Source organism: Grampus griseus (genome assembly GCF_964374135.1).
Source record: "Grampus griseus genome assembly, chromosome: 13".
NCBI classification, from domain to species: Eukaryota; Metazoa; Chordata; class Mammalia; order Artiodactyla; family Delphinidae; genus Grampus; species Grampus griseus.
The window spans coordinates 45,938,517-46,190,070 of record NC_139007.1 but is presented as its reverse complement, the minus strand read 5'-3'; the positions used below and the strand labels follow the sequence as shown (position 1 = coordinate 46,190,070).

The following is a 251,554-nucleotide window of genomic DNA, read 5'->3' as shown; positions in this document are numbered from 1 at the left end:
AGAGGAAAGAACTTGAGCTTTAGAAATGAGGCTGATCCAACTCTGAATCTAGGATCAACCACTGACTGGGACTGATTCTCCCTGGGACTCTCTTCGTTGGGGAGTATAATACCTAACTTTCCTGGCTGTCACAGAGACAAAATAAAATATGTATAAGAAGTTATAGCATGTAAGAGGTAATCAATAAATAACAGGTTTAGCATATTTGTATTGAAAGCAAAGGTCACACCCATGAAAATATTAAATATTCTGACACAAAACATAAAAAGATACTTTGACACATTGAATCATTTCCTAACTCCAGCTTGCCCTATTTCTTCTTTTCATTCTTTCTAAGAAGGTGAGTATTGGCCGCTGCTGGCCTCTAACAGGTGTGGCTCTGTGAGCAATGAATGAAGAAAGACAATGGGAGCATTGTTCACGGTGAGGAATTCATAGGGTGGGGCAGGTGAGCTCCCAGGGGGGACCTTTTCCATCTCAGGTAGTACCTTGATGGGAATCCAGTAGTTTATTCTACACCAGAATCCTGAGCCAGATCAGGAGAGAGATTTAGGATCTGGTGACAATGGGAAAACCAAAAGGCCAGGTGGATCCTAGTGCTTCACATGCCATTCCTTCCTTGCAAAATAAAAGAAAATCTCTAGTCAAGAAAAGCATAGTGAAAGAAAAATGTGAAAATACAACAGATTATCAATTATACTTTTGTATATAATACAATAAATAAGCCTCATTGAATTGATATACTTCAACCACACAGACTTTTGTGTTAGGCATGTGTACCTGTTTTATTCTTGAGTTGATACCATTTTGATCTTTTTTTAAAATAATGCATTGTGGAATCTCAGAAGTTAATGTAAAGTTCCAAGGGAATCTCAGAAGTTAATGTAAAGTTCCAAGATTCCATTAAAAATTATAATTGTTAGAATCCATCTGCAACATCTCACAAACTAAGATTTAAAAACTGCTTATCATATGAAACATCTCTCGGAAGGGGCTCTCACAAGGCTATCTAACCCCAACCCCTACTTACCATTTAGTCTTTCTGTATTTTGCATATCTAACTACAATTTATGCTTACATCTGTAGCCGTTCTGTAAAAATAGAGAACAGCTGGTCAGGGCTGCCTTGTTTTATATATAAAATATGTATTCTGTATTGCTTAGGCAAGACAGAATTTAAACAGAACTGCAAGCCTAGTATTATGCTAAAGTAGTTACAAAGATTCAGATTGTAGTTCAATTTGACAACCTAATCAATTTTGTCCTTAACATTTAGTTACCCCGATAGTGACTCTATGAAGTAGACCCAATGAGAAACCCTTACAGGCTTCTGCTTCCTCAACACTCTCCCTTTTCTGGTTCAACTCAATAAACATATTTTAAACATTTTCTATATGTGAGACAATGTGATGGAGATACAATGAAAACAAATACAGGTACCTCTCTCCCTCATTCATGATCTAATGATAGGAATTTAAGAAAAGTAATGATATAGGTTGACAAGTACAATAAATGCAAGAGGCTCAGGGTGTGATAGAATCACAGAGGAGAGGGACATAAATGGATTTCAAAAGCCTGGGAGGGCGTGGGAGGGGTGAGGATGGGAAATAGAAGAAAAATGTTTGTCAGATGAGAAGAACTTGTGAGAAAGCAGAGTAGAGATGACAGTTGCTTATAGGAATCGAGCCTAATTCATCGGGGCTGGAACAGTGGGCTTGAGACAGGAGGGAGAGCCTGAAGGTGGGGTAGGAGGCAGTATCTGAGGGCTCTAAGGGCAACGGGAAGCAGGACAACTGGCAGAACTTGTTCAGATTTGCATTTTTGAAAGACCATACTAGCTGCAGGGTGGGGAATGGATTGGAAAGGGAGGCAGGGAGACCAATTAGGAGTTTGTGGCAATACTCCAGACTAGAGATGACGACACCTCACCTCCTGTGCTCAAAGGGGGTGTCCCCCAGACCACCAGCACCTGCAACACTTGGGAGCTTTCTAGAAAGGCAGACTCCTGTCCCCACTCCCACCAGGAACTCTGAACCAGAATCTGCATTTTAATAATATCCCCAGGTCAGGACAAAGCCATGGGCAAATCTGAGCAATTAAGGATGAAAACACAAGACACATATTGAGTCTTAGAATGTAAACAGTGAGAAAGAAGAAAGATTAAATTTTGAATGCAGTGGCCAAAATAATTTGTATCACCCACATTTTTTCCTCATCTGTAACTCCCTATTGATTTTTTATTGTTTAATTTATTTATTTTATTTATTTATTTTGGCTGCATTAGGTCTTCGTTGCTGTGCACAGGCTTTCTCTAGTTGTGGTGAGCGGAGGCTACTCTTCGTTGCGGTGCGCAGGCTTCTCATTGCAGTGGCTTCTCTTGTTGCGGAGCACGGGCTCTAGGTGCGTGGACTTCAGTAGCTGTGGCACGCGGGCTTGGTATTTGTGGCTCGTGGGCTCTAGAGCACAGGCTCAGTAGTTGTGGCTCACGGGCTTAGTTGCTCCGCGGCATGTGGGATCTTCCCAGACCAGGGCTCGAACCCGTGTTCCCTGCATTAGCAGGTGGATTCTTAACCACTGTGCCACGAGGGAAGTCCCTCCCTATTGATTTTCAAAAACTTTTGTTGCCGACGTTCACTAGGTAGCTGTGTCATCTAAGATCCAGCAAGAATTCTTAAATGCTGTAGCTCATGGTGGCCAAGTCTCACCTTCTGGTCCTCTCTTTTGTGGGCCCAGAAACTTGATTTCTGTCAGTGTGCTTGACCTTGGGGATACTGCTCCATGATTAACTTAGTCACTGAAGTATACAAACCAGCATCAGTGCCAATTTATTAATTAACAGTGAGAACTATAAAATGGTGAGGGACATTCTCTTCAGCCTGAAAACAACTTTGGAAGCTAGACTCCATCAGAGGTTGTTAGGTGAACATAAAAGAAAAGCAAGGCTGATTATTTGAGGGTTGTTCTAAGGTTTGAAGGCAACACCACAAGAATACTTATCCTTCGCACCTCTCACCTCTATTAAAGTAAAAACTTATTCTGACACTTATTAAAACTGTAAGGAATACTTTGTTCAGGGCTACCCCAGTAGGGGTTAAGACTATGCCAATAAAGGGAGAGATCAGGTTTACCTCTGAATATGGCAAAGACAGCTGGGGATTTCCAGCCAGGGAGCAGAGTGACAGGGGAGTGGATGGGACACGAGTAAGAGGAGACATGAAGGGTAGGAGGATTCTTGTTAAACCCACTTAACCCACTTCAGCAGGATCCCTGCTGAAGGCAGGTCAAGGATTTATATATCAACAGTGGGGAATGAGGAACTCGATCAGCTATCAATGGTAATCAGATATCAAGGGTGGGAGAGTCTCTCTAAACTGACTTAATAGGAATCTTACTAAAACCTAACTATGCAGGCCAGAGAGGGCCCAGAGATGAGGCCTAATCACAAAGGGGGCTCGGAGGAGCTTGACTTTATTTTGGTCAAGCAGAGTCTTCGTTACACATGTGTGTGGATTTCTGCCACCGGCACTAAACAGCTAGAATAAGCAGGTCAAACCCTCTCCCACTGCAGAGCTTAACAGAGAACTGACCTTTCTCTAATTTCCATTTCTTCTTTAGATATTAATGTGAGTCAGGCTTTCTCCTGCCTAGACTTTCTCCCATGTTCCCTCATTCCGTTTCCAGTGCACTATCTATTGATTTATGGTGTTCACTTTCAAGGAATAACCCTGTTTTCAAGTTCTAGTTGCCTGCAATACATTTGTGTAATTTTATTTATTTATTATTTATTTTTAATTTGGTTTTCCAGTTTTATTGAGAAATAATTGTCTACATCATTGTATAAGTTTGAGGCATACAGCATGATGATTTGACTTACATATACTAATGTAGAATGATTATCACAATAGGTCCAGCTAACAACCATCATTTCATACAGATACAATATAAAGAAAAGAAAGGAAAAAAAAACTAAAGAATTTTTCTCCTTGTGATGAGAACCCTTAAGATTTACCCTCTTAACAACTTTTCTATATATTACACAGCAGTGTTAACTACAGTCATCATGTTGTACATTACATCCCTAGTACTTATTTACATTTGTGTGATTTTAAAATATAGTTTTTGAAGAACATTCACATACTTGCTCTGAACGGGTTCTTAGCTCTGGGGCGGCTGTTATCTAATTGCAGGATGCTCCCAGAGCCCACTGAGGCTGGAAAAGCTGTGAAGCCAAGAAACTTATTTATTGAAACTATTGTTTCCCAAATGGATCTGAAATTGCGTTTTTGTTTTCTGTGGTGTGTTGGGTGGGATTTAGGGTAACTGCACAGTTTCTATTTTGCTTTGTCTTTTTCCAAACACATTCACAAGAGGCACAGTGGGGCAGCTTCATCCCCCAGGCTTAAAAGAGCCCATCACTAACCAGTGGCTCATTCCCACTCTCTCATGGGAGATTGATATGGAGGGGACAGACCAGTGTGGATTGCTGGAGGAGAGTTCTAGGCTCTGCTGTCTTCACAGGTGCCACCTTCAGTCCAGAGACCTGGGCCGTTTGCCTGGGTGATGAGAGGAGGGAGGAGGAACTTTGAGGCTCTGCAAGCAGGCTGAGCCAGGGTCCTCGTACTCCTCCTGGAATTACACATGTCTTTAACAGCTGTCATTCAGGACCCCCAAGGTAAAGGAGAGCCCTCCACTTCACTCATAACAGCCACAAACTGTTGATACGAGTGTTGGGATTGGGCCTGGGAGCTGAGTGTCCGGCTCAGCTAACAGGCGCCAGTGCTTCCCCTTTCTCCTCTGGCCCCTCCATCTGAGCCTAGAACCAAGGGAGGAATAACTGGAGAGGAAGGTTGGGGAGCAAGGGCTTAACAGGGAGAGGACAGCAGGAAGCAGAGGCTACCAAATTGGGGAGCCCTGGGTGTGGGACTCTAGGGTACCCGAAGTCTGAAGCTGAAACTGACTTTTAGACCTTTAGACTGTGACCTCTGAGATTAAATCCAACGTGCTCAAAGCTGGGGGAGTAAGAGGAAGGGCTAGGGAGACTGAGCAACCCCTAGCACAGCCCCACCCCTGCCCGCTGCTCTTATGCTCTTGTGATACAGGGGGCAGGGGAAAGGCTCTAGACAAGGAGTCAGGGAGAACTGGGTCTAGTCCTGGCTCCACTAACTCTGTGACCTGTGCAAGTCTCTCCCCCTCTTGGGGCCTCATGTCTACAGGGAGAAGGCTGGACTGACTGGAGAATCTGTGATACTTCCTGCTTGGACATCTGGGATGCTGTCCTGACGCTAATGTGAGCCACTGGGGAAGTGAAGGTGATCCTTTGTGATCTCTGGAAGGCATAGTTGGAAGCTTAAAACATTGAACAAGCAAATGAAAACTTTCAAGGAGAGGTGGTTCCCATCCTCTGGCCTCCCCCCTGTGACTCTCAGATATTCAGACCTGAAGACTGAGGGTTTCAAAGAACAGGTATCTGGTGTGGAGGGGGTGAGAGCAGAACATCTATGAAAACATGCCTGACCACCTCGCAGTGCCTACAGCGAGAGAAATCATGAAGCTGGGGACAAATGAGGGCTCTCCGTTCAAAAGCCTGGGCCATTTCTGTCAACTTCTGCTAAGAGATTGGGTTCTGATTTCTTTTTTTCCTTCTCCCTACATTCCAACACGTGATTTGACTTTATAGTTTGAAGAAACAAAGACCATTAGTAGCCACCAGTCCATTTAAACAGGAGATGAATTTCTCTCTCTTTTTTTTTTTTTTTTTGCGGTACGCGGGCCTCTCACTGTTGTGGCCTCTCCCGTTGCGGAGCACAGGCTCCGGATGCGCAGGCTCAGCGGCCATGGCTCACGGGCCCAGCCGCTCCGCTGCATGTGGGATCTTCCTGGACCGGGGCACGAACCCGTGTCCCCTGAATCGGCAGGCGGACTCTCAACCACTGCGCCACCAGGGAAGCCCGGAGATGCATTTCTTTTAAGCACAAGGATGAACGTTCCAGCAGGAAGACCTCAGCAGCGGTGTCTGGTCTTTCTGAAGATCCCTTCTGCCCTGTCCCCACACAGCAGTTTGTAATTTCCATGCAAATTACCAATTCTTATCCTGATAAACGTCTTGAATGCAGAAACTCAATGAGGTTTAAAATAAAATGTCCTAGTGATAAGTAAGAAATTGGACTATTCCTATTAAAAACTATTGTCCACCTTTTTTTTCTAAAGCCTATATCTCCTACCTTCACATGCTTTATCTCAAGAAAGATCCTCATTTAGTAAATATGTGAAGGATTGAATTTCAGCTTGTTTGTCAAACAGCTTTGCCTTTTCAAAGAGGATGTTTTCCATTTTCTCTAAAAATCTTAATGTTTGTGCTATATGAATTTAAAAAAGTCGTGTCTCCATACCACATGGAGATGATCATAGGTCAGAAAACAGAGAGATAAAAATCTTAAAATCAAGAAGTTTGAGTAATTAGCGTAGAGGTTCCTAAATAAACAGAGAGCACTTTATGGGTTTGATTCTGAAATCTTCATTTAGACAACAATTCTCTCGGTTAATGGAATTTTTGTTTGAATAGAAACACAGAATTAGGAGATTGAGAGGCAGGTTATAAGGACTTCAGAAGGCTTGATAGTCTGTGAACAGAGCCACTATGGGAAGCCAGGCAGTCTGACACCAGTCTCTCCTCGCCCCCTCCCAGCACTTGGCTACTCTGTGCCAGCTTCTTAAACTCACCAAATGAGATCTTTAAGGATACAGGTTTGGCAGTCCATGGTTAACATATGAGCTAAGATTGGGATTGACATATATACACTGATATGTATAAAATAGATAAGAACCTGCTGTATAAAAAATAAATAAGTAAAATAAAATTCAAATCAGAAAAAAAAAAAAGAAAATGTTCTAAAAAATTGACTGGTGATGGTTGGACCTATCTGGTTGTGACTATACTAAAGAACCATTGAATTGTACAATTTAAATTAGTGAATTGTATAGTATGTTAATTGTATCTCAATAAAGCTGTTTAAAAAATAAAAAAAAATGAGCTAAACAGTTTCTCTTTCACTCCTTCTATCCTTTCCCTCTTTGCAGCTTTCAAGGGTCTTCCATATTTCTATGAATCATTTTTACAAAACTTTACTCTCTTCCTGTAGCCCAGAGGTGTCTTTGGGGATGTTAACTGATCACGTTTTAACAGAGTTACAGATGGTCCCCAACTTATGATGGTTCTACTTATGATCTTTTGACTTTATGATCAGAAAGCGATACACATTCTGTAGGAACCGTACTTCAAATTTTGAATTTTGTTCTTTTCCCGGGCTAGCTATATGCAGTACCATGCTCTCTTGTGTTGCTGGGAAGTGGCAGCTAGTCAGAGCTTCCCGTCAACCACACGATCAGGAGGGTAAACAACTGATATACTTAGAACCATTCTGTACCCATAGGACCATTCTCTTTTTCACTTTCAGTACAGTATTCAATAAATAACATGAGGTATTCAACACTTTATTATAATATAGGCTTTGTGTTAGATGATTTTGCCCAACTGTAGGCTAATGTAAGTGTCCTGAGCACGTTTAAGGTAGGCTAGGCTGAGCTATGATGTTCAGTTAGATGTAGTAAATACATTTCAAGGTATGATATTTTCAACTTATGATGGGTTTATCGGGACATAACCCCATCATAAGTTAAGGAAGATCTGTATTTTTTAAGAGGATAGCTTAAACAGCTCGGGCTGCTGTAGCAGGTACCCTAGACTGGGTGGTTTAAACAATAGAAATTTATTTCTCTTAGTTCTACAGGCTATGAACTTCAAGATCAAGGTGCTGACAGATTCGGTTCCTGGTGAGAACCCTATTCCTGGTTTGTAGATGGATGGCTTCTTGCTATATCCTCACATGGTGGAGAGAGAGAGAAAGAGATTATCTCTCTCATGTCTCTTCTTATAAAGATACTAATCTCATTCATTAAGCCTCCACCCTCATGACCTAATTACCTCCTAAAGGTCCCACCTCCTAATACCATCACATTGGTGATTGGGGTTTCAACAAATGAATTTGGCGGGGGGGGGGGGGGGGGGGGGGCGGGACACAAACATTCAGTCCGTAGCAGAGGAGCTACTGAAAAACAACAATATCAAATTCAGCTTCCTGGGCCAATGTTTTCTGTCCCTACTTGAAGGTGAACCCAGTTGGCTTTATCCCTAAGGCATCTCTTGAGGACTGAAACACACTCAAAAATGGAGCTTGACATTATGTACCATTTATCAAATTTGGGGGCTGGTGACTAATCACATCTTTACACCCACATTCTTAAGTTTTCTCTTCTGTTGAATGTAACTGGGATTCAAAGCACCAGCCTGGAGTCATCAAACTTTCCCTGGGAAGCCAAGTTGGTCCTACTTTTCATTGGAAGGAGGCAAATATACCTGATTTCCTGCTAGAGACATGACAAGGTACTATCAAAGACAGAAAGAGAACAATGTTGGGATCACTGAGACCAAGCAAAACAAAAGGTCAAGACTACAAGTCAGAAGTACTGTCAGGATGAGGGTCTCAGAGCCAAGCCAACAAAACAGCCTGGTTTGAGGACAAGGTCTACTTATGAGGCATGGCAAGGTTCCCATCATGCTCCTCATGCCTGTCTGATTGAGGCGTGAAAAACAGCTTCAATGCCCAAAGAATAAAAGTACAAAGTGGATATGACAGGCTGAGGAACTGAAGGTTTTGTTGGGGTCTCAGCCGTGTACTCTGCACAGTATTTTAGGTCAGTGGCTCACTTCAGTTAGTGTACACCATTGACCGGATTATTACCCTGAAGAAAACTGTCTCCTTTCCATCTGTTTGGCTTTTATGACAGTAAGGTTTATTTATCCCTTGTTCTTCTGCATGTTCAAATATCATGGAAATTCCATAAGCCTCTTAATTCACTCTGCAGAAAATCTGCTCTAGAATGTACTATGTGCTGTGTTATCAAAAAGTGTTATTTAAAAAGAAGCAATTGGATACTTCCCTGGTGGTCCAGTGGCTAAGACTCCATGTTCCAAATGCAGGGGGCCCAGTTCGATCCCTGGTCAGGGAACTAAATCCCATATGCATGCTGCAACTAGAGATCCCACATGCCGCAACTAAAAAAAAAAAAAAAAGAAAAGAAAGATCCTGCATGCTGCATCTAAGACGTAGCATAGCTAAATAAATAAATAAATACTTTAAAAAAATAAAAAGAAGCAATTGGACTTCTGCTTCTGGGAAGAAGGATTGGACATACTTTTTCTTATTCTTCTTGCTAAGTACAGCTAAAAACCTGGAAATTGCATATAATACAAATATAAGAAGACTATGGAGTAAAGAGATGCCTAGAAACATTGGGACCCAAGGAACAACATGGTGGTGAGTTTCTTTTTGTGTTACCCATCACAGACTTGGAACTTCAGAAGGCTGCAACCAGGAAACACCAATGGGTACAGACCAAAGAACACACACACACACACACACACAAAACAACCAAAGCCTGTTCTCTCTAGCCAGAGGACCTGAGAAGGGGCAGCATAGGAAGACAGAAAACTTCTAGACAATCACTTCTCTACTCTAGCCAAACATCACAGATAAAACTATAGCCTCATCCACACCCACACCAGCAAAGGTGGAGGGGGGAGCCTAGACTTCTGTCCTCATGAAACTGTAATGATGGCTGCCAACACCCACTCTGGGGTGGTGTTAGAAGACCAAGTAGGGATCTGGGACTTTCCTCCCCATTGGTCACGAAGGAGGTCCACCTGCTGCACCTATAATGTCAGTGGAGACCACATGGCGAGTCAAAATTCCCATCCCCACCCAGGAGTAACGAGAACTCCCCCCCACCCCGCCGCACACACACACACCTTGGGTGTCACTGGAGGCCAAGTGGGGAACCTGGATTTCTCCCTCCATTGGGAAGTGATCAGACAGCACACCACTCTTCCCCTGCTGGAGGTGTGTCAAAGAAACCCAGCTAAAACAGGTTTAAAGGAGATCCAGAGTCTCATAATGTGAAAACATTCAACTTTCAATCAAAACTCACTCACCATATCAAGAACCAAGAGGATCTCAAACTGAAAAAACAAAGTAAATGCCAATGCCGAGGTGACAGGGGTTTTTTAGAATTACCAGACAAATATTTTAATGCAGTCATAATAAAGTTGCTTCAAGGAGCAATTGTGAATATGCTTCAAACAACCACCACAAAATAGAAAGCCTCAGCAATAAAAGACATAAGGCAGAATCAAATAGAAATTTTGGAACTGAAAATACAATAACAGAAATTAAAAACTCAGGATGGGCTGAACAGAATAGAGGAGGGAAAAGAGGAAAGAATCAGGAACTGGAAGACAGAACAATAGAAACTACCTTATCTGAACAATAGAGAGAAAATAGACAGAAAACCAGGAATAGAGCCTCAGGGACCTTTGAGGAAATAGCAAAAGATCGAATAATATTGTCATTGGAATCCCAGGAGGAGAAGAGAGAGAGGCCAGCACTGAAAAAGTACCTGAAGAAATAATAACTAAAAACTTCCAAATTTGGCAAGAGACATAAGCCGTAAGATTCAAGAAGGTGAATGAATCTCGAAGAGTATAAACCCAAAGAAATCCACGGAAAGGCACATCATAATTAAACTTCTAAAAACTAAATACAAAGAAAAAAATCTTGAGAAAAAGCCAGAGAAAATAACAACTTACTACGGTGGGGGGAAGAAACAGAATGATGGGAGATATCTCATAAGAAATCGTGGAGACCAGAAGGAAGTTGCACAATATTTTCAAGTACTGAAAGAAGTCAACCAGAATCCTACACCCAGAGAAAATGTCTTTTAAGGATGAAAAGGAAGTCAACACGTTCTCAGAAGAAGGAAAAATGAGAGCTTATCACCAGCAGATGCACCTGAAGGATGGCTAAAGAAGTTCTTTAAACAAAAAGGAAACATTAAAGGAAGAAATCTTGGAACATCAGGAGGGAAGAAAGAAAACAGTAACCAAAAATATGGGTAAATACAACAGACTTTCCTTTTCATCTTGAGTGTTCTAAATTATGTTTGTTGGCTGAGGCAAAATTTTTAACACGGTCTGATGTGGTTAAAAAAGCGACTTGAGAGCTAAGTAGACAGAGACAGAGACAGAGACAGAGACAGAGAGGAGCATTCTATAATGATAAAAAGGTCAATCCATCAAGATGACACACAATTCTAATTGTGCAAAAACCAACCACATATGTAAAATGTTTTAAGCAAAAACTAATAGAAGTGAAAGAAGAAATAGACAAATTCATAACTATAATTAGAGACTTCAACACCCCTTTTTCAACAGTTGATAGAACAACTATACAGAAAATCAGCAATTACATAGAAGTCAACCCCACCATCACTCAACAGGATCTATGTGACATTTAAATAATACTCCACCCAACAACAGCAGAACACACATTCTTTTCAAGTGCCCACAGAACTATGCTAAGTTAGACCATATCCTTGGCTATAAAACTAGTCATACAAATTTAAAATAATTGAAATAATACACAATGTGTTCTTTGACCACAGTTGAATCAAACTAGAAATAAATAATGGAAATACCTCAAGGACTTAGAAAAATAAATACAAACTAAACCCACAGCAAGAAGAAAGAAAGAAAGAATAAAGATGAGAACAGAAATCAATGAAATTAAAAATCAAAAAACAATAGAGAAAATCAATAAAATAGAGAGTCGGATTTTTGAAAAAACTAACAAAATTTGACATATCTCTAGCAAAACTGATAAGACAGAGAGAAGATACAAACTACCAATATTAGGAATGAAAATAGAGATAACACCACAGGCTCTGCAGACATGAAAAGGATCACAAGGGAACATTTATACTACAAACAACTCTACACACATACATTTGACAACTTAGATGAAATAGACCACTTTTTTTGAAAGACATGAAATACCACAATTTACCCAATATGAAATAAGTAATTTGAAGAGCCCTGTAACTATTAAGGAAATTGATTTCATAAGTAAAAATCCTCCAAAAAGAAATCTGTAGGCCCAGATGCTTTCACTGGAGAAATCTACCAAACATTTGAAAAATTAATATCAATTATATACAAACTTTCCAGAAAATAGAAAAGGAGGGAACACTTTCTAATTCATTTTACAAAGTTAATTTTACCCTGACACCAAAACAGACAGCAAACAAATAAAAAACACCTCAGAAACATACAGACCAATATTCCTCAACACTACATATTCTAAAATCCCTAACAATATAAAATTAGCAATATATAAAAAGAACTATATTCCATAACCAAGTGGGGCTTATGCCAGATTTGCAAGGCTGGTTCAATATTTGAAAATAACTGTAATCCAACATATTAGGAGGCTAAACAAGAAAATTTACATGCTCATATCAATTGATGCAGGGAAAATATTTGATAAAATTCAGCATTTACTCACACACACAAAAAAATATATAGAAAAAAAATCCCTTAACTTCATAAAGAACATCTACCAAAAACCCTCCAGCTAACATCATATTTAATGTGAAAGCCTGATGCTTTCCCACTAAGATTGGGAACAGGTAAGAATGTCTGTCCTCACCACTCTTATTCAGCGTAGAGCTAGAAACTCTAGTCAGTTCAATAAGACCAAAAAAAAAAAAAGAAAGAGAAAAGGAAATAAAGGACATACAGACCAGAACAAAAGAAAAAAAAAAAATAAAACTACCTTTAGGGGCTTCCCTGGTGGCGCAGTGGTTGAGAGTCTGCCTGCCGATGCAGGGGACACGGGTTCGAGCCCTGGTCTGGGAAGATCCCACATGTTGCAGAGCAACTAGGCCTGTGAGCCACAACTACTGAGCCTGCGCGTCTGGAGCCTGTGCTTCGCAACAACAGAGGCCATGATAGTGAGAGGCCCACGCACCGCGATGAAGAGTGGCCCCCGCTTGCCGCAACTGGAGAAAGCCCTCGCACAGAAACGAAGACCCAACACAGCCAAAAATAAATAAATAAATAAATAAAAATAAATATCTGCTTATAAAAAAAAATTGTTAAAAAAAAACAAAACAACTACCTTTGTTTGCTGAAGACATGATTGTCCATGTAGAAAACCCCAAGGAATCTACCAAGACTTTCCTAGAACACATAGGTGAGTTTAGCAAGGAGTGGCTTGATTTGTGAGTTTCTGGGCAGGTCCAGACAGCCTGCTTTCTCTCTTCCCATTTATTAATCTACTGCCCAGAGTAATTTGGTTTGTATTCACTGTAGGATTTGGGAGTTATTTTCATTCAACTCATATTCTGTAGTTAACAAGTCTGTCTGCCCAGACTAAAACAAAACAACTTTTCTATTGAAAGCAAAAAGCTACTATTTTTATGTAGCTAAAATAAGTTGTATGAATCTTTTCACCTTGATTGTGTGGGGAACAACACATGTGAGTAGCTTAGCCTAAACTGTCATAAGAAGAAATATGGGCTTATTTAGGTTTCAGAAAGAACAAAAGTACAACCATAAAGCAAAAATAATTTAGGAGTTTGAAAAAAAATAAGGATTTCTATTTCACAAAGGACATACTGAACAAAATTTATAGGTAGATGAAAGACTGGGGAAAGATATTTGCGACTCCTAAACAGACATGGAGCCAACATTTGGAATACATTCATATGTTTAAATCATCCAGAAAAATCCAGGCCATGTTTCAGAAAATAGGCAAAGTATATGACATACCATTTACAGAAACCTAAATGCCTAACACATGTATAGACAGCTGTCCAAACTCACTAGTGAATTTCATTATTTTATTATTAGTTTTTAAACATCTTTATTGGAGTATAATTGCTTTACAATGTTGTGTTAGTTGCTGCTGTATAACAAAGTGAATCTGCTATACATATACATATTTCCCCATATTTCCTACCTCTTGCATCTCCCTCCCACCCTCCCTATCCCACCCCTCTAGGTGGTCACAAAGCACTGAGCTGATCTCCCTGTACTATGCGGCTGCTTCCCAGTAGCTATTTTACATTTGGTAGTGTATATATAAGTCCATGCCGCTCTCTCACTTTGACAAAGCTTACCCTTCCCCCTCCCTGTGTCCTCAAGTCCATTCTCTACATCTGCGTCTTTATTCCTGTCCTGCCCCTAGGTTCTTCAGAACGACTGTGTTTTTCTTTTTTTTTTGGATTCCATATATATGTGTTAGCATACGGTATTTGTTTTTCTCTTTCTGACTTACTTCACTCTGTACGACAGACTCTAGGTCCATCCACCTCACTACAAATAACTCAATTTCATTTCTTTTCATGGCTAATATTCCACTGTATATATGTGCCACGTCTTCTTTATCCATTCATCTGTCAATGGACCCTTAGGTTGCTTCCATGTCTGGGCTATTGTAAATAGAGCTGCAGTGAACATTGTGGCACATGACTCTTTTTGAATTATGGTTGTCTCAGGGTATATGCCCAGTAGTGGGATTGCTGGGTCCTATGGTAGTTCTATTTTTAGTTTTTTAAGGAAAATCCACACTGTCCTCCATAGTGGCTGTATCAATTTATATTCCCACCAACAGTGCAAGAGGGTTCCCTTTTCTCCACACCCTCTCCAGCATTTATTGTTTGTAGATTTTTTGATGATGGCCATAACTTACTAGTGAATTTTAAATGCAATGAAATGTCAGTTTACACTCTGTGAGAATGGCAAAAATAGAAAGTTAGATAATATAAAATTTGGTGGGGATGTTGGATAATAGGGACCCTCCTGCACTGCTGGAGGGAATGTAGACAGGTGGCACCATTCTGGACAGTGATTTGGCAGTGCTCAATCAAATTAGGTACCCACAGCTCTATGATCCAGCCAGGACCATAATGGGACATGTATGAGGATGTAGAGGAGTCAGGATGTCCATCACTTGGGGGAATAAGCAAGTGAAATGTGGTGTTTGCACACCTTGGAGCACCATGCAACATTTAGAAGAAATGAACTTGATGTGCATATAACAGTATAGATAGATGTTAAAAACATGGTATGGAGTCAGAAAGACTCAGATGGGACCTTGTGTGTGCAAATTTATATAAAGGTTTAAAACACACAAGCAACAATGTTTTTTACAAAGTTTCATCTTAACTCAAGACAACACATAAACTACATTACTTTTGTTGCCTGTAGTGGGGAAGAAAACAAGTGTAGTGTATATATAACTAAGCAAAAGGGGCTTTGTATGGACTCGTGACATTGATGATGCTGTGACTTGGAATGAGTATCATTAGCTAAATTCTCTGAAGCTGAGGTAATTAAGGAAGAAAAGATGAAGGAGTAGTGGAAGACTGGTTGTATAGGAAACTGAAAGCTGAGATGATTTCACGTCACATCAGCTAAGTGGAGTTGATCAATTGGGAAAGACACATTAGGCATGCACAGCTCAGTTCTTTCCTTTTTTCTTGGGAGGTGGCCTCCATTGCATAGGCCTGCTTAGGTCCACGGCTATCTAGGACTGGGTGGGCAAGTTTTCCTAATTTTGTAGTTTAGTCAGTAGGCCTAGTTGGGTCTCACACTTTCAACCAAGGACCATTGGTAATGGCTTCCATTTTTACTTTATTACTTAAATTGTTTATACTGGGATGGGGGAGAGGGGTACTAATTATTGGGAGCTCACCAGAGACTGCAGCTGTCACAGGCACTTGAATAACGTGGGTTGTGTTGCTTTTATTATTTGGCAACTCATTTTTCTACCATCTTACCCACCCATATCAACATACAGCATGGACTTGGCAAAAAGCATCTTACTGAGTTAAGTAGTAAAGGTCATGGTCTCACCACTCACTGGAGAAGAGTGAAGCCATTAACAGAGCTTGACATTGATTCCGGCAGTGAAAAGCTGGAAGAAGGACCTTAGTTCTTGTCTTCTTTGAAGAAAGAATTCAGCAGAGAGACCAAGATGGTGAAAAAGATAAAATCATTTACTAGAAGAAAAGTACCGTGTGGAAGGGCACACAGGTGAGCTCAGAGTGAATTGCCTGCAATAGGGGCAGTTTTTTGGGTTGTCTCTGGCCAATCATCTCCATATTTGGCCCTGGTGTGGGCACATATTTCTCAGCCAAGATTGATTCCAGCTGGTATCTTCTTCCTCCTTTTGTCCTTCCCCTAGACTGAGGGTCTTTTCTGTGCATGTGTTTGGTCAGGAAATCCACAAGAATGCACCCAATCAGGGGCCAAGGCTGGTATCCCATCTGGAAGCATCAGCAGGAGACCAGCTGCAGCTGATCAGACTAGGGCCTATATATCTCCTACCTCAAGATCAGAGCTTGTTGACTCACGTATGCCTGTAAATTTAACCAAGCTTGCTTATCAGGCTTTTGCTGGCTACTTTCAATTATAACTGTGCCCCTAGGGTGTGGTGTACTAGAAGGAAAAATGAAAAGGGGGCTGTGGCATGCTGGGAACAACAGGCAGCAAAGGAGGTAGCAAGGGAGCCAAGCAGCATATAAAAACCTTAGTCATCATGGAGTGCCTTTTGCAGCACAATCCCTGATGTCCCTGAACCTTAGGACAAAGGTGATGTTTTCCTCAATATATTGTGTTCAATTACACAAGAAAATATCTGCTACAACTTTAATAGATTGCTGTTAAAAATAAAAAGACATTTAAAATGGTTAACTTCAGCTTTCTTAAAAATTGCTCATGTACCACACCTAATTCTCCAATCTTGTTTGATAAATGAATTATGACTTGATATTACTATTTTAAAATAATTGTTATATGTACTGAGTCTACTTTTGGTACTTTTCTAAAAAGGTATATCTTATCCTCTCTGCACTTATCTAAGTAATAAACCCAAGTTCACTATTAGGAGTTCCAAGTCCTTTCCTTTTATTTTTGTGATGTTTATTTACTTTTTTTTAAACATCTTTATTGGAGTATAATTGCTTTACAATGGTGTGTTAGTTTCTGCTTTTTAACAAAGTGAATCAGCTATACATATACATATACCCCCATATCTCCTCCCTCTTGCATCTCCCTCTCACCCTCCCTATCGCACCCCTCTGGTGGTCACAAAGCACTGAGCTGATCTCCCTGTGCTATGTGGCCGCTTCCCACTAGCTGTCTATTTTACATTTGGTAGTATATATATATATATGTCAGTGCCACTCTCTCACTTCATCCCAGCTTACCTTTCCACCTCCCAGAGTCCTCAAGTCCATTCTCTACATCTGCACCTTTATTCCTGGCCTGCCCCTAGGTTCTTCATAACCACTTTTTTTTTTAAGATTCCATATATATGTGTTAGCATATGGTATTTGTTTTTCTCTTTCTGACTTACTTCACTCTGTATGACAGACTCTAGGTCCAACCACCTCACTACAAATAACTCAATTTCATTTCTTTTTATGGCTGAGTAATATTCCATTGTATATATGTGCCACATCTTTATCCATTCATCTGTCAATGGACACTTAGGTTGCTTCCATGTCCTGGCTATTGTAAATAGAGCTGCAATGAACATTCTGGTGCATGACTCTTTGAATTACGGTTTTCTCAGGGTATATGACTGGTACTGGGATTGCTGGGTCGTATGGTGGTTCTATTTTTAGTTTTTTAAGGAACCTCCATACTGTTCTCTATAGTGGTTGTATTAATTTACATTCCCACCAATAGTGCAAGAGGGTTCCCTTTTCTCCACACCCTCTTCAGCATTTATTGTTTCTAAATTTTTTGATGATGGCCATTCTGACTGGTGTAAGGTGATACTTCATTGTAGTTTTGATTTGCATTTCTCTAATGATTAGTGATGTTGAGCATCCTTTCATGTGTTTGTTGGCAATCTGTATCTTCTCTGGAGAAATGTCTATTTAGTCATTCTGCTCATTTTTGGATTGGGTTGTTTGTTTTTCTGATATTGAGCTTCATGAGCTGCTGGTAAATTTTGGAGGTTAATCCTCTGTCAGTTGCTTCATTTGCAAATATTTTCTCCCATTCTGAAGGTTGTCTTTTCGTCTTCTTCATGGTTTCCTTTGCTGTGCAAAAGCTTTTAAGTTTCATTAGGTCTCATGTGTTTAATTTTGTTTTTATTTCCATTTCTCTAGGAAGAGGGTCAAAAAGGATCTTGCTGTGATTTATGTCATAGAGTGTTCTGCCTGTGTTTTCCTCTAAGAGTTTTATAGTGTCTGGTCCTACATTTAGGTCTTTAATCCATTTTGAGTTTATTTTTGTGTATGGTGTTAGGGAGTGTTCTAATTTCATTCTTTTACATGTCGCTGTCCAGTTTTCCCAGCACCACTTATTGAAGGGGCTGTCTTTTCTCCACTGTATATTCTTGCCTCCTTTATCAAGAATAAGGTGATCATATGTGCATGGGTTTATCTCTGGGCTTTCTCTCCTGTGCCATTGATCTATATTTCTGTTTTTGTGCCAGTACCATACTGTCTTGATTACTGTAGCTTTGTAGTATAGTCTGAAGTCCGGGAGCCTGATTCCTCCAGCTCCATTTTTCATTCTCAAGATTGCTTTGGCTATTCGGGGTCTTTTATGTTTCCATACAAATTGTGAAATATTTTGTTCTAGTTCTGTGAAAAATGCAAGTGGTAGTTTGATAGGGATTGCGTTGAATGTGTAGATTGCTTTGGGTAGTATAGTCATTTTCACAATGTTGATTCTTCCAATCCAAGAACATGGTATATCTCTCCATATGTTTGTATCATCTTTCATTTCTTTCATCAGTGTCTTATAGTTTTCTGCATACAGGTTTTAGGTAGGTTTATACCTAGGTATTTTATTCTTCTTGTTGCAATGATAAATGGGAGTGTTTCCTTAATTTCTCTTTCAGATTTTTCATCATTAGTGTATAGGAATGCAAGAGATTTCTGTGCATTAATTTTGCATCCTGCTACTTTATCAAATTCATTGATTAGCTCTAGTATTTTTCTGGTAGAGTCTTTAGGATACTCTATGTTTAGTATCATGTCATCTGCAAACAGTGACAGATTTACTTCTTCTTTTCTGATTTGAATTCCTTTTATTTATTTTTCTTCTCTGATTGCTACGGCTAAACCTTCCAAAATTATGTTGAATAATAGTGGTCAGAGTGGGCAACCTTGTCTTGTTCCTGATCTTAGTGGAAATGCTTTCAGTTTTTCACCATTGAGAATGATGCTGGCTGTTGGTTTGTCATATATGGCCTTTATTATGTTGAGGTAAGTTCCCTCTATGCCTACTTTCTGCACGGTTTTTATCATAAATGGGTGTTGAATTTTGTCAAAAGCTTTTTCTGCATCTATTGAGATAAATATATGGTTTTTCTCCTTCAATTTGTTAATATGGTGTATCACATTGATTGATTTGCATATAGTGAAGAATCCTTGCATTCCTGGGATAAACCCCACTTGATCATGGTGTATGATCCTTTTAATGTGCTGCTGGATTCTGTTTCCTAGTATTTTGTTGAGGATTTTTGCATCTATGTTCATCAGTGATATTGGCCTGTAGTTTTCTTTCTTTGTGACAAGTTTGTCTAGTTTTTGTATCAGGGTGATGGTGGCCTCATAGAATGGGTATGGGAGTGTTCCTCCCTCTGCTACATTTTGGAAGAGTTTGAGAAGGATAGGTGTTAGCTGTTCTCTAAATGTTTCATAGAATTCGCCTGTGAAGCCATCTGGTCCTGGGCTTTTGTTTGTTGGAAGATTTTTAATCACAGTCTCAATTTCAGTGCTTGTGATTGGTCTGTTTATATTTTCTGTTTCTTCCTGGATCAGTCTCAGAAGGTTGTGCTTTTCTAAGAATTTGTCTGTTTCTTCCAGGTTGTCCATTTTATTGGCATATAGTTTCTTGTAGTAATCTCTCATGATCCTTTGTATTTCTACAGTGTCAGTTATTACTACTCCTTTTACATTTATAATTCTATTGATTTGAGTCTTCTCCCTTTTTTTCTTGATGAGTCTGGCTAATGGTTGATCAATTTTGTTTATCTTTTCAAAGAACCAGCTTTTAGTTTTATTGATCTTTGCTATTGTTTCCTTCATTTCTTTTTCACTTATTTCTGATCTGTTCTTTATGATATCTTTCGTTCTGCTAACGTTGGGGTTTTTTTTGTTCTTTCTCTAATTGCTTTAGGTGTAAGGTTAGGTTGTTTATTTGAGATGTTCCTTGTTTCTTGAGGTAGGATTGTATTGCTATAAACTTCCCTCTTAGAACTGCTTTTGCTGCATCCCATGGGTTTGGGCCGTCATGTTTTCATTGTTATTTGTTTCTAGGTATTTTTTGATTTCCTCTCTGATTTCTTCAGTGATCTCTTGGTTATTTAGTAGTGTACTGTTTAACCTCCATGTATTTGTATTTTTTACAGTTTTTTTCCTGTAATTGATATCTAGTCTCATAGCATTGTTGTTGGAAAAGGTACTTGATATGATTTCAATTTTCTTAAATTTACCAAGGCTTGATTTGTGACCCAAGATATGATCTATCCTGGAGAATATTCCATGAACACCTGAGAAGAAACTGTATTCTATTGTTTTTGGATGGAATGTCCTATAAATATCAATTAAGTCCATCTTGTTTAATGTATCATTTAAAGCTTGTCTTTCCTTATTAATTTTCATTTTGGATTATATGTCCATTGGTGAAAGTGGGGTTTTAAAGTCCCCTACTATGATTGTGCTCCTGTCAGTTTCCCCTTTTATGGCTGTTAGCATTTGCCTTATGTATTGAGGTGCTCCTATGTTGGGTGCATAAATTTTTACAATTGTTATATCTTCTTCTTGGATTGATCCCTTGATCATTATGTAGTGTCCTTTTTTGTCTCTTGTAATAATCTTAATTTTAAAGTCTATTTTGTCTGATATGAGAATTGTTACTCCAGCTTTCTTTTGATTTCCATTTGCATGGAATATCTTTTTCCATCCCATCACTTTCAGTTTGTATGTGTCCCTAGGTCTGAAGTGGGTCTCTTGTAGACAGCATATATATGGGTCTTGTTTTTTTATCCATTCAGCCAGTCTATTTCTTTTGGTTGGAGCATTTAATCCATTTCCATTTAAGGTAGTCATCGATATTTATGTTCCTATTATGATTTTAATTGTTTTGGGTTTTTTATTGTAGGTCTTTTCCTTCTCTTGTGTTTCCTGTCTAGAGAAGTTCCTTTAGCATTTGTTGTGAGCTGGTTTGGTGGTGCTGAATTATCTTAGCTTTTGCTTGTCTGTAAAGGTTTTAATTTCCCTGTTGAATCTGAATGAGATCCTTGCTGGTAGAGTAATCTTGGTTGTAGGTTTTTCCCTTTCATCACTTTAATTATGTCCTGCCACTCCCTTCTGGCTTGCAGAGTTTCTGCTGAAAGATCAGCTGTTAACCTTATGGGGATTCCCTTGTACGTTATTTGTTGTTTTTCCCTTGCTGCTTTTGATATTTTTTCTTTGTATTTAATTTTTGCTAGTTTGATTAATATATGTCTTGGCGTGTTTCTCTTTGGATTTTTCCTGTATGGGACTCTGTGCTTCCTGGACTTGATTATTTCCTTTCCCATATTAGGGAAGTTTCAACTATAAGCTCTTCAAATATTTTCTCAGTCCCTTTTTTTTCTTTTCTTCTTATGGAACCCCTATATTTCGAATATTGGTTCGTTTAATGTTGTCCCAGATGTCTCTGAGACTGTCCTCAATTCCTTTCATTCTTTTTTCTTTATTCTGCTCTGCAGTAGTTATTTCCATTATTTTATCTTCCAGGTCACTTATACGTTCTTCTGCCTCAGTTATTCTGCTATTGATTCCTTCTAGAGAATTTTTAATTTAATTTATTGTGTTGTTCATCACTGATTGTTTGCTCTTTAGTTCTTCTAGGTCCTTGTTATATGGTTCTTGTATTTTCTCCATTCTATTTCCAAGATTTTGGATCATCTTTACTATCATTACTCTGAATTCTTTTTCAGGTAGACTGCCTATTTCCTCTTCATTTGTTAGGTCTAGTGGGTCTTTACCTTGCTCTTTCATCTGCTGTGTATTTCTTTGTCTTCTCATTTTGCTTATCTTACTGTGTTTGGAGTCTCCTTTTCATAGGCTGCAGGTTCGCAGTTCCCGTTATTTTTGGTGTCTGCCCCCAGTGGCTAAGGTTGGTTCAGTGGGTTGTGTAGGCCTCCTGATGAAGGGGACTGGTGCCTGTGTTCTGGTGGATGAGGCTGTATTTCGTCTTTCTGGTGGGCAGGACCGTGTCCGGTGGTGTGTTTTGGGGTGTCTGTGACCTTATTATGATTTTAGGCAGTCTCTCTGCTAATGGGTGGTGTTGTGTTCCTGTCTTGCTAGTTGTTGGGCATAGGGTGTCCAGCACTGTAGCTTGCTGGTTGTTGCGTGGAGCTGCATCTTGGCATTGAGATGGAGATCTCTGGGAGAGCTTTTGCCATTTGATATTATGTGGAGCTGGGAGGTCTCTTGTGGACCAATGTCCTGAACTCGGTTCTCCCACCTCAGCGGCACAGGCCTGACACCTGGCCAGAGCACCAAGACCCTGTCAGCCACACAGCTCAGAGGAAAAGGGAGAAAAAAGAAAGAAAGAAAGAAAAGAAAAGAAATAAAATAAAAAAGTTATTAAAATAAAAAAGAATTATTAAAAATAAAAAATTAAAAGGTAATAAAAAAGGAAAAAAAAAAAAAGAAGAGAGCAACCAAACCAAAATACAAATTGACCAATGATAATAAGCGCTAAAAACTATACAAAAAAAGAAACAAACAACAACAACAAAAACGGACAGACAGAACTCTAGGACAAATGGTGAAACAAAGCTATACAGAGAAAATCACACACAGAAGCATACACATACACACTCACAAAAAGAGAAAAAGGAAAAATACATATATATTGCTGCTCCCAAAGTCCACCTCCTCAATTTGGGATGATTCGTTGTCTATTCATGTATTCCACAGATGCAGGGTACATCAAGTTGATTGTGGAGATTTAATCTGCTGCTCCTGAGGCTGCTGGGAGAGATTTCCCTTTCTCTTCTTTGTTCGCACAGCTCCTGGGGTTCAGCTTTGGATTTGGCCCCGCCTCTGCGTGTAGGTCGCCTGAGGGCGTCTGTTCTTCGCTTAGACAGGACGGGGTTAAAGGAGCCGCTGATGCGGGGGCTCTGGCTCACTCAGGCTGGGGGGAGGGAGGGGTACGGAAGCAGGGCGAGCCTGCGGCGGCAGAGGGCGGCATGACATTGCACCAGCCTGAGGCACGCCGTGCGTTCTCCCGGGGGAGCTGTCCCTGGATCCCGGGACCCTGGCAGTGGCGGGCTGCACAGGCTCCCAGGAGGGGGGTGTGGATAGTGACCTGTGCTTGCACACAGGCTTCTTGGTGGCTGCAGCAGCAGCATTAGCGTCTCATGCCCGTCTCTGGGGTCCACGCTGATAGTCGCGGCTCGCGCCCGTCTCTGGAGCTCGTTTAGGTGGTGCTCTGAATCCCCTTTCCTCACGCACCCCGAAACAATGGTCTCTTGACTCTTCGGCAGCTCCAGACTTTTTCCTGCACTTGCTCCCAGCTAGCAGTGGCGCACTAGCCCCCTTCAGGCTGTGTTCACGCAGCCAACCACAGTCCTCTCCCTGCGATCCGACCAAAGCCCGAGCCTCAGCTCCCAGCCCCGCCCGCCCTGGCGGGTGAGCAGACAAGCCTCTCGGGCTGGTGAGTGCTGGTCGGCACCGATCCTCTGTGCGGGAATCTCTCCGCTTTTCCCTCCGCACCCCTGTGGCTGCGCTCTCCTCTGTGGCACCGAAGCTCCCCCCTCCGCCACCCACAGTCTCCGCCCGTGAAGGGGCTTCCTAGTGTGTGGAAACCTTTCCTCCTTCACAGCTCCCTCCCAGAGGTGCAGGCCCGGTCCCTATTCTTTTGTCTCTGTTGTTTCCTTTTTCTTTTGCCCTACCCAGGTACATGGGGAGTTTCTTGCCCTTTGGGAGGTCTGAGGTCTTCTGTCAGCGTTCAGTAGGTGTTCTGTAGGAGTTGTTCCAGATGTAGATGTATTTCTGATGTATTTGTGGGGAGGGAGGTGATCTCCATGTCTTACTCTTCCGCCATCTTGAAGGTCTCCCCCCCAAGTCCTTTTCTAAAGCCAATGAAACATGTAAGAATTTTAAACAAAAGAATTATCTGTAATTTAAACCATTATTTTGAGTGCTCTATTGCTTTACAGAATGTTGTGAATTTGCAAGTGTATATTTTGTGTTATGTAATAGTAGACTTTGATCAGAAACACACAGTTAGAGACTTCCCTGGCAGTCCAGTGGTTAAGACTTCGCCTTCTAGTGCAGGGTGTGCAGGTTCGATCCCTGGTCGGGGAGCTAAGATCCCACATGCCTCATGGCCAAAAAACCAAAACATAAAACAGAAGCAATATTGTAACAAATTCAATAAAGACTTTAAAAATCGTCCACAAAAAATAAAAAAACAAACCCGCACAGTTAAATAGTAACCTGTAATAAATTTATATTACATATGTAGCTGGGTTTGCAGATTCTCTGTCCAACTTAGAATGCTAATAATGACTCTTAATTTCTTCAGTTCCGTTTTGAGGAAACTGTGACTATGTTTGACAACTTGGGCTGGCAATAACGTTTCCAACAAGGACAGAAACACACATTTTCCAGTGTCTGTACTCTGATCTCTGATGTCTGTCCTCATATTCACTCAGATGCTTAAATCTTCATGTGCACTGAATTAGAAGGAATCAATATGAATATGAGAAGACATCTTTATAATGCAGAGTAGAAATTTGCTGGGAATTATTTATCTATCACATAAACTCCAGAAGCTAAACATAAAATTTTAAATTATTTTTTCTGCTTAAAATACAGTATGTGATTATTGTAAAAATGTAAAACATTCCAGAAGTAAAGGACAGAATTAAGGTTTTTTGTCTTCCTAATTCCTTTTCCTCACCCACACCAGAAAACTACTGTTATGTTTTTGTGTGAGTTCCTCAAGAATTTCCAAAATTGAGCTTTGATTTTGCCACAAGAACATCACTGTTTAAGGACAATTATTATTTTGTGACTATATTGACATCACATGAATAAAATTTTTTAATGCAGATAAAATTTGGTTTACTATATGTAAACTTATGATAGGAACTTTGAGGAATCACTTCACAGTGTTAGGTGTGATTCATTTTAGATTCCATTCTTTAGAACAGGAAGAGCTGGTTAGGCCTGTTCCTCTTGGCTCCCACAATCTTTTCCTGGCCCAATCCAACTTTATCTCAAATTGTTATATACCCAGTAAAAACTTGCTTTCACACTATTAGTATATTTTACTTTTAAAAGTTCTTGGATAAATTACTTTTTTGCTTATTTTCTTTGTAGGATAAAAGTCAGCTGGTATAGGCACTAGTAGCTTAAACTCTGCCGAAAGCAATAGCTGCCTCTGTCAAAGCAAGAAAAGCTTTTGGGACAGTTAATACCAAGTTCTTTGCATCCTGGATAGATATAAAAGCTTAACAGTCTGTAATGTTACACTGTACAGTACATTAAAGAGGTAGATAATTGATCTCTGTTGATTTGCAACCAAAATTCTTGGCATATCAAATGTGTGAATATAAGTAGGAGAGTAATTCTCAATTTTATGTTTCCAATTATTAATGCTTAATGAAAGAGACAAAATACTTATTAAATAAATGGATAAATTGCTTTTAAATTAATGGATAAATACTTGGCTTTAACAAAGATGTGGTAATATTTTCTCAGAATTGTATAGCCAAATGGTTCTAAGTCCATTCATTAATTTATTCACTCATTTGTTGTTTGGTTAGTATATCCAGCCATCTATGCATCTATCTATCCATCTAGAGAGGTTAAGTGACTCGGTCAAAGTCACACAGCTAGTTAGTGGCAGGGACACGTGATAATTTGACATGAGCTGATTTGATATGGGGTCATTTTAGAATTCTAAAACATAAATTATTGAACTTCTATTTGTTCTTATTTGATTTATTTTTATTTACTTTAAATTAATGAATATATTTATCTGCTTAACAAAGGAAACTAATTTTCACTTGACATTCTAGTGCATGGCTTAGTTGACTATAGGTTTTCTAACAATGCTAACCTTACTTGAGTGGGTATAGAGAAGACAGGTGATGATGGGAGGGATATTTGGACCATAGTGTGATACCCTAGTCTCCATTCCACACTGTCCAGAAAAATCCACAATTCAATTTTTATCATTTCTTTCAGTACTCAGTAACACATATGTTATACTCAAAGCTATCAAATGCCTCTATAATGTTGGTTTTGGCCAAACTTTTTGCAGAGAACAGATTTTTAAAAAATGTATCTTCACTGCCTTAATGATTATAAAAATAATAGATGTATAAAAAATCCAGACAAATAGAAATAAAGCAGAAAGAGCCTTGAAATGGGGCATGGTTAGGGAAGGTTAAGAGTCAGGGATATCTGTAATAAAAAATAATGTGGCCACTATAAAAAAAAAAACAACAGAAAATAAGTTTTGGTAAGGATGTGGAGAAATTGGAACTCTTTTGCACTGTTATTAAGAATGCAAAATGGTGCAGCTGCTATGAAAAGAAGTATGGAGTTTCTTAAAAAACAAAACAAAAACAAAACTAGAATTACCATATGTTCCAGCAATCCCACTTCCGGGTATGTATCCAAAAGAATTGAAAATAGGATCTTGAAGAATATTTGCACATCCATGTTCATTACAGCATTATTCACAATAGCCAAGAGATGGAAGCAACAGAAGTGTCCATCTACAGGTAAGTAAATAAAACGTGACATGATACAGGTGGTAATGCTACAGTGGAAATCATATTGCAAGATATAAATGTATCAATCAAATCAACACATTGTATACCGTAAACTCACCACAATGTTATATGTCAATTATATCTCCATTAAAAAAGGGAAGGGCTTCCCTGGTGGTGCAGTGGTTGAGAGTCCGCCTGCCGATGCAGGGGACACGGGTTCGTGACCCAGTCCGGGAAGATCCCACATGCCGCGGAGTGGCTGGGCCCGTGAGCCATGGCCGCTGAGCCTGAGCGTCCGGAGCCTGTGCTCCGCAACGGGAGAGGCCACAACAGTGAGAGGCTCGTGTACTGCAAAAAAAAAAAAAAAAAAAAAAGGGAAAACGTGGTATATATTGTACATATAATGAAATAATGTTTAGTTCTTAAAAAGAAGGAAATTCTGTCATATACCACAGAATGTATTAAACTTGAGGACATTATGCTTAGTGAAGTAAGACAGTCACAAAAGGACAAATACTGCATGATTTCACTTAAATGAGGTACCTAAAGTAGTCAAACTCTGAGAAGCAGAGAGTAGAATGCTTGTTGCCAGGGGTTAGTGGGGAAGGGGAAAAGGAGAGTCGTTGTTTTATGGAGTTCGAGTTTTGCAAGACGAAAATTTTCTACAGATCTGTTGCACAACAATGTGCACATAGTTAGCACATAGAAACGGTTAAGATGGTAAATTTTATGTTACGTGCTTTTTTTTTTTTTTTTACCACAATAAAAAAATAGAACCCAGATGTCTTAAAACAAACAAACCCCAGTGATTATATTTTGATCGAGGGCAAGTGTTCTGTCTTAGTAGCTCTGGGGCTGGGACTAGAGTTCTCCAGCTTTCTAACATGTGAGATCAGATCTGTGTCACTCTGCCACGTTTTCTCTTGGGCTAGGGATACAGATGTTTCCCAGAGAAGCCCCGTCATCCCTGTGAGGAGCCCCAGGACAGCAGAGTGCTGCAGGGGAATCAGCCCCGGGTTCAGACTACTCTCTGCACTGGGTAGGTCACTGAATCTCCCAGCCTCGATTTCCTTGTCTACACCTGTGCATAAATATCTATTTTACTCTGTAGTGAGGATTAACCGTTGAGCCTTGTTAGCAAAGCATTGTAGCTATTTTTTTTTTAACATCTTTATTGGGGTATAATTGCTTTACAATGGTGTGTTAGTTTCTGCTTTATAACAAAGTGAATCAGTTATATACATATGTTCCCATATCTCTTCCCTCTTGCGTCTCCCTCCCTCCCACCCTCCCTAATCCAACCCTCCAGGCGGTCACAAAGCACTGAGGCGATATCCCTGTGCCATGCAGCTGCTTCCCACTAGCTATCTACCTTACGTTTGGTAGTGTATATATGTCCATGCCTCTCTCGCGCCCTGTCACAGCTCACCCTTCCCCCTCCCCATATCCTCAAGTCCGTTCTCCAGTAGGTCTGTGTCTTTATTCCTGTCTTACCCCTAGGTTCTTCATGACATTTTTTTTTCTTAAATTCCATATATATGTGTTAGCATACGGTATTTGTCTTTCTCTTTCTGACTTACTTCACTCTGTATGACAGACTCTAGGTCTATCCACCTCATTACAAATAGCTCAATTTCGTTTCTTTTTGACTGCCACCTTCAGGCCTTTCTAGTTTGATTTTCAGGGCCTCTGTGTCAGCAACCCAGATTCTCAGTACTCCGAACCGGCAATGCCGGGGCAAGCTCCTGGGTACAAACCTTAATGAGCTCAGAAGGGTGGCATTGTGTTCCAGAGCAATGTAATTCTGGAATGCAATGCCACAGCAACCAACAACAGGAAAGTTATCTGAATGGACCTTTGAAATCTGTTATAATAAAGGTAAGCAACCATCCCTAAAAGAAATGTCACAGACACAGCTTTCAAGATCATCATTCATATCAGAAGAGTGCTTGTACTGCCTAGTCTATCAAACAGGAAGTTATTATGTAAACTTCAGGATCTATTGAGAAACTGTAAGTGGGACGTGCCTGGCCTTCTGTGGAAGACAGTAAATGGCATTAACTAATTAGTGACCGATCTCCCCCACGTATTAGGCAATATGATTTAGAGAATGTATTATTTAACCCAGACAATATATCCAGTTTTTAAGGAAAGCAGCTTTCATAGCCCTAGATATATATTTTACGCCTCAAGGATCCTCTGCCACAAGTGGATTGCAGTCCTGGAGGGCTCTCATTAATATTACTATTTTTTCTTCTTTTTTTTATTGGAGTAAAATTGCTTTACAGTGTTGTGTTAGTTTCTGCTGTACAGTGAAGTGAGTCAGCTATATGTATACATATATCCCCTCCCTCTTGGACCTCCCTCCCCCCCACCCCACATCCCACCCACCTAGGTCATCACAGAGCACTGAACTGAGCTCCCTGTGCTATACAGCAGGTTCCCACTAGCTATCTGTTTTACACATGGTAGTGTATTTATGTCAAACCTAATCTCCCAATTCGTCCCACCCTTCCTTGCCCCCCACTGTGTCCACATGTCCGTTCTCTATGTCTACGTTAATATTAATTCTCTATGTCTGTTGTTAATATTAAAAACAACATTAAAAACAAAAATGACTCTGTTTAATCAATCTAATTATAGTTATTCAGTGGTCGTTTTTTTACAAGAGTTGTAGAAGTGGGCATTTAGAATCTCAAAACAGAAGTTCACAGACAGAGCAGGATAAGAATTGAAACATATGATACCTTCTCTCTTAGAGAATTAGATAGAATTAGAGAGAACTAGATAGTCACTGTTTACCTATTCAAATTTCAGCAATGCCATGATAAATATCTGAGTCAACATGGGCAAACAAAAGACAAACAAGGAAGATTAGGACCGAAGACTCCTAGAAGAAAACAAAGTCCAGCATGAATAGCCCTTGGAGATCAGATTGCTTTTTATTCCATGGACATTGTGACCTGACATTAAAAAAAAGAGAGAGAGAGAGAGAATATATGTCACTAGATTCATATTTAGTCTGTTTTTTTCCCCTCCTTTGCTAATTATTTTTACTCAGCTGTTGAGTCTATAGCGCTGCTTTATTAACAGGAGGTGAACATTGGCGTGGTGCATCACTTAGAAACTATAACAGGGAATTGCTCAGTAATTTCTCAGTAATTTCAGTGTTGTCTTTTTGTCATGCAAAAGAAAGTAGCCCATACTTCCCTTTACCCCACTTTAATAATGTGAACAAACAGTTTCCAAATTCCAAGTCTGTTGCTGTTTGTAGTAAAAAGTACACATTTTCTTCTAGATTTCTTCTTTAATGAAAATAAGGAAATATAAATAATTTGTAAATATCATGTCTGCAACATTGGATTTATGCTAATGGAGCCAAAGCAAATTGAAGGTCATTGTTTTGGTGCCCATTTCCCAGATAGATAATTGTTAAGAATGTTCAGGAAGGGGGTTCGGCATTCAGTGAAAGGTCAGACTAGAATTACGTTTTCTCATTTTAAGAATTTTAACACATCATGTGTTAAAATTTTAACAAATCATGTGTCCAGATTTGGTGTTAAGCATGTAAAAGTAATTTATTTCTAAGACTCAAGTATTGAAGCTAGTGAATGATTAACTTAAAAAATAGAGAAGATTCAAGATTATTCTTATAATATCCCTGTCACTCACCTGAATTTCAAAATTCTTTCTTAAGTTGAGGAAAAGGAGTGAAGTTACAATCCATGAAATGTCATGGGCATTTATAGTGTCTAAAAGTGTTTTGTGTTTTTTGGTGGAAAACATTGAATTTTGTCGTTTCTAAGTCCCCTAATATTCTACAATTTTGCAAAAAGCAAAAAAAAAAAAAAAAAAAAAAAAAAAGCCTTGAAAAAGGCATGCATTGATAGCCTTTGAACTGTTTGATTAAATTTGTATTTCTTCACAAAAGACCCCGAATAGCCAAAGCAATCTTGAGAATGAAAAACGGAGCTGAAGGAATCAGGCTCCCTGACTTCAGACTATATTACAAAGCTACAGTAATCAAGACAGTATGGTACTGGTACAAAAACAGAAATAAAGATCAATGGAACAGGATAGAAAGTCCAGAGATAAACCCACACACATATGGTCACTTTATCTTCGATAAAGGAGGCAGGAATGTACAGTGGAGAAAGGACAGCCTCTTCAATAAGTGGTGCTGGGAAAACTGGACAGGTACATGTAAAAGTATGAGATTAGATCACTCCCTAACACCATACACAAAAATAAGCTCAAAATGCATTAAAAACCTAAATGTAAGGCCAGAAACTATCAAACTCTTAGAGGAAAACATAGGCAGAACACTCTATGACATAAATCACAGCAAGATTCTTTTTGACCCACCTCCTGGAGAAATGGAAATAAAAACAAAAATAAACAAATGGGACCTAATGAAACTTCAAAGCTTTTGCACAGCAAAGGAAACCATAAACAAGACGAAAAGACAACCCTCAGAATGGGAGAAAATATTTGCAAATGAAGCAACTGACAAAGGATTAATCTCCAAAATTTATAAGCAGCTCATGAAGCTCAATAACAAAAAAACAAACAACCCAATCCAAAAATGGGCAGAAGACCTAAATAGACATTTCTCCAAAGAAGATATACAGACTGCCAACAAACACATGAAAGAATGCTCAACATCATTAATCATTAGAGAAATGCAAATCAAAACTACAATGAGATATCATCTCCCACCGGTCAGAATGGCCATCATCAAAAAATCTAGAAACAATAAATGCTGGAGAGGGTGTGGAGAAAAGGGAACACTCTTGCACTGCTGGTGGGAATGTAAATTGGTACAGCCACTATGGAGAACAGTATGGAGGTTCCTTAAAAAACTACAAATAGAACTACCATATGACCCAGAAATCCCACTACTGGGCATATACTTTGAGAAAACCAGAATTCAAAAAGAGTCATGTACCAAAATGTTCATTGCAGCTCTATTTACAATAGCCAGGAGATGGAAACAGCCTAAGTGCCCATCATCGGATGAATGGATAAAGAAGATGTGGCACATATATACAATGGAATATTACTCAGCCATAAAAAGAAACGAAATTGAGCTATTTGTAGTGAGGTGGATGGACCTAGAGTCTGTCATACAGAGTGAAGTAAGTCAGGAAGAGAAAGACAAATACCGTATGCTAACACATATATATGGAATTTAAGGGGAAAAAAATGTCATGAAGAACCTAGGGGTAGGACAGGAATAAAGACACAGACCTACTAGAGAATGGACTTGAGGATATGGGGAGGGGGATGGGTAAGCTGTGACAAAGTGAGAGAGTGGCATGGACATATATATACTACCAAACATAAAATAGATAGCTAGTGGGAAGCAGCTGCATAGCACAGGGAGATCAGCTAGGTGGTTTGTGACCACCTAGAGGGGTGGGATAGGGAGGGTGGGAGGGAGGGAGATGGAAGGAGGAAGAGATATGGGGATATATGTATATGTATAACTGATTCACTTTGTTATAAAGCAGAAACTAACACACCATTGTAAAGCAATTATGCTCCAATAAAGATATAAAAAAAAAATTTGTATTTCTTGTCAGGGCTCCAGGGAGGTTTGGCAACATCAATCGTTAACCATCCGTGTCTGTTTACCAGTGTAAAACAAAGCCATTGATCTCACAAGGAGTTGATGGGCATTAGCATTTCCCCATAAAGATAGAGATTAGGTTTTATTAACATAGTTTTTACTTAAATTCTATTTGGGTTTATGGGGTGACACACTGCCACCCTGTGGACATGAGGCTTTTCAGCTTTTAGGGAGGTCTTTTAATTACTAACCTGTATTCTGCCTAAAAATATGCAGGGCTATCAACTGTAATAAACATACCACTCTGGCGGGAGATTTTGATTATGGAGGAGGCTATGCGTGTGTGAGGACCGGGGATATATGGGAAATCTCTGTACCTTCCTCTTAATTTTACTATGAACCTAAAACTGCTCCAAAAAATACAGTCTTAAAAAAAAAAAAAAATCACATGAGAAAAAAAAAAAAAAAACGCAGGGCAGGGACTTCCCTGGCGGTCCAGTGGTTAAGACTTTGCTTTCCAATGCAGGCGGCGTGGGTTTGATCCCATGTCAGGGAGCTAAGATCCCACGCCTCATGGCCAAAAAACCAAAACATGAAACAGATGCAATGTTGTTAACAAATTCAATAAAGACTTTAAAAGTGGTCCACATCAAAAAAATCTTAAAAAAAAATGCAGGGCAAATAGCATCTATTTATCAATCTGTCTACCTAATAGATAGATATGTAATAACTTTAAAATTAGTATATGTGAAGCTGTGAAATTTGGGGGCATTATTCCCCATGCAGGAATTAAAAGAATAATTGTTTTCTGCTCAAATGAAACTATGTAAAAGGATAGTTACTACATAAGCCAGTTTTTAAAAATATAACTATACCATCACCAGAAACCACAAAACTCATCCCAGGAAAGTGGGTTTCTCTTCTGAGCCAAGTTCCAGTCGAGGCTGGCCAACTGTCCTGGTTTGCCTGGAACTAAAATTTTCCTAGGATACAGGAATTTCCATGCTAAAACTGGGGAAGTTCTAGGCAAACCAGGAAGAATTGATTCCCCCTAAGTATGACTCACATATTGCTGTCTTGCCCAGGGATTTTAGCCTTGTTTCTAGTAATTTGTCACAGACCTAGGGGAGCTCACTGTAATCTATAGAGTAAAAGGAGAGTATGATGAACTAAAAGTAAACAGAGCCAATGTCACGAGTAGCATAATTCATAATAGCCCAGAAGTGGAAGCAATCCCAGTTTGTCATCTGTTGAGCAGATAAATGAAATGTGGTGTATTCATACAATGGACATTATTCAGCAATAAAAAGGAATGAAGTATTGATACAGGGTGCAACATGGATAACCCTTGAAGACACTATGCTAAGTAAAAGAAGCCAGGCACAAAAGGCCACATGTATGATTCCTTTTACATAAAATGTCCAGAATAGGCAAATCCACAGAGACAGAAAGTAGATCAGTGGTTGCCAGGGGCTGGAGGGAGGTGGAATGAAGATTGTTAGTGGGCAATGGGTTTCTTTTTTGGATGATGAAATGTTCTTAGATTAGATAGTGGTAATGATTGCACAACTCTGTAAATATACTAAAAGCCATTGAATAGCACACTTTAAATGGGTGAATTGTGTGGCATGTGAATCATAGTTCAATAAAGCTCTTTACAAAAGAAAATAGCTCCTTGGCGTCATGCTTCCACTATAGCAGACTGTCAGCAAACAGGATGATGAATCATATAGAAATATATGAAAAATTAATGTATGTGTAAAAGTTTCCATGATTAACCCCTTTCAGGTCTATAAGCTATGGAATCAATTAACTTCTAAATGACTTGAGAGAGTAAGGAAGCCATCAATTTCAGATGCAACTTTGCCTATATAGAGATTTGGAGATTTAGTGTGAAATACATCTGTCTGGGTTTGACTCCTGGCTCAAGCACCTAACTGCTCAAGCCTCAGTTTCCCCACCTGTAAAATGGGTTTGATACCATGTTCACTGAGTTGAGTTGCTGTAAGGACTGAAGGTGTGCAGGTCTTGAGTGATCTGGTTGGCCTCCTGAGGCAGGACTGTCGTGGCTGTTCATGCACATCCTACTTTTCCTGACTAAGGTACTGACTAAGTGCTGGGCTGGGTGAATTGCCATTCTGGGTGAAGGAGGGAAAGCCTCCTCTCTTAGGCCACATAGGGCTTTTGTCCTTTGGGAGGTGGCTGTGGTCTGAGTATGTTGATGAGCTCCTCAGAGCTGCCATTCATCAGAAAGTCAAGTCAGCAGATCGTGACTGGGAGAGCTTTTCATTCCAAGCTCTATGGGAGAGTCAGGGCTCCAGGGTGCGTTGAACCTCAAGCAGCTCTGGAGGCTGGATGATGGACAGGGTGTGATAGTCTCAAGAATCTGCTTCCCGAAGGACCTGTTCCTATCTTCTTAGACCATTTGTTTTTCCTTCATCTTGCTTTCCTCCTGGCCAGTCACTAGGCATTATTTTATTTTATGATTCATACTACTATCTTTTGCCTTATATATAAAATGCAATAGTTTCTCTAGTGCTCCAAAGCTTGAGCAATTATAAAAGATTTTAAGTTTTACTAACAAGGTGTTTCAGTTGACTATTTTTCTCAGTATGATTAAATTACCTCTTCTTTTCCTGGCTTTGCTAGACTTGGGCTTCACAAGGTAGGGGGCCAGTGCCTGTCAGGCACCGGAGTTCAGGGGGCTGGTACACGGGACGTGCCTGCTGAATGCTTATGTGAGGTGAGCAAACCAGTTAATTTATAACAATGAGTGGGGCTGGGTGAGAGAATTCTATGCAGTATTTGTCATATCCCTGTATACTCCCTTTCCCCACTCTCCCGAATGGTTTCTTCCCTCAGTATTCCCCTCATCCAAAGTCTCTTAGGTGGAGAATCTATGAGAGGAATAAAATTGAATGGCCTTAACTCAGGTGCCATAGACTTGGCATCACTATAAGTTTTGGTTGTGCTTGAATCAGAGGAGTTCTATGGAGTTATAAACATTAGGGGAGTTTGGGTGAGGCATTCCTGGAGAGTAGCTCCTGGCTGAGAGAACTGGTCTTGGTTATAAACAGTTAAATCCAACTCAGGGAAGGAAAGTGAAGAAAGGTGTCTGATGCTTCGGGTGGGGTGGGAGGGTGACAGTGCCAAATCTAGATCCCGTCCTGGTTCCTCCTTCTGGCGGTCGGCAAGAAATCATGCAGAACTCATCTGCAAGGCCTCAAGGGGTGACCTTTTGAGCTAAATCTCAGAGAAGAATGAAGAAAACTCGGGTGAATAGAGAACTGACCTAAGATTAAAGCAGCAGAGGGAAACTACTAATGTTGTATTTCAAACAGGAACCATTTTTTAGAATTTATTATTGTATTTAATTTTGAAAAAAATTTCCATGAAACCCAATTAAATTTTTCAAAATTAGCATAACTTAAGAGATTCTTTTAATAACAGTTAACACTAATAGATGATCCCTCACACACACACACACACACACACACACACACAGAGGGAGGGACCCTAAAACCACAGTGAAAGGCTTTTTAATGTATTTGCTTAATAAGTATTTGTTGAACAGGTATTAGGTTGAAGCATGTGAAATTGTTGTTCAGATATCAGCCATTTCACATGCTTGAACCTATTGGCTAAAGTAGTTGTTCAAGGAACCAGCAGTGAAAGCTCTCCTACTCGCAAGGGATTGATAATCTAGTGTGGAATACAGCCTTTATACAAATAACTAAAGAGTAATTAATCAGCAAATAATTACAAGTGTGCCAACTATGAGCAGAAAGAGGGACCCAGGGGATGCTGGAATGAGGGAACCAGAGCTAGTCTTGGAGGGGGTGGGTCACTGGGAAAGTGGTGTGAGGGATGGGTAGGATGAGTCAGATGGAGAAAGGGGTGGGCCTTCCAGGCAGTGGAGACTGATGAGGGAAGGCCCATTGGTGAAGGAAAGAACCAGAAGGAGTTCTGGCCAGTTGGAGGTGATGTAGGAGGAGATCAGAGGGAGAGAAGCTGAGCAGGTAGGCTGAGGAGAGCCTTGTAAACCACGTCTGTTTTAGGGATTTTAGATGTTGAACTGTTAAAGGGTAAACCGAGGCACATTAACAATTTTAAGTTTATTTGAGCAAATGTAGGTTCTAACTGGGCAGTGCCAAATCAGAATCCATTTGGAGCGAAGTGTTTAGGAGTGCTCTGTCGACAGCAGCTAGGAGAAAGACTTACACAGAGAAGGCGAGAGAGGAGCAAAGCAAGGCAATTATTTGATTAAGAAGCTGCCTCATTTGGGAAAAGCCTGGCTGGCTGTTCGTGATGGATTGTCCTCAGGTTTCGATTTCTCAACCTCGAGGCATTTACAGGCTTAAGTTTTGGTTTGCTTACCTAGACCCCCACAGCATTAGAGCCAACTCAGTCTAATGCGTTCCTTGTTTAATTAGTGTAACAATCCAAAGGGAAATGGGAAGGCGACAAAGTGTTTTAGGCAGGGGAGCAGCTGATTTTTACACCTTGTGTTGGTATAGAATTAGTCTCAGAGACTGTCTAGTTGACATTTCCAAGTCTGAAAAGAATGAAGCATCCAAAGTCTGAATTGGTGTCCAGCAACCCAAGTCTTAGGAGTGCCAAATCTGTGCACCTGTCCCTCTAGACAGTGTCCACTTGTGATGAGGGCAGTGCTTGTCCGGGGGAGCAGCGAGGCAGCTATCTCACCACAGCTCTCACAGCTGGGTCGCTTGAGATTCATTTACAGGCTTTCTTGTTCCTCTGGGAAACTGTGACTATTCAGTTTCCAGAGGAACAGATGGAAGTAAAGATTCAGAAAGGAGGTGACATAGGAAGACATCATAGTTCTCTTTTACACTTGAAATAAATGGTTTGGGGTGGATCAGCTGCTGGGGAGTCCCTTCAAAATAACACAGCCAGGGTTTTGAAGTGACTATTTCAGTGAAAATTCAAGGTAGGTAAAAAAGCAACTGAAAAAGTACAATAATGACTACAGTAGCTGATCTGCTTACAATATTGGAACACACAGCCATGTTGGCTGTAGATAGTGCACAATGTTCGGTAAGACTGTTTAATATCTGGAACAAACCTTACGAGTACATAACAGCCCTGTGCTCCTGAAGCTTAATTAGGACCCATCCTTCCCATGTGATTGGGATAAGCTACCGGAAAAAAAACTGAAGTTCTTATTTTGAATTTTTGATGTTAAATCTTTTCTTATTTGATACCGATATTCATCACCCATAAACATTTTTGTACCACCTGCAAGGTGCTGGGCTTCATCGTTATCTGTTATCATTTTATATTCTTTTTGTTTTTATTGTTATGTATCACTTTAGAAGCTCTTGAGTAAGAATCAGAGTATCAAGTTGAAAATGTCTTAAACAACACAAACATGATCTCATTTAAAGAAGTCTGGAAGTAGGTGGGCCCAGTGTTAATTCAGTTTTTCATTGATTTTTATATTAAAACATGTTATGGAGTAAAATGCTAAATTTGTACGAATTTTAAAACCGAAACTAGAGATACAAAGAAAATTTGAGCTCATGAGCAGCTCAAAGCTCAAAACTCAAACCCAATTCCAGAGACGGACATCATCCCCACTTAACTCATTAATTCTCCTTTGCTGTCAGGGTTCTCCCACGGAGAAGATTCAAAAGCACAGGGCACTGTGATCTTGTGAACATAGTGGTGTTCATGATTAGAACAGACCAGTGAAGTCTAGCTATTTCACACATGTCAAAGGGATTTAGCTGGATTAACTTTTCACAATTCTAGAGACCAGGGAACCGTCTGATTAGTCAAACTGATTGACCTAATGACATGTTAAGTTCATGAGGACATTTTTAGTTCCCAATAAACCAAAGCTTCGTCTACTGTCCAAACCCTATTCAGTCTTAGTTCTTTGCCTTGGTAACTCCTTTGAAAATTAGGTAGTATATTTCATATATTCTGAGAGATATCTAGTATAATGTAAGTATTATATAAGGAATGTTACTATTACAAAAGATAATAATACACTTAAACTGTTGCCGTTCCCGCCAGGAACTTTATTCAAATCTAAAAACGAGAAATGATTAGTTATTGCAACAGTCGGAATGCAATATCTTATAGTTCTCTCCTGTTATTATTATTATTATTATTATTTTAAATTTTGGGGCAGGAGTGGAGAGTGGGAACTACTCGAACTTTAAATTGATAGTGCTAAATAAAATACATTTCCTCTTTAAAAGGAGCAGGACCATTCTAATTAGATATTCCAGTTCAGAGAGATGAAAAGAATGCTGATGACCCACTGAAAACATTACCTGGCTAAAGGCAGTTTAATGTCAAGGTTGATTTTAAGATTAAAATTAAGGTTATGGTGTTTAAGGTCAGATAAATATGGATTTCAGTCCCAATTCTGCTACTTCCTATCTGTGTGAACCTAAGAAACTTTGTTAACCTTCTCAGGCCTCAGTTTTCTCGACTGTAAAGTGGATATGCTAATAATTATTTTATTGAGTCTTAGACTGGAAGGAGATAATACACATAAATCATTTCTCAGTGTGCAGTACACAGACATTGCTCATTCAGTGTGAGTTAATCACAACAGCTATATTTGTATGTTGATACAAAACCCACGGTAGAAGAAAACCACCGGAACCGTTCTGAATCATGTGTGTATTTCAAAACAGGGAAATTAAACTTGGACACATAAATATAAACATTCAAATAACATACCTTCAAAACTCCAATCCTTTTTTCTTAATGATTACCTTTTAAATGGGAACCCTGATTGAGACCCCCAAAGCAATTTTTTTTTTTTTTTTTACCCCCAAAGCAATTTACCTTACTCTTGCCAGACAGATAATGGGCACTCACACTTTCTTGATGATATGGCAGCTTGACACTGATCTCCACTCTCTAGGGTGTTGGCTATTAATGTCTGGATGCCTGTGGTTTGAACCAACCTCCTTCTCCAAGCCCAGTCTTTGAAATAAAAAAGAGAATATATTATTTTAAATTACATTGTTAAATATATTTTTAGTGATACTAAATTACATTATTTAATATATTAATAATATTTAATTATATTATAATCAATAATACATTATATTACTTATATTTAAAATATTTAATTAAAATTTAAAATATCCTTAAAATATTTAAAGGTATAAATATATTAATAATATTTAAATAAATGTCAATTATTTTAAATACAAAATTATATTATTATAAACCCCCATCTTAGAGGGGCTTTGTAACAATTTTGTGTCATAAAATTTCTTTCTAGTGAAGGATTCAATTGGAACCTTTGTCTGATGTATATGTTGCAATATTTGCAAATGCAGATCGGGTGATCTGATAAAGAAATAGAGAAACTTGCTAAGGCTGAAGTCATGGTTTCCTAGTTCTTCATCCTCTTTGAGTTTAAACAGTGTGTCTATCATCACAATAGCAATAAGAGCTATTGAAAGAAAGCACTTTGCTCTCAGCTGTGATCTTTACTTGTAGGTGGCCCAAGTGCTCTTGTTGAAAGTATGTGAAAGAAATTGAGAAATCTTTTTACTAAATACAAATAGCTAAAGAAAACAATGTTTGTGCAAATGTTTTTAATTTGTGAGCAGGTAACCTTGTTATATTAGCAAAGACTAGTTCACTGTTCCAATTAAAATCACAATTTTATATATCTTTAAATAATAAACAAAATTATATAGAGTTTACTCAATGCTATAATATCTAATATAGCAACCTGCAAACTTAGCCCTCTATCCCCGCAAATCTGTCCTTTTTCCTCTTTAGAATTTATTAGCGTATAATAACTTAGCACGTGTTTATTTTTTTGAATTTTATTTTTTTATTCAGCAGGTTCTTATTAGTTATCTATTTTTTACATATTAGTGTATCTATGTCAATCCCAATCTCCCAATTCATCCCACCACCACCACCCCGCCCCCTCTTTCCCCCCTTGGTGTCCATACATTTGCTCTCTACATCTGTGTCTCTATTTCTGCCTTGCAAACTGGTTCATCTGTACCATTTTTCTAGATTCCACATATATGTGTTAATATACGATATTTGTTTTTCTCTTTCTGACTTACTTCACTCTGTATGACAATCTCTAGGTCCATCCACGTCTCTGCAAATGACCCAATTTCGTTCCTTTTTATGGCTGAGTAATATTCCATTGTATGTATGTACCACATCTTCTTTATCTATTAGCAGGCGTTTTACTTGTTTATGTCTGGTGTGTCTTCCTCTGGTCCCTACCCAAATGACGACTGGGATTTTTATCTGTTTGCTTCAGTGTGGTCTTCATAGTTCTTCGCATGGTCTTTGGCACATAGTTGGCAGTAAATAACTGTTGAAGATTAATTCAGCAAATCATTAGGACTAATTTAACCTCAACTGGAACAATGTGGATACCTAAGTGACAAAATTCTTAAACGTGAAGAAATTGACCAAGAATGTACCAGGCGGCAGGTACTAAAACTCTGTGATTGAATCTATTATTATTTCCGTTTACAGATGAGAAAATTGAGGCAGAAGAACTGAAGTAACTCCCAAGCTCATAAGTGGAGACAGGATTAGACACAGGCTGATATGAGAGTCCGTGTTCTAACTACTGTACTATTTCCAGGAGACAGAAAAGGTGAGGGCTCTGATGTCAGAGACATGTTGCAGGAGGGAGTGGATAAGAGAAATAAAGTGCTTTGAAATCTAATACCATGTCTACCACCTAATAAACGATCTCTCCATACACGTTAAGGGTGAAGAACTGTTTTCGGATGTACCAAAGCCTCTCTTTACCACTGCAACAATTTTTTTTTAAATTTACTTTTGGCTGTGTTGGGTCTTCGTTGTTGCATGCGGGCTCTCTCTAGTTGTGGCGAGCGGGGGTTACTCTTTGTCGCGGTGCACGGGCTTCTCATTGCGGTGGCTTCTCTTGTTGCAGAGCACAGGGTCTAGGTGTGCGGGCTTCAGTAGTTGTGGCACGCGTGGCACATGAGCTCAGTAGTTGTGGCTCAGGGGCTCTAGAGCTCAGGCTCAGTAGTTGTGATGCACGGGCTTAGTTGCTCCGCAGCATGTGGGATCTTCCTGGACCAGGGCTCGAACCCATGTCCCCTGCATTGGCAGGCGGATTCTCAACCACTGTGCCACCAGGGAAGTCCACCACTGCAATAATTTTTGAAGCAAAGGAAAGTCTAGAAGATTCCCTGTTTTCTCTTTCCTAGGTGAACTTTGGTGTATACTTGTCAAGACATTTTTAAGTCTGAAGTCCGTATTCAAAGCTAATTGGTTTTGTGCTCAGACTAAGTCATAAACGGTAAACAATAATAAATGATGTAATTGAAAGAAGAGGTAAGGGGGCTGGGCACACCCATTAAAAGAATGACGCAGCCATTGAGGACACAACAAAAACGGGTTAGAATCTTCTAGGCCTAAGATGGCAGAAGATTCAACTTCCAGTAGACCTTGAGCCTCATTATATGCTCACTGTAATGCATTAGCACGCTAAATGACACGCCCACAGGCAACATGACAGTTCCGAGGCTGACCATAAAAGGCCAAAAATTGGGTGGTCCAATAAAGATGTTAAAAAAAAAAAGTGGGTGGTGCTCCAATTCCTGGAAATCCCTGCCCCTTCTCCAAGATATTTAGTTAGAGTATTTCTCCCACTTGACAGCCTATGAAGTTACCCAGCCCATAAAAACTAACCACCCCTGCACCCTGGGGCCGCTCTCACCTCTGAGACAGACCGCATCCTGTCTACGGAATGTGTATCTCTCTAAATAAACTTTGCTTTCACTTTACTATGGCTCACTCTTGACTTCTTTCCTGCGCAGAGCCAGGGACCCTCACTTGGTGGCCCATTCCAGCAACTTGCCAGAGACCTGGGACATGACCATCCTCCATGCCCCATTCTCCTGCAACGTAATTAGTTATTAGTAAGCCTTCCTATTCTGCCCCCGCTTTTATAAATTGGTTTCTCAATATCTGTAAAAATGCCAATGTTGGAGTTTTTCCCACGTCACTCACGGCTTAATAATTACAATTATAATCACACATTTCTTAAAGTCCTTTATTACAAGATAAAAGTCCCCGGCTTGGTTCTCATGGGTCAGAGTCACTGCCTCCCTCACCTGCTCCCATTGCCCATTGAGGTTTTCTGCCTCAACAAGATGCATCTGTGCTTTCCTGTCCTCTGCCCACCGTCTGTCCTTCGGCAGTTGCTTTCTTGGCTCTGTGCATATATTTCAAGCCTGGAGTAGGGTTTGAAACAGCAGCAGTTCTGGCCCAAGATGGGGTGCTGGTGGTGTGTATGGCAGTCTGCGAGGTCACTGGTGGTGCCACGTGGTACTGTGGGGTTTCTGGGCCCCAGCTCCTCAGGGGTTGGAGAAGCTTCATTAAGAACAAAGGTTGGGGCCACTCTTGAGGGAGAGGAATGTGAAAACCCTGTTATAGATTCTGGGTCCTCTGATCTGGAGGCTGGGAGAAGAGGGCCTGATTTTGTATTTGAAAACCTCTCAACTTTATTACAAAAGCAGTTTTCACTTGAGGGCTAGCTTTAGGTAAAATGGTGAAGTGGTCATCCAGTATCTAGTTGCAATCTCTGGAAGTATCTTCCATGAAAACACCATGCCTTTTAGTCTCAATTAGATTGAAAAGGCTCAAAAAGTGCAAATACTTGGGAGAGTTGACAAATAAAAAGCAATGCTTTTGTCAGGAGATAAGAAGGCCCTGGGTGGCTGGAAGGAGTGCTCAGTGGAACACAGGTATTTGCCTTGGAGGCCACTGGCTCTAACTGGAGAAATTTCAGCCAGCAGCCCATTCATGGGAACCAGGTATCAAGAAACAGATTATTTGTGAAGATACAAATTCGGAGTTGCTACCAGAAGTTTATGGAACCCCAGATGATGGCAGAAACTCAATAAATGGAAGTGAATCACAAAGTTAAAGTGAGAAATCCAGCAAAACTGACTTGGTGCCTACTTCATCTATGAATGAGTGTGTCTTAAGTTCTGGCCAATGGTAGGATTGAGAGCCCAACCTGGGGGTACTGGTGAGTCAGTTCACCTGTGAGAAGCTGGGGGTCATGGGTGCAGGGGGTCAGGGGAGCAGACAGGGAAGATGCTGTGAAATGCACATGAAGAAACCTCTAAAGACTGTGATGAAAGTAACGCACTCTTATTGTAATGAATGTCTTGCAGACAAGAAACAGAAAGTTTTCTTCCTTTGCATCCATTTTCTTTTTCTTGTTTTGTTCTACAAAGTTGAGACCAGTCTTGTTGCAGGAAGGCGGACCCCTTCCAGGGCCCGAGAGTGGGCTCTTGTCTAACACTCGGAAATGAATTGTCTGAGGAGACATGCATGTTGACAAAGCAAGAGGCTTCATTGGGAAGGGGAGCCCAGGTGGGGATCAGCAGGGTAAGGGAACCCAGGAGAACTGCTCTGCCACATGGCTCGCAGTCTCGGCTTTTATGGTAATTGGGTTAGTTTCTGGGTTTTCTCTGGCCAGTCAGTCTGACTCAGGGTCCCTCATGGTGGCGTGCACATCGCTCAGCCAAGATGGAATCCAGCGAGGAGGATTCTGGGAGGTTGGTAGGACATATGGACTGGTATCTCCTCTCTCCTTTTGACCTTTCCCGAAGTCTTCCGGTTGGTGGTGGCTTGTTAGTTCCACATTCCTTACCAGGACTTCCTATTGTAAGATAATTCATGCAAATGGTTACTATAGGGCCTGGCCAGACCGGTGGGACCGGTGGTTTTAGTCAGTGGTTCCCCTGACAACATGGCCCTTCTCAAGCCTAATAGTGTAAAAGGTCCTTCTTTGGGGCTCCTTTTGATGACTGTAAACTTTTATTTCCCTGGAGTTATGTGGTGCTGATAGAGTACAACTGAGTTTGAGGATATACATTGTATATTTTCAATAAATATAATTTCAAAACTCCGATGTATTTGATCACATCAAATCTATTCTGTTGCTAACCATCTGTATAGCTTATTCTAATGAAGCAGGATTAGAAAAAAGGAATGTTTTAACAATTTCTCCTTTCACAGTGCCACCTCACTGATTCAATCTATGAACAAGGCAATTGTTTCAGAATGTGATCTCTTAATTGCAAATTGATCCCATGGGAAAGTTGATTTATTCTAAGGGATTTTTTAGGAGTTTAAGTCTTATTTGTTAGTATAACATTTTTAATGCATGCACTAAAATTTTGTTCAAAGACATTTTGGAGGAACTTGTTTGATGTGAACTCTTGCCATGTATTTAGAGTATCCTATTTTAACTTGAGATGAAGTTGGAGGTTGTTAAGTCTTATACTTTTAAAGTTTCATGCAGAATATTTAAAAAATTATTATTTAAAAATTTATTTTTTGAAACTGTAATATGTACACATGGTACAAAACTCAGACATTACAAATGAATATTAACCCCTTGTCAGATACATGATTTGCAAATATTTTCTCATTCTGTAGGTTGCTTTTTCATTTTGTTGATGGGTTCCTTAGCTATGCAGAAACTTTTTAGTTTGATGTAGTTCGCCTTGTTCGTTTTTGCTTTTGTTGCCTTGTTTTTGGTGTCAAATCCTCCATTTACATTTGATTCAAATATCACTTCCAGTTTTATCACTTTTGTTTCTTTGCTGCATTTTTATCTTTGTTGGCCAATTCCCTTTTTCCAATTATCCATTTTTCTGAACATCATTTTGTAAAATGTCATGTGGATTTACCACTGGAAGACAAGGAGGCAACACAACAACATGCTTTGCTGTCTGTGTAAGAACTGAATAGCAGATGTGCAGTGAGTGGCCAATCACTGACAGACTTTGAAAGAAGTGACATAATTGGTATCTGATCTTAATGTGCATCTGTTATATACACCTGATTTGTGGACTGCAGAGATAGCAGAGAAGTTTGTATTTAATGCACAATAGTTACAGTTAACATATTGGGCTAACTGAAGTTTGAACTGTATTATTATTTAACTAAACTGTGGTAACTTAAATTTCTGCATTTCAGAACCATCCCAACAATGATTCCCTATACGGTGGCAGATTTTATTTTCCGAAGTGGTGGTGCAATGATCTCTTCCTCTTATATGTTCTTCTAGGACTTTGCTATTCCCACGTCAAAAGGTAGGGTCTAATTCCCCTCTTCTTGAATCTAGGCAGTTTTGTGCCTCTCTGGTAATCAGTAAAATGGAGCAAAAGTAGCTGCATGATTTCTAAAGCTGAATCATGGAAGTCAATACAGCTTAACACTGGCACACTTTTATCGAAGCTCTAAGCCACCATGTAAGCCATCCAATTGCCTGGAGACTATTATGTTGTGAAGGAGTCCAAATAAGTCTATTTGGAGAAAACACCTGGAGAAGATGTGTGAATTGGTTGATCCAGTATTATACTATTGAACTTTTAGGTTGTTTCAAGTCTTTTGCTAATATAATTAATTCTACAACAAATATCTTTGAACATACTCCATTTTTCACAAGTGCAAATCTATGTACCGGTTAGATTCCCCAAACCAGAATAAGCACAAGTCCTGATATTGTAAGGATACTTCTTTTTCACATCCCACCAAAGAGTTAGATCAAGTGAGAGTAAAGAATGTATTTAGGTTTTCAAGGAAGTACTTAGTGGTCCACTTTGTTACTGAAGTAAAAGTTACAAATATTATTTGTGCTAATAAGACAAAGGCACTTGTGGCACAGTGAAGAAGATAAATTTTGTTGGAATGAGAAAATCCCTTAGGCAAGATAGTTTATTCTGTGATTTAAAAATGCTTTTGTAGAAAGATGGCCATATCCTTTGACCAAGAAGTTGGATAGTTGCATATTCTTTAATCTACGTTCTTTAAAATGCAGAAAATGAACAAAGAGCAGGCAGACAGTGGGGAATTTTTTCAAGAGAACAGGTTTTAGGGGCCAGTTCTGGAGTCAGTATCATTCTTGTTTATGTTGTTCACCGATTTGGTTAGCATTTACTAAAAGGTGTTCAGCTCAAAGCAAACCCTCATGCAGACGTTGCTCACAATAACTTCATGCCATTAAGAAAAGCTTAAATTACATTAGTATAATTTATTTAAGAAGACAAGGAAGTTGATTTGGTACTTCAGGTTGTCATAAGAAAGAACACCAACACGAAAATATCTAGCCTTAAAGAGTTAACCCTCAGCAATCTAAAAAGTACCTATCCAGAATGACTCACTTCTGTACATTGCAAATTTCAAATTCTTTGTTTCAGGCGTAAACTTTATCTTGATGCTGGGTTGATTGAAATTTGTACAATATTTCCTTTTCAGGACAGCTACACCGGGACATATCTTAGGTTTCTGTGGTGGCTGGTTTCAGTTCTGTCTCAATAGACCTGATAAGCCTGATATTAGTTAATATGTAGTGAAGTTCTGAGAGCGCGCTAACAAACTTCCTTGTCTTTAGCTAACCCTCAGAGTATTTGTCTATTAATTGCAGCTTTGTTTGCTTTTTCATTTTGAAATATGTATTTGGTTTCGAAGCGTTCTGTTTCCTCTCTCTGCTGCATCATTTGATTTGGGCGCTTTGATTTTTTTGAGAATTCATTATTAGAATAGTATTACTGTTTGCTAAAGCATAGACGGTCAAAACCCAATTTCCTGCGTAGCTGAACAAACCTCAGAGAAGTGAAGTGGTGGAGGATCCACCGAGTCTGATCCCGTCTCAGACTGCACGTTGTCACATGCTTTTGCTGAAATGCAATTTGCGTTCTCTACTTTGTTGACTTTCCATGTGAAGTGCTCTCCTAAGACCTAACCTTTACGCAGTGGGTGACTTTCTTTATGGGAGTAAAAGGAAGCTACGTTATGAAATAGCTGTTATGGGAACGATACAAGCTATCTAGGATGCAAAGGTCTAAACACTATTTTAAAAGGCAAAGATATTCCAACACATCAAAACAAACCCAAAAAATCCACCGGCCACTCTTTCAACTGAAGTGATGAAACCCAAAGAATTCAGATAGCTAAAAGGAGAAAATGAGAAGAAAGTTCATCTAAGAATCCGCCATTGGTGAAGTGATGAAGAACATTTACTGGCTTGTTCTGAAACTTGTCAATTTTGTGACTCTTGGCTGCATATGGACTTCTGTGTTACAGTGTACAATTTTAAACAGCTGCCTAAAGTCATGTGTAACTAACCTGGTAAGTCTTCCTGGTCTAATATTTGTCTTTGTAGAAATTAGAACATGTAGAATTCAGCTTGTTACAAATGCTTGAATTATTTTATCTTTATGAGAAGTTTTCTCATGAGAAGTTGGTAGCAAGGCAAGAAAGATTCTTTTTCCAAAATAAGTTAGGAACATTACTCATTACAGAAGGTAGGGCAGAGCTACTTTATTTCTTTAAGTTATCTGTTGATAGATCTTTTTTTTTTGCAGGGGGGGTATGGGTTTTGGGTAAAGGAGGCTTAAATAAAATCAATTTTGCACACCTTAAAAAATATCAGTTAAACTCATTTATTACAAAATCATTTATATTTGTCTTGAAGCATGCAATAGGTTCGGCCACAGGGCAATGCCTTCTAATTGCAGGCAGCAGTACTATTTATATTGTGGATGGATGACTGTATCGGGAAGTGGATGATGAGGGAAGCAGACGTAGGTGAAAATTTAACATTTACTCTTACTATTAGTTATTATATATTTATATATTATTTTATGTATTATATATTTATACATAATAATAATTATTAAAAGACAGAATTGTTGGTAAATTCCTTTCTATCTGTGCATTTGTAATTCTTTTGGTGAGTTTTGCTGGACATTTATGATTTCCTTCTCATTTCTGGGTGTCATTCCTCCTATATATAGTGTTTCATGTCTTTTCAGTTATTTTGACTTAGTTGTGCTTAAAACAGTCACTGAATCAACTTTAAAAACCAAATACATTCTAGCCAGGGAAAGATGCACTCTTCTTATCTAAAGACAAAGGAAATAGCATGATAGCTTACATGTGACAATACTTATAGTCATACTTTTAAAAATAATAAAAGTACTAAATACAATATTCACTATTATGCTAAGGTATTGGAGATAGAAGTCTATGGTAGAATAAAAAAGAAACATATTTGTGTTACACTCTTGGTTTAATTTAAACTATAGTTTAAAACACTACTTAGGCTTACTATGGTTAGTAGCACTTTTTTTTAAAGTTTTGGTATTTTATATAAATCTTTGCTGAAGGCTTCACTGCTACGAACGTAGAATTGTGTGCTTTAGGTTTTTACAGTTGTAATCTAAATTTAAACATGGAAAAATGGGACTATTAAATGTTTTCTTTATTAAAAAATTTTCTCTGATTATAACAGTACATATTTATTGTAAAATATTTATGATAGAGAAGAGCTAGAGAAGAATAAAAGAAAAAATCCTATAATTCCACCACTATTAACCTATGATTGTATTTTCTTTCAGTGTTTTCTCTCAGATATGTATATAATTTTTCACACAGTTGTGTACCCAGCTTTTTCACTGAGCATTACATGGTGGGTTTTCCCCTATACCCTGAAGTTTTGATGGAAACAGGATTCTTAATATATTTAGAATACTCCATCGTATGAATGTACCACTGTAATTTGTTTATTAATTTCCCTACTATCAAAACTGATGTTTGTTGTTCCTATTATTCTATTTGTTTTATTTTTTAGCTAAGCTTAGTTCTGTCTTATTTTGTGTGTGGGCTCCTTGATTTCAGGGCTTGGCAGGAGGAGTAGACAGTCTGTCCTTTGCCGAGTTGCCTTCCGCTCACCACCTACAGAGAAAGGCACAGCTGATGTGGCAGAAGACCCAGTCTGCCAATCTGACAGTAATCATGTCCTCCATCTGGGCCTCCCACATGGGGCTGGGGGGACAAAAGCTCGGTGCAAGAACAGTGAACGGAGCCATGGGTCAGAGGAAAGATATGGAAAAGTGCTCGAGTTTATTTCACTGTTTGAATTTTTTTTCTGTGCTATCCTTTTTAGCCTGGATTTTTGCTATGAAGGTCATCTTCGATTTCACTGGGTGGTCCTTTTTTTTTTTTTTAAATTAAATTTTTTTTGCTTTATCATGCTGGGTATACAACATACTTCCTATAACTGCTAATTTATGTATTTCAACATTTCTGGAAAATTATTAGTCATCATTTCTCAAAAGGTTGTCTCTACTATATCCTTTTCTTGCCTTCTGAGACTCTAATTGGATGTATAGTATATTATTCTCACTGGGTGGTTCTTGATACTGAGGCATCTTTGTCTTTTAAAAAGAAACAAAAGAGTCTTGTACAAAGGAATGTTAGAATTGCTGTCCCAAAATGCACAAATCAGTGTTCTATGCTTGAGCATGGGTTTTACATTAATGGAGGAATCTGTATGTATTAGTTGAGTGTATTAACTGACCTGATATTTTAAAATTACATATGCCATGTGCTGCAGAGAACAAAAAATAATGTTCTTCAGAACACTAGTATTGTGAGATCCTTTATAAAAAAGAAAAGAGATTCATGGTCAAATAATTTATGGAAATGCTTTTTGCCATACTCTCTTTTTGTAGATCCACAGGACACAACCGCATATTAATGGCTTTGTTTAATCAGAATTTTCTGATCTTCTTTGGCAACGAAACTCTTTTTTTGAGTAACAAATCCGAACAGCTGAGGAACTAGTGTTCAGAAGTGCTCTTTTACAAGTATCAGCTCAATTCAAAAACAGACTATTAGAAACTATAGGATTCAGAAGGTTGTCCTGTTTAAAAAAATGTACTAACATCAATACCTTTCTTGTATATCAATATGTAACCGTATAACAAGATAATGGAACAAAACCATAATCCAAAAATTCCATAAAATATCCAGAAATTAGCACAATTTGTACTGGTGTAGGAATAGACAAGCCAGTAAAAGAGAATACACTCCAGAAACAATACCATGTACATAAGGGAGTGTGGAATATGATAAAGATGATCCTTCAAACCAAAGTGGGGCCATCCATTTAGAATGAAAAATAACTCCTTCCTTCAGCAGGCGAAAGAATAAGTAAACTGCGGCAATCCAGGAAATGGAATATTATTCTAAGCTAAAAAGAAACGAGCTATAAAGCCATGAAAGACATGGGGGAAACTTAAATGCACATTACTAAGTGAAAGAAGCCAATCTGAAAAGGCTGCATACTGTATGATTCCAACTGTATGACATTCCGGAAAAGGCAAAACTATGGAGATACTGGAAAGATCAGGGGTTGAGAGGGATGGCGTTGGGCTAGGGGGAGATGAACAGGTAGCACACAGAGGACTGTTAGACCAGTGAAAATACTCTGTATGGTATTGATATCATAATGAGGGATATATCTCATTATACTTTTGTCCAAACACCAAGAGTGAAGGTAAGGTGAAATGTGGACTTCGGGTGATTATGGTTATGCAAATGTAGGTTCGCCCTTACTAAAAAATGTACTATTCTGGTGAGTGGTGTTGATAATGGGGGAAGCTATGCATGTGTGGGGAAAGAGAGTTTATGGGAAATCTCTGTACCTGAATAATCTCAATTCTGCTGTACACCTAAAGCTGCTTTAAAAAAAAAGTAAAAAGTTCAGTACTTCTTTCTTTAAAAATGAAGTTTAAAAGAAGGATTAAAAAAAAATCCAACTCCTACATCACTACAGATTCAAATAAATTCCAGGAGGCATTTAAAAAAAGATATGATTTAAATACAAACAGACAAATAGCAAAACCAAAACAAAACAAGACCTCATCCTATAAAAATATTAGAATAAATGAGGGATGAATATTTCTACAATCTTGGAGTGGGAATGCCTTAAGAAGCCAGCTTCAAAAATCCAGGATCACTAAAAGAAATAATTAATAAATTCAACTGCTTCGAAACTAACTATATGACAATAAACGGAAGACAATAAAAATAAAGCCAAAGAATGGAAAAAAGCTTTACGTATGATAAACACAATTTTACCAACTCATATATATATATAGGAGTATTTAAATTAAGTTTAGAACATGAAGACTTACTTTAGAAAAGAAGAACTATGAATGGTGAAAAAACATGTGAAAAATGTTCAACCTCACAGCAACCATAGAGTTGCAGAGAAAAAATGAATTATCAATTTTCTTCTATCAGATTGGCAGAGATAAAACATTTTACAGTTGGCCAAGTTTGTATAAGACGGGACTTTCACGGGCTATTGGTTACGATGTAAGTTGACAGATTTCTAGAAAACAGTGGGTTAATAAATGTCAAAATTAAAAGAGAAAATATACTTTTAACACTGAACATCAAGAAATTTATCTGAAGAGATTATTGCATAACTAACGATATGTTTGCAAAAGGCTGTTTATAGCAAATTTGCACATATTAATATTAGATTTCTAAGCACCTGGCACTGTACTATAATAATGAATATATGATTTAATTGAATCCTCACAGAACTTTATTAATATTATCCTACTTATGTTTCAGATGAGAATACTAAGTTTAAACAGCATAGGTAACTTTCAAAATATCACATCAGGAGCAAATATCATATGTGGGATTAAAATACAGATCATTCTGCTCTGTTTTATTATTAGGGTAGGAAGTAAAGAATGAAATTAGTTCCGGCTGAGGCGGGCAAGATAGAAAAGCTTGTGCCAAGAAGTAGGTGTTGGGTTGAGTTTTTAAGATCCGGGACTGGGATTGTGTCTTTCAAGCAGGTAATTGGAGCAGGTGGAACTCAGTTAAACGACGAGGATCCTAAGTCCAACGTGAGGAATTTGGTGCAGACTACAGGCAGCATCCATGCTTTGGTTGAGAGCACAGGCTCTGGAGGCTCCGTGCCGTATTCAAATCCTAACTCTTGGACAATTTACAAAACTTCCCTGGGTATCAGCTGCACAATGGAATTAGCAATAGTACCTGTTGAATAGGGTTGTTGGGACGTTAAATAAGACAGTGTAAAACACCAAGAAGAGTGGCTGGGACGTGGGAATCACTCACTAATGTTAGCTGTGATAATAAGGAGGAAGGGGATGGAAAGGGAGTGGAGATCAGGAAAGAGGGTTGACAAATCTGCTTCATCAGAACCCCCTAGACCCAGCTCAGGAAGCTACCTTGCCCAAGCCCATTTATGGGCACGCCATTCAGCCTGTTAAATTTAATTTTGAGAGCTGCCAACAGAAGGACTTAATACTGTTACAGTGTGACTTTATGGTCATCAAGAAACATCTGTTGCTTTATTGTTTAAAAACTACCCAGCATCCACCCTTTTGCTTTTATGAGCTAACCCTGATTTTTTTGAAGGGGTAGAAAAAATTCAATTGCAAATTCACCATCTTACACTTGGTTGTGTATGGTTGTGTTTCAGTCACACAAAGGGGAATCAAAGGCTTCATTTTGAATAAAATTATGAAAACAAAGAACTGTGAAGTATGTGGTTGCACAATTAATCTAAAAGATACAGTTCTTACTCTCTATGTATTTATTATCTAAAAACAAAAAAAAGTATTAAGCCTTCTTCTCCTTTCCCTACAAATACAAGTGGTAGGGAATGGAGATTGGAGGAATCTTTATTTACACATCAAATGAGAGGAAAAAACATCAACATTTGTCCTTTGGTTCCTGTGTCTGATTACTTCTCAAGTAAACCCCCATGACGCTAGGTCACCTGATGATGTTTCCAAGAGACACGACTTCTGGATCATTCCTGAGTAGTAGGCCATGTTGAATTCATGGATTTATTCCTTCAGCTTATAGTTATTGAACACTCATTATCCCTCTGGCACCGTTCTAGATGCTGGAGAGAGTGGAGAGCAAAATGGATGGTGCTTACGTGGAAGGGGGAGACAGGGCTCCACGAACTCAGTAGTGGCCACCTTTTCTCTTCCCTCTGATAAGCACAGACTGTTTGGAAGGCCACAACAGATGCTTAAGCCACCTCCCAAGCCCCCATAGATTTTTGATTGTCTCTTGGAACGTATCTTGCTTGTAGTGCTGGGTCAGCCCAGGACAGATGGCGTGCTTCTTGCTGAATTAATCACCTCTCCAATTCAATGGTTCGAATTCAGCAACTTTTAAGGGGAGGTTCTGGTCAGTACCAACTAGAGTTACTAAAAATATACACTTACTTTTCCTCTGCCTATAATTCTAAGTCAATGAGTGAGGCAGGTTGACAATTAGATCATATCCATGTAAGGCTATTCGGGTGCATATCAGACTATCATAGACTCAGCTTTGCCATCCTTTCTAAGTCCTTCCGCTCATGAAGGTCTCCACTCAAAAATGACCAGGGAGAGGATGGACAATTTATAGACTTTTCCCACCTTAGTTTCCATGTATTTTCCTCCAGCACAAAAAAGTTCTTAAAATTTCTGAAAATAAATTGAGAAATAAACAGAGTAATCTGTTGTTTTACTCTATGCAAAGTTCTGAATTTGTATTTTTCCTCTGTTCTTAATAAGGCTGCTTTTAAAAAAGAAAGATGCCATGTGCCATGAGGCAGGGCTAGAAGGCCTGATCCCCATTTTGACACATGCCAGCTGCTTGCACACATGTGTACATACACACTGCCTCTGTGTAAAGCCTAGAATGTGTCTTCAAATTGAGCTTTTAAAAATTAACATCAATCTCATATCTATCTATGAGAGAAATGAGACTTTAGTTTTGGTTTGTTTTAAGAAAAAAAAAAACCACCCTGACTTCAATGAACTATTGGCAAAAAAAGATGATGCCATGACTGTGTGAATGAAGAGGATGGTCTTCAACTGAAATGCTGTTAAACATGCACCACGCTTGACCTTTTGGGCATTTGTGAACAATCTAGAAATTTCTGGGTTGTGACTGTACATTTAACTTGGTGATTCATGAGAAAGCCAGAGGGGAATCTAGTAACTCTTGATGACAATGGGTGGTTTTCTGTTTCATTTTACAGTAGCAGGCTCTAGTAGTCACCTACAAGTCGTTTCATTTGTGAGATCCAAGAGTAGAGCAGGAAGATGGATACGGATACTCAAAAGCTTAATACTAAACAAATACTTATGGTCCTTATGTTTATGGGAAGCTCAAAAGGATGGAAAGAAAATCTTTAAAATTTTTTGGGACGATTAGCATCCAGGTTATAGGGGTATGAGTAGAGAAGTCTTAAAGAGCAGCACTGTTTCAGACTCTATGCTTTAAGTTTTCATGGCAGACTGATTGAAAAGGTAGCACTGCTCTTTATTTAACTATGGATATTTGACATTTTAAAGGACCTGGTGACAGAAGATTATTTTTTTTGTAAAAATTGCCACATTATATGTGAACACTTTGCTAAGTGGATTATCGTGAAATTTGCCGCATCTCTGAAAAAGCAACAGTTCAGAATGAGGTTTCGAGAATAATTCCGACCAGGATGTCTTTTGTTGGTGTGGCTGCTTTGATTAAAACCTTCTGTGAGGCAATGGCCCTTGCGTGATAGGCCCAGATGCAAATTAAGGTGACAACAGTATGTTGACCTACTAAACAAAAAGCACAACAGCTCTGTAACCATGAACAGATACGGTTACTTCCCTGCTTAATAAAAATTGCACACCCAACCCCCTAACACCCCGCCCCCGCCCCAAAGGAAAAAACAACCTGTTTCAGCAGTGGCTTCTTTTAGGCATATGTAAATCCCTTCATGGAAAGTTACGAAACCCGCGTTAATCCCACCTGTGAATGATTGTAGTATTTAACCCAGAGGTTAGTTCCTATAACGCTCATTTCACGAAAAGCCCCCCGCCCCCATTTTTAGTGGTTAGTTTGTATAAAGCAAGCTCCAGACTGTAAGCCTGCAAAACCACAGTTTTCCCAAACAGGAAGGATTTCCAGCGAAACAGTGTGAAGGCGACAGAGTTAACAGTCTTAAAGTCATTATTCAGACAAACTGAAAGTCTCTAAGTATGATGGTATAGGCCACCATAACCTTGGAGTCCTTTGAATGAGTTTTTGCACATGACACATATAATTGTATACGTGATTAGCATAGTCATCAATCTGTTTCGGGTATGCATATCCTATATTTATGTTTTAAAGCCCCCAGTACCACCTTTGCCCCTCATGAGACAATTTAAGTGAGTTGCTGGTATCAGGACATTGTGGCATTCTCCGGGTCACATGGTTGGCAACTTACTCAAGAAAATTTGAACACAATGTTTTTCTCATTACCCTTATTTTTTTTAAAACCGTAGTTTTATACAAAACGATTTCATCTGTCTTCTGGTGGTACAGTATTTACAACAGAATGGTTATATGTTAAATGGTTGACTTTTCAACCAACTCAAACACCTGGTTAGCATAAATCTTTTAATAGTAATGCCATTCCATTAACTCCTTTGTTACCAGAACTTCTGAAAATCCCTTTGCTAAAGAGTTGGAGAGTGCCTGGCTATATAAACCCCAAATACTGCATAGCCATGAGAATCAAGACATCCTGTTCATATTAGTACATGAGACTTTATAAGGAACAAAATCAAGTTGTTTCTGGGCTTCAGGTTATTAATCTCATGATCAAATAGTCTGTTTAGCTAATGACTTCATTTTCCCATTTCTGAATTTCATATCCAAGCTCACTAATGATTTCTATATTGGAAGCAATTTCTTGGATGGAGGAAAACAGTTTTTCCCATTATCCAAAAAAATCCAAAATAATAAATACGGAAACACAAGAAAGAGATACACCTTGAAAAATCTTGCCTAGGGAAATACCCACATTTTTACCTTGTGTGTAATGAATGCAAATGTATACAGAGTTAGGTTGGCATATGAATATTTTTTGTATAATCTGTTATATAATGTTAATTAAATGCAGTCAATGGTTGTTTCAGTCTCTTAAAATAAGAAAGAAAAATGCAAACATAATTCATCTCTAATCCAGCAGTCCTTGATAAATTGACTAATTCACAGGCTTATTTAATACTATGTAGAACCTCTCCATTGTTCTTAACTACTCCTTTTGGCTACACCCCCACTCCCACCTTTATCATTTTTGCAGAGTCCTTAAGCATTACATCTTAGACAGGCATACTTCGTTTTACTGTACTCTGCATATATTGCAGTTTTTTGCAAATTGAAGATTTGTGGCAACCCTGTGTTGTCTGATGATGGTTAGCATTTTTTAGGAATAAAGTATTTTAAATTAAGGTATGCACATTATTTTTTTAAAACACAGTGCCATTGCACACTTAATAGACTACTGTAGTGCAAACATAACTTTTATATGCACTGGGAAACCAAAAAACTTGTGTGATTCCATTTGTTTCGGTGGTCTGGAACTGAACTTGCGGTATCTCCAAGGTATGCCTGTTAATTTGCACTGGCATTTGTCTGGTTTCATGACTGATTTAACAACTTTAAAACAGTTGGCTCCTTACTTTACAGTTAGAAAACACTGAGGAGGCAACACTACTCCAGGAAGCTTTAAAAAAAAGGTGTCGTAGTTATACTGAACACAAGATTGATAGGGGTGTTCACTCCTTCCTTCTTCATTTCAGGGCAGACAGCTTGATGTCAGCACACCATACAATCTGAGTGCACCGGTGAGTAATCGCTCCCACCTCCTGGGACTTTATACTGTTTGCATTGATAAAAAAGGGACAATGGTCAGGTTTGATTACCATAGAATAATTCCTAAGTAAAAGCTCGTTTATTTGTGCCTGATGAAGGAAGCTGGATGGAAAACAGCGAGAAGTCTGAATCACAGAGAAGTCAAACATGAGTTCAGGAACAGTGTGTTGAAGTGGAAAGAGCACAGGACTAAGCCATGACCATGATTTTGATTCTACATTGCTATGTGGCTTTGGGCAAATTCCTTAAAATTTCTGAGATGTGGTTAATACTAAAGTATGTGTATTCTGAGAGGGTTGGATTAGATAGTCTCCACTCGTTCTTCTAATAATTACATTTATGGTTTTATCACTATTCTGCACCTGTATCCATTTACTCAACAAGCGTTTAGGGACTCCAAGTGTAAGACTAAACCAGACACTGTGCTGGGTAGTAGAGACTTAAGAATGAGTAAAACAGGGTCTTTGTTTTAAAGGACTCTCAACCTTGTAGGAGAGACAGACATGGATAAAAACACGGCCAGACAGCCATGCGAGAGTTAGATCAGCAGTGTGTGGGAGGAGCAAAGAGAATACACAAGAGGAAAAGCACTTGCTTGCCTGCATGGCTAAAACTAGAAAGATGGACTAGAGGGGAGAGGTACACCGGTCAGAGGGAGCCCTTTGTGCCAAGACACAATGGTTTCAGAGAGCTTGACTGGTGCAGGAGAAGAGGAGGATTTCAGCTTGCTCGGAGGACAGGGCGTGTGTGCAGAGATGGCAGGTAGAAGAGGTTGGCAAGCTAGGCAGGCCCACGTGGTGGAGAGCTGTGGGTACCATGTTGATAATTTGGTTTCAGTGACACACAAGGTTTTAGGTAAGAGAAGGATATGATTAGGTTTTGTTTTAAAAAGATCACTCCAAGTGTGGAAACAAGAGAGGTCCCTCATGAGGCTGTTGGCAAGCGGCGGCAGGCACAGAAAAGCAAGGGCAGTGAGTGAGTGATGAACCCAGATAGAGTCCAGGTAACGAAGGAGTGAGTCAGTAGGACTTGATGATGGATTGTCCATGGGGCAAGGGGATGGCAGAAAGAGAAGCCACTCTGGTTCCTGGCTCGGGCAGCTCAGAAGATTGAAGCATATTAATGGGAAACACGGGAGAGAGAGCAAATTAGAGGGTAGAAAGTAAGGAATCTGATGTTTCATTTGCTGAATTTGAGGTATTGTAGGGACTTAAATGGAGATATCTAATGAGCAATTGGAAATCTGTGTCTGGAGCTCCGGAAGGAGTCTCAGCTGAGGTTCACATGTGGGGGTTATTGACACCTCAGAAGGTTGAAGCTGAGGTGGGGGATGAGTTCACTTGGAGAACTTGAAGAGTGAGAAGAGAAAAAGTTGAGCATAGGACACAAACACAGAAGGAGTAAGGAGAGGAAAAAAGAGATGGCAAAGTAGAAGGAACTGAGAAAAAGGTGGGATCTAGGTGTCATCACGGCCTGTGGACGGAAAGGTCAACACAGTCACAGGCACAGACAAACCAGGTAAGGGAGGGAGGAACTGGCTGAATCTGTTCAGTAGGAGGCCAGGGCAGCTCTGCAAGCAGGTTTTCAGAGCAGCTAAGGGGTGCAAGCCAGCTAGTGGGCAGCTGACTTCCCAAACTGTCCACCTACTTAGGTTGTGATGGGCCGCCTTCTGTTTGAGTCCCCAGCTTTGCTTTTTGCTTGTTGTGTGAGGACACCACATTGACCTCTATAATATGCTTGATGCCATGCTGTCCTGGACTTAACCTGCTGCCAAGCACCCAATGGACAGTGCGTTCACTGAAGGTCTGGTGCTCTCTGGGATCCAGGCCTGCCCGCCTCAGGCTGGACTCCACTCGGCAGCCCTGAGCCACACCAAGCCCTGTCTGCCTGTAAATATGACAGCTCTGCTTAGAATTCCAAAGGTCCTGATCCTTGTGAGGCCACAGATTCCTTGGTAGATTTCTATTTCAGAAAAACTTCATGTCACTATTTGCACTTTCAGGTGACAAGAAAAAATCATCCTTCTTCAGTCATCATTGTCTCGTATTGTCTCTTGTAGTGCATCCAAGGATGTCATTTTTGGACCTCTGCAGATCAGGAAAACTGTACTTTAAAGTGTGTAAGTATTAATTATGTTTCTGTTTTGATACTACTGTTTCCCTTAAGAGAAACGTTCTCCAAGAGGATTCCCATTTCAGCTTCCAATGGCTTTCGATTAGTTTGCTTGACTCTAAAGCAAAAGTATGAGTAATACATAGTAATAGAAAAAATGAGATCAACATTATTAATGCAACTGGAGATGGAGGGAAGTTAATGCAAACCATGGAACCCGGAGATGACCAGTTGCTCCAAATTATAAAGGCCTTTCAGTAGAATGTTAGGTATTTGTTCAATTTCCTAGCCCTGCACTTCTCAAATTTTAATATGCAAATATCAGGGATCTTGCTAAAATGCAGACTCTGATTCAGTAGGTTTTGGGCAGGACCTGAAATTTTGCACTTGTAACAAGCTCCCAGGTGATGCAATGCTTGTTGTTTCCAGACCACACTTTGGATAACAGGGTCCTAGGTCATGTTCAGTTTCTCTTCAGGGAACATGGTAGCAATCTCATTCAGAGGGCACAAACACCTGGGTTTACTCCACTTTGTATATGAAATACATCCCCAGTACTTTATTTTTCATTTATCCTGGCTTTGCCAATTAGTGTGTGACTTTGTTAAGGTACTTTACCCTTGGTACTTTGCTTTCCTTATGGATAAATGAGGATAATAATCGAATCTCCCTGCTAGGGATAGTGCCTGTTACACTATAATTACTCCAATCTCATGGCTAAGAATTCTGTAATTTAAAAATGGGTCGTGGACTTGCCTGGTGGTGCAGTGGTTAAGCATCTGCCTGCCAATGCAGGGGACATGGGTTCGAGCCCTGGTCTGGGAAGATTCCACATACCGTGAAGCTACTAAGCCCGTGCGCCAAAACTACTGAGCCCGCATGCCACAACTACTGAAGCCTGTGTGCCTAGAACCTGTGCTGCGCAATAAGAGAAGCCACTGCAATGAGAAGCCCGCACACCACAACAAAGAGCAGCCCTCGCTCGCCGCAACTAGAGAAAAGCCCACACGCAGCAATGAAGACCCAATGCAGCCAAAAATAAATAAATAAATTTATAAAAAAAAAGAAAAAATGGGTCGCTTTGTTCAGGTTGTTCAAGTCAGAGACTAAATCAGTTAGGATCATGATAACTTTAGGTAATATCATTTTCTATTAATGACTCAAATTATAGCATTGAGATTTAAATCCGTCATTAACATCTCCTTATGTACAGTCCTTATAGCTTTTCTTATATAGTGTGTCTTCACAGATCTCCGCTATGGGAGTCACTTAATGCCTACTCTCATGCTTGTGACTGTGTGCTTCACAGAATGGAATTTACCAAAAGATGGAGCAGATGCTGTCTGCACTTGGGAACTATTACACACTCTAAAAACACTTTTCCTTCTCCTTGGTAGCACTTTGTCCAAATGTCAATTTAAATCATTATTTGTCTAGTTATGTGTTTAGTATCTTTTGCCGACATGTAAGCCCATCAAGGCAGGATCCTCTCTGTCTTGTTCACACTGTGTCCCTTGCACTGAACACAGTGAGGGGCTCGTAGCAGGTGCTCAGATCGCACTTGCTGAGTGAGTGAATGGGAAGTACCATTTGTTGCCAGTAACAGTCCAGGAAGCAGAGTGGATGCTGGAGCAGCCTGTCTGGGCAGAGGAACCCGCCGGCCTTTCCTAGCCAGAGCTGTTGGTGGTTTTCATTTCAGGTTCTGTCTCCCCGGGCACCTGCCAACACCCCTTCATTCTCTAACCTGGTCCATGGCAGATTACCTCTTAACTGACTGGGATTTTTTAGTAGACATCATGCAACCCTGTTTCTCCAATGATGCAAACAGCATAATTTTTATAGCTGTTTGTACAGCAGCCTTCCTGGATGGAAGGCCCATCTATGGGCTCCCTTGCTTCTGATATATTTTTATTGATTATTTTGTCAGTGGTGGAGCAAGAAATTAATTTGGAAGACATGCCTAGCTAAGTGTCATTAAAATTATTTACAACTTTAGAGATTTTCAATAATTTTAATTTCCTTTTCTTTCTATGCAGAATGATACCTATGCTGCTGTTTGTGAGGTGAGTGTCAGTCGCTTACAGAAAACATGTCATTAAACCCCATGTCTTTCTCGCTTGTCCTTAAAAAGCTGTTAAAATAAGAATGAAGAAAAGTGAGTCATTCTTAATGCACAGAAATGTTCTTCCTGGGAGTGCTCTACTCTGGCTATAAAAATGACTGTATAATTCCATTTTGACATAAGTATTTGCTGTGCTTTATATATCTATGTGCATACATAAAATGCATATATGAGTGTATATAGATGTGTGTATGCACACACACACATTCACATATATACATGTATATTACTCTAATCTGGTTTGAAAGGTTCTGATTCCTGAAGCCTGGGTGAGAGAGGGTGGCAGGAAGAGAGGAGAAGGCACTTGGAGGACTACCCTCATCTCTGCTGATTTCATTTCTTCCCCATAAAGCCTATGCGCTATCATTAATACAGTGCATTAGAAGAGATTCCTTTACACAGGGAGATCAGCTCAGTGCTTTGTGACAAAGGGATAGGGAGGGTGGGAGGGAGACGCAAGAGGGAAGAGATATGGAAACATATGTATATGTATAGCTGATTCACTTTGTTATAAAGCAGAAACTAACACACCATTGTAAAGCAATTACACTCCAATAAAGATGTTAAAAAAAAAAAGGAGAGATCCTTTAGTTGCAATTTTCTTCCTTATTCAGTGAACTCTTTCAACAACAATTTGAAACACAGCTTTTTAAATTTTTAATTTTAACTAATTAATTTACTTCTTGCTATGACAATAAGGGACCTTGTGCAGACTCTGGTGCCCAGGTATCTTCTTATCAACGCCTCCCCGCCATCCCTGCCCCCAGTCTCCCTCACCCTAGGAGCTCCCTCTCCTGCTCTTGACTTTCTTCTTCCTTCAGAAAGACCCTGGGATTTTGATCTTTTCCTACTCAATCTCCTTCAACTAAACTTCCCTGTTCTGGATTCCATACCCTTCAGAATTCATTTTAGTTTATTTGACAATAAGTATTTATGATGAAACGGCATTATTTCTCACTTTAACATCTATGCTGTATTCTATTTAAAATGTCCTTGAAGCCAGAGAACAGAACTATCCTATCTTGCCTGAGGAAGAAACAGAGATTGTCATTCATTAGTAAAATAGAAAAATTTCCTTTGAGTGGAAAATAAAGTAAAAACAAAAAAGTAAATTGGAATATTTTCTCAATAGTCTGCGGCAACCCTGTACCTGAGTGATTTTTCCTTGGGAGTGGATGGTGATTGAGTTGGGTAAGAAGAGATAAAACAGAGAAGAAAATTTGCCCTGTATGTAAATAGATAATGAACGTTCTTTCCTGATTGGGATTAAAAAAAAAAAGACTGCCTGAGAACTCTCTTATGTGACCAAAATAAAAGCAGCCAAAAAAACAGTCCCTGGAGGATTGTGTTTAGAAGCCAGAGAGAGTTAAAGTGTCTCAAGCGTTGAAGCTGGGTTTCCAGTGTGGTAGTTCCCTGTTCATCAGTATGCTGCCCAGTTGTCTGTGCTTATGTAATGTACATCTTTTCTCTCTATTGTAATATATAATTATTCTATTATTTTCTATTATATTTTGCTATTTTATATGTTAAATAATGTAGAACTGAACAGTAATACATGCTCAATAGAGGTGGAGGTAGAGATAAACATAGAGATATTTAACTAATTAATTAATTAATTTGGTTGCACCGGGTCTTAGTTGCAACATGTGGGATCTAGTTCTCTGACCAGGGATCGAACGCGGTCCTCCTGCATTGGGAGCACATAGTCTTAGCCACTGGACCACCAGGGAAGTCCCGAGAGAGATATTTTAAACTCAGCTGCTCACACCTTTAGGAAATCAAACTCCTCAACCATCAAAGCTTCAACCTAGGAAGCTTGGAATCTGCCCACATGTTCCTTGGAGGGAATAGTTTTACAACTGGTAGCTTAGCAAAATATAACTTGGAAAATGATGTTAGCAAGTAAGGTGGCTTATCCCTGAAGAACACAGATTAGATTATCCTAATCTAAAAGGTTCTAAAAACCTTTTTGTGGCTTCTCATTGCCATTTGAGAAAAAATACAGATTGCCAGTGTTTGCTGACGCCCCTGCCTCATCTTGCCCCCTCTTCCTTGTGCTCTGTACTGGCCACACTGGCCTTTCCCTCTTCTCTGAGTATATGTGGCACATGCCTGCCTCAGGGTGTTTGCCCTTGCCGAGACTTTTGCAAGGCCAGCTCCTTCTAATAACTCAGGTCTTGCCTTGGGGGTCACCTCTGCATGGTTCTTCCTGAGTCCCCTCACTAAAGTTAGTCCCCTTCCTGTCTGGTCATGCCGTCTGCCTTTGACTTGTTTTATTTTCCTCATAGCACTTTTCATATCTGAGCATATTTTATCTTTTAAGTTTGTTACTCCATTATTGTCTCTTCCCTTCTAAGAGAATGTAAATTCCATGAAGTCAGGGAGCTTGCCTGTCTTATTCATTGCCATACCCTTAAAACCTAAAACAGTGCTTGGCATATAAAAGGTATCAATAAATATTTTTTGATGAGTGAATGAATGATTTTTTAGGAGATGAAGCCACAATTGGTGTAGAGACTCTGCAGTAGAGGCATCCCAGGAGGATGGTGGGGCATGTCCTCCTTGTGCTACAGGAATAAGAAAAGGCACCGACAGCAGGTGTGCCAGTCTGGGAAACACAAGCATGGAGCCAGAGGGATGATGATAAAAATGGTCTTACTGCTGTGAGAACAGAGACAGCAAACTGATGCAGCCCCTGGGAAGTATGAACTTGGCTTCTGCAGTGGGAATGGCAGCTCAGTAGCCTGGAATATGCTGTATAAACGCCCCATCCAGGGGCTGTGAGCTCAGATTCTGTGAATTTCTTAAATCTGAATTCCTTTAGATTCTCTCCAGGCAACTTGAGCTTGAGAAACAGTGGATAACTTCATTTGAAGTCTAATGTTAGATTAGAGAGAGAGAGAGGAAGGCACAGAGAGAGAGAGAGAGAAGGAAATCCTAATCAACAGCTTTTGCCTCCACTTGAGGAAACATTTAAACTCCTTGGAGTACAAACTTATAGTTATAAGATTAACAGGTTCTGGGGATCTAATGTACAGCACGGTGATTACAGCTAATAACACTGTTATGTACTTGAATGCTGCTAAAGAGCTGATCTTATCACAAAAAAGAAATGGTAATTATATGATGGGATGAAGGTGTTAGCTAATGCTTTGGTGGTAATCATTTATCTCAAAAAAGCTGGAAAAAAATACAAGCTTCACCAAAGTAAACAAAATGAAACATTTAAACTCTTAGGTCAGGACTAGCTACATTTCCAAATAAACATTATTCCATCTCCTTTCTTCTTCCTCAGTTTTCTTTCTTGAAAAGAAAATCCTATGGTAATGATAATTTTGCTCCCAATTGGTATATTTATTCTCTGCAGTTAATGAATGTGTTGAATGTATTTTACTGAAACCTGCAAAGAAGATGTGAAAAGTATACTAAACCCTTAAGTTAAATAACCCTGAGCCCAAACTGAAGTATTTAAATTAATCCTTAACTAAGCAAAACTAGGCTTATCAGGCTCCACTTCCTCTGAGTGCACAGATCAAACGTGGGACAGCTAAGTATTTGCAAATTACAGCCCTTCTCTACCTGGATGTTCAGAGTAAATGCATTGTGTCATGGTTTCCACTATTATCATGAGAAACAACAGCATGTTGTCCTAGGTATTGTAAACTGAGTGAGAGCAGGAAGATTGATCATGATTGTGTTGTAGTTTTACGATGTGTGCCTTTTCTCCAAGTTCCCCCCCCATTAACTATTGTTAATGCACCTGCTAAAAGTTGCAGGAAATTTATCTCTCAGTCACCAAAATGTTTTCTATGTTTTCTGTTAATGAGATAAACATGTTAATCATCATTAGGTTTTTGTAGACCTTAAAATTTAACGTTGGCATTAAGACAACCATTGAAATGTTTAGTTACTATAAAGTTTATAGTCCATTTTTAATCTTTCAAGGAAGACATGGATATATAAAATAAATAGGCATAACTTTAGGCTAGAGCTTTAGGTTATTAACTCACTAAACCTTTGACTAAGATGGCAAACATATAATTGCATTTTTGAGCTCAGTATTTTGTCACATTGTGGGGTGTCACCCATTAGAGGGTCATGAAATCAATTTACTGAATAAACAATCACAATAAAATGACATAGAATAGAACATATAAGATTGCATCACAGGTCAGGATTCCTTTTTGGGATGAAAATATTCTAAAATTAGATTGTAGTGATGATTGTACAAATCTTTGAATATACTAAAAACCACTGAACTATGGGCTTTAAATGGGCGAATTTTATGGTTACGTAAAATATATTTCAACAAAACTGTTAAAACAGGGAAAAAAATACCATTTCAAGAATCTTTTTTTTCCCAACATGTATGTGTGTACTAAGTTGTTTTGTTAAATGTATTTTGGAATTTGGGACACGGTCAAAAAAGATTGAGAAGTGTTGTTCTAATCCCACTAGCAAATGGGAACTTAATACTCATTACAGCTGAAATACTTGATATACATGTATGCTTATATATCAGGCATTCATATTTCAAAATTTACTTGAAGCTTATCAGAAAAGCAGTACAAAGGCTGTGCTGACTGGCATGCTACCTGTCTTCCATAGCGAGAATCCTGTGAGGTCGGCTGCAGCAGCGGGGAAGGTGCATATGAAGAGGAAGTGCTAGGTAAGCAGACGCAACCAACTGTTATTGAAAATAATTTACACTACTCCAGGGACCTGTGCTAATGTAGGGGTAATGAGCCACCTCTTAAAATATCTAGACTTCTATGTCTCAGTATGATCTATATATATATATTATTGAATATATGTATTATTGAATATATATATTTTTCAATAACTTCAAATGTGGAAGCCATTTTGACAGAGACTCAGCAAAACTCTTCTTTCAGAGCAAAATAGAGGAAACAGCACATGACATGTTTAGAACTTGAGATTTCGCCCGCAGTTCAGTGGATGCAATTACTTCTGTCTTAACGAGAAAGACCAATGTGAATCCTGAGCAACTTGATGTCAGGAAATGCCACTGTTTTAATGAACTGAAAGTGTAGAAGTATTTTATTTAATGCACATTTCATTATTCAGCTAACAGTTATTCACTCAAGTACCTACTATAGTTATGGCTCCCTACAAGACATTGGGAAATTTGCACAATGTATGGAAGTTATCCTTCTCAGTGTTAAATTTTGAGTAAGTAGGGAACTTGGGTTTCCAGCTCCCTCTGACTTATTTCAGAGCAGGTTGGGTGTCTCTAAGTGACTTTGCCCAAGTGTGTTAATTCTCTAGTGGTTTCTGAAGGACCAACGCTTTGATAAATTATAGCCTATATGTTAGCAGTTAACTTTTCCAGAATTCCCCAGTGTTTCCTCCCACTGGGAGATAGACAGCTCCTTCCAGAACAAGAGATGATTGGTTCTTCCGTAAGTTGTGGTCCTTGTTTCAGTGGCTTGCTCCTTGCTCTCAGTGGCTGATGGAAATTGGAAGGTGGATCTTGCCTTCCTATCCTGATTTGCTTCTGCCCTTTAATGTCCCACAAAACACCCTCCTTGACATTTCTGTGGAGGGGTAGTGGTATTACATTTTTTACCTTCTGTGTAGTGGGAGTTAGTTGTGGATAAAATTTATATTCTGTGGTTTCCAAACTGTGCACTGAGGTTCCCCAGGGCATCACATCTACCTCCCAGGGAGGTGTGGGGGCATTTTAAACATTGAGGGAAACACAAGGGTAGTCGATGTCTGTTGGACATCACAGGAACTACTAGCCAGAGGTAAGTGATGGTATAAACAATGGATTGCACTACATTCTTTTCTATGCTATCATATCTTTACAATCTGCGTTTTTGGTGTTGCTGTGTTAAAAAGCAAATATCATGAGGAATACAACGAGGAACAGGAAATAAGGATGGAGGTGTCCAGTCTGATTAGAATATTTGAGAAGTTGTGCAGTGCCCAGTAGGCACACAGATCCAAGTAGTATGCAATTATTTTTATTTAGGAATGAAATAAATATATTATTTTGTCTTTCAATTTATGTGTTTTTTCCCCAATCATCTACTAAGTTGATAGGACACGCATACTCAAGTTATAATACTTAATAAATGGAACTGTTTAGGTGATTCTTTTGTTCTAGTGGGTCATGAAAAAATTACTAATATATATATATTTGCGGTATGCGGGCCTCTCACTGCTGTGGTCTCTCCCGTTGCGGAGCACAGGCTCCGGACGCGCGGGCTCACCGGCCATGGCTCACGGGCCCAGCCGCTCCGCGGCATGTGGGATCTTCCCGGACCGGGGCATGAACCCGTGTCCCCAGCATCGGCAGGAGGACTCTCAACCACTGCGCCACCAGGGAAGCCCAAAAATTACTAATATATTAAAGATGCCAGAACTGAGAGAGTTTGGGAAACTTTGATTTATATCCTTTTCTCATATTCTAAAATTATACTACCAACTTAATTATACAATTCTGTTAGAGTACAAGTGTAATCAGTGCTTTATTTTATATTTTTCATTTGGCTATCAATGTCTATGTACCACTAACTGAGATGTACCAAGTTTACATATATGGCATTTGTGCTTACAGACCTTATGTTTAGTTTGTTCTGATGAGTCTTTTCACCCATGTACTTAAGACCCTGTTTGTCTTTAACACATCTGGTACTGGTCCATTTATCTGCGGATCTGCTACATTATCTTATTTCAGATACCCTCCATCCTCCCCTTTTCCTCATGGTGGGGATGATAACAGCTAATAATATATTGAAATAAAAATAGCTATTAGTTATTAGGCATTTATGAGTCAGGCACAGTTCTAAGTAATTTATAGGTTTTAGCTCTTTTTGTCCTCAGAGGTATAAACACTATTATCCTCCTCATTTTACAGATGAGAAAAATAAGGCACGAATGTAAATACTTACTTGGCGCTGCATAGCCAGAGAAGGATGTAACTTGAATTTTAACCCAGTTATCTCATTCCAGAGCCTATTCTTAGCCACTCTGCTATATATTGAAAGTAGTATATAGCTCAGTTTAGCTTCTCTTCCTTTTTTTTAAATTTTATTTTTATAAATTTATTCATTTATTTATCTATTTTTGGCTGCATTGGGTGTTGCTGCGTGTGGGCTTTCTTTAGTTGTGGCGAGCGGGGGCTACTCTTCGTTGCGGTGCACAGGTTTCTCATTGTGGTGGCTTCTCTTGTTGCAGAGTACGGACTCCAGGTGCACAGGCTTCAGTAGCTGTGGCACGCGGGCTCAGTAGTTGTGGCTCATGGGCTCTAGAGCACAGGCTCAGTAGTTGTGGTGCAAGGGCTTAGTTGCTCTGCAGCATGTGGGATCTTCTCGGACCAGGGCTCAAACCCATGTCCCCTGTATTGGCAGGCGGATTCTTAACCGCCGTGCCACCAGGGAAGTCCCTAGCTTCCTCTTTCTCATTTGGTTCACTCTTGTCTTGATATTTTAGAATAAACCTACCTTATCTCTATTTTTCCATATGCATCACCATGGCTTTGAAACATATGTCTGTATTTAGCTATGAAATTTCCATTTACTTGTACTTATATAACTCTGGCCCCTTCTGCCCAGTTCTTAACTTACATCTTTTCTGATGTCTCCTGGTTCTTCTTCCTTGCTCTGCTGACCACTCCATCACTGGACTCCTCTTCAAGGTATCCCACAGCTATTCCAATCCCTGCTGTTAAGCATCTCACACTATAAAAAGGGAAAAATGGAACTGTGCTTTGCCTGTATAGTTATAGTATCCAAAAATGAACCCTAAATGGAAGAATAAGCAGAGAAGGGTTGTGTGAAGCCACTCTGTGGGCTAAACTCTCAGATGACAGTGGCTTTATTTTTTCTGGGTCACAGAGTATTTTTGTAGTATGGACTTTAATTAGTTCAGATTCAGTATCTACAGTGATTAGAATTGTGTCAACATTTCCTTTAACTGGAAAGCGGTCATGGGAATTTGTATTTAATCATTTTAAGCTCCTTAAAAAAATTTACCATCTTTTCTGAACCAGAGTAGTGATTCTTTTTCTATAAATAAAACTTATCCTCTAAGTTCAGGCAAAGATGCCTGCTTTTGCCACTTCTGTATAGTACTGGATATCCTAGCCAGAGCAATCAGGCAAGAAAAAGGCAACCAAATTTGATGGCTCCAATAAAAGCCATCCAAATTTGAAAGGAGGAAGTAAAACTTCTCTTTGTTTGCAGATATTATGATCTTATATGCAGAAAACCCTAAAGATACCACAAAATACCATGTTAGAACTAATAAACAAATTTGGCAAAATAGCAGGATACAAAATTAACACTTGAAAATCAATTGCATTTCTATACACTAATAATGAACCATCTGAAAAGGAAATTAAGAAAACAATTTCATTTACAATAGCATCAAAAAGAATAAAAACACTTAGAAATTAACTTAACCAAGGAGGTGAATGACTTGTAAAGTGAAAACTACAAAACATTTCTGAAACAAATTAAAGAAGACAAATAAATGGAAAGACATCCTTATTCATTGGTTGAAAGACCTGGTATATTGTCAAGATGTCAATATTACCAAAACAATCTACAGATTTAATGCAATCTGTATCAGAATTCCAAAGATGTTTTTGCAGATCTTTTGCATGAGATGGAAAGACCCATCCTACAATTTATATGGAATCTCAAAGCACCCCAAATGCTGAAAAGAAGAACAAAGCTGGAGGATTCATACTTCCTGATTTCAAACTTACTACAAACCTACAGTAATCAAAATACTGTGGTACTGGCATAAAGACAGACATATAGATCAGCGGACTAGAATAGAGAGTTCAGAAATAAATCCTTATATATATGGTTAAATGATTTTTGACAAGGGTGCCAAGACCATTCAATGGGGGAGAAGGCAGTCTTTTCAGCAAATAGTCCTGAGAAAACTGAATATCAACATACAAAAGAATTAAGTTGGATCCTTATAAAACATCATATACAAAAATTAACTCAAAATGGGGACTTCCCTGGTGGCGCTGTGGTTAAGAATCCACCTGCCGATGCAGGGGACACAGGTTCAAGCCCTGGTCCAGGAAGATCCCACATGCTGCAGAGCAACCAAGCCCATGCACCACAACTACTGAGCCTGTGCTCTAGAGCCCCCGAGCCACAACTACTGAGCCCGCGTGCCACAACTACTGAAACTCGTGCGCCTAGAGCCTGTGCTCCACAACAAGAGAAGCCACCGCAATGAGAAGCCCACACACCACAACGAAGAGTAGCCCCTGCTCGCCACAACTAAAGAAAGCCCATGTGCATCAACAAAGACCCAATGCAGCCCCCCAAAATAAATAAATAACTCAAAATGGATCCATGATTTAAATGTAAGACCTGACACTATAAAAATCTTAGAAGAAAACATAGGGCAAAAGCTTCACAACATTGGATTTGGCAATGATTATTTGGATATGACACGAAAGGCACAGGTAACAAAAGAAAAAATTGACAAATTGAACTTCATGAAAATTAAAAAAATTTAAGCGCACTATCAACAGAGTAAAAAAAGCAACCAATAGAATAGGAGAAAGTATTTGCAAATCACATATCTGATAAGGGATTAATATCAAGAATATATAGAAAACTCCTAAAACTCAACAACAAAACCCCCAAACAATCCAATTAAAAAATGGGCAAAGGACTTAGACATTTCTACAAAGAAGATATACAAATGGCCAAAAAGCACATGAAAAGATGCTCAACATTACTAATCATTAGAGAAATGCAAGTCAAACCTACAATGAAATACCACTTTAAGGAAAAAAAAAAAAGCAAAAAATCCCAGAAAAGTATAAGTGTTGACGAGGATGTGGAGAAATTGGAATGCTGTGCACTGTTGATGGGGATGTAAAATGGTGTAATTCCTGTGGAAAAAACCAAAAAATTAAAGACAGAATTACTGCATGATCTGGCAATTCCACTTTGGGGGTATATACTCAAAAGAATTGAAAGCAGGGTCTCAAAAAGATATTTATACACCCCTATTATACTCAAATATTGAATTCAAAATAGCTAAAACATGGAAGCAGCCCAAATGTCCACTGACAGATGAATGGATTAGCAAAATGCAATATACACATACAATGGGATATTATTCAGACTTAAAAAGGAAGGAAATTCTGACATATGCCACAGCAGGAATAAATTTTGAGGACATTATGCTAAGTGAAACAAGCCAGTCACAATAAGACAAATACTGTTTGATTCCACTTACATGAGGTATTTAGAGTACTTAAAATTATAGAGACAGAAAGTAGAATGGTGGTTGCCTAGGGAAGGGGGAGGGAGAGGGGGAATGGGGAGTTATTATTTAATGGTTAGTTTCAGTTTTGCAAGATGAAAAGAGTTCTGGAGATGGACGGTCGTGATGGTTGTATGAGAATACAAATGTACTTAATACCACAGAACTGTACACTTAAAAATGGTTAAGATAGTAAATTTTATGCCATGTGTATTTCACCACAATAAAAAATTCTGGGGAAAAAGCAAGCTAATGCATTAAATTAGTCACAATTTTGGAAAATAGAAAAAGTAAAGTAAAATAATTTCATCCCAGTGGTACATACCATTCAGAATTCTAACCCCTCACACAGGACCTGGGAAGTAGCACCAATAACTGTGTGTACCAATTGTAATGTTGCTACTGTTTAAAAGTCATGAAATATTTCACAATAAAAAACAGCAGAATATAGAATCCTTTGGAGTACAGACAACTACTTGCATGTATAAAAATAATGTGTTGACAAAATGGGCAACAACTGTAGACATATAGTGTAAAATTAAAATATATCTTGAGATACATGTCCTGGGGTAGTGGATGGTTGCCCACCAGACACACCCTTGGTACCCACCCTTCTAGCCTATATAGAAGTGGTATCACAAGAGAAAACTGGACAGTCTCAGAACACTCCATGTTGCTTGCTTGTAAAAAATCTATCGTCAAAGATAAGTGCGTTCGGGGCTTCCCTGGTGGCGCAGTGGTTGAGAGTCCGCCTGCCGATGCAGGGGACACGGGTTCGTGCCCCAGTCCGGGAAGATCCCACATGCCACGGAGTGGCTGGGCCCGTGAGCCATGGCCGCTGAGCCTGCACGTCCGGAGCCTGTGTTCCGCAACGGGAGAGGCCACAACAGTGAGAGGCCTGCGTACCGCCAAAAAAAAAAAAAAAAAGATAAGTGCGTTCTATGGGAGAAAAAAGCTGCCAGACAGACTGGCTGATTTAAAAAAATAAATCACTTGAATATGTGCATCAGTTATTGTTCAGGTGAATAATTGTGGCAAGAGGGTGCTAAGGGCACTAGATGAAGCAGGGACACTCTCTCCTGCTTTGACAGACAGGGGACATGGTGAATGAAATCTTGTTTTCTCCCCAGAAAATACAGACCTCCCCACTGCACCATTTGCTTCTTCCATTGGAAGCCACAGTGTGACATTACGATGGAAATCGGCCAACATCTCTGGAGTAAAATACATCATTCAGTGGAAATATGCACAACTGCCTGGAAGCTGGACTTACACTGAGGTATGAACTGCTGCCCATGTGCCTAAACGGAGACTTTTTCTTCAAGTTATTAAAAGTGCCAAATTACTACATATAATTATAGGTGAAAAGACATTCTAGAGAAGATTCAAACGTAAAATGAGTGGTTGGATTAGATGAACTTTAATCTCTGCTACTTTTTATGCTAAACCTTTTATTTTTAAGGAAAATTTATTATTGGACATATATATTATTCCTTCAGCACAGCATCACATAACCAACTACTTATATCATTGGTCTTTATCTGCCCACCCCATTGAAAATGATTCCAACTAGGGTGGAGGGCAGGGAGGTCATCCAGGATGCTCCCTTTTAGGAAATCATGTTCAGAGAAAAATAGTCCAAAGACACCAAGTATATTAACATGGAAAAGTAAAGTAAAGCCTTGAGGTAAATGCCATATAATTGAATCCATAATTTTGCAGTTTTGAAGAAGGAAAGAATTTTGGTGTGAATTATGCTGACTGATGTCGGGATGGCTCAGCTCTGAGCTCCAGGCCTCCATTTCAACTGGTCTGGCAGGCCTTGGGTCACTCCATATCCAGAAGGCCATCCATCATCTACAGACGAATCTGTGCTCTTGAGTTACAATATACGGTGGCTATTCCATAAATGCTGATTTTGATCTCTTGTTGATTTAGGCTGTGTCCAAGCTCTCCTATGTGGTAGAGCCCTTGCATCCCTTCACTGAATATATTTTTCGAGTGGTTTGGATCTTCACAGCCCAGCTGCAGCTGTATTCCCCTCCAAGTCCCAGTTATAGGACTCATCCTTATGGAGGTATGGCATGCACACGTTGCTTAAGAAATCAGGGATTATTCCAAAGCTTTGGTTAGTTCATTTTATTTTAAACAATGAAATAAATGTATTCCTTCATTAATAGACCCATCCAACAATGGAGTACCTAGCTAGGTGCCAAATAGTGTTCTAGGTGCTCACCGTACTTCTGTGATCAAAACAAAAATACCCATTCTGGTGGAAAAGAATACTCTAAGCAGTAAACCTAATAAATAAGGAAAGTATATTGTAAGTAGGAAGATACGGGGTGCTACGGTAAGAGGAACGTTTTGAGCAGGGTCTGTTCTTTAGAAATGGGGAGTGTATTAAAGAAGGTGGTCAGAATAAGCCTCACTTAGCAGTCAGAAATTATGGAAGGTTTTGAAGAAGAGGAGTAGTTGATTTGAGTACTCCTTAAAAAGATAATTTTGGCCACTACACATGGAATGGATTGAAGGAATGAGAGAGACTGGAATGTACAGAGGTAGTGAGATCAGCTGGGAGGTTATTATAATACTTTAACATTTGATTAGAGATGATTTTTAAAAATAGTACATATATTGGGGCATTTTCTGATTTCTTCTTTCAAAGTTGTGACTTCCATACCAGGAAAAGGATTCAAGCCTAGAGCCTGTTAGGGAGGTGAATGCCTGGGGCAGACACTCAGGGAGAGTTGCCTGGTGCTCTCACCCTTAGAGTTAGCTGAGGGGACGTGGGAGGACTTATTCCAAGCCAGACGTTATATGTCCCTACCCCTCGTTCTGGAGATTCAGCTGTGTGCAGAGACCCTCACTGTGAACTAGGCCTTGGCCAGAAGCATAGCTAGATAGCGGATGAAGCCGGTTGGGGCATTTTCCCTCTTCTCTGATTAGTGCTCTCTTCTTGCTTATCAGATTTTAGGGTATGTGTGGCACCTCTGCTGACTGTTCTCTGACTATCCTTGGGACCTCAGGTCAGACACTGGCCTAGGGTCATATTCGACAGGTTCCAGATCCGAGCAGAATACGTGGATCCTTCTTCATTCAAAGCAATGCCTCGTGTACTCCAATAGTGTTGGAACATTTTCCAGTGCTGGAGACATACCGTGGTCCAGGGCCCAAGGCTAGTCAAATCAAAATAATGAAGAAGGCAAATTTTGCTTTCCATTTCTGGGCGTTTCTCTGGATATGCAAGCCCACATACCCTCCAGGTGTTCCAGTCCTCGTACTGAGGGTCTTTTCCATGGATAGCATCGCATGCCTCAATTCTATCTCACTTTTTTTAGCCACATCAAAACTTATAAAGTTATCTGTTTCATGTTCCATCACTTCATGATTCTTTTCTTTTTTAGCTATGGGAAATATATAATTTTTAGATGGTATTACTGCCTTTTAATCGGGGCCTTTATGAAGATAATTTCTTAATCAGGTGGAATGGTTACCTTGCCTAACCTGACCAGCCTTTTCAGGGACGATTTTTGTGGGGGCGATTTGGACAATAATCACAGTTCACCATGGGACATCTACATGCTTGAAGTGGAGCAGATCATGTCTGTCTGGGCACTGACCCTGAAGAGTTAGTTTTTCTGACATCCTGATTCTGATTCACTGGGAGATGATTCCTACTTCCCTGTTCACCAGGGTGACTGAGTGCATGGAGCAGAGGAGTGATGTGATGGTATTTGTGTTTGCTAAAGCTCAGTCTGAGAGTTGGGGAGGAACTGTATCAGAGAAAGGCTGAGAGATCAATTAAAAAGCCTTTTTAAAATGCAGCCAATGCGAGGGCTGAACTGTCTCTTCTCTCCCCACTCTAAAGGGTCAGGGGTGACGCAGAGCACCTGCCAAAATTGTTCCGAGGCAGAGAGACTACTGAAGAGCAAAGTGACATCAGTCTGTCTTTCTATGGAAAGACGAAATAAAAGGGTGTGGTTTCAGGGCGTGGGGGGTATGGAAAGCAGGTGGAGACATGGGTGGAAGATAGGCTGTTAGATCATTTGTTTTCCTTTCTGTTCTTTGTCACCTGGGTAGCTCCTAAAGTCTGTGGGTGAGCGCTTAATTAGAGAATGCATGCTCCTTTCATCCTTCACAAGGGAAGGGATGTTGCTAAGGCACAGAAAGCCTGGGTTCCAGGGGACCTTGGGAGCTGGGGGAGGAAAGTACAGTCTAGGTCAGCAGAGCTGATGCCAGCAAAAGTGAAGCAGACTGTTCTAATTCAGGCTTATCTAAATCCATATCTTTAGCTGGAACTAGTCCGGCCACAGCACTCTAGTGAGGGAATAGGCCCCAGGACTTACTTCTTTTAACTTGTGTTAATCATTGACTCCAGTTTATTACAGATTCTCTTCTCCTTCCTAACCTGGTTCCATCCCACGTTTCAACGTGTTTAGGTCTCTGGAGATTTTTGACCACTTTTTTTCTAGAACATTTATCCAATTTGCATACTTCCACATTTAATTTTATTGCATAAATTAGAACTGAGGAAAATAACATTTGAAAGAGTCCCTTAGGAAAGTAGTTAACTGGTATCATTTAGGGATCAAGAATTGCAGCTCATAGATATATTACTATCTTCTTTCTATCACTTCTGTGAATATTAACAAAAATACTTCATTTATGCTGTTTTCAAAAAAACAACATTTTTTTCCTATCCTATTTACATTTTTACATTTTTCACTGTATATTTTCTGCTCACGATGTCACCATTATCTCTTCCAGTTCCTGAAACTGCTCCTCTCATTAAAAATATTGAAAGCTCCAGTCCGGACACGGTGGAAATCAGTTGGGCTCCACCTCAATTCCCAGGTGGACCTATTTTGGGTTATAACTTAAGGCTGATTAATAAAAATCAAAAGTTAGATTCAGGGACACAGAGAACCAGTTTCCAGTTTTACTCCACTCTACCAAATACCACCTACAGGTAAGAATTAAGTGGTGCAGGAAAAATGTAACTAGCATGCAAAGGGGAAAGGTGGGGGGTGGTGGGGGAGGGATAAATTAGGAGTTTGGGATTAACATATACATACTACTATATATAAAATAGATAACCAACAAGGACCTACTGTACAGCACAGGGAACTCTATACTATGTACTAACCTATATGGGAAAAGAATCTGAAAAAGAATAGATATATGTATATGTATAACTAAGTTGCTTTGCTGTAGACCTGAATCTAACACAATATTATAAATCAACTATACTCCAATATAAAATTTAAAAATAGTAACCAGCATGGGTACAGGCATGATATTATTTAAGAAATAGGGCTAAAAAATAGTTTAAATGTATTTTGAGAAGTCGCATTGGCTTTGTGCTGTTGGTTTAAGTTACTGTGGTTTTCCTCAAGTTTTTACGCTTATTAGATTACACCATCCTGAGCAAAAACATTTGTAAGTATTTCTATTATATTCAGAGATAAATGTGGGCTAATAAATATGGGCTTATAAATATTGGCTAAAAAAGACATTATAAGCATCATAAATATCATTGCTTCATTTAATCCAACATGAAAAAAGTAAGGAGGTAAAATTCTGTTAATGGTATTTTTGTATTAACTGTTAAGGGGATTATTTTATTATTGTTAGCTTTTCCAGCATTTACTAAGACCTCTTTAAATTAGGGCATGAATGGGGGTCATGCAGATAGCAGAGTTCAGTTTTTGACCTCTGTGACCCTGAACTATTTTATGGGGAATGCAAACAAGGATGTGATTGATGGTCATTTTAGTGCTAAGCAGTGGCACCAAGTAACTAGATACATGCATTGCCACATCGTCCTTTAAATAGAAATGTTATTGCTCCTTCTATTTTTATCTCATGTTCACACCATGCCATGTAAAATACATCTCTCCAAATCGTTTTTGGAATAGGTTTTCTGTTGCAGCAGTAAATGAAGTTGGTGAGGGGCCGGAAGCAGAATCTAGTATTACCACTTCATCCCCAGCAGGTAGAGACTGGGGATGCGCCTCCTGTTACACGGAACTGAGGGGGTGGCAAGGGTGGGTTCAGATCTTGGAGGTCCTGGGTCCTCTGGTGCTCCCCAAGACCCTACTGTTCTGCCCAAATGGACACTGTCTTCTGAATACTTGATAAGTTTTCAATTTTAAATGAGTCCCAGTATTTGACAAATAGGAGTAAGTTGTTTGATCTAAAGTTTCCACGTCGGAATTTAAAAATTAAAAAAAAATTAGGGATTAAAAAAATGGCTTCAAGCAAACCCCTGGTTTCAGTTAAAGTCACTAGTGATTATGACTCTCATTTACACACTTAGGGGATACATATATTGTTTCTGCCCTAACCTCCACCTTATATCATGTATTATCATTTAACACAGACCAGATATCTTTTTCTTCCAGTTTCCTTAAGGTTTTTAAATATATCTAAACTTAATAAGTTACATTTTACCATTCTGAATATTCAGTCTACCAAATTGGCTTCTGTTATTATTTTGCAAGTACCATTTTTTTTTTTTTTTTACTTCGGCATTTTAACAATTGCCTTGAGAGATTGAATACTTTCTGCATGATGCCCACGTGAGCAAAATGATAAAAGAAAATGCTCTCTAAGAAGCACTGGAAATATTTTGGGGAAGTGAGTTAAAAGACTGGAATAACACCCAAAGATTCAGAATTCTAGGAGTCTGCTCTCCGTTTTCATGGGAGCCCCATTTGCTGACTTGACTGCCCCGTCCTCTAAGCTGCACACGCCTATGCCAGTGGGGAGTGAATGTCATCTATCACCAGCCTTTAGTTTATTTTTTGGGGCTGTTACTACACTCTAGGAAAGGAGAGGTATTTTTGTTATGCAAGAAGCATCCAAAGGGCGAGTTAAATATAGAGCAGGCTTAAGGTTGTTGTTACCGTGATTATTGCATAACATTTATTAATTACACTAAAAGTGTTCATCAACACACACTCCATCAGTCTCCAGTTGAACAGGATGTCAGGGTTCTGTAGTCCTCACATTTCATTACTACAGACCTTTCTCCTGCCTCAAAGGGAGATAATTAAAGACAAAACAGAGACAACCGAAGTTTGTCCATATGTGTGTGTTATGCAACAACCCGCTCCAGCCTGGGCTGGACCACCTCCACCAAGCAGTCAGATTCCTATGGTGGAGGAAAATAAGCCGAGCTCCTATTTGGGCAAGGCTGTTGAGAACAGTGATCCCGCATGGGATGTTATTTTGAGGGCATTTAGGGGCACATACCCAGAAATCCTACTTGACTGACACTGTACTTCTCATCCCCATCACAGAATGTGATTTGTACTACAGTTGAAATACCCCAGTGCCTTCAGAGAAAATCGGACCAGCCTCTTTCACGTGCTAGTCCCCTTGTTTTGAAGGGTGGTATTGATCTTTTTTGTGTCAACGTGCATATGATTGGTCTGTCTGTCTAGAAAGTGTGTTGTTGTTTTAGTTCAAGAAGAGGAACGGTGGCTCTTTTTATCCAGGAAAACTTCTCTACGAAAGAGATCTTTAAAACATTTAGTAGATGAAGCACATTGCCTTCAGCCGGGTGCTACACACCGTAACATTACAGGTCAGTGTAATAGAGAAAAATGTTTCCTTAGTGTGAAAAGAAAGATCCAGGTTGACTTCAGTTTGAATCCCTTTATTAAGGATTAAAGAAATAAATTCTCTTTCAAGGAAGTGTTTTGTCTGGTTGTTACCTAATAACACACATGTATTTGCATGGCTCTTCCAGGAATATCAGTTAATGTCCACCAGCAAGTTGTTTATTTCTCTGAAGGAACTCTCATATGGGTGAAGGGAGCTGCCAACATGTCTGATGTGTCTGACCTGAGAATTTTTTACAGTGGTTCGGGATTAATTTCTTCCATCTCCATAGACTGGCTTTATCAGAGAATGTACTTCATCATGGCTCAACTGGTTAGTCTGAGAATTTAAAGTAAACAACTTGATATTGATACTCTAATGCATATCTTGGTATATTTACAAATAAACATAATTCTTTCATTCAATAATTAGTCACTGAGTGTTTACTATGTTTTAGACACTGGGTTAGCAACGAACCATAGATCTAGCCTATAGCAGGGTCTAGACTTTACCTAGTACTAGTCCTGACCTACCATTAAATCATCTTTATTGTGATTTTTCAGAGCCATGAGTTTATACTAATGATAATTCATCTTCCATAAGACAGTGGTGGTACCTGAATTATCACTAGATAAAACGGCCAATCATAATCAAAATCAGCTGCGAGCATTGTAAATTGTATAATAACCATGGATAACTTTAGTAGGTCTCTGAAAATATTGTATTACCAAACCTTTGAGAAGACACAGTTTGCTGTGTTTCAAGTTTCCTTCTTTTAAAGGGACAGGGTGGTCACAATCACTACGGCTGGAAGCCCCTAAGCTTGGAAACAGCTTAAATATTAATAAAAATAGTTGAGTGCCTCTGTAAGCCAGGAAAATACGTACTCGTATTTCACGGATACCAAGAGGATATAAACTCATTAGGATATAGGATATGACACTGTCTTTTAAGAACTTTTTTATGTTTTCTAAAAGTGCTCTGTGACTAGTGAAATTCTAAATACAGAACAGTTGCTCAAGCAATACGTGTTGGTCAAATTGAATAGACACTAATTCTACTGATGTACTCTTCTCTAGGTATGTGTCTGTGATTTAGAAAACTGCTCAAACATTGAGGAAGTTACTCCTCCCTCAATTATTGCACCTCAAAAAATCGTGGCTGATTCATACAATGGGTGAGTGTTAGTCTTGTAAATGTGAATTCTCTTCCTTTGGCAAGAAACTTGGGGAAACTTGCTTGCTAATAACATCCTAGTACCAGATGAGCCCATCTATGTATCTGATTTCACATTTAATTAAATCCAGGCAAAGTTTTTTCATTCTTATAGAGCCAAGAGGAAATTTCATTCAAACTTGATCCACTACTTCTCTAGGTAAGTAGTTTTTCCTTTCTCCTTCACAGTAAAATATGGGCTTATGGGAAAGACCTCTTGTCTGGGACTCCGGGGCCTGGTTTCTCGTCTTGGGTATATCAATATTTTATGCATGACTCAGGGTCTTATTCCCCCTCGATGCTCCCCATGAGAAGCCCTTCCTGCCTCTCTTTCGTCTTTTCACTGCACCATTTTCTCTTGCTGAGCAATTCAGCACCTGTTCATTTTTCTGGTCTGGTTCTCACATCTATCAGGAGGCTGGTTTAGAAAGAACACTGCTACCATCCACTTTAGGAAACTGAAATTGATAGCTAATAACAAGTTAAAATTTGCCATTACAAATCACTATGCTTCCCCCTGCCACAAATGAAATGGACACATTTTAGCTCAGTTGTGATGCTAAATTGTAGTAGGACTTCAAGAAAGTAACTTCGGGTCTATGACCTTTGCTTTATCCTCCCATTCGGGGAAGACAATAATACTCAGTTGGGGTATTTTGAGGATGAAATGAGTTATTCACTGTGAATGTATTACATGATCTCCACATGCTCACATGTGAAGGATGAAAACATAGGAAGTTATTTTGGGGTTATTATTTCATAAATATAATCAGATAATTACAGGTTAGTAACCAGTAAGCAAGGCCAACATTTGTAAGACTAAACATTTTTCTTTCTTGTAGGGATAAAGTTGTTTTCATTTTGAATGAAAAAAATATATAGCCCATAGCACTTTTTATCTTTCACGAATTGACTTTCTTACTCATTATTGATTTAAAATCAAGATTTTCTATTCATATTCTTTCATAATTTACCAGATATTTATTTTAATGTTTTAAGCTTGAGTGAATTACTGAATTACAGGATTTTTTTTTTTTCTTTTAAAACCCTGTGATGTAGGACAAGTCCTTTGGACTCTTTGGATCTTATTTTCCTCATTTGTAAAAGTCTAAGATCCTATGAAATGAACTTTGTTGCTGGCAGTTACACGAAATGACTCATTCTGAGGATAATGAACTTCACTCACTAAATCAGTCGCTCAAAATACATCTCAAAGAGGTCTTTGGTGGCTCTTTCTTCCACTAGGATAAAACTGATTTGTGCTTAGATTTTGAAATATGACTAGAAATTATAATAATAATTATTCAATAATAGTTACCAGGCACTTAATATGTGCTTCTAAGTGCATTACTTCCAATAATTCATTTAATTCTTGTTCAGCCGTATGGGATAGTACTTTTATTATCCCAATTTTATAGATAGGAAAGCAAAGCACAAGTTGATTTATCGACCGCCCACGACCATCAGCTGTTTTGCGCTGGAATCAGTATTTGACTTCTTGCTCCAGGGCCTGTCTTCTAATCATCTCCCTATACAATGATAGAGTTTCTGTAAAAATCAAAACTTTTAGCAACCCTTTTTATGTAGTATTCCTGAAGAATTTCAGGCAGATGAAATAGTTTATTCTTCTGATTAAAAACAGTTACCATTATGCTGTTATCTTGCACCACTGAATTATTCACTCACTGAGTTTGTACTTATTATAAAACTCTTCCCTCTCCCCCATCCCTGCTGCTTCTCTCTCTCACCTCCGTCCTCCTCCCCCCACACCCAGCTCTCCTCACCTTTCTTCTCTTTTTCTTAAATGACTAGAGCATATCTTTAATAAATACCTTTACTACTTTGCACCTTGGGAAACCCTGTACTTATCCACTCTGGAGATACCTGGTTCTAATTGCCCAACAGGATAAAACAATGTGCTGAGGCATTGTTGCTCCTTCACCCTTGCACTGAATCACACCAGGCTTCTTTTGCTCCTGTGTCAGGTATCTCTTTTATCTTCTGAGAGACGGCATTTATAGAATCGATCTCCCTGTGGCTTCTGGTCGGGGCTCGGAAGTTGTGCGTATTGTGCAGAGTGGCACATTAAAGGACTTTGCAATCAAGCCACAGTCCAAGCAAATCATTTACTTCAATGACACCGCCCAAGTCTTCATGTCAACCTTTCTGGATGGCTCCACATCCCACCTTGTCCTACCTCATGTCCCCTTTACTGATGTGAAGAGCTTTGCTTGTGAAAACAACGACTTCCTGGTCACAGATGGCAAGACTGTTTTCCAACAGGATTCTCTGTCTTTTAATGAGTTCATCGTGGGATGTGACCTGAGTCACATAGAAGAATTTGGGTTTGGCAACTTGGTCATCTTTGGCTTGTACACCCAGCCACACCCGCTGCCGGGCTGCCCACAGCAGCTCTCAGTGCTGTTCGGCTCACACCAGGCCCTGGTTCAGTGGAAGCCCCCTGTGCTCGCCATTGGAGCCAGTGAGTGCCCTGTCCCCAGCCTGGAGACTGGCCTTGCTGCAAGGAGAGGAAAGCTTGAATGGCTTGACCTGGCGACTCAACTTTGAGAGCCCATATGTGATTATTTAGTCATCAACTCAAAGCACTACTTAGTGCTCTCTCTCTCTCTTTCACACACACACACACACACACACACACACACACACACACACACACACACACGTGTTTATACGTTTGTTCTACATTTATCAGTTTTGCATTAAGAGAATCTCTATATTTCATCATATATGTCCCAACAGAATGGGTGGAGCATTTATTGAGTGTCTCCTTGGAGTCAGGCACTAACATTCCAGTCTGAGGGAATGCATTAGCCAGGGGGACGGAGATTTGGGTTGAGATTATGTATCCAGGGAGATCTTGCATGAATTTGAGCCTAAAACTCTCTGGACTTGAATTTTCATCTCTGGAGAGGCAGCATGTGTGGTGGGTATGCAGGTGGGCTCTGGAGCCAGCCTGCATGGATTCAAAGGCTGGTCTTGCCCTTTTTTAGCAGAATGACCTGGGCAAGTTACTTAACCACTTCATGCATGTTTTCGCTACTGGAATAAAAACATTAATTATATACTTCTATGGGATTGTCATACAGACCAAATTAAGATGCACAGGTAGAACACTTAGAACAGTGTCTAGCACAGCTGCTGGCAACTTTTTTCTATAAAGGAAGGACTAGATAAGTAAATATTTTCAGCTTTGTGGGTCATATGGCTTCTGGCATAGCTACTCAACTCTGTCCTTGTGGTATGTAAACAGCCATAGATAAAATGTAAACATGTAGCTGTGGCTGTGTTCCAGTACACTTTTATTTACAAAAACAGGCAGTGGGCCAGATTTGGCCTGTGGGCTGCCGTTTGTCAACCCCTGGTCCCCTAGAGTATCTAGCAAACATTGGCTATTTTTTTACTTTAAGACTAAGTTAATTATGCCTGTTTGCTGTATAGGTCAAAGATGGCTGAAAATGAATTAGCAAAAAAAAATTCTTTTGTATTGTTTGGGCTTCTAGAAGGGAGATGCTCTACCAACCCTGGAAATTATATTAGAGATTCATCATTAAGCATTTGTTTATTAGGAGCTTGTATAGAAAAGCCCTCCGACAGTTCTATGCAGCCAAGCATACAGCACTGACGGGGGAACAGTGGCCTCTGATTTGCTGGGCATGATGTCTCCTTTGATGGAACAAAATGAGTGGGTGGGATGACCACTGTCCTAGTCACGTCACCAAGTTAACCCTGGTGATTACGGGGTAACAGGCCCAATTATCCTTTCACTCAAGGTGAAGCTGTAGATAAATTTACTGACAGTCCTTTGTTTGCCCTTGCTGATGTCATCCTCATCAGTAACATTGTTTAACTCTTCCAATTAGGCCCTTCCGCCTGGCAGAACTGGACTTACGAGGTGAAAGTATCAACCCAAGACTTTCCTGAAACCACTCACGTGTTCTCTAATATAAGTGGGACCATCCTTAATGTACACGACCTTCAGAGTGCTACGAAATACAAGGTTTTTGTGAGAGCAAGTTCTCCCAAGGGGCCAGGCCCTTGGTCAGAGCCCTCAGTGGGAACTACCCTGGTACCAGGTGAGAAAATAGTCTTGATTTAGGGAGTGATTCTGACAAAAAGCCTTTCTCCCTATGTCCTTTAAAATTTCTCACCTTCAATGTGGTAAAAAAAATTAGAATGAGAGTGCGTTGACCCCTTGAGGATGTGTTTATTATCTGAGATTAGGAAAGCAAATAAAGCATTGTGTGACATTTATGTTTCTAACCTGCTCTTTTAAACTGTCCAAGATATTTTTTAACAAACAATATAATTCTCTTCTTCTTCATGGTTTTCTCCTTTCTCATGGTTTATTAAGCAGTAGCACTCCTTGAACTCTGAAGGTCTTGGCGAGAGAAGCTGAGGGGCTGTGAATTATGTTGAATTCTATCCTCTTGGTTGAAAAAAAATGGAAAGATAACTGACCCATTTATACTACTGTTGTTATCGCAATCGATTCTGGGTGCTCTGAATAGGACCATGGCCACCAATAGCTAAAGCAAAAAAAAAAAAAAAAAAAATTCTGCCATGACCATGACATTGCTATAGAGGCAACATCAGTACACATTTCTCTCCACATTCAATTACAACTATTTACACAAAAATCAGAAAGTATGTTTAATATGATAGATAATTCTTTTAAGCAGATACAATTACTCATATTATTCCAGAGTATTTTTCAAAATGCTCATTGACTTTATGAAGGAAATCTAACGTATAAATGTGTACCTAAAAAAAGTGTGTTTTCTGTGATATTTCTTTCAATTTTTTTTTTTTTTAAACCAAACAGCTGCAGAGCCACCATTTATCATGGCTGTGAAAGAAGATGGGCTTTGGAGTAAACCATTAAATAGCTTTGGCCCGGGAGAATTCCTATCCTCTGATATGGGAAATGTATCAGGTAAACACCGAGTCCCCTGTACACTTGGATGGCAGGTTTCTACTTGTAAGACTTCTTGAGATATTCAACCAATCAAAAGGATTGCGTATTTTAGTATTAGGTCAATAATGAAAGGAAAAAATATTGACTGAACTATACTGCCAGTGACACTATTAAGAAAATGTCTGTTCTCAAGGAGGAGGGCCATTTATTACTCCACAAAATGTAGTTATTTAATGATTTATGTCCATTTCAGGAAGGCTTTGATATACTTCTCATGTATTTTAATTTCTCAATGTTGTCTCACAGTAACAGCCTAACTTGTTCCATGAAGACAGCTATAGTTAAGTAATTTATTATGAGTTTGCTGTAAGACTGGAACACAGAACAGCTATGTGAAGTTCTAAATCAAGTATAAGAAAGAATTTCATGACAAAGAAGATTAAGTAATGGTATCTTACTTCAATGGCATCTTCTATAATTTATTATTATTTATTTATTATTTAATGGCATCTTCTATAATTATCTAATTATTAGATCTCTTTGTTTGGCTATTAAAAGTACCACAGCATTTCTGACCAAAATGAGTTGGACTTAGGAGGCGGTGTGGTACTAATAGAAAGAACGATGCTTTGAAGTTGTCTTGAATCTGGTCTCCTCCTCTTTTCACCTGTGAGACCTCGGGCAGAATAGATAATTTCACGGAGTCTTCCGTTCTCCATGTCAAAAATGCGGATGGGGAGTTCCCTGGTGGCCTAACAGTTAGGGGTCTGGGTTTTCAATGCCATGGCCCGGCTTTAATCCCTGGTTGAGGAACTGAGATCTTGCAAGCCTCACAGCACAGCCAAAAAAAAAAAAAGAAAAAAAAAATGGGGATGATTTCTACTTTGTTTTGTTTTAAGAGTTGAGTGAAATAGGTTAACATTGCCCAAGACAATGTTTGGCAAAGAGGAGACACTCAATGACTATTAGTTCCTCTCTCTAGTTCCAGGGGTTAAGATTTTGGGATAAAATTCTTGACAGATCCTTGAAGTTCTAGTGAGTATCTATGTTAGTATATGCTTTAATGTTATGTTGAGGTGCATGTATGATTTGTTGACTCTCCATGTTTACGCTAGCATGTATGAAAAAATAACTGCTACCAATTCACTTTGTTTTGAGATATGGATTGGTATAACAACAGCCTCTACTACAGCGACATGAAAGGTGATGTCTATGTGTGGCTGCTGAGTGGGACGGACATCTCAGAGAATTATCACATACCCAACATTGCAGGAGCAGGGGCGTTAGCTTTTGAGTGGCTGGGTCACTTTCTCTACTGGGCTGGAAAGACGTACATGGTAAGTAGAAGCCTGGCATTCTGGATGCTCTCGAACAATGCCCACCCATTTCAGTGACTGGAATGTAATTTTCACAATTTTTTTCATACTTGTGTACCACCTCTGCTACTATTTACTTAGTATTTGTCTCTAAGCCTACTCACTTTTTAATTAAAACGTATTTAGGTATAAAGGAAATTTTATATCACTATGTGGTGTATTTGTCACATATTTTCAATAATATGTTAAAATAAATATATTAAAATGTTCACCAGTGGGTCAGTGTCCTAGGGAAGATGGCACACTCCAAAGGCATGATTAAAAGAAACTAAGTGAGGAGACTATTTTCAAAGGTATCTACAGGGCTAAGGAAAATGAACAAAGGATGGTGAAGCATGCCCTGGGCAAGCAAGTGTGGGAGGCTATTCCTGCCACCAGGCATAAAGGGCAACGGAAAGAAGGGCAAGAATGGTGAGGGCTGTAGCTTTAGGGGAGTTGCTGACATGAAAGCCAGCCACTGCCAAAATGTATGGTCTAGCAAGGAGTGATATGGGGGTACCTATGTACCCCTATCCCTCTTTTCTTCTGGCATCTGATCTTCTGCCAGTGCTTCCATTGGCTGAAACTCTCTGGAAGCCAGAGAACAACAGAGCTAGGTTGGTGTAGTCCATTGATATCAGGCTCAGGGGGCACAGAGGAGAGTGGAGAGTGGATTTGGGGGCAAGATGAAGACATCCCGTGCATGGCGCACACTGAAATATAAGACGGTTGCTGATGAGAACACTGGTCTAACAGATCAAGAAATATGGTACGGAAATCGTTTTCTAATCAGGAAGGCACGCGTCCATTCATTTATTTACTCATTATCTGTTACCAATATGTTTAGAGTCTTGAGAATAGGCATAGTAGAGAATATGAAGAAAATAGACAACATGCCTCTGCTCTGTTGAAAAAATATATCAGCTTTGTTGAGATATAATTCATGTACCATAAAATTCACCCTTTGATTGTATAAAATGCAGTGGTTTTTAGTATGTTCAGTGTTGTGCAATCATCACTACTTGCCCCTGCTCTTTTCATGACATAAAAATACATTCATGGGGCTTCCCTGGTGGCGCAGTGGTTAAGAATCCCCCTGCCAATGCAGGGGACACGGGTTCAAGACCTGGTCTGGGAGGATCCCACATGCCGCGGAGCAACTGAGCCCGTGTGCCACAACTACTGAAGCCCGTGCACCCTAGATCCCGTGCTCCGCAACAAAAGAAGCCACCTTGATGAGAGGCCCGCGCACTGCAACGAAGAGTGGCCCCCACTAGCCGCAGCTAGAGAAAGCCCACGGGCAGCAATGAAGACCCAACGCAGCCAAACAAACAAGCAAACAAACAAACAAACAAAATTCATGAATTAATAGAAGAAGCATACAAAACAATGTATTTAGAAGCAAAGCAATATGGTATAGTCTGAATTCATAAGTGCCAATGGCCTGTAGGCAGAATGGAGCTAACTGAGGTTAATCAGAGAATGCTCCCCAAAATGGGTTAGTTTGAAAATAGTTTTGAAGGAGGAAGTGGAAGAGTGGGATAAAAATTGGTTTCAAGTATTTGCTCTGTCTCTTATAAAACAGTTCCACTCCTTGAAAAATTACTTAACTTCTTTGAACCCAGTTTACTTGTGAAAAAGTAGGAAATAGAAATCATTTACAGGCTTAATGTGAGGGCTAAAAGAGCTAATATTTTAAAGATTGAAATAAAGAAGTACAGTGCCTGGCACACAATAGGTACTCAATAATGATAGTAATTAATATTATGGAGATATACTGACAGGAGCAAGGAGAGAGACATCACCATTTATCAGGAGTATACATCTTCTTTGGGAGCCTAATCAAATACATTTTTATGTGTTGATTGGATGTATGATTAGGAAGGGCAAGCATTTTAACTCAAAATAAATGTATCTCCTTTCTCTTTAGAGGTATGAAAAGGAGTAAGCTTCCTTATAACCTCTAACTTTCTTATAACTTCTAACTGTTATGTTTTCAAGGCTAGGCACACTACCCAGCACAGAGTGCCAATAACTACTTGTGGTTGAACAAATGAATGTATGAATGCAGTAATTTACTAACAATTGCAATAAACTATTCAGAAATCATGATGCCATTTGAAAATCACTAACTGACATGACTATGTTTTGTAGATACAAAGGCAGTCTCTGTCGACAGGACACACAGACATTGTGACTCACGTGAAGTCGTTGGTGAATGACATGGTGGTGGACTCAGTTGCTGGATATCTCTATTGGACCACACTGTATTCAGTTGAAAGTACCAGGCTAAATGGGGAAAGTTCCCTTATACTGCAGGCACAGCCTTGGTTTTCTGGGAAAAAGGTGAAAATGAAAAATAAGATCTGATCATTTAATAGTACTAAATAATGCTGTTTTATAGTTATGATAATACTGTTTCTGCTTATTGTGAGTTGTTCAGGTGGAATCTGAAAAGAAATACTGTTATGGTAAGATCTTGGTATAACCAGACTTTCTCTAAGTCTTATTGATTGTCATAAGTGATTAAATAAATTAGAATATAATGTGGAGATTTTTATAGTTTGCTTTATCTTGAATGGACTCACACTTTACGAGCATTTTAATTTCCGTCTGTTTTCATAGTCTTTAGGAATTCTTTGGATATTTTAGAGCTTCTTCTTGGGTGATGATTAGGTGTTTTATTATTTTCAATCAATTTCTGGTACTGACTGCTCTAAAAACTGTGTAAATCCTAGGACAGTTGACTTCTCTGTGTCTGTTTCATCTGAAACAGTTGACTTCTCTGTTTCATCTGAAACAGTTGACTTCTCTGTGTCCCATTTTCATCTGAAAAATGGGAATATTAACAATTGTCCTACCTCTTAGGGTTGTTGTGACGATTAAATGAGATAATTCATGGGAAGTAGTGAGAATAGTTCCAGGCACATGGTAACCACTCAACAGAGGTTAAGCTTGTATTCTGTAACTCAATCGAAAAAATACCCTGATATAGAAATGGTTCTAAAACAAATGATATTTTTACTTCCTCAACTTCTAGAAGCAATACCTATTTTTCTTGATCCTGTTTAGCTACCCTCTAGCAACCCATCTAAATTTCTGAATTTTGTTTTCTCTGATCATCATAATAATATATGTCTACTGTAGAAAATTTAGGAATTACAGAAAAGCATGAAGAAGAAATATATCATTTATACTATTTCTATCTAGGATATTTCTTAAAATTTTCTTATTTTTTTTAAAGCCTTTTTTGTTGTCAGTAGAGATAATACAGATGTATCAGATCATTTATAAACAAACAAACAAATTGTTGAGTCACTGATCCTCAATTCCATAGGATGTATCAGTTATAATTCCTAAGATTGGCATCTACAGATTATAACACAGATATTTAAAAGAAATAGAAATTTACACACCATATCCAGAGATTAATTATTCCTGTCAAATAATGAAATAATCCCTTAATTCTATTTTAGAGCCACTTGAGTACATGTTTTATGTCTCCATAAAAAATGTCAGGGGAAAACCTTTTTCTGTGTAAAAGCATATTAAAGGTAACAGTATATCAGGAGTAACTTCCTATTCATCCCCAAGACTTTGTCAGTAATCTCCTGCTGTCCTGATCTTGTCGTTTGAGCTTTTTCTACTCAGGATAGCTCGGGAGTGGCCCTGGGGACTTTTCTGTAAATGAGTGAATCATTAGATTTCTCAGCATGTTTGGGGAAATACACTTTTCTTTAAAATCCACTCCAGATACTCTCACAGGCTGGCTAATGTTGTGCCTACTTGTGCAAATCTGTGTTCTGGTTCCGTGGCTTGTTTTATTCATCTGCCTCCATTAATGCTAGTAGGTGTTTTGAAGGTAATATGTTTTGCACCGAGCAAAGCGCTCCATCTCACTGTCATTCCTTTCTGTGTTACTCACAGATTTATCACGGAGTATAAGATACTTTGCAATCAACGGTGTAATAAAATAGTTAGCCAATCATTTATAGAAAGACTCATTTGTGCGATGAAAAGGGAGAATGAAATGAGAAATTCTTTTAAAGTGAAAAGATACTTTTTGCCACATCTGATGTGTCAGGCTCATAGTATATAGTACATTTTACCAGAGGATTAAACTTTAAGGTTTTTGTTTAGATCAAAGGGATTATTTCCTACGTATGGGAGTTACTAGACATAACAATGGTTACCAAAGATTTATGGGACAGCCTCTGACACTGCTTAAATATGGGCCCAAATGGCTGGTGTAAAGGAATGGGGTAATGATCCAACACCTGAATTTCACTTATAGCTTGAACAGTTTGTTGTATTCCAGCAAAGGGAGTTGTAGAAACTCTTTTTTAAGAGATAAAGTGGAGTTAATCTGTAATTTGGAAAACTCTAGTGCATCTCATTATAGACAACCGAACAGTATTAACTTGGTTTCACTTTAACTGGAAAAATTATCAATAAATCTCTTTTAGCCTGAAGAAAGGACATAATTCAACTCCCGAAAGGCTAGGAATTGCTAGAATAGTTTTCTACCTTTTGGGAAAGGAGTACGTTGAGCTTTCTTGAAGATTGAGGGCTGTGATTTACGTGACTACTGAAGGTTCTTGTGGCCACGGGTCTTGAGATTATTTCTTTGTAGCAAGCCTTGGGTAACTTGCCAGCAAGTATGTTTAGTTGTTGGATACTTTATTGTATTCTTTTTACATTTTCCACTGGCTCATCTTTTTGTTTATATGCTGTTGTATCTTGCTAAAGATACAGTCATCAACTTTAATCCTATCTGATACCTCTCAGCCTCTGGGTCTGCTATAGAAAGACTCTGCTATTCTGAGGTCAGACTCCTAGCAATCTCAACTCATCTGAAAAATACCTAGAAAGCCAAAGAAAGCAAAAAAGATCCTTTGGATTGTAACTTCTATCTCAGGCACCTTATTTCATAGGAGAAACAGTCTTCCCTCAAGCCTCACGTAGTCAACTGGATGTAAAATTAAGACATAGATTGTAAAAAGAAGACAAAGAAAGAGTAATAAGAAGTAGTTGTAAGATGTCAGCTGGAAATAGGACTTTATATGTACATGACTCTATCCAATTATATCACATAAAAACCCTGTTTGTGTTATATTTTAGAAAAATATCAGGATTTTTTGGTTGTAATTAACAGGAGATATAATTTTAAATGGTTTGAACCACTGGTTCTCAAACTTGGGGACACATTGGAATTACCTGGGGAATATGAAGACATACTGGAGACTGGATACCATCTCCAGAGATCAAAATTTAACAGGATGCAGACTGGGAATTGAGATGTTTAAAGAATTCCACAGGTAATTCTAATGTGTAGCAATTGAGAACAACTGATTTAAACAACGATCAAATTCACTGGCTTATGTGGCTGAAGAGTCCAAAGTTATGGCTAGCTTTAGACAAGGCTTTACACAGTGGCTCAAAGTCCCTCATTCAGTAGGACCTGGAGTGTGGTTGAAAATTTGTATTTGTAACAAATTCCCAGATGATGCTGATGTTGCTGGTCCAAGAATCAAACTCTGAGAACCACTAGAGATAAGTATATAGAAGTGAATACTTCTTGCCATTTGGGGATTTTTAGGAAACCAGTGCTTATATCAAAATTATGTAGTAATAGACATACTCATATAATATTTATATTCAGTGAAAGGCAAAAATCACTGAGTTTATTATTCCAAAGAGGATGTTAAAGAGAAATCTGTAGCTTAAGTGTGACATAATCACAAAGGTATCCTTAAACATGTATTTGATTTGTTTTCTTTCCATATTTTCTATTTAGGTAATTGCTCTAACTTTAGACCTTAGTGATGGGCTCCTGTATTGGTTGGTTCAAGACAGTCAGTGTATTCACCTGTACACAGCTGTTCTTCGGGGTCAGAGGTAAGTAAGATTGAAGGCAATTGGTTGAGAATAAGAGAACAACTTGCTCCTCAGTTATAAATGATAGTGCATGAGAATTCATTTATTCTTCCAATAAACATTTACTAATTTTCCACTGTGTTGCAGGCATTGTGCTTGTAAGGAAAGGTAAGTTTTTAAATAACTAATTACCGTAGGATATGGTGAATACTGTGATAGGATGTAAAGAGAGTCCAGTAGAGGCACTGAGGAGAATGCCCCTCAAGAGCCCAGGAAATGGGTGGATGGGTTTTTCTGCTTCTTAATATAGTCTCCAACTATGATTATAGATTTGCCTATAACTCTTTAGTTGACGTATCTGCATGCTTTGTATTTAGTATTGTTATCTATATACTTGATTACATTGTATTTCCTTTTATTACTATAAAATATCCTCATTCATCTATGGTAATATTCTTCATCTTAAAGACCATTTTGTCTGATAGTATTAGGAAAGTCATAGCAGCTTTCTTATGCTTAGTGTTTGCATGGTACAGCTCTTTATATCTCTTTACTTTCAATTTTCGTCTTTACATTTAAAAGGTGTCTCTTGTAAACAGCATATAGTTTTGCTTTTTTATGCAGTCTGACAATTTCTGCCTTTTAAGTGGGGTGTTTGATTCATTTACATTTAATATAATTATTGATATGTTGGGATTTAAGTCTACCATCTTGGTGTTTGACTTCCATTTGTCTCATCAGCTGTTCATTCCTCTGTTCTACTTCTCTGCATTTTTGAGGGTAAATAAAATACTTTTTTAGTATTCCATTTTATCTCCTCTCATAACATTTTAATTATGTGTATTTATAATTTTCTTTAGGTTGCTTTAGAGAGTAAAATATGCATTTTTAACATTAAATATCTTCAACTTACCACAGTCATATTCAAAATATTCTTACTTCATAAATGATTTTAAAACTTTATGGTGATATGTTTCCAATTATTACCCTTCACTCTTTGGGTTCTTGTTGTCATATATTTTACTTTCATCTACACTCTAAAATCCATGTTCACTACTATTTTTAGTTTAAACAGCCAATAGTTTTTAACTTCAAGGAAACAGTTACCTATCTCAAATTAAAATACAGGACATAAAATCATTAAAGAACAGCAGTTAAAGGGAGAATTTAGAGGTCATATTATTACATAGATGAGGAAACTGAAACCACAGATGTGTATAAATTTGCCGATTGTCACATGGTAAATTAGAGAGATAGGAAAAGGTTAAAGTAAAACAAAAGGTCCTGCTCTAGGGCAGAGATTTCTAATATTGGGTTCTTGGACCCCCTAGGGAGTTCATGGAGGGCTTCAGGTGGTGTGTGAGTGCTTGGAAATTGAGCATCCATTCATTTCATCAAATTTTCAAAAGAGTCTAATCTTACGAAGACCAAGAATTTGTGCTCTATGAAGACAATGTCAAAATTACTTTTAGATTAAAAAATATATATTTTTTGGTTTATGGAAAAACTCTTAATCATAGAGACTATAAAAAAGGAGTATATGTTTATAAACCTATAATGCATACGAGCATAAACACAGCAAATCTGATTAATCATTTATTTCATATCAGCTATAACATACAGTTCTCGTTCGTTTCCCAACTGTGAACCATAGAAAACTGGTTGTTCCCTTCCCTAGAAATGTAAGATACTGGCAATGTGATTGTCAAAAGAATCTGTCTGTGAGATATAGATGGTGTTCAAAGTGACAGTGTCCTGAAGGATTACGGCTCACTCTCTCTGTCTGTACATTCCAGAGGACAGGCTAGCTGGCGTTGAGAGCCCAGCTCCTCAAGTGTCCAGAAAAATCAGTACTACTGGATTTACCAGATAGAGGAAGGAAGTTTCTCCTTTAAAAATGCATTTCCTTATCTCAAGGTTAATAATTTTCCTTGTCTGCATGCCCAGTGGAGTGCAGCAGATCTTGACAAGGTTACACAAAGGACAGGCAATTTTGCCCTCCACGTAAGACTTGCCTTTTTATCACACTGGGGGAAAAAAAAGCTGTACATAGAGACAGGGATTCCAAAGCCATCTTACAAGCAGAAATTTTTTCCTAATATATAATCAAGCTTCCTTCGTCTGCATTTTAAGTTCCTCACCTCTAGTCTAGATCAGCACTGCCCAATACAACTAATGTGAGCCACATATATAACTGTAAATTTCCTGTTGCCTCATTTTAAAAAGTAAAAGCATATAGGTAAATTATTAATGAGTTATTTGTATTCCTTTTTCATATTAATTCTTGGATAGCTTGGGTGTATTTTACATGTACTGCACATCTCATTTTGCACACTAAGTTTTCATAGGAAATACTTGATCTGCAGTTAGATTTTATAAAATTTACAATTGAAAAAGTTGATTTACGTACCCAAGTTTTTCCAAAATATTTAAAGTTTTCCAGTAAATCATACATATGATTCATAATATATAAATCAAATATTAGCTTAAAATTTTAACCTAAATTAATTAAGATTAAATAACATAAAAACTCAGCTCCTCAATTGTAGTAGCCACATGTCAAGGGCTCAGTAGTCACCTGTGGCCTAGTGGTTACATTACTGGACAGTGTAGTTCTAGCATAGAGTAGAGATGAGATTAGCTGTCTGCTGTCGTTCAGCATATTCAGAACTTGACAACTGTAAGCTGCCTTTCAAACTGCTCTTCCCTTTCCTATGTACAGCCATTCCCTTTGGTTTATTAAAGAATGAATCTATTACCGACATATATATATAATCTATAACAACATATCTGTCTTGGAGGTTGAAAAAGGCGCATCTGTCATAAAAGTTCACGCATATTTAGTCATGTCAGGACTGAGTATATTGCTCCAAAGGAGCCTACACCCTGCTGTTCCCTCTGCCTAAAATGGTCCCCAAACCCAGTTCTCTTGGTTACTTTGTGTTCAGATTGCATGGCTCAGCTTAAACATTGTTCTCTAAGAGTGGCTTTCTCTGACCAGACCCCATTAGGTCTCCTTGTTTAGGAGCCCACTCTACCTTTCCTTTTACAGTGCCATTCAATGGTGTAGTTATTTGCTCATTACCTGCCTATTCTGCTAGGCTGCATAGTTTATGAGGGCAGGGATTGTATTTGTCTTATTTACCACTGTATTCCTAGTGGCCAACACAGAACTAGGCACCCAACATTTGCTGAACGAACGAATAAATGAGTAAGCCCTCAGTAGAGTAACCTCAGCTGACCTCTATACACAGCTCATGCTTCATGGAAGGGTTTACCTTTTAATGATTTTTTTGTTGTTGAGCTTTGATTTAAATCCAGCTCTACCTGTCTGAGGACTGAAGGGTTTGAGGTACTCATCTCCTGTAAGTGAGGAAGTTGTGCTGAAATTGCGATGAACACCAGATGGCAAGAGTTTTCTGACCAGCCCAGGAGATATTTACAGGAGAGGAGTCTTCAGCTGGAAATGAGGGGCAATCCAAGCCAGTGACAACTAAGGATCTCCAGTCTCACCCTGCAGGGAAATCTCTGCCCTGGGGATTGTTTTGGGAATGCTGAACAAACGACCTGTGAGCAAGGCTAACATGAACACATTCACAGCATCTAGGCTGCAGCAGCTCTGTGTGTGGTCCAGAAGGGCCAGCCTTCTCAGGCCAAGTGCATCCTGCTTGGTGAGCTTCTTTCCATATGGAATTAGGTTTTATATACCTCACCAAGGTTACTGGAAAGTTCTAATGAGAAGTGGAAACGACAAAGTGTAAAATTAGACAAGTGGGTGAAAGGCCAAAAGGCAAACCAGGTGCTAGCTTCACATCTGAGTAGGTATGAATAAAGACTATTTTATGAGAAAAAGGACTATGGGAATAGTACTAGTGAATATACTTTTTCTTTATAAGTCTGACACCTCTCAGGTCCTTGGAGGTAGTTTCAGTTTTCTCAAGGAAGTATTATGAAACTCTCAAAACAAAACTTTTATTTATTTTGATTTTAAGTGCCATACTTTTCTAAAGAAGGGAATGTCAACACTTTAAAAAAATTTAGAGAAATCATTTTAAAAAAGTGAAATAACTGCTCCAAAAGGCTGAGAACATTGAGATAGTTATTGTGAGAACCAGACAACTGGTGTAATTTTAGAAACAACCAAGCAGATTTTTAAAATAAAATTCCTTGTCATTGAGAAAAAGACTTTAAAAGCAGTTTAAAACAATAGTCTGTTTCCTTGAATTCCCTGGTCTGAAACGGAGCATTTGGACTAAGCTGTGGAAGTTGATAAGTATCGTTGAAGCAACAGACAGTTGTGAATAGTATAAAGTGAAGGACTAAACAACCTAGAATAAAGAATGGTGAGTAAATAAGATGACTAACCAAGAATAGGAGGAAGGCATGATGCAATGAGGAGAAACAGATCAATGGGTTGTGCCTTTGATGTAGGGTAAAAAAATTTTTTTGATAAAAATCACAAGGATTTATTAAAATCGGTGTAACACTCTTGCTATTGCAATATCACATTCATAAGAAAAACCCTAGGAAATTTGCTTTCGGTATACTTCATATAAAATGTAAAAATCAACTTAATATGGAATTAAGAAGAATGACAATTATTGTTGCAAAGTATTTTCTCTTTGTTTTCAAACACACACACTCACAAACACACATTCTCTCCAGTACTTGAATGCATCAGCCCTTACCCGACTCCAGACAGAAATACTAATTGACGTCCTGTTTCAGCACTGCTGGGGACACCACCATCACAGAGTTCGCAGCCTGGAGTACTTCTGACATTTCCCAGAACACATTGATGTACTACAGTGGTCGGCTCTTCTGGATCAATGGCTTTAGGATTATTACAGCTCAGGAAATAGATCAGAGAACTAGTGTCTCTGTCTTGGAACCAGCCAAATTTAATCAGTTCACAATTATTCAGACATCCCTCAAGCCTCTGCCAGGTACGATATTTTATTCCTTCATAACCTCTCTTCTCCATACTTTCTGTTACATAAATGTTAAGGTTGGGGTTTTTTTTTCTTTAGAATTATGTTTTAAGAGTAAAAAAGGCTTTAGTAGTTTCTGTTAATTTGCTTGCAGTCATTTGACTCTTAACCCAAATTTATAGCCTGAAACAGTCAGAAAAAGATGATTTTCAGGATACGTTAAAGGAAAGAAAAATTTTGTTTTGGTTCTAATTGTTAGTAATTTCTATTAATCTTCCATGTATCTGTGATAATTGATAATCCTAAATTCTTTCTTTCTCTATTGTTTCTTTCATCCCATAGGGAACTTTTCCTTTACCCCTAAGGTTATCCCAGATGCCATTCCAGAGTCTTCATTTATGATTGAAGGAAATGCTTCGAGTTTTCAAATCCTCTGGAATGCTTCCCTAGCAGTGGATTGGGGTGTAATTTTCTACAGTGTGGAATTTAGTGCTCATTCTAAGGTATGGCATTGGTTCTAGTAACTTCCATTTTTCAAACAGAGTGTACCATCTGTGTCAGCCCTGCCCACACTGATTTGCCACTTTCTTTACTTAGCCAAGCTCATCTCCCTCACTGTTCCTGTAGCATTTGATTATTAAGATTATTCCTGAGAACTCCTTTTTATAGCCAGTCTCTGACTGCTTTGTGGTTAGTGTTAACCACTGGTGTGTTAGATACACTGGTCCTCGTGGAACAACATGGAATTTACCAACATTAGTGTTTCCAAAATTGCAAGGTTTAACTTTACATGTGAACCAAAGTTTGAAGATTTTAGTTAATTAAGAATAAAAGATGTTATGATTCTCTACCTAAGAAAATAATGTTTTGTGCTTATATTTTAGTTCCTGGCTAGTGAACAACATTCTTTACCTGTATTTACTGTGGAAGGGCTGGTGCCCTATGCCTTATTTAATCTTTCTGTCACTCCTTATACCTACTGGGGAAAGGGCCCCAAAACATCTCTATCACTCCGAGCACCTGAAACAGGTACAGGGGTTAAAATCTCTTTAAAAAAAAGACAGAATCTCACCTTCATGATCTAGAATGGATAGTTAATAATTTTTAAAAGTAACTTTCAGTTTTGCAGATGTGTTTAGATTCAATACTCTTTAATGACTTTTTGGAGATTAGAATAGCACCATTAAAATAAATCTGCATAATTTATTCCTAACGAATATCTCAAAGATTTCCTAAAGACTGTTTCACTTGACTGTAATGATATACAGTATGTATATAATGCAGAAACATGGTTCAGGTAATTTGTGAGATGCTTCATAAAGACAAAGGGGATTTAAGAACAGTAAAAATTTCCTGGAAGGCAGGTTTACCAGGAGGTGTTCTCACAGATGGTAACTCAGAATCTTCTGTAGGTGAATATCGATGTCTAAATTTTTTTTAAATGTATTTAATTTATTTATTTTTGGCTGCGTTAGGTCTTCGTTGCTGCGCGCAGGCTTTCTCTAGCTGCTGCGAGTGGGGGCTACTCTTCGTTGGGGTGAGGGGGCTTCTCACTGCGGAGGCTTCTCTTGTTGCAGAGCACGGGCTCTAGGCACGTGGGCTTCAGTAGTTGTGTCGCACGGGCTTAGTTGCTCCGCAGCATGTGGGATATTACCGGACCAGGGCTCGAACCCACGTCCCCTGCATTGGCAGGCGGATTCTTAACCACTGCGCCACCAGGGAAGTCCCTCTAAATTTTTTAAAAATGTTTTTCTTTGGAATATATTTTTAAAAAGGAAATTACCCACACCTTTACGTGTGTATATCACTTTAAAGTGTACAAAGCGCATTTATATATATCACTCCTTTATTAAACATTTATTACATCCCTATCATGTGTCAGAAACATCACTGTATCATTTCAGTGACCCTCAACATCATTGTATCATCTCTGTGGTAGGTAGGACAGATGTTATTATCTTGGTTATGCTAAGAGAAAATGGAAGCCTAGGAGTTGCCCAATGTAAATTAGCTAGTGAGTGGCAGGGCTGGGGCTTAATCTGGACTTTTCACTCTAGTTTCTTCAAATTTCCATTCAGTCATTTTTGCAGACACTGGCGAGTGATCTTATCATGTTGATTTAATTTATATAAACTTCCTAGCACGGGACCTGGCAGGCAGTAAGAGCTCAATAAACAGACATACGTTCACTGTTGCAATTTTTTTTTAAACTGTTAAGATTTTATCAACAATATTTATCCATGAGTCTCATAACAGGAACATAGTGGAGCCTGGGCAGGTTGTGGAGCAGTTAGCATTTGGATCCAGGTATGCTCTCTTTGAGATTGTCTTGGGATGGCAGCTTTGGTTGGCTTCTTCTGTGGAAATGGACTTGACTATCAGGGGATGCACTGGGGGCTAGGGGCCATCAACACTCTGAAATAAGGAAAAAGGATAAGATTTGGCCCTTGCCTTCGGGGAGTTTACAATATAGTTGGAAATTATTCAAATTGACAACTATTTATTAAGCACTTACTGTGTGCCAGTCCTTTACTAGATTTGGGGGGATTTAATAAGGAATAAGAAAAGGTGCTTTCTCTCTGACGGAGCTCATAAGACAGTAGAGAGATAAACGCAGACGCTGCTAATGATAAAAGAAATAAGACAGTGACAACTGAGTAGCAGTGGCATAGAGTGAATAAGCAGGCTATGAAACCTTCACCTCTATCAGGCTGCCTCTCAGCATTCTTATGAGAGGGCCATACATGCAGGCTTGGATGGCTGGGGAAGGCCTTTGGGGAGTGGAAACTTTAGCTGGGCTCTAAGGCATGAAGCAAGAAGAGGTTTATCCCGTGTAAATACAATGCAAGAAGGTCTGGGGATTGGATAACGATGTGAGTGTTGAACATTACGGAGCAATGTGATTGGAGTGGCAGAGTGGGAGGGGACCTATGGAGGAATCCTAAGAAAGAAGAGGGATGTCTTGGATGGAATGACTTGGAAATCAGGCAGAGGAATTTCTCTGGATTGACAGAGAGAGAGAGAGAGAGAGAGAGAGAGAAATTAATTAAAGGATTGGGAGAGGCTAAATTTCTTGATGTGGCTCCAGAATAGATGGCAACAACTAAGCCATACTCTCAGAGAGGCTTCACGGTGAGAGGGCCTAGATCCTGGATATGCTGTATTTTACACCCGGAACTGGCTGAAGGCTGGATATAGTGTCTTCCTTCCTGGTGACTGCCATTTCCGCCTCCAGAGTGAGAGTAAATACTGTATTTTATAAGGTGAACTAGCCAGCTTCCATGTACACAGACCACAGATGAGAAAGGTGTGCCTCAGTGGTAGTAAGTAGGATTTGGGTTGGAGAAAAGGAAGATTTGCAGAAATATCAGGATAGGTTCCTGAAGAAATCTATGGAATATTCTCTCCTGAAGATCTTTAAGAAGAAGATAGATATACCTTAACTGTCAGGAATGAGAAATATCTATTACTCAGTTGCTCTGCACCCTCATCATGAGTGGTAGAAGTTGACCTCGTATTGTTTTCTGCCCTGTGTCTCTGCTTTTCAGTTCCATCAGCACCAGAGAATCCCAGAATATTTATATTACCAAGTGAAAAATACCACAATAAGAATGAAGTTGTGGTGGAATTTAGGTGGAATAAGCCTAAGCACGAAAATGGTGTGTTAACAAGATTCGAAATTTTCTATCAAATATCCAACCAAAGCGACACAAACAAAACATTCAAAGACTGGATTGCTGTCAATGTCACTTCCTCAGTGATGTCTTTTCAACTTGAGGGTATGAGTCTTGGGTACAGTGTTGCCTTCCAGGTATGAGAGTGAAAACAGGGATACAGGGGTCTGAATAGTGTAGACAAAAGGTGGATTAAAGGACCAGGTTAAGAATTCTGCCGCTCTGTCAATAATTTCATGTACGCTGTGATCACAGAGGTCAAGTGGACAGCAAAGGTACAGAAGGGAGAGGGGACAGCTAGGGTAAAGGACATCTTGACAATTTTCTTGCTTCCAGATTCAGAACAAACATTATTTTTTGGCTCCACCACTATAGGCCGTGTACCACACTAGGTGCTTTTATATTCATTATCTCATTTGATTCTCACATTGTGAAGAAAAAGCCATGTCCCTGGGTGTACCAAAGCTGCGTGGTTGGGAAGTGGTGTGCTACAGTCTAGCTTCTAGAGTCCTTTCCACTATATTACATCAACTGCTGGAAGTCATCTGGATGCCCCCGATTGCAGCTACTAAAGGAAATAAAAGCTGAGGGTCTGGGTAGTTGACATCTCACATTTATCACCTGGCTGCGGAAAGAGGAGAAAGTCGGAGAGAGTAGGAGTCAAAAGGAAAAACGACTGCCACCTATTTTGGCATTTTAAATATAATATGACATAGCTTTCCCCTTATGGTAGATAGCCTGATGATTTTCACATCGTCATTATATACCAGGTTGGTGACAAGGTTGTACATATTTAGAGTTATTTTCCATTTCATTTTGGGGAACAGAATGTTTTGGGGAGTGTTTTAGAGATTTGTGGTTTCCAGAGGATCTATTTTCTTTTTGTAAAATTCTAATTCTGTAATTATTTTTATAATATATTAGGTCTACATATACTAATCAAAACAGTTGTACATAAAAGTTAAAGATAACACACATTCCTATTTGTTAAGAATTACGTGTGTTCCAGTTAAATAAATAGTCTGGTTAAGTGTATTTGCCTATATGTTTATATTGGTTCAAATCTCAGTCACCACAGAGCTTTGCAAAGTGATCTGCATGTATAGGCGTTGAGTTTTACTTAACACGGTCCAGTGCAAAAGTGAAGACTGATTGATATATGTATGCACCATGATAAACACACACACATGCACGCACACCATACACAGATAGTAATAAACAGAATATAGTAAAAGAGATTTAATTCTAGAAGTATAATAAAAATAATCCAATGTTTCGTTGATTGAGAGGGCACTTGAGCTTCTATCTTTCAAGGCCACCATTATGGATGGCAATTTTCTTTTAGGCTATAGAACACAGGCAAGTTTTGGAAGTGGAAATAATTATTATATAATGAGAGACATGTAATAAAAATTGTTTAAAAAAACTTTGCTGTTAGAACGCAGCTTGGCACAGTGGGAAGGAAAGCATACAGACCTCAGAAGACTTAGTTTTATGCCAGTTTCTACATGTGTCATTGTGGATAGGTTGCCTCCCCTAATTATGATCTCTGTCCAGTTTCTACTCTAGTAGTTGTGAGGATCAAAAGAGATAATATACGTAAAAGTGGTTTGAAATGCACAACTCATTTTCAAATATAAGGGTTAATTACTATTTTCTTTTTATTAAATCTTCTTTTAAAAAAGTACAGTAAATTTAGTTATTTGAAGCTTCTTGTTGATTTCATGATAAAGTGGAAGTTTACCATAATCTGTATGGTTTTGTTTCTGTTAAATGTTCCATGTAATTTAATTTTGGAAATAGCTAAAGACGTTTTATAGAAATTCAGATCTTTTGCAATAGAGGTTTGTGCCATTACTTTGTACTTTTCTGGACAAAACAATCCTACCAAAAATTGTTTGGGACAATATTTTTCCTCTTAGTAATTTTTTGCTATATACTTCGATGTGAATAACTGAACCTATTCATGATATATCTCATAATTGTGAAATGAAGTATTCAATAATTTATCAGTCTCAGAACTTAACTGTCGTCACTGAGGACACTTTTGAATGCACATTTTTGTATGCTTTTCTTTCTTTAGGTTCGAGTCTTCACATCCAAAGGACCTGGACCATTTTCTGACATAGTAAAGTCCAAAACATCAGGTATTTATTATCTAAAACCTGTGCAAATAACAACTAGTGATTTAAAAACATTTTTGACCCTTAGTATTCTCAGGGATACCCAAGTGCTATCTCTGAGCTGAAATTAAAGTCAAATAAAATAATCAATTTTCATCATCACCAAACACGCTTAAATAAACCTAGGCTTAGAGCACCCAGGCAGAATCCATTGAGACGGGTGTAGTAAATGAGTCCAAAGGAGACTCACGGATTTCAGAAGGGCCTGATGTTGAATCAAGGGATTTTGCTAAAGTTCTTTTTCTCATACATATTATCTACTTGTTTTTTGTTTTTAGAGATCAGTGCATTTCCATACCTCATAACTTTTTTTGACAACAAGATAGTTTTGTTAGATATGGATCGAAATCAAGTTGTATGGACACTTTTGGCGGAAGGCGACGTTGGTGCCTTGGGCTACACAGCTGATGACGCAGTGGCGTACTATGCTCAGGGAGACTCACTCCTCCTCCTCAACATGCACAATCAGTCCAGCTCTGAGGTATTTCGCTACGTAATTCTTCTGAAAGGAAGTGGAGTATTTGCATATCACACAACGCTGTGATGAAAATGACGAGCCAGTGGTTGAGCCATTAAGATTAGAATGGTTGAAAAGGACAGATGTTGTGTATTTAGTCACAAGTGAATTCAGGTTATGTTTTGTGCAGATGTGATTCAGGCTTAATTTAGCAAACAGTTCTTGGGCTTAAGGCACTGTGTTACCTGAGATAGAGGGAAAACAGAACGTCACAGTCCTTGAACAAATCCAGTCTAGTTTTAGTCTAACAAGGGTAAGACAGTATGGCATGGTGATTAAGAGGGTGAGCCTTGAAACCTGACAACCTAGAATTTAATTCTGACTTTACTACATGCTAGAACTGTGACCATCAGCAACTTATTTAACCACTATGGTTGCATAGTCCCTCATCTTAGGGTGAAGATTAATGAGCTAATCCATGTAAGGCATTTAGCACAACGCCTGGAATGTGGTAGGTATTCACTGACTGTTAGCTAGTGGAGAAGACAGGCGGAAGACTGTAAGTGCTATGCTGAGGGCAGGATGCAGTGGAATCACAGAGAAAGGATGCTTCATCCAGGATGGAGGGGTGGTGGTGGTGGTAGAGTGGAAAGACATCTTGGGTACAAATAAGATGAACCAGGTGAATGTGGGGAAAAGCTGAGGCAGCAGCAAAGTCCGGGAAACCAGAGAGCCATAGCCTGTTCGGGGAGCTGTAACTAGGAGCTTGGAATGGAGGTGGGGGTCAGGGCAGAGTAAGAGGCAGGTGGTAAAGCTGAAGAGGTGGGCAAGAGCCTAAATATAAGGGACCTTCTTTACGGTGCCAAGGAGATGAGTGTCAATTTTGAAGCCAACATCAAGCCATTCAAGAAATTTAGTGGGTCATTAACATGATCAAGTAGTGTTTTAGGAAGACCCCTCTGTTAGCAAAGAAGAGAAGGTTTGTTTTAGGACGATCTCTCTGTTAGCAAAGAAGAGAAGGTTAAGTCTGAGGCAGTCGGGAACTATCACAGGAATCCAGACAGGAAATGTTAGGCAGGAAGTGAGAGACACTGAGGTAAGAGAGGAGAGGACAAACTCAGGAGATATTTAAAATGGGACTAATTGGCTATGGGTAGTAATGGGAGGAAGAAGTCAAGGGGCAGCAACAGTTGTCGAGACTGCTCTTCAGGTGAGTGTTGGAAATCCATAAAAATATAAAATGCAGGAGAAAAGGAGGTTTGGGGGGTGGGGTGATGAATTTTGTTTTCTGAGATCATTCATTTGGAGATGTTCGGTAGGCAGTTTGATATTTGAAGCAGTAACTCAATGAGAGATCTTGCCTGAAGATGTGAATTTGTAGCTCCGGTCTATGGATTACAGTTGAAGCCATGGTAGTTGAAATTAACCAGGGAAAATATACAATGTGAGAAGAGGACCAGTGTTACAGTGGCACACAGTCCAGAGTTACCGAGATTTTGGATTACAGAAGAGAAGTGAAGTAAATAAGAAATCGAGTGACTACAAAAAAAGTCCTCAGAGTTGAAGAAAATGAGCATTATCTTCTTGGCTGTGTTTTCTACCTGTTGTTAAGATTTTCCGAGATGCACTGGTTTTTGATATCACAATTATTACAATTGACTGGATTTCAAGGCACCTCTACTTTGTGCTGAAAGAATCACAAAATGGAACGCAAGTATTTGATGTAGATCTTGAAAACAAGGTGAAATATCCCAGGAAGCTGAAAATTTGCAACAGAAATTCAACAGTAATCTCTTTTTCTGTATATCCTTTCTTAAGGTATGTGAAGCGTGAGTGTCTGTTTCTATTGTGATGAAATAGACATAGACATATTTAATGTAGTATCTTTGGTTTAATATTAGAGTCAATGTTGGGACAGTAAGATACTTAATGTTCTTGATGTTAACTTATAGTAATTCTACATATAAATGATGAGCCTACAACCACCAATATATAAAATTAATCCATACTGACAATTCCACTAACCTAAAGTTAGGTTAATTACCAGCGGGAAACCAAAGGATATTTTTATACCAGTGAATTTAATAATATCCCCAGTTGGTAAGGACAAGAAGGGGACTGAGACGGCAGCAGGAAATGAGCAGGAGATAGACAGGAAGCATGTTTTCCATAGTAAATGCTATTCTGGGCTCATCCATCTTTAATTAATGTCCTTATGAGATTAATTTTAAGGCCTCCATTCAGCAACTGAATAGCAGTTTCTCCGGCTGAAGAGTTATATTTTGTTTGTGCCATAAGCATGGTTATAGTCTATCTTGAAACTAGATTGGTAACTAGTATTAAGAAACAGAAACAAACTTGAGAGGAAGGGAATGGAGATGGTGTTGATGAAAAGTATGCAAATATGTTTCATATTTAGAGCCAGTAATGAGCCATTTAATACAATGCCTAAGGTCATTATAGTCCAAGGCTTTCGTTGCAAACACATTTATTGAGAAATCATTGGAAAATGCTACAAACTAGACTTCTTGTGATCTCTTCCATCAGAAGGTTATTGAACACTGGGACATGTTCTTTTTAAAGGTGGCATCTGTCCTCACAATCATTAGAAATGATTGATCTTCATTAGAAACTGATATTTGCAATGATATGTTTTACTCATTAAGTTGGAGTGTCCTTTTGTTCCTATAGTCGCCTGTATTGGACAGAAGTTTCTGATTTTGGATCTCAGATGTTCTACTACAGTATTATCAACCAGACCTTGCACCGAATTCTGCAACCCCCAGCCATAAACCATCCAAATGGAAGAAGCCAATGTTCTTGCAATGTGACTGAATTCGAGTTAAGTGGAGCAATGACTATTGATACCTCTGATCTAAAGAAACCACGGATATACTTTGTCAAAGGGCAAGAGATCTGGGCAATGGATCTGGAAGGATGTCAGTGTTGGCAAGTTATCATCATGCCTGCTTTGTTTGGTAAGACACTCGTGTGTGTAGTAGATCTTCACTAATAATGGCAGCCCCTCCTGTCCTATTAAAAAGGAGTTACATTCAACCTATACTCAAAGGAATATGTGTGTGTGTGTGTGTGTGTGTGTGTGTGTGTGTATATATATATATATATATATATATATATATATAGTATTTGCTCCAGACCGTGCCAAATGTTTTTGTAGAATTCAAGTTGTTTTCAGGCAAATTGTACATAGGCATTCACATAATTTTCTGGATCTGTGGGGGGCTTTTTTTGTTGTTATTTTATAATTAACAGTAGAACTACAACTTATTGAGCTCAACTATGTGTTCTAAGCAGGCTACTAAATGTATTATCTCATTTGATCTTCAAAACACCTCAGTGAAGTAGATACTAGTATCCACATTTTACAGATGAGGAAATTGAGGCTGAGAAAGGTAATTTGTCCAAAGGGCCATAGTTAATAGAGGAGCTGGTATCTGAAACTGAGCCTAACTACGGCATCCCTGATCTTCCCACCAGTACTCCACCCCCGTGCTGATGATTTCATTGCCTCCACGTTCAGCATGACTTGGTCAATACTTGACAGGTCTATCTGTTGAAATTCACAATCTTGTGGAGGAAATATTTGAAAGTCTAAAGTCACTTGGAAGTCTTCTAATTAGGAGTAATTGCAAAAGAAAAAAAACACTCTAAATACCCCCATATATTCTTAAGGGTCTAGTCCTCACTATCCAATCACTAATCATGTGTGGTGATTTAAGTTTAAATTAATTAAAATTAAATAAAATTCAAAATTTAATTCCTCAGCCACACTAGTCACATTTTAAATGATCAAAACCCACAGAGGCTAATGGTCACTGTATTAGGCGGCACAGATGTAAAATATTTCCATCATCAAAAGTGCTACTGGGGGGCCTTCCCTGGTGGCGCAGTGGTTAAGAATCCACCTGCCAGTGGAGGGGACATGGGTTCGATCCCTGGTCTGGGAAGATCTCACATGCCATGGAGCAACAAAGCTTGTGTGCCACAACTACTGAGCCCACGTGCCACAACTACTGAAGCCCACGTGCCTAGAGCCCGTGCTCCGCAACAAGAGAAGCCACCACAGTGAGAAGTCTGAGCACCGCAGCAAGGAGTGGCCCCCCACGCTCACTGCAGCTAGAGAAAGCCCGTGTGCAACAATGAAGACCCAACGCAGCCAAAAACAAACAAACAAATAAATAAATAAATTTATTTTTTAAAAAGTGATATTGGGTATTGCTGGTTTATATAGTAAAGTTTTGAAATTGCAAATGTGTGTGTGTCTGTGTGTTGTAACTTTATGTATGGTTTTGTTGACATACCAGCCAGAGCTTTTTTTTTTTAAATTAATTAATTAATTTATTTTTGGTTGCGTTGGGTCTTCCTTGCTGCGTGCGGGCTTCCTCTAGTTGCGGCGAGTGTGTGGGGGGTCACTCTTCCTTGTGGTGCGCAGGCTTCTCATTGCTGTTCTCTCGTTGTGGAGCACAGGCTCTAGGCACGCGGGCTTCAGTAGTTGTGGCACGTGGGTTCAGTAGTTGTGATGCATGGGCTTAGTTGCTCTGCGGCATGTGGGATCTTCCTGGACCAGGGCTCGAACCCATGTCCCCTGCATTGGCAGGTGGATTCTTAACCGCTGAGCCAACGGGGAAGCCCCCAGAGCCTTTTAGAAGCAATTCCAATGTACTTTCAATGGGCTTGAGAGTGGAGATAATATTCTGAACTTCTCTTATTAGGAGAATAACTTGATTCTGTTGAATGTGTGACAAAGACTCTTTCCTTGATCAAACTTTAATTGCTCTTTTTTTTTTTTTATTTTGGGCCACGCCGAGTAGCTTGCTGGATCCTAGTTCCCCAACCAGGGATTAAATCCATGCCTCCTGCAGTGGAAGCACCGAGTCCAGAGTCCTAACTATTGGACCATCAGGGAACTCCCGGATCAAACTTTAGTTACGCTCCTGTGAGCCCTTTTCTCAACTAGGCCTCAAACTTGGTCTTCCCTGTCCATCCTTGCTGAGTCCAGTTTTAGCAAGAATCTTGCCAAATCAGTTTAGAGAGAATCCCTCGTCTTGGTATCTGATAAAGTTCTTCACCCCCACCCTTGATGTTCTTGGCCAAAAATCCTATGAGGCCAGTTTAGCAAGAATCCCCCTCCCATTGATGTCTCCTCTTAGTAATTTTCTTGACTGCTCTCTCCCTCTGCTTGTTGGATACAACCCCCAGTTGTCTTTGTTGTATTTGGAGTTGTGCACATCTCCCTCCCCTACTGCAATATTGCAGCAGCCTTGATTAAAGTCTTCCTTACCATTTAAACAAGTGTCAGGATAATTTTTCTTTAACATCTGACACACAAGAGTTATCTATTGGGCCATTATTTTATAGCTATAGAACTAGTCAGTCTTTCATGAAGCCACAATTGAAATCCATAATCCAAAAATTAGAAAATTAAAATGACTTTAGAGATCATTTAGCTGACATAATATTGGAAGAAATCCCCTCTACCAAAACAGCCTTCTTTGAGCACCTGTTTATAAAACAATTTACTACCTTATAAGGAAGTCTGTTTAATTTTTGCACAATTCTAAACGCTAGATATTTTTCTTATGTTTAGCCGAAGTTTTCTCCCCATTCCTCTCATTCATTGGCCCGAGTTCTGACTTCTAAATTTACAAAGAATAAATCAATCACTTTCCACATGATAGCGACTCAACTATGTGGAAAGAGCTGCCAGAGCCCATGCTAAGCACTTCCTTTAGAGGAAAAAATTCAAGTATCTCTAAGTACCCCTTAGGTGGTATGGCTTCTAGATCTTTCTTTGCCCTATTCACCCTCCTGAGGTTTCGCTCTAGCTGCTTAGTTCTCTTAAATGTTGTCCCATAAGGACTCACTGTACTTTCAGTATGTTCTGGTCAGCACAGAGGGCCTGTGACTTCCTAGGTCTTCTTTTACTGCAGCTAAAAGTGACATCAGGCCTTTGGGCTGCCTGCCATTTGAATAACCCATAGTCTTTTTCATGTTAACTATTATTAAGCCAGAACTTCTTTCATTCTTTATTTACAGTTTTAATTTTAACCTTGAATTTAGGATGTTATATTTGTTGCTATTAAATTTCAATCCATTTCACGATTCTGTTGTGATATTTTTGAATAAGTCAGAGACTGAATGTACTAGTGACAGTAAGAATCATGTATTATCTGCAAATTTGATAAATATGTTTATTATGCATTCATTCTAAATCATTGCTAAATATACTGAGCAAGGCGCTGAGCCCTGTGCCTCAGCTAATACCTCCCTTCAGTTGGTGTTGTTTGGGGTGGAATCACACAGGTAAGCTTTAAATCCTGGCTCTGCCCTTGACGAACTTTGTGGCCTTGAGGGGAATTATTTAACCCCTCGAAGCCTCAGTTTCCACTTATACAAAATGAGACTAATAATCATAGTATTTGCTTTGTTGGCTTGATATGGAGCTAAAATGAGAAAATATCTGTAAAATCCTTAGGCTAATGACATAAAGGTATTATTTTTTCATATTGAAATAATAGAAAGATTCAAAATTTCTCAGTTATGCTATAGAAAAAGGATTTCACATATTGCTTAGAGTAGAAAATGTCAGATATGTATTTTGTTCTTTATGTTCTTTTCTGTTTTTCATCAACAGGAAAAATGCTTGTTAGCTTGACTGTGGATGGACAATTTCTCTATTGGATCTCCACAGCAAAGGACAGCACACAAATTTATCAGGCAAAGAAAAGCAATGGGGCCATCCTGTCCCAGGTGGAGGCCCTAAGTAGTAAGCATATCTTGGTTTACAGTTCAGTTCTGCAGCCTTTTCCAGGTAAGAGAGTCACATACTTAATCAGCTTGTTCTCCCAGTTTAGGGTCAGGAAAATTTCATAATGTTTCCTCCTCCAGGGCTGTCCCTCCAACTCTTCGTTGTGCTCTCAGCATTGCTCCAGACGGTCAGGGTTTGGTGCACGTTGTGATTGCTGTTTGCCCTGGGTCACAATTTATCTCTATCTGTATACATGGCTTGGGCTGTGGCAGGCTACTTTAGACACGGGAAACCCTTGTCCTGTCATTCTCTCTGTCTAGCCTCTTGTCTTCTCAGTCCCATAATTTCCCTTCTTTCTGTCTTTTTTCTCCCCTGATGATATTTTAGACCTCCCAGTGGTGTCAAAAAGCTTTGCATAAAATTTCAGGTCTTTTTCAAGGTAAAATGCCTATGTATTATAGGATTAGATATGTCAACCATTTAACGTGTACATTTGTGCTACCATTTTTATTGTTTCTCTCGTTTGTTTAATGTGTCACTCATGAAGTTTTTTAGTGTTGTGCCCTTCACTCTATTTTCCCCACACATCCTCTGGGTTTTGTATAATGCAATGACTTTTAGGAATGCATGTATCACATTATGGCAGAACTGACTATATATTTTTTGCTGAGAGTCATAATAAAATAAATGTTTGAAATATAAAAACCAACCAACCAAAAACAAAAACAGCACTACATAGCCTCATGGGTGACATTCAAACCTAAAGTGGTCTCTGAGTTTTTTCACAAGCTCTCTCTGCCATTAAAGTCACAATGTCATTCTAAATTCAGTATAATTCCCTCTTAGAGAGGGAGAGAAATGAGTAAAACAAACCCTCTTTGCTTAAATGTATTCAGTTATAAAATACGTAAGTTATACAATATGAAAACATGGGAGAACTTATAAATAAACTGAGTGCATATTTTGGTGAAATAATTCATCTAAGAGATTTAAAAAATCCATGCAATATCTGTTTGAGTTTGAACACACACGCATATCCCTAGAAATAAAAGTCCTAAAGATAACATCAGTTTTCATAATCGGAATTCATTGAAAAATATGATTGATATAATGCTCTCATTACTTTCTTCAAAATAAAAAAGGGTCAACTTATTTTGCTATTCACTGTCTAGGTACATAATTAAGGGTAGTTTAGCTCCATCTGCTGGAAATTGTAAGCAATTACCAGTTATTTTGCACTCTTCCCCAGGCGTTTAACATGTTCAAAACGTATGAAAAAAACGTGTCTTCCTGTCCTGAATAACATTTCCAACACTCCAATGCACCATACCTTGTCAGTTAAATAAAAAGAAAATATGATATTATCCTTGATGTTAGATAAATCTGCTGTTTCTCTTGTACGTACATGTGTATATAATCTTTTTATTATTATTTTAGATAGAGCATTTCTGTCTCTAGCTTCAGATATTGCAGAGCCAACTATACTTAACACCACTAATACCAGCCTCACAATCAGATTACCACCTGTCCAGACAAACCACATGTGGGATGGCATCACCAGTCCCACTCCCACATACCTGCTTTATTACAAAGAAGTAAATGACAGGAAGAACAGCTCTGAACTGAAAGATAGAATGCTGGTAAGGTTGGAGCTCGTTGTCTTTGTCTTTTCACAAGATGCCTTTTTTTGATATAAAATCCTCAGCCATAGTATTTTCTATATTATGTTCTGAAACACACTGTGATGCTAACTTTTACAGATGACTGAGCTACTTGTAATGAGGTGGATAGACCTAGAGTCTGTCATACAGAGTGAAGTAAGTCAGAAGGAGAAAGACAAATACCGTATGCTAACACATATATATGGAATTTAAGAAAAAAATGTCATGAAGAACCTAGGGGTAAGACAGGAATAAAGACACAGACCTACTAGAGAATGGACTTGAGATGGGGAGGGGGAAGGGTAAGCTGTGACGAGGCGAGAGAGAGGCATGGACATATATATACTACCAAACGTAAGGTAGATAGCTAGTGGGAAGCAGCCGCATAGCACAGAGAGATCAGCTCCGTGCTTTGTGACCGCCTGGAGGGGTGGGATAGGGAGGGTGGGAGGGAGGGAGACGCAAGAGGGAAGAGTTATGGGAACATATGTATACGTATAACTGATTCACTTTGTTATAAAGCAGAAACTAACACACCATTGTAAAGCAATTATACTCCAATAAAGATGTAAAAAAAACAAAAACATACTGTGTTCTATCTAGTCTCTTGTCTACGAGTAAGTTCAGCTTCAAGGAAATATATTAACCCTAATCAGTCGGTAGATTGCCTTATAGTGACTGTTTCCTGAGTGTCCTAAAAGAGCTGGGTTTGTTTCCCTCCCTAATTATCTAATTATCCCCAGAAAGTGATACAGACTTGTTTTTGTGGCCATTCCAGCAGACTGAGGGGTAAGAAATGAACTGGACAGAAAGTACATTTCTGTATACCTTTCCTCCATAGCATGTAGCTAATATAAAAATTGTACATTATATTTTTGTTTATTTTCTATATGTTGTGAAATGTGTTGTTATGCAGAGACTACGTTTTTATTCATCATTGTATTCCTAGCACCTAGCATACTACTTGGCATTGTATAGGCATTACTAGATATTTCTTGAATGAATGAATGGAGACAATTCATTCCATCATTGGCCTGGTGTTCCAGTTGTCTTTGAGATGGAATTGTATGTATCCAGTATTTTTCTTTGTGCTTATTTTATAATCAAGTCAAAAGGTGAAATTGACCATCATCTATTGGAGGTTAAGCACTATATACTTTCTTTCTGATTCTTGTAACTTCCTTTATTTTGTCTATTTTTAAAAAATATATTTATTTTTGGGCTTCCCTGGTGGCGCAGGGGTTGAGAGTCCGCCTGCGATGCAGGGGACGCGGGTTTGTGCCTCGGTCCAGGAAGATCCCACATGCCGCGGAGCGGCTGGGCCTGTGAGCCATGGCCGCTGAGCCTGCGCGTCCGGAGCCTGTGCTCCGCAACAGGATAGGCCACGGCAGTGAGAGGCCCGCGTACCACAAAAAATATATATATATATAAATATATATATTTATTTATTTATTTAAAAATTTTGTCTATTTTAACCTTTCTTTACACATTTCTAACAGGAGTCGTTTCAGAGACAGATTGGATCATTTGGCTGACCAAGATTGGGTTTCTGTCATTTCTCTTATTAGAGCTTATCTCTTATTGTCTTCATAACGATTAATATGGGCCAAAGGCAGTGAGTGGTTCTCAAACTTGACAGCACATTGAAGCTTTTAAAATTTCTGAGCCCATGCTTCACCTCAGACCAATGCAATCAGAATCTTTAGGGGTGGGACCCAGGTATCAGTATTTTCTTAAAACTTCCCAGATGTTTCCAAAGTGTAACCAAAATTGAGAACCATTAGTGTAAGGAAAGTCTTTTTAGTTTCTTAAAGTTTATTTCTGAGAATGATTAGATAATGTAGCTTATTCTTTTATTGTATTCACGGATGTGTCACATCCTTACAATACCTTCCTGCTGAATTTCTAATGCAACGCTAATGAGATAGTGTGCTCTGGGAATTCAGCTTCCTAAGTGAAATGATTATGTCACAACTGACTGAGGCTGCCAATCATTTGGCATTTATTCTTGGAGACATTCTGGGCAGACTAGGACAGTGAAGATTGTCACTCATGATCCAAGATTTAAAGATGAATTAAAAATATTTGAGTCTTTTAGTTTTTTTCTCTTTGATTAAATAATTTCTCCCCGTTTGTACAAAAAATAAGACACTGATTTTTAAAAATTAATTACAGGAATTTCAGCAGAGTATAGCCCTTATTGAAGGTTTACAACCATTTTCAACATATGTGATACGGACAGCTGTAAGGAATTATTATTCAGATCCTTTGGAACAATTACCTCTGGGAAAAGAGATTTGGGGAAAAACTAAAAGTGGAGGTGAGTTACGGGTGTGGTGTGGGATTTTCTAGAGTGGAATTTTGTGATATATGTGCTTGTGTGTGCCTATATTTGTTTTTTGGGGTTTTTTAAAAAATAAATTTATTTATTTTATTTATTTATTTTTGGCTGCATTCGGTCTTCATTGCTGCGCGTGGGCTTTCTCTAGTTGCGGCGAGCGGGGGCTACTCTTCTCTGTGGTGCACAGGTTTCTCATTGCGGTGGCTTCTCTTGTTGCAGAGCATGAGCTCAGGGTGCGTGGGCTTCATTAGTTGTAGCATGCAGTCTCAGTAGCTGTGGCCCACAGGCTTTAGAGCACAGGCTCAGTAGTTGTGGTGCATGGGCTTAGTTGCTCTGCAGCATGTGGGATCTTCCCGGGCCAGGGCTCGAACGTGTGTCCCCTGCATTGGCAGGCGGATTCTTAACCAGTGAGCCACCAGGGAAGCCCTATACTTGGTTTTTATCTGGATGCTAAGTTATCTTTATTATGTGAGTTTTTTTAAGCTTAATAAGAAAAATGTATTTCTAGGAGAATATTCTGTTGACATGATCCTTACTCGAACACCAGAAGATGATGGAAAATATCCCATCAAAATGAAAAGCAACTCCATGGCAAAACATCATCATCAATTCTATGTGTCTGGAAACACATTCTTTGGTCTCACCTCACAGTGTCACTCTCTTCCCATGTATTTACAGGTCTCTGTACACGTGGTGAAACCTAGGAAAGCCAAGCCTTTTCTCTATGCGAATTTTACCAAGGCTACTGAGTTGTAAAGTAATATAACATCATTGCCTTAAAGAAAGTGGATTTAGAATCTGAAAAGGTGTTGTAAGAGGTGGCGATTATTACGAGGGGAGGCCATTTCTTTCACACATCTCTGATGCCATTCACAAAACTCACCCGAATTGGATTATTCATCATTGGCCATATCCTTGAGCGGCAGCCAGAGAATGATTTAGTCATTAGGCAAAAATAAGCGAGAGCCTTTCAGGCAGCCTGTTAACTTACCATTATGGAGGAGGCTGGCTTTCCTTTGGAACATCTGTCATTCATTCTGCTCACATGATATGCCTATTCCTCAATCAAGACCCTATTACTTCTTTCCATCTTTCAGTGCTGTTGCAACATGCCTTATTGTGCACTGCTATTTATTTCAGTACCAGAGGCGGTTTGGCTCATTAACACAAGCGTGCAGTCAGACACCAGCCTCGTTATATCCTGGAGAGAATCTCACAAGCCAAATGGACCGAAAGAGGCAGTCCGCTATCAGGTGGCAATCTCTCAACTGGCTCCCATTCCTGAGACTCCACTAAGGCAAAGTGACTATCCAAATGGGAGGCTCTCTCTCCTTGTTACTAGACTGTCTGGTGGAAAACTCTATGTGTTAAAAGTACGGCGAGTATATTGGGTACTTTTATTGCCATTCTCAAGTGCAAGGTTCTAGAAAAGTTAAGCAATTGTTCTTTCCTACAAAAAGGTTCTGGCCTGCCACGCCGAGGAAATGTGGTGCACGGAGAGTCATCCTGTCACTGTGGAAACGTTTGACACGCCAGAGAAACCTCATGCCTTGGTTCCAGGGAGCACTAGTTTGCAATTAGATTGGAAGGCTCCATCTAATGTTCACCTTATCAGATTTTGGTTTGAACTCCAAAAGGTACATCTCACTGTACACTTTTTTTAAAAAATTTTATTTATTTATTTTTTTGGCTGCTTTCGGTCTTCATTGCTGCACGTGGGCTCCCTCTAGTTGCAGCGAGCGGGGGCTACTCTTCGTTGCGGTGTGCAGGTTTCTCATTGCGGTGGCTTCTCTAGTTGCGGAGCACGGGCTCTAGGGCACGTGGGCTTCCGCAGTTGTGGTGCGAGGGCTCAGTAGTTGTGGCTCACAGGCTCTAGAGTGCAGGCTCAGTAGCTGTGGCACACAGGCTTAGTTGCTCCGCGGCATGTGGGATCTTCGCAGACCAGGGCTCGAACCCGTGTCCCCTGCATTGGCAGGCAGATTCCTAACCACTGTGCCACCAGGGAAACCCTCACTGTACACTTTTAATGCAAATCTTTGTTTTATGCTATAGAATAAATCAAAAGGCCTTTTAAAAGATATCTCTAGGGCATCCAGTTGTATAAATGAGCAATATATTTGACAAGATTCATTGATTCAGGTTTGCCAGATAGAAGTGGTATAATTTCTGACGGAAAAAATTCCCAGTGAGATTCATTTGCTCTTAAAAGGCTTCACATAAAAGGGTATAAATTATGGTTTACTGGTTTCATAATGTTTTACTTACTTTAGATGTTTCCAGCATGGCTCTTCAGTTTAAAGTCCATAGCAATTTGCTGTTTTCTATGAAAAAAAAAATGGAAAGAAATGAACAAACATAAATCTAAAACCTTGTTTAGAAATGTTCTTTCAGCCATTTCAGGGCTGAATAGCAACAGGAGAGAAGTAAAATATAAAACTAGTTTATTCTAAACTAGTTGGATCTTGGCATGTAAACTAGTTTAAATGGCTCCTCATCCAAAAATCTTCACGCTTTAACCAATGTAAAAATGCCCACTGAATTTATTAAGCATCAGTTAATCTAATTAATTCACTGCTAGGGAAAGTCTACATTAATTTTTATACTGATGTACTTAATAGATGATTAAGATTTTATAACTGTGATGTTTCATTTTTCATTATTATATATTTGTGTGTCTGCATTTGTAAAGATTGGTTAGGAGTGTTTTGTTTAGTGGGAACTTAAAAACAAATCAGTATAGTCATGATCTCACTTTTCTTTAAAAATGGAGTTGCGGGCTTCCCTGGTGGCGCAGTGGTTGAGAGTCCGCCTGCCGATGGAGGGGACACGGGTTCGTGTCCCGGTCTGGGAAGATCCCACATGCTGTGGAGCGGCTGGGCCCGTGAGCCATGGCCGCTGAGCCTGCGCGTCCAGAGCCTGTGCTCCGCAACGGGAGAGGCCACAACAGTGAGAGGCCCGCGTACCACAAAAAAACAAAACAAAACAAAAACAAACAAACAAAAAAAATGGAGTTGCTCCCCAGAGGTTTAAAATTTTTCTATGTAAAATATTTTTTATAATCTTGTACTTTTAGATAAAAACTATGAAAAATATAAAACAGCAGTGAATATTAAGTTGGTAAGACCAAAGACCATAGTTCAATCAGATCTTTTCCATTGAGCATGTTTATGATGATTTGTTGCCTATTTAAAAAATGGTCATTTCATAAAAATTCAGTTTTAAATTGGAGAAATTAAAGGATCATCTCTTTGGGGACATCTATTTAGGTGAGCTTAATGTGGTTCAGTTTGAGGTCAAGGGGAGGGATGTAAAGCTCATTTCCCAGATCAAAGACGTGAACTGAGGAAGGACCTTAGAGGTGATGACTCCAGCCTCTCGTTTTACTGATGAGAAGCCAGAGACCCAGTAAGGCACCCTGATGAGTCAGATATCACAACCGTGCAGGGGAGGACCCTCAGGGCTGACTCATCCTTACAGAGGTTCTCCTTGGTTCATACACAGAAGGAACGTGAGTCATCGTCACCCACCCAGCTTCGCAAAGTTTGGGAGAGGGGCAGCAGACAGGGGCCACCTGGCTCAGTCCTCATGACTTTCATGGGATGCTTTTTCTTTCAAAACTTCCACTACACTTGCTCAGCACAGGTTCCAGATAGACCACTTAAGAAATCATGAAGCTGAACATGTAAGATAGTAATTTCTACATGCGTGACCACCTACAAGTACTAACTGATGAGCACAGTAGAAGGCTGTGTTACATCTAGTCAGAAAGTTCTATTTCTTTTGAGCAAGTTGAATCTAACTCATAATGATAGGACAGCTAGCAATGGTCCTGTAACGCCACACTGAAACTCTGAGGGGTGAGTGATGAGGGTGAGTAAATATTTTAATGGATTTTTTTTTTTTTAGAAAGGAAAGGAGAAAAGGATAAACTTCCAGTCTTCATCTTTTCCTTACATGGAAAAATGAGGGAATTAGAGCACAAGGCTAAATTTTTATCTTGGTCTTCAATTTCATAGATTCTTTCTCACAACAATGTATAGCAGAAGAACATATTCAATTTAAGATTGAGGAGAAACAAATAATTTTGCTTTGGTAAATTTTTTTCATGGAAATTCATTACAATTGTCTTTTTCTCAGCTGTCCAGGGGAATCCCTACCAGAACCAAACATTTCTGAAGTTTCAGTCTCTGAAACTGAGACACGGAGTTTGCACCATAGTCTGCACCATTTCCCTCACACCCTTGCCCAAGAATTTGGAAATCCTCTGTGGTAGCCTTCCCCCCCTGCACCTGCTGGCCTCTGATGAATGGAAAATCCCAACTCCCTTGTGATTTACTGGGGTAGCCCGTGGTACCTCTCTCCAAGCTGATGGTCTGCCCAGAACATTCATTGCTGTGGTGAGGTCAATACTCCACAGTTTTCCAGCAAAGCCCCTGGTCAAACATCTCCCTGACATTCCAAGGAGCTCTGATAATTTCTGGTTGGTGTGGAATGTTGGGCCGTCTAGACTATTCACTGAAGGCTTCTATGACAGAGCATTAAGGAGGCAGGACCAAAAAGGGCTAAAATTTTTGAGCCAGGGCTCAGCATTTCTCTCGCTCTGACTCTCTCAGAAAGTTCAGCATAAATATTAAGGACCCAGTGCATCTGTTTCATTAGGCTATATGTCTCAGTGGGATTGAGACATTTATGAGTTTAACAGGCAATGTCTCTGACATCAGCATTTCTGGTTTTTGTTTTTTTTTTCATTCCTTCTGTTCCTCTTTCTTTCTGGAACCAGGTGGTCTACTTCCTGAAGGTGCTACAGAGAATCATTTCTAACTGAACAGAAAACTAATATAAAGTGCCCATCCAATGAAATGGCATGACCTTGTGAGTGCTAAATGAAAAAGGAGATGTAAAGTCAGGTTTATTTATGGAAACTGACCTTCTTAGGAAACTCTACTGAGGAAAAGACAAGAAGAACCCTTGACAGAATGCCTCTGTCTTTTCTTATTTGTACATTGAAAAAAACCATCATTTTCAAACAAGATATTAAGGGTCCAAACATACAAATTTTTTTAAAGCAGTGTTTCAAAGAAAGAAGTTTAAGATAGCTATAATTAGAGACCCAGTGAAATGAAAGTAACATTTCCTATATTTAACTTGTAACCTTGCTACTTAGTGACTGAGTGATGTTGGGCAAAAATGTCCTTCTTTTAGGGAACTAGGCTTCCTATGTATAAATATAAGGAATGTTGGTTAGATGTCTGAAGAGGGTTTGGGGAGGAAAAACTAAATGTTTTAATTTATAAGTCACTGTGGACTTCTTCAAAGAATCAAAATATGTAAAAATATTATTACTTTGAAATTAGCAAATCCGTGGAATTGAAAGTATCACTGTTTTGATCCATCATTTCCCCTCAGGTGTAAATTTGTGTTCTCAGTCATCCTGATTTAATAAAAATGCCTTTGATTAGGGATAACAAGAAGTCAAGCTCTGAATCTTCCCTGATGATATATACTCAGGGGTGCACTTCCCACCTTGGACTTATCTTAAGGACCACCATTCAAGTCACTTATAGCTTGTCATAAAAAATAAAATTGCTGTTGGTGGTAAGGATAATATTTGGGATCAAACACTCATAAAGGAGCTCTTATTTTTTAATAGAAAGTAAACTTAAAATTTTAATTGCCACAAGATTTTGAATTTCTATGTTTAAAATGTTTTTCTAAAAGAAACAAAATGTTAATTGAGACTTCTTTTTCTAGTGGAAGCACAATGAGTTTTACCATGTTAAAGCTTCGTGCAGCCAAGGTCCTGCTTATGTTTGTAACATCACAGGTCTACAGCCTTATACTTTCTATAATGTCCGAGTAGTGGTGGTGTACAGGACAGGAGAAAATAGCACCTCACTTCCAGAAAGCTTTAAGACTAAAGGTGAGTACTAACATATTCCGCACTTAGAAAACTTTAGACGTTTCTCAATTCCTTTCTCATCGCTTACTTCACTAATCCTAGAGGTTGAGATTTTTCTTAAAAGAGTAAATTACTATCTCTAGAGCCTGACTGAAGAAACTGAAAAGAGGTAGGAGTCCTTACTGGCAGTAATGAGATAATACTCATCTGGTTTTGCAGGATCCTGAACTGGGCAAAATTATTTCAGTATTCTGATTTCCTGTCTAGCTATGATATTTTGCAGTAAGAACTAAATGAAAACAGTGTCACTGAGTGTTCAAATATTTACTACTGACTACTATAACCAGATGCCCAAAATAAAAAATATTTAACAAGTATATTAAATTAACTAGTGTTCTAAAAGGTATACTATAACTCCAAGTTGATCCCTATAGGAATCAAGGGAAAGTGCTCCCAAACTTATAATAATTCTTTTTATTTGCATCACTTATTTCGTGTCAGGCTAAGATCTATTGTTACTCCTGTCACTAATCCATCTAATCTGTCACTAATAAAAACCTCAGTTACACATTTAAAAATATGCAATCATATGAGAATTTTTGAATATTTATTGAATAAAATTTTTGAATAATTTTCTGAATATTCCTTTAATATATCTGGCTTTCCTCTGAGTAAATACAGTCTATAGAAAGATGTTTTGCAGAATATTTTATACTTCTAACATACAAATCAGATTTTCTTTTGTTTCCAAAGCTGGAGTCCCAAGTAAACCAGGCATTCCAAAATTATCAGAAGGGAGTAAAAATTCAATACAGTGGGAAAAAGCTGATGATAATGGAGGCAGACTTATGTACTATATCCTTGAGATCAGGTATGTCCGTTTGCAAAAGTGCTTTGTAAACTACAAAGACCTAAGCAGTTAATTGTAAGGTATTATTAGATCAAAAGTAACACTATTTATGAACGTGTATTCATAAATAAACACAAAAGATCTTTCGTTTAAGGGCCTTGCATGCATCATTAGGTTCTCTGCACAATTCCTAGTGGTCAGCCTTGGCACTCAATTACAAGGCAGGTAGTCATTCTTCTCAGAAATCTGCAACTGCTTGTCGATGGAAACAATTCAATCTTTTGAGCATGTAACTAATATTTACTTAGTACCTATTCTGAGCTGACGTTTGATGTTAGATGATGGTATGCATGTAAATTTCTGAGGTTAATTTGTTTTAGGAAGATGAATAAGGTCTAGTGAGAATTGACAATGAGTTAGGTATTTTTCAGAATGTAAAATCAGGTCAACATCCGAAATGGCCTGCAGTGCATAGGCAGCCCAGGATTCTCTCTCTATTGTCAAGATTACAGTTTGTAGTGTGTTCCCAGGGACTGAAAATGTGCCTTTGATGAAAACCTGATGAACATATGCAACCTCAGATCTGGCCAGTATGGGGAGCTCTGTGAATCATAACTGGCTCAGATGGGCTGATGTTGTGCCAACTTGAGGGGAGAATTCCAAATTCCACAGACACTCCCCTCACGGGACTCTGAAGCCATCTTTTAAGATGCTCCAAGGACAAAAGTCACTTCCATAATTATAGTCCTGGCAACTTGAGCTTTAGATCTATTTTTGCTTCATCTTGCTCTGGCATTCCCATAGCCTTAAAAAAATTTCCTGCTCATGCTAGAGAATTATGTGGGCCATATTTCTAACTGAAACTTTCTTGAAATTTCTGTCACTTTTTTTTTTTTCATGCAGAGCGAAATACATTCTGACCTGCAGAACCATCCTGGTGGTCTGTGACTGCATTTATGTTCACCAACCAGGCCACACCACTAGGACCCCTGTAGTGTATTCCCCTCAGTAACACCTTAAGTGCATGGCTCCATAAATACTCTGCATTTCCTTGCCCCCAAGTCTCTGCTCTCAGGAGAGGGACTATGGTATAATAGAATGTATTATCTGTCTCAGAGTACCTCACAGTATCTCAGAATATCTTCTTCAGTCAGGATACTCGTGTGTACTTGCTGAGGTGCAGTGGTGGTCGTAGTGCAAGGTGCATGCACTTGGGAGCTGAGCTGACTGTATGAGTTTTCCAGGGAAGCTGGAACAAAGTACGACCTACTGGGTGGCTTAAAACAACAGATATTTATTCTCTAGCAGTTCTGGAGACTAGAAGTCTGAAATCAAGGTGCTGGCAGGACTGCGTTCTAGGGAAGCATCCTTCCTTGCCTCTTCTTAGCTTCTGGTGATGCCTGGCAATCCTTGGCATTCCTTGGTCTGTAGATGGATCACAACAGTCTCTGGCTCTGTCATCACATGATGTTCTCCTTGTATGTGTCTGTGTCCAAATTTCTCTTTCCTAAGAGGGCACTGGTCATTGGATTTAGGGCCCACCCTCATCCAGTATGATCTCATCTTGACTTAATTACATCTGAAAAGACCCTATTTCCAAACAAGGTCACATTCACAAGGTCTGGGCGGCATGAATTTTGGGGGGAATTATTCAACCCAGTACACAGACCATGTTTAAATCCTTGCTTTATTGCTTTCTTAAACTTAAGTTTTCTCATTTGTAAAATGGGATGATGATATCTACCTCTTTAGGTTGTTGAGAAGATTCAATGAAATGAAACAACATATGAAAAGCCCCAGTACGGTGTGTTGTAAATAGAAGGTGCTCAACAAAGGAAGCATTCTTCCTTCTCTTCCTGAGTGGCCAATATCCGAGAAGAGGCCCTTTATACATTTTTAAGGGTCTCTTTCTCTTGGATCAGCGTTGTTTGGGTTGAACGATGAAATTGCCAATGCCCAACGTGAGACTTCACACAATGTACAAAATCACTGTGTCCTGCAGCTTTACTTAGGATGGTCCTGAGGTCACTTAGCTCCTGGTCACAGTTGTGACCATCCTTGCTGCCCTTGCTCATTCCCTGTCCCTCAGAGGCTCAGCCCTTGCTGTCCTTGGTGCTCTTTCAGGACAACCACTCAGTTAGTGGGAGCAGAACTGGCTTCCATTACTTATCCTCAAGGTTACTGTGGGTTGGTACTAAGTCCTAAAACGGCTGTGGTCTGAGAAGTTTCAGATTTGAAAAGTTCGTTGTCAGAAAAGACATAATTGGAAGGCCTTGAACTTGCCTTCAGTCTGTGGTTCTGTTAAAAGTAATTTCAGTTATGTCTTTCAAACCCAGCTCTTGTTCTCTTCCCATGTTTCGTTATGAAGAATAATGAGGATTGACATTGAGGTAGTGTAGGCCAATATAAGTGGAAGCAATGAACCTTGGAGTCTCAGATACAATGGTAACTTTGGTAGCTGAACTATTTTATTTTCCTTTTCAATTTTATGTTCTGTATTTTATCCAGATATGGTATCAGTAAATGACAGGTAGCATAAGACACCAAAAATTAAGAAAAATAAAAAATTCCCAGTTAAAAAGTATGAAATAATTGTCTTATGTGTTTGGAATTCTGAGGAAGGTTTGCACACCCTAGTAGTAAGAAGAGGATCTTCAGCTTTCTCTTGGCCATTGATTATTCGTAATTTTCCAGATGGGCTGAGTTGGTTGGCTCCAGGCACTGCTGGGATGACTTTATAAGACTCTGCTATGTGCTGTAGCCAAACCATGTGAGAGGAATGAAATCAAGGGCAAAGTGTGCAACAGGAGACGCTTTGGAGTTCTGTCATTAAATGATATATGAGCACCTAGAAATAACACATATATTCTCTTGTATATTTCCTATATTTATAACTTTGCTCTTTCTTTTGCAGTAAGGGCACTTCAAAGAATTCACAGAACCAGAATTTAATGTGGAAGATGGCATTTAATGGCTCATGCAGTAGCATTTGCACATGGAAGCCCAAAAACCTGAAAGGAACATTTCAGTTCAGAGTAGTAGCTGTAAATAATCTGGGTTTTGGTGAATATAGTGGAATCAGTGAGGATATTATATTCGTTGGAGGTATGTTATCATGTCTGTCTATATACTAACTTATTACACAAAGGTTCAGAGGTAAAGATAAGTGAATTCTTAGCATTAAATTGGGTGAATGTATAACTTCACAAATCTATCATTGAAACTATTGAACTATTCATTTCATCTGATGTGATCTTCCTAAAACATCAAGATCGGCATGTCCTTTTTCTCCTCAGCGACAATCAGCTAATCGTTAGTGCCCACCACATCAAGTCCATGTTCCTAGATGGATTTCCAAGGTTGTCCACAGTCTGGTTTTTATCCAGCTTTATTATTCTGTTCCTGGTACTCTCATCTGCTACACAACAGGCCTGAAACTCTACTTCCCGATATCTGTATCTTCCACTGGGTAGCCTATTTTTGTTCATAACACATTACCTTTCTAATCACATAGGCTAGAAATCTCAGTACCATGTAGGATTTTCCCCTCTATTCGGCCACCAAGTTCTGTTGCTTTTATTATCTTGATTTCTGTCTAATGAGTTTGCTTCTTCCTATTCCTACTTTGACTTTCCTAATTTAAGCTACCATGTCTAGCCTGTGCTCTTGGCTTAATCCTACCGCTGACAGTTAATCCAGCTGAAGCACAATCTGGATCACTTCACTGCTCTCTGAAATGCTTGAAATGGCTCTCCATTCACTGCCTTCAGAATCAAGTACAAACCTTTCTGCGGCATTTAAGGCCTTTCGGGACTTGCCCTCCGATTGTGGTTCATCTTTCGTGATATTTATCCTTATGCTGTAGCCATGTCAGACTGGTAAAAAACTTTCATGACACTGGGTCCTCAGCCTTTGTTTCCCTCAGCCTAGAATGCAGGCTTGTACCACCTACCACTTGTCCTTAGCTGGGATTTCCTTTCTCTCACTTTCTGTCAACTGAACTTCTTCTCATCCTTCAAGGCCTAACTTTATTTTATTATTATTTAAAAATATTTTTTATTAACATCTTTATTGGAGTATAATTGCTTTACAATGGTGTGTTACTTTCTGCTTTATAACAAAGTGAATCAGTTATACATATACATATGTCCCCAAATCTCTTCCCTCTTGCATCTCACTCCCTCCCACCCTTCCTATCCCACCCCTCTAGGTGGTCACAAAGCACCGAACTGATCTCCCCGTGCTATGCGGCTGCTTCCCATTAGCTATCTATTTTACGTTTGGTAGTATATATATGTCCATGCCACTGTCTCACTTTGTCACAGCTTACCCTTCCCCCTCCCCATATCCTCAAGTCCATTCTCTAGTAGGTCTGCATCTTTATTCCCGTCTTGCCCCTAGGTTCTTCATGACATTTTTTTTTCTTTTTTTAGGTTCCATATATATGTGTTAGCATACAGTATTTGTTTTTCTCTTTCTGACTTACTTCACTCTGTATGACAGTCTCTAGATCCATCCACCTCACTACAAATAACTCAGTTTCATTCCTTTTTATGGCTGAGTAATATTCCATTGTATATATGTGCCACATCTTCTTTATCCATTCATCTGTTGATGGACACTTAGGTTGCTTCCATGTTCTGGCTACTGTAAATAGAGCTGCAATGAACATTCTGGTACATGACTCTTTTTGAATTATGTTTTTCTCAGGGTATATGCCCAGTAGTGGGATTGCTGGGTCGTATGGTAGTTCTATTTGTAGTTTTTTAAGGAACCTCCACACTGTTCTCCATAGTGGCTGTATCAATTTACATTCCCACCAACAGTGCAAGAGGGTTCCCTTTTCTCCACACCCTCTCCAGCATTTATTGTTTCTAGATTTTTTGATGATGGCCATTCTGACCGGTGGGAGATGATATCTCATTGTAGTTTTGATTTGCATTTCTCTAATGATTAATGATGTTGAGCATTCTTTCATGTGTTTGTTGGCAATCTGTATATCTTCTTTGGAGAAATGTCTATTTAGGTCTTCTGCCCATTTTTGGATTGGGTTGTTTGTTTTTTTTGATATTGAGCTGCATGAGTTGCTGGTATGTTTTGGAGATTAATCCTTTGTCAGTTGCTTCATTTGCAAATATTTTCTCCCATTCTGAGGGTTGTCTTTTCGTCTTGTTTATGGTTTCCTTTGCTGTGCAAAAGCTTTTAAGTTTCATTAGGTCCCATTTGTTTATTTTTGTTTTTATTTCCATTCCTCCAGGACATGGGTCAAAAAGGATCTTGCTGTGATTTATGTCATAGAGTGTTCTGCCTATATTTTCCTCTAAGATTTGATGGTGTCTGGCCTTACATTTAGGTCTTTAATCCATTTTGAGTTTATTTTTGTGTATGGTGTTAGGGAGTGTTCTAATTTCATTCTTTGACATGTAGCTGCCCAGTTTTCCCAGCACCACTTATTGAAGAGGCTGTCTTTTCTCCACTGTATATTCTTGCCTCCTTTATCAAAGATAAGGTGACCATATGTGCATGGGTTTATCTCTGGGCTTTCTATACTGTTCCATTGAGCTATATTTCTGTTTTTGTTCCAGGACCATACTGTCTTGATTACTGTAGCTTTGTAGTATAGTCTGAAGTCAGGGAGCCTGAAGGCCTAACTTTAAATGAACCCATTGTGATGCTTAACTGCTGCTCCTTAGGCAAAATGAGCTATTGCATTTTATACACACACAGCCCATTATTCTATACAAAACTGACATCATTCTTATTTGCATTATAGTTAGTTATCTGGAGAAGAGCTCAGTAATCCTTTTCTGCAAAGAACCAAATAGTAAATATTTTAGGCTTTCCGGCCTACATTCAATGATCTCTGTAGCATCCTCTTTTTTTTTTTCCAAATAATATATATATATATTTTTAAATTAATTTATTTATTTTTGGCTGTGTTGGGTCTTCGTTGCTGCGTGCGGGCTTTCTCTAGTTGTGGTGAGTGGGGGGCTACCCTTTGTTGCGGTGCTCGGGCTTCGCATTGTGGTGGCTTCTCTTGTTGTGGAGCATGGGATCTAGGTGCACGGGCTTCAGTAGTTGTGGCTCACGGGCTTACTGGCTCCGTGGCATGTGGGATCTTCCTGAAATAGGGCTTGAACCCGTGTCCCCTGCATTGGCAGGCGGATTCTTAACCACTGTGCCACCAGGGAACTCCTTCAAATAATATTTTTAAAATGTAAAAATTATTCTTAGTTCATGAATAGTACAAAATCAGGCTGCTGTGGCCAGATGTGGCCTGCATGCCATAGTTTGCCAGCTCTGGTCCACATGTTTGTCTCCTCTGCTCAATGAAACTATCTAAGAGCAGGTACCATGTTATCATGTTTATATTCCTCAGTTCAGTACTCATGGAATTAAATGTACATGAACATGTTATAGAAGAAATAATACTCCCAACCATATAGTGCGTGAAGACTGAGACTTCTTTGTCCCAAATTCGCTAAAAAGATTATACTTGTTTCCTCAGCCATTTTAAAGTAGAAGACGGGGTGGGTATATCCCAATGATGTATTGGTAAACCAGATCATTGGAAAAGAAAAAAAAATAAGAAGAAAACCTTGATTTTGATTTCTCATGGTGTAAATACTCTCACCATGATTGATTTCAAGCTACCGATGGTTTAACAAGTGGCTTGCAAAAAACCCAATAGGAGCTAACTCTGCATATCTGGCATATCACTGAGACAATCTAGTTTTACTCTTTGAATTAATTTCTTTTTCTCATTTATTTTATTAGATGGTTTTTGGATATCAGAAACAAGCTTTATACTTACTACTATAATTGGAATATTTCTGGTTGTTACAATCCTATTGACCTTTGGTAAGTATAGTAGATTTAGAAATATAGGTAATAAACTATTTATTTGATCATATTACTTGATTTAATCTCTGAGTTGATTTAATTTTTCACATGAAATAAATTTATAAAGGTCACAATATTACCTTTGGCTATACTTCAATAACCACTAACTCCTGTGAATTTTTTTTTCTAATCTGGGGTAACTTTTATGAAAAATAAATCTGTATTTACACTTCACAGTATACTTTAGATAAAACTACTTGCAAAGTCACCAACTTTAGCCTTCCTTAAAACAGTATTACAGATTGGCTATCTAACAAGTGTTTTGTGACTTATAGTTTGAAATAAATAAAAGAAAAATGACTCTGGGTCTAAAAAAATTGTTTTTTTTTATAGGGAAACCAGTGACAATCATTGGTCGGGATAGTTTAGGTCTCCAGGCAGACAGCCTGGTCTAGAATGAGCAGGGCCTCTTGCAAAAGATCCATTTCTGCCTTATAGCATTCAATACTCTCTCTTGCAGATGTCTGGCCTGCTTGTTTCAAATCCCTGCTCATTTGTAAATGACCAGGAAAGCAGAAGAATTAGGTTAGATAGATAGGAAGCTAGCTATTTCCCACCACTCATTTTATACTAATGTATTGGTCTTAAAAGTCTTTTTTTTTTTTTTTCTCAAGATTTAATGATGAGAAAATACAGTGACAACTCCCAAAAGGATGATTAAATATTGGACCTATGGGGTTACCATAGTGGATCATACATCCTGCTTCATTCTTATTGTTTCAGCATAATCATTATCCCCAAAATGTTCTGGTTTGGATTATAAGATATATGGTCACCCTGTCATTATTAACGTATGAGTCCCTGACATGCTGAAACATTACAAAAAAAGACATGATATTTACCGGAAGAGAACACTCAAGCGCATATTCAGGAAACAGTAGTTTCTTTTTTTTTTTTCAAAAATAGGGGAAAGTTTAAGGAAAAGTTACAAACATAAAGTTGAACTCTCAGGATAAAGAAAGCCAATATTTTACTAAGTGTTCTAAATCTATATTCTTCCCCAAACTGATTGGAGTCATAAGCTATTAGAGAGCACATTGAAACTTGAATTGAGATTTCTCTTCAAAGATTCCACACCAGACAATATATGGAATATGTTATTTCTTCAGCTAACTTGGAAAGCTAAATATTTCAGCTGACCCTGCCAGGATTTTAAACTGTGGTTCCAAGGAGTCTAAGTATTGCACAGCTGATGTTTGTGCCACTAAGCCAGCCCCCTCCAGAATTATGCATATGACTGCAGTATATTTGGCAGTTGGCATATAGGCTTGACTGTCTGCTTTCCTACTGGGAAGGAGTATTACATGAAGAGTCCTTCATCTGACCTTTGCCTGCCTACTTGTACATCACCATTGTTTAAACCCATAACTCTAGTGGATGAACATGAGATAATTTCAGACAAGCTATTGTGCTTTCAAGACATCCTATGGATATCTGACTTTCGCAGGACTTAAAGGTCTTTATTGTACTTGGAACTCACAGATTTTTGAGTATAGGTAAGCTAATTTGGTTCTTTTGCTTTTAGTAGCAGTGTATGCGGTTTTACCGGTAGGATTATGCGAGCGCGTGAGAAAAGATTGAATTATTCAAATAATGAAAACAGCAATTGTTTAAAAATTTGTATTGTGCAGAGGGCTCTCATCAGTCATACTTATAAATACAAAATTGAAGCAAGGGTTTTAAAATAAGCATCGACAGCTTTCACTTTGGTGAGTGGTTATATCTACTGTGCAACATGAGCCTGACGCTGGGAGCAAAGGAAAATAAACTGTAAAATACAATTGCTGATCTCAGGAGCTTGCCATTTAATGGGGGAGGTAAGACATACCTGTACGAAAAGATAAATAGCAGGATATGTGTTAAACAGCAATAAAAGAAAATAGGAAATGTAGAAGACAGTGACATAGCCATGCTGACTGAGAGCCACAGTTGGTCTTAGAAGTTCAGAGATGAGAGATCAACAGAGGTTGCAGAGGTCTCGGAAGGCATCCCTGAGGATGTGCGGCCTCATTCTGGGCCTTTAAAAATGAAGAGGGATGGTAAGAGCATTTCAGGTTTGAAGAATTGCATTAGCAAAGGTACTTAAGATCTCTCCCTGTTGTGTGGTCCCTCAGACAGAATTTCACTTGCATAAAACTCTCACCTGTTGGGTACTGAAGCTACTATGGAATAAAGTTCAAATTTTAATCATCATCTCACAAAGCATCCTTGCTGTTTTCAACTTCTGAGCCAATATTCTAGTATTGATGGGCGATCTTAATGATATAATTGTATTTTAATCTTCAAAAGATATTACTATGTTTCATGATTATAAAAATAATATTTGCCCATTATATGAAGAAGACAATACAAATCGCCCATGATCCCACAGCTAGGGAGGATCACTGCTAACACTTGGTAGATTTCATTCTAATAATTTTTCTATGTATTTGAGTACGTGTATTATGAAAAACAATGAATATACACTCTTGTACTCTGCATTTTAAAATAAAGCATGCCATTATATTGAAAGCATTCCTCAGGTCTGCTGAGGAGTATAACCTGGACATATCTGGATTCAGAAATGAATTTGTTCACTAATAATTATTATGCACGTTTGTTTTGGTTTATTTTGATTCTAGTTTATGGGTGATTTTGAGAAATAAGTTCTGATATTAAGTTGCTTCAACTTGTTTATAACAGCAATAAGAAATATATTAAAATTTACTCTGAGAAGTGAGATAAAATGTGATGTGGTATAAGTTATGTGTTTTTATATGGCTTTGTACCTGGATTTAGTTATTCTATTATGGGCATATTTTTTCAATCAAATTCTGTTATTCTATCAATAGTGTTCTTCAGTATAAACTTCAAAAATGTATTGTTAGCATTTCCTAAAGAAAAAGAAAGCAATGTTTTATTTTGTAAATTATGATCTTTTGTCTTTATAGTCTGGCACAGAAGATTAAAGAATCAAAAAACTCCCAAGGAAGGGCTGACGGGTCTCATAAATGAAGACAAAGAGTTGGCTGACCTTCGAGGTCTGGCTGCTGGAGTAGGACTGGCGAATGCCTGCTATGCGATACAGTATGTAACCTGGGCCGGCATTACGGGGCCCCTAGATGGAGAGAGGGCAACTCTAAAGAGAGTGCCCATGCATGCCACGTTACCCAGGACTGTCCTGCTTTATGCCCATATTATTCTGGCATATTCAAAAGTAACATCCCCTTTCACTCTCAAATGTGACCTGGGATGGATGGCAAATTATGTTGTTATCCTATCCTAAGAAAAATAAACAAAAATTAGTTGTTTTCTAGTGTCTTATCACATAGTTTGAAAGTCAGTAAAACAAGGAGATAACTACTACGTGGAAGGGAGTAGATGGTAACATGATTGATTCAACTGGAAGAGAAGAATTCCAAGTTCTCTTGTGTGTGCTATTAAGTCAATTTTATTCTGTTTTCAGAAATTCTATGGTGATTGCCTACAAAACTTCTCTAAAATAGATGAGGATTGAACTTCCATTGTCATCATAATTAAAGAAAATATTTAAATGTCTCATTGTACAAGACACTATGTTATGTTCCATGCACAAAGGATTATATAGCCATTGGCCTTGCTTCTAGAAATTTATTTAAAGACATAAGAACACAGGATGTGAAGCAGACACAGAGGTGACCTAAATCAGCTTTTCAGAGGTGATTTTTCCTGGAGAAAATACACAGCATATCTGATATTCAAGATTCTCTTTTAAAATCTCAAAGCATTTTTAATGCAGATGGATTTCCTTCCCCTCATGATATTCCAAGTGAGAAGCTTGACTTTCTAAAAGTTAACCTGATGGACATGGAGTAATTTTGTGGTCATAGTAAATTTTGTTTTACATGAGAGATCAGGTGTATGAAGTAAAGCAAAAGCTTTTGAGATCATAAGCCCAGCTGTATTTATTACTGATTTGCAATAGCTTTTTACACAAATTGGTGACCCGAAGAAATTAATAACTGATAACTTTAACGAAACAAACTACAGTAAAAAGCCTTGAGGCAGTGCACACACAGGCATGCTATCAAAATGAAGGTGCCTAGAAGTGAAGTAACATGTTCTGTCTGGGTTTTGGAAGAGAGAAGGAATATTCTGGATGGTGGAATAGGAAAGGAATAGGAACAGACACATCACTATGTCACGTTGAATGCACTGCAGTGTTGCAAAACCATAAGATTTCTCTTCCTCTTTCTCATACTTTTTCTCTCTCAAACACTAACACCAACACCCACTCGTAAACCATATACATTTTGGGAGACCAAAAATATTGTTATTTTCCAGTACGCTTCCAACCCAAGAGGAGATTGACAGTCTTCCTGCCTTCCCTCGGGAAAAACTGACTCTGCGTCTCTTGTTGGGAAGTGGGGCCTTTGGAGAAGTGTATGAAGGGACAGCAGTAGACATCTTAGGAGTTGGAAGTGAAGAAACCAAAGTAGCAGTGAAGGTAATGCTGATCTTTTAACTCCTTGACTTGTTATGTCAACATATTTACAGGGACTTACATGGATACAACTATGATAAAAGAGGAGTGTTCTTGATGGAAAAGATAACTGGGAGAAGGTAGAAACCTGTCCATGGCTACAGAAATCACATTTCCCCCCCATTTCCTACATAAATTCTGTTATTAACAGTTACCTCTGAGGTTACTAATTAGCTAAGACCTGGCAGACAGTCTTTCCCTTCAAATATACCATAAGAGAACTGGGGTGCTAGGTGCCAGGGCAGATAGTAAATATTTTAGGCTTGCTGGCTAGATGGTGTCAGTTGCAACTACGCAACTCTGCCATTGCAGTGTGAAATCAGCCACAGTCACTATGTGAATGAATGGGTGTGGTCGTGTTCCAGTAAAACTTTATCTATGAAAACGGAAATTTAAATTTTATATAATTCTCATGTGTTATGAAATACTCTTCTTTTTTATAACTTTTTTCAACCATTTAAAAATGTAACAAGTTAATTATACCTCAATAAAGCTGGAAAAAGCAATCCCACTACTGGGCATATACCCTGAGAAAACCATAATTCAAAAAGAGTCATGTACCACAATGTTCACTGCAGCTCTGTTTACAATAGCCAGGACATGGAAGCAACCTAAGTGTCTGTCAACAGATGAATGGATAAAGAAGATGTGGCACATATATACAATGGAATATTACTCCGCCATAAAAAGAAATGAAATTGAGTTATTTGTAGTGAGGTGGATAGACCTAGAGACTGTCATACAGAGTGAAGTAAGTCAGAAGGAGAAAAATAAATACCATATGCTAATACATATATATGGAATCTAAGAAAAAAAAATGTCATGAAGAACCTAGGGGTAAGACAGGAATAAAGACACAGACCTACTAGAGAATGGACTTGAGGATATGGGGAGGGGGACGGGTAAGCTGTGACAAAGCGAGAGAGTGGCATGGACATATATACACTACCAAACGTAAAATAGATAGCTAGTGGGAAGCAGCCGCATAGCACAGGGAGATCAGCTCGGTGCTTTGTGACCGCCTGGAGGGGTGGGATAGGGAGGGTGGGAGGGAGGGAGACGCAAGAGGGAAGAGATATGGGAACATATGTATATGTATAACTGATTCACTTTGTTATAAAGCAGAAACTAACACCATTGTAAAGCAATTATACTCCAATAAAGATGTTAAAAAAAATAAACCTGGAAAAAATAAAATAACAACTAATAAAAATGTAACAACTATTTTCAGATCATAAGCTGTACAAAAATAGGTAACAGGCTGGAGTTGGTCCACAGGCTGTAGTTTGCTGACCCCTGGACTACACAATTATTCATCATGGTGTATTTGATGATGTCATTTTAAGGAAGCCCTGGATACACTCTCATATTTTTAGAAAACTTTCTTTTGATCAAAGGATGATGAATCTTTTATGTAATTGAATAATATCCTGATCACTGCTTGTTAGGAATTTATTGCTTTGAGAGTGGGCTATACAGCCAGAGAAGTTGGCAAAATTTTCTCCACTTCCAATTGATAGCATTTAACAGTCTTTCACATACTCTAACCTCAACTGGTTTAAACAAGTGTTTCTTTTTCTTAGATAACAAGTTGACTTCTGGCTTTGGTGTAGTACTGTGTCAGGCCAGAGCCAGTATATCTGAAATTCTCTCAACTTTGTACATGTATGGTGCCTCATGGTCCCAAGAGGGTTGCCAAAGAATCAAGCATCACATCTTCATTCAGGACATGGAGAGGGGGAAGGATAGTGTTAGATGTATATGTTCAGGAAAGTAAAAGTTCTGCACAAGCCTCTCTCCCCCTCAGCAGTTTCCCCCTTACATCTCTTTGATGAGTACTGAGTCATATGACCAGCCCTGTTTACAAGGGAGGCTGGAGAATTGGAGAACACAGTTTTTTATGATAAGGGTGCATATTACAAAACAAAACAAAGACTGTCTCCATTAACCCACTGAGCTCACGGAAATGTCTGCTATACTGATTCCTGGCTTGTTTTTACATTGCACAGACTTTGAAGAAGGGCTCCACAGACCAGGAGAAGATTGAATTCCTGAAGGAGGCACACCTGATGAGGTATCAGGGCAGCTCTAAAATAATTTTCCCTTGGTATGGGTAGGAAGCTCTTACACCTGATTGGTGGATTTTTAACATTCAAAATGACCTGACATAACAGATCATGCCCAAAATAAACATGGCTGAAGTTTAAAAGGAAATATGTCTGGAGTGACAAGTATTCTATAGAACCCAGTCTTCTGAGCCTGGTCACAAGCAGTCCTCAGGCAGTCCTTTCTTTTACCTTCAATAAGAAGCATGTCTTGCAAGGGATTTCTGAAGCTGTTCAGCTTTAAATATGCTTATGTTCTTCTAAATGTGTGATAATGGGTCAAGTAGACCAAGTAAGGGAGAGTTCTCTTAAGTACAGTGATGTCAATGAGAATATCCCTGGTCTTGGTAAACTTGTCTTCAAGGTTAGAATTAGTTGATGGTCATGAAAACTACTCAAATACATCTTAATACACCCTGAGGCAGTGGTTGATCAGGTCCCAAGTTGTGGGTTCTGATTGTTAGATTGGGGCTTATTTGCTTTGACCTCTTGAGCAAACATTTGTAGCCAAACCTGAGTGTCTGAATTGTTTCTCTGAAAGGGAGAGAGTATTTCATACTTGTCATGACCAAAAACATGATGTTCTAAAATATTTTTCAAAGAAGGACATTAGTTAAAATTACTTTCTTTTCCAGAACATAAAATGCTTAATATAAATATAACTTCTTCTAAAACTCCCTCTGTTCTATCCACATGCCTTGGCCACTAGGGGTTGCAATATTACCTCTGTAAGGCAGGCATGCAGCCGGGTTCTTGGAAAAGGAGGCTTTCATTTATTAAGAGGAAAAAAAAAATCAGGGTTTTGAAGGAAAGCAGAAATAAAGAATTGTTCTGTTCCATAAAGATCCTCACTAGATTTTTGTCGTTGTCATGTTATCCTGCCTGTCTCTTTTCGCCTTCTAGTAAGTTTAATCATCCCAACATTCTGAAGCAGCTTGGAGTTTGTCTGCTGAATGAGCCCCAGTACATCATCCTGGAACTGATGGAAGGAGGAGACCTTCTTACCTATTTGCGTAAAGCCCGGATGACATCGGTAGGAAATGGGGTCCACAGTATTGGTTATGTAATGCAGATGACCTATAAGTTCGTCTTACTTTCCTTTAAATTCAATAGGCTGCAGTTTGGGCTGATGGTAGAAACTTAGAAGACTTCTGTCAAAAAAATTCTTATATTTCCTTCATGTTGGATTAGTCAAACTAGAACCCTGGGCTAATGTCTCGCACTTTCTGGCTATCTGAGCCTGCTCTTAGTATCTAATGGAAAAATAGGTCCCTCCCTGCCAGAATCATGGTTTCTAAAGAACAGAGAATGTGTGGAGTTTCTCTGTACTTAATCTATCTGCCTTTCTGTCCCAAATTGAAATTTCCAGCCCTTAGTCTTACATCTCTCCCAGCTGACTTTTCTGTGTGGATTTTCACAGGCGTCTCAAACTTTGGCCAAAACAGAGCTCTTGATTTCATGCATCCTCCTTCATGCCATCCATCTAGTTCCTTACTTTTCTTTTCCTACAACCATGCTAATAGGTCCCGTCCACTCTAGGGTCCTGCTAACAAAATGCAGCCCCGATCCATCCTCTCCATGTCTGCAGTGCCTAGAGCAGCATCCAGCACAGTGGATGGTGTAAATACTGTGGCACGTGTGGGGAATGAGGGCCGGGGGTCTCAGCACCTGTGGGAACCTGCTTTTAGGTCTCAGGTGAGAAACACCTGAGACAAAACAAGTAACGAAAATTTAAGTGTGTAGTTTTTAAAATTACAGGTTTTATTTCTATTGAAATAAATTTCTATTTCTATTTATTTCTATTTCTATTGAAGTATACATTATATAGTTAAAAAACTGAAACATATGACAAGGTTTATGGTGAAAAACAGAAGTCCTGTGCTCTATCTCATCCCCACATCCCAGGCCTCTGCTCATTCCTTCTGGTGTTTACCTCCACTTTCCTAAACGCTCTGCTTATACTGCTGCAGTATAAGTGAGTTTTCAACCTTGGGGGAGATCTATTGACTGCCTACTGCAAGAGGCAAGGATTTAAGCTCTTAGTCATGTACCAGCCTGACCCCACCAGCTCTACATGCAGAAAAACTCTGCTTTCCCCATCCTCTGACAGTTACCCCAATTTGCAGATGAATCAATATTGCAAGTTTATGTTACTATGTCTATTTAATTATTATTTGCTAAGTTACTCAAATACTATGATTGTGGTTCTTCTCTTGAGTAGTTTAATAAATGCCCCCCCCACTCGTTTAGGTTTCTATATTCCTAAACTCTGACAGAATTGTAACCCTTCTCACAATATGGGTATATATATGAGATAATCCAGCTCCTCACTGTATTTTTCCTGGACACTTCTCTCCTAGAGTTGATACAGGCGATTGTCCTCTGGTCTCTACAGAGCTGTTACCCTAGGGGTTTCCTTCACATGTACCTTGGTAATTTCCATGTTGGACCTTTATTTCCTCAATTCCATGGCTTCTTTGTTCTGTTTTAGAAAAGAGAAAGCATGCAAGGCAAAAATCTTTTTTTTTTTCATTTTGAGGAACTGTTCTTCCCTCCCGCCCCACACTTGATTAATAATTTGGCTGGATTCTAGGTTGAAAATCCCTTGTCCTCAAAAATAAAATTCCTGCATCTTTGTTTTCTAGCTTCTACAATTGCCTTTAAAATGTTTTATGCCATTCTGATTCCTGGACATATGATCAGTGACTTGCTTTTTGTCCTCTCTTTGGAAAATTTTAGGAACTTCTTTTTTTTTCTTTTCCTTATAAATTTATTTATTTAGTTTTAGCTGCGTTGGGTCTTTGTTGCTGCGTGCAGGCTTTCTCTAGTTGCTGCAAGCTGGGGCTACTCTTCATTGCAGTGTGCAGGCTTCTCATTGCAGTGGCTTCTCTTTGCTGCGGAGCACAGGTGCTAGGCACGCGGGCTTCAGTAGTTGTGGCGTGTGGGCTCAGTAATTGTGGCTTGCAGGCTCTAGAGTGCAGGCTCAGTAGTTGTGGCACACGGGCTTAGTTGCTCTGTGCATGTGGGATCTTCCTGGATCAGGGCTCAAACCCGTGTCCTCTGCATTTGCAGGCAGATTCTTAACCACTGCACCACCACAGGGAAGTCCCAGGAACTGCTTCTTATCTGTGGTACATTTTACTCATCTGGACACTCAGCTTGGAAAATCATCCCTTTTAGTTCTGGGATTTTTTAATATTATTTCTTTGGTAATAAAGAAAACTCTTTGCTCCCTTTATTTCCTTGTTCTAGGAATCCTAGTAGTTGGATAATGGTCACCTTCGTTGTATCCTTTTCTTTTATTAGCTGTTTTCTCTTATTTTCTACTCTTTGTATTTTTGCTCTCAATTCTGGTATATTTCCTTAATTTTTTAATAGAATTTAAAAATTTAATTTTCCATAGACTCATTCTTATATTTTGACTGCCTCTTAAAATAGTATTCTGATTTTTCCATACATGCAAAGTCTTCTTTTATCTTTCCTAGGATACTAATCATAGTTTTTTTTAAGTGTTAATTTGCTTCCTGCATTGTCTTGACTTCCTTTTTGCCTCATTGTTCTGGGATCTGTTTGTAATATGAGAAGCTTTTCTCAAATGTTTTGTAATTTGTGACTGGTCTTCATATTTAATAGGGAGACCTAAGAATTGGAGCCTATGTCTGTGGCAGCTTCCTTTTGGTTGTCAGGGGGGACCCTGATGTTCCGCTGGGGTCGCCTGATGACAGCACCTGGATGTCTTCCCTGGCATATGCCAGTTTCCCCAGAGAGGAATCTGCTGGTCTCCTGCCTGGGCAATAAACGCCTGAGCCTCAGTCAGGGAGTCGAGTCGGGGAGGAGGGCTGGAGGTCTCAAGGCTCAGGATGAGGATTCTCATTTAATTCCCTTCTCCATTTTTAGCACAGTGCCTTAGTATGACTGGTATCTTTGAACTTGGAGTTGCTCTGGTTCTGTGTGTGTGTGTGTGTGTGTGTGTGTGTATGTGTGTGTGTGGGTTTAGCAGAGGAAAGCCTGCTGCTGCTGTGGGGTGGGGATCTAGGGTCTACTTAACTCTTAAAACAAACTTTTAAATATTCACCTTGCTTTCAGTCCTGCCCCTCAACCCTGCATTCAGAGATACTTGCTACCTCGAATTCCAGAGGGTTTATGGGGTTCTATAGTGAAAAACATCACTTAATTCTTGTCTTCTCCCTCTGCAGGCAGCCAGCTTTCATCTCTCTTGGCTCTGCTAAATGACCACACCTCCACCTGCTTTCCTTCCTCCAAAAATGTTTCCTTGCGCTCTATCTATTCTCCTGATCTGTTTATCCTCTTGAGATCACAACATTTCCTCTATAATGTCATTTTAGTAAGGTTTGGGGAGAGAATAAAACTAAAATGCATAAATTCAATTCCTCATCTTTAACAAGAAAGTGCCTCTGTAGATTTTTTTTTTAGTTTTTTGTGGGCGAGAGAAGAGACAATGAAGGTGGACTAAAAGAACTCACAGAGCTGCTTTTCCCAAACTACTCTTATTCAGCCAGTGTCCTAGTGGTTCTGACGACTGGTTCTCAAGTGCACTTCAGTTCTTCCACTGCCTTTCCTGCTGGCTACCAAGGCAGCGTCCATGATTGTCTCTCTTGCCCTGACCTTATCGGACAGGGTGCCCTTAGGTGCTGAGTGCCAGAATCAAGGTGCGGGGTCCACAGCGGAGGGCCACGGGCTCTACGCCCCCATCAGTCTAAGGTCACACGGGGCCAGCCGCCTCTCCACAGAGAGTGCTACAAGCACCCTTCTCCCCATCCCCACTCTGAGACTGTTTTGTTGGGTTGAATGCATAAGGATTGACTGCAACTGGGTTTATAAACCTTAGTCTGGTCCTTCATTTTTAGGACTCAGTTTCTGCATCGTAAAATGGAACACTGAATCCAAAACTTTTTCGGCTTCTTTTAGCTTTGATATTCTAAGATTGTAGTAAGATAGAAAAAGGGAACAAAAAACCCTATCTATCAAAATAATACAACTACACAGCCAGACACAATTCACTTCATGAAATTTTTGCCGGGTATTTATTTTACGACAGTGGAGGATGTGGCTCTTGCTTTCAAGGGCCCTGCCACGTGGTAGGGTGGGTAAGTCACATATGAATGAATCATTTAAGGTAGAAAGAGGGAAGGCCCATTAGAATGGAGTAGAGAATACACTGCTGAAGCACAGAGGAGAGAGAGATGATTTCCAACTGGGGAGATGAGAGAAGGCTTCACGGAGGAGGTCTTCTGTTTGGGACACAACCAAGGTGCGAGATAGAACACTTTCTGAAACTACACTGATATGAGTTATATAAAAGGCTTTGACTAGGGATGGACAGAGATGGAGGTTCAATATGTCTGGAGGGTTTGGCAAGAGAAGACAGGTGGTAGCCGAGGACAGCATCTGGGGTTAAGGAGGCCCGACATGGGGTAATGAAATGTTCCAATAGGTTGTCACAGGGGCTATTAGGAGCAAGTTACAATTAGAGATTCAAACAGGCAGGCAGCATTTGAAAATCTGTCAGCAAGGAACAGGGCACTAGCCACCAGACTGAAGTGCAGGAGTAGGATTCTCTGCGAAGAATGTCTTCAAGAGTAGAGTAGGTTTTGCCAAGGGCAAAGCAGGATTCCATTCACAGAGGAACCAATGAACCAGCTGAGACACAAGGCAGGGACTCAGACACAAGGCTGGGAGACGCACATCTAGTGGACCTGAACAGGGCTGCAAGGGATTGATTCTTGGGAGTAAGACTGAGTTTAGTTTTAAGACATAGGTGTGGTTGAGTGGGACCATGGCAATGTTGAGTCCCAGAATTCAGGATTCTTCCTACTTTTTGGGACAAGACATGAGCTTGTCAGGGGAGTCAGAGGGAACAGCATTTAAGAGCACCCGTCTATGAGGAATCAAGGGATTTCAAGGTTGTGAATCCTTTGAGATGCTCATTGAAGGATGTGGATGGAAATCAAGAATACGGAGGGCATTCCAGGAATGATAGAAGGAATAATGAAGAGAGGTTGAGAAATGCAGAGCAGGTATAAGGAACTGCAAATGGCCCAGTGTGACCAAAGCACAGATTGTGAGAGGAGAATCTATGGAAAATAAATGGATGTAAAGAGAGGCTGGTGCAGCCTGGGGCTGCCATGGAGGCTGTGCTCAGGAATCTGTAATAGACTCTACAGGCAGTGGGTCACAACAAAGTGAGCTAATTAAAACACAGGAGGCTGGAGACATGGGAAGTTTGGGAAGCATCAGACAGGGATGATAAAGGCTTGAAACAGGGTAATTGCAGGGAAATGGTAAGGGACAGACAGTATATGAATAGAGCCTCCAGGAAGGAACTTTGAATTTTTTCCATATGGTACTAATAAAAACTTCAACTGGCTTTGTTCATGTAGAAATCATCGCAGCCAGTACAGGCTCAACTGTATATTTGTGCTGGCTCTCTTAGATGAGAGGAGTAATCTGTGACCTTGAAATAGAGTATTGCTAACAATTTCTATGGGGCCCATATGGAGAACAAGCCCATTGTCATGACTGACATTATAGCGTGACATTGGGCCAATAATTAAACTGATTAAACTATCATCATTACTGCTAATGAGAATAGCTACTATTTATTAAGTGCCTGTTATGTCCCAGCTAGATTACATAGCTTATCTCAGATCTGACACAGTTAGTATTATTGTTCCCATTTTACATATGAGAAAATTGCTTAGTGAATTAAGCAATGTGAGCAAGTTCACACAGCTCGTAAGTAGCAGAACTAGGTTTAAACTAGTCTGTTTGATCTAACACCCTGAGATCTTGCCAATAAAGATTCTATATTGCTTCTGCTTACTAAAGAGAGTCTTATTTATGTATATTTTGGTAGAAAGCATATAAATGTAGTTCTTTTCCTCTTTGTTGGAATTCTTTTACCATAACTAAAAATTCCTTTAAAATGTCATATATATGTGTGTGTACATGCAAATATATGTGGCCAAAAATATACATATATATTTTGTGCAAACTGGAAAAGTGCCTGTAATTTTTCTTTTATTTCTTACAGTTTCACGGTCCTTTACTCACCTTGGTTGACCTTGTAGACCTTTGTGTAGACATTTCAAAAGGCTGTGTCTACTTGGAGCAGATGCACTTCATTCACAGGTACAGTGACATTCTGGATAAAGAGTTCTTATGAAGATTGGCACAATAATCACCTGTAGTTTGGGTAGAATATACAAGATAATTAACATTTTCATTCCTTCAAAATAGCAATAGTTTCTGTTAAAATCTCTCTTCTCTACAGACCTCCTAGTGTTACTTGTCTGATCTCTGGAATTTTATTATTAGTAGTATTATTATTAAAGTATAGCTTCTGCCATAGGGATCTAGCAGCTCGGAATTGCCTTGTCTCTGTAAAAGACTACACTAGTCCATCACGGATAGTGAAGATTGGGGACTTTGGACTCGCGAGGGACATCTATAAAAATGATTACTATAGAAAGAGAGGAGAAGGCCTGCTCCCTGTTCGGTGGATGGCTCCAGAAAGTTTGATGGATGGAATCTTCACTACTCAGTCTGATGTATGGTGAGCTTAACAGGACACAGAGAAACGTGGGCAGAACCATCCAATGCCCGAGCCAGAAGGGATCTTAAAAGGTCATCTAGTCTTGTTTTTTACGTGAGAAAACATAAGACCACAGAGGTTAAGTGATTTGCCTCAAGCTAAAGTGAAAGCTGGTGGGCAAGGAAGGGCTATTCTTGGGTCTCAACAGTTTATACCTCTCCCTCCAATTAGTTTTGATCCGTTACCTTACTGGTGTGTGTGGAATAGATCCATTTATTTCAGATAGCTCACTACTCTCCACAAGTGCAGAGGCCATGACTAATAGGAATTGGTGCCTATGAATTAATGTCCAAGTATGTGTCCAAATGCCTACTATTTTGGGATGTTTGGTCATTAATTTATACACAAAATTTAAATCATGGATCTCAGAACGATTAGGACATGAGGGAGGTTTGGAGAGCTCTTTATTATTTGAATAGAACCCCTCATTTCTGCTTGTTGACCCCAAACTTTTGATTAGAGCTGCTCAAAATGTAAAGATTCATCCAATAACTTTTAAGCTGGACTGGACCTCTGCAAAACTGGGGATGAAATAAAGTCGGTCTTCAGTGTTGTCAGTTTATATTCATGCCTTCCCTCTCCACATTTACTAGCACTCAAACTCAGGAAGAAAGGTGAAATGCTTTCTTGCTCACCCCTAGTGTGTTTGCATAATGAAGCTATGGAAGTCATAGGTAATGGAGGTCCGCAGTGCAGATTCAGCCAGGGAAGAGGAGCACAGTGTGCGTGTGTGTGTGTGTGTGTGTGTGTGTGTGTGCGCCCCCACTAAGCCTTCCTATCACCTTTGAAGTGTTGCTAGTATGCAGTTGCTTGTTCTCTTTTTCTTGAGGTCAACTTGCTTTTAAGTCTCCCATTTGCCTTTTATGGGGCCAAAAATGCCAATCACAAAGTAGACTCTGATAGCCCCAGGAATAATTATGTTGGAAAAACTACTGTAAACATGATGTTTCTAATATGTATAATTAAAGCAAACTCTTTAATATATTTAGGTCTTTTGGAATTTTGATTTGGGAAATTTTAACTCTTGGTCATCAGCCTTATCCAGCTCATTCTAACCTTGATGTTTTAAGCTATGTGCAAACAGGAGGGAGACTGGAGCCACCGAGAAATTGTCCCGATGATCTGTAAGTTAATCATGTTCCATAAGTACCCAAGAACAAAAACATGTGCACAGGCAATCACGTGCCTCATTGGTATGGTATTTTTAAATAAAAACTGAATCTATATATTTGTATATCTTATGTAAAATGTAAATTATTGTGGCACTTAATTTACTAAATACATGATGGTTTCATGTATTTTTGGTTTCATGGCTTTTTATTTATATATATACATGATATTTCATTTCAGAAGCAAAATCTAGAACAGCAGAATATGTTTATACTCTAGGTTAAGAGAATTCTAATAAATAAATAAAAGCTCTTTGTGTATATGTGTGCGTGTGTGCGTGTGTGTGTGTGTATTCACATATATACTCATTTCATTTTGGAAGATCTAATTTGACTAACATCTTAACCTGCATATTAAAAGGTTCTATTAACTAGGAATATATTGTTTAAAAGTTGGATTGCTTTTGTTGATAAAGCTGATATTGGGATATAGTACTGCTAAAAATTATATAGGTTTTTATCTATTTATGAACTTCACACGAAGTGGCTACATAAGTATTAGTGACTTTATCAAATTGATCCTGGCAACTATTGAATTCTAATAGATTTGTGATCTTTGGAACAGTAGGTGATTTTGATCTAATTATAAAGGAAAAACAAGCCAAGTAATTTTGCTGGGTACTAATCTACCTTCTTGTGAACAACCTTGGCAGAAATATCAAGTCTTGACACTTTTTCTAAGAGGTGTTTTACCCAAGAAATTTCTCAAAGAACATATAATCAACAAGTATAAACTCCTCTGTTGTGTGCACTACACCATGCTAAGGACTGTATGGAATACAGAGGTGTTTAAACCGAAGCCATGCTTCTTCAGCATCTCTGAATGTATTTTGAAAGAAAAGACACACACATGGAGCAGCTGGATAACAAGCCAACATGTAATAAAGTGCTAAACTGCGTGGTACAGACAAGTGCAAAAGGAATTAGCAGTATGCGGATACACACCATGATTGCACTGCCTTGCCTATGCTGCGTTATTTAGAGGATTATTCAGACTAGAGCCAAAGATGATTAAGATCTGGGCACCTTGGCTGGATGTTCTATGGGTGAATGTTTTTGTATTATTTAAATCTTCCAGCTAGAAGAAGATTGGAATCACTGTCTGTTTCTGTTTAGCTCTTATAGCCTCTGGGATATTTACAGAGGATCAGTTATACACATACCTGAACAAGTTTGGTGGCAGTGTCTAAAAGTATGACTCATGATCCTTTTGGGGCAGATGGGAAAACTTCTAGAAGTTAGGACTAAGAAAGTTATACAAAATTTGAAAAACTTTAGTCTAGGGCTTGAGGAAAAAAACCCAGCATACCTAGGTATAAAATACATTTTAATTAAATAGTTAGCAAACTAATCACTGTTTTGCATCTCTTACACATCTATTGACCACTCAGAAAATTTCTCCCAAATTTCAGTTGCACGAAATTTTCCTTGTGCTGTTAGAATTCTATTTGGCATATCTTCCCCTCTAGAGGGTAATGTACCTCATCATAATTAGGCTCTTTTTTTGGATAGGCACTCTAGGAATCAGTCACTGAATTATACGTTTTGACTTATGTGTTCATTTATTTTGTTTGGGGAAGAGGGAGGTGGATAATTAACTGCCCTATTGTGGAGAAGAAAAATGCGGGTATGTTGAACTTTGCTCTATCCAAAGGTATCCAAAAATTCAATTAGAAGGAGGAGAAAGAAGGAGTGCTAGAAAAGTTCTAGAAAAATATTCCTGATTATAAGTGGAAAAAGATAATATTCTATATAATTTTACCTTGAATAATTATTCAGTTGGATACATTATTGCTCTAATTTTCTAAAAATATAGTTTCCTTGAAGCTAAAATTTCTGTTGCTGATTTTGAAGTTCATTTGAACATCAGTAATTAAAAAGTGAAAAATGCTCCAAGCCCTCTAAGGGCTGCATGCTCCAGATCCCTAGGAAGGGTTAACGACCCATGGCCAACCAGGAAGACAAGCTGTGCTAAGGAAACGGAGCTCTCAGCGATGCCATTCAATCTGTCCACGGCCTTAAGTTGTCACGATAAAGATTAACTACTCTCCTTAGAGTACAGAGGGAACTGATTTTTATTTGAAGCAGTTCTCGGAGATCATAGGCCCAGCTTAGAGGGTTGAAAGTCTGTGCTGAGCCAGGCTGCACCTTCTATTCACTGCTTAAATACTCAGCACCTGGATGCTCTCTGGGTCAGGTGAGTCCATAGATGGCTAGCTATTAATGGAATGTGAGAGTTCAGAGCATTCCTGCCCTTCCTTCCATAGCCTGGGATGTACGGTGCAAAGCCCAGCCCTCAGCATTCTCTTCAGCTTTTAGTTTGCACAACAACCATAGCACTCTCAAGAATAAACGGGATCAAAGGGCAATCTACATCAAGTGAGAGAGCTCTTTCACAGGTTTCACGGGGGCAACTGAAATTACTGGAGAGTCTCTCAAATGACGGAGGCGACAATGAGAGAACATGGAGGCTCACCACCTTATTTTTACCCCTTAAGAATACGTATACCTAGACGCTAATTGATGCCAACTGGGTCTTTCCGGGATTGGGTATTTTAAAATCTGTATTTTACGTGCTGTGCTTAAATACTTATAGAAACTCATCCCCTTAATACTGAAAGATGCCATGGAGTTTTCAACTGTTGAATTTCAATTGCCTTACGAATCCAAGGATTTTACTCATAGAGACTATTAATGAACATGGTTAATGAGGTTGTGCTATCGTGGAAAAAACTGAAGCAAAGAGGAGTAAAGGGGTTGGCATAGTGAGTGGAAGAATTTGAACCGGAACACTTAGCTAAATGAGACATTTCAAGTATAGTGTGTGAGTATCTGTTTAGAGGTAGAACAACCAGCCCAGGTAAATTTTAATAAAAGTGAAGGAGCTGTCAGTTTATTTAGACTAATATGCTTGAATATTTGTAACTATAACTTGGTACAAGTATTTAATGCATGATACTGAATTGTGACAAGTATGTATTTGTAAGGAAAGACCCCTATGCCAAAGATACAGCTGTTGTTAATTTACCTGAAAGATATGCATTTTTCAGGATTGATAAAATTTTAAAAGCCTAGTCATTTATTCCATTGTCAGCTTAATGCTGTTTAAGAGCACAAGTTTTACTCTTTACTTTTAAATGACTACTGCTTTATAGAGCTCCTCTTTTCTTAATCTAGGGCAATCCAGTGCTCATTTGGCCCTGGATAGTGGGAGAGAAAGGTTTTAAATACCATCAGGTCAATTGTTTTTGCCATCAGAGAGTTAAGAGTAATGATGGACTCAATGTAAATTAAAGCCTCCATAGATGAAAATTAGGAATATCTGATTAAATAACTTGCACAGATTAAACTTTTGGAGGGGAGTGTGAGTGGGTGAAGTACAGAGTGGCAAAGGGGCGACTGTATGGATGGCTTCTCTCCCCTCTCCCTCCGTCCTCCTCTCGCTCCTTCCTTCTCACTAAATCATCTCCATTAAGTGTCTTGAATACTTTGTAGAATGAGGTGGGATATAAATAAATAAACTAGAAACTTCATAATTGAAATATGACAAGTCTTGAGAGATTCAATGTATCCTCTGGCAGTATCTCAGAATCGCAACTTTCTTTTTAGAAGGGATAGGCTCCCTGTGGCAAGTTACACTTCACTTTCTCCTCTCACCTCTTAGGACAACCCTAAGATTCCCATCAAGATTCTACTTTAACTACTGGTTTAAACTCCATGATCGAATATCAGTTACACGATGTTATTTCAGAGTCGAATTGTCTTTCACTGAGTTCTCTGTCATCCCTGTTTCTAAATGTCACAGATTATAAAGAAATATGTAAAAGATTAGGTTCTTAGCGATGATTCTAATCTTTAAAAAATAAAGCCAAGTTTGGCACTCCATATCCAGAATGTAAATTCCTTGTAATATATATGAAAAGTCATCAGATCAATACTGAAAAACAGACCAATATTAGGTTTCTCCATGATACTCTGATATTGAGTATTAACTCTGACCTGAGGTGCTTGCAAGAATGAAAGAGATGGAAGTGGAGTCTGCATGCCATATACAGATACAGCTATTTTAAATACAATGCCTATGATGATTTCTGCGTCATTGTCACCTAGCAACTGAATATTTTCTTACTCCCGCTCCACTGTCATTGTCTTAGTCTAACACCATTATCTCTCACCTAGTCTTCAATAACTTCCTTCGCTTCGTCCCAGCTTACTGGACATATATTCACTACCAAATGTGAAATAGATAGCTAGTGGGAAGCAGCCATATAGCACACGGAGATCAGCTCAGTGCTTTGTGACCACCTAGAGGGGTGGGATAGGGAGGGTGGAAGGGAGACGCAAGAGGGAAGAGATGTGGGGATATGTGTATCTGTATAGCTGATGCACTTTGTTATACAGTAGCAACTAACACACCATTGTAAAGCAATTATACCCCAATAAAGATGTTAAAAAAAAACACAACTTCCTTGCTTCCAACTTGCCCCTCTACCATCAATTCTCCACATATATCAACTAGAGTCATCCTTTAAAGATGTAAAGGTCATGCCCACTTAAAAACCTTGGACAGCTTCCATTGCAGTGCCATAAAATCCAGCACCTAGCCTGGCCCTTGATCTGTGTGATCCTCACCTCTCTGACCTCATCTTTTATACTCTCCCCCTCAATGACTGCTCTACAGCCACACTGGCTTTCCTTCATATTCTAAAATGTGCCAAGCTCTTTCCCAATTTAGGAATTTACACATGCTTTTGCCTCTTCTAGTGTGTTCCCTGACTTCCATCCCCACCCAGTCCCCATGACTAGCATCTTATTTTCCTACAGAGTTCATTGGCTTAAACATCGCCTCTGCAGAGGGTCCTTCTATAAGCAATTTGCCAAAAATGTTCCATCTCTTATTAGAGCTCACATCTGTTTTCTTTAGTACTTTTTTTTAGAACTTATAATCTGTAATTGTATATTTATCTGTTGATATGGTAGTACTAATATTTTTAAATACTTCCCAGTTTATGTTTCTTTAGCAGTCTTTCTCTCTCTGCCCCCAATCGGCCTTCTAGATCCAGAAAGTAAAAAAGAGAACAGGTACTTGACCTTTTTAGTGAGTCAGTAGACTTGGAAATGAAGCTTGGAGGAGAGAGAGGGTTATCTGTTGGGCTGGCTAAAAAGTGTCTTTGATTTTTAAGTAAAAATAACAGACACATTTTTCATTTTTACCAAGAACTTTATTGAACACTGTATTCACCTTCTTATTCCACTACCTTCTGCCATTTTTCAGGCAACTTAATAATTCTATCTTCCCAAAACTTATCTTTTTGAGCAAAGAACTGTTCCAGGTGTCTTTTACAGTCTTCCAGGGAATTGAAATATTTTCCATTAAGAGAATTTTGTAAAGACCAAAATAAATGGAAATCTGAAGGCACAATGTCTGGTGAATACGGCAGATGAATCAGAACTTCCCAGCCAAGCTGTAACAGTTTTTGCCTGGTCATCAAAGAAACATGCGCTCTTTCGTTAACCTGATGGAAGATTATGCATTTTCTGTTGACTAATTCTGGACGCTTTTCGTCGAGTGCTGCTTTCAAGCTGGTCTAACTGGTAGCAGTACTTGTTGGAATTAATCGTTTGGTTTTCCGGAAGGAGTTCTTAATACAGGATTCCCTTCCAATCCCACCATATATACATAACCTTCTTTGAAGACCGGCCTTTGGTGTGGTTGGTGGTGGTTTATTTCGCTTGCCCCACGATCTCTTCCATTCCACGTTATTGTACAGTATCCACTTTTCATCACCCATCACAATTTGTTTTAAAACCGGAATGTTTTTGTTACGTTTAAGGAGAGAATCGCATGAGGAAACACCCTCAAGAAGGTTTTTCTTGCTTAACTTACGTGGAACCCAAACATAAAAGCGATTAACATAACCAAGCTGTGGCAAATGATTTTCAGCACTTGATTTGGACATTTTGAGTATGTCAGCTATCTCCCGTGTGGTATAACGTCGACTATTCTCAATTAATGTCTCGATTCGATAACTATCAACTTCAACTGGTCTACCCGACCCTGGAAGCATCCTCCAGCGAGAAATCTCCAGCACGAAACTTCACAAAGCACTTTGGACACATTCGATCAGTCACAGCACCTTCTTCATACATTGCACAAGTCTTTTTTTGCGTTTCGGTTGCATTTTTACCTTTCTTGAAATAATAACGCATAATATGCTGAAAATGTTGCTTTTTTTCCTTCCACCTTCAATATTGAAATGGCTACACCAATTTTGATAAGTTTTTTTATAATGTGCGCTGACGTGACAGCTGTCACATACAATCTAACAAAATTGTTTTGAATGAAGTTAAAGACAACTAAGTGCTACTAGAGCCACCTTACAGAGAAAAACAAACGAAACTTTTAGCCCACCCAACAGACTCCTTTAACTCCTTGTTAGCTTGCTAAATGCCAGGTGTGAGCAACTAAACCTATAATTCTATATAAGGATAGTCTAATAAAAAAAGAGGAATTGAAGAGAAACTCAACTCCTTCTAAGCCCCGGGCAAGTGTAGGAAGAAGAGACCTTAACAGACAGAGGTAGGAGGATGAAGATGTTGGATATTTAGGTCTCGAAACCTCTGTAGGCCTCAGTTAGATTAGGTGCGGGTGACACTAAGCACAGGGAGCAACTGCCCACTCCTCCCAATTTGGCAGGATGGCAAGGAGATCACTGAGCAGGGGATCCCCCACATTGACATGGACACCCAGCATCATGAACAGGGTAGGATGGCATGTCCAGACAGGGAACATGTAGCTTGCCCTTCTAAGCCTCCTTTGTTTCCTGTGTAGAGTGAACATTTTGTTGAAGGCTGGAGATTCAGCCGAGGAGCATCTTCGGGCATGCAGCAGAAACAGGAAGGGATTTCCTGGGCCTTGTCAGTAGATATGGGACATGATGCCGTCTCAGAGGCCTGCAGCTAGAGAGAGAAAAGGGGGGGCCAGTTCAGGGAGAAGGGCCAAAAGAACAGGTTAAAGGGATCATAGACTGCAGAGAGCAGCCGATGCCTGCAGGATGGACCAGACCAGTCACTCCTTATGGAATTCCTCATCATTCCATTCTGAGACTAGAGAAGGAGGGCACAGTGGGGTCCAAAGGATCCTTCACTGTGCCAGTACAACTCACAAAAGACTTTCACCCAACATAAATCCTGATGCCACCTTGGAGAGGAAGACAGAGGGAGTAGGAATAGCCTAAAGATAAGAGAGACTGAGTTATTATCCATAAAAGACTGAGGATTACCTAAAAAGGGTGGTTTAAAATATTGGAATGGGCTAGGTTATAAATGGCATTGTACTAATTTTCTTCTACTAGGTGGGGCTTTGAGAATTAGTTAGAGAACTATAAAAGAGCTACATTTTCCCCCTGCTCCTATGAGTTGTAGTGGATAAATTTTGTCTCCCTCTTACGTTTGCTATATATATCGTATGAGGACAGGAGTGACACTGCCACATCTCTTGCTCTTGATATACTGCTCATATATAGTAAGTGTCCAACAGATCTGCTGAATGAATGAATGAACATTAGTCAAGAGTTCTGCACAGACATTTCTTAGACAACCATTAAGGAAAAGAGAATGTTCAACCAGCTATCTATGTCTAGGAGAACTGAGTCTCTTAATGAACCTGGCAGTGTAAGGAAGAGTAAAAACATTAGAATTGGATCTGATTTCTACCCCTGGTTCTGCCACTAAATATCTGTGTGGCTTGGAGTAAATCTTAGATTTTGTTTCAGATATCAGTGTATGAATGTAAAATTTAATCTCAGCTTCTTCAGTAATTTTTATAGCTGTTAGTTTCCTAATGGGTTCAGTAAACATTTTCCAACCATCTATTTACTATCTATTTATTTAGATTAATAACTGTTGAATGTCAGCTTTTCAGAAGGAAGATGTTTTCTAATAAACGTAGTTATACTGCCAGCCACTATTATATAAGAAACAAAAGCTTTTGTTCTGGTTCAGTTATATTAATTATGGAAAACTGGCAATACCTCAAATTCTTTTCCTTCTGAAATGAACTTACCTGGGTTATCAGTAATGGGTACCTAGTCATATCCAATCACTATTTACTTCGTGTCCTTACCCACATATCCAGGTGGAATTTAATGGCCCAGTGCTGGGCTCAAGAACCTGACCAAAGACCTACTTTCCATAAAATTCAAGAACAGCTTCAGTTATTCAGAAATTTTTCCTTAAATAGTATTTCTCAATGCAGAGGAGAAACAAACCCCAGCGGAGTCATAAATGAAGCCTTTGAAGGTAAGTTTGATTCTTCTTCAGAATTTTTGGGTTTTCTCTACAGTGTGAACTGAATAAGGTTAAAATGGGATGTACGTGGAAGACATCTTACAGTGCGTAAGAAGAAGAATATACTGGCACCATCCTCATAATCAAGTATTTATTGTACTCCTCTTTGAAAATAATTTTGATTTGTTCATTAAATTAAAAAAAAAGAATGGTATGGCCCCTGGATTTATAATTTCAGATAGTAAGGATGAGAATTAACATGTTAGACTATATTTTCATGAGGCCTGTTCTCTCCGCCCTCCACCCCTCATGCCAGTTTGCACCTCAGTGGCAGAGTTGAGTTAATTATAGTTGATGGTACATTATCGTCACTGGTCTATGCAAGACTTCTCTTTCATTTGTTTGTTTAGTCCCTTTATCTCCATATTCCTCTCCTGTTCTATTTCCTCCCTCCACCTGCCAGGCAGCCATACGAATGTCTTTAATGGGTATCTTTTAATTTGTTGTATATTGTATGCATGGATACTATCGTGTTATGTAATGCTTCTTTTCTTTCTTTTTCATTAAGTACTGTGTTTTTAAGAGTCATCCATGTTGCTATGTATATGTCTAATCTGGTGCTTTTAACTGCTACTTAGTTTGCTATGATTATTGTAGTGGGTCACACCTTGCTAAGGTCTACTGTGATTCCACTACAGTATTTTGGTATTAAAACACAGTAGTCACTTAATTCATTTCCAAAATCAGATTTACAATACATTTGCCTAATTGGCTGCAGAAAAATAAATTTTAAAATGATCCTTTCCAGCTGCTCTTAAACTTCACCCCATTATTAAAAGTTCATAGGACCCTTTGTTTTTTTTCAAATGCAAACATTCTTGCTTAGAAATAAACCTGGCAAGATTGACCATGACTCAGAATCCCTCAGAAATTAAGACTCTCCGTCTCTGCACTGATTGATTACACAATGGCTGATGGTTGCCCTGGAGTCATCTCTCTACAGTGAGACCTTCACCGTGAGTGATACACTTGACTAATAATGGCAGGGAAAAATACGAAGCCCAAGGACGAATATCTGCTTGTCTTGTTTGCTGTGTTTCTGACTATACATTTTGAGTAACTTTGGATCCATGACATGAATGGAGATAAGACTCTGATCATGAGACTTCTTTAACACAAACAGCTAAGTGACAGATTGGAAAGGGCTGTGCTTGCTTTGAGCATGCGTCCTGATCCTTAACAGAATAAGCCTTGTTAATAATCTCACATTGGCTCTACCTGCCTTCTCATCATGGAACCGAGCTGATTCTAGGAGTGCCAATGGTTGAGCCCTTACGAGTTATAACTGCAAGGCAACCCCACTTTTCTGGAGGGTTCTATACATATACCTGACTGTGTGAAGATCACCCAGGTTAAGAAAAAACATATCTATAAGCCATTCTGCATACAATAAAATCCTTCTCATTTTCTAAACGTTTGCTTAATGTATTCCTTTGAATGAATATTTGAGAAAATTTAAAAAATTATTTCAACAGATACCTGTTGACTTTTGTGCAAGGCCTAGTATAGTGGTAAGCACCTGAATTTAATGTGTACCATTGGGATGCTTTAAAGAAAAAGAAGAGGCAAGAATATTTCTTTCCCTTGAGAAACTATAGAGTCAGTTTCTTTAATCTTGTATGTAATGTTTAGTAGTGAGCTGCTCTTCTACTGGTGATTTTAAAAGTTGTCCTTGTCATAGGACTGTGTCTCTATCCACAGGAAAGGTGAGTGTCACCAGTCTACTACTGAATAATACTGTTTTGCTCAAGCCATTTGAATCTGCCCCTGCTTGGCCTGGTTCTTATTGGTTGTAACTTCACATATGGAAACTTTAGAGGAACAACAATCTGGGGTGGTTTGCCAATATGTAAAATGAAATCTTTTGTTCCTGAGGTAGATGAATGGCAGTAAGTGGGTTGAGTTGATTGCAGAGATGTTTGAAAGGCAAGCAGAACATGGTTTTGCTTACTGGGCACTGAAAGCATGATTTCCTTACTAAATCACTGCTCTGATCTCTAGAAGGCAAAGCTTAACTACTAAGCCTCTGATTCAGATTTTCTTGTGAATATCATTTTTGTGGCCTTTATAAAATGAAACACAATCGTCATCTTCTTAAAGGTTTAAAAAAGAATTTTTATGTTATTTTACAATCAATCAAAAAAGTGACTCCTGATCCTTTCCAATTTTTCTTCTAACTTTCCTAGTAATTAATCTCTGTAATAGTTCTTGCTATATTATTTTTATAACTGTATTTAAAGATCTTTATTAGAAAAGTAATTTATGTTTATTGTTTAAAAAACATATAAAAGTATCTAAGCAGCGTAAAAAGTTAGTCTCTTACTTCTTCCCTGTCCTTACTCCCCGTGCTAGCCATTGTTTGTGATTTGATTATATACTTCCAGATATTTTATATGCATATACAACTATTTACAGATATGTTCATTTGTGTATGTTTGTGTACATACACACTGGCTGGTAGTCTAGAGGAATGAGTGAGATGTAGATTCTCTGGTCAGTTCTCCACCATTTTTCTTTTTTTTAACAAATGAGTTTATTTTCGAAGATTTGGTGAGCAGATGATTTTAAACTACATCTTCTGCCAGAAGCCAGGAGGCATTCTGTTGCCATTGAGAGGGAATTCACGTTCTGTGGGAGTCCTGTGGCAGCATGCCAAACCTACACTGTATGGCAGAGGGAGAGTCAATAAAAGCCACTGAGAGGTTAATCCTAAAATGAGTCCTACAGAGGGGTGAGAAGAAGGTATCTCAGGATAGAAGGAGCAGTATGTAGAAAGTCAGGGAATAATAGAGAATGGGGGTTCACAGAACTGCAGGTAGTTTATCACACTTGACGGTGGGAAATGGCAAGTGATGAAACTGGAGGAACGGTGGTCACACTAATCACATAAGAAATGAAAATTAATGAAAGCTGAAATAATGAATGATGACAGGTATAGAAAGAAGGATATGGAAACCAGACTTACCACAGGGGTAGATGCTAGAGGATTTGGCATCTAATTGGGTGAAGAAGAGAGAGGAGACGATGGTGAATCCCAGTGATTTGAGAAACTAGGTGCAAAGCCATGCTCTTCCCAAAGGCGGGGGCACAGGAGGAGGAACAGCTTTACGCATGTTTGGTTTGAGCTGAATGTGGGAGAAATGAAGAAGCCCAGTATTCAGTTGGAAATACAGGTAGTTGAAGTCAAGGGTGTAATTGAGGTTATTCAATTAAAGTGTATAGAATTAGAAGAGAAGTAAACAGTGGATGGCACCCAGAAAATGGCCAATATATGAGGGACTGACAAAGAAAGATGATGGGCACTGAGAGGAGAAGTCAGAAAGGGAAGAGGAAGGCTGTCATGGAAATCCAAAGGAGAGAGGCTCACAGACTTGAGAGTGGTCAAATGCTGCAGAGATAAAGAGTTCCATAGGGTTGCGAGGAATTTACAGTTGACTTATGTTATATTTTAAAATTCAACTCCTCGCTCACGGAAGCCTTTCCTTCTAATGAGTACAGACATTTTATATAAAAATTACGGAGGCTGTCATAATGGGTGTTAGAGGGCCTGAGAGCTTAGTTTTACCTTAGGGTCTACCAGAAGTCTCCATGAACCCTTAAGAAAATCCTTTCACCATGTAGCATTACCTAGTTCATCTATGAGACCGAGGTAACAGTACATATAGAGAACAAAACTCTTTTTGTGAATGGCTTTTAATTGCAGTATTAGTTAACTTTATTTTAGCACTTTTTTATATATCACTTGTGCTATATAAATTTAACTCATTAAATCCTCACAATAGCCCTATGAAGTGGGCATTATAATATTACCATTTTACAGCTGAAAAGATTGAGGTTAGTAACTTGCCCATGGTCATCCTGCTGAATGGGGCTGGAGTAGGACTCTATTCTAGAGCCTTTGCTCTCATCCTTCACAGAGACGTGGCTATGGTTAGAAAACTGCTCCCACACTCTCCCCACTTTGTTTTCTTTGGTATGCTGATTTATTTAGGTGCTAAGTTGTTGAAAGACTGAATTAAAATTCTAAATAATATTAAAAAAAATAGAGAAGCAGACATAATGAGGCAGAATAAGGATGCAGGAAGAGGTTAACAGGGAATATAATCAAACTCTGATAATTTAGATACAAACAAGTAGTTCTGTGCCGTGACAGATATAGAATTTTGGTACAAGAGAAATTCACATTCTGAGATTTACAATGAATGTAAATCCTGATGATAAGGAATAGAAAGAGATACAGGGATCACCAAAAATTTTGATAATTCGATGTGACTGAACAAAAGTGGCAGAGAAGGGCTTCCCTGGTGGCGCAGTGGTTGAGAGTCCGCCTGCCGATGTGGGGGACACGGGTTCGTTCCCCGGTCCAGGAAGATCCCACATGCCACAGAGTGGCTGGACCCATGAGCCATGGCTGCTGAGCCTGTGCGTCCGGAGCCTGTGCTCCGCAACGGGAGAGGCCACAACAGTGAGAGGCCCGTGTACCACATTAAAAAAAAAAAAAAAAGTGGCAGAGAAGAGAGAAGAAATAGAATGAAAAGCAGAGTTTGCATATTTGCAAAGGATAGAAATCATGGAACAGTCTCTTCAAGGCAAGCCTAAACTTAATTACCTTTTAAGTAAAAGAGAATGCATTTAATAATAGTTTGCTGCTTTGCAGACTGGTGGGCATATTTAACAAAACTGTAAGAAGTCTTCTTTGTTATTGTCGGAGGTATGTACGAAGAGAGGAAAGCCACTGGGAGGACTTTTTTGAAAAAAAAAAAAAGGCATTAGGATTTCAGGGAGCAATAATACCATGCCTATGCTATGGTCCTACTGACCTAATGGGGTGGAGAGGGGATAGAGAGAGAAGATTAGTAACATATCTGGGGATCTAGTAAAAATATCCCAGTGACTTCATCCAAACATTTGTGTAAACATCACCTCATCAGTCCCAGAGAGTTCCACAGGAAACAAATCTAAATGCTCTTCTGCTGTTCTAAACATAGCCAGTCAGCCAGCATATGTCTTGTCTGTAAATATCCTGTCTTACTTGGAAGTCTTTATTTTAATATTTCCCTCTTAAACCAAGGGTTGCCAAGTGCATGCCATCTTTGCTCAGGATCTCTCTCTGCTTTAAGGACCTGCAGGTTTTCTATACAGTAGTTTTTAAACCAAAATAAACAACCCGCCCCATCTCTCATAATTATGCAATAAGAAAATGTACTAATTGCTGAAAGCTTGCCAGGGTCAAGTTACTAAATATTGCCCTAAGTACTATGAACAAATGGAATAGTTAGCTAATGATTTTTCTTTGACATGTTGCACTAGAATTTGTAAAAAGAATTTATTTGCCTTATGTAAAAGGTTTTTTTCCAAATAACTCAATATAGGCAAAAAATTAAATCATGGTTCAGTAGAAAGTTTCCCAATAAGCTATTTAATGGACTAAATGTACGGCAGTGAAGCAGCTGATAACATGAGTAGCTAGACCTATATTGTAGGTGTACATTTTTGTTGAAATTCTAAACTCCTTTAGCCTGATTTCTTTAAGCCCTTCAGGAATATCATCCTAGTTTCCTCAGTAATCTGGGCTGCTGGGCAATTTAAAGTTAAATATCCTATTTCTTGCTATCATTTTTTGATATTTTCTATTGCTATTATCATGCACAGCAAGTTATTCTTATGAGTTTCTCAATGGCTATAAGTACATATTGACAATAATCATAACAGTTGGATCCTTCCATAGATATTCAGCACTTAGGCACTAACCAAACCTGACATCTGATAAACTTATTTCTGTGGGGGAGATATTTTACAACACTATCTGACTATTTGTGTGGTTTGAAATATACTAGAATGATGTTTGAACAATGAAGAGGAACATGGGGTGATGCCCAAGAACCTGTGAGCCTGTAGCTCGGGCTTCTTGTTCTTCAGCAGTGGGGGAGTGTCTGAAAATGAAATAAACACCTAAGAAGACAGAGCAAGGACAGTGATTCACATGCTTCTTTAATAAAATAGGCTTTGTAGTTCAGGCTTGGAACTTGGTCATAGGTAGATCCGTTAAATTCCATCAGGGAGGAATAGATGCAATGGTGCTTCCCTTAGTCCTTTGAAATTATTTAAAATTTCCCCATATTAAATAAATCCAGCCTGGGTGTAGGTCAGGGCCAAGCACAGAAGCTTGGCAGCCCGGCAGGCCTCACCCGCACATTTGGATGCTCTTGTGCTGGAAGTAGGAGGAGGAGAAAGGGAAGGACCTGCATCTACTGACTGGAATGTTTCTGATTAGTAAAACATGATGCTGTATGAAAGGACAGTAATATTTCCGACTGTAAATTTTTCATCCAGGTAGTAACACCCAGAGATTGGAAAGCATTGTTAAAAAGCAAATAATTCCCACAATATACATTTGCATATTTATCTTGTTGACTCCCTAGAATTTTGCGGAATGTTTCAGAAACCCTGCAATTAGGTTTCAACAAGAATTCTTATACTTTTCTAAGTAAGAAGGTCAGCTTCTAAGTAGAGAAAGACAAAATAATATGAGCACAATTGTGAAGAAGGTCAAACTACCCTCTGGCTGCCCATCTTTCTATTGCCAGGCCCACCTCACAAACATGTGTGTCTGGAGTCAGTGCCTCTCAAGGACTCCTGCAGGGCACACTGCCCACCACCTTCCTGTCACACAGCACGGCAGCTCCACTCTCCCCTCAGGGAGGTGAACATGAGGACACAGACTAGAGCCAGACAGTTTAGGTTCAAATTCTAGTTGTGTGACCTTGGGAAAATTGTTAAACTCCTCTGTCCTCAATTTCCTCATCTGTTAAATGGAGATAGTGCCAGTACTGACTTAACAGGAGAATGAGTTAATATATGCATTTCGCTTAGAACAGTGCCTGGTACGTAGTAAGTACTCTGTAAGTATTAATAACAATTATTATTATTATATTTCATATCAGTGCTTATTACCACCCGACATAAATTTAGTTTTGCACTAGTTTATTGTCTGTCTCTCCCCATTAGAATGTAAACCCCAAATAGCAACAAATGTATTTTGTTCACTGCTGTATCATCAATACCTAGGACACAGCCTGGTGTGCAGTAGGCATGCAATAGATATTAGCTTAATAAATGATTAAATTACTTTATCTAAAGAAATACATCTTTAAAGGTAGGTGTTTTAGCTGATGTGGCAAGATGAAAGGGTAAGCACTTCACACAAAAAGGGCTGCCCTAGGGCCACTTAATTCCTGTCACAAAGACCATGACCTGTTTCACCTGTTATGGCAGAGTTAATCACCTCTGTGCTCTCATCACTTTATGTACTCCTTTCTTATATACGCACACATGACCTTCCATGGTACTATTTCTGCTTTCCTACTACACTGCAGTAGCGTCAAGGACAGGGAACATGTCTTGGACTTTTGTGTTCCCTTAGTGGGCATCATAAATATTTGCTGAACCAATGGGTAAGGCTGGTGTTGTTCTAATTCTCATACAGCCTGGAGAGTACAGATAAAGGAAACCAAACAGATGCTAGAATAACTTTTGTATTTTTTTTCACAGATGAAGATGGTCATAGGATTTGTTTGAATTCAGATGACGTTATGTCAACTGCTTTACTGGAAACCAAGAACCAAGAAGGGTTAAACTATGTGGTACTGGCTACGGAATGCAGACAAGGTGAAGCAAATTCTGAGGGTCCTCTAAGCTCCAAGGCATCCGAATCTTGTGGTCTGAGGAAAGAAGAGAAGGAATCACATGCAGACAAAGACATCTGCCAAGAAAAACAAGTGGCTTACTGCCCTCCTGGCAAGCCTGAGGGCCTGAACTATGCCTGTCTCACTCACAGTGGATGTGGAGATGGGTCTGATTAATAGCTCTGTTTGGGAAATGCAGAGTTGAGAGGAACACTCCTCCCATTAAGTAGTCGCTGAAAGAAAGCCTAGTAGAATGATACATGTTGTGGGTGGTGGTCTATGACTCTGAATGAACACAGGGAAGTTCCTGAGTTCTCATCTTGGCCCCAAGAGCCATTTGGTTTTAGTTGTGACAATCCCATACCAACTGTCTAACCTTCAGCAGAATTCTGAGGTGAACCTTTGAGCATTTGGGAAAGCTTAGAAAGACTTATGAGTCTGGAAATGAAACTGTGATTCCTCACCCCGAGGTTCCTTAGGCCACTGCCCACCCTTCAGTCTGGGCTGTAAGAGAAACATCTTAGTTAGATGGTTAAAGACTCAACACTTATGTTTAGGGACCTGAAGGAGGAGGATGAGAAGTGTGCTCAAGGGGCCAAATGAACTACAGATTATCCCAAAAGGGACAAAGGAAGTGACTAAATAACTCTACACATACAGAAGGAACTAGCACCTATGACATGAGAAGTCATTGGGAAAGCTATTACTACAATAAAGTATTGTCCTTAATGACGACTCTAAAATACTTTGTATTTTGGAGACTTGGAACAGTAGCTTCAGTCATAATGACAACAGGACTATGAAGGTCTCTACGTTCTAAACTTTAGCATTCCACGATCTTTGGGTCATATAAAAATCACTCTGTGACTTGTGTGCTGTTACAGAAATTAGCTAATATAAAGATGGTTTTTGTTTGCCATATCTTTTATACATAACATACTTAGGATTACATTTACTAGCCAAGTGTCCTTAAAATTAAACATAAATGATTATATAACGTTAATTCAAGCTGTGTGATTTTTAGCAACCACACAAAATAATAAACACCTAAATGAGAACTATTAAAAATTAATTGAGAGCACCTAAATGAGAGCAATTAAAAAATTGCTGCAGAGAAACACTCTGATTTAAAGCCAGTCATATTTTTGCAGTTACCCATTTAAATCTGAAAGCCTCACATACTCTAATAGCAACACCAATGAAAGTATTGTGTGTTACTTAGTTGCAGTATACAGGATGTTCACGAGCTATAAAGAACACTTAGATCATAACATTTGCTAAAAACTACTGTGGAAGAGGAACACGTATGTTTTCACCTTGGATCATTTAGTTCATTTTAAAATCTGCCTACTGCCTGAGAACCTGCACAGATGATAGGCTGTATGATGAGGAACACAGGGAGGTCAATGTGTCAATTCTGTGGTGAACAGCCCCCAAGTAAAGGTCCAGGATTTATGGCCACTCTGCCACATCTGTCATCTCACTGAACAAGGCAGAATATTTTCCCTCTGATCTTTTGACTTTCTAATGGACACTGATCATTCTTTTTGTTAGCCCAGCATATGATGCCCCTTCCTGTGTTGGGGAATTCCTCTACCATTATATTCCTAGTGGAAGCTATGCTCCATTTGCTTCCCTGAGATTTCTCACAGTAAGAAGGCAGGCAAGTGACCCTAGCCCCTACCACTCAGACACAGCCACCATAGGCTTCTAATTGAGAGCGAAGGAAGCAAAGAAATAGGAACCACAGTGAGTCGTCCCTGGTGACGGTGGCAATTGCAGTTGGTCTAGCTCCCAGCATGCAGTGTCCAGGGCCAGGAGAGTCTGCAGAGCAAGTCTGGAGCCTGGTGCCTCTGGCAGCTGGGGAGGCCAGACTGGCCTGGTTCTGCTGTCTGCTTCTGGCCGGGCTCCCTGTTCCATAGCCTCTGAGTTGGGTTCTCAAGCCCTCCCAGGGATTCTGTGACTTATCTCCATAGCCTTTCCCCCGCCCTGTATTTACATTTATTGATTCAATCCTTTAATAATTTATTCAACACATAGTTACTACATGCCACGTTCTGTTCCAAGCACTAGAAATACAGCAATGAACAAAACAAAATCCCTGCCTATATGGAGTGTAGTTCACCTACTATAACTACTAGTGTAGTTCACAGTACTGAGCATTTGGCCAGGTAGCAGTTTCAAAAATAAAGAAAATGGGTAACATGGAGTGTGGTCATCTACAAACACTGGCATTAACAGTTCATCCTGTCCTGGGAGAAGCAAAAGAAATGAGAGATAGGGAAGAGCAGACAGTAGAGGGTCTTAGTGCTAAACCACAGAGTTTGAATTTCATTCTGTAGTAGATGAGTCATCAAAGCTTTTTTTAAAATTATCTCCACAGCCTGTTAATAAATGTTTTTCTTTTAAATCAGCCAGAGTCAGTTTCTGTTTCTTGCAACCGTGACTTTTGCTCTGCCAGTGCCACAGACCTTTATTTTGGAATACACAAAGGGATGAGAAGCATATAGAAGAATCCGATTTTCAGTACAATACATTTGCATTACAATCTGGTAATGCAATCTGGTAATTGTAATGCAAATGATTACATTACAATCATTTGCATTACAATAGAGAAATTTATAGAATAGCTGAGGGGAACGGCCCGTTAAATATCATGTTTCAGCTAGGATATAAGTGCAAATTAGTAGTCTTTTTTTATAATTCATAATGAATAATATTGGTAGAAATACTTAATGTAACATAAAATAGTGGCTGAAATCTCATAGGGAAATTTATTATAGATGAAAGTAATTGATAAAAATACAAATGGCTGGTAATACTGAAAACCATGTAAGTTAATTCTGGAAAAATTAGATTTTGTAATCAAGAGGGAAAAAATTGGCAATGGCTAAAATTGGCACTTGTTAAAATATGTTCTTCACTAAAAATTAACAGAAGAATAAAACCTTATTGATAAATCTTTTATCTGCAAAATACGACCTGGGAATGTTAGACTTGAGAAAAATAATGGCTCCCAAAGGCAGAAGTTATAATTGGTATGAACGAAACAAAACAATACAAAAGCCGATCAATAAATCTAACCTTCATTTTAAATTGTTCAAGGAAAAGAAATAATCCATAAGATTATTATGGTTTAACATTGCCAGTTGAACAAAATTTACCTGGATAAAATTAATGTGTTGCTATAATTCTGTTGAAAATGCTTTATTCAAAATGTCCTGGAGAAAAGAGCCTGTCCCTGGTCTCAGATACCCTCTGTGTTGCTTACCCATCCTGGTTTTCCCTGGCCTATTGGAATGTTCTCACCTATTCTTCTCTGCTGATCTAAATTCCAGTCTTCCTTTAGGATCAGTTCATATTCCAACTTTTTGGAAAGGCTTGTCCCTAACTCCCTCCCCTCTCACTTCTCAGAATTACTGTTGCCCTTGTCTTTATATCTCATTTGCTGGCAACTATATGTATTCCTGTTCTATTTCTATGTATTTTATCTACTCGAATAAATTGCAAGCTTTCTGAAGACAGGGTGATGTCTTTTAACATTTTATACCTTTAATCTAAAGTAAGTATTCATACTTAATGGATGAATTGGCTTTCTCATCATCCTTTTCCAATACACTTCACAAGTCTTCACTTTTGGCTCATGGAAGGGATGCCAGAAGATTGGTCTACTGTCAAGAGGGGCTCAAGAGGATTCTTTAGATCCTGAGTTACCTCTTGAGACCTAGACACATTACAGAAGTTGGTGGACTGCTTTGAGGTTCAGATCAAACTTAGGTGAGGCCTGAAATTCTGAAAGCCCTTGAAATGATGGTAAAGGATGTTAAAGGAGGCAAAAAATTATTTTATCATTAGCATTTCTCCCATCTTAAACCCAACTTTTATCCTCAGAATAGCCTTATGGATGTAGAATAAATGTCATAAATTTTAAGTTGTCCTTGACTTCTCTTTGACCTTCTCTCTTTGGTAAAGAGGAGCCCATCCAATTTTGCTTTTTGCATTGGTCAAGGCTATGGGGTGCCCAAACCAGAAGACCCATCCCAATCCTTCTAGGCTTTTCACAACTAGAAGAATCAAGGGGACAAAATATACAACCCAAACTCCATTGTATATATTTTAGAATATTTCCTTCCAGGTTTTTTTTTTTCTTCCCCATGTGAGCTTATTTTCATGGCTGGAGTAGTTGTATTTCTCTTGTTTTTGTTTTTTTTTTTTCCCCCACTTACTTTATTGCATAAGCTTTCCTTCCCCCTTATCATTAAAAATTCTTTGTGAATGTTTCTAATGACTGCATACATCCCTTACGATGGATATACCGCTGTTTAGTGTTCCCATGTAGATTCATTCACTCATTCATAAATATTTATTGAATGCTTACTACACAGGAAGCATTGTTATAGGTGCTAGGAATAGAGCAATAAACAAAGCTAAGTCTTTGCCTTGATGGAGGCCACATTCTAACATTCTATCAATAGATGGGGGAGAAGACATGGTAAATAAAAAAAATATATATATATGACAATACATTAAAAGATTCATACACCATGATCAAGGGGGATTTATTCCAGGTTGCAAAGATGGTTCAAACATCCACAAATGAGTCAGTGTGATACACTGAATTAACAAAATGAAGGATAAACATCATGTGATCTCAGTAGATCATCTCAATAGAGATGCAGAAAAAGCATTTGACAAAATTCAGCATCCATTTATGATAATAACTCTCAACAAAGTGGGTATAGAGGGAAGGTATCTCAATATAATAGACTGTACATGAGAAGCTCACAGCTAACATCATACTCAACAGTGAAAAGCTAAAAGCTTTTCCTCTAAGATCAGGAACAAGACAAAGATGTCCACTCTCACAACTTTTATTCAATATACTATTTGAAGTCCTAGCAAGAGTAATTAGGCAAGAAAAAGAAATAAAAAGCATCCAAATTGAGAAAGAAGGGGGCTTCCCTGGTGGCGCAGTGGTTGAGAGTCCGCCTGCCGATGCAGGGGACACGGGTTCGTGCCCCAGTCCGAGAAGATCCCACATGCCGCGGAGCGGCTGGGCCCGTGAGCCATGGCCACTGAGCCTGCGCGTCCAGAGCCTGTGCTCTGCAGCGTGAGAGGCCACAGCAGTGAGAGGCCCGCGTACCGCAAAAAAAAAAAAAAAGTAGAGAAAGAAGAAGTAAAACTGTCACTATATAATATGACATTATATACAGAAAACTCTAAAGACTCCATCAAAAAACTATTAGAACTAATAAACAAATTCAGTAAAGTTGCAGGATACAAAATCAATACACAAAAGTCTGTTGCCTTACTTTACATTAACAATGAGCTATCAGAGAGAGAAATTAAAAAAACAACCCCATTTACAATTGCAACAAAAAGAATAAAATACCTCGGAATAAATCTAACCGAGGAGGTGAAAGAATGATATTTTGAAAACGATAAGACAGTAATGAAAAAAAACTGAAGAAGACACAAAGACCCTGAATAGCCAAAGCAATCTTGAGACAGGAGAATGAAGCTGGAGACATCATGCTTCCTGATTTCAAACTATATTACAAAACTATAGAATTAAAACAGTAGTAGTATTGATATAAAACAGACACATAGATTAATGGAAGAGAATAGAGAACCCAGAAATAAACCCATGCATGTATCATCAATTAACTCATGACAGAATATGGAGGCAATAATATACAATGGGGAAAGGATAGTCCCTTCAATAAATGGCATTGGGAAAATTGGACAGCCACACACAAAAGAATGAAACTGGATTGCTATCTTATACATAACTCCCTTTAGTTAACAAAAGTTAACTTAAAATGGATTAAAGGCTTGAATATAAGACCTGAAACCTTAAAACTTCTAGAAGAAAACACAGGTGGTAAGCTCCCTGACATATGTCTTGGCAATGATGTTTTGAATCTGACACCAAAAACAAAAGCAACAAAAGCAAAAATAAACAAGTGGAACTGCATGAAACTAAAAAGCTTTTGCATAGCAAAAACAAAACAAAATCGACAAAATTAAAAGGCAATCTACTGGATGCGAGAAAATAATTGCAAATCATAAATCTGATAAGGGGCTAGTAGGCTAAATATACAAAGAATTCATATAACTCAATAGCAATAAAAAAAGGGAGGGAAGGAGGGGAGAGTGGTAGTGGTGGTTAGATCATACAGGCCATGGTAGGGACTTTTTACCTGATAGGAAGACACTAGGGAATTTTGAACATATGAGAGACATGATTTGACTTTGGTTTTAAAGGATCATTCCAGAGCCCATGTGAAGAAGGGACTGAGAGTAGGGTGGGGCAGAAAGGTAGAAACAGGAAAATCAGTTAGAAAGTTATGATAATTAACCACGAGGTGATGACGGCTTGGCAGGGAAGGTGATGAAACAGCAGTGAAAGTGGTTGATTCTGTTTCTTTTGAAGGTTTTGCTGATGGATTAGATACGGAGTACAAGGGAAGAAAAGATTAAGATTTTTAATCTGAGCAGTGGGAAGAATGGAAGTTACCTTTTATCAGGTGGGAAAGACTGAAGGAGAGATGATTCATTTTGAGAGGCAGGATGGCAATTAGAGGTTCGGTTTAGGATATGTTAGTTTTGAGATGATTTTTAGAGATCTAAGTGAGAGGCTGACTATGCAGTGGGACAGGGGATTAAGGAGAGGGTTCAGGCTGGAGAGTTGTCAGTATATAGATAAGGCTGAGAGTAGCCATGAAACTGGTCCAGCTCAACCAGGGGTGTGTATAAAAAAGAAGGTCCAAGGACTGAGGCCAAAATCATTCCATGTTTAGACATTAGGGAGCTGAGGAGAGACTACCAAAGAAGACTGAGAAGGAGGGGTCAGAAAAGTAGCATGAAAATCAAGAGTGCATGGAATCCTGGAAGCCAAATGAACAAAGCGTTTGAAGAAGGATGGAATTATGAACTGTGTCAAATATTATTGACAGGTAAGGTAACCATATGTCTTAATTTGCCTGGGATAGTCCCAGTTTATGCCTTTGTCCTGGATTATTACCAGTGTCCCTTTCACACTTATAAGTGATCTTGTTCAGACCATAAATTATATGGTCCCCTGCGGTGGACACAGAGGTGTGCTATTTAGATCATCTTTCAAGAGAACCTGCTTTGGGGAGCACGGCTAACTGACACCTCCAGCTGCTGTACCTTCAGATCTACTGTGACATTCATGCCAGGTCATGCTTCCCTTGGGCCATTTCCAGCCACTGACTAAACACAGGGGAGTACCAGGAATGGGCCATTCCTGCCTGATCTGGACATTATTTGGCCACCAACAGACCATTTTGACTTGGGGACTGACTATCAGTCTGGCTGAGACTTTCCCAGAATTGCACTGTAATCTCAGGTTTTCCCTATCCAATCCTCCCTTTTCTCTCTTCTTAACAGGTGTCAGGCCTGCATTGCAACCTGAAGGTTTTTTTCACCTACCCTTTGTCTCTCCCCCTTTATCCTTCCCAGGCCTTTCTCCCAACAAATCATTTGCACATCTATTCCTCTTGGCATCTGTTTCTTTGAGGCCCTTAACTACTACAAATAGTACCAGGAATGGCCCAAGAAAACAGGTAGCGAGATGGGATTTGGGGTCTGGCTCACTCATCACCCAAGTGGCTAAGACGACCTCATCATGAGTGATAGATATGTGGGGCACAGACAGTCCTGGGCACAACATGGCAGCCCAAATGCTACGAATTTCACCAGTGGTGAACGAGAAAAATATCCCTTGGAGGGGAACACCTTTGCCAACGTGATGATTCAGGCCTTTGAAAGATATAGAGGCGATGATGCCTATGAGAACAGTGGAACTCACTGGCTGTTTCCCTGCAGAACAGCTGTACTGATTCCCAGCAGAAGGATCATGAGAAATTAAGGGTATGTAGCAAATAAAGGCTAATTGTGAGAGCTAGAAGGTGTCTCTGATAGGTTAAAAAGAGGCGCTTATAAACTGTGGAGTAAGAGTAGACACAACTGAGGGGCAAGCCCCACATGTGATAGTCAAGGTAGGTCTGTTGAGAAAACCTGTGACCCTGAAACCCTGGATGGGGGCAACTGGATGGATGCCCCCAAGGAATTTGGCTCTGCTGACCCCTCTCACACCTCACTGCTTGTCGAGATGGCTCATACCTCTAACGTAAGAGCTAGCACTTTCTCTGTGCAGGGAGATACTCCTGTGGCCTGTCCCCAGCAAGGCAACAGGTGCCCCCTTGGGAGCTGCACCTACCTCTGATGGAGACTGCCAGGTTGATAACCAGGGTTAAATCCCAGCCTAACCTGACTTGGGATATGCTGGGTCTGATAAAGAAGGAAAGAGATTACATCTCAAAGGAGCTCTAAGAATTAGCTAGCATCTAATGGTGGGAGCCAGGGGAGTAATGCTGGGATTACATTCAGAGGGTACGTGAGTAAGGGGGTGGGAAGGTAAGACTGGATAAGCAGGAATTCATTCACTCAGTGGGACTTCCTGGAACATGAAATTTTAACATCTTGGAAAAGACCCAAGGCAAACTTTCAGCTAGGGTAGACTCGGAAGCCTGGAGAAAACAAAGGCCCATGCTGAGATGCCCTGTCAGATGGGAGAGGAAGGAATAAAAAGACGGAGGGAAGTGGGAATGCTGGCACGGACATATTATGTGAGGCCAGAAGACCCACCAAAGGACACACTAAGGTCATTAGGAACAGGATGATGAGAGGGGTGCCTCGCTGAGCATCACTAAGCAGCTCAGTAATGGCCTCCTCTGCAGGCCATCCACATCTGGGCTCGTTAAAATCTATGGACATGACACAGCCCTGAAATAATAGATACCAGATGGCTGCACTGGACTACTAGAAGCCAGGGGACCCCCATCACCATGATGATGGAGAGGCACCCAAAGAAGCTTGAGCATAGGGAGTTGTGGAGATGGTTAATAAAGCATGTTGTCCCCAGGACAAAACAGAAGGGCAGCAGTGCTTACCATTTACAATCAGAGAAAGGCAAAAATGGAGGAGTTAGGAGGCCGATGTGGTCACCTGAATAAAAATCACCATTGTACAGATCTGTAACCCATTGACTGAAGAAGTGGACAGGTCCTAGGACAGAATCTGCAACACCATCACGGTATATACTATGATGATTCCACCACAGGGCACTGTGGCCATTTATTCCAGTACTGTGCACTGGGAATCCCCAGACATTTCAGACTATTAGACGCAGGATCTGAGTTGACTTTGGTATCTAGAGACCTGAAGCATCATCATAGCCCCTTTGTTAGGGTGGGGTTTATGGAGCCAGGTATCAAATTGAGTCCTGGCTAAAGGCCAACCTTCAGTGTGTCCACCGGGTCCGTGACCCCACTGGTGGGGGGGGGTCACACATTTATACACTCTATAAATGTGTAATAGGGGTTGACATACTTGGTGGTTGAATCACTGGATCCTTGGCCTGTGGGGTAAAATATATCATGGTGTGGAAGGCCAAGCGGAAACCTCTGGAACTGCTGCCCTCCTCTCTTCCCTCCCCTAGCCAAGATAGTAAGTCAAAAATAAAATAGGATCCTGGGGAATTACAATGATTAGTGCCAGCATTTATGTTCAAAACGTCACAGGGTTCATGGTTTCTGTCACACCTCCTTTTAATTCACCAGAGCTTCTGCAGAAACCACATGGATCCTGGAGCATGGCTGTAGTGTAGCATGAGTTAAATCAAATAGTAGCCCAATTGCAACTGCTATGCCAGGTGTAGTATCTTTGCTAGAACATATTAATAAGGCCTCAAGTGCATGGTATATGGCTTGACCTCTGCTTATGGCAGGATCTTCACTGATGTATCACCCTATTGATGAGACAAGTAAAAGGTTACAGAGAGCTGATCTTCAGGTTTACACAGAGCTAGCTGATGACCTTGACAGGTGTGTGTGCAGTGGAAGCTAAGCTAGAGTGGGTACAAGAGAAAATGGAAAAGTAAGTGGAGAGAGCAAGAGGATGACTCATTTAAGGCTCGCTGCCATTTAAAGGGAGCAGAGAAATGAGTTAGTAACTAAAAGGAGACAGGGTCAAAGAAGGTTGCTTTTTTTTTTTTTTAAGGCAGGAAATATTGCAGCCTGTTTTATATTAATGGGAATGATCCAGTAGAGAGGGAGAAATGATGATGCAGGAAAAGAGAGGACAATAGTTGAAGGGATGTCCTTGAGCAGAAGACAGAGATTGAGGATCAGTATACAAGTGCAGAAAAAGGATATTTGACACTGCCTCCTAAAAGTGAAGAACCTCTCCCCACTCCTTTTAATAAGAGGATTTTCTTTACTGAAGCAGCTTCCAGACTATTTTTATTTTCTTTTTTTTAACTTGGACATTAAACCTCAGATGAACCTGTATTTTAAAATTGGTTTGCATGTCAAATAAAAAGTTTAATGCAATAATTTGTGTATTTTTTCCACAATAGTTGGTAGTACCTGCTCAATGTACTTAAATATCCAGCTGAGGGGGTAAAGAATAAGTCAAGGGAGAATGAGATAATCTTTAGGGTTACTGCAACCTTTTAAATTCTGAACTTGTGTCCCAAGATGCTAAATAATAAATGGCAAAAAAATGGCAGAGACATTAGTTGGTAGGAGTTCTGATATGGGTGAGACCACGTACTGTGTCTGGTGTGGAGATAAGGCTTCCAGGAAGAGGCAGAAACTTACGTGAGATGTTGAAGAACAGATAGCATTTGGATGAGAAGGTAGTTAGGGTGAAGGGTTTCTAACAGAATGGGAGGAAGGAATTTACCAGGAACCTTCTGTGGAATATGAGAAAAACACTGCCGAGTGCACCAACCCAGAGGAGCAGTCAACTAGAATTGTGATAAGTACTCTGGTCACTTCTAGATGATGTACTCTTGAGCTGAAATAGTCTCGTAGTGAGCTTGATGTCCTCCTGAGAACTGTGACAAGATAGCTCTAACTTCATTCTGAGCAACCATATGGACATATAGGACAAGCATAAGAACTAGATCAGGAAACAAGCAGATAACACGCAAAGCATTTTCTATAATACCACTTTTAGAACTTTTCTGTTTATAATAACTAAGGAGAAGGAGAATAAAGCATGGGTAATTTGAGTTCAAATTAGAAGTTCCTCTAATAAAGGAAGTGACAAGAATTAAATTTGCTCTCTAAAATAGCAGTAAAAATGTAGTCAGAAGCTTTTATGATCTGAAAGAATATACATTATTAAGTGGTATAATTTTGTCTTGTTTTAACTTAATGCCTTGCCCTTGTTCTGTGACACAGGGAGATTCAGTGGTACCTATTCTTTCTACCTCAGTCTCCTAAGACCCAAAGCCTATATTAACCTGCAGCCTGGTACATTTTATGGCAGTGAAGCATTGTTTTTCTTTTTTAGTTTCAATACATTTTATTTAAAATTTTTAAAAACCTTTTTAATTTTTATTGGGGTATAGTTGATTTAAAATAGTTTCAATATATTTTATATCGCAAACAAAAAAGGGAGATGGCAGTACCTCACTGGCAGGTTTAAAAATTTTTCAGTCCTTAAACATCGAATAACCAAGTGTCCCAAACTTCAATGCAAGATGGTGGTGCCTGTATTATCATTTTTAAAATTTACTAGCTAGTTTGAAACAGTTAAGGATAAAATTGTGAATAAAATTTCCCTTCTCACCAATCCCAACTGAATACAACTTCATCATGGTTTTCCCTTGGGATACAAGTCTGACACGTCCCTAGGCTCTTATCTTACTCCTTTCAAAAAGTACAAGCGAAGAATGTGTTTTTAGAAGAAGCCTTTGAACAAGGAAGAACAAATATCATAAGCTCTGTTCTTTGTGTTTCTTACCAAATCTGTCTGTCAATGCCCTCTGTCAGTTTCTGAGTGTGGAGGAGAAACTGCCCGAGGTAAAAACAGGATTTCACACTCCACAAAGCAAGATGGAAGAATACTAATAATACAGAACCTTTAGATATATTGAGATAACCTCCCAGATATGTCAAGAAATTCCATAAAAAAGCAGGTACAATGAAAAAAAGTAATATGATACTAGAGGAAAAAGCATCCTATTGTTTTCTGAGATGGATTACACATTGGGTAAAATGCACTAGAAGAAAAAGAAAAAGGATTGTACCTAGTAAAAATAAACAGCAATAACAAAAAGTTTTGTTAATTTTTGTTTGTTTTCCATCCCAGTTCTTGATAATACCATTACTGGCACAGGGCTGATAATGTAGTTGCCAAAAATAAGGGCAAAGCTGTAGTAATGAGAATTAGCAGGAAAAAAAATAAGCTCTGACATTCTCACCAATTATAATCCATGTTTTAAGCAATTATGTGTTTAGAATTTTAAGATACTTGATTTGCTCTTCCTGAGCGAAAACTATTTTTACCTGAAGTATTCTAAAGAAGCTTCCAAATTATGAGGGAAACAGAGTATTTTACCACTTGTAAATACATATATAGACTAAAGTATATACTCCTTAAATAAATGTTGGTAAAAATCTAGTGGTAACTAGATCGTTAGAGTCATGCAAATATTGATTAGGAATCAAAATATTTTAATTCTTTAGTTTTGTTTTCCAAATTTTAGTCTACCTTTAAACTAAATTTCTTATATGTAATGAAAATTGTATATTTATTAATTTACGCAGTTTTGATAGGAAATGGAAATAATAATGACAGAGGAGGATGGTTTGAGCAAAATCACTTTAGTGACTTTGAAATTTTGGGAGATAAGTAGAACTAGAGCTTACTAGGAGATCTGAAGAACAAAACAAACAGAAAATATGCTGCTGTTGCTTTTCTAGATGAAAGAAATGAATTCCGTAAGACAAAGGAAATTTGGACTCCTTATTTCTGTTTTAGAGGTGCTTCGTTTCATGAGTACACTGGTAAACCAATGGAAACACTGTAAGTTGAGGTAGGCATGACCCTGTGTTGTGGAGAACTTTAGATTTTTCTCTTATTGAGTTAAACTTGTGTTTTAAAGTGGAAAAATTCCAAGTAAAGAGTAACATTTTATCAAAGTATTAATTATTCCAGTAAATTCACTATATATTTCTCTAAACAATATGTTTCTCTAAACATTAATTTTTCAGTCAAATATTTTACTCTTTTCCCCCAAAGACAATTTGTCTATTTTCTTAAAGTGAGCTTGGATTAGCAGAATCATCTCTGCCGACTCTGCCAGTGGCCACTCTGCCTGGACAGTGTTTCCACTGGGGTGGAGGTCAAGGCTGGAGACAACTGGGCGCTCCTCCTGAAGGCTGCCTTGCCTTTTTAGGTTATGAGGGTCTCTCTGTGATTAGGATAACATGATTGACAGCTCTGCTCCAGCTCCAATTAGCACCCTATAATTTATTAGCTTCTGCTTTCAGATTATGCGTTAACTTCACAAATATTTCAACCACGGAAACAGCAGCTATCAAGTGTCTCGTTCCTGATCCAGCCCTCTGTGGCTGGAATGAAATACAAGGAAAGAGCGGTACACTTGGTCTGTCAAGTGAGAATAATCATTTGTGTCTATGCCTGTCTGAGGGCATGGGGTCTCTGATTTCTCTTTAGGCATGCATTAGTGGTGTGTGTGTGTGTCTATGTGTGTGTGGTATCTGTAGATAAATAGATTCTATTGTATGGATCCTGTATTTGTATTGTGAGTTTCATTTATTCATGGGAGATGAGGGAGAGCTGATATTGAGGAAATATGAAATTTACATTTGCTTAATCCTGTTGTTTGTGTAAATGTCAAAACTTCAGTTATGTGCAAACAGCAACTATAACAATGATATTGCCTTTAGGACATTTTTTTCCTTTACTTCAGAATTTAGAAATATGCAACAAATAATGAAGAACAACAAATCTTAAAAATCTTGCAAGGAAGAAGGGACCATAGAGAGCAAAGACCTTCACAAGTACAATCAAAATGTGAATTATTTGCATGCAAATTATCCATAGACTGTTAAAGCAATTTTATAAAGGAATCTTATGTTTTTTGGTTTCATTTATTTTTAAAGTCTTTTCAAATATCTTTCAACTTTTCTTCCATGCTTTGACTCCTAGTGAATTATGTTCAAAAATGCAATTTATGGAAACGGCATTTATATGGAAAGCAGTCTAAGTTTTATTTTAAAAAATCCCCAACTCTGAAGTAACCAATCACTAAGTGTTTAAGAAAAGGTTTCTTGTTTATTTTGATAGAAGGTGTATAGGTGCCTGCACATAAGCACAGGATTTACGATTCTAAGCAAATGGGAGGTTAAAATTACAAGTTGTTTCCCCCTATTCGAAAGGGCACAGAAAATGCAGTATTTACCCAGAAAGAGTGGCAAGAGAAGCTTCCAGTCAGGGAGTCTACATCCCAACACTCACCACCTCTGCCCTCCCTCCCGTCCAGGCCTGAATCAATCTTAAGTCATTGCTAGAATTTGCCACGCATGGAAATAGAACTTCAAAGGGTAAATGAGACAGGATGGCAACTCTTATTAAACTAAGGGAGTAGAATAGATAGAGTTCCCTGCAGTTGGGTGACTGAGTTCTCAGCCAGAGGGCAATCGGCAACAGGATTATTTGGTGGCGGGGAGCTGTCTCTCCCCTTTTCCTCACCTCTCCCTCAGTAGAGGCCAAGTGCAAAGGGAAAACCGTGGATGAGGAGGACACCAGTGCCAACCGGGATGATTAGAGGAGAATCTAATCTTTCTCTCAGACCCCCAACCAGGTATAATATATGCAAAAACATCATGTTTACCTTTTCTCATGTCATCCCTCCTTTCTTTGAATGTCCTTTTTTCAACTACTAGGGCCTTCTCTACTCTGCATGGTTTCACGAATATTAGCAAGACAAGCATGAGAATTCATCCTTTACATGACTTGGTGGGCCTAAAAGAATGTCAAAAAAATGTCAGTTAGAGCTATGAGTTCACCAAAGTTCCCTTCGAAAGTCTTATTACACAGAACCGAATGATGATAGTTCCAGGGCCCCTCGCATTTCTACTTTGGGAATGTGTAACATAGAGGGAAATGCTCTGCTCCTCTGCTCCATGTGTCCTATGTTGTAGGTCACTGGAGCCCTGTTCGGCAGTCTGGACGGTCTGTTCAGGACTGCCCCAAAGGCCAGTTCCAGTGAATGAGTCTCCTCACCAGCAACCTGATATTCAGGTTGGATGCAGCTCAGGAGAGAGGCTTCAGTAATCAGAACCTCGTGGCAGGGAAAAGGCCCCCTGTGGGTTCTGATCAGAGATCTTGTGAGTGCTAACGTAGGTTGAGCACAGGGAAAGCTTCTTGGGGAGGAGGACTACTTGGAAAAGATGTTCAGCAGAGAATGCACTTGCTGTGCTTTCTTCTTCATCTGTACACTCAGTGGCAAAGTTTTAAAAGGGCGCTGGAACCAAATGCGTTTTATTTACGCTTGTATACGCCAGCGATCCATGCCAATGGAACATGGATTTAAAAAAATCACAGAGAATCCAAATTTAATTTTAGTTATTGCTTCAATGTCCAAACCTCAGACTAACACGCTTAACACGACTTGGTTAGGTTGGGTGTGAAGAGCTTCAGAGCAGAGAAGGCTATAAATACTGAAATGAATTAATAAGAGAAGCGATAATAATTCCTTCCTAGAGATGAATTGAAAAATGCATCTGGCTGAATGGTCTACAGGTAGTGCCATTTGACGAAGGAGTCTGGACAACGTCCTGATACTTCCTTTGAGACCTGGGATTCTATAAGTTCTACAGCATGTCAGTCTTTGCTGGCCTGTCTCTTTTCCCTTCTTTATTCATCTATTGTGGAGGAGAAAGTAAGCCCAAAGGTGAGCATTTCAAGACAGATCAGAAGTGGGCCAGTAGTTACTGCAGTGGATAATAGTGCAGTCTCTGCCCCGGGCTGCCTGGGTTGGCATCCTGGCTCTGCCCAGTTATGTGACTGGGCAGATTACTTCTCTGTGAGCCTCTGTGGTAATAAGCACCACACAGAATTGTTGTGAGGTTTAAATGAGTTAACCTATATATAAAGCCCTCAGACCAGTGCCTGATAATTAACATTAGTTATTGCTATATGCAATGCAATTAGTTATTACTAATTACTATCACATCTGGGACAATATAATCATATAGTATCTTCCATCTGAGCAAAAACAGTAATAGGTTCTTGTAATGATCATAGTCTACTTAACATGTACCAAAATGATAGAAAGAGGGGATGGGTAACTCTGCTAAGCCATGTTCTGAGTAAGGTCCCTTAACTGCACCCAACTCTTGAGACAATTACCCAAGATACACTGTATTTGCCTCTTGTGTTATAATGAAGATCAAGATTTGAATTAATATTTTATGCTTTAACAACTTTCAAGGGCAGTTTGGGCATAACACTAAATCTCTCTCTTCAGAGAAAGAACACGAATAACTTTGGCATCAAGGGAAAATAAAACCATTAATTTAATAATTTCTTTATTTTGGCCTAGCTGTAGGTTTGGTTTCCTAGCCTAGCTGATTAAAATATGAAATAACCAGTATTTCCAAAACATTTTTAAATTGAGGACTCTACTATCTGAAGAGTCTAGAATTTAAGAAGTAACAATAATTCTCTTTTGGAGAAAAATGTGTGTATCTGACTCAATGGTATACAAGTAGTGTTTTCTATACATCTCTGCTTTTACTTGATGAAGGCCATCAGATAACCTGGCCTTCCGTGGGCTACCATTTTCTTATCTGTAAAAAGGAGGGGGGATACCCAACTTCTCATCTCCAGGGTTGACATGAGGTGGAAAGGGGTTCACAGGTTTCACAGCATGACAATCACTTTGGAAAACCAAAAATATATATACGAAGTAATTTTACTTCCTGACATCAGATCATACTACTATAAATTATTTTATGCTATTAGAGAGAAAATAAAGTATTTGTTTTCCTTTTAAGAAATAACACAGCGACCTAGTGGTAAACAAACATCTTTAATGTTCGTTTCTTCTTCCTCATCCCCTTCAGTTTTGCCCACATGTGTACCCCTTCCCCTGTCCCAACACTAAAGTGACCAAACCATGACCACAGAGACTGAGAAGAATATTCGAGGTACCAGAGACTCCATGGGCATCTCTTCCCCTTCTGGTGACTCCTAGTTCTTCTTCTTGGAGACAACTGGGGCCTCTTGATGCTTACTTGTTTTCATCCAAAGGAGGATAGAGGGAGGGACAGAATTTGTGGGAGAGAAGGCAGAGAGAGTTTCTTCTTTCATCATAAAATGTTCTTTGTAAAAAATATGATATATACACACACACACACACGTATAAAACATATCCAGTGCAACTGCAATTGCTGTGCCAAACACTGGGAAGTGCCCCCTTTGGTCGATGTATTTCTGGAGTTTTAAACAGTTGTCCTACAACAGCTGCATTTCAGTAAGACTCAGGCAGGTGGCTCCAGATAAGCCACTTGCCGCTCACATTCAGGCTGAGGCTTCCACGTTCACAGTCCGAAGGAAAAAGTGTGTCTTTGTGTCTGGAGTGGGTGTTGTAGGGAGGGAGCGGGCAGGAAAGGAGCTGGAGGCTACAGGTGAGGAAGAAGGAATTGGCTTCTTTTGACTTCTCTACCACAGTCTTTGATGCAAATACAAATACATTTCAGTCTGAGGATATTGACGTTGGCAGTGCTATGATCACACTACTTAATGAAATAATTCACATCAGCATAAAAAATATTCACACCAAAACATCTCTTTTTCTTTCCCTCTTTCCAAGAAAACTATGATATCATGTCACCTAAGTGATCACCATGGATATTTCCAGTGATTTGCCCAAAAGTCATTAAGCATCATTCAGAGTCTTTGGATTTCCTCTTTGGCAGAAGGAATTATTTTTAGATGAACATTCTGTCGATGTGTGTTCTGGTTTTCCCAATACACGGAGAAGTTTGAAGTCTCTGCATTCCCCCATGTCCTCATCCATGAAGTGAGAGGCACAGATGCCAGCCTCCATGGCTGGTCAGAAGGGAAAGGGAAGGGGAAACCCTGGGTCAGCAGATCAGCTCAGAAGGGATGCACCACAGAGGGAATAACGACGAGCTGCAAACCAAGATCAGAAGCTGTTACAAACCCACTTGATTTCAGCTCTGAGTGTCACCAATTGCGCTATGCAGAGACCTACAGGGAAGAAGGTGGGTTGTCTAAAACCAGTACAGATCCTTGCTTTTGTCCTGAGGCTGCAAATCTGAAAACAGAGAGAAAATAAAAGGGAGAGAGAGAGGGAGAAGAGAAAGAGAGAGGGAGAGAGAAGGGGGTGGGGGAGGGAAGGCACAAGATATTTAAAGAAAGAGAAAGACAAACAGCACTGTTTCATTGTGAAAGTCACAGAATTCATCTAAAGGGCATGAATGAAAGTAAAAGCAAAGCAAACAAGTGTCAAATTTGCACCTGAGGGAAGGGAGAGCCGGCAAGACTACGAGCCAACGATTGCATTTATTATATAACTATTTTTTTCATTTGCCCTAAAAATAAAGCAAACAAAAAAGTAAACCCTTATTTGCCTGTACCTTTCAAATTCAACTCTTCAAGCCAGGGACTTAATATTATCACTAAAATCGTATTCTTGTTAAGTTTTATGTTTTCCAGAGACCTATTTAATTTGACAATTAAGTTGATATCAGAGTCATGAGTCATATTTGTATGACTTGTAACTACCACAAGAGGTGACAAGACCCCCCCCCCGCCCCCCCCCCACCCCGGGCCACCATTTAAACTACCCTCTTAGCAGGCACTCTAGATCAGCGCTGTCCAACAGAAACACAATGGGAGCCATGGGCATAATTCTAAATTTTCCGGCAGCCACATTGAAAAAAAGTAAAAAACAAACAGGTGAGACTTAGTAATATATTTTATTTAACCCAATATATTCAGTATGCAATGTGTTGAAAATATTTCAACATGCAATCAATGTAAAACATCAGTGAGATGAATTTTACATTCTTTTTGGGACAAAGTCCTGAAATCCAGTGTATATTATACACTTACAGCACATCCCAATTCGGCCTGGCCACGTTTCACGTGCTCAACCGACACATGTGGCCGGTGGCTACAGTGCTGAACAGCACAGAGCTAGAACCTTTCCAACAAATTTTATTTTTTAAAAATCCTCTGTAATATTAACCAGCTACTTTCTCATTCTGCCCACACCGATAACAGACAGGGTCATCTGTCTGATGAAACACAACCCCGCCAGGCAGACCTTCGGGCCTCAGGGTCACTGGGGTCTCCAAGGAGAACTAAGTAGGGTCCCGGCCTCAGCCCAGGTTTGGGCACAGGGCAGGAGGGGCCCGGGGATGCCACGTTCCCTCTCCCGCTTACCTGAGTCCACGCTGAGGCCCAGACCCCCGGCCACGTCCCCCGTGGGGCTCGCGAAGGGTCCCCCGGGCGCGGCCCACGTGGCGCCGGCCGGCTCGCCCTTGGCCGAGAGCTCGCAGGACGGGCTGCCGGGCGCGGGGGCCGGCGCGGGAGCGAGGCGGGCCGGGCGCCCCGAGGCGGCCGGCATCAGCAGCGGCCCGTAGCGCGGGTCGAAGTGCGGCGCGTAGACCTCGTGCACGGCTGCGGGCCGCGGGTAGGCGGCGGCCTGGGCGCCGAGGGCGCCGCCCAGCGCGTAAGGGTGGTGCGGATGCGCGTGGTGGGGATGCGCGTGATGCCAGGGCTCTGCCGCGCCCTGGTGCAGGTGGCCGTGCAGCGCGGCCGGCGAGTAGGGGTCGGCTGCGGCGAAGGGCAGCTCCGAGTGAGCGGCGGCCAGCGGGCTGCCCAGAGGCGCGGGCACCGGCGTCTGGTAAGCGCTGTTCCAGAAGGAGGCGGGGAAGCTGCGCTGGCTCATCGGGAAGGAGCCGTCTTTGGGCCGGCGAGGCGGAGGGGAGGAGAGGGAGAGAGGAACGCATCACCGCCGGAAGCACGGCTGCCGACGCCGCTCGGCCGCCGCAGAACTGAACGGCCGGGGCGGGCAAAGGGCGGGAAAGGCGCCGTGCTGGGCGCACGCGCGGCGCCTCTCTCGCGGGGCTGCGGCCCGTGAACGCGAGGTCCGGGCGCCGCACTGGGGAACTCTTTGGGGAGGAGCGCCGCTTCCTCGGATGTTGCAGGCGCGTCCCAGGCTGCGGGAACCTGGAGACTGGCGGGGAGAGGAAGAGCGGAGAGACTTCCTTCCCCAGCCCCAGTTTCAGGGCGCAGGGAGCTTCTTTCGGACTCCGGGCTGGACGGCCTCGGACCAGAAGCGGCCTCGCCTTCCCGGCCCGCAGCCTCTCCTGAAGCTAAAGGTACCTCTTCCCGCTCTTGGTCGGCCGCCTAGCGATCTCACTACCCGCTCTCGCGTTTCAGCCTCTCTTGCTCCAGAAAATGTGCCCCTCCAAGGCCTCGGATGGACTGGAAATCCATCGACATATTTCGGAGTCTTGCTATTATTAGCCTCCTTTCTAGAAACTTTATTTCAAAAAAATTTTTTTGCAAAGAGTAAACTTTACCTATTAAAAGGGCAGCTGTATTATTTGCAGAGGGGGACACGAAGGGACAGGTCTTTTCAGTTTTAATTAAAAAATTTTCTGCATCAAAATGTGGACGCCAGGAATAATAATAATAACAACAATAATTATTATTATTGTTTGTATCATTGTTGACCCCTAGTGTCTGGAAGCATTTTAAGAGAACAGCATTTAGCTCAAATTTGTTGCCTTTAGTTGGGAGGAAAGGAAAGAAAGACATTTAATTAAAAGAACCCTGGAGAAGGCATCTGCATTTCATAGTAGATAATTTAAAATGCTTTGAAAATGCATTCTAAGTAGTGAACAGTCTTCCTGTTAAAAGTATTTAGGCAACTGGAGAATAAAAAGAATGTTTTGTATTTAAAACTAATGTTTTTGGATCTTGTCTAGGCAAGGTTTGTACAAACTGTCACACTCTTAAGAAAAAAAAGGAAGGGCGACAGTTGTCATTTCCCCCAAAATGAAATATTTGTTTTCCTTTGTTACAACAAAGTCCTCATTTCTCAGCTTGGTACACATCAAAAGCAAAGATTAGTGAGAAAGTTACCAAAGTTACCAAATAGTTACTTCCACCCTTGTTTTGGTAATAAAGGGAGGTCAAGATTTCAGAGTAGAAGGGAGAGTTCGTTAACTCATCCAAGAAATCATTGTCCCAGGCTAGGTAAAGCAGTGCTTGGTGAGGAGGGTAAACCAATAAAGAAGGGATGTGTTTGGGGAAATCCCTTAGAGATGTTTTGGCTACCCTTAAATTCTTATTTCTTTATTATTTTACTCGCTTATTGAAAGACATTCTCTGCTTCAAGATTTCCCAAGTAATCAAAATCTGGCAAAAGGCATAAGTAGGTTTTAGGAGACATTCTTCAGCAGGTTTTGCTTGCACTGCATTCTAGGACTTTTTTCTCTGGAAAGATTTTCAGAAATGGGGTAAGGGCCCTGTAAGCTGTTGTTTGTGAAGATCCCCCTCCCCCCCCCCACCTGCCTTGGGAGGCTGCTGGAAACCTCACATTTCCACAGCACATTTGCATACATTTTCTGTTACCCTTACAGCCACCTCCAGGGAGAGTTAAGTGGGCAAATATTATTCTAATTTTAGAGACCAGTAAATAGAGTGACCTCCAAGAGGTTAAGAGACTTGCCCAAGGTCATATTGCTAGGAAGTGGTGGAGCCAACACACAAACGTAGGCCTCCCAATTCCAAGGCCTTTGGTTTTTTTCTAGGTCACTGCTCTGCTCTGCCTCTTCAAGGAGAGATCTTAGGCCTGTGCCTACTCCTCCTTCGATTTCCTTATCCTCTCCCAATGGCCCTCCTCACCTCTTCTCTAACACCTAGCATTCTTTCAGCTGCATCTCTTTGAACCCCTGTAGGTGGCCCCCAGGCTATGAGGGCTCTCTATCCTCCCTTGCCAGTTGGGGCCCCATACTTACCCCGCCAGGGCCCGGAGCTCCGTGGGGCTTTGCTGCTTGTACAGCTTGGGGAATAGCTGCTAGGCTGGCTCAGGGCCCGGCTGAAGTGTTCGTCCACCACAGAGCTGATGTCTCCCTGGAAATAGGTGAAAAGGACGCAGCGGGAGTTGATGTACTCCGCCTCTGGTGGGCGCTCTTTCTCCGGGCTGCCTTCTTCTTCTTTTATACTAGCCGGAGTTTGGCTGGAGAAGGAGGAGCTGCCACTGCCACTGCTGTTGCTGGGGCTGGCGTTGCACTCCGGTGCTTCCTGCATTTTGGAGTAACAGGCTAGTTTCTGCTCAAAGGAGAAAGAATAGAGAAGTCAATTTCAAAAGAGCGAGCAAATTGTGTTCAGACTGCACTCCCTCATCCGGATCCCAAAGGTATCCAGGAGCAACTGACATGGGTGTCCATGCCCGGTGCTCAGTAACGTGGGCTGCAGTCAACAGGCCTCCCAACCTGCAGCTCAACAAAGGTGGGGCTCCTGAGAGGCCGACTGCCCTTCTTGGAGCCTCTGTCTCCCTGGAATTGCTGCCAGGCCACAGGGAGAACTCTCTGAAGGTGTCAGGGTGAAGGTCCAGGAAGACGCCTAAGCAGTTTGACCACAGAGCCAGGCTCAAGGCAGATATAGTTTTAAAATCAGGCTCCAAGGGTAAAAGGCACCCAAGTCCAGTTAGGGCCTGACTCTTCCCTGCCTGAGAACTCAGGGCAGACGTGCAAGATGCAGGATTAAAGCATCCTCATGATAGAACATGAAAATAACAAAATCCACTCTACACAACAAGGATGTAAAAGAAGAACTGCTGTAGGATAAAAACATGGAATAACATCGTGACATGGATCATTTTAATAAATGCAAGTTGATATTTGGTCATTCATAAACTGGCCATTAGAAAGTCTCAGCTTTTAAAGAGATCTTCTTTTGAGTAAGGAAAAACCAGTGGGCTATGACAATTTCTACCTCACCATCTGTGTATATTGAGGGAAAAAGTAATAAAAAGGAGCAGAGGATGATCTTGTCTGTAAGGTTGGGTAAATCATGACTGTCTGATAGTGATTTACAAAACGAAGTGTGGCCGCTGAAAACATTTTCTTAGAAACGAGCAATGGACTGAATGCAGTGTTAAAGCAGTATGCAGGCAGGGATGCCCTTCAAGGGAGACCCTGATCATACAAAAATGAACAGAGATCTTGGGGCAATAGATTGGTCCAGGGTCAGGGAGGAGAAAGGACCAAACGGACAGAAAACCAACCCTCCTTTCCTCTTTGTAATACTCCCAGCCTGGGAAGGAGCTCATCTTGGACACCGAAGCCAAAAGACTGGAGTTATTTAGCAATATCACCATTTCTACCACATTCCCACTTGGCTTACAGTGAGAGACTCTGGTGATAACTAAAATTAACATTGAGACTAAACAAACTTCTGGTTGGAAAGTTTTAAAAAGGAGAGGAGGGAGAAAAACAAAAACAAAAGGCAAAGTCTACCCATTCCATCATTAATTCATCAGGGAAATTTCAAATAGATATTCTGCAAGCAAAACTGGCAAAAGCATGGACTCGGACACTGGGGTGTATTTCAATTTTCCCGAAGCAGGAGGTCCAGGCCCTCACTTTCCAACCTCGTCCGGACTCCTAGGGGATCCCCCCCTCTGCCCACTGGAGTGCGATCTTATTCATTTCCTGGACTACTGTCCTCAGTTTCGACTACAGCAGCTGAGGAATGAAAAGAAAAACTTCGACCAGATATAGCCCGGAGAATAGAAATATTGTAAAAATTAAACGAAACTTGAAGAGTTTGCAGAACCGGGGCTAGTGCTCTTCTCAAAAGTGGGTTTGTTGATGGCAGGGCAGCCGGACTCAGCTAGCGAAAGGCGAAGTATTATCTATGAAGCTTGCCTCTGCCAGGTCAATAATATTTCCCAGAACTTTGCAAGGCAGAGATTATAAAGCCAGTGAGTTTCGTGCAGTTCTCTTTGTAACGAATTCGCTTGTTCTGGAATTAATTGGCCTGATCGCTTGAGAATTGAAACTGAAAAAAAAAAAAGCCTTTGATAAAATAAGCTTGCAGAGATGAGAACGCGAGTCTTTGATTCTCAGACATAAAGACAGAGACAGGCCTTTGCTTTTGTTTTGTTGTCACTCTCACCTTTGGGACCAAAGTTTGGTTTTCCCTGCGTGAGCTTTGCTTGCATCTCCCCGCGCCAGCACCGGGCTTGGAAGAAATCTGGAGTCCGACATACCCTAAGAAATCGATGCAGCTCGCGCGATCCTCGTCTAATTATTCCCGGGAAGCCAGGGCACGCACTAGCAGGACTTAGCTGCCTTCCCGAGAGAGCAAACGGGCAAGCTAAAGGGGTTAGCTCAACCTACTGGGTGGCAGCGCGGGCAATCCCCGCATCCGGGAGGCGCCCGCCGCTGTTCGGGTGCCCAGTACCCGCGCGGAGGCACCGGGAACCTCGGAGTACTGGCAGTGCTCGGAGAAGCCAGGGCGCGCCACCTGTCTACGAGGCCCGGCCGAGAAGAGACACGTACCTGGTGGTAAGGGGTGTAGGCGGCTGCGAAGTAAGGCTGGGGAGGACCATAGACTTGGTACATAACATCCAGACAGCTCATGGCTTCCCGCAGCGGAGACGGTTAAGTGTTTTATCATCAACTCTCGGGCGGCGGAGGGCAGGGATGCTGCATGGGCGGCACTTGGACCCGAGCTCCCAAGTCATCCGCGGCGGAGCGAGGGGCAGCGTGCTCCGCGGCTCGGGATCCCGCTCGCACGCTCCCTTCCCACCCCTGCAGTTCCAGTCGCCACCGCGCTCCGAGATGGAAGCGCCCGGCCTCCAGCTAGTGGGCATTTAAACCCCACGCGGGGCCGGCGTGCTGACGCCATTCCCGGGCCGCGGAGGAGGAGGGGTTGGGGGCGGGGCCGGGAGGCCAATGGGGTGCGTGGGACGAGGGACCGAGGGGCTTGCCGGTGCGTTTCCCTGGGCTACCCGGCGGCGAACCTGTGGCCGAAGGGTGTGGTGAACTGCGCAGCCCGGAACTTGAGCCCTGAGACTTCGCACTGTGAGGAGCAAGGGTTTTCCAGGCTAAAGCAGAAGGGGGCGGGAGGACGGAGAGGAGAGGGCAGAAATGGGGGCTTTTACATTTGGAGAGAGAAAGAAAGTTGTTGAGTAGTGGGGAAAGGTCTTGTGGGAAGTCCCGACCTCACTGGAGAGTTGAGTGTGTGCGTCCGGGGTGGCGAGGTGGGGAAGATTCTTTGCTCTCGGCTCCTCGGCGGGAGGAACGGCGCTATCCCTAGGAATACCCCAGGAAATCCGGATCTTCGCAGACAGGATGTAAGAGTCCGGGAACTCCTCTCTGCGCGGAGGAGCTCCCTCTGCGGGGAAACGGCAGCGGCTGAAGCCTGTAACCGCTGCCCTGCGGCACCTCCTTTGCGCCCCCTCTGAGCCAATCCGTACGCCGTCAGCTACCACACCTTTTAATTCCGCTCACTGGGGCGGATCCCTATTGCCCCTCTAGATTATGATCCCGCCCTTTCTCTTTGACGCCCTCCATCCGAGCCCTCTAGGTCCGCGTTATTCGCTCCCCGCCTCCAGCTCGTCCGGGTACCAGCTGCCTTTCGAGGAGTCCAGGCGGCTTTACCCAGACCCCGGCCGCCCCGAGTCTCCTCGGCCGTCATCCTTTAAAGTTTCAGTAACTTTTTGGAACGAGGACTCATTGGCTGCAAGAGGAATTATCCTAAGCACTGCAGGGAGGTCAGAGAGGACTTTTGCTGACTCTTCAGTCAGTAATACAGCAGCTGCGATTTTGTTTGCTTGTTTCATTTCAGAGGTGAAAGAGAATACACTCCAGTTGTGAAACACGCATTTCGCATCGCCGTTCTGTTTCCTTCCCTGAGACCTCTCCTGGTTCGGACCTGCTTCCTGCAACGCTTTCCGCCTTCCCAGGCACCCCTCCCCCAGCCCTGTAGTTCTCTGTCCTTAAAGTTTAGGAACGAATTGAGACAAGGCTTTCTGTACGTCGGGACAGGTGGGGGAAAGAACGTTACAAGAATACCTGTGGGGCATACTTGGGGGTAGGGAGGGTAGAGTTGGGAGCATTGAGAGCCCAGACCCAAGAAAGAAGCAGCGTGGATCACTGATAGAAATGAACTCTAGTGAATAACTAGAGTTTATAAATAGAGTATAAATACAACAAAAAGTCCGACATCGATTCACAGGCTATAAAACTGCGAACAGATGCACCCTTAAAAGATATATTTGTCTTAGGGACTTCCCTGGTGACACAGTGGTTAAGAATCTGCCTGCCAATGCAGGGGACAGGGGTTCAAGCCCTGGTCGAGGAAAATCCCACAGCAGCAGGGCAGCTAAGCCGGTGCACCACAACTACTGAGCCTGCGCTCTAGAGCCCACGCGTCTAGAGCCCACGCTCGGAGCCAGCGCACTGCAACGAAGAATAGCCCCCGCTTACCACAACTAGAGAAAAGCCCACGTGCAGCAACGAAGACCCAACGCAGCCAAAAATGAATGAATTAAATTAAATTTTTAAAAAAGATATATTTGTCTTTAAAACGTGAATATTTTAAGCCAAATGGTTTCAGGGTTGAATTTTGGTTTTGTTCAATTTATAAGTGGGTAGTGGCTCCATGTCTCCAGTTCGGTTTATAAATGGTGAGAAGTCGTGAGTGGCTGAAGTGTTTTTTAAATTAACTACAGTGCAATCTATTTTAAAGCAAATTAAAAAAAAAAAAAGACACCCCTGTGGTACAGTTTTACGCAAGTCTCTTTTTAGGGGCCAGGCTGCCTTGTGGCTGAGCTGGGTGGCTTCTGGAGCCTACCATGATCCAGGCGCACAGGTGAAGCAGAACATCCCTCCCACCACTACTCCAACCCTCCCTCCCCAGGAGTTTTGGAGGAGGGCAACAATCGCTTTACCCGTATCTCCTCAGGGGACAAAGAAGCGAACGGTCATGGGAAGAGCCACCCTTGCTGCTGGGGACCACTTCGTCTCGCACCAAGCCAGGTCCTGGGTGGGCCCGGCCCGCAAGCCCCGGGTCAAGTGTAAGGACACCGCAGCGCCCGGGACAGATCGCCGCCAATAGGCGCGGCCTCCGTGGGTCGGTCACACTCCCGCTTTTCGCGCAGGTCCCTCTGTCCATCCTTGGACATAGAGTTTCTACGCTGGCTTCCTTGGGGTAGGGCATCTCCAGGCCTGAGCATCCGTCGCCTGAGCGCGCTTCCTCCCGAGCAGCCCAGGCTCTGCAGCGTGGCCAGAGGCTGGCAGTACTGCGCGGGAAAAGCGGTGGGAGGCAAGCGCCGAATCGCATGTCTAGCCAATGCGCTCGGCAGCTCGAAACCTGTCCTCGCTCACCTCCCAGTAGACATCGCCTATCCTTTGTACCCAGTCACGCTGACATTTTAATTTTACTTTGGCCCTGAACTTTACTTTTCCTACAAATGCAGGAGAAAATAACGACAACCTTTCTGAACCAACAAGGTCCAACAAATTGTTATTTTTGAAAAGGATTACAGGAGCAGCGATTTCCCACATTTTGAACGAAGAAAATGAAGAGTACGATGCCAGTTGCCTAAGGCTTCTTTCTGTTCGCATTTCTCAATCCTCTCTTATTTGAAACAGTTTTTAAAAACATCATTGAACCTAACTAAGGGTACTGACTGCACAGGAGCTTAAAGGAACACGGGCAATTGGGCCAGTGAGCATCAATCCTGAATTTAGGCAGGAAAGCAGTCTCCTCCCCCCAAATCCAAAGTACAGAGAGGAAAACAAACAGTCCGCAGTTTTAAAATACATCCAAAGATTGAAGCATGTTCAGTCTTTTCTGTATATCTGAAAAGCTGTCATTTACACGTGGGTGGTATTTATCAATCTGATGAGGTTGCCTCTTGTTTCTAAGTTGAGGCAGAAAGTAAAAACAACTAAATTTAACCCCTCTACTCTCCCAGCCATTCAAACTGCCAGGACATTAGTAGAGTCAAAGGAGTCAAGTTTTGATTTAGAACCTTGGGATGGGGTACAGGTTGAAGGAGAAAACTGGGAGGAAAGTCTCTCTCCTCTTCCCTCTTTCTCTCTTCCTCTTTCACAGTTATTTTAGGAGAAGAGATTGCAAAGCAAACAGTTAAATGTCCCAGAACTTGGGTCCCGAGGAAAAATGTACTAACATCCCCAGAAAAATCAGCTATTGTGAATTGCATCTAATCTAATTGCCTTTTAACTTCCTAATTGGGCCGAGCGAATATAAAACTTCTTTTAGAAAGGAATTCCACTTTATGATGGCTTCATGGCAATTTACCGAGCTGCCAAGGTGGGGGAGGGGGTGCCATATGAAAATAAAATCAATTACACCAAAATTCCCTTTCAGTACCCTAGTTCTAGTGTCCAGTTCTAACAGTATCTATAACTGTGAAAATAAAAAGTGCCTTTACTCTCAAAGTTCATGAATGAAGCCAAATTACTTTTGAATGATACATGTTTCAAGGTAGCATCACAATGAAATTATTTTCTTTTCAGAAGAACTGCCTCTCGTTTTTTAATAAGCTGACTTCATTACCTTCTGAATTTTTTCTGTCCACCTGTGTCATCTTATTCTGAAAACTGCAAAGAAGCTGCTTTATAGGAAGGATGTAAGGAGTGGAACTAATTTGGATTGCTGACCTGAGCCAGTCCAGCCCCTCCCTCAGCCATGGTTTATTTGAATCATTGAGTCTTGGCATTTTATGCTGCCTTGTTTTGCCAGCCAGAGGATGAACATGATGGTAATCTCGCAGACTTTTTTTTTTTAAACCCCTAAACCCATCATTGCCTGTTTTACAGAGCAGAGATGTGTTTGGAATTTGGAGAGTAGCTGACAAGATTTTGTGGATTCAGCCTATTAATGGTATTAGTTGAAAACATGTCTGCAGAAGCCAGCTTTTTCAGTGTTAGTAATGATACTCTAGTGATTAATGGAGGGTCTGAATGGTGATTTTATTTTAAAGAAATAAAGAAAAAAGGAGAAATTCCTGTTCTCCGAAATCTCACTGAAATGCTAAGTGGAGGAATTCCAGTTTACTTCGTGAAAAACCAAGAGAAAGAGGGTTCAATTATTTTCATGCAAATTAGAGTAGTTTTTAACAGTGTTTTCAAGTAAAAATCGTCCATGGTTTATCCTGATGAATAGATGAGACTACTTTGTAATTATTAACATATATTTGGTTATTATAAGAATGTTAAACTTTTTTTCCTTTGTATTTTAATGACTATTTTCATGTTAGGTATAAGACAACTTCCTGAATTTAGTTTTCTCTTGAATTCATGTTGACAGTAATGTCCAGTTCTAGGATTGAGAAATATATTTAATACCAGATTCATCTTTCAGAAATGAGTTCTTTTTAATGAGTCTCTATGAGATACTTAGTATAAAAATATTATTATACAAATACAATTCACAAGAGCCAAACCTTAAAAACGATAACAAATGACAAAAAGGGAGATTTGGAATAGATGTGTGGAAAATATTTTGGCTTGTTAGATTTTTACAAGAGTGGAAATGTTAGAAGAAAATTTACATCCTCTGATTATTTACTTGGACACAAAGAGTTAATTCAGAGAACATGTATAAATTATTTCTTAATGGGAAGAAGTTGTTTTTCATCTTTACTTGGCTGGAAAAGTCACTCTACTTGCCTTAGAATTCTGACCATAGTGGATTTTTTTTTTTAAAGACATACAGTCTGGAGAGAACAGCCTAGAAACAAACATATGCTAGAAACTAACGTATGTGTGAAACTCCTTTTGTAAGATGCAGGGACATAGAGGATTTTGCAGATTCAGAAGGTAGAAGTAGACTGAAGGATTTAAACTGTTGACTTAGATATTTGACAGTATTGGTGTTGATCCATTCCCAAACTTCTGTTTATAAACTTCATTTCAGCAGGATGCTAAAGGGATTAAAAGGAGACCACAGTAATAACAGACAGAAGGTGAAGATATCCATGTGGGTGTGATGTCCTGTCACATGCTTCAAGAAACAGCTTCTTAGAAACTCACTCGTAGGAAGTTTCTTTTGGCACGTGTGGAAGAATTTTTAGCACTGACTCCTAGACTGGCATTGTTTGTCTTTAATGTATTCGGTTATAATGACTGATTTTGAAGCCTATTTCATGGTGACATAAGTAAATTAGGTTTAACTATGCCTTAAGTATAACATGTAGAAAGAAGTTTGATGGTGCATCAAGACACTTAGCTTAGCAGACCCCAAAGCAGACTACACCTTTTATTTTTGATCTTAACTTTATGCTATAAATACTGTGCATCATATTTTAAGGTAGAAGTCCAGTTGTTGACTATGAAATTTAAACTTCACCAGCTGCTATTGTTTTTCATCTTTCTTTAAGAGAGGAATGAATCAATCAATTTGTAAAGTAATCCAACCCGTGACATTACAGGGGTAATTAAAAAATAAAAGTTTTAAAAATTTGAAATGTAAAATTTAAGAACAGTATATCATTTTATATGCCTCATGCAAGATATTGCTGCACAGTGAATCAAAGTGGAAATTTGTCAGTTGTCCAGCTAATTTGGAATGAAAACCAGCTGAATATGACCATGTAAGAAATCAAACTGAAAAATTCAGGTCTCAAAGTGGGCTTTCACCAAGGAAGCTTCTTTACATATTAGTAGATTAATGCTTATACTCCTGAGCATAGCTAATTCTTTCTCCAAACAAATCATGTACTCAGAATGTGGCCATGACCTTAGTAGTGTCTGTTGGTGTTTGTAAATAGTTTAAGAAGCCAGTGATTCTGAAATGGTTCAAAATGAACACGTGTTTTTACCCCTTAGCGTTCTTTTTCTCTGTGGGAATTCAGTGGAAAAATAAATTTGAAACCCTAATCTGCATCAATGTATATGGCTTTGTTCCTGGGTATATGAGGAAGTAGCTAATTCCAGGGCACTACCCTTTATTATTTTTGGTAATGGATGTGGTAAAACAGCCTTTCAGTGATGCAGTAGGATAACTCTATTAGTAAACAACTATTGCTGTTAGAAAAATAGGCCGTGTCTGTGCATTTCAAATAAAGTGCTAAATTAAAGCAACCCTCCCAACAAGTTAAACAGAAACAAAGGTCCTTTTTTTTTCTTTTACCTTGGGTAGTAGACCTGAAAACTACAGAGAATTATTTCAGTAGAAAGAAAATTCCAATAGTAGATGTCAAAAGGAAGACATTTCAGAGCACTCGTCAAATAGTTAGGTGAGCAAGTAGTTAAAGAACCAGAGAGCACCCCTAGCTCTTAAAAGGGGCGGGGAAAGGTGGAAGGGTGTGTTGCTGATTGCCACCTTTGAAGCACTGGAGGTGGCCGACTTAAGCCCTGGCTGCCTGTGACTGTAGAGGTCACATACTTTGGGATCTCAGCCCAGTGGCTGCATTTCATGGGACATTGCCCTGTCTCTTCTCTAAAAGTAATACACCCTCAACCTGATGACATTATGTTAGTTACTTTCTTAAGAATGGAAGGGGCTGATGAGTAGCATGGAAGGAGTGATGGACTGGATATCAAGACACTGTATACTGACCTGTGGTGTGGAATGTTGTCACTCCTTAAGCCCTCAGTTTGCTCATGTATACGAAGAAGAAACTGGACTAGGTTATCTCTGTCTCAGGGTGTTTATGATTCCAAACTCTGAAATTGGAATAAACTCACATTTGATTTGAAAAGAGCGTAATGTTTCTAAAGATTTCCGCTATGCGTGTTATTTCCAACGAAAGATCCTTCTTGAAGAATTGTACATGATCACCTTTACTTGAAAATGTCCTGTGTTCCCCAAATCTCATCAAGCAGGGGCCTACTCTTAAATGTTGGACAGAATTAGTTAGCCAGAGATCCTTTAGAATTCCAGGGAGATGTAATACAAAAGGGAGCTCTGTCTTCCAAGCATCGGTGAGTGAGGCTGAGATCTCTGGTATGCAGTATCAGAAGCAAAGCTGCCCATTATGTTTGCTTTCTGTGGGCCTGAGTACATGTATGTACATACAGTGTCTGCTCCTTGGGAAATAAAAGTACAGCCTTTCTGAACTTTCATGAGACTAGGAACAGAAGATAACCATTCTTTTATCTGGTAAAGTTGGGGCTTTGAAACGAGAACTTTTTCATTTTTATCACAATATGTAATTACTGTATATTTCAATGTACAGTAATATATAGCATATTTAATGGAGGAAATAAATTACTAGAATTATTAGCCATAATATCCTGCTTAGTGATTAGTACCTACAAATCCCCCTGCCCAGGAGAGGTGAATGATTAAGTAGATTTCTGGAAGAAGACAGGCAACAACACACACTATGTTAGGAGTCTTACTTTAGATAGAAATTTTGTTATTTATTTTTTCCTAAAGAATATGTGAAAACTGCTTTCTGTAGAGATGAGAGTGAATTAACCATTAGATTCACTCCTTTTGCTCAAACACATATAAATAATAAAGAAAATGTAAAAAGAGGTAACCAGAAAACACAACTGGAACCCAAAACAAACATTCTAAGGCAAAAATAAAAAAGAAACTCAAAGCTATGAGCAGGGCTAATGCCCTGGGCGCATCCTGGTTCTCAACCTGGTCTTAAGTGTATTTTTCAGAGCTTCTGCTCCTTTGTGATAACAAAGACAATGTACATGTAAGCACTGAGTCAAAAGCCATCTAGCCCAGTTATTGGTCATGAGGCTGCTTTTCCCTCTCTGCCTAGCCAGGATGTTTTGTATGTTTGGTTTGGTTTTCAGATTCCACATGTAAATGAGATCATGTAGTATTTGTCTTTCTCTGTTTGTTTCACTTATTTCGTTTAGAATAATACTTTTTTTTTTTTTTTTTTTTTTGGTACGCGGGCCTCTCACTGCTGTGGCCTCTCCCGTTGCGGAGCACAGGCTCCGGACGCGCAGGCTCAGCGGCCATGGCTCACGGGCCCAGCTGCTCCGCGGCATGTGGGATCTTCCCAGACCGGGGCACGAACCCGTGTCCCCCGCATCGGCAGGTGGACTCTCAACCACTGCGCCACCAGGGAAGACCCTAGAATAATACTTTTTGATTCCATCCATGTTGTCACAAAATGCAAGATTTATTTTGTTTGTGGCTGAGTGATGTTCCATTGTGTGTGTTTACATATATATATGAATGAATTAGTGTTTTTGTTTTCTTCGGGTAAATACCCAGAAGTGGAATTGCTCGATCATATGTCAGTCCTATTTTTAATTTTTTGAGGAAACTTTGTACCATTTATCATAGTGGCACACCAATTCTCAATCCCACCAACAGTGTATGAGGGTTCCCTTTTCTCCACATCCTTTCCAAAACTTGGTGTTTGTTGTTTTTTGATAATAGCCATTCTAACAGATGTGCGATCACTAATAATTAGTGATACTGAGCATCTTTTCATGTGTCTTTTGGCCATTTGTATGTCTTGTTAAGAAAAATGTTCAGGTCATCTGGCTATTTTTTAATCAGGTTGTTTGTTTTTTTGATGTTAAGTCGTATGAGTTCTTTGCATATTTTGTATATTAACTCCTTATCAGGTATCAGGTATATAGTTTGCAAATATCTCCTCCCATTTGATAGGCTGCCGTTTCATTTTGTTGGAAGTTTCCTTTGCTGTGCAAAGGCATCTTAGTTTGATGTAGTCCCATTTGTTTATCTGTGCTTTTGTTTCCCTTGCCTGAGGTGACATATCCAAAAAAATATTGTTAAGACTGATGTCAAAGTGCATACTGCCTATGTTTTCTTCTAGGACTTTTATGGTTTCAGGTCTTACGTTAAGTCTTTAGTCCATTTTGAGTTGTGTATGGATGAGAAAGTAGCTCTGCTTGATTCGTTTGCATGCAGCCATCCAGTTTCCCCTGCACCATTGATTGAAGAGACTGTCTTTTCTCCATTGTATATTCTTGCTTCCCTTGTTGGAGATTAATTGACCGTATAAGTGTGAATTAATTTCTTTTTTTTTAACATCTTTATTAGAGTATAATTGCTTTACAATGGTGTGTTAGTTTCTGCCTTATAACAAAGTGAATCAGTTATACATATACATATAACCCCATATCTCTTCCCACTTGCATCTCCCTCCCTCCCACCCTCTTTATCCCACCCCGTTCAGTGGTCACAAAGCACCGAGCTGATCTCCCTGTGCTATGCGGCTGCTTCCCACTAGCTATCTATTTTACATTTGGTAGTGTATATATGTCCATGCCACTCTCTCACTTTGTCCCAGCTTACGCTTCCCCCTCCCCATATCCTCAAGTCCATTCTCTAGTAGCTCTGCGTCTTTATTCCCATCTTGCCCCTAGGTTCTTCATGACCTTTTTTTTTTTTTTAGGTTCCATATATATGTGTTAGCATATGGTATTTGTTTTTCTCTTTCTGACTTCACTCAGTTATGAAAGACTCTAGGTCCATCCACCTCACTACAAGTAACTCAATTTCATTTCTTTTTATGGCTGAGTAATATTCCATTGTATACATGTGCCACATCTTCTTTATCCATTCATCTGTCGATGGACACTTAGGTTGCTTCCACGTCCTGGCTATTGTAAATAGAGCTGCAATTAACATTGTGGTACATGTATCTTTTTGAATTATAGTTTTCTCAGGGTATATGCCCAGTAGTGGGATTGCTGGGTCCTATGGTAGTTCTATTTTAGGTTTTTTAAGGAACCTCCATACTGTTCTCCGTAGTGGCTGTATCAATTTACATTCCCACCAACAGTGCAAGAGGGTTCCCTTTTCTCCACACCCACTCCAGCATTTCTTGTTTGTAGATTTTTTGATGATGGCCATTCTGACTGGTGTGAGATGATATCTCTTTGTAGTTTTGATTTGCATTTCTCTAATGATTAATGATGTTGAGAAGAATTTCAACATCACATAAAGAATTTTCATGTGTTTGTTGGCAACCTGTATATCTTCTTTGGAGAAATGTCTATTTAGGTCTTCTGCCCATTTTTGGATTGGGTTGTTTGTTTTTCTGATATTGAGCTACAGGAGCTGCTTGTAAATTTTGGAGATTAATCCTTTGTCAGTTGCTTCATTTGCAAATATTTTCTCCCATTCTGAGGGTTGTCTTTTCGTCTTGTTTATGGTTTCCTTTGCTGTGCAAAAGTTTTTAAGTTTCATTAGGTTCCATTTGTTTCGTTTTGTTTTTATTTCCATTCCTCTAGGACGTGGATCGAAAAGGATCTTGCTGTGATTTATGTCATGGAGTGTTCTGCCTATGTTTTCCTCTAAGAGTTTAATAGTTTCTGGCCTTACATTTAGGTCTTTAATCCATTTTAATCCACTGTATCTCCAGTATCTAGAACAGTTACTGACCTATAGTGAGCACTTATATAGTTGTTGAATGAATGTAGTTTCCATTCTGAAATTTCTTTCTTTATTTCATCAATGAATTTACTCAGCCCAAAGCCAAAGGCCCTTTGTTATTTCCTATTAAATTAATTCCTCTATAGCAGTGATTCTCAAAGAGTGGTTCCCAGACAAGCAGCATCAGCATCACCTGGAAATATATTGCAAATGCAGATTCTCAGACCCCACCCCAGACCTACGGAATCAGACGCTCTTGGGGGCAAGACCAGCAATCTGTTTTCATAAATTCTCTAGGTGATTTTGATGCAAGATAAAGTTTGAGAATCACTGCTCTATATATTATAGGAGTTGGCATTGTGAATTACTTTTTAAATATTACAGTCCCACTGTGATTTGTATTAAAGGCACATTGAATGCTAGAATTCTTTTTCTTTTTTTAGTGTGGACAATCTGGAAGATATTGATCATACATTTTTCTAGAACTCCCACTTAAGCTTATTCAAGAACCGATTATGAAGACAACCTTTCATTATACTTTAAGAAATACGTTAATAAGAGAGTAAATGATGTAATTGATTCAATACCCTTTATAGTTTATTTGTGCTGGCAGGAGGTGACTACTGCTTGAGGGCTATGGGTTTTAACTTTTTCCTACTTTTTTTCCTACTCTTTGCTCTTTTTTTGTTTCAGTTCCTAAAACTTGAGAGGAAAATGGATTTGAGGGTAGAAGACAAGTCTGTCTTGGGATCAAGTTTGGGAAAAATTGAAGCTTTCATTGTTCTTTTAGTAGAGAGAATAATTAGGATCTTAGTGGTATTTCCATTTTTATATATTCATAATGGTCTTATCCCATATCCCTAATCTTTTAGACAGTTATCTAAAAAAGATCAAGGATTGTTATTCTTCTTTCTTAACTGATGTGCTTTGTAGATGTTTTTTGTTGGGTGTCATGCACTCTAGGGTTTATGAATTAAAGTTTCCTAAGTGTTACTGTGAAAGACTCTCCAAGCTTCATTGCCTAATCCAAATCTCTTAATTGGTGTGAAAAGTCAAATCAGCAAAAAGATTGTCCTCAACATCATGAGATACTTGTCGGTCATGCTGTTTTATTTTATTTGGTTTAAGCTAGTGGTAGAATCCTTTCTTATGTATTTTTTGAGAGGATAAAGAAAAATATTTTATTGTCATATGCTCATTTTTATGAAAAGAGGAAACGGACAAAGAAAGGGACATTTAAAAACATTGATCCCGAGGAAGGGAAAAATGAAACATGTCATTTATTGGAAGTTGACGATAGTTTAAGGACAGCTAACTTTCTGCACAGTGTCTGCACTTCCATATCTAAATGTTTTCCTGCATGAATCCTCCTCTTAAATGTTAAGAATTGTTTTCTATAGGCTAAAAAAGTGAATCACACTGCTTTTTAAAACACCCACACACATATGCACCCACGAACAGAACTCTACCTTTCAGATCTCAGCATAAATCAATTACCTTGTCCCTATTTCAGTTCCCAAGGATTTGAGAAAATGACGCCAAATCCCAAATGAGAGGGAATAAAGGAGTTCGTAAAAAAACTGAGATTCCTTCAACGACTCCATTTCAGCAGTCATTGATCTGGTGAGTGGAAAGATTACAATTTTATTACACATACACACACATATACACTGGTGGCGTGGATGTAACTTCCTTCAGGGCAATGACATCATGGCAGAAACGTACTCCATTGCCCCCTACTTCTGGATCATAGCTGACTGGTGTTACTTGAGTTGTGGACAGTGCTGATGTCATGTGAGCCATGAGTGTGGAAAGAAACCTGGACTTAGAAAGGTAACATCTGAGGTCAAGTTCCACCTTGACTCTTATCAGGTCTTCTACCTGGGGCTGCTCACACCTTTTTTGACCTTTCTGGCTTTTGTCTCTAACACGGGCACGATACCACATGTCTTTCTTTCCTAGGGCTTCAGATGAAGTCATGAATGTGAACAATCTTTGTAAATGTTGCGCATGGTTCAAGAGGAAGATATTATTAGTGTTATTATCACTATTAACAACTATAAGGCTTTTGAGAAATAGAACATGAAAATAGTGATGAAGGACAACCATGAAAGACATACACATCCTGAGTACAGAGAGAATTGGGTCAAACTGAGAGCATTTGAAGGAGCACTGAAAGATTGCTTGTCTCATCATTTCTTTCTCACTTTCCCTAAGTGACATTCATGGCTCCTGGGAACCCAAAGCTCCTTGTGGAGCTTCCTGAGTTAATCACGAAACAATGAGAAAACTTTGGATCTCTTTTTGGGTTGCCACATTACTTTCTCTTTCTCAGGACATTCCTATCCCTCTCTTAAAGGCTGAATTATGCAGGGATGTTGAAACCTTGAACTCCCCCCAGTGAAGGGATGGGGAAAGAGGCTGCACACTGAAAAATGCAAGGCATCTGGAAAGAGTACCCAGAGGCTGTAATGTGCCCTGGTGACCAACTGGCTGCCTGTATCCTGTTCTCTCATTCTTTTATTCCCTCCAGACATCCTTGGTTTCTTTTCCAGCCCTGAGTAGTAATGACTTCTTCATCTGGCACAGCCACTGGAGAGGGAGAGTGAAGGCCTTCCCAGGCCATGGGGACCATGCCCTGCTTCTATTGGCCGGAAGAGATGATGGACGAGCAGCAGATGCTGCTGTCAGCCCAGCCCAATCGCTTAGCCTCTGGAGATTATTGATACACAGTAGAGGCCGGTCAGCTGTTCAATGGAAGAGTCGCAGGGTCAATATGGGTCCCAGATCCAGGAATATCGGAGTTCTTACATAGAATGCTAGTATCCAGAGAGCACCACCTCAGAACCTGAGACTAAGTATACCCCCCAAATGTGCACTCTCAGAAAAACAGCCAAATAAAATTCATCCAGGGTCCCTGAGAGGTCCTAGCACCCATTGGATGTTGCCTCTTTCTTGTCCCTCCTTATCACCTTACTTTATTTCCAGATTTAGTGACAGTGGCATTCCAGAGACACACCTGACAGTGCTGCAAGCCCCACTCTGTGAAACACTCTCCACCGATTAGTGCTGACCCAGCATTAGGCTCCAGAATGCCTGTTCAAACCCTTTTCCTTTTGCCTAGTGTTCTCTCAGGAACTAAGGTTGGCCTGTTAATTGGCAGTTTGCACACAAATCCCTGATATGCCTGCAGCACTAGTCCCTAGTTCGTGCCCTGTGTTTGTAAAGGGAAAAGGTGATGGTGCTGGACACTTTTTTTCTATGAACTAGACCTCCTAGATTCAGTTCACATGTAAGCGCTCAGCATGCCGGCCCTCTTTGTGGGCTCCTTAATGAACAGCTGAGTGGTCTCTGATGCATTTCAGTCAGTGATCTCTGTAGGGTAGAGGTGGAGCCTAGCACTGAGCAAGGCAGCAGCTGCTGCCTTCCATCACTCTCTCTGGCCAATAGAAAGAGTGAAGGACCTGCCCGTAGGCAGGATAGGCTGACTGCTGACTGACAAATGAAGGATCATTACTCAGGCTTGTAAGAGAAACCCGGCAATGTCATGATGGGAAGTATGACTCTGACAGTGGACCTTTGCTCCGGTGCTCCTTTGATAGGTCAAATACTTTTCAGATTCAGAAATATTATGTCTGTTTACAATGTCTCATTGATAGTAATTCCTTATTATCAGATTGTATGGTTTAGGGTCAGGATGTTATTTTGGGAAAAATGACATAGCTCCTAGGGCTACCTAAATATATCCTTAATGTTGAAGACTTGAGATAGGAAACATAAGTTATTACAGAGTAAGCCTGACTGGCAAAGTAGTACAGAATTAACTTACACTTCAATGGATTACAAATAGGTTAAAGCAAATATTTTTTAAAACGGCACAGAAATAAAACATTGAATTTTTTCTTTCTAGCAGTGACCTCTCTGGTATTCATCTTTCCTGGAATAAACTCATATTCTGGGCATGAGTTTGCTTTTCCTGCTCATGGGACCTCAGCTAGCCCCACTATCCATAACGACAGCACCCTCTCCCTGGGATAGCGCAAAGTCAGTGACTTGTCGGTGGGATGTATAGTGCCTCATGCCTTTGCTGAGTAAGGTCTTGTTGTGAAGGCATCACAGTTTAACTTCGCTCTCTGCCCTATCCTGCCTCCTTCCTTTCCCTTCCCTTCTCTTTCCATCAACAGGTATTGATCTCCATATCAGAATCTGCTTCTTCTTCTTGAGGAACCCAATAAATGACAAGGAAAGAGTTTTTAAAAGTTAAAATATGAAATTCCTGAAGTGGAAAGAATGAAATAGAAAGGCTGATAGATAATGTCCAGAAAATGTCCCAGAACTTAGAACAGCTAGATGAGATGTGAGAAAAAAAATCTGATGTTCCTCCAGAAGGAGTTTTGAAAAAGGGAACAGAGAAAAAAAAAGTAATAAAAAAAAAAAACTAGAAAAAAATTCCCAGACTTAAAGGGCACAAGTCTTCAGGTTGAAAGCATTCCACTGAGTATTGAGCTAGATGGATGGAATAAAGATTCACCTTTAGACATATCATCATTCAGTTTTAAAACATTGAAAATAAAGAGAAATAAAAACAAGGAAGGTTTAACTACCACTTATAGGGAGTAAGTCTGGGGAGTAGGGGAGGAGGGTATAGAAGTCTTCTATTTTTCATTTAATATCACTCATATACTACTTGCAGGAATTACTTTATGACAAACATACAAACTAGTAAATAAAATCTTCTTAGTCTTTGATTCTGTGTAATTTAATTTTCTAAGAAGTTACAGCTGACTTTGAGTTCAGGCTCCAGGTAAAACTCTGCATTTGAACCCTGACTCCCCTGTTTTCTTCTAGTGTGAGCTTGGACAGTTTCCTTAACCTCTCTACATCACCCATCCCCTGTAAAATGGGGATAACAGTAGAACCTACCTTATAGACTTTTGTGAAAATTAAATGAATATGCATAAAGCTATATGCATAAAGCATTTAGCTCAGGGTCAGGCACATAGTAAGAAATCAGTGAACGTTAGCTGTTATTATTTTATGAAAATAAACAAATATACAGATAAATTTATATACAAGATGTTTATTACAGTATATTTTGATAATAAAAACCTGAAACAACTCAAATGTCTAACAATAGGCAAATGTTTAACTGTTATGTTGTATTTATAACATGACAGCCAGTTGTTAAGAAAAGTCTTGTTTCCTAAGAATATTTATTTATATATATATATATTTTGCGGTACGCGGGCCTCTCACTGTTGTGGCCTCTCCCGCCGCAGAGCACAGGCTCCGGACGCACAGGCTCAGCGGCCATGGCCCAGCAGCTCAGCTGCTCCGCAGCATCTTCCCGGACTGGGGCACGAACCCGTGTCCCCTGCATCGGCAGGCGGACCCTCAGCCACTGCACCACCAGGGAAGCCCCTAAGAATATTTATTGACATGAAAAACACTGATTATATAACTTAAGTGAAAGACAGGCATGAAACTACCTATATCTGCATACAATACACACACACATACACACACACACACACATATATACAGATATTCCCATTTTGTAAAAGAAAAATTCTAGGTGTATAGTAAAAGCCTGGAAGAAAATAACTAAAATGCTAATGGTGGTTGTCTCTTTAGGTGATGGGATTACAGGTAATGTTTACTGTCTCCTTCATGGAGCTCCCACCGTGGTGGGAGGGGAGGTCATTTGTCTCGTTTGAGGAGAGTACCTCCCTAAGGTGGAGGCTCACCCACGCAGCCTGTGGTCACCTCTCGAACGCTGCCAGAGCCCTGCTGCTGTCAACCGTGTCTGTGTCTCAGGGAAGCACCTGAGAGCTGAGAGGCAGGAGGAGGATGGGCAGAGTGGGAAGGATGGCGACTGACTCCCTTCAGGGCCCTGACAGATCAGCAGGCATAATTATGATCCCCTGAGCTTTGGGATCCAGTATGTAAGGAAATGATCTCGAGAGAGATTCCACAGGTTTGGTGAACAATGAGTTAGGAGAAGGGAGGAGAGGGTATGCACCTAGATGAGTGGCTTAAGGGTCCGATTATTTCCCACAACCTCCCGTCCTCCTTTCAAAAGGTCAACCAGGTGTCCTTAGGCTCAGCTTCGTCCTTCAGATCCTTGTGCGGCCCAGCCCTCCTCCCTGCACAGGACACACACACACGTCTTTCAGTGCTGCCCTCTCCTTCCAGCCCACGCTTGCCAGTCCTCCTTTAATCTCCCCCCTTCCAGCACCCTGCACACCCAGTGCCCCACACATTCCATCGTGTCAGGACTCAGCTCCCAGGGCTCTTTCATCATTGGAAGACCTGACGGTTGTTGCTAAGCAGAGTATACAGGGCACAACTGTAGCAACTGTTTAACTCAAGCTAATTCACGGTATTTCTCAGTTTGCCTGGATTATCACTGGGGAAGCAATGACTTCCCAGTTTACTACAAAAGCTGCTGTACCTTGATGACCTGTTATGCAAATGATATTTATGTTCTATGACTTGAACTTTACTCAAACCCCAGGAAGCGAACATTTATTAAGTTTATATTACTTGCAGCATAGTGATGAGTTCTGCAGGAAAATAAGAAGTCACAAAAGAAAATAGATGACATTGAACCTGGGTTGGATAGCAAGACCACATTTTTGGATCAGGACAGACTGGCACTTATGTGCTTGCTTTTCAAGTGACTTGGAGTAAATTGTGTATGCCTGCACAAGGTCTGAACTCTAACCCATGGAGGTTACTTGAAATTAAAGAGAACTAACATCAGATTCTGGCTCCACCTTGTGCTAGTGCCGTGATAGGTGGCCAATGGCTTCACTTTTCTGAGTCTCAATTTCCTCATCTGTAAAATGGAGGTGATAGCAGTCACTGTGAAAGTAAATGAGGCCATGTATGTAAAGGGGCTTCTAGGCGTGTGCCTATGAGGTCATCGCTCAGCAAATATGGGTGCCCCTCCCCCCCCACCGATAAATGGCTGTTCTATGGACTTGAGTGTAAAGTCAAACTATGTTTTAATCCTGAAAAATGGCTAAGATAGTCGATATTCATTTCTTAAGGAATAATGACTACTACGAGGATTGGTACAATGGGAAATGGAATGATCGTTTGGAACTTTCTGTTCTAAAATAATTTCTGACTTAAACTGAATGTCATTGGTTGTGAAGAGCTGGCCCAAGACCTGATGAAATAACTCAATGGGCCTCATTCTCCTGGTTTTTACATATATGATGAAATATAATATAGCCCAACATTATCAGATTCTGAGATCTTATTAGCTAAATGGATGGGAACTATCAAGCCTGGTGTCTTTGTCATAATCGACGAACATTTTTGTTGAACAACAAAGGCATAGTGATTTTCAGACTGGAGGCTGTGACTGATTCCATGTGTGCAGCCCAGGGATGTTCACTGTGGGAAGGTTCTCACCTGCTCTGTGGTAGGTAATAGAAGAGCGCTTTAAACATCCTTCTCTTGTGGCTGACAGGCTGTTGACATTTATTGTGTGCTGCCTGGGTGCTAATCACCTCACTCATTTACATGCTTATCGCTTTCATTTCTCCCAACCATGCCTTCCCATGGACTATTTCTGAACCAAATGAGGGCAGTGTCTCCACAGCATGGAAAATTCACACATTTCCCATGGCCCTTTGGGCAAGTTTACAATCAGTGACACAAGGGGGAAAGTTAGGTGGGGTACCAGCTTAGGAGATAAAACAGGAAAATCTAAACCAAACTAAATCAAACTTGAACACAGTGAGACCATGACTAGAGAATTAGTAAGGAAAGGAAAGGAGTACTTACAGGATACCAGCTATGTGTTTGGCACTATGCACACGTGGCCTTGAAAGAATCTTCTGCAGCGTTTTCCCTTATAGACCTCAATCCTCTTTATGGCATAGGATCTTTTGAAATACACCTGAAATAAACATGGACAAGCTGGAGAACTTTGGAGGGTGTAGGATAGGGAAGGGAAAATGTGAAGGGAATCTTTGACTGTTTCCTCTCCCTGAAGTTTTGTGTAGATCTGTCACCATATTCTGGGGTGTCCTCCTTGAGCTTAGAAGAAGTGATGCCTGATGGGGAGAGCATGAGCTCAGGGCTTAATGGTGGCTCTGCTCCACTTACTGTATGACTTTGGGAAACTAGACTCTGAGGGTTTCAGCAGCCTCAGGTACAAAATGGGGATAATATGTACCTCAGAGGGTTATTTGAGTATTAGAAATAATGTTTGTAAACTGTCTAGCACATATTTAGTACTCAAGATACTATGGCTATGACTTGCATCTGTTATTGTCCCTAAATCCAGTGCCCCAAAATCACTTGCTTAGGTTATATAAATTTTTTAGTTGACCTACTAATATTGTTACCTGATTCGACATCAGAGTGATCTTTTTAAAGTACAAATTTAATATCCCTTTCATACTTCAAAATCTTGAGTGCCTAAATCTTTTTTTTTTTTTTTTTTTTTGCGGTACGCGGGCCTCTCACTGTTGTGTCCTCTCCCGCCGCGGAGCACAGGCTCTAGACGCGTAGGCTCAGCGGCCATGGCTCAGGGGCCCAGCCGCTCCGCAGCATGTGGGATCTTCCCGGACCAGGGCACGAACCCGTGTCCCCTGCATCAGCAGGCGGACCCTCAAACACTGTGCCACCAGGGAAGCCCGTCCCCATACTATTTGAGAAGTTTCTCTATCCTTCTTCGCATTCTCCATCCCCAAGGCACGCTTCTCAGGCAAGTGGTTTATGCAGTCACACAGGGCCTTGCTTTCAAAAGGGACTCCATCCTAAGGCTCCATCCTAAGGCTCTGGTATGGATTTCTTGAAATTCTTGATGATTTTATCTTTGAACTTGTGTTTTGTGAGCTACCACACAAGCAACAATAGAACATGGGCATAAGCAGCACTGACATATTAGACTGTAGCTTACACGAGCATGAGCTCAGCTCTGCTGCAGCTAATGTCTGAGCCACTGGCCTGGCCCCCTGGCATGTACCTGGGACAGTCTGGGGTGCCATGGGTCCCCAAGGGGGCATCCAGGGTTAGAACCTGGACCCAAATTGGCAGTGGTCATGGCAGCAGTAGAAGCCAAAGCTGCAGCAGTGGCGGCAATGATGGCCCTGGGAGAGAGGTGTTGTATGGGGTCAATACCTGCACGGTGGTGGGAAATGGGCTTCTTGTCCATCCCTGGAGCCCATCCCTGTGCATTTGCACAGATATGAACTCTCCAGACTGAGGGCAGGGTCAGGAACTCTGGCGATAGGACAGTAAACTTTGTCAGTAAATTATTACAAAGTCAAAACGTACACACAGATATTGCAATAAAAAGTATCAGGGAGTTATTAGAATTTTTCAAGAAGTTTTGAATTTCTGGTTTTGAAAACTGCTGCAACATTACAAAGCAAATATCCATAGGCTTAGAAACGGAAATTAAATTTAAGGATGATCACATTTGACAGAAAAGAATGCTATTTTCATATGACAGTTCACATGAACCATTAAAAGGAGACAATTACAAAAGTAAGTTTTCCTTGTAATTGAAGGCACAGAGATGGAATGCATAAACAGGTATTTTGAATTATATGCAAATCACGAAGCTACTTTTAGCTTCTTATATAACCTCCACAAGTTTTAGGAAATGTCATAGGAAACGTTAAAATGTCGTTGTATAAATTTACATTTAAAATTAAATTCAGATCTACATGAAATTGATTTGTAGAAAAAGCCAAATCTTTTAAAAAAATGTTCTGAAAGAGTTATCAGCTCTAGATGTACTAAAATTTATATTATAAAATAATTTATCAGAAATGTTTCTCAGTGTTGTCACTGCCTAGAGAACAATTCCAGTAAATTTGCATCAGCAGAAAGACCACTAGAAATTATCAAAAAGTATTTGTGATCTTGTGTTAGCAACTGTCATTGCTTTTAATTATATTGTTTGGAAATTTAGTTCCTAAGAGTACAAATTCTTTTTTCATTTTAAGTGAATTTGTAGAAAAATGAGCCAGAAACTAAGATATCACATTAGTAAATACTGTTATTCATTATAGTACATAAAATTATGACACCAAAAATATTTAATCTTCTTTGCAATTTTCAAGTATGCATTAGTCATATATCACTATTATGATTCTATTACATTCTTTTTTAAAGGTAAAAGCTTTTTATTTTAGTACCTTTCACTGCACTTTTCCCCCTGCTTTTTGAACTAAAAGCCTCACATTTTCATTGTGTAGGGCTCCACACAGTATATAGCTGACCCTGCCCATCCCCCCTACCATTGCTCACCTCCTATTAGGCACCGAACACACTTCTAATAGTTGAACCCACAATGTCCTTCCATTTTGGCATTCCTTTGACCTTCCTGCCCTCTTACCTATATAAATCCTACTCATCCTTGCATAGACATATTCTTGTAGCACTTTGCACATACATTGGTTATAGCCTTACTATTTTGTGCTATCATTAGCTGTTTGTATGTTTCTTGCTTTTGCTAGATTCTGATCTCCTTGAGAGCAAAGACTCTATTTCTTTAATGGATACCATTTCTCAGTACCTAATAACTGTGCTTTTCATGTTTTAGGAGTTTAATGAATAGGATTAAACAGAGTATTGAACAGAACAGCAGTCAAAAAATTAATAATAAGGAGATGCTGATCATTTGGCTGAAGCATTGATGAGGGTTTGTCCAGCTGATCAGCAAGCATCCTTGCCCGATCAGTGCTATATTCCTGGAGAAGTTACAGAAAATCTAAGATCTGAGGGATCAGTAGATGTTAGGCAGACAAAAGGGAACAGAGCAGAAGAGGGCAGCATCAAAGCAGAAGGGTTGCCAGGTGCAAAGGCCCAGAGGACATGGTGAGTCCCAGGAACTCAAGATGTCTTCCTCCTCAAGAAGCATCCTTGTTCTGAGAGGGATAGCTTTCATGAAAAATGAAGGAATGTTTTTTGACCAAAAATTATAGAAATATCGTATCATTCTCCATCCCCAGGACCCCCAAATAAACTTTCAGGATTCATCTCTAGGTCAATAATAATGACAGTCAAAATATTTAAGAAAATATTTAATGGGTAGAACTTTCCTTATCACTAAAGCTTAAATCATTAGATATGTCCCTGGATCCTTTCCACCTACCAGCTCATTAGCTAATCAGTGATGTTATTGGTTCAATTGGATGGCTTCCTGAATTAATTAGCCGGTGTTACAGAGGTTCACTTCTGGGTATGGGTTAGATGGGGATGACTTAGGTCTGTAGTTAGATATGGTGTCCCTACCTTCGGTGTCTAGGTCACAATGGGAAACAGGTAAGAAGGAAGGATCATGGCAAACCCATTTCTATCGGCACAAGTAAAAAACTTCTTAAAGCCTGTGACCTTTGCATACAAAGGGGAACCCAAAACTGGTTTTCTAAATCCAATGTGAATGTCATCTATCTCCCTGAGTGGGACACAGTTAACATGCCTTAAGAGTTTCCCTATGGTAAAATGTTTTTCTTTCTTTTTTTTTGTTCAGGACTTTAATTATATCTTAAAATATTATAGTTGGCTGTAACGTATGTTGATCCCTTGATTTTAGCAACTATAGGTAGCTAACAACAACAACAAAAATCTTCTGAAAAAGGCCTAAGGATTTTACGCTGAATGAGGTCACAGGCCTTCTCTGTCTTTTATGATCCTTGAGACTGTTTTGTTTTTATGTGTTATTTCTTAAGTTGTCTAGGGAATCAGTCCTAGAAAAAGAATTTACAAACATGCTATTTTTATCTTTGCTCTATAGTGTCTTAACATATGGCAAAGTTTCTGTGAAAGGGGTATGAAAGCCCCAGAAAGTAAAGGAGACATGAGTATACAACTAAATTTAGATATTTATAAAGTACAAGTTATGTTTATACGCTTATAAATAATTTTTTTGGTAAATATACTTCAACTACTAATAATAATCAGGAGAAGGAAAGAGAAGAGTGAGTATGAGAGTTCATATTTCACCTACCAAAAAAAAAAAAAAAAAAGAAAGTCCAGATGAAAGGGAGTGAGTGAAAGAGGAAGAATAAGGAGTTTATTTCCTATAGTAAAAAATGTACTACTATGTGTTATAAGCTGAGGATGTCTTAGGACTTTAAAGATGTACCCTGTGAAATTTAAGAAGTTATTGATGAAATAGTATACGAAGGTGAACTATATTAAAATACTTTTCCAACCATTCCAGATGTCGTGGTCCAAGTTGGCATGTCAAGCCTGGTAGGTTACCCACTTCTGACTATAGCTTAGATTGCTGGGAGACACATCTTCCTCATTAGTTTCAGGTGATAGCTCAGCTCACTGTACAGGAGAGATCTACTTGTAGTGAAAGAGAGAAGAGGGAGAGGAAAATTTAGCACTGCATTTTCACAGGACAAGAAATTCCACCCCATCTCCAACGTTGGCCCATTGCCTGGGATCTCCTTAATCACATGACCATCACTCTTCTCCCTATTTCTGGCCTGGATTTGGAGCTTGGTGGCTAAGCAAACCCTAGTTAGAGCTAAAATCAGGCAGCCAAATTGTGACAAAACATACTTGTGTTCAACAAAGGAGAGATGTGTTTAAGGAAAATTGGATCTATCCATGGGTTAATGCCAGTTGCATGCATCTTAGCAGTCTGTTTCTATTAGGCACAATCTGAACTAAAATAGACCAACTAACTAAACTGCATTCTGGCTTCCAACCCTCTAGTACTGCCACAGCAGCCCAGTTCTGTTGTAAACGGACTGGTCTAGCTGGAGGAGAGTTTAAGGAGTTCAGCAATGTAACAAACCATTGACACAGATGGGGTAAAGCAGCGGGAATAAATATAACCATATCCTTTGGATTAACGTAATTTTATGATTTCAAAGATGTCAAAATTTGGAAGTCGTTTGCATCATGGGAGGAACGTATTTAAAGTCTGAGAGTTACAGCATTCTGTTTAACTTGACAAGTGTCTGATAGAAGAGGGATTGTCATCAAAACTAAAGCAAAGTGTAGTAACAATAACGGCTTATTTAAAAATGTTTTAACACATACTTTTCCAAACATCTCTGTCAAAATCTTTTTTTTTTTTTTCCTTTTTTGCGGTATGCGGGTCTCTCACTGTTGTGGCCTCTCCCGCCGCGGAGCACAGGCTCCGGACGCGCAGGCTCAGCGGCCATGGCTTACGGGCCCAGCCACTCCGCGGCAGGTGGGATCTTCCCGGACCGGGGCATGAACCCGTGTCCCCTGCATCGGCAGGCGGACTCTCAACCACTGTGCCACCAGGGAAGCCCCTAAAGTTAATTTTTTAAGTAGTCTTCCCCACTAGCCTATAAGCTTTGTGAAGTCAGGGACCATGATATCTTGTTCACTGCAGTAGGACCTGACTCATAGTTAATCAATGGAAACTTGCTCTATTAAATCCAAGGGAGACCCCTCTAGTTACACTGTCAACAAAACACAAGCATTTTGGATGAGTTTGAGATAACCTTATAATGACTTCTATACAGTATTTTAAGCGACTGCACAATAATTAAAATAATCAACTCAAAGCACCTAAGGAAGGTATAAACTTCTGCTGATCTGCCTATTTCACGTCACGCTGAACAACTGTGTTCATTTAATTCAGATTCTCTAATGAGCACCTACGTATGCCAGGTTTTGTTCTAGGTATTGGGGAACAGAAGTGAACTCAGCAAGATTTTTCAGATGGCTATTATCTGTGCTTTTGTGGGCCTTCCATTCTAGTGGAGGTAGACAGAGAATAAAATAATATCAATGAGATCATTTTATTAAATAAGTGCTAAAATAGAGCGGGGAATGGAAGGCTGTTACCCAAGGAGATGGTATTGGAGTTGAGACCTGGATGAATACCAAATATATGTATTTCTTATTATAAATCACAATATCACAGAACCCCAAAGAACTTTTGTTTATATAGTCATATCTATTGACATTTATTATATTAGAAAGTAAAACTGAGAAATTAAGTAATATTCACTTCTTAATTTACTAAAAAATCCATTACATGTTAACATAACATATTTTTATAAAATATAGCCATACTTTCCAAAACAAAATAATTTTAATGAGAAGAGTGGCATTGTTCTATATTTTTTCAAGTCTCTTTAATATGTGGCTTAACAAAAGACAGTTGGATTCTCATATCTGCATCTGTATTTAATCTGTTGCAATATCACATGTCCTATACCCTCTGGAAAACTCCACTGTTTATTCATACAAGAGCAAGAGGGAAAAAGACAAATAATATCTTAGTAATATGATGAAAATAGTTTTAATTTCATAGACTCTCCCTGAAATGGTTTGAGAGCCCTAGGGTTCCCAGAAGCACATCTTGAAAACCATTTCCTTATACTTCTCTTATTTTTCTCAGAGTGCTGGCCCCAAAGTAGCTGTTCAATATATATTTATTTACGAATAAAAATTGAAATGTAGTTTCACTTTTTTCTGCTTGCAATTTTGTTTAATTATTCTTGCACATGAAAAGATACAGCAATCCACCAGTTTTCAGCCAATGCAGGATTATAATGGTTTATTTGGTGAAGTGCTGCAATGGATGCATATGGAGGAGTGGGGAGAATACGGAACACACACACTGCCCTGTGTCACCTGAGAATGGCAGTGCACACGTGGGCAGGAGAAAGCTGGGATTGCAGGAGTTTCAGGAGAAAGAGCAGGGAGGGATGGGTATGGAGGCAGCACTTGGTGCTGTAATGCAAGAGGTACTTAGTCAGCATGATTTTAGTGCTCAAGAGCATGGAGTGAGGGTTGTTGGTGAGACCTCATGGATCATGAGGGATCTACTTGCCAGGCTAGGATGAAACCTTGTAGATAGTAATTCTCTCTAACCATTCATAAGTCTCAAATGACTGGACTTGTTATTAAAGTACTTTCAGACTTTATAGGGCACCAACTGTAGTATCTAATAAGGTTTAGTAAAAGACATACAGGGATACCAGGAAATGGGCACCCCTCAACCTCCATGAGACGGCATCACATAACCAGAGGGTAATGACAGTTTTGGTGGTGTGAGTTGTGTCCTGGAGGAGGCCTCTCAGCATGGACATTTAACAAGCCAGATGAGAGATTGCTAACTGGATAGGTTGTTTTGAGGGTCTTTCTCTAAATTCCTATAAATAGGAATGAAAAACTCCATAATATTTTATGGAGTATGTGATAGCTCTAAGTCATGGAGGGTTTCAGTTACACTGTTTGTACTGAAGACACGTGAACGTAAACACCCTTCTTAAGCTTTCAAAAAAGTGTATGAAATTACCAATTTACTCCCCAGAACCCCAGAACTGTTACCTTAGAAAACCATCAGAGAAGAATAGAGGGAAAACTAGGGCAGCAACAATATTTCTAGTGAAATTGGTGGCCAGCCCTTGTACAGGGTCACAGGAGTGACGATACTTCTTTGGTTAAAATTCAGACATCAGTAGTGGGAGGGAGAGGAGTGTTAGACACTGAAGGAATCTTAAGGATTTATGTATCAAGGATTTTTCTAGTAAGGATGCATGTTTGGCCTTTTATAAGGGAACTATTATAGAATGCAGGTGAGCTTCCCCCCTGAGGCACACTCTTGTGTTGCTCAATTCAGGCATGACCTTGACACTTGAGAAGCCAAACCATTCTGCTTCTTTTCTGAAGCCATCTGTTAACACCAGAAGTGTCCTGACTAAGGGGAAATGAGATTTATGGTGGGCCAAGAAGATGGAGGAAGAGGGAAAAGGTTTGATGAACATCTTATGACTTAATTTTACATTGCTTTCCCTGGACTGGAAGTTCAATTGGAAAATAAAGGATGTTTAATGGACTTCAAGACACTGTTGGAAAGTACAAAATTTATGGATCATACAATCATTCTAATGTGACTGACGTTTTCATATTGACCTTTTCCCCCATTTCATTGCATTAACCTAATTATGTGTGTTAGCTGGAGGTAACCTTAGGATATTAAGTATCCCAGCTCATTTTTTACAGAATTTCTTAAAAGAATTTAAATTTGGTACTCCACAGCAGGATGAAGACCAATATTTTATTGGCATTGTACAGAATAGAAATTTCACTGTTGTTCTTTAAAGAGATAACAGACAAGACTCTTTTCTGGTTTGGGGTCTCAAGGAATTTCTGCAATGTGTTCCTTCAGTCATTAAAAAATTGAAAATATAGAAAATGTCTGTAGAAAATTAAGCAACATTTCCCCCCCTCCCCCAAACCAATGAAGGACAGCTGCTGACAGGGAGATTGGATTAACAAAGGAGCAAGTGTATGAAATGCAGCAGTATTTGCCCAGACACTGAGTTTCTTTCAGCCTCTCGGGCTGGCAGTGGTGACAGAGCCATCTGTCCTATCGTCTTGCCCTGTGTAGTCAGCCATCAATTTTCCACAAGGGCTCTCAGTGACAGCTCCCTCATAGTGACCATACTTGGACACGGCGTGTGTGACACGCTTTACGAGAGTAGCTTCAAGGATTTAGGACTTAAGATGCTGAGTCTGTGGAATAGGAGAAACAGAAAAACTTATAGACAGGCCAAAGGTAGATGAAAAGTTAGAGACATTTACTTATCTGAGGAAACGGCTATACTTATTTTTGTTATGTTTGATCTTGAAATCCCACGCCATATGGGTTTGACTCCTAATTCACACGTAGCGGGGCTTGTAAACAATGCTGTTGTCTGAGTAAATAGAAAGAAGCCAATAGGCTGTTCCTGCAAGTCAGAGAAAAGACGAAACACAAACTTTCCTGCGTCTCATTTTGCGATGATTTTCCTTTTTTATAACGAGGTCCACAAAATTCTCTTCTGTCTGCTTCCCAGTTCCCTCTCTCTCTCTTGCAGCTGTTCTACCCTCACTAGAAATAATATGCATAAAAAGAGTATGCTACAAACATGCATCGAAATTGCCATGCTACTTTCCCCCTGCTTGCACTGATGCTAGAGAGTATTCAAGCTTGGTTTGTAGAGATCTAGGTTTCCTGAAGAAAGATTTCAAGGATACATTTAAAATAATCTCCTTAAAATGTTATTTTGATAAAAGAGCATGAGGTCATTGTGAACATTCCTAGAAAACCAACATTCCATTTCAGGGAGAATTCAGTAACCTGCTTGGAATTGCTTTTGGTTGTTCTGAAATTTTATCATCTCCAACACTGCTCATAATAAGTGAGCTATTTTTCTGGGCAAAGAAGCCTTTTTGTGATTTTGGGGGGGATGCAAAATGTAGAAATTTTGGCTAGGAATTTTAATTCTGTTTTTCTCTGTGTGTCTCCTATAGAAGGTAAAACTTTGTATGCCTAAGATCATTTGCAGAATGTCTTCTTAAGACTCAGCCTAAATATTAGGCTAAACTCCAATCTAGAGAAGAAGTTTACTAATCAATATGCTTGATTCTAGCTGGTGAGAAAACAATTTTCAGAGTGAAGAGTTTCAGATGACTGGTTACTATAGTATCAGCAAACTTCAGAGGTCATAGAGGAGAAGATTGAAAGACACATGGAAATTAAGAAGTTATAAAAACAAAAAGCAGATTAGGAGAAAATACAGTGAAACAAAATTAAGAAAAATTCTCTGAATATAAGGAGCTCCTACAAAAACGTAAGATGATGTAAACACAAAAATGAGCAAAGAATATGGTCAGGCAATTCCCAAAAGAATAGTAAAGGGCAAATAAGTAGATGAAAATATGTTTGATCTGATTAGTAATTGGGGGAATTCTAATAGAAAACGAAAAGGTAATTTTGCCCATTGCTCAGAAAGTATTAAACATATATCCAGTGTTGGAGAAGATGTAGAAAAATTACAAAATGTATTATGAGGACCTTTGATCTAACTTTACAAAGACACACCAACTGTAAAAAAAAAATCTTTGAAACAATTTAGGAAATTTAAAATATGGGTTGGGGGCTTCCCTGGTGGTGCAGTGGTTGAGAGTCTGCCTGCCGATGCAGGGAACACGGGTTCATGCCCCAGTCCAGGAAGATCCCACGTGCCACGGAGCGGCTGGGCCTGTGAGCCATGGCCGCTGAGCCTGTGAGTCTGGAGCCTGTGTGCTGCAACGGGAGAGGCCACAACAGTGAGAGGCCTGCGTACCGCAAAAAAAAAAAAAAAAAAGCGTTGGGCATTAGAAGGCAAGAGGGGATCGCGGTTAATTTTGTTAGGTGTGATATAGCTTATAAATATGTAAAAAGAAGTTCTTATTAGTTAGGTGTGATATAGCTTATAAATACGTAAAAAGAAGTTCTTATTAGTTAGAGATGCAAAGTAAAATACCTATAGATAAAATTGCATGATGGCCTAAGATTTACTTTAGAAACACTCTGGAATAAAAAATATGTGGGTGTGGGATAGATGAAACCAGACTGACAAAATGTTGCTAATTGTTAGAGGTGGGTGTATTAGTTTACTAGGGCTGCCATAACAAATACCACAGACAGAGTGGTTTAAATAACAGAAATCTATTTTCTCACAGTTCTGGAGCCTACAAGTGCAAGAGTAAGGTGTCAACAGGTATGGTTTCTTCTGAAGCCTCTCTCCTTAGCTTGTAGATGGCCACCGTGCTGCCGTGTCCTCATGTGGTCTTTCCTCTAATGTACACATCCCTGATGTCTCTTCTGTGTGTCTAAATTTCCTCTTCTTATAAGGACACTAGTCAGATTGCATTAGGGTTTACCCTAATGACCTCATTTTAACATAATCACCTCTTTAAAAGCACTATCTCTAAATACAACCATATTGTGATGTATTGGGGGTTAGGGCTTCAACATATGAATTTGGGGGGGCACAATTCAGCCCATAACAACAATAGAAAATGGGTATATATGGGTTTATTATGCTATTCTCTCTACTTCTGGTAGATAATGGGTGAACATTTCCATAACACATGTTTTTAAAAAGCACATTTGATGGTGCTATTTAGTAAAAAAGAGAAAGATGGAGAAAAACATATTTATCTATCTATCTGTCTTTATCTATCTATCTTCTACTCTGTTTAAAAAAATGAATGGAAGTATTCAGACCAAACTGTTAACAGCTGTTACTTTTGCAGAGGGTAGTGGAATAAGGAGAGGTAAAGGGATCTTTTTAGGTTTACTTTATATTCATCTATATGTTTACCATATGTTTTTTGTTCTTTGCTCTCTCTCCCTCTCTCCCTCTCTGTTGGATTGATGGTTTTCTTTGCTTCTTTTTTAAACACAAAAAGAAAAATTTAATCTTTTATTAGAATTTAGTGGTTTGAAGGTGATTTTTTAATAATACATGCCTATTTTAGCTAAATATATTGAAGTCTTCCAAACAATAACAGATATTATTTTTATTATTTCATTTACTACTATATAATTTTTTAAAATATACTTTACTTTTTAATGTAGTTTTAGGTCCATAGCAAAATTGAGCAGAAGGCAGAGAGATTTCTCATATACTACCAGCCCCTACATGGACACAGCCTACCCCAATATCAAAATCCTGCACCAAAGTGGTACATTTGTTACAATTGACAAACTTACGTTGACTCATCATTATCACTCAAGGTCCTTAGTTTACATTAGAGTTTCCATACTGTGGACTTTGACAAATGTATAATGACATGTATCCAACACTAGGGTAGCACACAGAGTAGTTTCACTGTCCTAAAAATCCTCTGTGTTCTGCCTATTTATCCCTTCTTCCCCACCAACCTCTGACAACTACTGATCCTTTTACTGTCTGCATTATATTGTCTTTTCCAGAATGTCTTATAGTTGGAATCATACAGTATATAGTCTCCTCATTTTGTAATATGCATTTAAAGTCCCTCTCTGCCTTTCCTTAGCTTGATAGCTCATTTCTTTTTAGTGCTAATATTCCATTGTCTCAAAGTACCACAGTTTATTTATCTATTCACCTACTGAAAGACACTTTGGCTGCTTCTAAGTTTTGTTAATTATAAATAATGCTGCTATAAACATTCACCTGCAGGTTTTTGTGTAGACATAGGTTTTTATCTCCTTTGCATAAATACCAAGGAGTGCAATTGCTGGATCATGTGGTAAGAGTATGTTTAGTTTTGTAAGAAACTGCCCACTGTCTTCCAAACTGTCTGTACCATTTTGCATTCCCATCGTGACTGAGAATTCCTGGTCCTCCACATTCTTGTCAGCATTTGGTGTTGCAGTGTTCTGGATTTTGGCCATTCTATTAAGTATGTAGTGGTATCTAACTGTTGTTTTGTTTTGTATTTCCCTGACAACATATGACATGGTGCATCTTTCCATATGCTTATTTGCCATCCGTATAGCTTCTTTAGTGTGCTGTCTGTTCAGGTCTTTAGTTCATATTTTATTTGTTGCTCAGGTTGTTCATTTTCATATTGTTGAGTTTTATCTTTGCTTCTTTTTTTCTCTAGTGCTTTGGATCTTATTATCCCTGATTTTAGATATTTGTTTTTGTTCTTCTGATGATTACCTTTAAAATGTTAATATGTATTTTAAAAATTGTTGTCTAATAATATGTATCTACATTTTCTCAATGAACAAACAAAATATTTTAGCATAGTTTTACTTGTCTATATGCATCACCATTTTTGTCTCACATTTTGCAGCCATTAGGATTTTAGATTCAGCTTGTTAATGATTTTTTTAAACATTGTTAATCAACCTTGATTATATGATTGATTTATGTCTTTGTTCACTACGGTTTTTTAATCCCATATTGTTCCTTTCTTTGGATTTTTTTCTTCAGGAAAAGGTTTGTGATGAATAAATATTCTCAATTCTTGCATATCTAAAATGATTTTTGCCCTTGAACTTAATGCTAGTTTTGCTGGGTATAGAATTGTAGGTTAAAGATATTTTCCCTTAGGGCTTCAAAATATTGCTGTATTGTCTTCTAGATTCCATTTTTGCTTGTTTAGAAGTCTCACACCAGTTGGAATCTTTTTCCTTTTTAAATAACTGTCCCCTTCTTTCTGGAAACTTTTAGAATTTTCTATTTATCTTTGGTATTTTGAAATTTCACAATGATATGTTCATCTATAAATTTTTAAATTTATTATGACCGGAATTGATGGAAACTTTCAAACTGAAGGCTAATACTTTTCTACATTTCTAGGAGATTTTCTTTGATTAACTCTGTATTTTTCTTCTTTTCTTTATAAAACTTCTATAAAAATGTATGCAGAGAATGGAACTTCTGGATCTATCCTTTTGTCTCTTAATTTTATTCCAAAACATCTTTGTGGGTTTTTTTTTTTTGCATAGTATTCTGGAATAATTACCTGACTTGATGGGCCAGCTTACTGATTTGCTTTACTTTTTGGCTGCTTTGCTAGTTAATTCATGTACTGAGTGTTTTAAAAGGTAACATATTTGAAATTTCCAAGCTCTTTAGTAGTTTCTTTTTCAGGGAGGCTCTACCATTTCAAATCTCTCTGAGGATGTCCATAATACTTATTTTAAATTATTGTTGTTTGTCCTGTTTTTTTAAAAAAGTATGTTTATTATAATATCTTTTCCCTAGATTATTAGTCATTTCTGTTTTCTTCAGACACTTGGTACTTCCTGGTTGTATACTCAAGTTTGTATTTGATAATTCTCATTCATGTGTTCATAGAGCCTAGTTCTGTGTAAAAAAACAATTTGTGGATTTGGCTAGGTGTGGTATCAGATGTTCATATCTTCCTTGAGTGAGGGCTCCCTGTTCTTCTGGATGTCACTGCTAGTTGGAGCTTCACCTCTTTGGACTAAGTTCTCATACTACTTTTATTTGACAATGGATCTATATTACTTTGTGACTTGAAAAAAAAATTTTTTTAAGCATTAAAATATTAAGAAAATATAATATCAGTGTTTTACTGGAATAAATGATTTCTCACTGCCTGAATCTGGCCAAATGCACCTTTAAGTTTGTATTTCAAAAAAAATGGTTAGGGTGTGATTACCTCTCAAGAAACAGTGTGGCAATTGAGAATGTTCATCTTCTGATAAAATCTCTTAGTGAGAAATATATATAATATTAAATATATATTTATGTTTATTATATTATGTTAGATATGTATTTATATAGCTATACATTTATTTATTTATATAATATATAATATATAATATATATATATAAGTGAACATTTGCATATGCCAGAAAAAAGAAGGTAGATTTGTAGGTATTGTTAGTATTGTTACTATTCTTCGATGTTGCCCTAGGGAAAATTCTTACTAACTCAAGTTTTATTCATCAAGGCAGGAACTAAATCTACTATACTGTTTGAACAGGCACCACTCTGAAAGGTTAACCACGCAAGGGTTATTAAAAGTAAGCCACTCAGAATATTTTGTAAGCATGATTTTGGGAGGAAGGTGAAGAGACTAAGATAGGCACTGTAATTATTTTCCTTACCAAAAATCAGTAATAGATATATAATCATTTCTATATCATTTCTGTAATGGCAGTTTTAAATGATGACAGGAAAAAATATAAACTGTTGCAGAATAGGTTGTCCTTAATACCATTTCTTCCAGTTAATTTGAAGATTATCTGAAATATGTCACTATTGATATGCTTAACCGATTACTACAGCAGAGATGATCAAATTCATTTTATAGCTAGAGGACTTGAGGCTCAGACTGAAATATCCTTCTTATTAAAAACACATGCAATCAATTAGAAATGTCTGAAAAGTAACTTGGATTCTAGATAAGTAGTTTTTGTTATTCTCTGCACCAGATTGATTGATTGATTGATTCTTTTATTCATTTAACCAAACTCCACTCAACTGACTACCTGATATTTAACAGTAAATACTCACTAAGCAATGTAGTTCTACATTTGTGTGATGGCTGTCACAATGCAAGTCATTTATAATGTTTTGAATAAATTTTAAAAATCTACTAGAATTGAAAGCTTTGATTCACCATGTCCTAAAATGAGTTTTCTACTAGAATTGAAAGCTTTGATTCACCGTCCTAAAATGAGTTATGTCAAACAGTACTTTCACAGAAGTTTCCTTTTACAGAGTAATGTTAAGTGAAAAAGGGTTAAACAGATTTTTTAATAAAGGACTTTTCAGAGCCTTTACTAAGCTAATGGTCACTGTTAATATCCTCTGGGGATAGTATGCCAAATTTCTCAAACTTATTTCACCAAGAAGTACTTTTTTTCTCTCCCACAAAACATCTTGTGCATTGATGTTCTGTGGGACACAGTTGGCATTGCTCGTTTGAGAGTTACTTTCTTGTTTTCTGTCTTGTGTAACACACTTTGTTTTTTCTTCTTGGTTACTCCAATAATAAATTGTGAGGAGAATCAAGAACTTTCCCTTTAGTTTTTTTCTGTAAATATGCCATTCTATGACCTAGCAAATAAATGTAGAATGATACTGATATATGGGAATACCAGTGTAGACACGTTGTGAAGGTTATTTATCTCTAATCAGAAACAATACTTGCCTTTTTCTTTGGTGGCCACATGAGGGAGCTAAAAAGAGTCAAAGATTTCCTTCTTTTTTTCTTTAATAGGGAATTTTATCCACTTTAAAATACCTATCAATGTGAGTGACTAAATGTCAGATTTTACTTTTTTCAAGTTCATTTTTTGAAAGCCTGTTAACAATATTATCTCAGGGAAAAGAAAAGCATCAACAGAGGATGAACTCTATATTGCCATAAAAATTCAGGGGAGTGTGTATGTGTATGTGTATGTGATTCTCAGTGCACCAGAGGCTAAGGGGGTATAAACTTTCATAAAGAAGACTGTACATTTATTTATCTGAGAATTGTTAAGATTGTATTTTAATATGATAGGAGAAACAGAGGTTTTATATATATATATATATATAATATATATATATATATGAATGTAACATATATTATTAGCCAGGTTGGTAATAAAATTAGCTTTTTTGATTCAAATTCCTAATGTATGGAAAACATTTCCAGGACCCTTGAAAGTACAAGTGTGCCTTTTCCAAATGCCTTCTCCCTGCTCCTCTCCTTAAACCAGAGGTAAACACCATCATGGATTGTGTATTTATCATGCTTTGCATGATATTTAGCACATATGTATACCTTCCTAAAAATACATTTTTAAAACCTTTTTCTTGAGCTTTAAATTGCTTACAGTTAGTCTTCTGAGCCTTTTTCCCACCATACAATATCATATATAAAATTCATTCAAGTTGTGCATGGGGGTGTATTTCACTTATTTTCACTGCTATATAACCTTCCATTTTTTTGTCCCTGCCACAAATTATTCACCAGTTCTATTTATGTGTACTCGGATTTTATTTTTATTTTTGTCCTTATGGAGACTGTATACATTTTCATAGTATGTCTCATGGTGCAAATTTAAAGGAGTTTTTCTAGTATAGTCCGAACCCCTTGGAATAGAGTTATGCACATGTTTGTATTAAAAAGGTAATCCCAGTTTTATTTCAAAGTTTGTACCAGAAATGAATAAGAATTCCTATTGCTCTATAACTTTGCCAACACTTGTTTTTTTCATAATTAAGAAATATTACCAATTGATTATGTTTAAAATGTTATATTATTATTGAAGTCTTATGAACATTTGTTTAATTTTTATTGAGGTTTTTTTGACAGGCTCATTGGGCATTTATGTTTCCTCTTTTTTCTTTGGCCATGCTGCGTGGCTTGCTGGATCTTAGTTCCCTGACCAGGGACTAAATGGGCCACGGCAGTGAAAGTGCCGAGTCCTAACCACTGGACCACCAGGGTGTTCCCTGTGTTTCCTCTTTTGTGAAATGCTGATTTATGACTTTTGTCCATTTTCCTTTTGGAGTGTTTGTGTTCTCGTTGAATTTTAAATGCAGTTTTTACATTCTAGATATGAATCTTTTATTGGTTATATGTACATCCTGCCTTCTCATTCTCTTTATGGTATGTTTTGATTAAAGGATCTTAATTTTAATTTTTGAATTTATCAGTTTTTCTTGATGGTTTCTGCTTTTTGTGCCCTGTTTAAAAATCATTCTCTGTTTGTTGGTCATTAAGATAAGATATTCGCCTATATTTACATCAAAATATTTACATATTTTGATTTTCACATTTTCACTTTTTAAAAAATCTGGAATTGATTTTTGTGTAGAAGATGAAGAAGGGATCCAGTTTGATTCTTTTTATTTGTTAATCAGTTGTAACAGTCTCACTTGTTGCATAGCCCATCCTTTCTTATAACCAGCTTCCTATGTTAAATTCTCATTAATTCTAATAATTTGTAGGTTATTTTGGAGTTTTCTGTGTTGTTAATCTGAATATTGTGATATTTCTGTTTCTTTTTTTTTCCAATAATAGTACCTTTTGGTTCTTCTTATCTTTGCATATTTCACACAGAATCTCTGGTACCATAGTGAATAAAAGCAATCATTTCGGATATCTTGTCTCATTCCTTATTTTGAAAAGAATGTTTCCAATATTTCACCATTAAAATAATTTGATTTTTGGAGGTTAACCCTTTGCCAGGTTAAAGTATTTCCATTCTATCCCCAGTTTGGTTAGAGTATTTCTATCCCCAGTTTGGTTAGAGTATCAAAAATGGGTGCTGAATTTTATGAAATCTAGTCTCTGCATCTATTGGGATCATCATAGGTTTTCTCTCTAAACAGTTAACATGATAAATGACATCAGTGGATTTGCTAGATTTGATTTACTAATATTCTAAATATTTTATTCAGGATTTTGCATTCATGTTTATGAATGACCTAGGAAAGTAATTTTCTTTTCTTGTGCTTTCCTTGTCTGGTCTTTTTTTGTTTGTTTGTGTTTGTTTTTGTTTTTTTGGTATCAAGCTATACTAGCAACTTAGAATTAGTTGGGATGTATTTCCTCTTTTGCTATTTCTGGTAGAGGTTGCATAAGGTTGGAGTGGTCTATTCCTTGAAAGTTTGGCAAAACTTGTCTGTAAATTGCCTAAAAGTTTGATAGAATCTGATTGTTTCCTTTGTAGAATAACCTTCAAGTGTGATACAATTGCTTTAGTAGGGCTTTCTTTTAAAGACTCTACAGGTTTTCTATTTCTTTTGGCGTTGATTTTGGTAAGTTTTTAAAATAAGAGTTTAACAATTTTATCTTAGTTTTCCAATTTATAAGAAATAATTTGGTTGTAGTAGTTTCTTATCTTTTTAATCACTACTGTATCTGTGGCTATATCTTTTTCTTTTTTTACCTGGTATTTTAGCTACTAGTAATTTTGATTTTTTCCCCTCTTGCTCAAACTTGCCAGAGATTTGTCAATTTTATTAGTCTTTTTAAACACCCCAAATTTGGCTTTATTTGTCCTCTCGTATTTTTGTTTCCTTCCTTTAAAAATAAAATTTTGCTTTATCAAAATTTTCTGAGCACACAGAAACATCTGAACATAAAGATGTTCAAAAAATAGTAGGCTCCTGCCTACTCTCTCCCATTTCTTCCTTCTTGGACACATCACTTTCATTTCTTTTCTTTTCTTTTATTATTTTTTAACATCCTTATTGGAGTATAACTGCTTTACAATGGTGTGTTAGTTTCTCCTTTATAACAAAGTGTATCAGCTTTTCTTTTAGTTGATTATTTTGATATTTATTAAGACTCTAAATGGCAGGTTTTTACTGCTACTTCCTAATTTTTCAGTTTTAGGCATTTTCCAATGAACTCCATATTAGGTTAAAACTCTTCTTTCCTACCACAATATATTTTATTTCATAGCACAAATCACAATCACAGTTTTACATTTCTTTGCATAATTATTTTATTAATATTTGTTTTCCCTTTTAGAAGGTTTGTATGGTCACGGACCTTACATGCTTTTGGTTTCCATTGATTCTCTAACGTTTAGAACAGGGTGGACATTCAACTATTCATTGAGTGAGTGAATGAATGAATGAATTGCATAAATGTGAAAAGGAGAACTGTCAGGAATTGAAAGAGATGGGGCTTCTTTGAGGGACAACTTGAACAGGATGAGTTAGGCAAGGCATTGTCAGTTATACCAGGTCATCTGTAGCTAGATTGCAGTACCTAAGAATGTGAATTCCTGTTTTTCACAAGGCAGTATTGGCGCCTTTTTCGGTGTTTCTTTTATTTTCTTTTGTTTCCCTTAGGTTCATAATAAAGAGCATTAAAAAATGTTCTGTTTCTACAGAGCTAAAGGTAAAGAAATATGGAGATGAGTTTCATTCCATAGGCTTAGATGGTGAGGGTAGGAGTGGATTTGTCCTGGAAGGCTGGGTTACTGTTTAAGTGCCAGGGGAGCAAGTAAGTAGAGAAGCATAGTGCATGGGTAATAGTGGTCCTTTCTGATTTCCGTTTTTTTTTTTTAATGTACTCATTTAAATTTTTAAAACTACATAAATTTTCCAACAGGCACACAATAGTAAACAGAAAGTGAATCCTTTCTCTGTATCAACATTTTTATTTTTCCAATCTTATTTTATGTATCCCCACTGTATTAGGGTTTTCCAGAGAAGCAGAACAAACAGTATATATATATACACACACATATATAATAAATCATATATACATATGATTTATTGTAAAGAACTGGCTTACACGATTATGGAGGTTGAGAAGTCCCAAGATCTGCATTCTGCAAGTTGGAGACCCAGAAAAGTTGGTTCAGTTCCAATCAGAGTCCGAAGGCCTAAGAACCAGGAGAGCCAATGGTGTCTTGGCAGGTCCAAGACCCAAGAAGGGCTGATGTTTCAGTTGGAGTCTGAAGACAAGGAAAAACTGATGTTACAGCTCAAGTAATCAGGCAGGAGGAGTTCCTTCTGACTCAGCCTTTTTGTTCTGTGAAGCTCTTCAATTGATTGGAGGCCCAACCATGCATTAGGGAGGGCAAACTGCTTTACTCAGATAGAGCTGCTGATTCAGATGTTAATCTCATCCAGAAACACCCTCAGAGACACACCCAGAATAATGTTTGACCAAATGTATGGGTACCCTGTGGCCCAGTCAAGTTGACAAAATTTAACCATCACATTCACCCGTATTATGTTTTAAGCAAATTCAAAGTATCATATTTTAAATGAACATGCTTCAGTATTTCCTGCTACATCATAAGAATTTTCTAAAAAGTAAACTTTATTTTTTAAATCGGTTTTAGATTCACAGCAAAATTGCAAAATAGTACATAGAGTTCCTATATACCTCATACCCAGTATCTCTTATTATTAACATCTTACACTAGTATGGTATACATTTGTTATAATTAATGAACCAGTATTGATATATTATTGTTAACCAAGGTCCATCATTATTTACATTCTCTTAGTTTTTACCTAATGTCCTTTTTCTGTTGCAGAATCCCATCCAGGATATTATATTACATTAGTAGTTATGCTCCTACAGCTTCTCTTGGCTGTGTTAGTTTCTCAGACTTCCCTTGTTTTTGATGATCTTGACAATTTTGAGGACTACTGATCAGGTGATGTCAGAATGCTCCTAATATTGAAATTTGTTTGACGTTTTTCTCATGATTACGCTGACGTGATAGGTTTTGGGGTTGAAGACTACAGAGATAAAGTATCATTCTCATCACATCATAACAAGTACACACACTACCAAAAGGACTTATCACTGTTGGTGTTGACCTTGATCACCTGGCTGAGATAGTTTGTCAGGTTTCTCCACTGTAAAGTTACTCTTTTTCCCTCCTTTCCATACTGTACTTTTGGGAAGAAACACACTATGAGGAACTCACACTTAAGGGCTAGGGAGTTATGCTCTCTTCCTTGAGTGCAAAGTGTCTACATATATTATTTGGAATTCTTCTTCATGGGGGACTTATCTTTCCTTATTAAAAAAATTTTATTTATTTATTTATTTATTTACTCATGGATATTTATTTTATGGTTTGGGTTATAATCCAATACTGCTTTATTTTCTTGTTCAAATTTTTTCATCTTTGATCATTTGGAGCTTGACTACTTGGAGTTCTTTTAGTTGTCTTTTGTGTCCCTCCCTTTAACATACTCCCATCTATATAGGTTTACAATTTTCTAATTAAGTTTAAAATTTTTTGAGCACTTTCCTCCTGGCATTATAGGATGCTCCATGCTTATCTTGTATATTTTATGCCCCAGTCTTAGGATCAGCCTTTTCTTAAAGAGATCTGTTTCCTTTCATTGGAAAATGGTGTTAGACACCAAGATCTGGACACTAGGTGTGCTCATTACTACCTAGTTGTCATTACTTCTAGGCATTTTCAGCTGACAGAGCAAGGGAATATATGTGTGTGCAAACTTAGATATATATACAGATCTACAAGTATTTCTATATGTAATCATCTGTATATATATTAAATTAAAAATGAGTTCAGATGGATGTCTCCAATTCTAATCCACTACAAAATGGATCATTCTAGCCTCGCACCCTTGCTTATTTGTAAATTACCAGCCCAAGAGTAAGAAATCTGGCTCTCACCTTTCACTGTTTATTTATTTAATTGTTTAATTCTAATATATATATGATACTGATAACAATATATATATATAGGATCAGAATTGTTAATTTGTATGTTCTCGGGAAATTTATTAACTAGAGTATACTGCTATGTTCTGTTTCTTTTGCCTTTAGTTTCACAGACTCCACTCATTTCTAAAGCTACTAAGGGCAGCACACCCCCATCCCCCAGCTCTCTTCAGAGAGTTGTTTCCTACATTTGTAACAGATTGTTTTGTCACATTCTGCATTCCATTCTGTGATTCCCCTCAACTTTCTAAATAATTTCTAAAAATTTGTGTCCATTAAGATTCACTCTTTGTACCGTAAAGTTCTATGGGTTTGACAAATGCATACGGTTATGTATCTATAAATACAGTATCATATAGAATAGTTTCAGTGCTCTAAAAGTCACCTGTGCTTCTCATAGTCAACTCCTCCCTACCCTGAATCCTCTGGCAACCACTAATGTTTTTACTTTTGCCTTTTTCAGAATGTCATAGAGTTGGAATCATACAGTACGTAGTCTTTCAGATGCTTCTTTTAACTTAGCACCATGCATTTAAGGTTCATGTATGCTTTTTGTGGGTTGATAGCTAATTTCTTTTTAATACCACATGATGTTCCATTGTGTGAATGTGACATAGTTTTTTTTAATCCTTTTGCCCATTGAAGGGCTTCTTGGTTGCCTCCAGTTTTTGGAGATAATGAATAAAGCTATTACAAATGTTTGTGTGCAGGATTTTGTGAAAACATAAGTTTTCAGATTAACTGGGGAAATATCCAGAAGTGCAATTGCTGGATCGTGTGGTAAAGCTATGTTTAGTTTTGTTTTTTGTTTTTTTTTAAATTAATTAATTTATTTGTTTTTGGCTGTGTTGGGTCTTCGTTTCTGTGCGAGGGCTTTCTCTAGCTGTGGCAAGCGGGGGCCACTCTTCATCGCGATGCGCGGGCCTCTCACTATCGCGGCCTCTCTTGTTGCGGAGCACAGGCTCCAGACGCGCAGGCTCAGTAGCTGTGGCTCACAGGCCTAGTTGCTCCGCGGCATGTGGGATCTTCCCAGACAGGGCTCGAACCCGTGTCCCCTGCATTAGCAGGGAGATTCTCAACCACTGCGTCACCAGGGAAGCCCTATGTTTAGTTTTATAAGAAACTACCAAACTGTCTTACAAAATGGCTATATCATTTTGCATTCCCAACAGCACTGAATGAAAATTCCTGTTGCTCTACACCCTTGCCGTCATTTGGCATTGTCAGTTTTTTGTATGTTAGTCATTCTAATAGGTGTGTGGTGGTATCTCATTATTGTCCTAAGATAGTTTTTAAATGAAGAACTAAATCAAACAGCCATTTATATTAGTTAATTAGCAATTTGGATGAGCTAATATATCTGATTATTTTGATTGTTTTTGAAATAACTTGACTGAATTTTTTTAAAAATCCTACTTATTTCATTTTGAAGATCTGCACATATACCTCATATATTTAATGAAATGTAAACACTCATGATAACTATAGTAGAGAAAAGAACATGATTCTTCTATATAAATGTATTTAGATCATTTGCCTCCTGTAAAATGCAAGATTAATGCAAAGATTGATCTTTAATTTTCTTATATGGTATGTTAAAAGTTCAGTTTATTTAAGGATGATTTGAATTATTATTATTTTTCATTTTTATATTAACAAGTTTAATGTTTTAAAAAGACCAGACTTATGGGGGAAGAGGCCAAGGTATTTACATATCCCCCAAAAGGAAAATCTTATAGAAGTGAAATTGCACAATAACAAGGGAACAGAAGAAAGCAGAAGAATGGAAGAGCCTGTGACCACATTATTTATTCGACGTTTGCTGAATTATGAATGAATTCATTCATTCAGTTCAACAATTTTTTTTTCAGTTGTTCCTATGTAGTAAACAGCTGAAGGCGCAGCAGTGAATAAAAACAGACAAGATCCCCACTCTTATGTAACTTCTATGCTAGTAAATGAATTTGGATGATGAGTGAATGAGTAAATACTACAACATTCTTTTATGGTCATGTCATAAACTCTTGCGGTCTTAAATTATTTGAATGAAATATTTGAAATTTCATCTCACCAGATGCTACTTGTGCTATGACTCCTTAGTTTTTGTCCATTTTTAGGTTGATTTTGCCCTAGAAATCCCCATGCTTGGTCATGTACATGACTGCTGTCTGCAAGGTAACACCCGGAGAGCTTATTACATCCATACGCTGGGGGAATGGGGAACATGTTTCAGGGATGGGTGAATGGTTTTTCATTCTGTCAGAGAGATCAAATTATCAGCAGGGCTGCTAATCTGCCTATCTGCAAAAATAGCCAGGAATATGCACAAATGTAAACATAAAAGGAGACGCTCATAATTTGCATAGCTCTCGTGTTTGTCCATCAGTCACCGTAAATGCTTGTAAGCTGTTAGGCTGGACACACATATGCTGTAGCTTGAGGAGTTGTCATTTTATCTTCCAATGAGATGCTTTATTATCACCATTAATTGATTAAACATTTTCAACACTCTCTGAGTAAACCAGTCACGCAATCTATTTCTACCTTGGGCTTCTGTTTATGGTTGGAGTGTGCCAAACATCCAGACTAAATGAAAATATACCCTCCAGGAACCACGCGTGGCATCTCTCATAAAAAGCTGCAGCACCTCTCTGAAGCACGGCTGCTATGTTGTGGGGAATCCCGGGAATCTTTAGCTTAGCTCACTGTGCTAGGAGGGCTGGAAAGTGAGTGGTGAGGGAGGCTTCATGTGTGCGGATGACTGGCATACATACGTCTCTCCTTTTGAGGGCAAAGGAGCAGTGTCAAGGAACAGATTAGGTATCCCTGGGATAACTGGGGTTTGTGGCAATCCCAATTGACAATGTGAGTTCCAGCCAGATCTCTGAGGCCGCCCCCAGTGCTGAGCTTCTGTGGTTTTTGTGGATCAGGGGAGGATGCTGATCCCCTGTTGCTTGTGCCTTGCCCATTTAAAATTCTCTATCAAATCCAAATAAAAAGAAATGATCCCTGCTTGCCGCTCCATTTCGAAGATGACTCTAAAGGCTGGGAAGGCCAGTGGGGGGTGGGGAAGGGGAAGAGCTTGGCTAAATGGAAAGTGTTGAGATGATTCAAAGGGCTCATGCTGACAGAGCAGAGTTGGCTTGACCTTCTGTGGGGGCCATGTATGCAGCCTCCTACTGGTGGTTATTTTGGGTGCTGGAAAGCCTGCCGGCCCTGAAATATCTCTCCGTGCCATCTTGCCAGGTTCTGAAATTCCCACAAGAGCCATCCTCCACTTAAAGGCATTGTGCCTACGGAAGGCGTGGTTCGAGCACAGCCACCCATAGGCAAGAGCACATATTTAACCCGTAATCGCCCATAAGCCTGGAACCTGGCTGCACAGAACAGCTAGCAGCTGTTGGTAACCCAACACTGTCCTGCTAAGAGAAGCTTTTCGACAGCCTCTTCACATAAGTGGGGGAAATGGGTGCTGCAAAGCTCTGGATCAGGAGTGTAATAGCTTCTATGGGAGCAGCCAAATTGCTGCAGTGATGGTGTCTCCATTCCATCCTCCCAGGGTATGGGAAGGCTAGACTTTGGATACTGAGAGGAATGTGAAAAGGCAAATACCATCAAGGCAGTGCAGATTAGTTCATGGATGATGGATCCAACGTGGAATCAGGGAGTGCTTGGGTCACACCCTTAACTAAGGGAAGAAGACAACTTTATTTGATGCTCCCCCCCTCCCCCAATATCCTGCTTCTGGTCAGTAAAGGTGTCTGATGGTTTCACCATAATTATTCCTTTGGGCATAAGAGGCACCTGTTAAAAGGTAAACATGTTCTCAGAGAGGGATAACCAGGCATTTTTCAGAATTGAGAGCATTCATGAGAATTAAATCATCTCATAGTATAGCCTGAAAGAAAGCTTGGAAGCTTGGTATGCTGCAGCTGTGTGTGAGAAAAACATTCTTCACAGTGTTGGAACCCGACAGCCTGCTCTGGGGAGTTAGCCCACTTCCTAGTAAGTGTGGTTAGAGGGTCACATGTTCTTTTCATAAAACTAAATTCTTAGGATGGTATTTAGGGCTGCTTTTCTCTTCTGGCTTTGCTTCTCTTCTTTCTTTGCCTTGGTTTCTCTCTCTGAATTCCCTGCAGGGTGTGGAAAGCTGCATTCCTATAACCCCCTCTATTTTCCTCACTTCTTCTGGGCACATATTGCATGGCTCAGAACCTGGCTAGACAGATGGACGCCACCGCAGGTACAGGCAGCCCTCCCTTCCTTTGAACATGCTTCTGGGACCTGGTCATATACCTGTGCTTCCCAGGCAGCCTACTGACAGTGTGGCAATTTAAGAGCAGACTCCCTGAAGCTGTTCTCCTGGTGGATCTGCCCTAAAAGCAACAGCTATGGGTCACCAACAGAGAAAGGGTAGAGAGCACGCTCCCCCAGAGGACAAACAGGAGCCTGCAAAACAGCAAAGAAACAGAATAGGGGCTTTGAACTCGGGGAGTATTAGGAAGTGCCAAAGAGAAAGCGAGTAGAATTGGATGTGAAAAAAGTCAGATGGACTCGGGTTTAAAACTCAGTAGCTGTGCCACCTGGAAGTTACTTAATGTCTTTGAGCCATAATTTTCTTTTACAAGTGATAGATTAATAGTAATATCTGCTTCATGAGGTGTAATGCAAAGCACATGGTTGATCAGCACTATGATTCTGGCTCATAAGAGGCATTTAAAATATTCATTTTCATGATCATTATTAAGAGCATTTTCAGTAGAGTGGTGGACTGAGTTTGAACAGGCAGTTAGGAAGTGAAGTCCAGTTAGGAAGGGAGATAGAGTTACACAGTTTTAACTTTTGGCTCAGGTGGGGTTGAAGTAACGATTTTTTTTAAGATGAAGGAAACTTGAGCATGGGTGTAGATTCAAAGAGAAGTTAGAGACATGATATTCAAGAAAAGAGGGATAATTTATAAATCAAGTTGCTGAATAACTTAATAGGAAGTAGACATGATCTCAAGAGCAATGATTATCATCCGAAAAGAGCAGGGACACATTTTACTTTGAAAGAAAGGGAAGCTTTGTAAGGATGGATAAATATTTCATGAGCTTGGGAGTGGTAGAAACAGAGGGAATTTGAGAGATTCATGCCTAGTGGATTCTGATCTATGGAAAGCATTAGTAGTGACCACAGGATCATGGCCTTTGGAAGAATAATAAAGCGTGGAAAAGCCACAAATCTACAAGCCAATGCTCTTCATGATCCAGGGACCAGTATTGGTCTTCAGTCTGAGACATCATAAGGAGATTATACCAGAATGTAAATCAGTTGTTCCACTAAGGGCACTAGTGAATTCAACCTTTTTTTTTTTTCCTTAGCAAGACTTTCTCAATGATGGAAAGAGTGTGTTCTTTTACATTCTGGTGCAAGCTCATCTTGTCACAGAATGGCAACATATAGTTACGACATAGCCATGTAGACTGGCTACTTAGAGTCACATTGCTCTAAACCACTGAATTTTGGGGGGTTGTTGTTTGTGGCAGTTGAGCTGACCCAGCCAACTGCTATGTTCTGGATGTTTGCTCGTCCCAAAATTCATACTTTGAAATCTCAACCCCCAAAGATGATGGTATTAGGAGGCAAGGTCTTTGGGAGGTGCTTAAGTCATGAGAGTGGAGCCCTCAATGAATGTAATTAGTGCCTTATAAAAGAGGGTCCAGAGAGAGATTGCTAGCCGCTTCAACCATGTGAGAACACAGTGAGAAGGCACCTGTATGAACCAGAACACCACCATGCTGGTGTCTTGATCATGGACTTTCCAGCCTCCAGAACTGTGAGCAAAAGCCACCCAGTCTGTGGTATTTTGTTATAACGGTCCTAACAGACTAAGACGACAATACAGTAGGTTTGGGGAAACAGAAAAAAACGCAGGGTAGCAAATTGTAGTCAGAGAAGGAACATTCAGGATTCCAAATGTCAGGGGATTGTGGAATGCTCTTTGTGCTGTAGGTTTGGGAGGCAGAAAGATAGGTGCTAGAGAGAAAGCCCAGAAGTGGTGAGTAACGGCTTTGGAATTCCAGCTGGAAATTTGGTGTAACATTCTGTCATCATTTAAAAACATTCTCTTTCCAGGTGTGGTGAGGATAGTTGTCTATGTCTATGGGAGGTTTGGGAGTTAAAATTGCCATGACTTTTATCTCAGCACTGTCACTGTCTGGTTGTTGTCCTTCCAAAGACACTTTGCTGAACTTCAGTTTCCTCATCTGTAGACATGTGGACAACACTGTTTACTCTACAGTACTGAGTACAGTTCATGATAACCCAGGATAAGACATGTAAAGCAAACAGGACATGACTGAGCACTTATTGCCCACCCAATGCAAATTGCTTTCTCTTGTTTCTGTTATAGGCAGAGTGGAGGCCCACCTGAGTTTGCTCTATGACAACCCTCCAATACAACTTGATGCAGTTATAGGAATGTTCTATAATCTACACCTTCCAATGTGGTAGCTACTTCCTCTGTGTGGCCGAATACTTGAAATGTTGACCAGTGCAACTAAGGACTGATAGTTTAATTTTATGTCATTTTAATTAATTCAAAATTTAATTTAAATAGCTACATATGGCTAGTGGTTATCATATTGGATGGAATGGCCCACAGGCATTATTGTTCTAACTGTTTCAATCTGTCTTTTTCTAGTCCATCTTCTGTATTGCTGTCTGAGTTAGCTTACTGAAGTACCACTCTTGTCATATGATTCTTTCATCTCAAAGATCTTTAATAGTTCTGTGTTTTCTGTCAAACAAAATGAGGTGGGGTCTGAGCAAGTAAAGAAGAGGCCAAGAGAGGAAAAGTGTTAGTCAGGCTTCTCCAGAGAAACAGAACCAACAGAAGATAGATAGATAGATAGATAGATAGGGATTTATTTTAGGGAATTGGCTCATGTGATTGTGGAGGCCGGCAAGTATAAAATCTGCTGGGTAGACCAGCAGGCTGGAGACCTAGGGGACAGTAGATTTTGTGGTGCAAAGGCTGCCTCCTGGCAGAATTCCCTCTTCTTCTGGGAAAGATCAGTCTTTTTCTAGAAGGCCTTTAACTGATTGGATAAGGCCCACCCACATTACAAAGAGTAAACTGTTTTACTCAACATCTACCAATTTAAATGTCAGTGTCATTGAAAAAACAAACCTTCAAAGTAACATCTAAAATAATGTTTGACCAAATATCTGAGTACCATGGCCTACCCAAGTTGACACATAAAATTAACCATCACACCTGATAATACCTCTGTCTAGACATTCATCACCAATTCTTAGTATCAAAGAAGAAACAAAGTCAGGCTTTCTGTGTGGGGATAGCCATTCTTTCTGCCATGCCATGGTAGGCATATAAAAACTTTCTTTTTCCTTCAAAACCTCTATCCCCTGGCCCTTTGACTATCTCTATTGACCACACCAGTTCTTTGGCCCTTTTCTTGTTTGTGAAAACCCAACACTTGTCTATGCTGTCTCCATGTGGATTCTAATCAGGCTGATTCTGAAAATGACCCTGGCACTGGGTGTGCAGGGTCTTGGTCAGCAGCATGTGCAGCTTTGGTCGCTTCTGTGCTGGGCTTGGCCTGATTAAAACCAGGGACTTGGGGACTTCTCTGGTGGTACAATCATTAAGAATCCACCTGCCAGTGCAGGGGACATGGGTTTGAGCCCTGGTCCGGGAAGATCCCACATGCTGTGGAGCAACTAAGCCTGTGCACCACAACTACTGAGCCTGTGCTCTACAGCCCGTGAGCCACAACTACTGAGCCCCCGTGCCACAACTACTGAAGCCTGCGCGCCTAGAGCCTGTGCTCCGCAACAAAGAGAAGCCACTGTAATGAGAAGCCCGTGCACAGTGACAAAGAGTAGCCTCCACTCACTGCAACTAGAGAAAGCCCGTTCACAGCAACAAAGACCCAATGCAGCCAAAAAATGAAAATAAATAAATAAAATAAAATTTATTAACCCCCCCCCAAAAAAACAGGGACTTGGAGGGGAAAAGCTTTATATCTTGTTATCAGTTCATTGAGTCATTTAGCCTCTGCCTGACTCTGTAAATGTGACAGTGTTACTAACAGCTTGAGCCCAATTTGATTTATTGGTGAAATTAAATTCTATACTTCTACAATGATGTCAGTACATCCTGGCTCTTTAAAAAAAAAAAAAGAAAAAACCAAGGCAGAGCAGCAACTGCAAGCTTAACTGGTTAATCCATAAGTTGTCCAGGCCAGTTGCTCTCTAGATGTCAGGAGAGCAGTGCACTTCCCATTCTGCTCTGGTGAACACAAAAAGAAACCACTCCTTAAAATTTCCAGTGTAGTTAAGCCATTAAAATAAAACATTAAACACTCTCTCAAAATATTTTGGGGAAAGATTGTGATTTGCATTTCTGAGAGTCTTTTAACGACAAGAGTATGATGAAAGAACGTTTTCTTCTTCACAGAATGTAACAAGATTTTTAAAGAAGGAGATAAATATGTGAAGCACAATTTAGTATTATTATTGGTATTAAGCTGGCAAATTTGGTCTGCTTGACAATATGAAGATGACAATATGTTATAACTATGGAGATCAGTAAATTTACGGGAACATTTCTATACTCTGTAAAATCATTTCTGTCATTCTCACACTCTGAATTAGGAAAACCCAGCTGCAGAAAAAACCATTATGCAATTAAATAAAACACAGTTGATACAATTGCAACATTCATCTAAAAAATGCTGACATTGGGGGAAGAATTTGGAGAGTCCATTTTAATAGGTGACACAGCCCACCTGCCTGGTAAGTGTAACTAATGGAGAAAGACAGGGTGGTGAAATCTGAGCCTCCAGCGTCTCCAGAAAACAAGTTTTTACTCATGAAAGTAAAATGGGACTTATAAAAAGTAAACCTTCATGTAAATCTATTATTTCTTTGTGGACATGTAGAGTGTAACTCTATTAGTCATCCTCCTGTTTGTTTAGGTTGAAATTGAGCAGCCTGTTTGGATCAAGGGGCTTTTGGGGGTCCTGGAATATTGGGGTAAATTGACTTCAACCTAGTATAGGCACCACTGTTAAAAAGATGTAACCTCAATATTACAAAATGACTTTGTGTAAAGTGTCTAGTTGCAATTTGGAAAAGACTTCGTGGACCATGAGCATACAATAAGGATGAACAAATCCAATTAGCATTGTATTGATATATACATGACTTTGCTTCTGAGTAAGGAGCTGAATATCACCCAGGGCTCCTTGACTGCCAGTTACCCAGATCTCTAGAGAGAGGCATCTGAGACACAGGAAGACATTTCAGTCCATTGGTGGTTGACCTGAGATGCTGTCAGGCCTCCATGTCAAGCATGTTCTTTAATCCCAGGAAACTATAACTATGACCAAGTGATTTAAATCACCAGTGCTCTACAATACAAAGGAAATCCATTCTTAAGAAATCTGATGGGAATGGTGTAAATGTGAAAGTGCAGATAGTGAGGCAGAAGTTGAAGCCATAACAAATGGGATAAAAATGTTGGATTGTATTCAGATGTGCATTTGTTTGAGGAAATCTGTCCTGTCTGGGTGGTCTGGGCCTTTTTTCTTTCTCTTAGCCTTTGCTATTGTAGAACAATCATTCTTTTAGGTCAGTTTTTTATTTTGCTTTCATCACGTATACATGATTGTACATACCTTGAAAGAAAACTATTTCCATGGTTGTTATGCTACTTCCCTAATATGGAAAAGGAAATAGTCAAGTCCAGGAAGTGCAGAGAGTCCCATACAGGATAAATCCAAGGAGAAACACACCAAGACACATATTAATCAGACTATCAAAAATTAAATACAAAGAAAAAATGTTAGAAGCAGCAAGGGAAAAACAACAAATAATATAAAAGGGAATCCCCATAAGGTTAACAGCTGATCTTTCAGCAGAAATTCTGCAAGGCAGAAGGGAGTGACATGACATATTTAAAGTGATGAACAGGAAAAACCTACAACCAAGATTACTCTACCCATCAAGGATCTCATTCAGATTCAACAGTTCTCTGTTGAATTAAAACCTTTACAGACAAGCAAAAGCTAAGAGAATTCAGCACCACCAAACCAGCTTTACAACAAATGATAAAGGAACTTCTCTAGGCAGGAAACACAAGAGAAGGAAAAGACCTATAATAACAAACCCAAAACAGTTAAGAAAATTGTAATAAGAACATACATATTGATAACTACCTTAAATGTAAATGGATTAAATGCTCCAACCAAAAGACATAGACTGGCTGAATGGATACAAAACAAGACCCGTATATATGCTATCTACAAGAGACCCACTTCAGACCTAGGGACATATACAGACTGAAAGTGAGGGGATGGAAAAAGATATTCCATGCAAATGGAAATCAAAAGAAAGCTGGAGTAGCAATTCTCATAACAGATAATGTAGACTTTAAAATAAAGACTATTACAAGAGACAAAGAAGGACACTACATAATGCTCAAGGGATCAATCCAAGAAGAAGATATAACAATTGTAAATATTTATGCACCCAACATAGGAGCACCTCAATACATAAGGCAGTTACTAACAGCCATAAAAGGGGAAATTGACAGTAATACGATCATAGTAGGGTACCCACTTTCACTAATGGACAGCTCATCCAAACTGAAAATAAATAAGGAAACACAAGCTTTAAATGATACATTAAGCAAGATGGACTTAATTGATATTTATAGGACATTCCATCCAAAAACAACAGAATACACTTTCTTCTCAAGTGCTCATGGAACATTCTGCAGGATAGATCATATCTTGAGTCAAAACTCAAGCCTTGGTAAATTTAAGAAAATTGAAATCATATCAAGTATCTTTTCCAACCACAACACTCTGAGACCAGATATCAATTACAGGAAAATATCTGTAAAAATACAAACACATGGAGGCTAAACAATACGCTACTAGATAACCAAGAGATTACTGAAGAAATAAAACACGAAATCAGAAAATACCTAGAAACAAGTGACAATGAAAACACGACCACACTAAACCTATGGGAAGCAGCAAAAGCAGTTCTAAGAGGGAACTTTATAGCAATCCAATCCTACCTCAAGAAACAAGAAACATCTCAAATAAACAACCTAAGCTTACACCTAAAGCAATTAGAGAAAGAAGAACAAAAAAACCCCAAAGTTAGCAGAAGGAAAGAAATCATAAAGAACAGATCAGAAGTAAATGAAAAAGAAATGAAAGAAACAATAGCAAAGATCAATAAAACTAAAAGCTGGTTCTTTGAGAAGATAAACAAAATTGATAAACCATTAACCAGACTCATCAAGAAAAAAAGGGGGAAGATTCAAATCAATAGAATTAGAAATGAGAAAGGAGAACGAACAACTAACACTGCAGAAATACAAAGGATCATGAGAGATAATTGCAAGCAACTATATGCCAGTAAAATGGACAATTGCAAAGAAATGGACAAATTCTTAAAATAAGCACAACCTTCTGAGACTGAACCAGGAAGAAATGGAAAATATGAACAGACCAATCTCAAGCACTGAAATTGAAACTGTGATTAAAAATCTTCCAACAACAAAAGCCCAGGACCAGATGGCTTCACAGGCAAATTCTATCAAACATTTAGAGAAGAGCTAACACCTATCCTTCTCAAACTCTTCCAAAATATAGCAGAAGGAGGAACACTCCCAAACTAATTCTATGAGGCCACCATCACCCTGATACCAAAACCAGACAGAGATGTCACAAAGCAAGAAACCTACAGGCCAATATCACTGATGAAGATAGATGCAAAAGTCCTCAACAAAATACTAGCAAACAGAATCCAACAGCACATTAAAAGGATCATACACCATGATCAAGTGGGGTTTATCCCAGCAATGCAAGGATTCTTCAATATACGCAAATCAATCAATGTGATACACCATTTTAACAAATTGAAGGAGAAAAACCATATGATCATCTCAATAGCTGCAAAAAAGCTTTTGACAAGATTCAACACCCATTTATGATAAAACCCCCCAGAAAGTAGGCATAGAGGGAACTTACCTTAACGTAATAAAGGCCATATATGACAAACCCACAGACAACATCAGTCTCAATGGTGAAAAACTGAAACCATTTCCTCTAAGATCAGGAACAAGAGAAGGTTGTCCACTCTCACCACTATTATTCAACATAGTTTTGGAAGTTTTAGCCACAGCAATCAGAGAAGAAGAAGAAATAAAAGGAATCCAAATCGGAAAAAAAGAAGTAAAGCTGTCACTGTTTTCAGATGACATAATACTATACATAGAGAATCCTAAAAATGCTACCAGAAAACTACTAGAGCTAATCAACAAATTTGGTAAAGTAACAGGATACAAAGTTAATGCACAGAAATCTATTGCATTCCTATACACTAATGATGAAAAATATGAAAGAGAAATTAAGGAAACACTCCCATTTACCATTGCAACAAAAAAGAGTAAAATACCTAGGAATAAACCTACCTAAGGAGACAAAAGACCTGTATGCAGAAAACTGTAAGACACTGATGAAAGAAATTAAAGATGATACAAACAGATGGAGAGATATACCATGTTCTTGGATTGGAAGAATCCACATTGTGAAAATGACTATACTACCCAAATCAATCTACAGATTCAATGCAATCCCTATCAAACTACCAATAGCATTTTTCACAGAACTAGAACAAAAAATTTCACAATTTGTATGGAAACACAAAAGACACCGAATAGCCAAAGCAATCTTGAGAAAGAAAAACGGAGCTGGAGGAATCAGGCTCCCTGAATTCAGACTATACTACAAAGCTACAGTAATCAAGACAGTATGGTACTGGCAGAAAAACAGAAATATAGATCAACGGAACAGGATAGAAAGCCCAGAGATAAACCCATGCACATATGGTCACCTTATTCTTGATAAAGGAGGCAAGAATATACAATGGAGGAAAGACAGCCTCTTCAATAAGTGGTGCTGGGAAAACTGGACAGCTACATATAAAAGAATGAAATTAGAACACTCCCTAACACCATACACAAAAATAAACTCCAAATAGATTAAAGACCTAAATGTAAGGCCAGACACTATCAAACCCTTAGAGGAAAACATAGGCAGAACACTCATGACATAAATCACAGCGAGATCCTTTTTGACCCACCTCTTAGAGAAATGGAAATAAAAACAAAAATAAACAAATGTGAGCTAATGAAACTTAAAAGCTTTTGAACAGCAAAGGAAACCATAAACAAGACGAAAAGACAACCCTCAGAATGGGAGAAAATATTTGCAAATGAAGCAACTGACAAAAGATTAACCTCCAAAATTTACCAGCAGCTCCTGAAGCTCAATATCAAAAACACAAACAACCCAATCCAAAAATGGGCAGAAGACCTAAATAGACATTTCTCCAAAAAAGATATACAGATTGCCAACAAACACACGAATGGATGCTCAACATCACTAATCAGAGAAATGCAAATCAAAACTACAATGAGGTATCACCTCACACTGGTCAGAATGGCCATCATCAAAAAATCTACAAACAATAAATGCTGGAGGCTTCCCGGTTGGCGAAGTGGTTAAGAGTCCGCCTGCCGATGCAGGGGACGTGGGTTCGTGCCCCGGTCCAGGAGGATCCCACATGCCGTGGAGTGGCTGGGCCCGTGAGCCATGGCCGCTGAGCCTGCCCGTCCGCAGCCTGTGCTCTGCAACGGGAGAGGCCACAACATTGAGAGGCCTCCGTACCGCAAAATAAATAAATAAATAAAATAAATGCTGGAGAGGGTGTGGAGAAAAGGGAACCCTCTTGTACTGTTGGTGGGAATGTAGATTGATACAGCCACTATGGAGAACAGTATGGAGGTTCCTTAAAAAACTAAAAATAGAACTACCATACGACCCAGCAATCCCACTACTGGGCATATACCCTGAGAAAACCATAATTCAAAGAGTCATGTACTACAATATTCTTTGCAGCTCTATTTCCAATAGCCAGGACATGGAAGCAACATAAGTTTCCATTGACAGATGAATGGATAAAGAAGAGGTGGCACATATATACAATGGAATATTACTCAGCCATAAAAAGAACTTGAATTATTTGTAGTGAGGTGGATGGACCTAGAGTCTGTCAAACAGAGTGAAGTAAGTCAGAAAGAGAAAACCAAATACTGTACACTAACACATATATATGGAATCAAAAAATAATGTTTCTGAGGAACCTAGGGGCAGGTCAGGAATAAAGATGGAGATGTAGAGAATGGACTTGAGGACACAGGGAGGGGGATGGGTAATCTGGGACAAAGTGAGAGAGTGGCATGGACATATATACACTACCAAATGTAAAATAGATAGCTAGTTGGAAGCAGCCACATAGCACAGGGAGACCAGCTGTGTGCTTTGTGACCACCTAGAGGGGTTGGATAGGGAGGGTGAGAGGGAGATGCAAGAGGGAGGAGATGTGGGGATATTTGTATATATATAGCTGATTCACTTTCTTATATAGCAGAAACTAACACACCATTGTAAATTAATTATATTCCAATAAAGATGTTAAAAATCTTTTTTACCTAGAAGCTTAACATTTTACAAAATAAGGAGAATATAGCATACATGTGTCTGCAAAACTACAGATGGTGAGGGCATGCATTATACAAGAGCACTATGCATATGTGTGTATATCACTGAGTACCTGTTTATATTCTGTGAAGTAGCTGTACTGGAATCTAGGTCCAGGTACGTAGATTTTCTCATGTCACATCTGTTGGGCTACTACAAACGTAGGCATAAATGAAAGGAACTTAGGATAGGTTTTCCTTTATTCTATTTTCTTGCATACATTTTTTTCTGATATTTTCTTTCTAGATGGTAGAAGCTTCATGTTACGTCAGTTTGGACCATGTTTGGATACTAGTAACATAACACTTAATAGAGATTTTTTTTGCTGTGGTATGAAGGATTCTTGAAGTTAATGGTGCAGGTATACAATCAGCTTCTCAGTGATGTTATTAAAGAGCCAGACTTTTTCCTCTCTTTCCATTCTGCTATCCTCAGCACATTGCCCTTTGTCTTCCTACTTGATTCCTCATGGAATGAAAATGGCTGCTGCAGCACCAGACATCCTGTCACTTTAAAGTCAGGAAGAAGGGAGGGAGGATGTCAACTTTAAGAGAGTCTGCCCCCAGATATTAGGAAAGCAAAAGATTTCCCTGAAATCCCTTGTAGACTTAAAGTCTGTGTCATGTGAGACTACTCCTGACTTTATGGAATATGAAGCAAGTGAATATTAAACTGAGAAAATTGCCTCAATAGCAGAGTTGGAGCTGTGTTAGCAAAGAAGAAAGCAGAAAAACACATGGGGTAGGCAACAACATCTGCCACGCTAATCATAATAAAATGTCATTACTTGGCCGATCTTAATAACCTTCATTGATAGATTCCAACTCATCTTTGTAATGATCACTGGTTTTCCGAGGGTTATACAGCAACCAATAGCATGTAATTAGACTCTAGAGCTTCTAATATTTTTCCATTTATTTAGGAATATCTAATATGATCTTGGGAGAAATAATGTTATAAAGAAGATATCCTATGTGATGGTAAGAGAAAAGGAGAAAAGGAGAGATAATATCATTGGCAAGATAATGTAAGTGGAGTTTTTTATGTACCGGATTTTATTTATGTTAGCTTTTCAACTGTGTGGCTTTAGGGTTAATAGTCCAAGACATCACTTTTCAAAGTGTGTTCCTTAGAGCAATAAATTCTAAGAGATTCTGTGGACAGGAAAGTTGGCAAACTAAGTTAAACGGATCAAATATGGTTAATCAGGTTCCTTTACTGCAAGACCTTTCAGAACCTTTGAAATATAATATGAATTGAGAACATCGGCAGGAAATTCCATACCATTATTCCATATTTCTCCTACTTGTATAACCATTCATTACACCATTTATTTAATAACAGCTTTGGGGGAGGGGGGAAAACCATACCTTAAATATTGACTTGATAATAGCATATGTTTATCCACACAATTACATTCTTATTATTTTCTTCTCCTTTATGCTAGCATATTAGTTTGAAATGTTGCTTGATGTTTAGTTTTCCTTTTTAGAAATGCCTTTTTCTTTAAAAAAAACAAAACAAAAAACCTCGTAGCCCTTCCACCACTAAAAATAGACAAATATTAAGCATCATTGGTTCCAGAGAGGGAATCCCTGAAGGCAACAAAAAGCCAAATTTTTCGCTTTTGAGTGATTAAGTAAACTTTTCTAAATTTATACCAGAGCCAATATGCTTGAAAGATACAGCTTTCAAGTGGAGGAGTCAGTTGGCCCCTAGATAAGGTTATTTTGGAATTCATTTAAAAATATTCCTTGAGTACTTACTATGTGCTGGGTGCTGTAAATATTAATAAACAAAATACCCTACTCTCATAGCACTTGTATTCTAGCCCAAAGTAGAAGGCAAGAAATACAATAGTATATAAGCAAACTATTAGGAGACATTGTGGATACTGTAATGTTCCACTGGAAAACTTCTTCTGGAATGAAGCATTTACTTCTCTTGTCTGCTGATAGAAGCTGACCTTCAGCTGTCAGTCCTCTCTTGGGAGTGCCTTTAAAGAAAACTCACCCAAGGTTAGGTCTCTTTCCAGGGGCAGCCCACGTCCAGGTACAAAGGCCCAACCCTTTCATCCCAACTCAGAACTTCCCAGCTCCAGAAATCCCAGAAGGTCAGCTGAGGCCTTCATTGGGACAGCATTACAGTTCAACCTTTGCCCTCTCTGCCCAGCCCTGCTTCCCTGGCCTCACTTTCGCGGATGCCTGGTCCCAGCTACTCCCTAATGAACATCCTGCCCTCTTATCAACATCTGGGAATCTGCAGTCCAAGGAAACTACCTGAGACTACAGGTGATAAACATGATGTTAAGAGAAAAAAAAAGAGGATGGGCAATTCATTTGGTGGGGCAGTGGCGGGGGCAAGGTTGTAGCATTAATTGAAGTATTCAGAGTAGGCAGCATGGAGAAAGTGGGACTTGAGCAGAGATGGGAAGGTGTTGAGGGAGTTATTGAGGAGATTTTTGGGAGCAGAACATTCCAGGAAGAGAGAACAGTTAAAGCAAAGGCCATAAGGCATAACGTGCATACCTGGCGTGTTCAGGGAGCATCAGGAAGGCCAGTGGGGCTGGAGTTAGGAAGGACAGGGTTAATGGGGTTAAGGTCATGTGAGGCCTTGGAGGCCATGGTAAGGCCTTCAGCTTTTACTGAGTGAAATAAAGAGCAATTGCCGGGTTAGAACAGTGTGTCAGAACCTGACAGGTTTTAGGCAGATTACTCCAGCTTCTTTGTGTAGAACAGACCATGAGAAAATAAGCGTAGAAGCAAGGAGTTCAGATAGGAAACTTAGTCCATTTGAGCTGCCATAACAGAATACTGTCAATTGGGTAGCTTAAAAACAGCAGAGGGCTTCCCTGGTGGCGCAGTGGTTGGGAGTCCGCCTGCCGATGCAGGGGACACGGGTTCGTGCCCCGGTCCGGGAGGATCCCACATGCCGCGGAGTGGCTGGGCCCGTGAGCCATGGCCGCTGAGCCTGCGCGTCCGGAGCCTGTGCTCCGCAACGGGAGAGGCCACAGCAGTGAGAGGCCCGCATACCGCAAAAAAAAAAAAAAAAAAAAAAAAAAAAAAAAACAGCAGAAATTTATTTCTCACAGTTCTGGAGGCTGGACGTCCAAGATGAAGGCACCAGAGGATTCAGTGCCTGCTGAGAACGTGCTTACTGGTTCATAGACAACACCTTTGTGCTGTGTTCTCACATGATGGAAGGTGGGAGAGAGGAGGGAGCTCTTTGGGTCTGTTTTATAAAGGCAACTAATCCCATGGATGAGGGCTCCACCTTCATGATTTAATCACCCCAAAGGTCCCACATCCTAATACCATCACGTTGGAGATGAGGTTTCAACACATGAATTCTGGGGGAACACAAATATTCAGTCTATGACAGAGACTGTTGCAGTAGTGCTGGTGAGAGGTGATAATGGCTTGGAGTAGAGTGGCAGTAGAAGAGACAATATGAAGTTGTTGGATTCTGAATACATTGTGAAAGGCCTCAGAGCCAATAGGATTTCCTGATGACTTGGATATAAGGGCTGGATTAGAATTTTAAGTAATTTGGCTTGAAAGATCAATGCCAAAAACTGAATGAAGAAGCCATGGAGTTTATCTCTAAATAATACACTATGAGAAGAATATACCATGAACCCCAAAAGAAATGAAAACCAACTCATGGCAAGGAGGAGATTTGGAGAGGATGTAACCAATTTGCAGTCTGTCTTTGAGAAATGCCCAGCATCCTCACCCTTCCAGCTCTGAAACCCTGGGGGTTGACTGGGCAGCGAACACCCTGAATAGGTTGAGGAGAATCCTTACACAGACAGGACCATTGCAAAGCTTCCAAGGTATGGCCTGGAAGATGGAAAGACTAAGGGAGCTGATCCTCATCCAACAGAGCATTTGAGCAGTGGATTATCAGTGAGTGAGGTAGATGGGCCTGAGAGGATCCTTAGTGTCCTCTACATCAGAGTGGTGCGGTGGAGCTTCTAAATAGAGAGGGCCACGGACAGGGTTGCTGTAGTAGAAATGTGTATGAATGAAGGAGACCCAGTGCCTGGGACCCCTGTGAGTAGAAGTTGGTGAGACGAGGAACATCAGTGATGGACACCAGTATGTGACAAGAGGGACCAGATAAGCTGAGGTAAGCTGTCCTGTAGAGGTTAGTATAGATGGAGGAGAGCAGTGGAGTCGTAGACCCTACCTGGGCGCCTAGATAATACACAAGAGGCAGAATTTTATACTGGAAGAGAATGGCTTACCTTGCATTGTCCACTTTGAGTCTTCTACCTTCAGTGGACATGAGAGCTCAAGAGCTAAATTGATTCCAGTTAATAAAAAAGAAGGAAAATTGAATTTTGATACACTGAACTTTTGTAACTTGAAAATTCATACCTAGTAGATATTTATTCATTATCCAGAATTTCAGTTTGAAACCTAGATCTTTGGCATTTTAAGTGTCTAAAGATATTTCTGAATTAATTCTTGTGCTAGCAGTCATACATGTATAGCATCCTGAAGACATGCTGTTTCTCATAACCTACACTGGTTATCCTGATTTATTTAGCATCTTTTGGCTTGACACTATAAATTAGAAGTATATTGAAGAATGCTGGTGTCTTTGTCTCCATTTCTTGATTAGCTAAATCTATAGTTATGACCCTGCATTTAATTAAATTACCTACAGATAAAATTAAACTCATTCATTTGAAAATCAGCCCAAATTATTTTTTTAAAAATTGGGGTATAATTTACAACTAATGAAGTATACACATTAAAGTGAACGTTTAAAGTGTTTTGACAGCATGTACACCCGTGAAACCATCACCACAGTCTAGATGGTGAGCATTTCCAGCACATCCAAAACATTCCTCATGATTCTTTGCTATCTCTCCCTCAGCCACTAGACCCAGGCAAGCATTGATCTGATTTCCGTCACTATATATGTTTGCATTTTCTAGAATTTTACATAAATAGAATCATATAGTATAGACTTTGTTGGGTCCAGCCTTTTTCGCTTGGCATCATAACTTTGAGATTCCTCCATGTTGTTTGCTAGGTAGGAATTTCATCATATGGATATAGCACTGGTTATTCATTCACCTGTTGTTGGACATCCTCCCCACCCAGCATAGTGGGTTAAATTGCGTTTCCTAAATATATATATATATATATATATATATCCTCATCCTACTATCCTATGGTTTGCCTTTTTATTTATTTATTTTTAAATAAATTTATTTATTTATTTTTGGCTGCATTGTATCTTCACTGCTGTGCGCGGGCTTTCTCTAGTTGCGGCGAGCGGGGACTACTCTTCTTTGTGGTGCCCCGGCTTCTTATCGCGGTGGCTTCTCTTGTTGTGGTTGTGGAGCACGGGCTTTAGGCACACGGGCTCAGTAGCCGTGGCTCTCGGGCTCTAGAGCGCAGGCTCAGTAGTTGTGAGGCTTAGTTGTGAGGCACACGGGCTTAGCTGCTCTGCAGCATGTGGGATCTTCCCAGACCAGGGCTCGATCCCGTGTCCCCTGCATTGGCAGGCAGATTCTTAACCACTGTGCCACCAGGGAAGCCCTGCCTTTTTATTTTTTAATGGTGCCTTTTGAAAAGAAAAAGTTCTAAATTTTGGTGAAGTCCAACATCTATGTTTCGTTTGTGTTTTCTATCTTTTGGGCCTTTCTAAGAAAACATGAAGTTCACTTGCATCCCCAGTGACAAATACTTGCTGTGATTTCCATAGATTTATGTTCCATAACCCTACTTCTGTGGTTTGGCATGCACATTGCTTTTGTTTCAGTGTTATATCACATCATAATATTAAGATAGTTTAAGCACAGTTAAAGACCCAGATTTGAGTTAAATTCAGATAACCAAAGTGGCAATTGAATGAACTGACTCATTTGGCAAATCCATCACTGTGTTCACATGTGCCTTGCATCCTCCTACTGGTGGGTGGTACCCTGGAGGTGCTGCCATTCATCCACTCATCCACATCCCTTCACTGCTGATGTGTATGGACATTGACATTGCAGCCCTAGCCTCTGCCTGTGGAAGAAGAGAGGAAGGCAGAGGCAAGGAAGGTGGGTGAGTAGCCGCAGAGAGTAGTGTAGGACTTTTTGCCCAAACCACAGCCATGGTGAAAGCCAGCTGCAAGTTTAATATAACTTTGTCTGCTGTGGTCAGGGCAAAGCACTTTCCCTTTAAAGAAACTTCTTTTGACTGCAACAGTTGCTAACTCGGGATAAGGAAAACATTTAAGAAAACTGAGTTGTGTGGTGGTGTGAGGATGAAGGGAGGGTTTAATTTCAGACTATGAGAGAGGAAAAAATATAACGTTAAAAAGCTAAAGATGTTTCCTAAAAGGAGTTTCCATCTGACTTATGTTGATGTGCAGTTAGACTCTAATTAAAACACCTTAATTCTGTAATGTGGCAAGCCTATAGGAATGATCAGAATCTAAAGTGAGCATAAAACTAAATTAAGGACATATGATATAACCATCCATAATAGGTTATTTAAGTTTATATCATAAACATAACATTTTCATTAATTGTTTTACAGTTTCATTTCACTATGATGCAGCTCATTTCTCTTTCCTTTTTCACACTCCTTGGCACCCCTTGAGTTGGACTGAAGGACTGAGTGACAGAATGGGAGGAGGTGTTAAAGAGTTTACATTCTGCAGCCATAAAAGACAGCAAATGTGATAGAGCTGGGAGTTAGGGAAATTGCTGCCTTGTGGAATTCCAGAAGGATTTAGTTGATTTGATTTTGTGTTTGACTCCCAGTAATGGGAGACGTTCCAAACCCACTGCTTTTTGTGGATCAAATGTGTTGTTTTTTGGCCACCCAGCTGGGTGATGGGACTTAGCGGGAGTAAGAAACCATCTCCTGCAGAGTTGTGAGCGCCTGGAGGAGGGTTGAGTGCTCCCACTGGTATCTGAGCTATAAAGGCCTTGCAGAGAAACGTTAGAGGAGAGCAGAGACACCTGCTCTGCGTTCTCTGCAGGAGTGTCATGCTCCGAGTGAGAGGATGCCTTATGTGGCTGAGGATTTAAAATGTTCTAAAGCAACTGAAATGGGAATCACATTGGGAACAAGGAATCAACTTGGGCTTCAGCGACACCATACTCACAGTCTACAAATGCAGCAGCGGCCACCAAGGAAAAGCTTATGTATACTTGATTGCTCATCTTTCATGGTACCCATGCTCCTCTCAAATTTCTACCCATTCATTCAACCAGTATTCACTGAGAACACACTATGCAGCCAGGCGCTGTTGCAGGCACCAAGGGTACAGCTGGGAACCAAACAAAACCTCCCCTCCAGGAGCTAACATTCTAGGTGGGGGAGACGGACCATAAACAAATAAATATTCTATGCCAAATAGTTAGAAATACTATGGGGAAAAAATACCAGGTTAAATACAGAAGCAGTTTTAGGGTAGTACATTTCGGAAGGTAAACAAGTTTTCCTCTTCATTAAATTTATGCTGCTCACAATTTGTGAAGGCAAAGCAAGATGCCTAAGACAGACACACTCCTTGGACACCATGTTTATATAACAATATCTATGATTATTATGTTTTCACATATATTTCCTTTATGGCTGTCACGACCACCCGACGTGGGAAGCAGGACAGGTGTGCTTCTGCTGGGACACTGAGACTTGGAGAGGTTAATGATCTGCTCATTGATAGGCAACTGGTTAGAAGCAGACTTTAGATTTAAGTAATGTCGTATACCATGCTTATATCACACTTAATTTTTCATTCACTCAGCAAATATTTATTTAGTGCCTGGAATGTGTTGGGTCTGGATATGACTTTGGTGTCAATGGCAAATAAACAGACACTGACCCGGACTCAGGGAGTTCAGAGTGTTGTGGAGGAGACAGATATTAAGCAAATGTCTAGGTGTGACATAAATGTTAGGAAGACGTGTTTCAAACTGGGGAATTTAGATGAGGGGACCTGACCTTGTCTGGCCTAAGAAATACGAAAGAATGAGTCATTTGAACAATCTAGATATAGTTGGGCAAATGTAATGAAATGTTATTGCATTAAAAATTCCTAAATGTAGCCAATTAAAGTTAACTGGTTGATCAAATTTGTAATTTATGTGTGCACCATTTAAAACATTGAACTTCCGTCCTCATATATTTGTGTATGTATGCAGTTCTCCCTTAGCCATGACTGAATAGTTCTAGGTTCACAGCACCTTGGAGATAACATCTAGGTCTTTTCTTGGTGTATCATGAAGAAAGGACCACTGCTTATTTATCAACTTTTTAGGCATGATAATTACCCTTTGTATATGTTTCTAAATGGTAAAGATCTACTCATAATATTTTGTCATTATTCCAATTTATGCAAAATTTTTAAGACTTGAAATTTATCTATTTAAGAGCAAGAACAAGCTAGACAGGACAGTTGCCCACGGGGTGGTACAGAAAGAGGATTGTGAATCTTATACAACCTGAGAGGTGCCTTCCTAGTGTGGCCCAAGGGAGAAACAAAGGGTTCTAACTGGGAAGACAACATTGTGGTAGAATGTGAAAGGAGGTGATGGTGATAAAAATGGAAAACAAGTAGTGAAGTTGGAACCAGGAGTTCCAAGAGGAGATCAAATAAGCAACCCATGAGAGAATTCACCAACGGCGAACAAACGTGTTTCTATATTGCCAAGCATGGCAAATTATGGTAGCTTACAACAGTCACTCTTTTAAGATAAAACAGTTAAAAATGTAGACAATTTGATGATTTTGTTCCATATGCCAAGTGGGCCCATTAGCGGTTACTCTGGGCAGTTTTGATGCTCATAAATGTTGATGGATCTGAATTATGGAACTACTTTTGGAAACAGCTCTAATTTATAAGCCACTCTAACTTTCTTCAGTTTCTTCAGTCGAGTAGAATTTTGCTTCCCCACTTCTCAGTATTGCCCTCAGAAAGTACATGTAATAAGTCTACTTCTCCTTTAAATTATGGATCTTTAAATTTTGGAAAATGGTTCTTTCCAAAGTAATCCTTTCTTCAACATCAAGAGAAGTTTTGCTCCTTCAATCATTTCTCAGATGACCTAGTTCTCAAGTCTTATTGTCCCTGTTGTCTTTTTCTAGACACTATCTAGTTTCTTCAGTGCCTCTTAATACATGCTCACAAGTGCCTGTGGTCTGATGGAGGATGAAGCCCATCTTTCAAACCGAGCTTACAGTCACACAAAAAAATCTTTCTGCATTGAAAGATTACTCAAAAGTAATAGAAGGCCGTGTGTGGGCCTTTAAACATCTAAATATAAACAAATATTTATTGAGCACTTATTATGTGCTAGGTCCTGTTGTAGGTGCTGGAGATAGAAGAATGAAGACAATTGCCATATTTCTTGTTCTCACTGAGATGACATCATAGCAGAGTCTTAAAAGATAAACTATGACATACTAAAAATTTTAAGTTGTTTTTTTCTTTGTTTGTTTTGTTTTTAGCAAAAATCTATTTGAATTAGGCAGTGCCAAACTGAAAGTGGTTAGGAAACTCCACCAACAGGAGTTCCAGGACAGACTTTTATAGAGAAAAGGCAGAAGCAAAGCAAGGGAATGATTGATTGGCTACAGCTTAAATCCTAGTTGGCTGTTTGTGATTGGTTGTCCTTAGGTTTCCATTTGTAATCTTGAGGCATTTACAGGCTTAGAGTTTGGTTTGCTTACCTAGGCTGCCATAGCATTAGAGCCACCTTAGTCTGATGGCCTCCTTGTTTAAGGGATTTAAAAGAGGGTCAGGGACAGGGGGCAAGGGACTGATGGATTGGGAGTTTGGGATTAGCAGATGCAAACTAGTATATGTAGGATGGATAAACAACAAGGTCCTACTGTATAGCACAGGGAACTATATTCAATATCCTGTAATAAACCATAATGAAAAAAATAAAGAGTGGCTGGACAAGAAATAAATAAACCAATAATTCCCATGCAATTCTGACAGTAGCCAGTATTTTAAAGGAAACAAAATGGGGCAATGTGATGGGAGCAGGACAACGTTGCCTAGGGGATGGGATGTCAGGAAGTTCTGCCAGGGATGATAAATGGATGGACACATGATTGGAAGGTATTAGCCATGGCAGGATCTGGACCACGTGCAAATCAGCTTGCTCCTCCTCAGTGAACCACCCCATTACCCCTTTTCCACAGGCATACTGAAATAGATTTACCCTTCCTTCTCTCAGATGAGTCATTTGAGATTCTCCTCTTTTTACTTCCCTATTTTGTTCTTTAAGGTTAATGAAGGTAAAGTTTCATGAAGATAAATTTGTGTGACTTTTTTGACTTTTGTTGTTGTTTGCTTGAGAATTAGTATTAAAAGGAGAAGAGAAACGTTTTTACTAACCCACTTTCCTCTTTCTTTTCAAAGAAATAATGATTAGCTTCTATGGAGCCCTTTACCATGTCCTAGTTGCTGAATTAGGCAGTATTCATGCAGTATCTGTGAGGTAGTTTCTATTATTAGCTTGATTTACTTATGGTTAAATGGAGGCACTGAGGAGTTAGTAAAGGTCCTCAAGGTCACATACCTGGTAAGTGGAGGAGCCAAAATTTGCACATTTAACTCTTACGCTGTTGCGAATGAGTAAGAGCAAAGCTGTACGTGTAAGTGAAGTTTGACAGTAGCCACAACTGCTTATGTAGAAGCAGGTCCCAACTAATCTGTGCTCACTGTGGGACTGAAACATATACTGAGCTTGTGTGGGCATATCTGGAGGACATCCACTGAGAGATCGAGCTGGCAATGGAGGAAGAAGTCACCCAAAGGGAAGCAAACTTCAGGGAACAGCAGTTTGGTTCAGGGACAGCGGTCAGCCCTGGAAGGGAGACGTAACCCCAGCCAGCCCCACGGCTGTCGTCTGAGTGTTCTCTGACCCTCTGGTCTGCCCCTGTGCCTTCATGCATGAATTCTGGGGGAGGGGGAAGGGTCAGGAAGGTGGGACACAGAGTAAGAGTGTAAGAACTCTAGAATCTTTGTAGGTAGCATAGGTTGAAGCAAGAGCGTCAGCATCCGTGGTATTAGGGATGGAGAATGACATTTTGGTGCCAGGAAAAACATTCAAACACTGATCATGGTAATGTATTGAAGAGACTTTTCTACACTTACCCAACCCTGATCCTCGGCTCATCTCCAATCCCACCCAAGGAGGCTCAGAGATAGGATAAGAAGCTCTCTTTCTTTTGTATCATAAACTTTTAAGGATGTGTTTGTTATATGTGTACAGAAGAGTGCACTAATTATGAATGGACAGTGTACTCGGTTTTCACAAAGTGGACACCATGTGGAGACCAAGAGGCAAAACTTAAATGCATCCCAGAAGCTCCCTTACTCTCCACCTCACTATCTTGACTTCTAACAGCATATGTTAGTGGAAGATACTGTATTTTTATTATTTTTTTAAAAATTGGTTCAAAGACCAGTGAAAGTCTCCAGTTGCAAGACTTTTCATCTGTTTTTTATAGTTGATGAAAAAATTTTCAGCAACCAAATTACTCAGTATGGAAACATTTCCAAACACTCATTTCCAAAATGTTCTTTTAGAAGCATGAATTTCTTTCAAAAAGCAACTACTTTCTCCCTCATCTCCCTCATAAGAAACTCATTTCTGAGTTTCTGACTAAGGAGATCTGGGGTGGGGCCCTAGAATTGGTATTTCTAACAAAGTCCCAGGTGAATTGATGCTGCTGGTCTGCCTTGAGAGCCTTGAGCACTCCTGCTTGAAGCTAAGAGCTAATAGGGAAAAGATGAATAGGTTTGTAGGACTCCAGGCTGGAAGCCAGAATTTATTTTAGCTGATGGGTACGGAGTCACTCCGCCCTTTCTGGGTAAGGAATATGGAGGCCTGCCTTTGCCAAAGAGTGCCACATTTGGCAGACTCTTTCAGATGCTTTAAGTGTCTGTGAGCAGCGCCACCATCACACTTCCCTTTGAGACTGACAGATATGTCACATCTGCACATCTTGGGAAATTGTCTAGAGGGTCTCTTTTATTCACCGTCTCCTAGGTGCAGATGATAATATTTTATACTGAATTGTTATATTGTTCTTACTTTATATCTGAAATATATATGATTTATATTAAAAAATCTATGTGATTTTTAATATATTTTAAATGTCCTATTTTTTCCTATTTATTCTTATTCCTAAGGTTGCTTCCTATTTATGTTGTAAATCTCATTAGGAGACATGCCCATTATGCTTGAATTTAAAAAACAATACTGCCATAACTACCCGCAGTATTCTAGAGCTCTTACTGTTTAATTTTTCTAAGCACTCACTTTCATCAGGGTTTTGATTGTTTGAATACTGCAGGGTCTCATTTGCTTAGGGTACATCCACACTGAGGATACAAGTTGTAGATCTGTAATTAGAGGGAGCAGACATCTGAAGTGAAACATCAGTATTGATAAAAGAGAGTTATGTGATGCTGTTAAGATTGTCTATACACACCACATTTAATGTTTGGGCTCACTCGGAACTAGGGTCAGCCTCCTTTATCCTAACTTTGTCAGCTCAGTGACTTGCCATTTAGAAGATGCTATCTCTCAAATGTCACCCAAAGCTGATTCATTGCAAATGAGCTACAAGCAATTAGAACTCAATCTTGAAAACAAATTTTTTTTCTAAATGATAGGATTATATGGGGGAAAAAAAAGTGTGTAGAACACCATAATCTCTACTGTAAATGTTCTGTGGGTCATGACGAGAGGTGTTACTCTGGCCATGAAATCCTGCACATTGTCTACAGCCATTCCTCCTGTTCT

At 39.4% G+C, this 251,554-nt stretch overlaps 2 protein-coding genes across 5 annotated transcripts; one reads left to right on the top strand and one right to left on the bottom strand.

The window, feature by feature from the left end:
- Positions 1-47,321: 47,321 nt before the first annotated feature.
- ROS1 (ROS proto-oncogene 1, receptor tyrosine kinase) lies at positions 47,322-159,612 on the top strand (the record flags this gene model as incomplete). The annotated part of the gene is made up of 44 exons (XM_082669025.1): positions 47,322-47,444; positions 56,771-56,815; positions 58,903-58,962; positions 60,992-61,018; positions 65,686-65,746; positions 72,483-72,631; positions 73,291-73,429; positions 76,120-76,321; positions 77,271-77,347; positions 78,821-78,943; positions 79,109-79,293; positions 80,040-80,137; positions 82,161-82,657; positions 84,057-84,269; positions 85,019-85,129; positions 86,270-86,448; positions 88,621-88,812; positions 92,264-92,364; positions 97,072-97,289; positions 97,617-97,777; positions 98,159-98,303; positions 100,823-101,085; positions 103,032-103,095; positions 103,410-103,612; positions 105,201-105,406; positions 106,280-106,566; positions 110,244-110,420; positions 111,795-111,997; positions 114,194-114,338; positions 115,500-115,732; positions 115,820-115,996; positions 120,111-120,279; positions 121,012-121,129; positions 124,023-124,213; positions 127,886-127,969; positions 130,942-131,077; positions 132,314-132,476; positions 134,522-134,586; positions 135,521-135,650; positions 141,672-141,769; positions 141,990-142,193; positions 143,222-143,356; positions 151,539-151,702; positions 159,302-159,612. The coding sequence occupies 44 exons, from the start codon at positions 47,322-47,324 to the stop codon at positions 159,610-159,612; spliced, it is 7,032 nt and encodes a 2,343-aa protein (XP_082525151.1).
- A 15,467-nt stretch (positions 159,613-175,079) lies between these two features.
- VGLL2 (vestigial like family member 2) lies at positions 175,080-184,181 on the bottom strand. Of its 4 annotated transcripts, XM_082669014.1 has the most exons (5): positions 183,903-184,181; positions 181,353-181,665; positions 178,765-179,286; positions 177,569-177,631; positions 175,080-177,486 (listed from the first exon to the last, which is right to left on the bottom strand). In XM_082669014.1, the coding sequence occupies exons 1-4, from the start codon at positions 183,981-183,983 to the stop codon at positions 177,588-177,590; spliced, it is 960 nt and encodes a 319-aa protein (XP_082525140.1). In that variant the 5' UTR covers positions 183,984-184,181; the 3' UTR covers positions 175,080-177,486; positions 177,569-177,587. The 4 variants fall into 4 exon arrangements, with proteins under 4 accessions (XP_082525140.1, XP_082525139.1, XP_082525141.1 ...); XM_082669013.1 differs by having other exon boundaries at positions 175,080-177,631; XM_082669015.1 differs by lacking the exon at positions 177,569-177,631.
- Between the last annotated feature and the right edge of the window lie 67,373 nt (positions 184,182-251,554).

What these genes read in the sequence shown, in the direction of transcription:
- VGLL2 (XM_082669012.1), bottom strand. Translation starts at nt 183,983, where the DNA reads ATGAGCTGTCTGGATGTTATGTACCAAGTCTATGGTCCTCCCCAGCCT. An exon ending in CCTACACCCCTTACCACCAG is followed by an intron (nt 181,666 to 183,902) that starts GTACGTGTCTCT and finishes TCCTTTGAGCAG; the next exon opens with AAACTAGCCTGTTACTCCAA. An exon ending in GAGCTCCGGGCCCTGGCGGG is followed by an intron (nt 179,287 to 181,352) that starts GTAAGTATGGGG and finishes GCCGGCCCAAAG; the next exon opens with ACGGCTCCTTCCCGATGAGC.